At 42.7% G+C, this 288358-nt stretch overlaps 4 protein-coding genes across 14 annotated transcripts; 1 reads left to right on the top strand and 3 right to left on the bottom strand.

The window, feature by feature from the left end:
• Nucleotides 1-45447: 45447 nt before the first annotated feature.
• LOC140453708 (uncharacterized) lies at nt 45448-167108 on the bottom strand. Of its 5 annotated transcripts, XM_072548668.1 has the most exons (6): nt 166959-167108; nt 165009-165137; nt 129626-129912; nt 119929-120028; nt 116119-118076; nt 45448-45970 (listed from the first exon to the last, which is right to left on the bottom strand). In XM_072548668.1, exon 5 carries the CDS (start codon nt 117746-117748, stop codon nt 116756-116758), a length of 993 nt encoding a protein of 330 aa, XP_072404769.1. In that variant the 5' UTR covers nt 117749-118076; nt 119929-120028; nt 129626-129912; nt 165009-165137; nt 166959-167108; the 3' UTR covers nt 45448-45970; nt 116119-116755. The 5 variants fall into 5 exon arrangements, with proteins under 5 accessions (XP_072404769.1, XP_072404765.1, XP_072404770.1 ...); XM_072548664.1 differs by lacking the exons at nt 165009-165137; nt 166959-167108 and adding an exon at nt 132189-132302; XM_072548669.1 differs by lacking the exons at nt 165009-165137; nt 166959-167108 and adding an exon at nt 130109-130199.
• A 1122-nt stretch (nt 167109-168230) lies between these two features.
• On the top strand, nt 168231-173314 carry LOC140453709 (uncharacterized). Of its 3 annotated transcripts, none has more exons than XM_072548671.1 (2): nt 168231-168379; nt 170788-173314. In XM_072548671.1, the coding sequence occupies exon 2, from the start codon at nt 171086-171088 to the stop codon at nt 172013-172015; it is 930 nt and encodes a 309-aa protein (XP_072404772.1). In that variant the 5' UTR covers nt 168231-168379; nt 170788-171085; the 3' UTR covers nt 172016-173314. The 3 variants fall into 3 exon arrangements, with proteins under 3 accessions (XP_072404772.1, XP_072404771.1, XP_072404773.1); XM_072548670.1 differs by having other exon boundaries at nt 168231-168366; XM_072548672.1 differs by lacking the exon at nt 168231-168379 and adding an exon at nt 168436-168545.
• A 30902-nt stretch (nt 173315-204216) lies between these two features.
• On the bottom strand, nt 204217-238892 carry LOC140453710 (uncharacterized). Of its 5 annotated transcripts, XR_011952461.1 has the most exons (6): nt 238815-238892; nt 238322-238425; nt 231521-233352; nt 228638-228737; nt 218466-221256; nt 204217-207143 (listed from the first exon to the last, which is right to left on the bottom strand). XR_011952461.1 is itself a non-coding variant. In XM_072548673.1 (3 exons), exon 3 carries the CDS (start codon nt 233279-233281, stop codon nt 231935-231937), a length of 1347 nt encoding a protein of 448 aa, XP_072404774.1. In that variant the 5' UTR covers nt 233282-233352; nt 238322-238425; nt 238815-238892; the 3' UTR covers nt 228749-231934. The 5 variants fall into 5 exon arrangements, 1 of the variants encoding a protein (XP_072404774.1); XR_011952460.1 differs by lacking the exon at nt 228638-228737; XR_011952462.1 differs by lacking the exons at nt 218466-221256; nt 228638-228737.
• Nucleotides 238893-276932: 38040 nt separating this feature from the next.
• LOC140453271 (probable G-protein coupled receptor 139) lies at nt 276933-277835 on the bottom strand. The gene has a single exon (XM_072547828.1). It carries the CDS (start codon nt 277833-277835, stop codon nt 276933-276935), a length of 903 nt encoding a protein of 300 aa, XP_072403929.1.
• Between the last annotated feature and the right edge of the window lie 10523 nt (nt 277836-288358).

The raw sequence follows: 288358 nt of genomic DNA on the forward strand, positions 1-288358 counted from the left end.
GGTAAGACCAAGCAGATGAATGAATGGACACTGTACAACAATCGCCAGGCAATTCCCTTTCAGGTGGATAACACTTCAGCAATCATGGATACAACAGCCTCTGATCTTCGGTTAATGGTCCTCCAAGGCGGCCTTTGAGATTAACAAAACATGAAATTGCTAAGCAGAAACTGATCGCCAAGTTCTGTACCATTGAAAACATGATCATGGCTTCATGTGGCACTTCATGTAATCCCACCACACATCTATACTGTTCTGTTTTGACACCATCAGCTTAACATTGGATTACTTATTACTTTTATTAGACTGTTAGCATGTGAGTGTTAAACCAATCATATTATTTGATCCATTTAGTTTGTCTCTAGCACCACCTTATTTTTATTTTTTCTTATTATTTCTTGGCCTTATTTAATCAGTTTATCAGTCATCGCTTTACTTGCTATTCAACTGTTGACATCTTACTCACACCGTCAGACTCTCCTGATCACTTGCAGAGACCTATTATTCCGTTGTCAAAACTCCACTCACCCCATTTGTATGACCTTTTGATCTCTCTGGGCATTGATCTGTCTGCCGATAAATTCTGTGACCATGCGTTTCTCCCTCACCTCACCTGACGAGAGAGCAATAGTCCACAAGCTTGTGATTTCAAATGAGCCTGTTCGATATAACCTGGTGCTATATGACTTCCAACCTTACCAGATTTGATGCCCTGAATTGAGGACAGATGTGCTTGCATTGGAAATTGCTCAGAGGTATATCAACAGCTTGATATCAGAGATGATGATTTTGTCTTATGAATAATAATTTAGCAGTTCAGACCGATACTCACTCGAGTTTAGGAGAATGACAGGAGATCTCATTGAGGTGTATAAGATGCTAAAGATGATTGACAATGCAGATGTGGAGAGATGAGGGCCAATCAGGAGCAAGAGATCATAGTTTTAGCATAAGGCAGAGCAGACTTCAAATGAGGATGAAGAGAAATTATTTCTCCCAAAGGGTTGTCAATACATGGAATTCACTAACCAGAGTGCACTGCCAGCATGCTGGGAATATTGAGTAAATGAATTGTTATGGAGAGTGGGTAGTAAAGTGGATCTGAGGCTTTGGTGAGATCACCCACGATCATATTAAATGGAGGAGCAGACTTGAGGGGTTGAATTGATTTGCCTTGTTATAATATTTTTATGCAACATTCAGCCCTTTGAATGTGCTACAAAGGAATATGGGAGGACTAGCTATCAAACATGAAGCAGATCTGAGGGATAAATCAGTCTTTATCAGGTTGACAGAATGTAAACAATGCAGTCACACAGTGGCCAGTGCTGGATCCTTCAGTGTTTGCAATCTGTATCAATGACTTGAATGAGGGGAACAAAAGTAATGGAACTAAGTTTGGCAATGACACTAAGATCGAAGGAAATCAAATTATCAAGCGGAACTGGAGAGCCTGTAAATGGATATCGGCAGATGAGTCAATGGACAACAATTTGGCAGATGGAATATAACGCAAGTAACTGTGAATATGTCCATTCTATTATATTTCAGGAAGAATGGAAGGAAATATGTTAGTTGGAGAAAGATTGCGAGACTTAGTTGTACAGTCTGTACTGGAGAGTTCATTTTGAGAAGTTCAAACATCAGAAGTATTGAGCCAAGTCCCTGATGCTCCCGCTGTTTCCATTGCTCTCAGTACACAAAGGGTTATTCTGATGTGGTTGTTTGGCAGTGAGTGTGTGAGGAGAAGTATGTTTTGAGGTTTATATCAAGTGAGCACCTTTATCCAAGCAACCATCCTTTCTACATGGGGAACCGAAGATGACAGGAGTGGCTGACTGCTTCTGAATGAAGTGGCTGCTCCCAGGAAAGCGAACATTCACCAACATTATGTACTACGCACGGTCACACTGCAATATTAATAGAGTGGGAGTTCTGTCTGTTTCTCTAATCTCCACATTGACATGGGGAACCGGTAAAACCATGCACACCATCAGGAATTCTGCCTATACTGAGAAAACAAAGATACATCCAACAGCCTTCTGCAGAGGGAGAAAACGTTGTATTCATCTTATCCAGCATATATATCTTCTGTCACTGAATGGTGATATTGATATCGACATACTGGGAGATGATGAATATGTCACCCACTCCTGCCTGGGTGGTTCTGGATCATAGAAGCTGAATGAAACTGTGACCCTAACAGCTATTGGCAGCACCATCCTCCCCCTGGTGTGAAGCTGCAGGTCATGCTGAAGGAGGTGATACCACTCTGTGACCGGCTCATTGTTCAATCTGGCCTTGGGTTAAGTGTAGTGTGAGAATATGTTTTTGGAAAACCCAGGGTGAAATGGCAGAACCCATTCCCCACTCACAATAACTCCGTGATATCACAGCTTCACCTCAATGCAGCCTCTGCTCCACTTGTTGCTCATGGTGCAGTACCAGATGCCCTGTAACTGCATTGGCCGTTCAGAGTTGGGTAACTAAATCCTCAGGTCTCCCTGAATGCCTGAGGCAGCTCACAACACATCATCCAGCAAACCATCCTCAGCACCTCCACTAACCTTTCAATGACAGGAATGAGTTAATGCCCTTCAGCTATAAGTTAGATGCCTGTTCTGTTTGAATAATAATGGAAGGGTTTCCTCATGTTGGTGAACCTGAGAGCGATGGACACACGGTTCCGTGGACAGGCACAGTCCGAATTTCAAACACGTGTCTCAGAGCAGCTGAAATCCTCGGTCTAAACCGCAGACCACATTGGACACTCAGGGAAGTGAGTGACCACCCAACAAAATCACAATAAATTCAGAGAATTATAATACCAGCACTCGAACTCATGGGAGACAAAACCGAGGACAGGGAAATATACAGAGGAACATCAATTCACAATAAAAATACAAACAGACAATTACTTGACGAGGAACAAGTGGAGAATTATGAGGAACACAGAAGGGGATGGGATTAACACGAGGAATGAAGCCTTAATCTGAAAAATAGGAGCATCCGATGGCCTGATCAGTTAAAATTGTTAGTTATTTCACATTTTCGGTTTGCCTTACAGAATGAACTCAGAACCGATAAACTGGGACAAGATAAAGACTCAGTTTGGAGTCTCTGATGTTACTGTTTGCTCTGCAGACTACACCAGCATACTGATGAGTAAACTGGACCATTTAGCCAGCATCTAAAGAATTGTTCCCATTGCCAGTCCATTGCAAAGTTTAGCTGCACGAGATTGCTGCCTAGCTGGAAAAATTTGCAGCCCATGCCGTGAGTAACGAGAAGTGGGTCTCCCGCCAGTTTATATCTCCATTGCAGCCATATAGATCTTGTGGAGGGTGGGGTTTGTCGATGTGAAAATTACTTTTAGAGATAGAACGGGATGGGGTGGGATATATCAGTTTAAATATGAACAAGTTGGGTTTGGGTCACAGCAAAGAGAAACAGAGGGATATGTTACGGACGGATGCGATCAGACGGTTGTGAATGTTTGGGCGAAGGTATTGTCAGAGCCATGGCATTATAGACCAATGCTCACAGCAATGGCGGGTGGAATGGATTTCAGGGTGTCAGGATACAAGCTGGTGAGGTTTCACTGAAATTTACTAATGCAGCTTTGAAGCTGGGAGCGTAGCCAGCAGATTCTTGGGATTACTGAGACTGGATTTTACAGTTTACGGTTTGAGTAGAACATGGGTTAATCCAGAGAATGATATTCTGAAAGTGACAGTAAATAGCATTAGAAATAGCCAGAATTTAAGGTCTGAAAAAAAAAATCATGTCAAAGGAATTCTCGCAGTTATGACCACACTGTTTCAGCCTCAGGTACTGGCCAGTATTGGGATGGAGTCGGCGAAGGTAACTTAGTGCGTGACCAGAGCAGGTGACCTTGACTGCCGTGTTCCCTATATTTAAACAAGGACAGACTTATACTGTATTGTGGTTTACTGCAGAAACAAAACACCTGAATCTCGCCACCCATGTAAGCTGCCGCCAGAAACAAAATCGGAGAGAGCAAATTAACAACTTCACAAATACAGTTCGTGTTGGTTTATGGATTGATAGGCTACAGAACCTCAGCTGAACACAGCAAGAAGGAGGGCACTGTAAGTTGAAAGGACAGTGGTGGTAAAGGACAATAATAAATGAGGTTTACCGAAATCGTTGGAGAGTGAGACTTACATGGAACCCCAATGATCGCCAGGATCGGATAATATAAACATCGAATAATATAAAGAACAATTTCTATCCGCCTTGATAATGACAATCGACCATAATATGTAGAAAGATACCAAAGATCCCAGGATAAACTTTTGTCCATTTTTGTAATATTCCAGTCTATTTTTCTCGGATTCTGATTCATTGTTGGAACATTACACTCGGCTGTTCTCAGATTCTCACCTCTCCACTCTCCTCTTCCTGGCGAAGCTGATCTCTGTTCGTGATGGAGATAATGTTCCGGTTCTAGTATGGGGTAACACATTGAAAGGAGCCTGTATTCAATAGAGGATTGAAACCCTCTCGTGAGACAATCAGATCCATGGAGGGTTATCTTCATCACAGTCACTGAACAAACAGGTTCGGTTCAGCCCTTCAAAACAGCACTTTTCATATCACAGTGAATGTGATAAATGAGCATTGCTGAGGGAGAAATGGTGGGAATGGCTGAGAAACCAACAATAATATTTCAATCCTAATTGTCTGTGGGTGTAGTTCCCGAGGACAGCAAGGTTGGACATCTTCCACGCTGTTTGTAAAAGGAGACAGAGACCAAACTCGTGCTGTACCTTTGATGAGGGTAGTTCAGATGAAGATTTAATTTGTATCTAAACCTGTGCAGTACTTGTCATGAGATGGGAAAAGGTTAGAGGAAGATTTAGTGTGTAGCTAATACTGCTGTGCCTGTCCTTGGAGTGTTGAATGGGGACAGAACAGATTGGGCTTTAATTTGTATTTCACCACATCGTATACGCACGGTGGGAATGTTTAATGGGGACAGTTGGGTGGTTGTGGGAAGAGAGTTCTGGTTAATTTAATAAATATCTCATCCCACGCTGAACATGGCCTGAGAATTTGGAAGGAGGTTGTGTGGGGTCCCTGTATGTAAACCAGTACTGTAGCTGCTCGAAGTGAACTTGTTGGGGACAGTTTGTAGAGTGATTTAATCCATACCTAAATGGATGCTGAACATAGCCTGAGAATTTGAATTATTTGACGTAGGGGAAGCTTCATTCTGTATCCAACTTCATGGAGAAAGTGCAGATGTAGTTTATTCTACATCGAATTCTGTGCTGTCCCTGTTCTGGGAGAGTTTGAGAGAGAAGAATGTGGATGGAGTTTTCATTTGTATCTGTGCCCTGTCCTGAGGCTGTTTGATAGGGACACTGCAGAGGGAATTTCAATCTATCTGATGCTGTCATGACTTTGATGCAAGACAGTTTTGATGGTGTTTTAATTGTACAGTATTTCATATTGTACTGTACTATCCTAGGAGTGTTTGATGGGAACAGTATGGGGCTAATTTAATCAAATTGTCCTATGCTGAACATGGCCTCGAAATTTGGAAAGTGCTTGTCGAACGTTTACTTTGTATCAACCTTGTGCTGTACCTGTCCTTCACTGGTTCGTGGGCACAAAGGTGCAGGTGATTTAATGAATATGCTACACAATGCTGAACACTTGAAAAGGCCTACTGTAGGCGTCGCTTTATGCATAGAAAAACGTGCTGTCCCTGTTTTGATTGGTCCATGGTTAAAGTGCAGATTGAAAGTTATTCTACATCTAAACCATTACACTTCCTGAACCATTTGTCTGCACCCCTCATCCACCAACGCTTAGTAGCAGCAATATGCACCATCTACTATGTACTCTGCAGAAATTCAGTAAGGGTCCTTACACAGTACCATTCAAACTGATGGCCATCTAGGACAAAGGCAGAGGTACATGGGAACGCCGTAACTGTCAAGTTCCGTTGCAAGTCACCCAGCATCCTGATTTGGAAATACTTTGCCACTGTTTCAAGTTCCTCCCTTATGTCATTGTGAGTTTTCCTATTGCGATAACAGTTCAAGACGGCAGTTCACCAATATCTTCTAGAGGGCAACAAGAGATGAGCAAAGAATGCTTGCCAAAACAGCAATATCCACATTCTATGAATAAATTATTCAAAACGGAACATAATTTTTCATTCTAATGTTAGGCTTTAAGTTTTGCGAGCTGAGGCTGGTTAGATGCCCTCAGTACCTTGTTTGTTATGAACACAGTCACACGTCGGCTTGTAATCCCACCTGGTTTGGCTGAAACCACAAGCTTTCCGAGGTAGCCCCCTCATCAGGTGAAGTGGGAAGATGCAGGACACGGTAAAGAAAGAAATAATTGGGATTATTGGTATGAAATGGGGTCAGTATGAGCTGATACTTGGTGTAAGTGGGAAAATACAAATTTGACACTCCCAGTCTCGTGTTTGCAGGAAAAAGGGAACATGCCTCAAATGGTGACAGGCCCGGGTGATCCTCACCAGCCTCATTGGAGGAAATGATCCACGGGACGAACGCGGGCCGCCCAAAATATAGGGACAGCCTTCGTTGGAAGAATGTGTTCGGGGAGGATTTACACAGAGCAAATTCAACCAAGAGAAATGCTTGTTTCTCCAGGATTTCTATTCCAGGCTGTGGGATGATAAATAGCTAACGTTACTCTGATTCCTCTCTGTGCTCCATGATCACCTCTTTGTCAATAACGAACTTCCTCAGGCTCGATTATTTTAGCTCTGTTTAGTCCTGTATTGTTACTTTCACAGACCTTTTGGCAATGAGTTTTCCACTGTTGCCCACCTCCTGACTATGTGCTATCTTTCCAGATTCATTTTCCCAAACTGTCTTTCACAGATTGAAGTTCTTTTTCCAGCAAGAGTCCATTTTCCTTCCGCTTCTGACCATCAAGCTGTGCATTTTTTTTATTCCCGGCAATACATGTTGCGTTCCCTGAAATACTAACTTTGTTTCTTTATTCACATTTACCAGTGATCATTGCCAACGCCCTTTTGACTGGAGAAGGTGATGTTTGACTTTCGTGTATTGCTGCAGTTAGGGTGGCGAAGGTTATTCTACAAGACAATTGGGTAAGTAGATCATTTACTCAGCGATAATGAGGATTTGGCAATCCATGTATATGTCCAAATCAACAATAGTTTTATTTTTACCAAGTGTATACTTTCGCAAAAATATTCTCGAGGACCTATTCACACGAGGCTACAGATGGAGATATTAGGTCAGGTGGCCAATTAAGCATATTTTCAAGAATATCTTAAGCGAGGAAAGTAGGTGGCAACTATATTCATTGCTTCACCCCGGGTGGTTGTTTATAAACACATTGAGTCGGAAACTAAATGGTTGTCGAGGTCTCAAAATTGTGTCGTAAGGGAAAACCACGGTGGTACAGCAGTTAGCACTGCTGCCTCACAGCGCCGGAAACCCGGGTTCAATTCCCGCCTTAGGCGACTGACTGTGGGGAGTTTGCATGTTCTCCCCCGTGCTCCGATTTCCTCCCACAGTCACATTGATGTGCAGGTCAGGTGGATTGGCCGTGCTAAATTGCCCGTAGTGTGAGGGGAACGGGTCTGGGTGGGTTACATCAAATCTGTAAATCAATTGACTGATCAATTAATTATGAAGAAGAAGGGTTTATGCCCAAAACGTCGATTCTCCTGTTCCTTGGATGCTGCCTGACCTACTGCGCATTTTTCAGCTCTGATCTCCAGCATCTGCAGTCCTCACTTTCTCCTGGGTGATTAATTATATCAAGTCTGTAAATTAATTTCATCAAATTTATAATTCAATTGACTGGGCATTTTCATTACATCATTTCGCTGTGCATTACACATACAGTAAACAGATTCAAACACATGGGACCCATTTGCTTGTGTGGTCATTCATTCCCGAACATTCTGTGTTCTGGTAGCATTCTATCCTGCTTACCCATATGAGCTGGCAACTGTGGGATATAGGTAAATTAATGTTACTTCTGCAATTCTGCAATTCCATTTTACAAAGTAAAATGAACTCACACCAGTGTGTAATTGTTTTAGCCAAGAGCTGAGTCAACAAGAATGGAAACGATGTGGAGGAAATACATAAATGTGTTTGTATTAGCTAAAATTGTATGTCAGAATGAAATGTGACTGCAAAACAGTGGTAGACATTACGGGCAAGTAGATAAGATGTTGTGAGGGGCTGAAGTTAAGCTAGATACGCCTGTAAAACAGTAGGTAAAAACTTCTGTTTCCCACTTTTACAGAGACAGAGGAACAAACCCCAATTAAAAGGGTCATAGGGATCAGAACAGCCTCGGGAAAGGCACAGGTGGAGGGGGTAGATAATGATGAAGAAAGAATATGCCTAACAATGACCTACAGCAGGATGAGATCAAACCGCCTTGTGAGGCCAGAAATAAGCATTTTGTCACAGACAAGGCCGGATAAGGCAAGAGATAAACAGGGGTAATGGGTGCCGGTCTTAGGGAAGTGGAAGATGTAAACAGGGGAGAAGCAGTGTAAAACAAAAGAAATCAAATCATATAAATGTTGTGTATGAATTGAATTTGGTGTGTATGTCCTCTGCCTTATAGACACTGGACATCACACCCACTTGCAAGTGTAAAATAAATGACACTACTGATTCAGATCTTGTCTCGGACTGAAATTATTGAAGTGAGTGAGCTTTGTTTCTCACACAACTAACTATGCTAGTGTGGTTTGGGTGGCGAGTCTTTAGCAATCAGCCCAAGCATCTCATTCCATTGCTCCGACACACACCTTTGCCTAACCAGCAGCCCAAAAAGACCATCCCCTTCCCTGTCCTCCCTCTTCACTCCACTTTCTCCCCATCACTGCTTTGATGGATTACCTTTGCCCCACACCTGAGACCATACCCAGCAATCACACGGCACCCTAATTCCCCTAATAAAGTCCCCACTTCTGGCCCATGGCCTCCCCATATGGCCATGAAGCCAATTACAGATTGTCTGGTTGTTGGAGTTGTGGTTTCAATGTAGGTCTCTTCATCACTGCTTTGTCAATTGAAGAAATATCGAATGTTTGTGCAATTCCTAGCAGTTTGCAGGTGTCTTTGAAGGACCTTTTGTAAAATGGGTTCCCGATCTAATTGTCGGGGAACTCCCCATCTGGGAATGATTTCTTTGGCTGAGGGTTTTGCTACTGTAGTGATTGTGCATTCCCTAGTCGGGAATGTCTCAACACATCACCTGAAGGTTTCAGTCTTGACAAGGCAATATTGCTTGCCCTGACTCTGAAGGTAGGGAACTGATAAAAATCCATCTGAATGTTTTCCTAAGGGCTCTTTGGCCTTGGCTGGTTACCCACCTTGATCTTAAGTCCTTTTCTTGTTCTTCCTTGGCACATGTCAGACACCTTTGGCAGTGCCTCGCTATGTTCTGATCCATTCTGGGCCATGACCAATGATTTTCCATGAGGAATGGCATCTTATCTCTTCCTAGGTGGGTGGTACCATGGCATACATCGCAGAGAGTGTTGAGTATAATGAGGGTGCTCTATTTCTGTCAGAGGAAATTCCTTTCTCCAAACAGTCGGGGTCTTCACTGTCTCCATCCTTTACCCACTGGGCCTTTTTGTCTTGTGACTTGTATCTGGGAAATATTGTCGTATGATTCCTCAGTAAATGGTTTAGTCACCCGCATAAGGGTTATTTGTGTCTCTGGAAACAGTTTTTGGATGCAGGATTTCTTCTTTCCTCTTCACTTGACATTTCATTTTTTCTATTGTTGCTGCCTCGGCAGGACATTTAGTGGTTTCCCTTCGGGGCCCTGATTCGTTCTTAATGATGGATGAGGGTACTGCAGGATGTAACATTCTCTCCTGGCCCATGTTGTCATGTAGTCATAAACTCCATCAAAAACGGATCGACCATCTGTATGGATGTTGATTCTCTGACCTTTTCCTCCTCACAACGCTTTCATTCCCTTACTTGCGCTGATTGATGTCCTTCTATCCTGGCTCCCAACACTAATTGTCCACTGCCCAAGTGGGATGTGGCTCACCCTCAAAGTACTCCTTCAAATATCTACCTACATATTCATAACTTCCTTTCCTTCCAGTGCAACTCTCTAATCCTGATCGGTCTGTATTTTAGCCGTGCAGTCATGGGGATCTCTCTCTTTGAATAGAGAAGGTAGGAAGCCAGGTTTCCTGAGCTGTCCCGGACTAGCTCAAGTTGTCTATCCTCTGGAACCAAGGCTGCTGTCAGTGGTCCCTTTTAGTTCGCCCTCCTCTAACACGGCACGGTGGCACAGTGGTTAGCCAGAGACCCGGGTTCAATTCCCGCCTCGGGCGACTGACTGTGTGGAGTTTACACATTCTCCCCGTGTCTGTGTGGGTTTCCTCTGGGTGCTCCGGTTTCCTCCCACAATCCAAAAAATGTGCAGGTTAGGCGAATTGGCCATGCTAAATTGCTCGTAAGGTTAGGAGAAGGGGTAAATGTAGGGGAATGGGTCTGGGTGGGTTACGCTTCGGCGGGTCGGTGTGGACTTGTTGGGCCGAAGGGCCTGTTTCCACACTGTAAGTAATCTAATCTAATCTAATCTAAACTGTATTATTCCATGTATTGCCCACCCCACCTAACAGGGGTTCGGATACTCCAACAGTCCAAACAGCACGTTGTACCACCCTGATACAGGAGTATTCGCCCATTATGATGGCGTCCATTTTGATGGAATCATACGCAATGGTTCTTAATTTGTTGCCATGTTCCTGGAGGACTACTGCTGTTTGCTGCCTGTTATGTCCCTGACCAAAACAGGTGAAACGGTTTCTTGAGATCTGGCAGAGCGAGGGCAGGGACGGACATAAATAATGCATTAACGCGAGCAAGTGTTCAGTGCCACAGCTGAATCTCTCTCAATTGGCTTTGCCCCTTTCCAAGGTCCTGAACTGGTCCCATTATTTTATTATCCTTGCTGTACTGTCTACACTAATTCGGAAGTCCCAGTAATTAGCTGATCCCTTTCACCATCGCCGGCAGTGGGAGTTTTGGGATAGTTGTTTTCCTTCCCCCGGCAGACTCCTGCTTCCCTGTGAATTTTTTTTGTCATAAACATAACACAGCAATGGATGCAGCGGCTCTACACTACTGGCCTCGAACAGGGTTCTGCACAGATACGGTTGTCCTGGTTCATGTTACCACTTCAGAGGGCTGCTATCAGTCATTGCAGTTACACTAGATGCGGCAACTCTTCGGCCATCATCTGAATGCTGGTACCTGTATTGGTGCCTGGAACTGTTTTGGTATCATTGTTGTGTTATTGTGGCTGCTTTTGTAAGCGTGGGCAAATCCACCTTCTTTTGCTCAACATTGTTGTTTGTGTTCCTTCTAGCCACAATTGCTAATCTCATTTTGTGCAGGACTCCGATTCTGAGTGTTTATACCTGCATTCCTATTGGATAATCTCATGTGAGTTTCACCTTTTCATTGCAGTGCAAACACACCATTTGCGAGTGGTCTTTGAGAACAATTCCACTCATTTGGACTACACATGGGTCGCTCCTCCTCGGCAGCTGGAGATTGCATTTTCCCACTACTTGTGCCCTGATTGGTTGGTTTCAGTTATCTCCGCCTTGCTGACTATCTGATTGGGTATAGCAGGTGGAGATAGATACATTCAGATTACGGCTTCAAATGTGATCCTATTCAATTTTACAATGTCTGCAGGATCACAGCATTATCTCGGTTGGGGATGCATTTCCCCTTACTCGCAATCCACTCTAAATTTCCTCTCCATATAATCCTCAAAAGGTTCGCCCATTTTCTGGGTTATCAGAGTGACATGGGTCCAATCGGCCAAGACATCCTCTACTTGTTTAAAATTATTGAACATAGCCATAGTGTCTTGTCAGCCTGTTTTCCCAATCTTTGTCCTGAGATCGACTAGGCAAGTTAGTCCAAAGTAATGCTGGTACCTTTAACTTTCATTAGTATTTGTAGGTCACCTAAACTTCAATCATGAGCCTCCTTAAGTTCTTGTACTTTTTCTCAGAATTCTACTTTGCTGGGATTAGCTAATATCTCTTGTTATTTCCCGCCTGTTCGGGCCATTTCTACCTGTTTGGCTTGGAATTGCCCCCAGCCTGGAATCACTGGCGTTCTGATAGGTAGGACCATATAAGAGAGGCTTCATCCCATGGTCACCATCATCATCGTTTTCATTTATCGCTCGCTCAGTTTCTAATTCCCAGTCATCTTTGTTACTGTCCATTGGTCCTTCATTTACAAGTTTCCTGGAAGCGTCGCTACCCAGGTTTATTACTATAGAAATGATGCTGGGTGGGGTATAGGGTAGTGGAATGTGGGAGAAAGCCCCCATTGGTTCTATTTCCTCCTGTCTGCTAACAGACATTACCCGTCTCTCCTGTTGTTTACAATTAGCAAGGCTGTTTCAATCAATCTTTGGGTGAGCCCTCGTATACAGGGTATGATACAACAGCCAATGGCTACCAATATCCCGACTACCACTATCAGGGAAGTAAGGGTGGAAACCATCACCCCTTTCTACCTTCCAAACCATGATGCAAGCCATCCCGTGAGAGATGTGTCTACTCCTGAACTCTCAGCCAGTTCCTCTGCTAAAGGCCCGAGTAATTGAACCATCAGGTGCAGTATTATTAGGAATAAAGGTACAACGGCTTCCTCCTAACATCATACACACACACCCTTTTTCTGCTAAAATCATATCAAGGGCCATTCTGTTTTCCCATGCCATCCTATTTGTTGCATCAAGCTGTTCTGATATTCCTTTAACCGCATTTCTTGTATAATTTATAAATCGCTGCTGATTATAGAAAATGTAATTTATCCAATCTACAATTTTATTAATTGTTACCCACCAAAAGAGAGCTGATTCAAAGTCTGCTGCAATCTGATTACCAGCCTTGAACTCATCAGGTACTCCCCTAGGGACTCCTACCGAATCGAGATAAATCCTGTCATCGAAAGAAGTGTCTAACAGTGATCTCTTACCCCTTCCCTTTTCCCCTACTATCTTTTCCTTCTCAAATGCCAGGGTAAATGGAATTGCCAATTGTACAATTGCACATACCCCTCTCCAATCCGGAGGTAGGGTGGGTCTCAATATTTTGCCTCCACAGTACCACCACAGATCCGCTCGGGGAACCTTTAGTGCTGAGTCATTCCCTCCTTTCTCCGTTTCGGTGACATTCTTAATCTCTGTTTCACAATTTCAGCTCCCCCAAATCTCTCGACCGACTTGTACCTCATCTACACACACACGATGTGTGATTTCCAACTGCGGCGGAAAATGTGGGGGGGACTTTTGCATCTTTCTTCTCCAAGGGAGGGAACATCAGAGATAGGAAGGTACAATTCCTATCATTCCATGCAGTCTCATCCTGATACAGGGCTATCATACATTTCATGCCCTTCCTGTCTCGCTTCCACCCGAGTGGAAAGGGAACCACCTGGGCCACTGGCCGACCGGAGGCACATGCACAGCAATTGCTCTTGTTCAGACTTTTTACAGTATACTTTACCCATTCAACCCAGGCATTTACATCCCCATATCTAGTTTCTATTTCGATAGTCTGTTTCAAGTCCTTTACCTCCATAATTTTTGCTACTTTAGGATCATCGGGAGGGGTGAAAGGTTGTATCTTATTACCCAGTAGTTCTACCCGTTTTCCCTGTCCTACACTAATTTGAAAACAACAGCCCAAGAAATCCTTCCCATTTGTTTTCATTTCTATCCCAAATGTTTCATTTCATTGTATCTCATAGGTGCACCCACCCCCCTAGAATTGCTTCGTGCCATGTGGTTTTCCTTATTGTCAGGTATATTGGGTTACACTTTTTATCGGGACAATCACGAGCCGGTCGGAAGGGAGTCCAGTGTACTGTGATGAGACCATTATACCAAGTACCATCCCCAAGGCCATCCCCATAGGACTTAAGATGTATCTCTGAGCTGCAGTACTGTTTCTGATTATCTACATCCCCACAATTCACTAAGCTGCATGCATCAGTGTCTATTACTTGTGGATTATCAGACTCAGGAACTGTTAATAATACATATGAAAATGATATTTGACAAAATCCCAATACTAAGAAGGCTAGCATCATAACTCTAAGCATTACCAGTACTTTAAACATCATGCTGAAGCACAAAACGACTTAATATACAATCCTACAGAAATAATCCCACGCTCGCGTCGCCACTACATAATTAGTTACTCAAAGTCTCTTTAGTCTGAGTTTCAGCGAGTCTTGCGTTGATTCGGCTGTCCAGACTTCTTCCTCCACTGGAGATTCCACTGGCCCTTTGATCCGAGTGTAGTAAGTCCAGCCTTTCTCCGCCGTCCTTATTGTTTCAGTAGTCAAAAGAGCCTGGTACGGCCCTTCCCAGTCCGGCTGCAATTTAGTCTCTGTCCGTGATTTTACTAAGATCCAATTGCCCGGCTGGATGGGATGAACGGTGAATTCAAGGGGTGGAGTCTGTGCCAATAAACCCTGTTTCCTGAGGAAACACAAAGAGGAGGACAAGCCCAGTATATACTTCTTTAAAAACAAATCTTTAGTTTCGGGAATTGGCAATTCTCCATTCGTTCCCAAGTAAGGTAATCCAAATAAGATTTCATAGGGGGATAGTCCTTAATCTTTCCTCCGCCGAGGGACAAGCCCAAAAGGCATCCTTTTGTGGTCCATTTGTGGTCATGGGGATCTTACTTAATCTCTAATCAGTCCCTCAATTACTGACTGCAGTCCTCGTGTACCTTCTATGGAAATGGGATATTGTCGCTCACAGACAATGCCCCCTTTCCTTTTTAAATTTATTAGAAGGAGAGGGATCTGTAGTTTTCCACGATTCCCTTCCCATACAATAGGGTCTATCTGTCTCTCCACATCCTCTGTCAACATTGCCATTTGTACAACTAATTCTTTTTCCTGAATTCCAATCTCCAGTCCTAAGAGGATAATTAAGTCTCTCCCTAGTAAGTTACTTCCTATATCAGGGATATACAATAATTCCCCTGTGACCCTACCCTTAGGACCTTCTATCATCATAGGTTCAAATACTGGAATAGTAAATCCTTCCCCTTTTACCCCGGAAACAGTAATTGACCGTGTCGACATTTCTACTTTCTTTGGTTTAAAATTCAGCGATGACCGTGCTGCCCCCGTATCTACTAGGAAGACTACCTCTTCCCTATAGGGTCCCATCTTCAGGTTTATCAAGGGTTCCTGGTGGGCCCCCGAGGGCAGGAACCCCTGACACCCCTATTCTTCATCAAAATTCATAAGCGGAATTGCCCTTTCTTCCTTTTATAGATCAGGACACTCCCGCCTAAAATGCCCTATCTTTCCGCAATAATAGCATCCTTCCTGTGGAGACCTCCAGCTCTGCCCCTGTCGCTCGAACCCTCTATCAAATGCTCCCCCTTGTCCTCTCCCTCTCCCTCTCCCCTTTCCTCTCTGTCCTACATGCTGCCACCCACCGCTCCGGTTGCTCAATACTGGTTCCATTCTTTTCTTAACGACCTCATCAACTGTACCTACCATCATTTTCACCTTCTGTTTTTGTCTCTCATCCTCTCTCTTTACAAACATTCTCTGTGCCTCTCTTAACAATTCATCTAATGGCTTTTCACTCCACCCTTCTATCTCCTGTATCTTTCTCTGTATGTCTGGCCATGCCTTTGTCACAAAATGTACTTTCAAAAGACCCTGTGCCACTGGGTCCTCAGGGTTCATTCCAGAATATCTCCGCATTGAGTCTCTTAATCTCTGCAAGAAAGCTGAAGGAGTCTCATCTTTCTCCTGTCTAACTTCAAAGGCTTTAGTCAAATCCTGTGACTTCGGAACTGCCTCTCTTATTCCTTTTAGAACCAGGCCTTTCAATTCCCTCATTCCTCCTTAATGCTCCGGGTTTTGATTTTCCCACTGGGGGTCTCTGAGGGGAAACTTCGTCTCTCCCTGTCCAGCATCCCCATCTCCAATGGGGTGTTCCCTGTCCCATATTTTAATGGCTGCCCCTCATATAAGTCCCCTTTCTTCCCCAGTAAATAGTATATTCAAAATAGACATTAACTCAGCCCACATACACAGACTGGGCCCAACAAATTGATCAATTTGTTCAGACAACCCTACCGGATCCTCAACCAGGACCTTCATTTCCTTTTTAAATGTTCTGACCTCCCCACTGCTGAGGGGGGCATTCACAAACCCAATCTCTTTGTCCCCTGTTAGTACCTTCCGAAGGAGATAAGTCATTACGTTCTTCCCCTTTTTCTTTTTTAAAGAAATATTGCAAGATTTCTAGCTCCCCATAACTTCAAACACCAATTCATGCTTCACTAACTTTAAAGCCTGTTCCAAACTTGTAAATATATTTATGTTCATTTATTCAGTATTTAATATCTAAAATGTAAAATGCATACAGTTCCCAATTTTGAAATCCACTGTAATCACCCAGTTTTAGTCCCTTAATTTAAATCCAAAATTAGTTTACTTAAGTAGTCCTGTCCAATCATTGCTCAATTACAATACTATAGGTCGTGAAATAATCAGAGCTGCTTTAAAAGAATTTGTCTATTCAAGTTTAAAAAAAACTTCTAATACATGAACAATGGCTGAATCCAAGATATTAACCATAGGATTTTGTTTTCACTACAATCTAATGTTGAACTGAAACTTCAACTGACCTCCATAAATCACTTTTATGTAAAGATAAAAGAGATTAGTTAGAAATTGATAGTAAGGCAGTCATGATCTGTAAAAAGAACAGGAGTTATCGTTCTTTTTTTCATAATCTCTATAGAATCCTTAACCTTAAAAGAAATCATGTTAAGTTTCCATAATAAAAATCAGATTCAAAATAGTCCTGGAACTCAAGCTCCAGGGAATAAAACGCAAACGTTCAATCACAAACAAACAAATGTGCATTCAAACCAAATCACAAAGGGTTAAACTTTCTACCAGCTGTACAGCTCTTTTCATTCTCTCTCTCACACTCATTGACAAATAAATTCAGGTATTTACAAACCCAGTCTTCGTCCGACCTGTACTTTGGCCAGAAGACGGTGGGACGAAGAATGGATTCCTTAGTCCATACGAAACAACAATATTTAATCATCTTTTTCCCTTGTACAAGTATTATTTTTCCAATTCCACAACATCCTGCCCAAAGGACTTTCTGGAGGTATGTTGTAAGGGACCCCGCCTCCATTTCCATTGCCCTTTTCTTCTTTTGTTTTCCCGGAGGCTGTTTCCTTACCTACGGCACAATCCATATTGAGTTCCTTCGTTAGTCCCATATTAACTACTAAAACTCAATCCCGGCCACCAAGGCAAAACCTAAAAGTCAATTTTCTTACCTTGGTCTGTGCAGAGTTGCCTGGCCCCTTTTCGCCGTATTTTCTATCGAGCTCCTATCACTGTCTGATTCAGATGTCTCTCCTGTGGGATTCGCACCAGTCACCCAAGGAAGCGGACCAAACCGGGACACGAGACCGTTCCTCAATGGGGAACGGGACATGTCTTCCCAGTGTCCAGGGCCAGCCACCCCCCCCCCCCCCCCCCCCCCGGCGATGGAAGAACATCCCGGACGAGCCCCCAGTTGTGAGAAACAAAGCTCACACACTTCACTAATTGCAGTCCGAGACAAAATCTGAATCAGCAGTGTCCTTTATGTCACACTTATGTCACAGTGCCTATAAAGCAGAGGACATACACACACCAAATTCAATTCATACACAATATTTATATAATTTGGTTTCTTTTGTTTTACATTGCTCCTCCCCTGCTTACATCCTCCACTTCCCTAAGACCGGCCCCCATTACCCCTGTTTATCTCTTGCCTTATCTGGCCTTGTCTGTGACAAAATGCTTATTTCTGGCCTCACAAGGCCGTTTGACCTCATCCCGCTGTAGGTCATTGTTGGGCATACTCTTTCTTCATCATTATCTACCCCCTCCATCTGTACCTTTCCCTCACAGCATCTTATCACTAAGCCCTTTTAATTGGGGTTTGTTCCTGTGTTTCTGTAAAAGTGGGAAACAGATGTTTATACCTACTGTTTGTACAGGCGTATCTAGCTTAACTTCATCCCCTCACAACATCTTATCTATTTGCCCGTAATGTCTACCATTGTTTTGCTGTCACGTTTCATTCTGGCATACAATTTTAGCTAATAAAAAAACAATTATATATTTCCTCCACATCGTTTCCATTCTTGTTGACTCAGCTCGTGGCCAAAACAATTACACACTGATGTGAGTTCATTTACTTTGTAAAATGGAATTGCAGAATTGCAGAAGTAACATTAATTTACCTATATCCCACAATGTGATATATAGAAGATTGTCAAAGAGAGTTGCTTTACTGACAAGGGAGAATACCATATCTATACTGACCAAGGACATCATCTAGGGCTCAACCAATGGGGTGATAGTTGTAGAGTTCAACATTAGGAAGAGCGCAATCACTTCGTCTGTATTGTCCTACAGGCCACAACAGCTAGCCGGCGATGAAGGAATGGATATGTGGACTGATTTGAAAAAATGTGAAAACAACAGGGTTATTATGGTGGGTGATTTTCACTTCCTATATACTCTGTGGGACCTGCTTAAATCCAGGGGCTTGAATGAGGGTGTTTGTAATGTGTGTCCAGGAAGGTTATTTAAAACAATGAGTAAATGATCGAATAAGGTGAATGAGACCAGCCAGGTGATCGACGCTTCAGTGGGAACAATGACTATAATTTTGTAAGATTTAAGTTTATTCTAAAGAGAAGGTAAATTAACATTCAGGAAATTTTGAAGATTACAATGATAGCAGAAAAGATCTCAAACAAGGAATTAGGAGGTCTGGAAAGGGGTAGGTGTACTCAAGGAAAAAGGAAGCAATTTGTATGTGAGCAATTTATATATTATGGCTTTGAGAGGTGTATTTTGTCCTGTTATTTTGACAGAGATACCGAGCTGTTTATTTGAATCCAAAAAAGTAAACATCATGTGAGGTATTTAAAATTCTTGAGGATTTTTTTTTACAATTTGGAACATAAGAAGGAAATTGAATGATTGGGATCAAACTGCCACAGAACCAGGATTTTATTTGTAGTTTCCAGTTGCAGTTGCTGGAATCTTCAAGCTGGCTTTGGAAGCTCTAATATATCTCGACTGCTTCTCTCTCTCTGAGTTTTCTTCTAATGTTTTTTTCCTCCTGGACTGAAGAATTACAAGTGAGACAATCTAATTCACTGAATTTGACTTTGCCAGGTCTTTTTTTTTAAATGGGATGTGGCCATATTTGAATCATCATAGTTTTGTGGTTAAATATTCCAATAGAGTTAAGTTATTCCAATTTCTTCTTTCTTTTAATTTAGCTATAATTTATGAATAAAGTATGTTTGACTTCAAGATTGGTTGTTTGACGATTGGAATTGCATTTGGAATGCAACATCTAGCACATGCCTTTAAAATAAGAAACAGGTTAAGTTTGAGGCTATCTTCTTAATCATTTTTGAGAGGGTTTGGCCTGGTAAATAAGAAATTGTTGAGTCTTGTCAGGATCAAAATCTTTAATTCTTAATTGGGTTTAGGATGGTTGGCCTGTTGGTGTTTTTCTTTCGAGTCAGAGTCATAGAGATGTACAGCATGGAAACAGACCCTTCAGTCCAACCCATCCATGCCGATCAGATATCCCAACCCAATCTAGTCCCACCTGCCAGCACCTGACTCATATCCCTCCAAATTCTTCCTATTCATATACCTAACCAAATGCCTCTTAAACGTTGCAATTGTACCAGCCTCCACCACTTCCTCTGGCAGCTCATTCCATTCATGTACTCTGTGTAAAAATGTTGCCCCGTAAGTTTCTTTTATATCTTTCCCCTCTCACCCTAAACCTATGCCATCTAGTTCGAGACTCCCCAACGCCAGGGAAAAGACTTTGCCTATTTATCCTATCCATGCCCCTCATGATTTTATAAACCTCTATAAGGTCACCCCTCAGCCTCTGATGCTTCAGGGAAAACAGCCCCAGCCTGTTAAGCCCCTCCCTATAGTTCAAATCCTCCAGCCCTGGCAACATCCTTGTAAGTCTTTTCTGAACCCTTTCAAGTTTCACAACATCTTTCCGATAGGACGGAGACCAGAATTGCAAGCAATATTCCAACAGTGGCCTAACCAATGTCCTGTATAGCCGCAACATGACCTCTCAACTCCTGTACTCAATACTCTGACCAATAAAGGAAAGCACACCAAACACCTTCTTCACTATCCTATCTACGTGTGACTCCACTTTCAAGGAGCTATTAAACTACACTCCAAAGTCTCTTTGTTCAGCAAAACTCCCTAGGACCTTACCATTAAGCGTAAACATCCTGCTAAGATTTGCTTAGTCATCCCTTTCCTTTCACCCTAACAGGAGTATGCTTTCACTGAATTCTAATTCTGAAGGCTTCCCATTTTTCAGCCGTTCCTTTACCTGCGAACATCTGCCCCCAATCAGCTTTCAAAAGTTCTTGCCTAATTTTAGGTGTTGAATATGATTCTGTTTCAGACAACAAGCAAAATGAATGTCAACATGCAAGCACTGTAACAAACACTGCATTAGACAAACAGGCAGAAACTAGCCACCAGGATACATGAACATCAACTAGCCATAAAAAGACATACCACACAATCACTTGTATCCTTACATGCAGATGAGGAAGGGTACCAATTGGACTGGGACAACACATCCATCCTAGGACAAGCCAAACAGAAACACGCATGTGGCCAACTTTGTTGCAGTGGCCTGGAAACATGTCATTCCAACCGGAACTCTATCAATAAACACATCGACTTGGACCCCATTTACCACCCTCTGAAAAAAAGAAAATGAAATGACATCATCACAGGAAATGACATCACCAACCCAAGGAAACCTAAACACATAAATAGAAAGCAGGTCACAACACAGTGCTTCACCAGAGGCTCACTGATGATGTTACCTCGTATGGTGATGAAACGTCCGAAAACGAACCTTCTAGCTCAGCGAACACACTTGCATCCAGAATCTCAACCTGACCTACAAATCTTCACAAAACCTGCAAATTTACATTGTGTTTGAAAGAATCAAGGATGGATAAAGATATTGAAATTAGAAGAAACAAATGATTAGATTAGATTAGATTAGATTACTTACAGTGTGGAAACAGGCCCTTCGGCCCAACAAGTCCACACCGCGCCCGCCGAAGCGTAACCCACCCATACCCCTACAGCTACATCTAACCTAACACCACGGGCAATTTAGCATGGCCAATTCACCTGACCTGCACATCTTTGGACTGTGGGAGGAAACCGGAGCACCCGGAGGAAACCCACGCAGACACGGGGAGAACGTGCAAACTCCACACAGTCAGTCGCCTGAGGCGGGAATTGAACCCGGATCTCCGGCGCTGCGAGGCAGCAGTGCTAACCACTGTGCCCCCGTGCTCTGAGAGAGGTAATTATTTTGGAGGAGTTTAAAAAGTTTGAAGTAAATCGACATCATACAGTAGAGCAGAGAATTAGGACTGCAAGATTACCAGTGGAAATAGCAGATGATTATGGGTTGGTTCATAATCAAAGTTTGGTTTCCAATATCATTTTCAATCTGTGAGGGAGAGAAATCAGGGAGAAGAGAAATCCTCAGCTGGTCAGGGAACAGGAGATGTTATTGAAGACACTAAAGATAGTTTAGTACAGAGTAAAAAGGAAACCCAAGCGGGTAAAGAGTATTTTAAAAGTCCAGACGTTTTCACTGCAACAAAGTTGGCCACATGAAGTCTCAATGCTGATGATTTAGAAAAAGCAAAGGGAAGATGGATATAGGAGAAGAAGAAAAAGACATTGATTTTGTTGAAGTGATAAGGAAAAGCGCAGTGGAAATTAAAAAACTGAGAAATAATGTACAAACTGATCAGGGGTAGGTTGTGAAGAATGTGCCAGATCACTTCAAAGAATTTACTTTGAATTAACAGATTTACTTATGTATGCCCTAAGGACCAGGGAAAGAAATTAAGATCTTTGATAGTGAGAGATATGGATATATTTATTTCAGAAGGAATATTGGCAGAAACAGTGGTAATATGTGGAATGCATGGTGGGAAGAGTGGATAGTAATGTGAAATGAGAGTGGAGATACATGTGAAGGTGGTAGGATTGTAGACAAAGTCTCAGTTGCAGACAAATAGTTTATATTTTGTAGAAAAGTCAGTGGAAAATTAGGCAACTGAGGTTTTACAGGAAGGATACCAGTGATTTTTTCCCAACAGTGTAGTAACAAGGCCCCAAAGCCACGGGTGAAAACAAAAGGGGAACTCAAGGCATTAAGGTAAAAAAAGTTGAGGTTCAATTATCCAAAACTATGCTTGATCAATGATTGAGAAACAATATGACAAGAACAGATGGAGGACAAAGAGGATATTTTTAAATGAGAGAAATTAGCTAATTAACAATAGAAATATGAAAAACTAAAGCAGTTGAATTAAAATAATACACAGAAAAATAACCTGAGTATATTTTAGAATGACGATGTTAAAACTGGCACTTTGATGAGGAAATAGAGACCACCATATATTCAGGTAAATGAATAATGGTCAGAAATTAATCAAATCCAATTACTGGTGATTTAGAAGGAAGATGTTACGGGTAGCACATGAATTGCCAGAAGGAGATAGCTTAGGACTAAGGAAAACTCAACCCAAAAGACAAAAACATATGGTTGAGGTTGAGTTTTGCCAACATATCTATGTGTCTGGTAACTGGAAACCTCAGGCAGTGACAAAACTAACACCTTAATACCCATTCCCGCATTTAAGGAACTTTTGCCAAGAGTCATATTGATTGTAAAGTACTCCTTCTTCAATCAAAAAGTGGGAATTGGTACTTTAAGAGCATAATAGTTGTGTTGACTAGATCTCCAGAGGCTGGAGAACTGCATGTAGGACAATTTATTTTACTGAGCATGCCTTTGCCGAGGCTGTGGTTGTGATGACACTACATTGGAATAGTAAGAATACACTGTTTTGCTACCAGGCTGGCAGTTTGACCAATTGAATTTTATCTGGAACGCAAAGCCTGGCACTTGCCTTTGAAATAAGAAGAGTCAGGATCTAGGCTCACTCCTTAATATGTTTTGAGGGAGTTTGGACTGGCCCATAACATGTGCAGCTGATGGAAGAGGATATGTGGGTGGGCCTCTTAGTGAATTCATTGCATTGGTATTCAGAAAGGAGGGGATTATGGTGGATGATCAGTCTCAGAATGGGCAAATCGATATTAAAGGCATGCCAAATGAAAAAGTATGAGGTGTTTGTTGTTTTCAAAAACATTAATGTACCTTTGAATGCTGAGGAAGGCAGATGAAGGCACTTCTGGGGCCTTGCACAAATTCTTTGGTTCCTTGTTAACCACAGGATAAGAGCAGAGATCTGAAGAGTGAACAACGTTGGTCCTTTGTGTAAGAATGCCATCAGGATAATCAGGATAAACAGGCCAGTAAGTCCTTTGCCAGCTGTGGGCAAGTGTTTGGAGAAGGTTCTTTGGAAAGAATTTATTCACATTTGATAATATTTGGATGTTTTAGCGATGCACAGTATGTATTTGCATAGGAAAAGTCAGGATTGATTGAGTTTTTTGAGAAAGTGGCAAAGATGATTGTATTTGGTTGGCGGTAAACCTTGTATATATGGAATTCAGCAAGGCCTTTGACAAGATTAATCATGGCAGGTTGCTCCACAAGGCAAAGTCACATGGGATATGCAGATAGCTGGTAAGATGGACACACAATTGACTTTGTCATAGAAGTCTGGCAGTGGCGGTGGAAGTGTGTTTTCATATATTTCAATCTGTAACTAGCAGTGTTCTGCAGGAATCTGTTTTGGGACCCCTGTTGTTTTTAATTTATATGAATGATTTGTAGGAGACTGCAGGTGGTCTGCTTAGTAAGGTTGCAAATGACAGGTAGATTGGGTGTCCTGTGGGGAGTGAGGAGGATTGCAAGAGGATATAGCAGAACATAGATAGGCTGGCGACTTGGGAAGAGAAATGTCGGATGGGGTTTAATCTGGATAATGAGAAGTGATTAAATTTCAAAGCTCTAATGCATCCAGTAAATGACAGAACCCTTAGTAGCATCAGCATACAGATGGATCTCCACATGCAGCTATGCAGTTTCCGAAAAGTGGCACCACAAGTGGACAAAGTTGTCAAGAAGGCATGTGGCTTTCTTGCATTGATCAGAGACTGTAATGAGCTGCCAAATGACGTGGTGGAGTCAAATATAATAGCAACATTTTAAGAGGCATCTTCACAGTTATATGAATGGGCAGAGAATAAATAATTTGAAACTTATGGCACTTGTAAAGACAGGGGGTTTTAGTTTAGAAAGGCAGTTTTGAGTAGGTGCAGTTTTGCTGGCCTGTACTGTTTCTTGTTCTTTGTTTTTAATACCCTCAAACAGAGATAAGTGGGTAACAAAGCATTTCTCCAGCATTTGGGAAGACTCAATGGTGAATCTCAGCTTAAATCACCTTGAATCTTTGTGATTGAACTGGACCATTAAGTGTGTGAGGAGATCTCCTTTCAAGAAAGACCCACCAGGAATGCATCACTTTGTCAGCATTTCACCATGCTTTTGGTATAAATGGTTAATCATGTGCTGGAGGTTTGAAATCAGGATCAAATACATTAGTTGTGATACATACCACACCGAATGAGGGAAGACAGTGATGATGGGAAAAGTCTACGATCACTGCTGGCAGCTTGTAGCTGAACCAAACTTTGCACCCAGCAATTTCAGATCATTAACTATAAACAATTGGAAGAGACAGCCTGTGCTCACACTGAGCATGAGACTGACAGCACTGCTTTGGGATTGAGGGGCAAATGCCAAACATGCAGGAAGAGCCGATTCGTTCCAAATATAATCATCCTGCTTCAAAACATGAATTCATTCATTTCAATTGGTACTTTTAAATGAGTCAATACATCCAATGTTGTGGAGATTATTCAATCATTTTCCAAGTCCATATGCTAAAATCTCCATATGTATGCACTGGTTACACTATGATAATTCATCCACCAGAAAAGCAACAACAATGTACTCTCACTGCCTGTGTACTGCCATAATTGTGAAAGGCTGAATAGGTGAATACCAAGGTGATAAGGTGAATACCAAAGGTCTTTCCCCTGGGTAGGGAAGTTCAAAACTAGGGTTTTTTTTTAAGGTGAGATGAGAGAGGTTAAAAAGGACATAAGGGGCAATGTTGTTACATGGAGAGTGTTTGCTGTGTGGCATACATGGCCAGAGAAAGTGGTGGATGAACATACAGCTACAATATTTAAAAGATTTCGGTAAGTACGTGAACAAGAAAGGTTTGGATATGTCAAACGTTAGCATGTGGTACTTTGGTTTGACAACATGGTCGACATGTACAAGTTGGACCGATGGGTCTGGATCAATGCTGTATGACTCTATGACTAGGCTCCTTGTCTCCTTCAGCAGACTGATGGTAAATAGGATTTTCCAATGTGATTCAATTCCTAATATTGTGTCGAGATAAGAGTGTGTTGCTGGAAAAACACAGCAGATCAGGCAGCATCCAAGGAGCAGGAGAATCGACGTTTCAGGCATAAGCCCTTCATCAGCCTGAAACATCGACTCTCCTGCTCCTCGGATGCTGCCTGGCCTGCTGTGCTTTTCCAGCACCATACTCTCGACTCTGATCTCTAGCATTTGCAGTCCTCACTTTCTCCCATTGCGTACAGACAATATGCGCTCCAATTTCTGAAGTACTCTACCTACAAGAATGAAACTATAAACAAGATGAAATCAGAAGTCACATGGCGTCTGTATGAAGACCAGTGAAATGACTTCACCTGACAAAGGAACAGCACTCCAAAAACTTGTGATTTTACATGAACATGTTGGACTGTAACCTGGTGTTGTATGACTTCTGACTTTGTCCACCCCAGTACACCTCCACGTCAGAACTAAGTCAGATATTGGGTTCCCGCTAATAACCAGTTGAACTCAGTATCCAATGAACGATGAGAGATAAGATTTCTCCCTTCAGCAGTGTACACATGCTTTAAGGCTCACAAGCTTTTAGTTGGAATCCACAAGACCGGAGACATGACAGTGAAGACATCAGCAATCTAAGTGAGAATGCATTGCAACAAATACTTATGCAGTGATGCAGAATAACATCGTACAGTCAAAGACTTGTAGCACGGAGGCAGGCCCATGGGCTCAAACTCGTCCATACCGTCCAAATTGTCCACTCACACTAACCCTATTTCCCTGCATTTGGGCCATATCCTACTGAAGTTTACTGTGCATGTATTGTCCAAATGCCTTTTAAATGTTGTTAATGTACCTGCCTCAACTTCTGCTGTCAGCTCAGTACACATACGTACCACTGTCTGTGTGAAAAAGTTGCCCCTCACATTCCCTTTTATTCTATCTCCTCTGACCTTGAACTGATGCCCTCCAGTCTTTGATTTCCCAACCCTGTAAAAAAGTTTGAGTGCGTTTACTTAGTCCATGGCTCTCATAATCTTATACACTTCTCTCAGTCTCCTACACTCTAAAGAAATGGGTCCTAACTTGTCCAACCTCTCCCTATAACTTCTCAACTTCTATAATGAATGTCCTGACTAATGAAGGCCAATGTGGGTGGCACAGTGGTTAGCACTGCTGCCTCACAGCACCAGAGACCCGGGTTCAATTCCCGCCTCAGGCGACTGACTGCGTGGAGTTCTACCCATGTCTGCGTGGGTTTCCTCCGGGTGGTCCGGTTTCCTCCCACAGTCCAAAAATGTGCAGGTTAGGTGAATTGGCCATGCTAAATTACCTGTAGTGTTAGGTGTAGGGGAATGGGTCTGAGTGGGTTGTGCTTCGGTGGGTCAGTGTGGACTTGTTGGGCTGAAGGGCCTGTTTCCACACTGTAAGTAATCAAATCTAATGTACCGAACGCCCTCTTTACTGCCCTGTCTACCTGTGACTTCATTTTCAGGGAACCTTGCACCTAAACTCCAAGGTCCCTCTTTTCCACTACACTCCTTAAGGCCTTACCATTCACCAGGAAACTCCCAGGTTGATTTGACTTTGGAAAATGCAACACCTCATAATTGTCATTATTAAACTCCATTTGCCATTTCTCAGCCCACTTCCCCAGCTGGTCAAGGTCCTGCTGCAATTTCTGATAACCACCTTCACTGTCCACGATACTGACTATTTTATGTCACCTGCAAACTTACTAATTTATGACTTGTACATTCTCATCCACATCATCAATATAGATAACACAGAGCACCGAACTATGAGGCATTAGTCACAGGCTTCAAGTCTGACAAGCATCCTTCCACTGTTACCCTCTGCTTCCTACCATCAAGCTAATTATATATATTCAATTTGTCAGCTTGGCCACCAAAGTCCCTTTGTGTTTCAAATTTCTGAAGTGTTTCTTCATTTAGAAAACAATATGTTTACACCTCTACTCTTCCTTCCGAAGTACATGACCTCACAGTTTCAAGTTTTGTATTCCATCTGCCATTTCTTTGCCCACTTTCTCAGCCTGACCAAGTCCTTCTGCAACCTCTGCATATCTGCAACACTACCTGTCCGTCCACTCATCTTTGTGTCATCTTCAATAGTATCAATCATGCCCTTAGTTCATTCATCCAAACTGTTAATGTATGACATATGTGGACCCCAACGTTACACAATGAACATTGTCTCCCAACATCAATATAAAATAAGTCATCAAATTCTCCACAGACCCGAATATAAAACGGTGAACATTATCCCCAGTCACTTGGACAAAATAGTGAATATTATCCTCCAGACACCACTGTAAAACAGTGAACATTACCTTAGATTCATAGATACATACAGAGCAGAAAGGGCCCTTGCAAACTTGATGGGTGCAATGACATAACTGACACTAAAATTTCATGAATCACAATTTCTTGAACTTGTGCCATTTGCTTGAATGCTATGATATTTTAAGTGCTCATCCAAATATTTGTTGAACATTGTAAGATTTCCAGCCTCCACTACTTTCCCAGGGAATGCATTCAAGATTCATATCGACTGAAACTTCTTCCCTTTGCCCCCAAATGAGCCCTCAACCAAGAGGAAGAGCTGCTTTCTGTTCACCCTGTCTATTCCACTCATAACATGATGCACCTCAATCATATCCTCCTCAGTCTTCTCGCATCGAAAGAAACCATAGCAAGCCTATCTAGACTTTGCTTATAGATCAGTTTCGCCAACCCCCACAACATCCTGGTGAACCTCTTCTGCATCCCCTCTGGTGTTATCACATCCTTCCTGAAGTGAGGTGACCACAGCAATCCAGTTGTAGCCTCACCAATGCTCTTCACAACTCCGACATTATCTCATTTCTCTTATACACCATGTCACAACAGGTGAAAGCATGCATGCCACATGCCCTCTGAACTGTTGCTACAAAGAGGAGGTTGAACCTCCCCTCCCCCGAGAAATAAGGCAGAAATGCTGAAAGAGGAGAACTTCACCCTATAATCTGTGAAAAGTGGTGTAACCTGCTCTTCAATAACTCCTAGTGGTTAAATAAAATAAATCGCTGACACTCACTTCAAAATCAACAAGGAACAATTTACTTATCTAAGTCTAACATGAACAAATTAACTAAACTTTTAACGAAGCAAATAAATCCCTTGAACTAGTAACCATTTCCGAATAATACAAGATGCTGATGGTATGCTGTTCCAATAAATGCAAAGCTCTCTTAAATAACAAAACAATAGAATTTAGAATCTTGAAATTACAGCCAGGTTACAAGTCTTCCAGAAGGTTGTGTCTTCTCTGCTGATCCATCTGTCAGGACGGCTATCCGTGTAGATTCTTCTATCATGTATTTAGATGGTGTGGCTTGGCAGCTTGGTAAATAGATGGTATTTTCTCCAAGAGCTGGTGGCTGTTTTCTCTTAGCAAATGTCAGTTGACTCTCTCCCGATTTTCCAAATGCCCTAATCTTTAATACTCTAGATGACCTATCAATATTTTTACAATCGGATTGGTCCTACCTTGTCAAAACCAGCAAATTTAAATTGAATAGGCTTTGGTAACTAAGGACCTGAATCAAATTGACTGGCTACATTTAAAAATGATTATTGTCTTGATAAAAGCTGCTGCCTGGCCTATCGGATGCTATGTGCACCAGCACAGTCAAGCTGCCGACAGACATCCATTTAACTCTCAGCACAGAAAAACACACCATCTTTTTAAGGGATCTCACAATGCTTTTTCCACTTTACAAATTTACAATTTTGCACATACAAACTTAACAACATTTCACCGCTTAAGAAAATAAGAGAATATGAAAAGATGGCTTTATTCCTTTTTTGTTTTTAACAACTTCACTTCATGATTTTATTGGATCCACAGCTCATTATTCTACAGTTAGACATTTTACTCAAATTCTATTTATATATAACATTGAACATTGCTTTTTTAAATTTTATATAAACATTTTTAAACTCAAGATAAAGCATCTGCAGTAATACTTTCATGATTTCCAACATGTTTAATCTTTACAGTAAATGCTTGTAACATGGGATTCCAATGAAATAGTCTGGTGTTCTTGCCCTTAAGTCTTTCGAGGATTGTCAAAGGATTTTGGTCGGTATACACAACTGTCTATGATACGTTGTTTGCAACGTAAACATTAAAATATTGTAAGGCCATTACCAAATGCAATAATTATTTTTCAATATTGAACTTTTTTTCTGGTGGATGTTAAGTTTCTTTGAAAAATAACCGATTGGTCTTTCAATTCCACACTCATTTTCTGTAACAACATAACTCCAACACGGACTTGGCTCAATGGGACTTTGAAGGGTTTCAAAATATTTGGCATGGCTAATACTGTGCAGTGATTAGTACAGCTTTTAAATTCTTAAATGTCTCCTGGCCTTCTTCTGTCCAATGAAATTTCATGTTCTTTTTTAACAGATCAGTTAATAGTCACTACAAGACTAAAGTTTGTGACGAATTTCCTGCTGAATCCGCTTAATCTTACAAATTGTAGTACCTCTTTCTTCAGGGGTCATTTTGGAAATCCCTCCATGGCTTTCACCTTCACGAATTTCGGTGTCATCCATCCATGTCCAATGTTTTGTCCAAAGAATGTCACTTCTGCCTTTGCAAATTGTATTTTTGCCAAGTTTATGAACAACTTTCCCTTCAGTGGTCTCTCGAAGAGCTCTGCCAAACACACCATGTGATCTTTCCATAAATGGCTAAAGATCACAATTCTTCAATTCTGTTCATAAACCCTTTCAATGTGGCTTGTGTGTTTTTCGTTCCAAAGGGCATAACTTTAAATTGATATCGCCCATTTCGAGGTACGAAAGTAGAAACTTCTTTTCCTTTCTCTAACAATGTTACTTGCCAGCTTGCCAGTAACCAGGAAGTGTGTCCAGCTTTGTGATGTAAGTGGTTTGCCCCACTTTTTCCACACAGTCCTCCAGCCTTGGATTTGGCTAGGAGTCAGATTTTGTCTCTGTGTTGACGTTCCGATAATCTATGCAGAATCATTGAGTATCACCACGTTTGGGATTGGTGAACTCCACTTGTTTTGATTCATCTTTATGATGTCTTCTTGAAGCACAGCTTCCATTTCCTCTACACCTGTGCTGCTTTGAGAAAATTAAGCTGATAGGGTTGCTGTTTATTGGAATAGCATTTGCTACATCATCTTCATGTACTATGGCATTATTCACCCCCATTCTATTCCTCATAACATTCAGTTCTCTATTTCAGTTCACTACCCTATTGCATTCCTTGAGGATTGCTTCATTAGTCAATTTATTCTGGGACACATCAAAATCCAAATTTTGTCCATTTGATTCCTCACTCTGAGTGGCAGAGACTAGTGCCTGTTTTCCTGATCCTTTTCCCCTCAGAACAATGTTTCAGCATGTTCCCATGACATAACTGTTTTTTTTTTCGCTATCTGGCATCTTTATCACATAACTTACCTGACTTAGCATCTTCTCAATCTGATACGGGCCACTAAACCTTGCTTTGAAAGGAGCTCCGACCACTGGTAACAGCACTATTGCTTTATCTCCAGACAAACATCCAAATTTTAGTTTTCTTATTTGCTTATTGCTTCATTATACACTGTGTTTTCTTCAAACATTGTCTGGCATTGTTCAAATTGACCTACTCTTTCTCTCCCCTCAGATACATAATCCAACTGTGAGATGTCTAACTTTGAATCTACCAACTTTTCCTTAGTTAATTTTAATGGTCCTCTTACTCCATATCCAAATATCAATACAAATGGGATAAACTGGGTCGATTCAGTTGGAGCACCTCCAATAACAAATAATGAAAATGCGATACCATTATCCCAATCAATTGTGCAATCCTGGCATCAAGCCCACAACTTGGTCTTTAGGGTCTGATACCATTGTTCCAATGCTCCCTGGGATTTGCAATGGCATGGACTTGATGCCTCAACCATCCATGACCTCTTTAAATAATTTGGCAGCAAAACTGGACCCTTGGTCTGACTGACTTTTCCTGGGTAATCCATAAAGTTTAAAGAAGGCAAGCAACTCCTCCACAATCTTATTTGTCTTGACATTCTGGAATGGTCTAGATTAGAGTGGTGCTGGAAAAGCACAGCAGTTCAGGCAGCATCCGAGGAGCAGTAAAATCTGGAATGGTGTTTACTCCAGAAACAATAATGGGAATGTCTATGAAGTTATTAAATATTGATTCCCATTTTTGATTTCAGTAGAGGACCTCTGCAATCAAAAGTCATATCAATGATTCTTCAAATGCCAGAATTGACATTAAAGGTGCTTTGATTACCACCTGTTGCTTTTCTATCATCTGAAAGGTGCGGCAAAATACATTATCCAGGCCAATAGAAAAACTTCTGTATTGTAGCCTGAGTCTTCCTCATTCCTAGATGAATTACCTACAGGTAATTCATATGCAACCTGTATTACTTCCGATTGGGAATACAGGAGTTTACTGAAGAAGGAAATCAGGAGGGTGAAAAGGGGGCATGAGAAAGCCTTGGCTAGGAAAAGCAGGGTGAATCTAATGAGGTTATTTAAGTATATTAAAGGAAAAAGAATGACTACAGCGAGGATATAGCCCCTCAAGGACCAAAATGGACACATACGTGTCAAACTGAAGGAGATAGGCAAGGTTCTCAATGAATCCTTCTCTTCTGCATTTACCATAGAGAAAGACATGAAGGCTTAGGAACTTGGAAAAGTTAGTGGCCATATTTTGGGGACAGTCCATCTCACAGTCGTGGAGGTGTTCGATGTATTAAAATGGATGAAGTTGGATAAATTTCCTGGTCCTGATCAGATATATCTAAGAACACTGCAAGAGAAAAAAAAGACATTTTTGCAACATTGTTAGCCATAGGTGAGATCCAAGACGACAAGAGAGTAGTGAATTTTGTGTCATTGTTCAAGAAGGGCTGCTAGGAAAAGCCTAGAATAGACCAGTAAGCCTAACATCTATGGTGGGTAAATTACTCAAGAAGATTATGAGGGATAAGATGTGCATGCACGTCAAAAGACAGAATTTGATTAGAAATTGTTAGCATGGCTTTGTGAATGGGAGATCATACCTCACAAATTTGTTAGAGTTCTTTAATGAAGAGACCTGGAAGGTTGAAGGTGGCAAGGCAGTAGAGGTTGTCCATATGGATTTCAGTAAGGCTTTTGATAAGGTTCTACATGGTAGTCTTCTCTGGAATGTTGGATCACATGGAATCCAGGGGGACCTGGCAAATTGGATACACAATTAGCTTGATGGAAGGAAGCAGAGGGTAAGATTGGAAGGATGCTTGTTGGACTGGAGACCTGTGAATAGTGACATGCCTCAGGAATTGGACTGGGCCCATTACTGTTTTAATATCTACATCAATGATTTGGATGAGAATGTATACGACATGATTAGTAAGTTTGCTGATGACACTGAAATAGGTGGTATCATTGACAGTGAGGAAGGAAATGAGCTGAGAAATGGAAAATGGAGTTTAATATAGATAAGTATGAGATCTTGCACTTTGCAAGGTCAAATCAAGGTAGGAGTTTCATGGTGAATGGTAGGGCCTTAAGGAGTGCAGTGGAACAGAGGGATCTTAGGGTTCAGGTTTAGAGTTCTCTGTAAATGGAGTCACAGGTAGACAGGGCAGTGAAGAAGGCCTTTCTAGAACATAGAAGTTGGGAAGTTATGTTGCAGTTGTATAGGACATTATTGCAGCCACATTTGGAGTATTGTGCTCAGTTGTGGCCACCTTGCTAAAGGAAAGATATTAGATTGGAAAGAGTGCAGATGAAATTAACAAGGATTTTGCCTGGACTGAATGATCTGAGTTATAGGGAGAGATTGGACAAGCTAGAGTTTTTTCTTTAGAGTTTAAAAGAGACTGAGGTGGGACTTTACAGAGGTGTATAAGATCACGAGGACTCGATAGTGTCAGTTTAAGGTTAGAGGATTAAGAATAAAAGGGAACCTGGGGGGGATCCAAGATGGCGGCGACCCAGCAAGTCTGAGTCTATAGTGCTCTTCCCAAGACTTGGGCAAAGTGGGTCACCCACCCCCACCACACTCACCAAATCATTCATAAGAGCTGTTAAATTTAACTAGTTGCTTAGTAGTACATTTAAATAGTCTAATATTTAGTAAAAATGACCAAAGGGAAGGGAGCCCGCAGCTCTCAGCAAGCAGGACCCCCTCCCCCACCCTCTCCCTCTCCAGCTGCAGCAGAGGCATCCACAGCCGCCCCGGGGGACTTACCGACAGTAACAAGCCTTGTGGAGATGATCTGCAAACTGGCCGCGAAGATCGATGCCTTTATCGAGGAGTCCCGAAATCGATGGGACTCACTCTCGACCGCATTGCAGAAACACGACCGAGACATCCAGGAAATCGAGCGCCGAGTCGGAGGGGCCGAGTTAAAGGTCGTCGAAAAAATATTTGTTTGCTGGGCCTTCCCGAACGAGAAGAGGAAGGCCAGCTTACAGCATTCCTGGAGCAGTGGCTGCCACAGCTTTTAAGGCAGGAAGATGGATCAGGCCAGGTAAGGGTAGAATGGGCCTACCGGGTCGCAATACGCGGGCCCGGCTCGAACCACCGCCCATGCCCGGTCCTGTTCCGGCTGCAGAGCTATACGGAGAAGCAGATACTCCTAGAAGCTTCGAGAAATCTTGGAAGGGACCCCCAAGCAACGATCTATAAAGGATCCAAGATCATGTTATTCCAGGACTTTTCCCCAGCTCTGGTCCAAAAGAGGAAGGCATTTGATGAGGCGATGAAGCGTTTAAGGGACTTAAATATTCAGTACTCCTTACGCTACCCAGCGACGCTACGCTTTAACCATGAAGGATCCGTGTATAACTTTGGATCACCAGAAAAGGCTAAGGAATTCTTGGACTCTCTTAGATAAACTGTAAGAGATAATGGATGTTGGTTTGCCTTTCCCCCCCACTTTGGTCTATATCACCCCCTTTTTTTTCTTCTTTTTTGTTACCTTACTGTTTAATATTATCATGGGGGGTGGGGAGAGGGATTTGATTTTCTCTCCCCCCCCCACCCCGGGGTTGTTGTTTTCTTTTATTTCTTTATGTAGATAGGTGGGTATGTTTGGTTAATGTTGGTGGGGGGAGGTGGTTACCTTATTATATTTTACCTCTGTCTTTAGGAGCGGGGTTGTTTCTCTCTCGTTATTTTGTATTATTATATTTAATTATTATTTGCGGTTGTAATTTTATAGTTATATATTTATATATGGTATTAACATTACCAAATATATCCAGCTGTTGGTGTGGGCGGGGGTAGGGTGCTCACTGTTAACTCTAGCTTTGTATTATATCTGAATTCTCCTCATTTTATTGAGGAGTGCCTGGGTCAAGGGTGGGGCATTGGTTGGGAGAGGATATGATGGACTTTTGGAGAGGAAGTGACACCCCCTGGGAACATCATCTGCATAAAGGGTAATTTTAAGTTTACCTGTACCAATCCTCGGGGCCGTTATATTAGGATCAGCTCGTATAGCTTCTGCTAGTGGTTCAATTATTAGCGTAAATAACAGTGGCGAGAGAGGACATCCCTGACAGCAGCCCCTACCCACACTGAAGCTATCCGAACCTAATCCATTGGTAACCACAACTGCTTTGGGATCACTCTACAATGTTGAGACCCATTTGGTAAACACCTGTCCAACGCCAACGATAGGGTTGAATGGTCATATTTGTTTTACACATTGGAAAGGTTTGGCGTTGGACAGGTGTTTATTTTTTTTATTTAGAAATAGTTTTTTATTATACTGTTGTGAGTGTATTAGAGAGCCTTTATTTTTGTAAATTTTATATGCTCTATGCTCGGGATGTTCTAGATAGGGTTTCCCCTCCCGAGAGGTCTCAGATTTGCCCAGATAATTATGGTTGATCAGTCGGTTAAGTGGTGCACCTGGAATGTCAAGGGGAGTAATTCGCCAGTCAAAAGGAAGAAAATATTATCAAATCTTAAGAAAGAGAGAGTCGATATAGCTCTCCTACAGGAGATACACCTGTCGGATAAAGAACACTTGAAATTACGACAGGGTGGATTTGATTAGGCCTTTTTTCCTTCTTTTAGCTCAAAAAGTTGTTATTCTTGTTCAGAAGAATTTCCCTTTCAAAATCCTAAATCAGATAAAAGACGAATCTGGACATATATTTTGATCAAAGTCCTCATAAATGGAGAGGAGTATGGGATTTTAAATTTGTACTGCCCCCCCGGCACACCCCTTTAAATTTAAAACGGAAGCTTTTTCAAAATTGATGGCTTTTGGTGCCCGTCATACAATTATAGGGGGAGACTTTAATTGTATTATGGATCCGGAAATAGATAGGATTCCCAAGAGTACTGTAGGAGTATCTCCCAAATCTAGACAATTGGTGGACCTGAACAAAGAATTAGGATTAGTAGATGTATGGAGATGTCTTCATCCACAGGGCAGAGATTTTTCTTTTTATTCCAATCCACATAAATGCCATACCAGAATTGATATGTTTTTTGCCCCCTCGATTTTTTAAAATTCCATATCATCCTGTAAAATAGGTGGTATAGCAATTTCCGATCACGCTGCTGTATATATGGAAACTAAGGCGAGGAACAATGGGACATCCCCTCAGCATTGGCATATGGACCCCTTCCTAATGAAAGATAGTAAATTTGTAAAGTACTTCTCTCACAAATTTAAAACTTTTTTAGAAATTAATTCAGGTACGGCTAGCAACCCATCAATGATGTGGAAGACCATCGAAGCTTACACGCAAGGTTTGATCATCTCCTATTCAGCGACCCAGAAAAAATTGAAGGGGGAACAACAGCGTCTGCTTGAAGCTCACTTAAAAGCAGCTGAAACAGCATACGCTGAGAGACCTTCTATTACTAAATTGCAAAGGATTACGGCTCCTAGGACAGCTCTAAACACTACGCTTACTCAAATGGCTAAGAGGGAAATATTATTAGCAAAACAAAGGTTATATGAATATGGCGACAAACCGGGTAGATACTTAGCATTTCTTGCAAAGAAAAAGAAGGCTCCTCAGTCTATTACGTCTATCAAGGAAAGTACGGGTATTTTGACTCATGATCATAAAAAGATTAATGCAATCTTTAGAGAATTTTATTCTGAGTTATATAAATCACAGGGTTGTGAAGACAAGACTAGGAGGATGCAGTCATTTTTAAAAAATTTGACCTTTTCGGGCCTAACTCCGGAACAGGTATCGGTTCTAAATGCTCCTCTAACAGTCCAAGAAATACTTGATGCAATTAGGCAACTTCAGAGCGGTAAGGCACCGGGCCCAGATGGTTTTCAAGCTGAATTCTATAAAGAATTTAGAGAAATATTGGCTAGTCCACTTATGGACATGTCTAACTATGCATATAGTCAGGGCTGTCTCCCGCCTTCACTGAAAGAGGCAAATATCTCTCTTATCCTTAAAAAAGGATCCAGAAGATTGTACGTCATATAGACCAATATCCTTGCTAAATGTAGATTTTAAAATCCTTTCTAAAACGTTAGCACTGAGACTAGAAAGGGTACTGCCACATATCATAAAGGAGGATCAGACGGGGTTTATTAAGGGCCATAGATCATCCAATAATATTAGAAGGGTTTTGAATATGATTCAAGCCTGTCATCAGGGAAAGATACCAGGAGTAGTAGTTTCATTAGACGCGGAAAAGGCATTTGATAGGGTTGAATGGTCATATTTGTTTTACACATTGGAAAGGTTTGGCGTTGGACAGGTGTTTACCAAATGGGTCTCAACATTGTAGAGTGATCCCAAAGCAGTTGTGGTTACCAATGGATTAGGTTCGGATAGCTTCAGTGTGGGTAGGGGCTGCTGTCAGGGATGTCCTCTCTCGCCACTGTTATTTACGCTAATAATTGAACCACTAGCAGAAGCTATACGAGCTGATCCTAATATAACGGCCCCGAGGATTGGTACAGGTAAACTTAAAATTACCCTTTATGCAGATGATGTTCTTTTGTTCCACAGTAATCCTCTGATGGCTATACCTCGCCTAATCCCAGTTATTAATACATTTAGTGCATTATCAGGTTATAAAATTAATTTTTCAAAATCGGAGGCTATGCCAATGGGTGGCCTTGCTATGACACCCCACTTAGTGGACGGATCCCTTTTTTCCTTTCATTAGTCCCTGGAGGGCTTCTTATATTTAGGTATTTTTATTACTCCAGTATTTGGTCAGTTGTATAAGGCTAATTTTGTGCATTTACTGGAAAGGATAAGGCAGGACCTCCAGCGATGGGGAGACCTTCCAATTTCCTGGTTGGGTAGAATAGCCCTAATTAAAATGAATGTTCTGTCCCGTCTCCTATACCCTATGAGAATGCTTCCAGTGATGCTGCCGAGGGTGGCTCTACGTAAATTATATGGCTGGCTGGGTTCCTTTATCTGGAATCATAGATGGCCCCTCATTAAGCTGAAGAAGCTACTGCTTCCACAGACAAGGGGAGGACTGGACTTCCCAGATTTTAGGAAATATCAGTTAAGTTCCCTATTAAGTTACATAGCTGATTGGGTCTTGTCTGATCCACAATCAATCTGGTTGGACATCGAGGCTTCTCAAGTAAAATACCCACTTATTAACCTCTTATTTTCAGACAAGAGGAAAATCATTACAGATCACTGTAAAAATCCTATAATACTAAACACAATTAAGGCTTGGAATATAATGCGGCAAAATGAGGGTAATTCACATAAAACATCCCCATATGCACCGATAGTAGGAGCATGGGGTTTCCAACTGGGGTTTACAGATGCCACTTTTAAACTCTGGAGATCCAGGGGTATCTCATGTCTAGGGGACCTATTTAAAGATGGGATCCTGATGTCTTTTGAACAGCTGCATCAGAAATTTGGATTACTCTTTCGATACTTCTAAATTCGAGATTATATGCAGAAGAAGACTATGTTATTAAAGAGTCTTTATAAATCAGATAGAGAATGTAATATTCTACGACCAGTGGGGGCATCTTCCGACAGCACTATTTATCATCTACTACATGATGAAGTATCGGGAGAGATGGACAATCTGCTTAAAACATGGGATCAGGATTTGGGACTAGAAATCTCTATAGAAACGTGGAAACATATTTGGGAAAATGCTAGAAGAATTACTATCTGTAACAGAACCCAGGCTTTCCAGCTGAAGATACTTCATAGGGCCCATATAGCACCGGATCGATTGGCAAATTTTAAGGCAGGAGCATCTCCAATGTGTCCCAAATGCAAAATAGAGGTGGGCACTCTTGTACATTGCCTATGGACCTGTCATAAGATCCGTAGATATTGGACTAAAGTAGCAAGTACCCTGACAGAAATCTTAGGAACGGAAATTAAAGTGGACCCTTTTGGGCTTTTCGAACTTTCCCTCCCTGGACATGTACGGGAAGAGACTATTTTCTAATCTCTCTTTCTGTACAAGGAAAAATATTTTGGTGAACTGGGTGGCTGAGGGCCCCCCTGGATTTGCAAATTGGTACAGATTAATTATGGAATGTATTCCCCTTGACTTCCTTACAAATATGGTGCACCGAAAGACCGAATTATTTTATAAAATATGGCAGCCCTTCTTGAATTACATAAATATAGATATTTCGGCTATTCTAACAAGGGCTTTTATTTAATTGAGATCACAAACCTGGCTGGTCCGGGGCCCCTTAGGAGAGGAATCCCGCACGAATACAGGTTTTATTACATTTGATGTTAACACATTCTGAGCATGTAAGAGACTTAAATATACACTCTGGTTAGTTGTAGGTTAGATTAGTAGAAAGTTAAGTTTTGTTTTTTTTTTCTTTCTTTTTCGGTATTCTTTTTCCTTTTGTTAAATTTTGGCTATTGTATATTTGATTTAATTGTATATCAATGTTTGTATATGAGAGTTTTGTTTATTTTTGTAAACTTGTAAAAATGTTAAATTTCTAATAAAAATATCTATTAAAAAAAGGGAACCTGAGGGGCAACTTTTTTTTATAGAGGGTGGCAAGCATATTGCCTGAGCTGCCAACAGACGTGATTCAGGCAGGTACATTAACAACATTTAAAAGGCATTTGGACAAATGCGTGGATAGGAAATGATTAGAAGGACATGGTCCAAGTGCAGGGAAATGGGGTTAGCGTGGATGGACATTTTGGTCGGCATGGACCAGTTTGGGCCAAAGGACCTGTCTCCGTGCTGTAAGACTCTATGAGTCCATGTCCCTGTGTTGATATGTGCCCCACCTTATTGCCTTGAAAACACCTTTTTTCTGTGCCCAGTAGGATCTGCTTTTCATTTTTCATTGAAGGAACTGCGTCCTTCTCAATTTCTATCCCTCACGGAATGAAATTGCTTTTGGAAGTTAGGGTTCGATTTATGCATTGATGTGTCCGCCATCTCTTCAGCTCTTTTCACTGTTATAACTTTCTGTTCTTCAGCATAAGCTTTAGCACTTCTGGATGTGTGTTTTTAAACCTCCTCCAGCAGAATAATATTGCCAAGATATTCACATCCCTTTCTATCTTAAATGCTCTCACCCCTCTATCAAAGTTGCTCTGTTTTAATTCTTGGAATCTTGGAGATTCAAGGCAGACGTTTACCGTAAATTTGCGGACTACCATAACTACCTGGACTACCTAGAGGCAGCATGGTGGCTCAGTGGTTAGCACTGCTGCCTCAAACACCAGGGCCCAGGTTCGATCCCAGCCTTGTGTGATTGTCTGTGTGGAGTTTGCACATTCTCCCTGTGTCTGCGTGGGTTTCCGGGTGCTTCAGTTTCCTCCCACAGTCCAAGGATGTGCAGGTTAGGCGAATTGGCCATTCTAAATTGCCCCATAGTGTTAGGAGCATTAGTTAGAGGGAAATGGGTCTGGGTGGGTTACTCTTTGGAGGGTAGGTGTAGACTTATTGGGCCGAAGGGCCTGTTTCCACACTGTTGGGAATCTAATCTACACCTCCTCCAACCCAGTATCCTGCAAGAACTCCACCCTATTCTCCCAATTTCTCTAGCTCCACCACATCTGCTTAGACGAGGAGACATTCCACTCAAGCATCCTAGCTGTCCACCTATTTTGAACAATGTGCTTTTCCTCCCTCTGTCATCCAGACAGCCCTTTGCCATACACCTCCATTCCCCGTTCCACCACTCTAAACCATCTCTCACCCACAACCCCACCAGTCTCTGCATCCAACATATCATCCTGACTCACTTCTGTCTCCTCCAACTGGACTCCACCAGAACATCTTTCCCACCCCCAACCACTCTCTGCCTTCTGCAAGGACCGTACCATTCAACAGTCCTTGGTTTGTGCCACTCTCCCCACCAAACCCCCTGCAACCGAAAAAGATGTAAAACCTGTTGGTACACCACCGCCCACCCATCTCCATCTGGGCCCCAATCAGTCCATCCAGGTGATTCTGAGGTTCACTTGCCTCTCTCCCAACCTAGTTTATTGCATCAGGTTTTCGGGGCGGCCGAATTTAAACTTTGTGAACAGTTTACTCAGCATGGCAGCTGGGTCTACAGGGGCCGACCGGACTCCCCAGTCACCGACCCATTTCAATTCCCCCAACCATTCCCTATCTGACAGGACCATCCTTGGCTTCCTCCATTGCCAAAATGGACCACAGTGCAAATTGGAGGAACAACACCTCATCTTCCGCCTAGGTAGCCTACAGCCCGGAGGACTCAACATTGAGTTCTCCAATTTAAAATAACCACCCTTCCCAGCCCCTCCCCATCCCTTCCACTGCTCCCTGCCACAACCAGATTCATTCCTCTCATTGACCAACCAGGTCGTACCCTTGACCTGTCTTCACCTATCCCCACTTCACCACCTTGACCCACAACCCCCTTTATTTTCAGCTCCCCCCATACCCATCCCCAGCCCTGAAGAAGGGTTACAGCGAAAACTTCGACTTCTCCATCTCCTGATGCTCCCTGGCTTGCAGTGTTCTTCCAACCTCCTGCCTGTCTATTTCTAAACTTTCTCAGCACATTTGAGAAGCATCCTCCACTTCCAGAACCTCTACTGCAATATCAATAGAGTTCCACACTTTTGATTTATCCAACAACCAGCAACTGAAATGTAACAGATATTCCACTTCCCAATTAAGTTTTATTTCAAGATCTAGGACACTAGTCCTCGAGTCTATTTAAATTTGTACAAATCTTTTGAAATGCCAAATAAGATTTGTCCAAATCTGTCGAGATCCTGGACCTGAACCCCCAATCTTTTATAGAATGGAGGTTGACCCCACCCACCCTCTCCAAGAAATAAACCTGAAACACACAGAGAACCACCTCATCAGATAATCTGTAAAAAAAAAGTGTGAAATGCAGTGTAACCAGCTCTTCAGAAATTTCTAGTGGTTTCCTGTGATTCCTCCGGGCTATCGGCTACCCAGGCGGAAGATGAGGTGTTGTTCCTCCAATTTGCACTGTGGTCCATTTTGGCAATGGAGGAAGCCACTGACACTCACTTCAAAATCAACACGTAACAATTTATTCCTCTCAGTCTAGCCATGAACAAATTAAGTAAACTACTAACAAACCTAATAAATCTCTTCTAATTACTAACCATTTCCGAACTACACAAGATTCAAATGGTACGCTGTTCCAATAAATATAGCTCCCACCCCCCACTTAACAAAACGACAGAATTCAGTTTCTCAAAATTACAAACAAGTAAAGCATCTTCTGAAACTACTTTTTGTGTCTCCTCCACTGATCTTTCTGTCTGGGGTGATTTCTCTGCAAATTATTCTGGCAGGAATTTAGATGGTGTAGCACAGAACTGTGGTGAATAGATCCACTTTCTGTAACAGGTGAGAGCTGTTTTCTTTTAGCAGATGTCAGTTGGCTTGCTGATTACCAAACGCCCTCATCTCTTGTACACTTGATGACATATCAATATTTTACGAACAGATTGATCCAAGGTTGTCAAATCCATCAGATTTAAATAGAATAGGCTTCGGATAGCTAAGTGCCTGATTCAAATTGATTCACTAAATTTTTAAAAAAACTTGCCTTGGACTATCGGTACAAAATCCTTCAATTGAGATGCTTTGTGCTCTAGTAACTCAGAGGTGCCAAACATCCATTTTAACTCTATGTACAGAAAGCACCCCATCTTTTAAGGGACCGTGCAATGCTTTCCCCATTTTATATCCTTACACACATCAACTTTGCAACACCTTGTCACATTCTCTGCCAACCTTAGGGTTCCATAAATAATAACCTCAAGTTTTCTCTGTTCCTCTAAGTTATCCAGTGTCCTGCCATTCATTAAATACTCCCTCTTTTGTGCCTTCGTCCAATGTGCATTATCTCACCCTTAACAGGGTTGACACCATCTGCTACTCTTGCAAAAATGCCATCCCGTATTCCCAATTTCTCCGCCTCCACCGTATCTGCTCCCAGGAGGACCAGTTCCACCATAGAACACACCAGATGGCTTCCTTCTTTAGAGACCGCAATTTCCCTTCCCACGTGGTTAAAGATGCCCTCCAACGCATCTCGTCCACATCCCGCACCTCTGCCCTCAAACCCCACCCCTCCAACCGTAACAAGGACAGAACGCCCCTGGTGTTCACCTTCCACCCTACAAACCTTCGCATAAACCAAATCATCCGCCGACATTTCCGCCACATCCAAAAAGACCCCACTACCAGGGATATATTTCCCTCCCCACCCTTTTCCGCCTTCCGCAAAGACCGTTGGCTCCGCGACTACCTGGTCAGGTCCACACCCCCTTACGACCCACCCTCCCATTTTGGCACTTTCCCCTGCCACCGCAGGAACTGTAAAACCTGTGCCCACACCTGCTCCCTCACCTCTATCCAAGGCCCTAAAGGAGCCTTCCACATCCATCAAAGTTTTACCTGCACATCCACTAATATCATTTATTCTATCCGTTGCTCCCGATGTGGTCTCCTCTACATTGGGGAGACTGGGCGCCTCCTAGCAGAGCGCTTTAGGGAACATCTCCGAGACACCCGCACCAATCAACCAAACCGTCCCGTGGCCCAACATTTCAACTCCCCCTCCCACTCTGCCGAGGACATGGAGGTCCTGGGCCTCCTTCACCGCCGCTCCCTCACGACCAGACGTCTGGAGGAAGAATGCCTCATCTTCCACCTCGGAACACTTCAACCCCAGGGCATCAATGCGGACTTCAACAGTTTCCTCATTTCCCCTTCCCCCACCTCATCCTAGTTTCAAACTTCCAGCTCAGTACTGTCTCCTTGACTTGTCCGGACTTGTCCGACCTGCCTATCTCCTTTTCCACCTATCCACTCCACCCTCTCCTCCTTGACCTATCACCTTCATCTCCTCCCCCACTCACCCATTGTACTCTATGCTACTCTCTCCCCACCCCCACCCTCCTCTAGCTTATCTCTCCATGCTTCAGGCTCACTGCCTTTATTCCTGATGAAGGGCTTTTGCCTGAAACATCGATTTCGCTGCTCGTTGGATGCTGCCTGAACTGCTGTGCTCTTCCAGCACCACTAATCCACCATCTACTACTGGTCTGCCTATCTGATCAAACCATCTATATTTTTGTATGATCTGTAATTACTTTTTCGCTGTTAGCCACTCTCCCAATCTTGATGCCCTTGCAAATTTTTTAATACTCCCCCCACATTTTCAAGTGTCCCAATACAGATACGTGTAGTAATCCATTGGACACCAGCCTCCAGTCACTCACGCAGCCTTCTGCCATTAGCTATGGTGTCTTATTACTAAGCCAGTTTCTGATCCACCTCAACAAGTTTCCCTCAATTCAATGTTCTTTAACCATCTCAGTCTTCCATGTAGGACTATGTCAAAATCTTTACTGAAATATATATAAAATAGATCAACTGAACTTCCCTAATCCACACACTTGATCACATTTTTAAACAATTCTAACAAATATATTGGGCATGATCTCCTTCTGTTAAAGCCATATGGACTACCTCGAATTAACCTATGCCTTTTGCTTCTTCGGAATTTTGTCCAGTCGTTTCCCTCCCACTGACATGGCACTCACCTCTCTATACATTTGTGGTTCCCCTCTACTGCCCTTCTTAAAACGTGGAACCACATTTTCCATCCTCCCATCCTCTGGCACTACCCTGATTATTAGCGAGGAATTAACAATGTGGGTGAGAGCCCTGCAACTTCTTACCTGGCCTTCTACAGCAGCCTTGGATGCAATTAATCCATGCCAGACGATTTGTCTTTTATTCAGATCAACAGAGCTCCCAATATATCCCCACTTTTTGTCTTAAACTGTGCAAGCTCCTCACAGTCCCATTTCATGAATTCTTTAACTAAGCAAATTTGCAGAGGACATCAAGATCGGTGGAGTGCTTAATAGTGAAGAAGATGGTTGTAGATTATAGGAAGATGTAGATGGGTTAATCAGATGGGCTGATGGTATTCAAATCTGATAAGTGTAACATAATGCACTTTGGGAGAATAAACAAAATGTCGGCGTATTTCTGAGTGCAGACAGAAGAGAAATATTCATTCACCACCATTCCAATATCCTGTGTCTTCACACACAGGTTGCACCCTTGGTCCCTAATGCATCCTACTCTTTCCCTGGTTCACTTTTTCCCTTTAATATATTTATAAAGTATCTTAGACTTCATCCTAATCCTGCTCAAAGCTACTTTGTAATGCCCCCCTTTTGACATGAAGCACTTCTCATTTATGTAATACAGTTAGAGAGAACATTGACTGATCACTGATTTAGCTTGGAAGACCAAGTCAACAGGTCATATTAATTGCCATATCTCATCAGAATGAGGAACTGAGTTTATTATACAGAGACTGAGATGTTCGGTTATGGATGGGACAGTCCTGTTTGGGTGAGAAAACATTACTGCCGGGTACAAAAGACTTTTTAAAAGATCTCTGAGATTGTGATGCTGTTATAAAGGAAAATGCTGACTGTGGTAGAAATTGAAATTCCTGAATGCAATGAACAAAGAAAAATGTTAATCAGGCATGGATAAAAAAAAGAACTTGAGAGCCATGACGATGTTACAGAATAACCACAAAGGACAGAAGTAAAAAACATGATTGGATAAAAATAATGCTGCTGGGAGTTGGAATTCCTAATTTTGCAGAATGATAGTTGGCATTAGCAAGAACAGAAATTGATCTGATGCCCGAAACGTCGATTCTCCTGTTCCTTGGATGCTGCCTGACCTGCTGCGCTTTTCCAGCAACACATTTTCAGCTCTGATCTCCAGCATCTGCAGTCCTCACTTTCTCCTCGAAAAACATGAATAGTTCTAGTAGCATCTGTAGAAGGAAAGCAGAGTTCATGTCTCAGCCCCAGTGACTCTTCTTCAGGACTGGTTCTCAAAATAGCTGAATCATAACATAGCTGTCGGAATTGGTCCAGTACAGTAACATGGGTCAAATGAAGCAGAGCGAACTACGAATATCAATGAGATTTTGATAACAAGTGTAAAGTGTAGAGTCATAGAGAGTCATGCAGGGTAGAAACAGACACTCTAGCACATAATATTCACATTGATGAGCAACCTCCAATTTTTACTAAGCCCATTTACCAGCGCTAGGTCCACAATCCATATTCCCAGTCATTTTCACGCTGATCTTGAACATCTTCAACAAGAGCTGCCAAAATGTATCAACTTGCCTCAGATCCCATAGGCTCATACATTTTTTAACTAATCTTCTGTGTGGGACCTTGGTAAACATCTTACTGAAGTTCATGTAAGCCACATCAACTATACTGCCCTCTTCAATATATTTAGCTACCGTAAAAAAGCAGTTAAGTTTATCAGGCAGGATTATCCTCTAACAAATCCATGCTAACTATCCCTGATAAATCTCTGCCTTTCTAAGTTTTAATTAATTCTGTCCATCAGAATTTTGCAATAACTTTCCTACCAAAGATTCCAGACTAACTAGACTATTATCTGGTCTATCTTAAAAATCGCACAACACCAGATTATAGTCTAACAGGTTTAATTGGAAGCACACTAGCTTTCAGAGCATCACTCCTGCATCAGGTGGTAGTGGAGGGCTCAATCCTAACACACAGAATTTATAGCAAAAATTTACAGTGTGATGTAACTGAAATTATACATTGAAAAATTCATTGTCTGTTGAGTCTTTCATCTGTTTGACTACCATGATAGTTTCACTTCTTTCATGTGTAAATCACAAAACCTTTTTTTAAAAGTTGCATTCTCAGGTTAGCTGTTAACAATGGATGATAGCTAGACAATATGTTGAAGGTGTTGGACCCCTGTGTTCTCTGTCAATGCCATGATGTTTAGATTGATTCTAATCTAAAAAGTGAGATAACAGAGTTTTACATGAATTCATGCAGTTTTTGAGCAAAATACAATGTAACCCTGCAAGTACAAATTCAACCCACGAAATATATGTGTGCATGTGGGTCTTTGTCTGTGTGTGTCTGTCTGTCTGGGTTGGGGGTTGTGAGTGTGAGAAAGTGTAGGTATGTGTGAGTAGTGAGTGGTATGGGTGTGGGAGTGTGTATGTCTATAAGGGTGTATGAGGGTATCTGTGTGCGCGTCTGTGTATATGTGTGTGTGTGTGTGTGTGTGTGTATGCAGCAGTGTCTGTGTGTGTGTATAGTGCAATGGTGGTCACCTGTAATGTGACATGAACCCAAGGTGTGTGTATGCAGCAGTGTCTGTGTGTGTGTATAGTGCAATGGTGGTCACCTGTAATGTGACATGAACCCAAGGTGTGGGGAACACTTCAGTGGTCGAGGACATTCGACCTCGGACCTTCGGGTGACCATCCTCCAAGGCGGACTTCAGGACAGGCAGCAGCAAAAAGTGGCCGAGCAGAGGCTGATAGCTAAGTTTGGTACACATAGGGAGGGCCTCAATCGGAACCTTGGGTTCATGTCACATTACAGGTGTCCACCATATACAGACACACAGACACTCCTACACACACACACACACACACACACACACTCCTAGACACACATACACACGGACACACATATACACAGACGTGCACACAGACACACACACCCTTATAGACACACACACTCCCACACTCACACTGCACCCCCCACAAACTTAAGACACTCTACACTCACTACACACACATACACTTCCTCACACTGACAATCCCCAACCCAGACAGACAGACAAAGACCCACATGCACACATATATTTTGTGGGTTGAATTTGTAATTGCAGGGTTACATTGTATTTTGCTCAAAAACTGCATGCATTCATGTAAAACTCTGTTATCTCATTTTTTAGATTAGAATCAATCTAAACATCATGGCATTGACAGATAACGCAGGGGACTAACACCTTCAAAATATTGTCTAGCTATCACCCATTGTTAACAGCTAACCTGAGAATGCAACTTTTAAAAAGGGTTTTGTGATTTACACATGAAAGAAGTGAAACTATCATGGTAGTCAAACAGATGAAAGACTCAACAGAAAATCAATTTTTCAATGTATAATTTCAGTTACATCACACTGTAAATTTTTGCTATAAATTCTGTGTGTTAGGATTGAGCCCTCCACTATCACCTAATGAAGGAGTGATGCTCCGAAAGCTAGTGTGCTTCCAATTAAACCTGTTGGACTATAACCTGGTGTTGTGTGATTTTTAGCTTTGTACACCCCAGTCCAACACCAGCATCTCCAAATCTGGTCTATCTTGGTTGCCTTTCTTGATCAAAGTAACCACATCAGCTATCCTCCAATAATCGGCAATTTCATTGTGGCTAGCACAAAATTAAATATCTCCACCAGGGCGCCAGAAATCTCCTTTTTTGACTGCAATAGTAGTCTGGGGTGCATCTCCTGAAGCAATGGGGATTTTGCATTTGTATGCCCACTAAAACATCTAATACCTCTTCATCATTAGTCTTACGTGTTGTAAAACATTACGATCTCAACTGAAATCTGTGGCTGCAATGTCTTTTTCTTCTGTTAATCCAGATGGTAAGTAAATATTCATTTAATGCCATAAGGTCTCTAATAGGTCCCATTACTTCCCTGATCATCATCTTGCTCTTAGTATTTCATTAAAAAGAAAAATCATTGGGTGTTTTCCTTGATCCTAACTATCAAAGATCTTTGGAATTCCTTCTTTTCTCTCCACATTTCTTTTCTTTTCAGCAATCGCATGCATTTATACATTTAAAAGTTGTCCCCTGTTTTCATTTCATCATACCTGACAAAAAACAGAAATTTGCCTCTTTATCATTGATAATACTTTGAAATCCAAAATTTACCCTTGCCCTTCACTCTTCAAGGAAAACCATGGACTCACATTTTCACTGCATTTCTCTTGAAAGACTCGCATTTTACAAGGGTAACTTACCTGCAAGTGGTTGCTCCCACTATGTTGCCAGAACTTATCTAATGATTTGTCTTTCCCCAATTTGTCAACACTATCCTTATCACTTTCTATAATTACTTTGAAACTTACAGAGGTGTGGTCACAATCCCCAACCTGCACGTCCAAGAAACTTCAAACACTTGACCGGCTTCATTGCCTGCAATTAAATCTAGCCCTATCCTTTGCAGGATTATGTACGTACTGGTACAAACCAAAGCCGTGTATGTAATCCTCAATGTAACACAAGACCTTCAAGGGCAACTGCTGGCTTTAATCCAACTAATGCTTTCATGGGCAGATAAGTATATTTCAAAATGTTTTAATTAGTTTATGTTGCTGTGTTGGATTGACTTCTTCAATCATTTTGTGACGCTGGAATAATTGGAGATAATATATGCTTGTTAAACACTTCACCAAATGACCATATGCTACACATTTTAATCACTCAGCAAAAGGCCCCAAATCACAATTAAAGGCAAAAGTGAGATATTTGAGTGCCATACAAAATCGTTGGAAGAGGTCACACACAAATGTGCAATTTTTTACTTTGTTTGGTAACAGTCAATAGAAGGATATTAATCACCTAATTTGAGACCCAGCATTCGTGCCGTTTGACTTTCAGTTGACAGCATTATTGCTGGCAGAATACAACTGCTGCATTTTATAAATATCTGACTATTGTAATCTGAGTAGTTCAATTTAGGCGAAGTGTTAAATATATTCACAATAGGGAATGATTTTGCTGTTGAAATCTGTTTGCTCATTATTGAAATTTTGTGACATCAATGCCCCCAAGGTGATCTCAAAGGATATAAATTAAAGTGCTCACAAAAATATCATTACCCAATAACAGCAAGCAACCTTTGCAGTTGACATTGACAGAGCATTTCACACTGAAAATGCTTGAACCATTTCACAATGTTGCTAAAATATTCTACATGATTCTTGCTATCATTGGTGTTACGGATAAGTAACAATAATTATTAACTGTTTTTAAATATGTACGTTAACATGTCTCATGTTTTACTCAGCGAGTTAAAATGGTCTCTGCAAATATATTAATCATCAACTCAAATGAATAGCCAATTTAATCTGCTAAATTCTCTAAATTGTTGATTCTCTAAATAATCTACTACATGGTGAAAAATGTCAATATCATTTTGGGGCAATCACAGGTTTTTTTTGATAATTCAGCTACTTCCTTGAGGGGGGATCATGATGCTGTGTTGAATGAGATTTCACAAGGAAATACATTGTCAATGACTCTGTCAGGTTGTAATTGCACTTTGTGTCACGTCCCAATGTTTAATTGAAGGATCGTTCTGTGCTGAACTGTACTGCAATCGGGTCAGTAACAAAATAAATTATCTGACCCCAGTGCCTATACCTTACTAAGAATGTATATTGGTGCAGCATTCTACTGACAGTGGGAGAAAGTGAGGACTGCAGATGCTGAAGACCAGTGGCGAGAGGTCAGGCAGCATCCGAGGAGCAGGAGAATCAATGTTTCGGGCATAAGCCCTTCATCAGATTCCTGTTCCTCGTATGCTCTTGACCTGCTTGCTTTCCAGCACCACACTCTTGATTCTACTAACAGTGCACGACTAACTGTTTTAGGTTCCTGACTCTAGTGGTAATGTGTAAATGTGAGTAGTTCAGTGCATAAAGACACCATGCACAGTCGAGAATTTAAGATAAAGTAAATCTGTTTGGAACATTCTCTTCGTTTAACTTTTTAAATATATTAGAAACAAAGACAGATTTGAAGTTGGATTAGATGATTGTGAATGTGTTTGCAATATTAAATATCTTGATACTTACCTGTATTATGCTGGAGTGCTTCAACAGAAGCAAATATCAACTGATACTGAAGTGTAAAGAGCCCAATCGTACTATTTTTGCTTTCAAATCCTTTGCTCACTCTGTTTATGGTTATTGAGCATGGTCTATCTGGTGTTTTTGTGTTGTCTAATCTATGTGCCCAAAATATAGCTGGGAATCTGTGGGTCATGACTGTTGAATGATACTATTGACAGATGAGTCATCATTATCATTAGGGTAAGGTTTTTCCGACCACTAGTTTAATTTATTGCAGTTGTATATAAAAAATACAGGATGTTTCCATTCATCATCTGTGACAGTCTCTGTTGTCAATTCAGTCAGATGTGCCAATGTTTGGTGAGAGATATGCATACACATGTGTATGTTTATGTGTTCACTATCCCCTTAATTTTTACATTTGTGCAAATGTTCCAATCTTGATATCCTTCTAAGGTAATTTCTATAATGTGGAAAAAATAAAAGCACAGCATACAACCATGTTGAAGAACTCATCTCCATCAATATGATGAGATATTTAAGCACCACTCCCTGTTTTGTGTTTTACAGCCAGCTAATTGTTCATTTCCCTGCTTGGCATTTTGTTCCACCTGCTCTGAATTATGTTGCAAGCTAAAGGTCAAAGGTGTTTTGAAAACCAAATCAGTCTTCCATATATTATGCTTGACAAATGTACAATTTCTGCACGCTGGTCAGGGGTCAATGTAGTTGATAATGTAAAACCCTGCTTTAGAAATCTAAGTAGACAGGCAGGAGGCTGGAAGAACACAGCATGTCGGGCAGCATCAGGAGGTGGACATGTCGACGCATCAGATAAAAGGGATGGTGGGGGCAGGATGGTGAAGTGGGGATAGGTTAAGACAGGTCGATGGTTGGTCAATGGGAGGAATGAATCTGGTTGGTGGCTGGGAGCAATGGAAAAGAGGGGGACAGGTCGGGAAGGGAGGTTATTTGAATTTCGAGTACTCAATTTTGAGTCCTCCAGGCTGGAGGGTGCTCACGTGGAAGATAATGCATTGTTCCTCCAATAGGAGCTGTGGTTTGTTTTGGCAATGGAGGACACCAAGCATGGTCATGTTGGAAAGGAAATAATTGGGGGAATTGAATTGGACAGTGACCAGGAGGTCTGGTTGGAACCTGTGGACTTGGCTGCGATGCTTGGTGAACCGTTCCTAAGCTTATGCTCAGTCTCCCTGATGTAGAGAAGAGTACAATGAGAACACCTGATGCATTAAACTAGGTTGGAAGAGACACACGCAAATCTCTGTCTCACCTGGAAGGAGTATTTGGGGCTCTGAATAGAGGTTAGGCAGGGTGGTGTACAGGCAGTTTTTTTAATCTTTTCTGGTTGCAGGGGATGATCCCTGGGAATTCCATGGTGGAGATGTCATGAACCAAGGAGTGTTTGAAGGAACAGTTCTTAGCAAGGCAGAGAGGGGTGGGGAGACGAAGATGTTCTTGCTGGTGGAGTCTGTCTGGAGTTGGCGGAAGTGTTTGAGGGTGAGAGTTGGATGTGGAGTCTAGTGAGATGGTAAGCGAGGACAAAGGGGGCTCTGTCTTTATTGTGTTGGGAGGGGTGTATAAGAGTGGTGGAAAGGAGAATGGAGGTGGTGTGGTGGAGGGCTGTCTGGATGACAGAGGGAGGAATAGCAGATTGTTCAAAATAGGTGGACATCTGGGATGTTCGCGAGTGGACTATCTCCTCATCCAGGCAGATGCAACAGAGGCGGATGAATTGGAAGAATAGGTTTGAGTTATAGAACATAGAACATAAAACATGAGAACGCAGTACAGGCATACTTCAGCCCTCCACTATCACCTGATGAAGGAGCGGCGCTCCGAAAGCTAGTGTGCTTCCAATTAAACCTGTTGGGCTATGACCTGGTGTACTGTGATTTTTAACTTCGTTCACCCCAGTCCAACACTGGCATCTCCAATTCAGCCCTCCATGTTGTGTCAACCTGTGGAATCAATCTGAAGCCCACCAATTGTACACGACTTTGTTTTCATCCATTTGGTTATCCCATGACTATTCAAATGCCCTTAAAGTTGGTGGGTCTACTCCTGTTGCAGGCAGGGCGTTCCACACCCCTACTACTCTGAGTAAAGAAACTACCTCTGACACCTGTTCTATATCTATCACCCCTCAACGTAAAGTTATGTCCTTTCATGATTGCCATCACCATCTGAGGAAAAAGGCTCTCGCTGCCCACTTATCAAACCCTCTGATTATCTTATATGCCTCAATTAAGTCACATCTCAATCTTCTCTGTAATGAAAACAGCCACAAGTCCCTCAGCCTTTCTTCATAAAACCTTCCCTCTATATCAGGCAATATACAATTAAATCTCCTCTGAACCCTTTCCAAAGCTTCCACATTCTTCCTATAATGTGGTGAGTAGAAATGTATGCAGTACTGCAAGCGCAGCTGCACTAGAGTACAGCTGCATCATGATCTCGTGGCTCCAAAACTCAATCCCTCTACCAATAAAAGCAAAAATACTTTATGCCTTAAAACAGATCAACCTGGGTGGCAACTTTCAGGGATTTATATACATGGACAACGAGATCTCCCTGCACGTCTACACTACCAAGAATCTTACCATTAGCCCAGTATTCTTTATTCCTGTTACTCCTTCCAAAGTGAATCACCTCAAACTTTTCCATATTAAACTAAATTTGCCACCTCTCAGCCCAACGCTGCAGCTTATCTAAAAGTCCCTCTGTAACCTGCAACATCCTTCAGCACTAATGACAACTCCACCAAACTTAGTGTCATTCACAAATGTACAAGCCCATCCTTCTACTCCCTCAACTAGGTTATTTATACAAATGATAAACAGCAGTGGCACAAAATAGATCCTTGCAGTACACCACTAGTAACTGAACTCCAAGATGATCATTTCCCATCAACCTCCACCGTCTGTCTTCTTTTAGCCAGCCAATGTCTGATCCAAACCACTAAATCACCCTCATTCCTAATCCTCTGCATTTTCTGGAATAGCCTACCATTGGGAACCGTATGAAACAACTCACAGTAATCCATATATACCACATCAACTGCTTTACCCTCATCCACCTGTTTGGTCACCTTCTTCGAGAACTCAATAAGGTTTGTGAGGCTTGACCTACCCTTCACAGCAACATGTTGACTGTCCCTAATCAACTTATTCTTCTCTAGACGATTATAAATCCTATGTCTTATAAAATTTTCCAACACTTCACCCACAACCGAAGTAAGGGTCACTCGTCTATAATTACCAGGGCTGTCCCTACTCCCCCTTTTGAACAAGTGGGCAACACTTACTATCCTCCAGTTATCCGACATTATTCCTGTCGACAATGACGACATAAAGGTCAAAGCCAAAGGCTCATCAATCTCCTTCAAGGCTTCCCAGAGAATCCTATGATAAATCCCTTCAGGCCCAAAGGACTTATCTATTTTCACACTTTCCAGAATTGCTATCACCACCTCCTTGCGAACGTCAATCCTGTCTAGTCTACTAGCCTGTATGTCAGTATTCTCCTCAATAACATTCTCCTTTTCCAGTGTGAATACTGACTGAATTAAATGAATACTGAAATGAATATTTTTCGTGTGAATACTGACGAAAAATATTCATTTCACACTTCCCTTACCTCCTCGGACACCACACACAACTTCATTGACCCCAGTCTTTCTCTCATCATTCTTTTATTCCTGATATACCCATAGAAATCTTTCAGGGTTTCCTTGATCCTACCTGCCAACGACTTCTCATGTCCCCTCCTGGCTCTTCTTAGCTCTCTCTTTAGGTCTTTTCTAGCTAACTTGTAACTCTCAAGCACCCGAACTGAGCCTTCACATCTCATTTCAACATCAGTCTTCTTCTTCTTCTTGACAAGAGATTCAACTTCTTTAGTAAACCACAGCTCCCTCTGATCAACCATTTCCTCCCTGCCTGACAGATGCTTACTTATCAAGGACACGCAGTAGATGTTCCTTGAATAAGCTCCACATTTCAATTATGCTAGTCCCTTGCGGTTTTCTAAGCATCCTAAATCTTGCATAATCATAATTGCCAATCACTCAGAAATAACTGTTGCCGTGAGTTATATACCTGTCCCTTTCCATCGCTAAAGTAAACATCACCGGATCGCAGTCACAATCACCAACATGCACACCTACCTCCAAATCAAACACCTGGCCGGATTCATTATCGAGTCATAGAGTCATAGAGATCTACAGCATGGAAACAGACCCTTTGGTCCAACCCGTCCGTACCGACCAGATATCCTAACCCAATCTAGTCCCACCTGCCAGCACCCGGCCCATATTCCTCCAAACCCTTCCTATTCATATACCCATCTAAATGCCTCTTAAATGTTGCAATTGTACCAGCCTCCACCACATCCTCTGGCAGCTTATTCCATACCAAATCTAATGTGGGCTCTACCCTTGTTGGCTTGTCTACGTACTGTGTCAGGAAACACTTTGTACAAAACCTGACCCACCTAAAGTACATGAACAGTAGTATTTCCCGTCAAGTTCTTGCAGGTTACTGGGTGGGAGGAGGAGCAGGTTTTCTTTCATATTTTTTGTAGATATTTTCCTGTTCTATTCTTGACTCCATTTTATTTCCAATCTAGGTTCTATCTTAATATGTATATGGCTCTTTCCAAGTTTACTGTCTTCTCTGGCAAAGGCACAAATGCTACTGGATCATTTTCAGTGCTTTGATGTTTTCTTGATTACGATTAATTAATGCTGCAAATACTCCTTCTTTCTTTCCTTATAGATTCTATGTTTAGAAATCATCTATTTAAACCAAAAGCTTTCTTCATACTCAGTTAATTTTTAGATTAGATTACTTAATGTGGAAACAGGCCCTTCGGCCCAACAAGTCCACACCGACCCTCTGAAGTGCAACCCACCGAGACCCATCCCCCTACCTTTACCCCTACCCCTAATACTACGGGCAATTTAGTATGGTCAATTCACCTAACCTGCACATTTTTAGACTGTGGGAGGAAACCAGAGCAGCCGGAGGAAACCCACGCAGACACAGGGAGAACGTGCAAACTCCAGTCAGTCACCTGAGGCGGGAATTGACCCCGGGTCTCTGGTGCTGTGAGGCAGCAGTGCTAACCATTGTGCCACCGTGCCACCCACTCCCTTGATAGGTTTATCAAAAATTCCCCCTTGAAGTATTACAGTGACATTATTCACAACTAATTGCTATTTAATTCTTCCCTTCACGAATATCTCTCTCCCTTTTTCAAGTTCTAAGTTCTCATTCAATAAGTTATCGTTCCGCAAATGTCCCACAACAGGAGTGATTTTTTTTTACTTCTGTGGCAGTTTCTCGTTGTCTTTTCCCAATTCCTTGAAAAACTGAGTTTTCTTTGAACTTACAATGGATTCTATCCTACCTGACAATGCATCATGAGGCAATTTCCAATCTGTTTTCTCTAACATTCAAGTGCAGGCAGAGATGTAGGGTAATCATCTGGTTGAGACCACTGCAGCATTCTGGATCGTGGTGTCCTACCAATGTTAAAGTATTGGCCAGATGTCAGAAAGCAGAGACAATGATTGTTGTGTCTTGTTTTGGTTTCTGATTGGTAGGATGTGATTAGTGAAGTCCTTCTGCAAGATCCAAATTTTGTACAGTTTGTAATAATTAAGACTGGATGAGAGGAGCAAGATCACTCCAGCTAAATGTTCTCATGATCTAAAGTTAGAGAGGAAAGCTCTGAAGAGTGGAAAATGAGGTTAGTAATCCATATAAATAGATTCATAATTCTTGCAGGTAGTTTATAATGTATAAAAGTGTGGAACTGTCCACTTTGTTTGGAATGATCTAAAGTATCAGGGTTACCTAAAGTGAAAATGAATGCCAAGACTAGAATCCTTGCATTGAGAGGAATTAAAGTTAATGGTAATGATATTATGCTTTATTACACAGAATATTAATGTCAACATATCTCTGATGTGAATCAGTTCATTAGGCTGTTACCTAAATTCAGCAGGCTGACTTATTATGCCAGTTGATACCAAGAAAATTGATTGGATGTCTTGATTGAAGTATATGAGAAGCTAAATGGACTTGATAAAGTCAATGTCAATGCAATCTTTCCTTTGACGTGTGAGTCTAGAAAAAAAACAATGGGCACTGTGGCACTGTTTTTATTTAGATTTTGTCCTTTACAGCAGAGAGAACTTTTATTTTGAGAGATCAAAATCTTTAACAGGGCGCATTTACAAAAAGGATCCTTGACTTGCTCGACTTTTAAACGTTGTTGGAGATCGATGTCAATATGGAATCTGGGCCACAAACACGCTTGTGTTTGTTGATAGTGGAAAAAGTGTAGAGAGGCTCAAAAGTCACCTTGTGCTTTAAATTGGTGGCATAATGCTTACGTGATTATCACTTAGGAAGGAGCTAGTAATTTACATTTTAAAGTTTAATATCCCCATCTTCATTAACACCTTCTATCACCTGGATTTTGCTGGCAATAACTTAACTTTACTGTGTAGTTAAACATGGAGAATATTCAATCAGTAATTCCTGCTTTCTGTTTCTTTCTCTCATAGTTAACTTACTATCAATCAACATCCTGTCCAGAGGAAGGTGTGACCTTTCCACCTGCACCACTCATTACCTTGTGGCTATGGCAATTGCAGATCTATTAGTCATTATCACTGAGGTCATCCTGAGGCAGATCCTGAGGCAGATTATTATTTTCCAAGATCTTTCCTGGACATAACCCCTGTGTGTAGTATTAACACTGTCCTGTTGTTTGCAGCCACTGATTGTTCTGTCAGGTTCACCATCACTTTCTCCTTTGATCGATTTGTGGCCATTTGTTGCCAGAAGCTGAAAACAAAGTATTGCACCAAGAAAACTGCAATTCTGGTTCTGTCAACAACCTGTATTCTACTGTGTTTAAGAAACAACCCCTTCTACTTTGGCTATGAACCACTTGTGATAATCAACAAAATGCCATGGTTCTGCTACCCAAAGGCAAGCTATTTCACTGATCCCAGATGGGTGGCATTTGACTGGTTTGACAAAGCTTTGACTCCATTTGCACTAATTTTGTTGATCAACGCTCTCACTGTCAGATTTATTTTATTAGCTGGTAGAGTCCGCAAGGGACTGAGGGGCCAGAAAATTGGAGAAGAACGCAAAGATTGTGAGATGGAGAGCAGAAGGAAGTCAGTAGTTTTACTATTTGCAATCTCTAGCAGTTTCATCCTTCTGTGGTCATTGTATGTTGCAGAATTTATATATTACATCATAACAGGGTCAGACCACAGGGAGTACACTGACATTCAATACATAATTCAACAAGTTGGATACATACTAGTGAATTTAAGTTGCTGCACAAATACATTTATTTATGCAGTAACTCAATCCAAGTTCCGAAAGCAGATCAAGAATGCATGGATATATCCAGTTATATCAATTATTCAACTAATCCAGAAACATAAAAACAGGGGAACATCCAGACACTGCTCTGCCAAATTTCAGTATTCATAGAATTTTCCAATTACTCCAGGGATTCTGGCCTGAAAAAAATAGGGAGATTTGAAAATATAAACAACAAACAAGCAGGGTAAGATATTGAGTCCTCGAGCTTCCTCCACCATTCAATATGATCATGTTGATCATCCAATTTAATACACTGTTCTTGCTTTCTCCCTCCACCTTTTCAATCCATTTTGCACAAATATTATACATAACATTTTCTCAGGCAGTGATCCCACAAATGCATTATTCTTTGGGTGAAGTAATTTTTCCTCATCTCATTCAAAAATGCCCTGTCCCATGTCCTTAGACTGTGACCATCATCGACAGTGGTTACACTATGATCCCAGATCATTAACCTAAGGTTTTGAACACTACTTCAGCAAAAATAGACTGGCAAGTATCTGCCTTCCTCGCAAGTGACTGACTAATCTGTATAGCTTAGCTATGATAGACTGACAATCCAAGCAAAGAAAGTTTCCTTAGGTCTGATTAGAATCTGCCAACTGGGAGTTTTGCAATGTCTCAGTTAGAGTTGAGATTTGAAACGAAAGATAAGTGGTCTAAATATCCTGGCCCAACTGAAACAATGCCTAAAATGCAAATACTTGTAGATTCTTATCTCTCAAATTCTAATCTCTGCCCACATCAATATTTCCACTTGTTACAGACAACGGAGGACATCCGACCAGTGTTGCTGCAGACTGGAATGTATGTCAGTGTGATTATTGGTGTGAGGAGTCATAGAATTTTTACAGCACAGAAAGAATTCATTCAGCCCATGCTGGTCATCAAAACTCCATTAGATATGTTTATACATCCCACTTTCTAACAGGTGGTCTTCAAAGCTATGATATTTTAAATGCTTACCTAAACATTTTTTAAACATCTCAGATTCTAGCCAGCATCATTCTTTAAAATTGTGTCTCCTCCTTATTGGCTGCTTTTCCGTTGGAAATCATTTCTCGACATCTAATTTTCCCATGCCTTTCGATATTTTGTTATGAAGATGTGGGTGCACTGTACCTTTAAGAGAGTCAGAAGCTAGCAGAACTACCTGATAGCACCAAGTGTTCTGAATAAGATACAATGTAACATTTAGTCAAAAGCTGGATTAGCTGGTTGACTGGAAACTACAAAACAGATTCCTATTCGGCCATTCAGTTTAAATTATACCCCAAAAACACCAAATTCCAATCAAGTTTTAATTTAGTACATCGACAATCTTAAAAGCCAATCTGATGCTTTGGGGGTACAAGACCAGGGAAAATTGAACAGTTGAGAGAACTGCCAAGCCAACGATATCTGCAGACTGCCCAGAGAATAGCTGTCTGAAAAAGTATCTTTATCAATAGGTAACCGATGAAGCAGAAATCACTAAGAAGAAAAGAAGATTGGACGTCTTTGAAAAGTTGAATTTTGGTAAATCTTAATTGAGGGTTTTATTGGACTAGTATTGTAGAAGAGGAAGGTAAAAGATAGATTAGAGAAAGGAGTTGTAAATATTTGATAGCTAATTATTCTCTGTTATACTTTAAGAAATGAAATTATTTCTATTACTTTAGCTAGTTCTTGGCCTCTCATGTTTTCACAGATTACTGCACAGGATAAATCATTTCTGTGTTGTTGGTTTAAATTATGCAGCAGGGCTTACCCTGAGTCATAACAACTCGTACAACTCAATCAGAGTCTTCAGACTACGTGGGTCATAACAAAGCAGTCCTTCTTCAAGCTTATGCCAACGCAATGTGGGAGAGTCATAGAGATGTCCAGCATGGAAACAGACCCTTCGGTCCAATCCGTCCATACTGACCAGATTTCCCAACCCAATCTAGTCTTACCTGCCAGCACCCGGCCCATATCCCTTCAAACCCTTCCTATTCATATACCCATCCAAATGCGTCTTAAATGTTGCAAATGTACCAGCCTCCACCACTTCCTCTGGCAGCTCATTCCATACATGCACCACCCTCTGCGTGAAAGGTCTCTTTTATATCTTTCCCCTCTCACCCTAAACCTATGTCCTCTAGTTCTGGACTCCCCGAGCCCAGGGAAAAGACTTTGCCTATTTACCTTATCCATGACCCTCATAATTTTGTAAATCTCTATCAGGTCACCCCCCAGCCTCCGATGCTCCAGGGAAAACAGCCCCAGCCTGTTCAGCCTCTCCCAATTGCTCAAATCCTCCAACCCTGGCAACATCCTTGTAAATCTTTTCTGAACACTTTCAAGTTTCGCAACATCTTTCCGATAGGAAGGAGACCAGAATTGCACGATGAAGCTCTAAGACACTCTGCTTGCTGTTCACGCCTCAAAATAACATGTTGAGATGCTTTCACATCACAAAGGTTACCTGCAACACTGGCATATAGTAACATATATGTCAATCCTTTAAAGCAAAAAAACAGGATGCGAGATGCTGAGTCTTCTAATTCCAATAGGGCTTCCACTTCCTTGTTATCTTCAGGGCCTATTTGTACCCACCATTTAGTCCTAGCAGCCAAACCTTCCTTTATGATTAATGCTGCATGACTGTCTTAACATATTTCATGGTCACTGGACCCTAGACAACTGCTCACTGTATTGTGCAATGTTTTTAATCTAGATATCATTTTGCAAAATCTTCCTGTCCCACACAAATAATAACTGCTTCTTCAGTTAACTGCGTGTTCCTTCTCCTTATGTATATACACTTAAACTACGTGAACTACACTATTTATTGTATGGGTATATTTCAGCTTGCCAAAGCTGTTTGCTGTCTTCCATGCACAATGTTCCAGAACATTCTGCATACCACATTACTCCAACCTTGTACCCATCTGCCCTTCTTCTGTTCACCACCACAAACCCTATGACGCACTGTTGGCTTTTGGGAAAAGCATTTGCCCCCCCTCCCTCCCCCCAGTATTCTTTAGATTACTTGCAGTGAGAAAACAGCCCCTTTGGCCCAACAGGTCCACACCAACGAGAAACCCATCCATACCCCTATATTTACCCCTTCACCTAACACTACGAGCAATTTAGCATGGCCAATTCACCTGACCTGCACATCTTTACTACTGTGGGAGGAAACCAGAGCACCCAGAGGAAACCCACGCAGACATGTGGAGAACGTGCAAACTCCACACAGTCGCTTGAGGCGGGAATTGAACCTGGGTCTCTGGCGCTGTGAGGCAGCAGTGCTGACCACTGAGCCACTGTGTCGCCCACAGCTTCCCATAGCTTTCTATTTCTTAAACTGTTTGTTACCCATTCAAATTAGTATATATTATATTATTAACACAATAAACAACAGTACCACTAATTCATAAGGTATAATCTGAATCATGGGTGCATTTCCGCATTAACGTCCCAATTTTACAATTGAGCCCAAAAGTTGATTTCGCACAACGTGTTATCAATATTATCACCATGAATTTCTTGGTGTGTTGCCTCCATTCATGAATAATTTCCTTAGCTTATTTAATATTTGTCTAATCCACTTTCATGTGCAGAATTGGTGGTATTCCAGTGGCATAATCTCCATAGTTTTGGTCCGTATCTGTAGGTAAAGTTTTCCTTAATCCCCTGGTTTGCCAAAGTTCATCCTTTGATAGCAAGGTCCAATGTCACATTGATGTCTATGTTGTGGTCAGTCAAGGATCATTACTGTGATTCCCAGAAATACTTGCTATCTAATATATCTCCCAATGAGGACATACTGCAAAAAGAATGATTATTCATGATTGAAAACGAGCAATTGTTTTATGTGATAAAACTGCAATCTGTAGGTATACGCCTGGTTATTTCTTTGGGATATGCCTAATGATCTCCCCCTTGGTGGATCTAAGATAAATCTATTCTTCCCTTAGTGCAGTGGTGATGCTATTCCTTTAAAAAGGTCATTGTGTCCTTGTTTTTTTCCAAGAGGGGTCATAAAGACAGAGGTATCAAAATGTCTGAATAGCTAATTTAATAATGGCTAACAGATGCTGCCAAAGTCAACAATCAGAAAAAGGCATTTAGGTATTTTTAAAACACTCGTACAATCAAAGGGGAGTGGCGAGTTTTCCCAGTTCAGGGTTTTTGGGAAGCAGTCGTTGGGAGGTGCTAGTAAATGAAACAACTACAGTGGAAAAATGCTCCATGCTGATCCAGTCTCTCTGACATCCTTTTCCTGTAAGAACCTGTCTTTGAATTTGCCTTTTTACTAAGTTTCCTTCATGTTAGGAGATGTTGCAGGAAATCAGAACAGCTCTTTGTTAAGTTGCGGAGAATATTGTGACCATTGGGTTTTCAGATAGGTTATGTTATTTTATATTCTGTTCGCTTTTGTTCATGTTTCATTCGCTGTCTGTAAATAAATCCTGTTTTGTTTAAAACCAAGTGGTTTGACCAGCTGCATCACTCCTGGAATATCCACTTAGATCAATTGGAAAAGTTAGGGTCTGAGCCACTGTCTTTAAATATTTTGATGAGGTCTGGTCTGGGTTCCATATATGATAATGGTTGCATAAGTCATTGGATTACTTAGTGATATCCATATATCTTCATGATATTTACCATGATTATGGACCTTCCTCAGAGCAGAGACAGCCTCATCGCCATTTGGAGAATTTGGAAGACTGCCCCAATGTAATTATCACAAGATTATTACTAATGTGAGGTGATGCATTTCAGCAAGTCTAATTCCAGAGCGAATTATACAATGAATGGAAGAGCCTTGGGAAAAGTTGATGGGCAGAGAGATCTGGGAGTGCAGGTCCATTGTACTCTGAAGGTTGCTGCACGGGTGAATAGAGTGGTCAAGAGGACATATATCAAGGAAAGGAATGCTTGCCTTCATTGGACGGGATATTGAGTATAAGAGCTGGCAAGTCATGTTAACATTGTACAAGTCATTGGTTCGGCCGCATTTAGAATACTATGTACAGTTCTGGGCTCCACATTACCAAAAGGATGTGGATGATTTGGAAGGGTGCAGAGAAGGTTTACGAGGATGTTACGAATATGGAAGATGCTAGCTATGAACAGAGGCTGAGTAGGTTAGGTTTATTTCCATCAGGAAAAATGAGATTGAGGGGGACCTGATTGAGGTTTACAAAATCATGAAGGGTATAGACAGGGTGGACAAGCTTTTTCCCAGGGTGAAGGATTCAATAACGAGAGACCACGCTTTCAAAGTGTGAGGTGGAAAGTTTAAGGGGGATACACACGGCAAGTACTTCACACAGAGGGTGGTGGGTGTTTGGAACACATTGCCAGCAGAGGTGGAAGAGGCAGATTAAATTCATTTAAGATGTGTCTGGACAGATGCATGAGTAGGTGGGGAGCAGAGGGTTACAGATGCTTAGGAATTGACCGACAGGCTTAGACAGTACATTTGGATTGGCTCAGGCTTGGAGATCCGAAGGGCCTGTTCCTGGGCTGTAAATTTTCTTTGTTCTTTGTTATTGAGAACCTGGTATTTGATTGGCTAATTTTAAACTCCTGAGGTGGCATGAGGATCTCCTGTCACCTATCCACTTTCCCAATTTTTCATCGGGCACCCAATCAATTAACTGATGTGTGTATAGTACAGATCATGGTTAAGCCAACGTATGTAGGACTTGTTTTGGATTTGAATTTATACTTAAAGATTTGGGATGCCATTCTGGTTATACAATTATTCATACTCTGGAGGGGTTTCAAAAGCTCGATGGTCTTTAAAAATTCCTTGGAGGATCTACTGCCTAATTCTCTAATCTATATTTGGCTATGCTAAATTCTAACTATTGATTGTTCACGTTGCCTACTGTAAAGATTGCATTTGTGCCCCATGTTCCCCAGTATCGAGGCTGTTAACTGTTGGTACCCAGAGGCAAATCCCATATCAGCTGCTCTAAAACCTTACTTCTTTCTTCCTTTTATCATCCTAAATTTATCTCTGTTTTTGTAGAAGGTGAGTAAACAATTGTTTCATGATGGTTGAGCACCTTTTGGGATTTGTATCTCAGATAGATTAAAAACTACATGCATGTCTTTGTATCCTGGCATTAGGATTTGTAGGAGATTTTATAGGGGCTCATGATAAAGTTGACAAGATAGCTGCCTGACTCTTCTCAGCTGACACAAGATGGCCAAAAATGTTGGCAGCTACATACACCAGATGTTCACAGTGAGACCTGTGATCTCCATACAGAAATACTGGATGAAAGGATGGAAAGTCCAGTGGGAGTTCATAAAAGGGCACTGGTGAGAAGAAACATTTGGGAAATTAGCTGAATTTCTGTAAACGGTCGGTTCCAAACTCAAGAGTAAAATACATCGGGAACAGTAATGCTGGACAAAAATCTCCTGTAAATGGCAGAGGCACTTTACTTCAGAGGAAGAATTTTGATTTCAAAATGGTGAGATTCTATTTTACGTGGGATTAATGATGAGACCATAGTACCACACCTACCTGTGGAAGACCAACGGGACTTCAAACAGGCACAACAATTGGCTTTATCATTAGAAAAGGCAGAAAGTGGGGCTTGTGAGTGACAGCCGATGGAGGTGGACACCCTTGCCAGGCTGACTAAGCTTGGGGAATACCACTTGAGTGAAGGCAATTGCATACCCTCACGCAGTACATATCCTGAACAGCGGGACTCTAAACCAGCCCACAGCAAAACCCTAAAGCAAAGCCACGTCTTGACCAAACGATTAGAAGTTTTTGAGGATCTGAGCCGGCAGGCCATTGCAGTTACTGCCGCTACACGGACTTGAGACAGCAAAAGAGTCACACTCAACCTAAACTGAGTAAGAGAACTCATAGATCAGTATCCAGGACAGTGCACACCCTAGAACTGATTTGGAACAGCTAAGTTGCTTAACAACATCCAAATCAGAATCAATCAAATTAAACTTCTGTTCCAATAGTTAGCCAGTTCTGGTGGATGGCGATACCAGTACCACTATATCAGTGATCACAAAACCAATTGATACCAAGGACTCCAACCCTTACGTTTTAGTAAGAGCTTGGCAAGGCTGCGATGGATAACAAGGATTCCCTATAAATTATGGGTACGACTTTGGTGCTAGTCTCTCATGACAAGGACCTGATTCAGCAACGACTAATTATTGTAAAAGGATCGGGCCTAAGCTTAATGGAGTGAAATTGGTTGAGGAAGATTCAACTTGATTGGCTCACCATTATTCATTTAAAAAATTGCTGCCTGGGTGAAGTCTTAATTGCATACCTGGATATTTTCAGGAATGCCAAAAGGGCAAAGGTCAATTTATATGCTGACCAAGAAGCAAATCTGTGATTCTGCAAGGCTTGCCGGTGCCACATGCCTTGTGTGTAAAAGTAGAAGCATAATCAGGAGGCTACAAACTGAAGGAATCATCAAACCCGTATATTGTGCAGAATGGGCAGCACCAGTCGTAGCAATTATGAAGCCCAATGCCTTTGTGGAAATTTCAAACAAAGTGTAAATTGCTCTTCGCAGCTGGATACGTACTCAATCCCTCACATAAAGGACTTTTGTGCAAACCTGGCAGAGAACTGCCCATTACAAAGATGTACATAAGCCATGCGTACTTGCAATAGTGATTAGGTGAGGATTCACAGTCCCAACAGAATTCTATATTTCTGAGAGGTGCGAGGGAGGAGCGAAGGTGAGTCTAATGGTTTAAAAACCTTAGTTCAGGCGTCGGGGGCCTCCATTTGCTGAGAGGTGCGAGGGAGGAACGAAGGACTTCTGGGAAGGTGAGTCTAACCGTTTAAAAACTTTTCACTAGTTTACCCATGTGTTATATTTTCCCCTTCTGAATTTACTCCTTTGTCCTCCTTGAATTTTAAATTTCTGCCAGTCCTCAGCTTTGTTGCTTTTTCTGGCTAATTTATATGTCTCCTCTTTTAACACTATCCTTGACTTCCCTTGTTAGAAATGGCTAACCTACCTTCCATGTTTTACTCTTATGCCAAACAGGGATGTACAATTATTGAAATTGATCCATGTGTTCTTTAAGTGTCTGTCACTGCCTGTCTACTGTCAACCCCTCAAGTATCCTTTGCCAGGTTATCCTAGCCTCATACTATGGAAGTTAGCTTTCTTTAAGTTCAGCACCCAAGTATCAGGTTTAACTGTGTCCCTTGCCATCTCAATGAAGAATTCTAACATATTCTTGTCACTCTTCCCCAAAGAATCTCATACCACAATTAATCCTCTCTCAATACCCAGCCTAGGATGGACTGCTCTCTAACTGGTTCCTTGGTATATTGGTCCAGGAAAACATCCCTCATATATTCCAAGAAATCCTCCTACATCACATTGCTACCCAATTGGTTAGTTTAATCAGTATGCAGATTGAAGTCACCCTTAATAATTGCTGCACCCTTACTGTCTGCATCTCTAATTTCCTGTTTGATGCCATCTTCAACATCAAACTACTGTTGGTCTGTATACAGCACCCACTTTTCCCTTTTGTTTTCCGCAGCTCCAATCATGTAGGTTCATGTATTGTCTAAGTTAATGTCCTTTTATTCCTGATGAAGGGCTTTTGCCCGAAATGTTGATTTCGCTGCTCATTGGATGCTGCCTGAACTGCTGTGCTCTTCCAGCACTATTAATCCAGTAATGTCCTTCCTTACTATCATGTTAATCTCCTCATTAACCAGCAACATTACCCCAACTCTCTTTTCTTTTTGTCTATCTTTCCTGAAAATTGAATACCCCTGGAGTTGCTATCCTTGGTCACCTGGAGCCAGATCTCACCCCAATTACACCATATCCATTAATAACTATCTGCACAGGTTATGACAAATGATTGAGACACAGAGTCTTCAGGCTCTTTTTTTGATATTTATTGCTGTTTTTGAACTATGATGTAAAGCGGTCCTTTTTGAGTTTTGTTTTTGGTTTCTCTGCCTTCCATTTTTATTTTTTGCCTTACTGCCTTTTGCGTCTGTCCTCACTTTACTTTCCTCCTACTTCCTGCAATGGTTCCCATCCCCAACAGCATGATCAAACAATCCTTTTAGGACATTGGCTCCAGTCCTGCCCTGTCCCAATTCCCCAGAACTGGTTCTAATGTCCCAGGAATTTGAATTCCTCCCTCTTGCACCATCCTGCAAGCCATTAGCTTTTAGCTATCCTTCCCTTACTACTCTGACTAGCATGTGGCACTGGTAGCAACACCTGAGATTAGTACCTTTGATGTCCAACCTTTTAGTTTAATTCCACACTCCCTAAATTCAGCTTGGAGGAGACCTCATCCTGCTTTTTTATTACAGATGTCATTGGTGCTTATTTGCTTCATGACAGCTGGCTGCTCACCCTTCCCCGCCAGAATGTCCTTCAGCCGCTCCAAGACATCCTTGACCCTTGCACCAGGGACGCAACGTACCATCCTGGACTCTCATTTGTGGCCTCAGGAATAGCAATCTATTCCATTTACAATTTAATCCCCTTTCGCTATAGCTCTGACACTTTCTTTTCCTGCCATACGTAGGATTGTGAGTGGCGATGAGGACTTAGAAAAGGTCAAAGCTGATTGAGACAAGTGGAGTGAATGGGCAAATATGTGGCAGGTATAGAGCAAATGTGGATAGATATGCCATTTTGCACTTTGGTGGGAAAAATAGAATGACAGCCGACTGTTTAAGAAGGGATTGTTTAAAAACATTACTCCATAAAGGGACTTATGCACATGTTTTTTGTTTTCATTTGCAAAATCTCTGAGGTTCATGCAGGCGCTGAAGCCAAAAGTCAATACTGAGAATGGCAGTGGCACACTGACCAGTGCATTGGCTCTGCCAAGTGGGTAGCTATAATATTGAAAAGGATCCAGATCTCCTTGTAAATCAGTCACTGAAAATATTGCAGAAGCAGATAGTGGTGAGGAAGATAAATGGTGTATTGACCTTCATTTCAAGGGGATTTGAGTACAGGAGTAAGAGTATCTTGATGAGACCTCATCTTGAACATTGTGCAGTATTGTGTGCAGTTTTGGTCTCCTTCCCTAATAAAGGACACACCTGACATTGAGGGAGTTCTGCGAATGATGACCAGACTGATCTCTGGGATGACAGGCTTGTTGTGGGAGCAGAGTTTATGTCAATTGGCTCTGTATTCCATGGGGAAAATAAGTGGCGATCTCACTAAAATATATAAAACTCTGACAGGGCGAGACAGATTGGAAGCAGGGATGACGATTCCTCTTCCTGGGATGTCTAAAGCAAAGGGCTACAATATTAGGTACAGGCAGGCCACTCTGCATTGAGATGAGAATAAATGTCTGCACTCAGAGCCAGGTGAACTTGTAGAATTCTGTCTCACATGTGGAAGCCAACGCACTGACTACAAATAAAGATTTATAGATACTGAGTGGATGAGGAGAGAACAGGAATATTGTGTGAACAGACAGGATGAGCCATAATTTATTTTGATTGGAGATGTGAAAGCAGTGGACTATAGTGATTACTACAGTTCCTACTTTATATTTCCTGATGATTAATCACATTAAGGGAGAGATACATTGTGTGGCAAAAGACATTGAACAGATATTCAGTCATGAACTAGAGTGGGGGAGGTTCAATGGATGGAATGGTCTTCTGCTTTCCCGGTGTTTTTGTGCAGCTCTCAGATGTTTAGGAAGGAGGTCTTTGCAGGGTGTACAGGACGGTGTTTCCTGTTCCCTTTTCCAATAATGAGGCCAGAGCCAGGGGTTTTGTCCTGTTTTATCCTTTAAGACCTTGGATACAGCTTGATACAATTGAGTGTCTTGCTTGGTTGTTTCAGAGACTATTGAAGAGTTTATCACATGTCTGTGTGTCTGGAGTCACTTTTTGACCAGATCAGGAAAACACAGGAGATTTACTTCCTGAAAGTACATTGGTGAGGCAAATTGGTGTTTACAATTGGCATTGGCTCCAAGGTCACTATTACTGACATCAAATTTTAGATCTCGATATTTTATTAATTGTTATTAATATCCACCAGCTGCCAGAGCATTAGCCGGGTCTGGATTAGTAATGCAGAGGTATTTCCACAACTGCATCATCTCCACATAGAGACCTATCTGAAACTAGCAGGTTATTCATGTGCTGCTTGACAGCTCTGCCAAAAAGAACCTCCACCAATTTGGGAATTGTGATGGGACCGAGCGAATGACAATTAGTTCGATTGTACTTATTCTCCTCTTCAGATACTGAACCTAGTTGAGTAATTTTCCACATTACCAGGGAGATGTCAGAGTTGGAGCTGGAATTCAAAAGCTTCCTCAGGGGCATGGTTTATCATGCAGCACAAATCTTCAGTCCTATTGCCGGAATGGTGTCAGGGCCCATTGCCTTTGTCATATCTCCTTTGTTCAGCTGTTTCTTAATGTCACGTGCTGCGAATCGATTTGGTTAAAGACCAAGTCGATTGGTCTTTATGAGACCAATCCTCAGAGAGTTTCATGGAATGAATGAGTGCAGGTTGATTCATTGAATGATTGAATGCATTTGGATTCACAAAAAAAAAGTGAAGTTTGTTTCACTGAATCAATGAAGAACGTTTGATTCGTTGACTCAATGATTGAAGTTTGACCCAATGATTGAATGAATTTAGTTTGTTTCATGGATTGAACGCGTTAAGCTCGAGACATTGAATAAATGAGAGAAGCTCTACTCATCGAATTAACACGTGCAGTCTGTTTCATTGAATGAATGTGTCATACTGTTCCATTAAATCAATCTGTTAAACTCGTGGCATTGAGTAAATGAGAGAAGCTCTACTCATTGAATTAACACGTGCAGTTTGTTTCATTGAATGAATGATTTCACCTTGAAATGTTGAAAGAATGAAAGAAGCTTTACTCATTAACTTAACAAGTGCAGTCTGTCTCATTAAATGAATGCATGCAGACTACACGTTTGCAGTCAAAGAGCAGAGCTTCTCTCATTCATTCAATGCTACGAGTTTAACGCATTGATTCAATGAAACAAATTGCAGTCATTCATTCAATGAAACATGCTGCACGTGTTAATGCAAAGAGCTGAGCTTCTCACGTTCATTCAATGTGTCAAGCTTGTCAAGCACTGCATGTGTTCATTCAATGAGTAAAGTATCTGTCAATGCCACGACTTAAACGCATTCATTCAAGAAACACACTGCACACATTCATTCAATGAAACAGACTGCACGTGTTAATTCAGTGAGTAGAGCTTCTCTCATTCATCAATGTGTCATGCTTAGCTCATTCGTTCAATGAAATAGACTGCAAGTGTTAATTCAATGTAAGAAACTGCACGTTAGAATTCAATGAGCAGAGCTTTTCTCATTCATTCAATGCAATGAGTTTAACGCATTGATTCAATGAAACACACTGCACATATTGATTCAATGAAACAGACTGCACGTGTCAATTCAATCAGCAGAGCTTCTCTCATTTATTCAATGCCTCGAGCTTAATGCTTTCATTCAATGATACAAACCTGCATACATTCGATCATCGAATCATTGATCATTGATTCAATGAATCAAACGTTATTCATTGATTCAATGAAACAAAATTAACTCATTTATTTAGTGAATCAGTCATTCAAAGAATGACTGCACGTGCTGATCCAATGAGAAGAACGAATGCGATACGTTTGACACTAATGAATGAGAGAAGCTCTACTCACTGAATTAATCAAACAAACTGCACACACTCATTCAGTGAAACAAAGTGCGTGAATACAATCAATGAAACAAACTGCACGTATTAAGTCAATGAGTAGAGCTTCTCTCATTCATTCAATGCCACAAGTTTAACGCATTGATGAAATGAAACATACTGCACACATTCATTCAACGAAACAGACTGCATATGTTAATTCAATGAGGAGAGCTTCTCTCATTTATTCAACTTTTCACACTTGACTCATTCATTCAATGAAACAAAGTGCACCTGTTAATTCAATGAGTAGAGCACATCAACGATTGATTCAACGAAACAAACTTAACTCATTTATTTAGTGAATCAAACTGCGCTAATTCATTCAATAAAACAAACTGCATGTGTTAATTCAATGAGTAAAGCTCATTCAGTCAAATCCACAAGCTAATCGCATTCATTCAAGAAACATACTGCACACATTCATTCAATGAAACAGACTGCACGTGTTCATTCAGTGAGTAGAGCTTCTCTCATTCATCAATGTGTCCAGCTTAACTGATTCGTACAAAGAAACAAATTGCACGCATTAATTAAATGAAACAGACCTCTCCAATTAGCAGAGCTTTTCTCATTCATTCAATGCAACGAGCATTGATTCAATGAAGCAAACTGCACACATTGAATTAACATGTGCAGTCCGTTTCAGTGAATCAATGCCCTAAGCCTCGAGCTTAGGGCTTTCATTCAATGAAAAGCTTTCATTCAATGAAACAAACTGCATGCATTCAATCATTGAATCAAATTTCAATCATTGATTCAATGAATCAAACGTTGTTCATTCAGTCAATGAAACAAACTTCACTCATTTCTGTAGTGAATCCAACTGCATTCAATGATTCAACAAAACACTCGGCACGTGCTAATACAAGGAGTAGAGCTTTTGCCATTCATTCAATTAAACAAACTGCACCTGTTAATTCAATGTGTAGAGCTTGTCACATTTATTCAATGACGAGTATAACGCATTGATTCAATCAAACAAAATTAGCTCAGATATTTAGTGAATCCAACTGCATTCATTCATTCAAGGAAATAATTTGCACGTGCTAATTCAATGAGTAGAGCTTCTCTTATTCATTCAATGTCTCGAGCTTAACGCATTCATTCCATTAAACAAACTGCATTCATTCACTCATTCAATCAAACGTTATTCGTTGCTTCAATTAAACAAAGTTAAATCATTTATTTAGCGAATCCAACTGCATTCATTCATTCAAAGAATCAAATTGCACTCATTCATTCCATGAAACCCTCTGCACATTCTAATGCAGTGTAGAGCGTTTGCCATTCATTCAATGAAAGAAACAGCACGAATTCATTCAAAGCAACCAACAGCATGCATTCATTTAATGAAACAGACTGCTCGTGTTAATTCAATGAGTAGAGCTTCTTTCATTCTTTCAACGTTTCAAGATTAACTCACTCATTCAATGCACGTGTTAATTCAATGAGTAGAACTTCTCTCATTTACTCAATGCCACGAGTTTAACACATTGATTCAATGAAACAAACGTCACACATTCATTCAATGAAACAAACTGCATGTGTTAATTCGATGAGTAGAGCTTCTCTCATTTATTCAATGTCTCAAGCTTAATACGTTCAATCCATAAAACAAACTGCATTCATTCAATCACTGAATCAAACTTCAATCATTGAAGCAACGAATCAAACGTTATTCATTGATTCAATGAAACAAGCTTAACTAATTTTTTGTGAATCCAAATGCATTCATTCGTTCAATGAATCAAACTGTACTCATTCATTTCATGAAACTCTCTGAACATGTAATCCAATGAGTACAGCTTTTGCCATTCATTCAATGAAACACACTGCACAAATTCATTCCAAGAGACCAACTGCATGCATTCATTTAATCAAACAGACTGCACGTGTTAATTCAATGAGTCGACCTTCTCTTATTCATTCAATGTTTCATGCTTAACTCATTCTGTCAATGAAACAAACTGCACGTATTAATTCAATGTGCAGAGCTTCTCACATTTATTCAATTCCACATGTTTGCATAGCTTCTCACATTTATTCAATACCACGTGTTTAAAGCATTGATTCAATTAAACAAACTGCACACAATCATCCAATGAAATAGACTGCACGGTTTAATTCAATGAGTAGAGCTTCTCTCATTCATTCAATGTTTCAACCTTGACTCATTCATTAATGAAACAAACTGCACGCGTTCATTCAATGAGTAGAGTTGCTCTCATTTATTCAATATCTCGATCTTAACGCCTTAATTAAATGTAACAAACTGCATTCATTCATTGAATCAAACTTCAAACATTCTTTCAACAAAAGAAACATTATTCAATCATTCAATAAAACCAAGTTAACTCAGTTACTTAGTGCATCAAACTGCACTTATTCATTCAAGGAAACACACTGCATTTGTAAATTCAAACAGTAGAGCATCTGCCATTCATTCAATGCCACACACTAAACACATTATTTCAATGAAACAGACAGCACGTGTTAATTTAATGAGCGGACCTTCTCTCATTCATTGAATGTTTCAAGCTTAACTCATTCAGTCAATGAAACAATGATGGAATCTAGAATTTTACCAACAACTGAGATTAGGCTAATTGGCCTATAATTTTCCATCTTTTGTCTTGATCCTTTCTTGAACAAGGGGGTTACAACAGCGATTTTCCAATCATCCGGGCCTTTCCCTGACTCCAGTGACTTTTGAAAGATCTCAATCAACGCCTCCGCTACTTCCTCAGCCACCTCCCTCAGACCTCTAGGATGTAGCCCATCGGGGCCAGGAGATTTATCAATTTTAAGACCTTTTAGCTTTTCTAGCACTTTCGCTTTTGTAATGGCAACCATACTCAACTCAGCCCCCTGACTCCCTTTAATTGTTGGGATATTACTCATGTCTTCCACTGTGAAGACTGACGCAAAATATTTATTAAGTTCTCTAGCTATTTCCTTATCTCCCATCACGAGGCTTCCAGTTTGAAGTGGCCCAATGTCTACTTTTGCTTGTCGTTTGTTTCTTATATATTGAAAGAAACTTTTACTATCATTTCTAATATTACTGGCTAGCCTACCTTCCTCTCCTTCCTTATTTCTCTCTTTGTTATCCTCTGTTTGTTTTTGTTGCCTTCCCAATCTTCTGATTTTCCAGTGCTCTTGGCCTCTTTATAGGGATCTCTCTTTCTCTTTGATAGATTTCCTGACTTCCCTCCACGGATAATCTTTCTTTTCTTGGGGATGAACCTCTGTACAGTGTCCTCAATTATACCCACAAACTCCTGCCATTTTTGCTCTACTGTCTTCCCCGCTAGGCTCTGCTTCCAGTCTAGTTCCTCTCTCATGCCCTTATAATTACCTTTATTTAGCTGTAACACCATTACATCCGATTTTGCCTTCTCTCTTTCAAACTGCAGACTGAACTCTACCATATTATGATCACTGCTTCCTAAGTGTTCCCTTACTTTAAGATTTTTTTATAAAGTCTGGTTCATGACATAGCACTAGGTCCAGAATAGCCTGCTCCCTTGTGGGCTCCATGACAAGCTGTTCCAAAAATCCATCCTGTAAGCATTCCAAGATATCCCTTTCTTTGGATCCACTGGCAACATTATTTACCCAGTCCACCTGCATATTGAAGTCTCCCATGATCACCGTGACCTTGTCTTTCTGACATGCCTTCTCTATTTCCCGGTACATGTTGCGCCCCTGGTCCTGACCACTGTTAGGAGGTCTGGACATAACTCCCATTATGTTTTTTTTGCCTTTGTGGTTCCTCAATTCCACCCACACAGACTCCACATCATCCGATGCTATGTCATTCAGTGCCATAGATTTAATTTTGTTCTTAACTAACAAGGCAACCCCGCCCCCTCTGCCCACCTCCCTGTCTTTTCGATAAGTTGAAAATCCTTGAATGTTTAACTGCCAGTCCTGACCTCCTTGTAACCATGTCTCTGTGATGCCTACAACATCATAATCATTCACGATGATCTGTGCCATTAGTTCATCTGCTTTGTTACGAATGCTACAAGCATTCAGGTAAAGTGCCTTAATGCAAACTTTCTTATCATTAAAGATATTGGAAGTCATAAGATATCCTAAGTTATCCTTCCTTTTTGCTGCATTCCCAGTCTGCCTCAAGTTTAAATCCGCCTGCACATATGCTATCCTGTTGCTTATCTTTCCATTTAACTCCATACTCCCTGGCGCTTTCACTTTCCCTTCCTCCCAACTCAGAAGTTTAAAGTCCTACTGACCACCCTATTTATCCTCTTCGCTAGAACATTGGTACCTGATCGGTTCAGGTGGAGACCGTCCCAAAGGTACAGATACCACCCAGTTCCAAAACCGATGCCAATGCCCCATGAAGTGGAATCCCTCTTTCTCACACCAATCCCTTAGCCACGTGTTTATTTCCCTAATTTTCTTTTCCCTATGCCAATTGGCACGTGGCTCGGGCAGTAATCCGGTGATTATGACCCTTGAGGACTTGTACTTCAATTTCCTTCCTAGTGCTCGATAATCCCCAAACAGGTCCTCCACCCTAACTTTGCTTATGTTGCTTGTGGACCACAACATTATCATTCAAAGAAACAAACTGCAATCATTTAATCATTGAATCAAATGTCAATCATTGACTCAATGAAACAAAATTAACTCAACAGCACTCATTCATTCAAGGAATCACTCTGCACGTGCTGATCCAATGAGTAGAGCGTTTGCCATTCATTCACGGAAACAAACTGTATGCATTCATTCAGTGAAACAAACTGCATGCATTCATTGAATGAAACAGACTACACGTGTTAATTCAATGAGTAGAGCTTCTCTCATTTATTCAATGTCTCGAGCTTTACTCATTCATTCAATGAAACAAACTGCACGCATTCATTCTGTGAAACGAACTGCATGCATTCATTCAATGAAACAGACTGATGTGTTAGTTCAATGAGTAGAGCTTCTCATTTATTCAACGTCTTGAGCTTCACGCTTTCATTCAATGAAACAAACGGCTTTCATTCAATCATTGAATCAAACTTCAATCATTGACTCAATGAATCAAACGTTATTCATTGTTTCAATGAAACACAGGTTAGCTCATTTTTTGTGCATCAAACTACACTAATTCATTCAAAGAAACACACTTCGTTTGTTCATTCAAAGATTAAAGATTCTCTCATTTATTCAATGTCTCGAGCTTAAACCATTCACTCAAATGAAACAAACTGTTCATTCAATCATTGAGTATAACTTCCATCATGAGTCAATGAATCAAATGTTTTTTTGTTGATTCAATGAAACAAACTTAAGTCATTTATTTAGTGAATCCAACTGCATTCATCCATTCAATGAAACAAACAAACTCATTCCTTCAATAAAGCAAACTGCACGCTTTCATTCAAGCAAAGAACTGCATGAATTCATTTAATTAAGTACATTGCACGTGTTAATTCAGTGAGCCGAGCTTCTTTCATACATTCAACATTTCAATGTTAACATCATTCATTCAATGCAACAAAATGCACGTGTTCATTCAATGAGTAGAGCTTCTCTCTTTGATTCAATTCCACGAGTTGAATGCATTGATTCAATGAAACAAACTGCACACATTCATTCAGTGAAACGGACTGCACGTATTAATTCAATGAGTAGAGCTTCTCTCATGTATTCAATGCTTTAATTCAATGAAACAATTTGCTAACATTCAATCATTGATTCAAACTTGAATCATTGTACCAAAGCATCAAATGTGATTCGATGAAACAAGGTTTTTTTCATTTATTTAGTGTATGAATCTGCACTAATTCATTCAAGGAAACTCACTGCGTTAGTTAATTCTAAGAGTGCAGCTTCTGCATTCATTCAATGCTACGAGCTAAACGCATTCTTTCAATGAAACGGACTGCACGTTATAAATCAATGAGTAGAGCTTCTCTCATTTATTCAATGTTTCAAGCTTAACACATTCATTCAATGAAACAAACTGCATACATTCATTCCATGATACAGACTTCACATTTTAATAATCTTAACTGAATCATTCAACGAAACAGTCTGCAAGGCCACAAGTTAAACGCATTGATTCAATGAAACAAACTGTACACATTTTTTCAATAAAACAGACTGCATGCATTAATTCAATGTGTAGAGCTTCTCTCATATCTTCAATGTCTTGAGCTTAACGCTTTCATTCAATGAAACAAACTGCAATCATTCGTTCAATGAATCAAACATTATTCATTGATTCGAACATACAAACTTAACTCATTTATTTAGTGATTCCAACTGCATTCATCCATTCAATGAATCAAACTGCACTCATTCATTGCATGAAAAATATCTGCACATGCTAATCCAATGAGTACAGCTTTTGCCATTCATTCAATGAAACAAGTTGCACTCTTTCTGTCAAATAAACCAACTCATTTAATCAAACAGACTGCATGTATTAATTCAATGGGGAGTGCTTCTCTCATTCATTCAATACCACAAGTTTAAAGCATCGAGTCAATTAAACAAACTGCATACATTCATTGAATGTAACAGACTGCACGTGCTAATTCAATGAGTACAGCTTCTCTCATTTATTCAATGCCTCGAGCTTCACGCTTTATTTCAATGAAACAATTTGCTAACACTCAATGATTGAATCAAACTTAAATCATTGTTTGTAAGATTCAAACGTTATTCATTGATTCAATGAGACAAGGTTAACTCATTTATTTAGTGTATCAAACTGCACTGATTCATTCAAGGTAACACACTGCATTTGTTAATTCAAAGCATAGAGCTTCAGCCATTCATTCAATGCCACAAGCTAAACTCATTCTTTCAATGAAACAGACTGCACGTGTTAATTCAATGAGCAGAGCTTCTCTCATTCATTCAGTGCCATGAGTTTAACGTATTGATTCAAAGAAACAAACGGCACTCATTCATTCAATGAAACACACTGCATGTGTTAATTCAATGAGTATAGCTTCTCTCATTCATTCAGTAGCACAAGTTTATCGCATTGATTCAACGAAACAAACTGCACTCAATCATTCATTGAAACACACTGCATGTGTTAATTCAATGAGTAGAGCGTCCGCCATTCATTCAATGCCACGAATTAAACGCATTCTTTCAAGAAACAAACTGCACTCAATCATTCAATGAAACACACTGCATGTGTTAATTCAATGAGTAGAGCGTCCGCCATTCATTCAATGCCACGAATTAAACACATTCTTTCAAGAAACAAACTGCTCACAATCATTCAATGAAACAGACTGCACGTGTTAATTCAATGAGCAGAGCTTCTCTCATTCATTCAATGTGTAAAGCTTAACTCCTTCATTCAATGAAGTAAACTGAACGTGTTAATTCAATGAGTAGAGCTTATCTCGTTCTTTTAGTGCAATGAGTATAACGCATTGATTCAACGAAACAAAGGGCACTCGTTCATTCAATGAAAGAGACTGCACGTGTAAATTCAATAAGTTGAGCTTCTCATTCATTCAATGTTTCACGGTTAACTGATTCAATCAATGAAGCAAACTGCACGCGTTAATTCAATGCGTACACCTTCTCTCATTTATTCAATGCCACGAGCTTAACGCATTCATTCAGTGACACAAACTGCACACATTCTTTCAATGAAAGAGACTACACATGTTATTTCAATGAGTAGAGGTTCTCTCATTTATTCAATGTTTCGAGCTTAACACATTCATTCAACGAAACATTCATTCATTCAATCAAACATCAATCATTGATTCAATGAATCAAACGTTATTCATTGATTCATTGAAACAAACTTAACTCATTTATTTAGTGAAACAATCTGCACTCATTCATTCAATGAAACAGACTGCACGTGTTAATTCAAAGGGTAGAGCTTCTCTCGTTTATTCAAACTCTCGTCCATAAAGTTTTCATTCAATCAAACAAACTGCAATCATTCGTTCATTGAGTCAAACTTCAATCAGTGATTCAATGAATCGAACGTTATTCATTGATTCAATGAAACAAATTTAACTCATTTATTTAGTGATTCCAACTGCATTCATTCATTCAATGAATCAAACTGCACTCATTCATTCCATGAAAAATCTGCACATGCTCATTCAATGAGTAGAGCTTTTGCCATTCATTCAATGAAACAAGTTGCACGCTTTCTGTCAAAGAAACCAACTGCATGCATTCATTTAATCAAACAGACTGCACGTGTTAATTCAATGGGTAGAGCTTCTCTCATTCATTCAATACCACTAGTTTAAAGCATGGAGTCAATGAAACAAACTGCACACGTTCATTGAATGAAACAGACTGCACGTGCTAATTCAATGAGTACTGCTTCTCTCATTTATTCAATGCCTCGAGCTTCACGCTTTATTTCAATGAAACAATTTGCTAACATTCAATCAGTGAATCAAACTTAAATCATTGTTTGTAAGATTCAAACGTTATTCATTGATTCAATGAGACAAGGTTAACTCAAACTGCACTGATTCATTCAAGGTAACACACTGCGTTTGTTAATTCAAAGTGTAGAGTTTCAGCCATTCATTCAATGTCACGAGCTAAACGCATTCTTTCAATAAAACAGACTGCACGTGTTAATTCAGAGTACAGCTTCTCTCATTTTTTCAATGTCTCGAGCTTAACGCTTTATTTCAATGAAACAATTTGCTAACATTCCATCATTGAATCAAACTTGAATCATTTTTTGAAAGATTCAAACATTATTTATTGATTCAATGAAACAAGGTTCAATCATTTGTTTAGTGTATCAACCTGCATTCATTCATTCAAGGTAACACACTGCGTTTGTTAATTCAAAGCGTTCATTCAATGCCACGAGCTAAACGCATTCTTTCAATGAAACAGACGGCACGTGTTAATTCGATGAGTAGACCATTCATTCAGTGCCACGAGTTTAACGTATTGATTAAAAGAATCAAACCGCACTCATTCATTCAATGAAACAGACTGCACGTGTTAATTCAAAAAGTAGAGCTTCTCTCGTTTATTCAAACTCTCGTCCATAAAGCTTTCATTCAATCAAACAAACTGCAATCATTCAATCATTGAATCAAACTTCAATCTTTGATTCAATGAATCAAATGTTATTCATTGAATCAATGAAACAAACTATAACTCATTTATTTAGTGAATTCTACAGCATTCATTCATTCCAGGAAACACTCTGCATGTGCTAATGCAATGAGTACAGCGTTTGCCATTCATTCAATGAAACAAACTGCACGCATTATTTCAGTGATTCAAACTGCATGTATTCATTTAATGAAACAGACTGCACGTGTTACTTCAATGAATAGAGCTCCTCTCATTCATTCAATGTTTCAAGCTTAATGCATTCATTCAATGGAAATGACTGCACGTGTTAGTTCAATGTTAGAGCTTTTCTTAAATATTCAATGTCTCGAGCTTAACGCTTTCATTCAACGAAAGAAACGGCATTCAAACTTGAATCTTTGATTCAAACTTGATTCAAACCAAAGCAACAAACGTTATTCATTGATTCGATGAAACAAGGTTATCTAATTTATTTAGTGTATCAAACTGCACTAATTCATTCAAGGAAACTCACTGCGTTAGTTAATTCAAAGGGTGCAGCTTCTGCCACTCATTCAATACTACGTGCTAAACGCATTTGTTCAATGAAGCTTCTCATACATTGAGTGGAGCTTCTCTCATTAATTCAATGTTTCAAGATTAACACGATTAGTGGGCGGCACGGTGGCACAGTGGTTAGCACTGCTGCCTCACAGCGCCTGAGACCCGGGTTCAATTCCCTCCTCAGGCGACTGACTGTGTGGAGTTTGTACATTCTCCCCGTGTCTGCGTGGGTTTCCTCCGGGTGCTCCGGTTTCCTCCCACACTCCAAAGATGTGCAGGGCAGGTGAATTGGCCATGCTAAATTGTCCGTAGCGTTAGGTAAGGGGTAGATGTAGGGTATGGGTGGGTTGCGCTTCGGCGGGGCGGTGTGGACTTGTTGGGCCGAAGGGCCTGTTTCCACACTGTAAGTAATCTAATAAAAAAAACATTCATGCAATGAAATAAACTGCAGGTGTTAATTCATTGAGTAGAGCTTCTCTCATTCGTTCCATGCGTTCAATTAAACAAACTGCATACGTTCATTCCATGATACATACTGCACGTTTTAATACAATGAGTCGAGCTTTTCTCATTCATTCAATGATTCAATCCTAACTGAATCATTCAACGAAACAGTCTGCAAGGCCACGGGTTAAATGCATTGATTCAATGAAACAAACTGTACACATTTTTTCAATGAAACAGACTGCACGCGTTAATTCAATGTGTAGAACTTCTCTCATATATAAAATGTGTTGAGCTTAACGCTTTCATTCAATGAAACAAACTGCAATCATTTGTTCATTGAGTCAAACTTCAATCATTGATTCAATGATTCAAACTTTATTCATTGATTCAATGACACAAACTTAACTCATTTATTTAGTGATTCCAACTGCATTTATCCATTCAATAAATCAACCTGCACTCATCCATTCAATGTAAAAAAATGTCCTTTTGGAACTTTGGAGAAAAAATGTCAAAACAACGGCATTTTTAAAAGGGAGACAAACAGACAATGGTGAGGTCAGTGCAGGAGAGAGAGAGAGAAAGAAAAAAATCCACACTGTTAACGGACACAGCAGTGAACCTGCGCAGTTACTGCCTTTGCCGTTGAATTTATGTATCGCTGGACATTGGAGTGCATCTAGGAAAATTAACAAACAGTGAAATTCACAACTAGAGAACCTGATAAATGGGTGAGATTCTCAATGATTACTTTGCATCAGTGTTCACTGAGAAACGAGAGGTGATGAATGCTGAGATTACAGATAAAGGTTTGTTTGCTCTGGATCACATTGATATAAGGAGGAAAGATGTGTTGGGTAGGCTAAAGGATATTAAGGCGGACAAATCCCAAGGACCGGATGGGATCTATCCCAGGTTGCTGAGGGAGGTGAGAGCGGAAATAGCAGGGACGCCGACATATATCTTTGTAGCATCCTTAAACACAGGTGAGGTGCCAGAGGACTGGAGGGTTACTCATGTTGTTTCCCCCTGTCCAAGAAGTGTAGTAGGGATATTCCAGGTAACTACAGACCAGTGAGCCTGATGTCAGTGGTGGGAAAGTTGCTGGAGAAGGTACTGAGGGATAAAATCTATTTATATTTGGAAATGAATGGGCTTACCAGTGATAGACAACATGGTTTTGTAGGGGGGAGATTGTGCCTTACCAACTTCTTCTTTGAGGAAGTGACCAAGTTGATAAATGAAGGATGGGTTATGGACATCATATACATGGACTTTAGGAAGGTGTTTGATAAGGTTCCCAGCGGTAAACTAATGGAGAAAGTTAATTTATATAGTGTGCAGGATGTTCTAGCTAGGTGGATAAAGAACTGGTTGAGCAACAGGAGACAGAGATTAGTAATTGAAGGGAGTTTCTTGAAATGGAGAAAGGTGATCAGTGGTGTTCCACTGGGATCAGTGCTGGGGCCACTGTTGTTTGTAATATACATAAATGATCTGGAAGAGGGCATTGTTGGTCTGATCAGTAAGTTTGCAGATGACACGAAGATTAGTAGAGTAGCAGAAAGCATAGGGGACTGTCAAAGAATACAGGAGAATATAGATAGACTGGAGAATTGGGCGGAGTAGTGGCAGATGGAGTTCAATCCAGGCAAATGTGAGGTGATGCATTTTGGGAAGTCTAATTCTGGAGTGAATTATACAGTAAACGGAAGCGCCTTGGGAAAAGTTGATGAGCAGAGAAATCTGGGAGTTCAGATCCATTGCACAAGTGGATAGAGTGGTCAAGAAGGCATATGGTATGCTTGCCTTCATCGGATGGGGTATTGAGTATAAGAGCTGGCAAGTCATGTTTGAATTATTCAAGACATTGGTTCAGCCGCATTTAGAATACTGTGTACAGTTCTGGTCACCACATTACCAAAAGGATGTGGATGCTTTGGAGAGGGTGCAGAGGTTTACAAGGATGTTGCCTGGTATGGAAGGTTCTAGCTATGAAGAGAGGTTGAGTAGGTTAGGTTTGTTTTCACTAGAAAAAAGGAGATTGAGGGGGACCTGATTGAGGTTTACAAAATCATGACAGGTATAGACAGGGGGATAGAGACAAGCTTTTTCCCAGGGTGAAGGATTCAATAACGAGACGTCACGCTTTCAAGGTGAGAGGTGGAAAGTTTAAGGGGGATACACGTGGCAAGTACTTCACACAGAGGGTGGCGGGGGTCTGGAATGCGTTGTCAGCAGAGGTGGTAGAGGCAGGCACGGTAGATTCATTTAAGATGCATCTGGACAGATGCATGAGTAGGTGGGGAGCAGAGGGATACACGTGCTTAGGAATTGACCGACAGGTTTAGACAGTATATTTGGATCGGCTCAGGATTGAAGGTTCAAAGGGCCTGTTCCTGGGCTGTAAATTTTATTTTGGATTAGTGGTGCTGGAAGAGCACAGCAGTTCAGGCAGCATCCAAGTAGCTTCGAAATCAACGTTTCGGGCAAAAGCCCTTCATCAGGAATAAAGGCAGTGAGCCTGAAGCGTGGAGAGATAAGCTAGAGGAGGTTGGGGGTGGGGAGAAAGTAGCAAAGAGTACAATGGGTGAGTGGGGGAGTGGATGAAAGTCAAGGAGGAGAGGGTGGAGTAGATAGGTGGAAAAGAAGATAGGCAGGTAGGAGAAGTCCGGACAAGTCAAGGGGACAGTTACTGAGCTGGAAGTTCAGAACTAGGGCGAGGTGGGGGAAGGGGAAATGAGGAAACTGTTGAAGTCCACATTGATGCCCTGGGGCTGAAGTGTTCCGAGGCAGAAGATGAGGCGTTCTTCCTCCAGGCGTCTGGTGGTGAGGGAGCGGCGGTGAAGGAGGCCCAGGACCTCCATGTCCTCGGCAGAGTGGGAGGGGGAGTTGAAATGTTGGGCCACGGGGCGGTGTGATTGATTGGTGCAGGTGTCTCGGAGATGTTCCCTAAAGCGCTCTGCTAAGAGGCGCCCAGTCTCCCCAATGTAGGGGAGACCGCATTGGGAGCAACGGATACAATAAATGATATTAGTGGATGTGCAAGTAAAACTTTGATGGATGTGGAAGGGGCCTTGGATAGAGGTGAGGGAGGAGGTGTGGGCGCAGATTTTCTCGATTTCCCCTGCCACCCCAGGAACTGTAAACCAAATCATCCGCCGACATTTCCGCCACCTCCAAACAGACCCCACTACCAGGGATATATTTCCCTCCCCACCCTTTTCCGCCTTCCGCAAAGACCGTTCCCTCCGTGACTACCTGGTCAGGTCCATGCCCCCAAACAACCCACCCTCCAATCCTGGCACTTTCCCCTGCCACCGCAGGAACTGTAAAACCTGCGCCCACACCTCCTCCCTCACCTCTACCCAAGGTCCTAAAGGAGCCTTCCACATCCATCAAAGTTTTACTTGCACATCCACTAATATCATTTATTGTATCCATTGCTCCCGATGGATAGGGAACATCTTCGGGACACCCACAGCAATCAACCACACTGCCCCGTGGCCCAACATTTCAACTCCCCCTCCCACTCTGCCGAGGACATGGAGGTCCTGGGCCTCCTTCACCGCCGCTCCCTCACCACCAGACGCCTGGAGGAAGAACGCCTCATCTTCCGCCTCGGAACACTTCAGCCCCAGGGCATCAATGTGGACTTCAGCAGTTTCCTCATTTCCCCTTCCCCCACCTCGCCCTAGTTCTGAACTTCCAGCTCAGTAACTGTCCCCTTGACTTATCCGGACTTGTCCTACCTGCCTATCTTCTTTTCCACCTATCCACTCGACCCTCTCCTCCTTGACCTTCATCCCCTCCCCCACTCACCCATTGTACTCTATGCTACTTTCTCCCCACCCCCAACCTCCTCTAGCTTATCTCTCCACGCTTCAGGCTCACTGCCTTTATTCCTGATTAAGGGCTTTTGCCCGAAACATTGATTTCAAAGCTACTTGGATGCTGCCTGAACTGCTGTGCTCTTCCAGCACCACTAATCCAGAATCTGGTTTCCAGCATCTGCAGTCATTGTTTTTACCTTGTAAATTTTATTTATTCAAACAGGATTAAGGAGAATTCCAAGTCTTTTCATATGAATATAAAAAGCAAGAGGGAACCAGGGACAGGTTAGCCCACTCAAGGACAAAGGAGGAAAGCTATGTGTGGAGCCAGAAGAAGTAGGCGAGGTTTGCAATACATACTTTGTGTCAGTATTCACCAAGAGAAGGACTTGGTGGATAATGATTTCAGGGCAGGGAGTGTCGAATTCCTCAGCCAAGGAAGAGGTATTTTTCAGCTTAAAAGGTATTAAAGTAGATTAGTCCTCAAGTCCTGATGAGATCCATCCAGAATATTGAGGTAAGAGAACAAATTGCTAAAGCATTGACAGACATCTTTATATCCTCTTTAACCACAGGTGAGGTCCCAGAGGACCGGAGAATAGCAAAGGTTGTACCACTGTTTAAGAAGCAGGCACAACCCTGGAAATTACAGGCCTGTGGGCCTCACATTGGTGGTCGGGAAATTATTGGAAAAGATTCTCAGGGACAAGATCATTTCGAAGCAAATTGACTTATTGGCAATCGACAGCATGGTTTTGTGCAAGGGAGGTCATGCCACACTAACTTGATGGAATTTTTTGAGAAGGTAATGAAGATGATTGATATTATCGACCTGGACTTCAGTAAAGCCTTTGACAAGGTCCCTCATGGCAAACTAGTACAAAAGATGAAGTCACATGGTACCAGGGGTGAGCTGGCAACAGTCTCAAAAGAGTGAGGGTGCAGAGTTGAGTATGGTGGCTATCACCAAGGAAAAGGTGCCAGAAAGACTGAATGGCCTGAAGGTAGATAAATCACCTGGACCAGATGGATTACAGAATGATTAGCCTAATGTCAGTTGTGGATATGATCCTGGAATCCATTGTGAAAGGTTCTGGTAAAATAAGGCAAAGTCTGCACGATTTCATCAAGGGGAGGTCAGGCCTTACAAATCTGATGGAATGTTTTGGGGAAGTAATGAGCAGGTTAGACCAAGAAGACACAATGGAAGTTACCTACCTGGGCTTCAAGAAGGCCTTCAACAAGGTGGTCGCACAGGAAGCTTTTGAGTAAATGATCAGGGCCTATGGTGTCATAAGTATGGTGCTAGCACGGATAGAAGCTTGGCTGTCTGGCAGAAATAAGAGAGTTGCTATAAAAGGGTCATCCACCGGATGGCAGCTGGTGGTAAGTGGAGTTCCACATGGCTCAGTATTGGGACCACAACTTTTCACTTTATACATGAATACTCAAGATGAAGGAGCTGGGGGTATTCTGGCTAAGTTTGCAGAAGATACAAAAATAGTTAGAGGGAGAGGTAGCATTGAGGAGGTGGGGAAACTGCAGAAGGGTTTGGACAGGTTAGGAGAATGAACAAAGAAGTGGTAGATGGAGTGCAATGTGGGAAAGTGGGCAGCCATGCACTTTAGTAGGAAGAATAGAGGTATGGACCCCATTTTCTACATGGGAAGAAAATTCAGAAGTCTGAAGTGAAAAGAGACTTGCCAGTTCTAGTCCAGGGTTCTCTCAAGGTAAACTTGCAGGCTAAGTCCGTAGTTAGGAAGGCAAATACAATGATGGCATTTATTTTTAGAGGACCTGAATATAAAAGCAGGGATGTGATTCTGGGTAGTCTAAGATGGTGAACAGGAAATATTCTGGCTGTAACAGGCTGTTCCTTTTTTTGAGTCATTTTAGATTTTGGAGGTGATTTCCTTGAATTCCAGGAGCAGCAATTACTGCTTTATACTGTTTCATATTGTTTTGGAACTTTGGAGAAAAAATGTCAAAACAATGGCATTTTTAAAAGGGAGAAAAACAGACAATGGCAGCACATGGTGAGGTCAGTGCAGGAGAGAGAGAGAGAGAGAGAGAGAGAAAAAAAAATCCACACTGTTAACGGACACAGTTAACCTGCGCAGTTAACTGTGAACCTGCGCAGTTACTGCCTTTGCCGTTGAATTTATGTATCGCTGGACATTGGAGTGCATCTGGGAAAATTAACAAACAGTGAAATTCACAACTAATCTTGGAGGAACCTGTATGGGAGAGGTCACAGCATAGAGACAGATAAGTAAATAGTTTTAAGTGTGGTCTTGCGGCCTTGCTGTAAGTCTGCAATAGTGAACAGAGTGGGTTTTATCTGAATTATATGTTTTATGGAGATATGTCTCTTGATTAAATTTAAAAATATAAGCCATAAGTATTGAGTTAGCCTGCAGCAGTGTTTTGTAGAGGAATAAGACGGGGCTATTTTCTGCATCTGCACATTTGGAGAAGCAGAAATGACCGTTAGTAGAGTGATATGCTCTTTTTAGATTGGATTCCCTACAGAGTGGAAACAGGCCATTCAGCCCAACAAGTCCATAGTGACCCTCCAAAGAGTAACACACCCAGACCCATTTCCCTACCCTACATTTACCCCTGACTAATGCATCTAACACTATGGGCAATTCACCTGACTTGCACATCTTTGGATTGGGGGAGGAAACTGGAGCACCCAGAGGAAACACACACAGACACGGGGAGAATGTGCAAACTCCACACAATCGCCCGAGGCTGGAATAGAACATGGGTCTCTGGCATTGATAGGCAGCAGTGAGCCACTGTGCTGCCCTCTTCTTGTGGGACGTGAGAGTTTGTGGGTTACTGAGGATTACATCTGAAATAAATGTCATTGGATGCAAATCCTAACAGATCAAATGGATCAGCTGGAGGGACAGTTAGAGATAATGAGGCATTTACAAGAGCAAGGGGTTGTGATGGATGGCAGTTACAGGAAGGGAGAAAAGTCGTAGATACAGTCACATCGATGGGTTAACTCCAGGAAAGTTAAGAGAGGTAGGTAGGTAGTGCAGGAGTCTTCTGTGGTTATCCCTATTTCAAACAACTGTGCTGTTTTGGAATATGTAGAGGGTGATGGATTCTCAGGGGAATGTAGTATGAACAGCCAAGTTTCTGGTATTAAGACTGGCTCGAATGCAATGACGGATACATTGGGTTCCAAGAGATCGATTGTGTTAAGGGACTCTAATCCGAAGCACAGACAGATGTTTCTGTGGCCAGCAGTGAAAAATCAGAATAGTGTGTTGCTTCATTGGTGCCAGGATCAAGGATGTCTCAGAGAGGGTGCAGAATGTTCTCAAGGGGAAGAGGGCCCAGCAGGCGGTCATTGCACACATTGAAACCAATGACATAGGAAATGAAAAGGTAAAGATTCTGAAGGGTGAATACAGAGTTAGGCAGGAATTTAAAAAGGAGGTCCTCAAGTATAATGATATCTGGATTATTCCCAGTGCTATGAGCTAGTGAGGATAGGAATAAGAGGATAGAGCAGATGAATGCATGCCTGAGAAGCTGGTGTATAGAAGGGTTCACATTTTTGGATCATTAGGATCTCTTCTGAGGTAGATGTGACCTGTACAAGAAGGACGGATTGCACCTACATTGGAAGGGGCCTAACATACAGGCAGGGAAATTTGCTCAAGCTACTCAGGAGGATTTAAACTATTAAGGTGGGGTGATTTTAACTTTCCAATCATACTCTGGGACTGTCATAGTGTTCAGAGTTTAGATGGCGAGGAGTTTGTTAAGCATGTTCAAGAAAGTTTTCTGATTCAGTATGTGGATGTACCTACCAGAGAAGGTGCAAAACTTGACCTACTCTTGGGAAGTAACGCAGGGCAGGTGACTGAGGTGTCAGTGAGGGAGCACTTTGGGGCCAGCAAGTTGAAGTTCTAAATTGGAGAAAGGCCAATTTTGACGGTATTAGGCAAGAACGTTCAAAAGCTGATTGGGGGCAGATATTCGGGTAAAGTGATGGCTGGAAAATGGGAAGCCTTCAGAAATGAGATAACGAGAGTGCAGAGACCATACATTCCTGTTAGGGTGAAAGGAAAGGCTGATAGGTATAGAGAATGCTAGATAATGAAAAATTGAGGATTTGGTTAAGAAAAACATGGAAGCATATGTTAAGTATAGACATATACTTAGAAGTGAATCCTTAGAAGAGTGAAAAGGCAGCAGGAGTATACTTCAGAGGGAAATCAGGAGGGCACAAAGGGGACATGAGATAGCTTTGGCAAATAGAGTTAAAGAGAATCCAAAGGGTTTTTACAAATACATTAAGGACAAAAGGGTAACTAGGGACAGAACAGGTAAAGATCAGCAAGGCGGCCTTTGTGTAGAGCCGCAGGAGATGGGGGAGATACTAAACCAGTATTTTGCGTCAGTGTTTACTGTGGAGAACGACATAGAAGATATAGAATGTAGGGAAATAGATGGTGACATCTTGAAAAGTGTCCATATTACAAAGGAGAAAGTGCTGGATGTCTTGTAACACATAAAAGTGGATAAATCCCCAGGACCTGATCAGGTGTACCCTAGAACTCTGTGCAAAGCTAGGGGAGTGAGTGCTGGGCCGCTTACTGAGGTATTTGTATCATTGATAGTCACAGGTGAGGTGCCGGAAGACTGGAGGTTGGTTAACGTGGTGCCACTGTTTAAGAAAGATGGTAAGGACAAGCCAGGGAACTATAGCCTGACATTGGTGGTGAGCAAGTTGTTGGAGGGAATCCTGAGGGGCAGGATGTACATGTATTTGGAAAGGCAAGGATTGATTAGGGAGAGTCAACATGGCTTTGTGCATGGGAAATCATGTCTCACAAACCTGATTGAGTTTTTTGAAGAAGTAACAAAGAGAATTGATGAGGGCAGAGCGGTAGATGTGTTCTATGTTGTGGTTCTGTTTGCCGAGCTGGGAATTTGTGTTGCAGACGTTTCGTCCCCTGTCGAGGTGACATCCTCAGTGCTTGGGAGCCTCCTGTGAAGCGCTTCTGTGAAATTTCCTCTGGCATTTGTAGTGGTTTGAATCTGCCACTTCCCAAGCACTGAGGATGTCACCTAGACAGGGGATGAAACGTCTGCAACACAAATTCCCAGCTCGGTGAACAGAACCACAACAACGAGCACCCGAGCTACAAATCTTCTCACAAACTTTGAAGATGTGTTCTATATGGCCTTCAGTTCGACAAGGTACCCCATAGGAGACTGGTTAGCAAGGTTAGGTCTCATGGAATACATGGATAACTAGCCATTTGGATACAGAACTGGCTCAAAGGTAGGAGACAGAGGGTGATGGTGGAGGGTTGTTTTTCAGATTGGAGGCCTGTGACCAGGGGAGTGCCACAAGAATCCACTGCTGAGTCCACTACTTTTCATCATTTCTATAAATAATTTTGATGTGAGCTTAAGAGGTATAGTTAGTAAGTTTGTAGATGACACCAAAATTGGAGGTGTAGTGGACAGCGAAGAGGGTTACCTCAGATTACAACAGGACCTTGATCAGATGAGGCAATGGGCAGATGGAGTTTATTCAGATAAATGTGAGGTGCTGCATTTTGGGAAAGCAAATCTAAGCAGGACTTATACACTTAATGGTAAGGTCCTAGGGAGTGTTGCTGAACAAAGAGACCTTAGAGTGCAGGTTCATAGCTTCTTGAAAGTAGAATCGTGGGTAGATAGGGTAGTGAAGAAGGTGTTTGGTATGCTTTCCTTTATTCGTCAGTGTATTGAGTACAAGGAATTGGGAGATCATGTTGCAGCTGTACAGGACATTGGTTGGGCCACTTTGGAATATTGCATACAATTCTGGTCTCCTGCCTATCGGAAGGATGTTGTGAAACTTGAAAGGGTTCAGAAAAGAAATATAAGGATGTTGCCAGGGTTGGAGGATTTGAGCTGTAGGGAGAGGTTTAATAGACTAGGGCTGTTTTCCCTGGAGCGTCGGAAGCTGAGGAGTGACCTCACAGAGGTTTATAAAATCATGAGGGGCATGGATAGGGTAAAAAGACAAGGTCTTTTCCCTGGAATGGGCAAGTCCAGAACTATAGGGCATAGGTTTAAGATGAGAAGAGAAAGATATAAAAGGGACCGAAGGGCAATATTTTCACGCAGCGGGTGGTGCACGTGTGGAATGGGCTGCCAGAGGAAGTGGTGGAGGCTAATACAATTGCAACATTTAAAAGGCACCTGGATGGGTAGATGAATAGCAAGGGTTTGGAGGGATATGGGTCGGGTGCTGGCAGGTGGCACGAGATTGGGTTGGGATATCTGGTCAGCATGGATGAGTTAGACCAAAGGATCTGTTTCCATGCTGTACATCTTGATGACTTTATGATTCTATGTACCTCTGAGGCTCTATAAAGCTCTGCTCAGACCACATTTGGAGCACTGTGCACAGCTTTGGACCCTATACATCAGAAATGATGTCGTGGCCCTGGAGTGTGTTCAGAGAAGGTTCATGACAATGGTCCCAGGAATGAAAAGCTTAGCAATATGAGGAAGGTTTGAGGACTCTGGGGCTATACTCAATGGAGTCTAGAGGATCTAACTGAAACATACAGAATACTGAATGGCGCGGACAGAGCAGATCTATCCATTGTTAGGATAGACTGGGACCCAAAGGCATAGCCTTAGAGTAAAGGGAAAAACTTTTCAAAGAGAGATAAGGAGAAACTTATTCAGCCAGAGAGTGTGAATCTATGAAATTCATTGCCACAGCAGGCTGTGAAGGCAAGGTCATTGAGTATATTTAGGACTGAGATAGATAGGTTCCTGAGTATCAAGAGGTTCTGGGGAGAAAACAGGAGAATAGGTTGAGAAACTTATCAGCCATGACTTATAGGAGAATAGACTTGATGGGCTGAATGGCCTCACTTCTACTCCTATGTCTTATGTTCTTATGGATACATAACTGGCTTAGTTTCGGAAACAGAGAGTAGCGGTAGGAGGTTGTGACCAGTGGAGTCCGACAGGTATCAATGCTGAGACCTCTGCTGTTTGTGATCTACATAAGTGATTTGCAGAAAAATGTAACTGGTCTGATTAGCAAGATAAATGGAGTTGAAGATAGTGAGGAGGACTATCAGAGATACAGCAGGATATTGTTATAAAATTGCATGTGACTCTGAGAAAAAGATGAAATTATTACTGAAATAGCGCAACATTTAAATGTGCGGGAAAAGCCATTAGAATCTTTGGAAATTGCTAAAATTCAATTGCAAATGAGACAACTGGAGTTAGAAGATAAAGAAAGGGAAAGAACAGCCATGTTAGAAGATAAAGACAGGGAGAGAAGGTTATTAGCTGAACAAAAAGTACAAGGAGAGAAAGAGAGAGAGAGAAGAAAGAGAAAGGGAGAGAGAATTTGTGAATTTGTCAGGAAAGTCAATTTAACAGGATGGGGATGAAGGGAAAAAGTAGGAATGTGTCCAAATATGTTAAAACATTGCCACATTTAGATGAGAAAGATGTTGAAACTTTATTTCATATGAATAATTGGCTAGGTAACTGTGGATTATGCTAGTTCAGACCAAGCTGGTAGGCAGAGCTGGTGAGGTATATGCGGCACTGTCACAGGAGGGATCCAGAGATTATGCAAATGTCAAACAGGCTATTTTGAGTGCTTATGAATTTGTACCAGAAGCATACAGACAGCACTTCAGAAACATAAAGAAGGAACAGGGTCAGACTTATGTTGAGTTTGAAGGAATTAAACATAGTAATTTTGATAGATGGGTGTAGGACTGAAAAATAGATAAGACCTATGAGGCTTGAAGCGAGATTATTCTGCTGGAGTAGTTTAAAAATGAATTCCAGAGTTGTTAAGAATTTATGTGGATGAATAGAAAGTTCAAGAAGGTAGAAAGGCCACAGAAATGGCAGATGAATATGCATTGGTGCACAAGCTGAAATTTCACCTCCATCCCGTGACGGATAGAAACTGGGAGAAGAGATCTTTAACAACAAAACAAAGAGTAGATCACCCTGGAAATAGTTTACCACAGGTGAAGAAAAGAAGCCCAAAGAGGTGAAAAGGAGTAGAAAGGCTTATAAATTCTGTCTCCTATGATCTTGCCCCGCTACATGATGAAGGAGCCGCACTCCAAAAGCTTGTACTTCCAAATAAACCTGTTGAACTATTGCCTGGTGCTGTGTGATTTTTAATTTGACCACCCCAGTCCAACAACAGCACCACCACATCATGGCTCTTTAAGAAGTAATTGATAGTTTCGAAATATAACATTGTGTGCCACCCTGAATCCCAGGAAGCCTTGGAAAGGTGGCATCAGATCATGAAGACCATGTTAAAAGTATACCATCAGGGTTACCCAAATGATTGAGATAAAGGCATTGCACTCATATTGTTTACCATGCCCAAACAAATCTACTCAATTCACTCCTTTTCAGTTAATATTCGGACATGAAGTGAAAGGGCCGTTGAAATGAATTAAGGAAAGATTGATAGGACCAAAGTTGAAGATCTCAACCTTTATGTATTGGAGGTGAGGGAGAGATTAAACCAGATAAGTGAATTAGCTAAACAACACCTGAAGAGGGCAGAGCATAGAATGAAGCAGGAAGCAGATAAAAAAAATAAAATTCAGGCATTTTCCCATGAAGTGGCATATATGTATTGTTACCAATGGTAGGCGATCCCTTCAAATCCAAGTATAGTAGTTCCTATCAAACTGAGAAAAAGTTGAGTCAGATAAACTATCTGGTAAAGATGCTGGATAGAAAAAAACTGAATCAGGAATGTCATGCGAATATATTCTTACTATAACAGAGACAGGGAACTGGAAAAACAGGTGTTAGTTACTGCCCCGCACTGTGAGGAATCAAATCCAGATGGCGGGGATTTTGATGTACCTCAAAATACTTTAAATAAAGAGGAAGCCCTGAAGAATGGAAAGGATAGTGAGCTGTATGTCTCAGGAGCAAAGAACAGAGCTGAAAAGTTTGTTGCAGTACAAAGTAGAAAATCTGCAGGAATAGAATGGGGACGACTAATACTATTGTGCATAATGTGGAAGTAGGGAATACTGTTCTGATAGAACAACACCCCTACTGGCTTAATCCTCTCAAAGCCACACAGGTGCAGAAAGAAGTAGATGTGATGCTCAATGAAGTCATCGTTGAGCTGAGTCAGAATGAGTGGAGTTCACTGATTAGTTCCAAAATTTGACAGGACTCAATAATTTTGTGCAGACTATCAGAAGGTCAGACTTCTATAAATCGGACTCCTCTGCAGTATTAAGTTTGGAGGACTGTGCAGAGAAAGTTGGACAAGCCAATTAGGCGGCACGGTGGCACAGTGGTTAGCACTGCTGCCTCACAGCGCCAGAGACCTGGGTTAAATTCCTGCCTCAGGCGACTGACTGTGTGGAGTTTGCACGTTCTCCCCGTGTCTGCGTGGGTTTCCTCCGGGTGCTCCGGTTTCCTCCCACAGTCCAAAGATGTGCAGGTCAGGTGAATTGGCCATGCTAAATTGCCCGTAGTGTTCGGTAAGGGGTAAATGTAGGGGTATGGGTGGGTTGCGCTTCGGTGGGGCAGTGTGGACTTGTTGGGCCGAAGGGCCTGTTTCCACACTGTAATGTAATCTAATCTAATCTAATTAGATCACCAAATTGGATTTACTGCATGGTTATTGGCAGCTACATTTATCAGTGAAAGCAAAAGAAGTTTCTGTGATTGTTACCCCAATGGGCTATATCAATTCGAAGTGATGCCTTTTGGAATGAAGAACATGCCAGCCACATTCCAATGACTCTTGAACAGAGTTGTGGCCGGATTAACAAATTGTGGAGTCTACCTGGATGATGTAGTGATCTTAAGCCATTTATGGAAACATCATATGGTACAGTTGACAGAGGTCTTTGGACGATTACAAAAAGCAAACCTAGTAATAAACCTAAAGAAAATAGAATTTGCGGAGGCAGAGATGAGGTTCTCGGGACACGGAAGGACGACCTCCAGGAACGTGAATACAAAGGCCATCAAGGAATTTTCATGACCATTCTCGAAGAAAGAAGTGCTTCAATTTTTGGGACTGACTAGATTATACTGAAAGTTTGTTCCAAACTTCAGCAGCGTGGCAGCATTGCTGACGGATTTACTAAAGAAGAACACAAACTTTCTGTGGATAGAACAATGCCAGGAGGCATTTGAGAACTTAAAAGACGTATTGACCACCACACCAGTTTTGGCAATGCCAAACGTTTTGAAACCCTTCAAAGTTGTAATCAACGCTAATGATACAGAGGTTGGATGTTATGAAGTCAAAAGAGTGTGTTTTCACTTTAAGATAAAACGTGTTTTCTGAACATTAAAAGTAAATTTAAAGTTCAGCCTCAGCTGCAGAACAGAACAGGCTGTTCCAAATTAGATACATATAGCAAATGGCTGTTAAATGGATACCCGAGTTTTGGTTTCTGTTATGACAACAATTAAAATTTAACCAATTTTAATTTAAATTATGCCCAGGATACTAAAATCCAAATAAGCTTGAATTTATTGTATTGACAACATTGGACCAATGGCAGGGTATGATGTTGGGGCATGTAAAATCAGGATATTTTGAAAATTCATCAGAGCCCCGAATTTGTTATGGACCAGGCCAGACCCCTCAAAACATTTCAAGAAAGTAACCCAGACACTACCTTTGCAAGTTGTTTTCAGCAGGTGTCATGCTGATATTCCAGGAGGGATGCAGCTGGTCAAACCACTTAGTTTTAAACAAAACAGAATTTATTTACAAGATTACTGAATGAAACACAAACAAAAGAGAACAGAATACTGAGCAACTTAAACTACCTGATGACCCAAAAGATTATCCCAACTTAACGGTGCTATTTGAAATACTTGCAACAGTCCCCATAAACACCCCTTGGCACAAAAGGTAAAATCAAACATAGGGTCTTACAGGAGACATGTCAGAGAGAGAGAGGAGGATCAGTATGGACCTGCTTCTTTGGGTCCAGCAGCTTTTGCAACTGCCTGGTTGCTTTCAGTGAATAGTCAGACCAAACCAGAGAAAAGCTGAATTGGAGGAACTGGCTGCTCCCCTTTTATTGCACAAGTATTTATTTAAAAACTTAAAAGCCTTTTCTATGAGACAGTATCTGTTAACCATAATCAAATTTGCCCTAAGACCCTGCAACCTCAGACTTTTCAGAACCTGTGTTTTTATGACCTCCTGAAAAAGAAACCAAGGTCAACATAACCTTGTTAAAGGAGCAGTATCATCACACTTCCCCTCTTAAAAAAATGAATCATCAATATCCAAAGATGGCTTCATTTTAAAACCCCTTAAACTTAAATTGTTAGTACTCTACAACACATATGCATTACATTGACAATAACTATGCAAATATGCACTTCTACATTTTGTTTCAGTCTGTTTTACTCCCATCATCGAACACCTCCATTTCTCATCAAGTCTCGACAATGCATCGGCAATCACATTTCTCGTCCTGCCATATGGACAATTTTCAAATTGAATGGCTGTAACAACAAGCTCCATCTAAAGAGTCTGGCATTTTTGTCCTTAAATTTCTCCACAGACTTCAATGGGTTATGATCAATGTACAAGATTGTCTCAGATACATTACTGATAATATAAATATTGAAGTGTTGTTACGCCAACGACAAGCTCAAAGCCTCCTTCTCAACTGCTAAATATTTCTGTTGATGATATGTTCAATTTCCTGGAGAAATACCCAATAGGTCTTTCTATCATCTCGTTGTCTTCTTGTAAGAGCACGGCACCACAACACTCGCATCGATAGCTACCTTCAATGGCTTTCCATAATTAGGTGTTGTTAGAATCAAAGCAATGGTTAACACAGTTTTCAGGCTGTCAAATGCCTTCTGACATTCCACCATCCACTGAGACGTCTTGCCTTTCTTTAGCAATTCAGTGAGTAGGGCAGCCACACTGCTAAAGTTTGGTATGGATTTTTGATAAAATCCACTCAATCCCAGGAACCATAGTACTGCTCTTTTTGTCAATGATTTGGGAAACTCCCCAAATACCTTTGTTTTTTGTATTCTGTGAAGACATTTCTCCATTTCCAATAACATGGCCCAGGAAAGTGACTTGGGCTTTGGCAAATTCAATTTTAGCCAGGTTTATCACCAAGCTTAACTTTCAAAGTCGCTTGAACAAATCCGATAAATGGTGCAAATGTCCCTTCCATGTGTGACTAAAAATCACCAGGTCATCGATACATACGACACAATTGGTAATCCGGCAATGACCTTTATTGGTTAGTCTCTGAAATGTAGCTGGCACGTTTTTCATGCCAAATGGCATGCCTTTAAACTGATACAGTCCATTTGGCATTACGCAAGCCAAAACTGCCTTCATTCTTTCTGACAAAGGTACCTGCTAGTATCCACTGAGCAAGTCCAATTTAGAAACACAGTCTTCCAAATATGGAATCAGATATGCACCAGTTTTTGTAACTGCATTGACTTTGCGTTAGTCCACACATAACCGTTGAGTACCATCTGGCTTTGGAACCACTACTATGGGTGAGCTCCAGCCACCTGTAACTCACTTTGATTATGTCGTCTAGGTGCTTGCATTCAATCTCCTTTTGAATCTGTGCCAACTTTAGAACATTATACCTAAAAGGATGTTGCTTAATCAGAACGGCATCTCCTATATTTACATGATGCAAGTAGCTCAGTGATTAGCACTGTTACCTCACAGCGCCAGGGACCTGGGTTCAATTCCACCCTTGGGTGACTGGCTGTGTGGAGTTTGCACATTCTCCCTGTGTCTGCATGGGTTTCCTCCGGGTGCTCCGGTTTCCTCCCACAGTCCAAAGATGTGTGGGTCAGGTGAATTGGCTGTGCTAAATTGCCCATAGTGTTAGGCGCAGTAGTCAGAGGGAAAATGGGTGTAGGTGGGTTACTCTTCAGAGGGTCGGTGTGGACTTGTTGGGCTGAACGGCCTATTTCCATACTGTAGGGGAATCTAATCTTAACTAGGTTAGTACTTCCCAGCTTATTTCCATGTATCTCCCTATGTGATAGTAGTAACTTTTTCAGGTCATTTCAATTTTCCTCTAAAAGGTAACTTAGTAATGTAATCTAATTTTTGATAACTTTCCCATTGTCCAATTTAATTTGAGGAATATCAAATGCAGAATCCTCCGAACTTGGTTCTTCACTCTGTTGTAAACAATAACACAGTCTCCTTTGGCTTTCCTTCCTTGTCAAAATACCTTTTGACCATTTTTACATGATACATTCTGTAAGATTTGTTTCTGTCTGCAGTCCTTATCAAATAGTTCACAAACATAATTTCCTTTCAACTTGATAAGGTCCTCAAAACCTTGCTTTTAAAGGTTCACCTATCACTGGAAGTAACACAAACTCTCTCTCCCTCGTAGCCCTACACACGGATGAAAAAAAACACCATTTCGACTGGAACAACACATCTATCCTGGGACAGGCTAAGCAAAGACATGCCAGGGAATTCTCAGAGGTCTGGCACTCCAACCACAACGCCATAAACAAACACATACATCTAGATACCATCTATCAACCCCTCGGAAAATGAACAGGAAATTACATCACTACAAACCCCAAGAACCCCATCCAGGACAAACATAAACATAGAAAGCAGGAGACAACAGCTTCGCTTCACTTGGAGGTCGCCACTAATGATGTTACCTAGCCAGGTAAGGAAACATCTGGATATCAAACCTACAGCTCAGCGAGCAAACCTACACCCTAAACCCCTAGTAACACAAACAATTTATCTCCAATAACAAAATTGTGAGTTTCTAATTTCTTGTCTGCTTCTTGTTTCACTGTATGCTGTGATACTTTTAAATGTTATCTAGCCAACTCCCCTGCTCTATTTACTTATTCCCAAAAACTTGACACATAATCCAAACATGTGGCATGTGGTTTCTGAATTCTAACTTACCAACTGCTCCTTAACCTATTTTAGCGATCCTCTCACTTCATGCCCAAAAACGGATTCAAATGAACTGAATTCGGTTGATTCATTCAGTGCATCTCCGATGGCAAGAAGTACAAACAGAATTCCATTATCCCAATCATCTTCATAATCTTGACTATAGGCCCCCAACATGGTTTTTAAAGTCTGATGCTACCTTTCTAACGCCACCTGCAACTCTGAATTGCATGTAGTAGACTTCAATTGTTTTATTCCTCAGTTGTCCATAACTTCCTTGAATAATTTCAATGTGAAAATTTTGAGTAACTCCTCTATGATCCTTTTAGCTGTGATATTGTGCAATAGAATGGCCTATGGAAGTCTAGTGAACGTATCCATTATTGTTAACAAATACTGATTCTCACATTTTGTTTTAGGTAGGGGTCCTACGCAATCAATTAAGACTCTTGTAAAAGGTTCCTCAAATGCAGGAATAGGTATTAAAGGTGTGGGTTTTATTACTGCCTGTAGTTTTCCAAATACCTAACATGTGACTTGTCTGGATAAATTCAACAACATCCTTGTGCAATCCAGACCAATAAAAAATACATTATTTTTAAGATAACAACATTCAGGGATACATTTGGATTCTTTATCTGTGTATGCTTTTTGATATAATTGCTTTAAATTTCCATCTTTCTGCTATAACACAGTTAACTTACCTGAGCTAAAGATGTCTGTTTTGACATCTATCTGCTCCAATATCAGATCAAATAAGATCACTGCTGATTCCACTTCAACCTTATCTATACTCTTTAGTCCCTCCTGTTTCAAATGGTGACTTTGTGAGCTTGTTACCACACAGTCAGGAAAAATACCAGTATACGTGTCCTGTAATAGTTGAGTTGCCACTGGCACAGTAGACAACACTCCTACCTGTGAATCAGCGATATCATTAGCAAGGATAAATTATATTCCTGGAGCTGAAGGTTTGTCCAATACTCTGACCACAACTTCTCCACTCTTCATTGGACACTCTAACCTCATTCTACATAATTGAGCGCTTCTTGTGCCGTTAGTAGTACCTTTTCTCGCAACAGTCTTTCAGAGGTACATATCTCCTCATCTTTCAACATCACAAATTGAGAGGATGCTGTATTTCTTAATATTATAACCTCTGTTGCGCCCGACCTATGAGAGTCAATATTACCTTCACAGGTGAAGTTGATCCTTAACCAACCTCCAACCAGGTTGTATATGCTAGTACAACTTTGTAGTCTCCACTGTGCTTTCTATTACCACTCCAACAAAATTCACTGGCTTATCCAGAACAGATGTAGAACACTCCTACATCTGGCTTCTAAGTACTTTTCCTAACACACCCACAGCATGATTTCATATGGCATTCTTTACTGCAGTGAAAACAATGGAGCTTTTTAACTTGACTTTCCCCTTCAGGGTTTCCAAGTTCTAATAATCGTCATTAAGATCTCCCTTTCTCTTTTCATGTGAGGATTTCTCTTTTCCCCAGTTTCTAGCCCTCATGGATTGAAATTGATTTCAGAAGCCACACATGATTTATAGACCAACTCATAATCATCAGTAATTTTAATTGCTAATCTTGCCATTTTAATTCTCTGCTCTTCCACAAGTTCTCACTATTTCAGGAAGCGAATGTTTGCACTCCTCCAAAGTAATCGTCTCTCTTAGAACATCCTATTTTTCCTTTATTTTTAATATCTTTATCCACCTATCAAAACTACTTTGCTTGAGCCTTTCAAACACAAAGTAGGTTTGACCAGCGTCCCTGCTTAGATTCCTGAAACATTTCTGAAGGCTTCTGATACAAGCTTATATGCATTTAAGATGGCTTTCTTCACCTCCTCACATGAACCAGATACCTTGTCTGATACTGATGCAAATACCTCATTGGCTCTACCTACAAGTTTTATTCAGATCAACAAAACCCACATGGTCTCTGGTCACTGCATTTGTTCAGCCACCTTCTCAACTGAGAGGAAAAAGGCTTCCACATTCTTCTCATCATATTTCAGCCTTTGACTACCATGGGTTTCTTCATCCTCAGTCTCTTCCTCACTAAGTTTACCTTCAGCTTTCATATCCATCCTTTTACGTTAACTTTCCAATCTAATGTGCCAATTTCAGAAGTTCAAACTGCCTCTCTTTCTTCCTTTCCTCTCTCCTTATATCTCGATTTCTGCTCTTTTTCTCTTTCCTCTGCTTTTAATCGTAATTTGAACTGATTAATTTCTGTTGCCCTTTCCATGTCTTTTGCCTCTAACTCAAGCTGCTTCATTTTCTGTTGAATTTTAGCCATCTGTAAAGATTTTGATGGCATTTCCAGTGAATTTAAATGCTAAGCTATTGCTCTAATTACCTCTACTTTCCAAGTGGAAGGAGGCAGCTCCAACCCAAGTTTATCTGCTAATTCCAACAGCTTGGCCTTACTCACTTTTGCAAAACCCCCCAGAGTCACTTCTTCCACCCCAAAAAACTCTTGGTGACTGAAAGAGCCATTGCTATTCCAAGCAATGTTTAAACCACTTGCTGCCTTTGTGTCTAACAATCCGAATCCCAATTTGGAACTATAGAACACACCCCGCAAACAGCCCTCAATCTGTTATGGACAAGGACAGACACCCTCAAAACATTTCAAGAAAGTAATCCAGTCTCTAACTTTGCTCGCTGTTTTAAATAGGTGTAATACAGATATTCCAGGAGTGATGCAGTTGGCCAAACCATTTAGTTTTAAACAAAACAGAATATATTTACAAGATCACCAAAGGAAAGACAAACAAAAGAGAACAGAATACCAAATAAGTTACCCTATCTGAAGACTCAAAAGAGTATCCCAATTTAATGATGCTGTTCCAAATACTTGCAACAATTCCAAGAAACACCCCTTGGCACAAAAGGTGAAATCAAACACAGGGTCTTACACGAGACATGTCAGAGAGAGAGGAGGGTCTGTATGGACCTGCTTCTTTAGGTCCAGCAGCTTTTACAGTTGCCTGACTGCATTCAGTGAACAGCCAGACCAAACCAGAGAAAATCTGAGCTGGGAGAACAGTCCACACTCCTTTCATTGTACAAGTGTTTTTTTAACTTAAAAGCTTTTTGCCTGAGGCAATATCTGTTAGCTGGCCCTAAAACCCTTCAACCCCAGACTTTTTAGAACCTGTACTTTTACAACGTACTGAAAAAGAAACCATATTACCTTATGAAAGGAACATCATCACAATTGCCACCAAACAGCACAGCAACTGCTGTGGAGCAGGAGAGCTAACTGCCCATCTAACATCTTGCTCTCCAAGAAATAAGAAAGCACTCTCTATCAAAAGGGATCATTTCCTGTAAAAGCAGTAAAAAGAAAGAATACAGCCAAGGGAGATCAGCAGATGGAAGATTGAAGACAACAGTGAAGACAGGGACTGTGTGGGCTTGAGACTAAGTTAATGTAATGTTTAATAATTGTGTTCATGGAGGAGCATTTTTATAGGGTTGAGGTCAGATTGTAATTAGTTAAGAAAAAGGGGACTAGGATTTGTTAATAATTTTTGTTTAGTGTTCTGTTAAGAACATAGAACATGAACATAGAACAGTACAGCACAGTCCAGTCCCCTCAGCGCTCAGTGTTGCGTCGGCCTTTTATTCTACTCTAAGATCAGACTAACCCACAATATCTTCCGTTGTACTAACTTCCACGTGCCTACCCAAGAGTCATTTAAATAGCCCTAATAAATCTGACTCTACTACCACTGCTGACAGTGCATTCCACTCACCCACTACTCTCTGAGCAAAGAATCTACCTCTGACACCTTCCCTCAACCTTCCTCCAATTACCTTAAAATTATACCCCTCCTGATAGACATATCTGCCATGGGGAAAAGTTTCAGGCTATCCACTCTATCTATGCCTCTCAACATCTTATACACCTCTATCAAGTCACCTCTCATTCTTCTTCGTTCCAATGAGAAGAGCCCTAGCTCTCGCAACCTTTCTTCATAAGACATGCCCTCCAGTTCAGGCAGCATCTTGGTAAATATCCTCTGCCTCCTCTCTAAAGCTTCCACACTTTCCTAGAATGAGACGATCAGAACTGATCACAATATTCCAAGTATGGTCTAACCAGGATTCTAGAGAGCTGCAGCATAATCTTGCTGCTCTTAAGGTCAATCCCCCTGTTAATGAAAGCCTACATGCCATACGCCTTCTTAACAACCCTATCACCTTGGGTAGCAACTTTGAGAGATCTATAGACATGGACCCTAAAATCACTCTGTTCCTCCACACCGCAAAGAATCCTGCATTTAACCCTGTCCTGTGCATTCAAATTCGACCTTCCAAAGTGAATGGCTTCACACTTTTCCAGGTTGAACTTCATCTACCACTTATCATTTCGACATCCTGTAAATGTAACAACCTACAGCAGCCCTCCACTTTATCCACAACTCCACTGATCCTAGTGTCATCTGCAAACTTACTAACACACCCTTCCACTTCCTCATCCAAGTCATTTATAAAAATCACAAAGAGCAGAGGTCCTAGAACACCACTGGGGAATACCACTTGTCACCGAGCTCCAGGGTGAATACTTTCCATCTACTGCCACCCTCTGCCTTCTTTGGGCCAGCCAATTCTGTATAAAGACAGATAGGTTTCCCTGTATCCATACCTCCTTACTTTCTGAATGAACTTACCATGGGGAACCTTATCAAACATCTTGCTAAAATCCATGTACACCACATCCACTGCTCTCCCCGTTAGGAACCTAAATGTTATTTTTAAATAGTGAAAGTCAAGAGGTCTCATTCACTCCCTTACACCTATAACAGATTTTGAGGTGAGGCGAGCTTTGCTGGGTGTTTAGTTTTAATTAATAGAGAGGTTTGGTCTCCGCATTATAAAAATATAGATCATAGAGTCATAGAGATGTACAGCACGGGAAACAGACCCTTCAGTCCAACTCATCCATGCCAAACAGATATCCTGACCTAATCTAGTCCCATTTTCCAGCACTTGTCCCATATCCCTCTAAACCCTTCCTATTCCATATATACCCGTCCATATGCCTTTTAAATACTGCAATTGTACCAGCCTCCACTTCCTCTGGCAGCTGATTCCATACACGCGCCATCCTCTGCATCTTAGGTCCCTTAGATCCCTTTTATATCTTTCCCCTCTCACCATAAACTTATGCCCTCTAGTTCTGGACTCCCCACCCCCACCCAAGGGAAAAATCTGTTTATCCTATCCATACTCATGATTTTAAAAACCTCTATAAGTCACCTCTCAGGCTTCAACGCTCCAGGGAAAACAGACCAAGCCTATTCAGCTTCTGCCTATAGCTCAAATCATCTAACCCTGAAACATCCTTGTAAAGCTGGATGGAAGTTTGCTTGCTGAGCTGGAAGATTTGTTTTCAGACATTTCGTTACCATAATACATAATACACTGGAGTCTGTGAACCTCCAGTGAAACATTGGTGTTATGGCTCACTTTCTATTTATGTGTTTAGGTTTCCTTGGGTTGGTGATGTCATTTGCTGTGGTGATGCCATTTCCTGTTCTTTTTCTTGGAGGGTGATAGATGGGATCCAGATTGCTGTGTTTGTCGGTAGAGTTCCGGTTGGAATGTCATGCTTCTAGAAATTCTCGTGTCTCTGACTGGTGTGTTCTAGGATGGGAGTGTTGTCCCAGTCAAAGTGGTGTCCTTCCTCATCTGTATGTACGGGTACTAGTGATACTGGGTGATACTGGGAGGCTCACTAATGATTTTACTTAGTATGGTGATGAAACGTCTGAAAACGAACCTTTCAACTCACAGAATCCTGTCAGTATGGAAACAGGCCATTTGGCCCAACAGGCCCACACCAACCCTCCGAAGAGTAACCCACACAGGCCTATCCACCTTCCCTATTATTTCACATCTCCCTAACCCACACATCCCTGAACACTATTGACAATTTCACATGGCCAATCCACCCAAAGTACACATCTGTGGGAGGTAACCGGGGTACCCGGAAGAAACGCCCGCCAAGATGGGGAGAATGTGCAGACTCCACACAGACAGTCGCCCAAAACTCGAATCGAACCCGAGTCTCTGGCACTATGAGGCAGCAGTGCTAACCACCAAGCCACCATGCTGCCCTATATGGCTTATCTTTGTCCCTCTGTAACCCGCAATATCTTTCCACGCTGTCCATAACTCCACCAATCTTCATGTCATCCACAGTTTATGAACCCATTTTTCTATGCCATCATCCAGATCATTTATAAAAATGACAAACAGCAGTGGCCACAAAACAGATCTGCTATTAACTCCAACCAATCAGAGAGGATGGGGGCGGGCTGGACCTCCAAGCTTTCAGAGAGGCGTGGTTATAGAACATAGAACATTACAGCGCAGTACAGGTCATTCGGCTTTTAATGTTGCACCGACCTGTGAAACTAATCTGAAGCCCATCTAACTTACTGAACCATCTAACCATCTGAACTCCAGGATGAACATCAATCACCACCCTCTACCTTCTTACAAGCAGCCAATTTCTGATCCAAACAGCTAAATCACCCTCAATCCCATGCCTCCGCATTTTCTGCAATAGCCTACCATGGGGAACCTTATCAAATGCTTTAATGAAATCCATATACACCACATGAACCGCTTTACACTCATCCACCTGTTTGGTCACCTTCTCAAAGAACTCAGTAAGGTTTGTGAGCATGACCTACCCTTCACAAAACTGTGTTAACTATCCCTAGTCAAATTATTCTTTTCTAGATTATTATAAATCCTATCTCTTATCCTTTCCAACACTTCAACCACAACCAAAATAAGGCTCACTGGTCTATAATTGCCAGGGTTGTCTTTACTCCCCTCTTGAACAAAGAGACATTTGCTATCCTCCAGGCACTATTCCTGTAAACAATGACTTCATAAAGATTCAAGCCAAAGGCACTGCAATCTCCTCCCTAGCTTCCCAGAGAATCCTAGGATAAATCCCATCCAGCCCACGGGACTTATCGATTTTCACAATTTTCAGAATCCTTAACAGCACCTCCTTATGAACTTCAATCCTGTCTAGACGAATAGTCTGCATCTAAGTATTCTCCTCGACAACATTGTCTTTTTCCTGTGTGAATACTGATGAAAAATATTCATTTAGTGCCTCATGTCTCCTCGGACTCCACGCACTTCCCATTACTGTCCTTGACTGGCCCTAAACTTACTCTAGTCATGCTTTAACTCCTGACATACTGATAGAAAGCTTTAGGGTTTTGCTTGATCCTTCCTGCCAAAGACTTCTCATGCCCCCTCCTGGCTCTTCTTAGCTCTCTCTTTAGGTCCTTCCTGACTAAACTGTAATTCCCAGTTAACTGAATCTTCACATCTCATCTTTACATAAGCCTCCTTCTTCCACTTGACAAGAGATTCAACTTTGTTTGTGAACCACGACTCCTTCATTAGACCACTTCCTCCCTGCCTGACAGGTACATACTTCTTAAAGACATGAAGTAGCTGTTCCTTGAACAAGGTCCACATTTCAATTGTGCCCATCCTTTACAGCTTCCTTCCCCATCCTGTGCATCCTAAATCTTGCGTAATTACATCATAATTGCCTTTCCCCCAGCTATATCTATTGCCCTGTTGCACATACCTATCACTTTCCATTGCTAAAGTAAACGTAATCAAATTGTGGTAACTATCACCAAAGTGTTCACCTACCTCCAAATCTAACACCTGGCCTGGTTCAATACCTAGGTTAGTGCTCCAACCAATCAGTGAATGAGGAGGTGGGTCTGGAATTGTGCGTGGAGCATGCACCAAAGCGTCTATGGAGCTATAACACTCTATCCTGGAGGAAGTGAAGGATGCCTTTTTGCTCACAGTTTTAACAGCACATTGAATGGGAAGCATTTCCAAATCGACATTTCGGGAAAAAGCCCAAAACGTCGCTTCTCTGCTCCTCGGATGCTGCCTGACCTGCTGTGCTTTTCCAGCACCACACTCTCGACATCTCCAGCATCTTCAGTCCTCACTTTCGCCTAGCATTTCCAAATCAGCAATTCTAACCAGGTATCATAGTAAGACCTAATAGAGTCACTCCATTCACCACATAAATGAAAAGGTTTGTTGATTGCAAAAGATTTCTGCGATCCAAGTGTTTCAAAATTGTGTGCACAGCAGCCCTGGAGGATGTGTCCAGGTTGGGCACTACACCTAAGGAAAGAGGGACTGTGAGCCTTCCTGGGGAGGAGCACAGATTTACCCCGCTGATTCCTAGAGTACAGGCTGCAGAAATCAGTTTCCAATTCATTATGGCACAGAAAGAAGTATTTTGGCTGATGCAGTCTCTGTTTCCAACCATTAACTCAGAGAACTGGGTAATACCACCCATTCTGGGGAAAAAAAGCTTTTTTCCCCCATGTCTCTTGCCCATCTTGTAAATGGTTGGAACTAATACACTATCCAGTCTTTCAGAATTTACATAAATCATTTAAATAGGGGAATGGTAGCTATGGATGGAAAATATATCATGATTAGATTAGATTACTTACAGTGTGGAAACAGGCCCTTCGACCCAACAAGTCCACACCGACCCTCTGAAGAGCAACCCACCCAGACCCATTCCCCTACATTTACCCCTTCATCTAACACTACGGGCAATTTAGCATGGCCAATTCACCTTACCTGCACATTTTTGGACTGTAGGAGGAAACTGGAGCACCCAGAGGAAACCCACGCAGACACGGGGAGAATGTGCAAACTCCACACAGACAGTTGCCTGAGGCGGGAATTGAACCCGGGTCTCTGGTGCTGTGAGGCAGCAGTGCTAACTACTGTGCCCATTATAATGAGTACACACTGAGATTGCAAACAGGGATAGATAGGTTTCGTGAATAGTCAAATTATCTTGTACAAGGAGTATAATGTGGGAAAATGTGAACACATTCACATCGGCAGGAAGAATAAATAAGAGCAGAATATACTTAATTGCAGAATGACTGCACATTTGCAAGGTGCACGCGATTTAAAGCGTGAGACACAGGGTTACTATGCAGATACAGCATGTAGTGAAGAAAGCTAATGGACTGCTATCTTTTTATGACAGAAGTTGAACATAAATGTAAGGATGTCCTGCTTCATTTGTGCAGAGAATTGGTAAGAATACATCTCTCATACTGTGTAAAGTTTTCATTATCATCTTTCAGGAAGTGTGTATATTTATTAGAGATGATTCAGAGAGGTTTACGGGATTGCCATCTGGAATCAGATGGTTGTTTGAGGAGGACAGCTTATACAGACAACAGGAAAAAGAGCTGGGTCAGAACTGCTGATTAAAAAAGGAAAGTAATGTAGTTGTAAGCAAGGATGTAGGCTGTGGTGAAGTAGAATCCGTGTGGGTTGAGCTGAGAAACATCAATGGGCAGAAAATGACAGTAGAGTTGTATGTCAAACACAAGCTGTAGTCATAATTTTGGGGAGACAATTGAACAAATTTAAAGCTGCACATAATGAGGATATAGCCATTATTTTGGATGACTTTAATCTGCATATAATTTGGACAAATCAAATCGGTAGCAATACGACAGAGGAGGAATTCATGGAGTGCATATGGAATTGTTTTATGGATCAATACTTTGAAGAAGCAATTGAGTATCGGTAATGTTATGGATCAGGCTAGACCTCCTCAAATATATTTTAAGGAGGTAGCCCGTATCCTAACTTTTTCTTATTTTATAGGCAGTTGTGAAGTGGATATTCGAAGTGTGTGCAGCTGGTCAAACCACTCGGCTTTAAGCAAAATAGAATTTATTTAAACCCTATAGTTGAAATACAAACAGAAGGAAACAGAATTTAGAATAATTTAGCTACTGGAAAACTTAACCGATTTATAGCAACTTAACTAAGAAACCGTTCTAATCCAGTAACATCCAATAAATGCACTCCTTGGCAAAAAGGTAAATTGAAACACACATTCGTACAGGAAGGAGGGAACAACTTCCATAGAGATGTCAGAGAGAAAAGTCAGTCACAAATAATCTGCTGAGGCCTGGAACCTTTCCTGGACTCCAGTATCTTCTGGCTGCCACAGCTAAACTAAACTAGAAAAAGCCTGAACTGGGACAACTGGCCATTCCTCTGCCATTGTCAAACCAGGCTCTTCCCAGATCCTTTGGCATCTCTCTTTTAAAACCTCTCTTCAAAAAAACCTAAGGACAAATTGACCATGTTAAAGTGACAGCAGTAATAAGAAAGTAAATAGGAAAGACAGTAATAAGCAAGGAATAAGTGACAATCAGATTGACCATGGTCCCTTAGGGAACAGTGACCACAGTAGGTTAGAATTATTCATTAAAATGGAGAGTGATGTCATTCCTTCTGAGACTAGTGTCCTGAAATTGCATAAATGAAATTATAGTGGTATGAAGCGTGAGCTAGCTGTGATAAATTGTGCATGAGTATTTAAATGGAAAATGGGAGATGGTTAAGGCAAACATTTAAAGAGTGAAGAAATAAGCTACAAAAGTTATTTATCCCAGGCAGGCACAAAAACAAGAAATAAGGTCAACCATGACAAATAAGGCAAATTTATTGCCACGGAGTGCAGTGGAAGCCGGGACGCTAAATGTCTTCAAGGCCGAGATTGATAGGTTCTTGTTGTCTAGAGGAATTAAGGGCTACGGGGAGAACGCTGGCAAGTGGAGCTGAAATGCGCATCAGCCATGATTGAATGGCGGAGTGGACTCGATGGGCCGAATGGCCTTACTTCCACTCCTATGTCTTATGGTCTTATGGTCTTTATGGGTAGTATTTAAGGAAGAAGCGTACGTGTTTGCAAATTAAAATAACACCTCGGGATTTGGAACAGTTTAGATTTCAGCCAAAGGATTAATTAGGGGGAAAAATAAAGTATAAGAGTAAGCTTGCAGGTACAACACAATGTTTTAATTCATTCACAGGATGTGGGTGTCACTAGCTAGGCCAGAATTTATTGCTTATCCCTGACTGCCCGGGAAGCTGTTACAAGTAAACTACTTTGCTATGGGGCTGCAGTCACATGAAGCCCAGAACAGGTAAGCATGGCAGTTTCCTTCCCTAAAGATGAAGAAATGAAGGAGTCAGGAGGGTTTCCTGACAATCAACAGCCCTCTTGATTCCAGAGTGATAGGAAAATCTTCAAAGGTCAAAACGAGAAAAAGATAAGTAAAGATGAATATATGGTCAGAAACAGATGGCAGACCATTAAATACATATTTAAGCTTTGTTTTCACAAAGGAGGACACCAATAAGGGAATCATAGGGTCTAATGGGAAGGACGAACTAAAAGAAATTAGTAGGATATTTAATTATGGGATTGGATGAAATGGCTGAGGCATTGAACAGATATTTTGTATCGGTCTTCATGGTAGAGGACACTAATAACATGCCAGTGAGTGACAAAGAGATGAAGGTAGGTGAGGACCTGGAAACACTTATTATTACGGAAGAGGTAGTGTTGAGCAAGCTAATGGAGATAAGGATTGATAAGTCTCCTGAACCTGATGGAATGCATCCCAGGGTACTAAAAGAGATGGCTGGAGAAATAGCAGGTGCACTGATGGTAATTTTCCAAACTTCACTGGTCTCTGTCCCAGCAGATTGGAAAACAGCAAATGTGATGCCACTGTTTAAAAAGGGAGAAAGACAAGAGATGGGGAATTATGGACCAGTTAGCTTAACTTCTGTAGTGGGAAAGATGCTTATCAAGGAAGAAGTAGCAAGGTATCTTGATAGAAATTGTTCTGTTGGGAGACACAGCATGGGTTCATGAAGGGTAGGTCATGCTTGACAAATCTTTTGGAATTCTATTAAGATATTACAAAGGAGGTGGACAATGGGGACCAAGTGGATGTGGTATATCTAGATTTCCAAAAGGCCCTCGACAAAGTGCCACACAAGAAGGCTGCTGGATAAGATAAAGATGCAAGGCATTGGGGTAAGGTATTAGCATGGATAGAGGACTGGTTGGCTAACAGGAAGCAAAGAGTGGAGATAAATAAGTGCTATTCTGGCTGGCAATCAGTGACTCGAGATGTGCCACAGTGATTAGTGTTAGGACCGCAATTATGTACAACTTATATAGATGATTTGGAGTTGGAGACCACATGTAGAGTGTTAATGTTTGCAGATAACACTGAGATCAGTGGTAGAACAAGATGTGCAGAAGACTGTGAAACTTTGCAGAGGAGCACAGATACATTGAGTGAGTGGGCAAAGATCTGGCAGATGGAATACAATGTAAGTAAATGTGAAATTAGCCATTTGAAAGGACTATTACTTGAATAATAAAATGTTGCAGCATGCTGCTATACAGAGTCAACTGGGTGTCCTTGTGCATGAATCACAGAAGGTTGATCTGTAAGTACAACAATTAGGAAGGCAAATGGAATTTTGTTCTTCATTGCTAAAGGGATTGAGTTTAAAAGCAGAGAGGTAATGTTACAGCTGTACAAGGTGCTGGTGAGGCTACACCTGGACTACTGTGTTCATTTTTCATCTCCTTGCTTAAGAATGGTTTTACTGGCACGGGAGGGGGTGATTCTGGAGTTTAGAGGTTTGGCTTATGAGGAAAGACTGACTAGATTGGAATTCAGAAAATTGAGGGGTATTTTATAGAAACATATAAAATTATGAAGGGAATAGATAAGCTAGAAGTAGAGAGGATGTTTCTACTGGCAGGTCAAACTTGGACAAGAGGGCATAGCCTCAAGATCAGAGGGAACAGATTTAGGGCTGAATTGAGAAGGAACTTCCTCACCTAGAGAATTGTAAATCTATGGAATTCCTTGCCCAGTGAAGTAGTTGACACTACCTCAGTAAACATTTTTAAAGCTAAGGTACATGTATTTTTTTAACAATAAAGGGATACAGTAAGTGTGGGTAAGTGGATCTGCACCACAAAAAGATTAGCCATAATCTTATTGAATGGCAGAGCAAGCTTGAAGGGCCAGACAGCCTACTTCTGCTCCTAGTTCTTATGTCTTATGTATGTAAAAACTCTGAGTGAAAACAAATGTTTCCTCATCTCTTTTTGAACATGATCACACTTTTATTCAACTGGATTGAGAACTGGCAGATGGAGTTTAATTTAGATAAATGCAAGGTGCTGCAATTTGGAAAAGCAAATCAGAGCAGGACTTAATGTTAAGGAACTGGAGAATGTTGCTGAACAAAGAGACCGTGGATTGTAGGTTCATAGTTCGTTGAAAGTAGTGTTACAGGTAGATAGGATAGTGAAGGCAGCATTTGGTATGCTCTCCTTTATTGGTCAGACCATTGTGTCTCAGAGTTCGGGGATCATGTTGCGATTATACAGGACATTGGTTTGGTCACTTTTGGAATATTGCATGCAATTCTGGTCTCCTTCTGGATATTGTGAAACTTGAAAGGGTTCAGAAAAGCTTTACAAGGATGTTGCCAGGGTTGGAGGATTTGACCTCTAGGGAAAGGCTGATTAGGCTGGGGCTGTTTTCCCTGGAGCTTCAGAGGCTGAGGACTTAGGCTTAAGGTGAGAGAGGAAAGATTTATAAGGGGCAACCTTTTTACAAAGAGGGTGGTGTGTGTAAAGTATGAGCTGCCAGAGGAAGTGGTGGAGGCTGGTACAATTACAACATTTAAAAGGCACCTGGATGGGTTTATGAATAGGAAGGGTTTAGAGGGATATGGGCCAGGTGCTGGCAAATGGAACTAGATTAATTTAAGATATCTGGTCAGCATGGATAGGTTGGACCAAAGGGTCTGTTTCCGTGCTGTACATCTCTATGACCTGCACTAGGTTGGGAAGAGATCCACCCTTCTGAAACACCAGTGAGGTGACTAGGGGAGAAACTGTTCCCCTGCTCCTACTCTGGGAAGGTGTTTATTTATCCCATCATCTATCCCACCAACAATTACACACTGGGGAAAAGCTGTTCACGTGCACCATGTGGTGGAAGGGATTTGCTGACACACCAGTGAGTTCAACAGTAAATACAGTGTTTGGATTTTGCAGCTTATCACATCCAGGCCTTAACCATGTTCAAGGGGCTCTGTTTCTACTGATGTTCATCAACCCAGTAATGGGTGTTAATACTCTGCGTCTCAAATAAACTACCTTTGTTTTACATATAGTGTGATGTCTTTTAAATGTCTCTAACACAAGATCATTCCTTTTCAAGCACTCTCCCTCTCTCCATGTCCTCCATCCTCACCTCCATACACAAGAGCGAGAAACCCATGAAGCTGCTTTGTCAAAAGACTCTATCACTATCTATGCCATTTAACTATGTGATCTGCCTATATTGCTTGGTAGACAAAACCTTTCACTGTGACTCGGTACATGTGACAATAAATTCAATTCAATTCAATTCAGAATGGAGACAATCTGATCAGCTGTCCCTGCTGCTTCCCTCTCTTTCACTCTCCCAATGGGCCAACCTCCCCTGATGGTATCCAGTTTGTCTCTGAACTCCCTTTGGGCAGGTTTCCAATTTGGACTAATGGTGGTAGAATTAGTTGAAGTCTCTTCCCTGCACACACTCCGCTAATGAAAATGCTGATAAAAGCGCGGATAGAGCGAGGATACTGTCTGAGATCGACAAAGAAAGCTGTGCCTGAGTTACATTGAAACTCAGGGAGTGATCAGCTCACACGGATTTATGACACAAGTTGTATCTCTCTGAGTTACATTTTAAACAGGCTTGGGGATTCGTGAGGTCTCATTGAACAAGCTGTGTTGGAGAGAAGGAGTAGGCCACTCAGCCCTTCAGGCCTGTTCCTCCAATCTAGATCGCAGGTAATCATCTCTTTCTGTACAACATTCCCATAATATTCCCATATCCCTGATGTCACGAATGAAAGGAAATATATCAATCTCTCTCTTCAACTTCAACCTACTGAACTTCCTCACCCCTCTGGTTCATCAAAGGTTCATCACCCTCGGAGAGGAGTCTCCACCTCAATTGGAAATGGCTTGCCCATTATTCTGAGACTCTGTCCCCAGTTGTGGACCCCACAGCCAGAGGTAACATCCTTTCTATATCTATTCTCTATCCCTTTCAAGAAAGTGTACATTTCCATAAGATCATTTCACATTCTAATCAACTCCAGTGATTAGAGACCCAATCTGCTCAATCCCTCCTCATACAACAGTCCCATCATCCCAGGAATCTGTCTGGTGAAACTCCACATGCACTTCCTCTCTGGCAAGTACATCCTTTCCAAGGTAAGGGGACCAGAACTCTGCATAATCCTCCTGGTGTGGTCTCCCCAGTGTTCTGTACAAGCGAAGCAAGATTGCTTCAGTTCTTGAATCCTTTTGCAATAAAGGAGAACATCTTCACTGGACCAGGCATAATAAGTGAGTTAAAGAAAAGGACGTTTTTGGACATCTTTCCAATCTCTCACCATTTAAGAAATGCCTTACATTTTTTCGAACCAAAGTAGATAACCTTACTTCCCCACATTATATTCCATCTGCCATGCTCTTTCCCACTCTCTATTCGAGCCTAAACTCCTTGAAGCTCTTTACAGATGTCTTGCATTGCACATTCCCACTAACATTATGTCATCTGCAAATTTGTAAATATTATAAATCCATTCCCTCCCCCCTCTAAAATCGTCACCACCAGGTCCCACCTCCAGCTGTGAATAGCAGAAATCCAAGCACTGATCCTTATAATAACCTATTGATCACAGACTAGCAACCTGAGAATGACCTATGCATTCCTACTGTCTGCATTCTGCCTCTTAACCAGTCTTCAGTTGATCCTAGCATATTCTTATCAATCCAGTGCACTTTAGTTTCATTCACCACCTCTGTACAATGTTATCAAAACCTTCTTAAAATCTACATAAACCACATTCACTTATTCCCATTTCTTGATTCTGCTGGTAACATGTTTAAAGAACAGACAAGATGTTTCTCAAACATAATTTCCCCTTAATAAATCGATCTGACCTGCCCAATTGGATAATTATTTTCTGAATATTCAGTGAGCACTTCTTTATAATATACTCTAGTATTATTCACTAATTAATGTCAATCTAACAAGTTTCTAGCTCCCTGGTTTCCCTCTCCTTCCTTTAAAAGTGCCGGGACATTTACAACCTCTCAATCTGCAGGCAATCAATTGCAAAACTAATCAGTCATAGAGATGTACAGCACTGAAATGGACCCTTTGGTCTAACTCATCCATGCCGACCATATGTCCTAAACTAATCGAATCCCATTTGCCAGCATTTGGCCCATATCCCTCTAAACCCTTCCTAGTTGTATACCCATCCAGATGCTTTTTAATATTGTAATTGTACCAGCCTCCAGCACTTCTCTGGCAGTTTATTCCATACACTCACCACCCTCTGACAAATTGCACCTTTGGTCCCTTTTAAATTTTTCCTCTCTCACCTTAAATGTATGCCCTCTAGTTTTGGACTCCACTACCCTGGAGTAAAAACATTTGCTCTTAACCCTATCCATGCCCCTCATGATTTTATAAACCCCAATAAGGTCACTTCTCAGCCTCGGACGCTCCAGGGAAAAAAGCCTCAGCCTATTCAGCTTCTTGACAACATCCTTGTAAATCTTTTCTGAACCTTTTCAAGTCTCACAACATCTTTTCTCTAGCAGGGAGAGGAGAATTACACGCTGTATTCCAAACTGGCCTAACCAATGTTCTGTACAGCTGCATCATGACCTCCTAACTTCTAAACTCATTCATTGATCAATAAAGAAAAGCATACCAAACACCTTCTTCACTATCTACATGTGGCTCTACTTTCAAGGAATTATGAACCTGCAATGCAAGGTCTCTTTGTTTAGCTACACTCCCCAGGACTTTCCCACTAAGTGTATATGTCTGGCATTTTAACATAAATTACTAATTTATCTACTATCTCCACAACCATCAATCAATAATGAAAGTCCTGGAAATGTCTCAACTTACAGACCTATTGATTTCTCCAATTCTATTTGTCTACTAATCTTAGAACTTTCCATCGTAATTATTTCTAGGAGACTTCTTGTATGTGACTGTGAAGATAGACACAAGTACGCAGATTCTTTGCTGTTTCTCTATTTTCCATTAAAAATACTCCGTCTCCTCCTGGGATAGACCCACAATTACTTTTGACAATCTTTTCACTTTTGCATACTTACAGACATCTTGACAATCCAGTCAATGACCTTTTCCAGGTCAGTTGAGGAGGAATATGCTTTTAACTCAATCATGACAGGAAACTGCAGGGAAGTATCAAATGAAGACTGGGGAAATTATCTATCTCACAAGAGTACAGCTCAGAGTAACATTCAGCCCAGTGCAGCATCTGGTTATTTCCTTTCCTGCATATTTCACCATCTGCCAATTTCAGGCAGAAGTGATGGTTGTACCAGTTCTCTCTCAATCGTATCGCACACAGCACATAGATTTCAATCAGTGACCACAGTTTGGATTTCTTTGCTCTGATTGACCCAGTGTTTATTTGCACTGTATCTTCCTGCAATAGACATGACGGTCTTGGTTCATTCCTAGTGGTGCAACAATTGCCAACAGGAATTAATCAGCACTTCCCCATTGGAGAAGTTTATTCATAGAACATTTCAGAGATTGAATTGTAGATCTTGCACCAAAAATCAACTAAAGCAGAAGTTCAGAACAGCAGTGTAATCAGGGAAAGATCACAACAGACAGTGTTTTAATCAGAGATCCTGCAGTACTGAAAGACAACGACACATCCAGAATATCAAACACTAGTCAGTTACAGGAGATGTTAACAAACCACACATTGTCAGCCTATCAATCCTGGGTGTGATTAACAGCAGTAGTAACAGCAGAATCCAAACGCTGCACTAACGTGTGAATTCGCTGATGTGTCAGTAGATGAGATGATCGAGTGTATCCCTTCCCACACACAGAGCAAGGGAACGGCTTCTCTCCAGTGTGAGAGAGTTCATGTAAATGCAGGCTGCCAGACTGAGTAAATCCCTTCCCACACTTGGGGCAGGTGAATGGTCTCTCCCCAGTGTGAGTGCGTTGGTGTGCAGTGAGGGTGGATGACTGCCTGAATGTCTTTCCACAGTGAGTGCAGCTGAATGGCTTCTCCTCACTGTGAATTCGCTGATGTGACCGAAGGCTGGATGAGTTTGTTAGTTCTTTCCCACACACTGAGCAGGTGAACGGCCTCTCTCCAGTGTGAACTCGCTGGTGTGCACTGAGATTGGATGAAGACCTGAACCTTTTCCCACAGGAAGTGCAGGTGAATGGCCGCTCTTCAGTATGAACTCTCTGATGTGACAGCAGGTTCGATGACAAAGCAAATGACTTCCCACACAAAGAGCAGGTGAATGGCCTCTCCCCAGTGTGAGTTCGCTGGTGTGACTGGAGGCCCGACAACTGAGTGAATCCTTTCCCACACTCCGAGCAGCTGAATGGTTTCTCCCCAGTGTGCACTCGCTGGTGCACAATGAGGTTCGACGAACACGAAAATCTCTTTCCACAGTGAGTGCAGCTGAAAGGTCTCTCTTCAGTGTGAACCCGACGATGTAACAGCAGCTGGGAGGACACAGTGAATCCCTTACCACACTCTGAACAAATAAATGGCTTCTCTCCTGAGTGACTGTGTCGATGGTTTTCTAGCTGGTATGGATAATAGAATCCTTTCCCACAATCCTCACATTTCCACGGTTTCTCCATGGTATCATCCCCAATGTGACTGCGTCGATGGCGTTCCAGCCGTGATGGATAATTGAATGCTTTCCCACAGTCCTCACATTTCCATGGTTTATCCATGATATCCTTGTGTCTCCAGTTTGGACAATCAATGGAAGCCCGGATCTCACACACTGGTCTCTCCCCACTGGGAATGGGGAGATTTTTTTCAGGCTGAATCACTGGTTAAAGTTCTTTAAAAAGTCAGGAGACTGGAGCACACCATTTGGGCAGGTGTGGGTGATGTTCTCGATCTGTTTCCAGTCACACAGATGTTTGAAATCTTCTTCCTCAAACACAATTTCTCCTTTTATATTCAAAAGCCAATGATGTGTAAGTTATGCTGAATCTACTGAATCTTTCAGATCCTGATGTGAAGTTTACTTTCTGTGAATCCTCTCCTTATAACCTGGAAAAGAAGCATAAAACAAATTCAGGACAAACAATTCTAGTTATTACATCAAAGATATCCTCTCCCTTTCTGTCAAAGCTGTAAATCCTGACCCACACCTTCTCCCTCGGCTGAAGTTCAAACTTAGTTCCAGCATTTATTTTCTCCAGCCACAGTTTTCACCCTCCCTGTACTATGGGGTTAGAAGGGAGGGAGGGTGTGACACTGAAGGGAACCAGTCCTTGAAAAAGAGCGATCTTGTGTTCGAGAAATTAAAAAGACTCATCACTTAATGTGTTTAAACACAAAGTGAATTTATTTCACATTCATCCATAATATCAGCATCTGTGACTGGACTGAACTCAATTAACCCCAACATAAACAGAACATAATGACCATTAGTCAGTGCCAGATGTGATTAACTAAAAAATCCAATCACTGTTGTTACTTGTGAATTTGTTGGTGTCTCAGGATATCTGACTGAATTCCCTGTCCACACATACAGCAGCTGAATAGGGCTCTCATCAGTATGAGTATGCTGGTGTCCAGTGAGTTTATCTGATCAACTGTCACACAGTGGAAGCAGCTGTTTGATCTCTGGTAAGTTCATGGGATATCAGGATCCCAGAACTTCTATAGCACTTTGTGAATTGGCTGGTGTCTCAGCAGGCAATATAACTGAGTGAATTTTCTCCCACACTGGGAACAAGCGAACGGCCTTACTCCTGCGTGAATGTACAGATGAGTTTCCAGTTTGAATGGGTAATTGAATTCTTTCCCATAGTCCCCACATTTTCACATGTTCTCCCTATTGTGTCTGCACGTGTGTGTAGACAGGTCAGATTATTGCCTCACTCACACACACAGCATGTGTATAGTTTTTCTCCACTGTGAATGTGACATAGCCTCCCATGTTCACAATTCAAGATAGCGTTCAGATCCTGAGAAATTGGATTACTCTTTTAGATTCTGATGGGATGTGTGGTTAAAGTTTCTGCCTGCAAGTTATTCTGATCCAGTATCTTATGCAACTGACCTAAAAAAAGGGAGTGATTGAGAAGCCACAAAATCAAAAAGGCAGGTTGTCAAATTGACAAATTAATTTGATCATTTGTCAGGTCAAAACTAGGAAATGGGAACATAAATATTGGTAGACTGTCACTGTTCTATGATCTCCTTCAGTGAAGAAACCCAGTTTCCAGGTCTGCACTTGCATATGACTCTGGCCCCCAAGGGAAGAAAGAAAATATTAGAGAGAGGGAGGAGTTCGAAGTTTGAGGAGATTTGTAGTTCAGGTTGTGGATTAGGCTGTTGACTTGCTCACTGAGATAGGAGTGACAGGGAGCAAAGGGTGAACATTTTAGGTGTCATTAACACAACAAGATGCTTGACAGAACTTGCCAAACTTACAATCTTGAATACAGAAGCAGCTGCATGGAAACATCATTGTTCCTAAGTTTCTCTCGGAGTTCACAGCTTGACTTGCCCAACACTCAGTTCAAGATACTTTGAAATTCTGCACATTAAAAAATTAGACTTTCAAAGTCATCGTCTTCAATCCCCATTGCAAACATCACACTCCAGCCACTGCTTCCTGTCAAAGGTGTGAGGCTAAACCGGGCCTCTTGAAAGTTTGGTGAATGATTTGCCTTCGAGATGAGCTTCCAACTTCATACCCACACTATCATCTCAGGAAAAGTACCTAACTCTACCCCACCTCAGCTCATCTGCTTCTGAAAATTACATGATGCATTTGTCACTACTCAGTTTGATTTTTCTGTCATATGCTTGACAGCCTACAACATACTATTCCCCATAAATCTCAGATCATCCAGCTCATGCCCGAAACGTCAATTCTCCTGCTCCTGACCTGCTGCGCTTTTCCAGCAATACATTTTCAGCTCTGATCTCCAGCATCTGCAGTCCTCACTTTCTCCCAGGTATCTGAAGCCTGGAACTGGTAGTTAGGGCTGGGAAATAAAAAAAAAGGATGGTTGAGGAATGCAGTCGAACATTCACAGCAAACTACATTCCATTCACATCGGGAGGGTAAGTTAGAGATTAGAAAGACTCAACCACAAAATTACAGTAAAATATTCCTGGAGGAAAAAGGTTCCTGTCTGGAAATGTTCGCCCTCTCCCACCCTGCAAAAGGAGTTTCCAGGAGCTATCAGGCAGTGCAGGACAGTAACACACCAACATTCTCTCTTCCTGCTTCCCAACCATCAGCACGCATGCTTCCCGACTGCCTGTTCTCATTGGCCTGCATATGTGCATGTTCACAGCCGTGATTGGTACTGCACCTGAGCAGTGACTCCCCCAGTGAGAATCGGTCAGTCACCCTCACAGTGCATTCTGGGTAAAATGTATGTCATTAATAACTGATATATCCCCAGATTGCATAATTATACATAAAATTAAACACAAACAGGCATAAAAATTGCTGAAGGGAAACTGGACTCAAAAGATTCATTCTATTTTCTCTAACCGGGTGCTGACCCATATGTTGTGTTTCTCCAGCTCTCTTTGTTTTTGTTTCCTCTTTCTTAGCATTTCAGGATCTGGGAAAGAAACGTCTGTCCATCAACTAGTCTCCATTTCTTGCGAGGAAATTTGCTGCCGAAGGTGGAATGGCCGAGAAAGCCAAATGGGATTGAATGCTGCCTCATTCCGTCAACAAGCAGGAGACTGGAAGAACACAGCAAGCCAACAGCATCAGCTGATGGAGAAGTCAACGTTTGGGTGTAACTCTTCTTCAGATCTGCATTGGGGGTAAAGGGAGCTGCAGATAAAGGAGGTTGTGGGGTACAGTGGTGAGGTGAACACAGGCAGAGGGTTACGGCCTGGGTGATCGATGGGAGGAATAAATCCAATTGTTAGCTGGAAGGAAAGGTTGGTCAGAGGAATGGAAGGGAGGAATCAGGGGCTAGGAAAGGAGTTTATTTGAAATTGGAGAACTCAGTCACCAGAACATTACTGCGCACATGCTAGAAGGTCTCAGCAGACTATCTGCTTGGAGAATACATGATGCACCTCGTGGAAGCTGAATGTGACCTCAGTAATTCTGAGTCTTAACGTCTCGCAGACCTGGGACAGAGCTTTCTGCAGTGAAGGTGTAGGACACCATGAAGCAGGATGAATGTACGTGAACCGGAATATTCACACTCTCTTTATTGATACATCCGAGTTATAGAGTCACAGAGATGTACTGCACGGAAACAGACCCTTCGGCCCAACTTATCCATGCCAACCAGATATCCCAACGCAATCTAATTCCACCAGCCAGCACCCAGCCCATATCCCTCCAAACCTTTCCTATTCATATACCCATCCAGATGCCTTTTAAATATTGCAAATGTACTAGCCTCCACCACTTCCTCTGGCAGCTCATTCCATACACATAACATTTTCTGCATGAAAACGTTACCCCTTAGGTATCTTTTATATCTTAACCCTCTCACCCTAAACCTATGCCCTCTAGTTCTGGACTTCCCACCCCAGGGAAAAGACTTTGTCTATTTATCCTATCCATGCCCATTATAATTTTATAAACTTCGATAAGGTCACCCCTCAGCCTCCGATGCTCCAAGGAAAACAGCCCTGGTCGATTCAACCTCTTCCTATAGCTTAAAACCTCCAACCCTGGCAACATCCTTGTAAATCTTGTTTGAACCCTTTCAAGTTTTGCAACATCTTCCGACAGGAAGGAGACCAGAATTGCACGCAATATTCCAACAGTGGCCTAACCAATGTCCTGTACAGCCACAACATGACCTCCCCACACCTGTACTCAATACTCTGACCAATAAACAAAAGCATACTAAATTCCTTCTTCACTATCCTATCTACCTGCGACTCTTCTTTCAGGAAGCTATGAACCCACATTCCAAGGTCTCTTTGTTCAGCAACACTCCCTCGGACCTTATCATTAGGTGCATAAGATTTGCTTTCCCAAAATGCAGCATCTCACATTTATCAAAATTAAATTCCATCTGCCCCTCCTCAGCCCACTGGCCTATCAGATCAAGATCCTGCTGTAATCTGAGGTAAACTTCTTCACTGTCCACTACACCTCCAATTCTTGTGGCATCTGCAAACTTACTAACTATACCTCTTATGTTCACATCCAAATCATTTATATAAATGATGAAAAGTAGTGGACCCAGCACTGATCCTTGTGACATTCCACTGGTCACAGGCCTCTAATCTGAAAAACAACCCTCCACTACCACCCTCTGTCTTCTACCTTGAGCCAGTTCTGTATCCAAATGGCTAGTTCTCCCTGTATTCCATTAGCTCTAACCTTGCTAACCAGTCTGCCATGGGGAACCTTGTTAAACGCCTTACTGAAGGCCATATAGATCACATCTACTACTCTGCCCTCATCAATCCTCTTTGTTACTTCTTCAAAAAACCATATCATGTTTGTGAGACACGGTTTCACACACACAAAGCCATGTTGACTCTCCCTAATCAGTCCGTGCCTTTCCAAATACATGTACATCCTCTCCCTCAGGATTCCCTCCAACAATTTGCCCACCACCGACGTCAGCCTCACCTGGTCTATAGTTCCCTGGCTTGTCCACTTTTCTTAAACAGTGGGACCACATCAGTCAACCTCCAGTCTTCCGGCACCTCACCTGTGACTATTGATGACACAAATATCTCACTAAGAGGCCCAGCAATCACTTCCCTACCTTCTCACAGAGTTCTCGGGTACACCTGATCAGGTCCTGGGGATTTATCCACTTTTATGCATTTCAAGACATCCAGCACTCCTCCTCTGTAATATGGACATTTTTCAAGATGTCACCATCTATTCCCTCTTCCACAATAAATACTGATACAAAATACTCATTTAGTATCTCCCACATTTTATGCGGCTCCACATAAAGGCTGCCTTGCAGATCATTGAGGGGCCCTATTCTAGTTGGTGAGCATTTCCAGCATTTTCTCTCATTGCAGACTTCCACCTCTCACATCTTTTTTGCTTGTGCATGTTTCAGGGATTGCTCTTAGAAATGACTGCAGAAGCACAGGCGGGCAGATATATGTTGGATGAAAAAGACAGTCTCTTGCATGTGAGATTTTATTTAATTGTATCAGTTTGAGGTGGAGATGGAGGAAAAGTTGCTGATTTTCAAAAATAATCCAACTAAACAACTTCCACTGTGGTACTGTTAGAGGAGACAAGTTTTGAGAGATATCGAGTTATTGAATAGGCATTATCCATGCCGAGTGAAAGAAATATTATGTTAGATGGAGGGAGCACTGGTACCTGGTCAAGGTTGTCCACACCCAGATTAGCAACCCCTGGAGCTCCATTTGCACCGAGCCCAGGAAATTCCTTATCTACTGAATTAGAGTCAAAGTATTTATACAAAGTGAACTCAAGAGAAACATTTGTCTTTCCTGGACTGAGAATGAAAGGCTTTGGAGTGGCTGGTTATTGAAGATCGAAGGGCAGTGAGCTGGAAATTGTACTCTGTTCCCCCTCTGTCTCCAAAGATAATGCCTGACCTACTGAGGATTTACAGCACTCTTACTTTCTTGCAGACTTTTCTTACTGCAACACATTCTTGCGTCTGTTGGAGGAATTGCTCCCAGAACCCAGTCTCGAATCATAGGCAGATCAATTAAAGAGCTGTTTTACATCCGGGAGATGGTTGGATGCAGAGGTTGGTCCGAGGCCTCCTGTGAGAGTCACTTTTTGTTATTTCCTTTTCATCCAGAGTGGAGTGCGAGGAGAAGCTGCTGGATTAAACCCCCAGCACTGCTGAGACTGATCGGCTCCAATAACTTCCAATGAGAGGCTTTTAAGGGAAGTATTCCCAAGATTAGTTGCTAAACTCAAGTTGTGTGTCCAAAGTTCAGGATTTGTTTTAAGACAAGGTATTTCTCAAGAATAGTTCTAATCTAATTTTATTACTGAGGCACATCCAAGTCTAAAGAGGCCAGCATTCACTGCTGTGCTGCTGTGACAGTTCTCCCACAGTGCTGCTCAATAAGGAGTTACAGGACTATCAGACAGCAGTCAAAACAGCAACATGTATCCACAAGAGGACAGTTTGTGTCTGGAGGCGAGTTTACAGCTAATGGTTTCCTACACACGTTGGTCTTGATGTTCTTCAAGGGAGAATCTGTCAGTGTTATTTCTGTGATGTAGATGAGGAAACCATGAATTGATATATCCCACTGCTCTCACTGTCTCCCCTCCTATTGAGGGCTGAGTCTGTGAAGGCCCAGGACAGGCAGTAGATTGCCATCCTTGAAGTACATTCATGAACTAGTTGAGTTTTCATGATAATTCAGTAACGTTATTTCTGAGTGTCTTTCACACAAATTACCATATTCAAGCAACTCCATTTCAGAATTTCCTTTACTGTCTTAAACAATTGTCTTTCTCATACTCACCTTTTCCTAATTTAAATTTGTTTTACAGAGAATAACAGTGCCACATTTATCAGCAAGAATTCCAAACAAACATCCCATCAAGATCTGACATGAGTCAGTTCATCAGGACTTGAAAACCATTGCATTGTCAATATCTGTCTGTTCTGTCTTTGGGAAAAGATTTCCAACATCAATGTGACTGAAAACATTAAGGTACATCCATCCATGTGAATATTCCAGTGAACGGACTGTGGACAGGTCTTGAGCCAATACCACAGCTTAAAATAACATCACTCTATTCACAGTGGGGAGAAACTGTATCCCTGTCTTGTGTATCCCTGTCTTATGTATGGGTGAGGAGTCAGCTGATTATCCAGTTTGGAGAGACATGAGGATAACTGCACCACAGAGAAACCGTGGAAATGTGGGGACTGTGGGAAGAGTTTCAAATACCCATCCCAGCCTGAAGCTCATCGACACACTCACCACTGGGGAGAGGTCGTATACCTGTTGTGTGTGTGGGAAGGGATTCACTCAGTCGTTTGACCTTCTGAAACCTGAACATACACACATTGGGGCGAGGCCATTCACTTGCTCCGAGTTTGGGAAGCGATTCAGTGACTCATCCAACCTCCTGACACACCAATGAGTTCACATTGGAGACAGGCCATTCCCCAGCTCCAAGTGTGGCAAGACAGTTCCTGTTATCCGACCTCAGTGCACGCCAACTGGTTCACACTGTTGAAAGACCTTTCCAATGTTCGCACTGTGACAACTTTAACTGCAGACATGAAGTGCTGACACATGAACACAGTCACACTAGTGAGAAGCCATCCCCATGCTCCAAATGTCAGAAACAATTTGACCATTCAAAAAAACCTTCTGAGGCACAAGCTAGTCTACACTAGTGAGAAGTTGTTACCTGCTCCCTCGTGGGAAAGGAGTTACTCTGTCATCCCACCTGCTGAGATACCAGCCAGCTCACAACTGACTGCAGAGCAGCTGTCTGTTGCTGCTGTTCTTTGTAAAGCTTTGAGTTATCCATCCCCCAGAGGACTGGGTAATCGATATGACGGAGAATTGATCCATCCACTGGAGAGCAGGAAGCAGGTGCAGTGGAACAGAAAAATATCTACTGCTTATGATGTGTCATGGAGAAGCAAGCAGAGAGACACAGAGTGAGAAGGAGTGACTGTGACTTTGATTTATCACATTTTCATTCATTCATTCAAACTGTGACCCATTGCAGCCAGAGCTGGGCCTCCACACACACACTGACACGGAGAGACACAAAACCATATTCATAGACACACATACACCCAGACAGAGAGAACACATAGACAGGTTACATCAACAGACACAGAAAAACAAACAGAGACAGGCACGCAGAGAGAGACACAAACACAGACACACACACGTAGACACTCACAAAAACATCCATATAGAGATACACTGTCCCACAGCATATCTCCACGGTTGAACTCAAGTTCATTTGTACAATAAACTTGATAACTTGCACAATAGATTTGTGTAATTACCGTTCATTTGTGAAATGGTTTGTTGCATTTGTAGATTTCTCAGAAACTCAAAGTAAACCTGCTGATTTTGGATTAGATGAGAGATTAGATTCCCTACAGTGTGGAAACAGGCCCTTCGGCCCAACCAATCCACACCGACCCTCCGAAGAATAACCCACCCAGACCCATTTCCCTTTGACTAATGCACCTAAAACTATGGGCAATTTACCTGACCTGCACATCTTTGGACTGTGGGAGGAAACCGGAGCACCCAGAGGAAACTCATGCAGACATGAGGAGAATGTGAAAACTCCACACAGTCAGTCGCTCGAAGCTGGAACTGAACCTGGGACCCTGGTGCTGTGATGCACTGAGCGTGACTTGTTCACTTCAGTCCCACTTATACCTTGTGTTGATCTGTGTGAAAAATTCTGTTGTCCCTTGTGAAATAAATATGTTCATTGTTTGCAGAAGCCTGTGTTCTGCTGTCTAAATGAATCTGAGTTGTGGCTGCTGCTAGTTTGAAGCTACAGTAGCTTTGTCTTGGTGTGGATTTCAAGTCTGAGATGAAGTGGGAGAAGGACAGGGACAAACAGAGGCAGTCTGGACTAAACTATTCAGCTGCTTTTTCCCCTCACATCACTTCCTTTCCTCTTCGAATCTCACAAATATGCCTCTTGGTGTGGTCCATACCTGGGGAAGGTTTGCTCCAGTAAACAGAGCTGGGAGACAACTGGATGAGTTGAGATTTGGGTGGAGACGGGTCATTGAGTGACAGACCTGAAAGTATTTGAAGTAGCTCCTTGCAGCCATTGTTCCTTTTGCCATGTGGACAGGCAAAGAGAGCAGTATCAGAGATTTCTGTCTGTCTCTACATCTGTGTAAGAATGTGTGTGGGTATTGTTGGAATCTCAATGTTAGTTTTGATCCATTAACCTACCACACCCTACCCTCTCCCTGAAGCAAATCCCAGAAGCAGGGTCTGGCCCTCCTGGAAATGAGAAAGCGTGAGAAACTAGTGAGGGAGCTAGGACCCCAACTACAACAGTGAATATCGCTTCTCCAGTCTCTCCATAACTCCTGTATGTTTCTCTGACTTCTTTTCACTTTTCTTGCTCTCTCTCTCTCTACCTCTCTTTTATTTGCGCTCTCTTACTTTGTCTCGTTCCTTTGTATTTCTAACTTTTACCGCTTTCTGCCTTTGTCTCTGTTCATTCTCACACCTTATTTTTGTAATCCCATTTCTTTTTCATGCCGTTTTCTTTGGTTTCATTCTCTACCTCATCTTTCTGCCTTTATCTCTGTTCTTGCTCACAGTTTACATTTTACCTCTTCTTGTTTCCTCTCTTTTTCCTAATTTGTATTACCTTGTCTCTTTTTTCACTGTGTCTTTACAGATCTCTACCAGGTTCTGCAGCCCCTCTACAAATTATACATCCCCAAAATGATGCAGTCCTCCCACCAAGTTGTGTGTCCCTACCAAATTTTGTAGTCCCACAATATTGCACCCTCTCTTTCCCTCAGATGTTTGCACACCCTCTAACATTGGTTCTTCTCCTGAACCACAGTTTGTGTGGCCCCATCCAATTTTGCAAACCCACAAATCTTGCTGAATTTGTGCTAAATTATACATCCTCAATGCTACATTCCGTCCAAAAATGGACATCCCATTTTGTCTCCCCAAAACTTGGACGTGCACCTCTCAACTGTTGCAGCGCTCCAAATATTGTGCCCTAAATAGTGTGCAGCACCCTGACTTTACACGCCCCAGTTTTGTGCCACCAATCTTGTGCAAACTCCTCCAGTTTTGCACCCCCTAATATTATTCTCTCTTGCTGCCCCAGAATGTCCCCACTAAATTATGCACTGCCTCATTTTGCTGCTCTCCATGTCTTCCTCAGCCCCAATTACACAATACCCAATATTTTGCTGAGTGCCCCAAAAGTTTTACACATTCTCCCAAATTTTGCACACCCCCAAGATTTGTGCCGCTGCCAAATTTTGGACTGCTAAAATTTTTTTTTCTATATTCATTCATGAGATGAGGACATTGCTGGCTGGGCAGCATCTACTGCCTACCCCTAATCTCAGACAGCAGTTAAGAGGCAACCATATTGTTTTGGGTCTGGAGTCACATATAGGCCAAACCACGTAAGATGGCAGTTTCCTTCCCTAAAGGACATTAGTGAACCAGATGGGTTTTTCCTGACAATATCACTAGATCTTTAACTCCAGTTAATTACTGAATTCAAATTCCACTATCTATCGTGGCAGAATTCAAACCCAGGTCCCCAGTCCAGCGGTAACACCACTAGGCCATCGCCTCCCCATTATATTCTGTAGTTGCAGCCCCCTTACCATTTTATGAACACCCAAACTTGCATCCCCCAACCCAGGTTTTGCAGGCCTCCCCAAATGATGCACCTCCACAAAACTACATCCACCCCAATTATACAGCCATCCCTCCAATTTTGTGCCACCATAATTTGTAACCCCCCCATCAAGTATTTTGCAAGTCTTCAAGATCCCCCTATTTTTGTGCCTCAAAATTTTACACTTCCCCAAATGTTGTCCCCACCTCAGATTTTTACTCCCCCCAATAATTTTTGACCTTTCCTCAAACATTATCCCTCCCCCATATATTTGTGCCATTCCGAAATTACACCCTCCCCACATTTTGGATGCAAAACTGGAGGGAGTGGCACCACACTCCCCTTTTCTCCTCCAAGTTTCAATTTTGCCCCCACCCTCCAATATTTAAACTACCCCAAACACCTCAATAAAATTCCAATCTCTAACACACTCCCATGCATCTATGACTCTGTACATACATCACCTCAAACCCCTTAATTAGATTTTAGTCTGTAACTCACTCCCAGGTATCCATTAGTCTGTATAAAAACCAGCCTGAATCCCTGGATTAGATTCTAGTCTGTAACTCACTCGTGATTTTGTTATCATCTATATAAAACAACTCAAAATTCCTCAATTAGATTTGACTATAACACACTCTCCAGTATGCTCTAAATAAAATCCTTGTCCCCTTGAATAGATTTCAGTTTGTAATTCATTCCCTGTTGTGTTATGCTTTAAATAAATTCACTGAGACCATCAATGAGATTCCAGCCAGTAGAAACTGAATAACTGAATGTTAAACTGGGAGCAGGAAAAGAGAGAGCTGCAATTTAGTTTCTGCTACATTCTGTTTCTCCAAACAAATAATTTTATGAAGTGCAGAGGTTCAATAAGGCAGCCCACTACCACTTTCTCAAGGGCTGATAGGAATGGGGGAGAAATGCTGATCCAGACAGTGATGCTCTCATCCCCAGAACAAATGAAAAAATACAATGCCTTTGCCCTCATTATCAACTGCTACTGCCACAGTCTAATTCAATGTGATGTGATTCCTATCCCAGGACACTCACTCCCTTCTGTATCTGAATCCTGCAACATCTCCCCATTTAAATTAAAAGATCTCTATACATTCTTCCTGATAAACATCATACTCTCCACTCTGTACCACATCAGACAATGTTTTACCCACTCACTGACCATCTCTACATTGCTCAGTTTGTATACCCTTTACATCTTCGTCACGACTTATCTTCCAAATGATTTTCAGCAAGAAAATGTTCAATTTTTAAATCAAAGACTGACCTGAACTGATCCTGTTGGAAATCCAAATGGCCTTCTGTTGCTCTCTGTCCCTTGGTCAGCGTGTTTCTGTCTGTTTCTCTCTCCTCTTCTAGAATATCTGTAATTGCCACTTTCATCCATCGGCCTTCTTGAATTGGTTCATTGTGAGCATGTCCCCTGTACAATCACAGCAAGACTTCCTCACTTCCCTAGTCCCAAGCCGTGGTAATAACTGGCAACCCATTAGTTGTTCTATTAATAGTTGGTGACACCATGACATTAGGTTTTCGTGAATCGTGTTCAACAATCTGAAAAATAATGTTTAATAACTTAAGTTCAAGGGTAAAGGACTACACACACACATACACGCGCACATATATTTATTAGGAGCATCGAATGACAAAATAATATTAGAATTTTCAAACATTAAAGCTCCATGAAATAATCCATGGATGTCAGATTAACACAGGACATTAACACAGCTGTGTCAGGATCAAGGCTTACCTCCCCATGAAACCTGACAGATTGTATCACATATTGTGTTGGAATCAAATGTTATTTGTGGGAGCAGGCCATGACACATGGGATAGGATGACTGCATGGGTGGATATTAAGGACCAGGAATTTAATAGAGAATCAGAACAGAAGAGAGAGAATCAAATAAAGAACTTGGAGTTGAATTTGTGGAGTGGTCCCATTCTTATTGAGAATGTTTGACCAGTGACGTTTTGATGCTATCGTCTCAATGGCAAGAATTCAAGGATAAATCTTTGTATGTTTGTGTGTGTATCCAATGCAATTTTTTACTGTACCAGGGTGTGGTTGATGGGGACACTGGAGAGCAACTTTACTTTCTTTCCATACCAATGCTATCCCAGTCCTGGAATTGCTTGATGAGGATACAGTAAAGGGAGCTTTACTCTGTATCTAATACCATGTTTACATTACCTGGGAGTGTTTGATGGGGCTATGTGGGGGATTTTTGCTTTGGAACGCAGGAACAGGGGTAGGCCATTCAGCCCTCAAGCCTTTCTCCATCCTTCAATGGAATTATGACTGACCTGTAGCCTATTGGCCTGACCCCAATACCTTCCTCTGGCTCATATCCCTTTACGTAGCAAAAACTTATCTATCTCAGATTTAAATTAACAACTTACCCAGCACCCTGCCATTCGTGGAAGAGAATTCCAACATCTACCATCCTTTGTGTGTCAAAGTACCTCCTCAATGCTCAGACTCTGCTCCCTCATTCTCAAGTCTTCAACAAGTGGAAATAGTTTATCTTTATCAACCCTGTCTTGTCCTATTAAGAACTTAAAGTCTTCAATCAGATCAGCTCTTAACCTTCTAAATTCTCCAGATAACACTGCTCATTTGTATAATCCCTCCTCAGAACATAATCGTGATGTCTATTTATAAACCATCCCAAAACCTCAATAAGATTCCAATCTGTTACACACTCCCACGTATCTGTTATTCTACATATAAACCACATTGAAATCTAATAGAGGTTCAATCGGTAACTCACCCCTTCAATCCAGTTATTCTAAATCTAAACCACCTCTAACACTTTGATTAGATTCTAGTCTGTAACTCACACCTGAGTATGTTATTCTATGTATATGACACAAACGCCTCGATTAGATTCCAACTAGTAACTCAGTCATGTGATTCTATAATTCTCTATATAAACGAGCTCAAACCCCTCAGTTAGATTCTAATCTGCAACTCACTTACATGCATCTGTTATTCTAAGTATGAACCACCACAAACCTCTCGATAAGCTTCCAATCTGTAAGTCACTTCCATGTATCTGTGACTCTGTACGTAAACCAGTCTGAATCCCTCAATTAGATTTCAGTCTGCAATGCTCTCCTGTGTATCTGGTATTCTACATACAATCAACCCCGAACCCTTCAGATTCCAGTTTCTAACTCATTCCAGGTTATCTACTTTTCTAGATAAAAAGCATGACCAATCCCCCCAATTAGATTCCAGTCTGTAACAACCACCCCAACCCCTTAATTACATTCAAGATAGTAACCCACTCTTGGGTATCTGTGACTCTGGACACAAACCACCTCAAACCCCTCAACTACATTCAATGCTGTAACCCTCAGACTTGAGTATTTGTTATTCTGTATAAACACCACACATCCCCTGGATTAGATTCCTGTCTGTGCATTGGACTAGAATTAATCTGACCACTCCATCGTACCTGTAACACTGTATATAAATTATTCCAAATCCCTCCATTAGATTTCTGACTGTAAATCAACTCCCCTGTGGGGCTGCTGGTGACGTCAGGATGGGGATACTTGACAGTGAGTTTAACTGTGTCTCTCTCCTCAGACTATACCTGCCCCTCACATTATGGATTGGGACATTATCATGTGAACTTTACTTTGTCCCAGATGCAATGTCTGATCAGTCTAGGGAGTGGTTGATGGGGACAGGGCTGGGAATCTTTACTTTGGGGCAGAGGAACAGAAGGCCATTCAGCTCCTTGAGACTAGAATCTGATCGAGGGGATCGGGGTAGTTTAAGCGTAGGCAATATTGCGGCACGAGGAATTCATAATTACTCAAGATCTGAAGTCCCAAATATAGGTTTTCCGGAGCCGCAGGGAGCCCCGGCTGCTTCCCTGAAACATTCACCGGGTATCGGCCGCCATCTTGGTTCACCGGGGGGAGGCGGGGGTCAGCGCGGTGACGTCACCGTATGTGGGCGGTGTCATGTGTCGCCTCGCCCCGCCCCCCTCCATCCCGGCTCTCCACAAACCTGAGCTCTGGGGGTTTGTTTGGTTACTTCTGGTAGGAGGGAGGGCTTACTGCGGGAAAAGGGCAAATATGAAGGGGAGCTAAAGCTGGTTGTGATATAAAAAAAGCAGCAATCCCAGCAGAATTCAACTCCTGTAACCCCCGGAAATTTACAGGACTCTCAGCAGCTGGAGACCTTACTGAATCCTTCCGTCACTTGGAGCAGGGGAATGGTCTGTCCCCTGTGTGACTGCACCATTGGGTGGGTAGCTCAAGTGGGAAACTGTATTCCTGTCATTGTCCTGATACTTCCACAGGATCTACATAGTGTAGGTATGTTTTATCTCTCGACTTGATGGTCAGATTAATTCTAGTCCAATGCACAGAACATTGAATAATGCACAAAGTCATTTCAAGTTAAAGCTCTTTACATAGTCAGAACATTCGCACTCAAGCTGTGTAACTGCAAGACCATATGTATTACAAATAGGAGTAGGCCACTGGGCCATTCCTGATGAAGGGCTTATGCCCAAATGTCAATTCTCCTGCTCCTTGGATGATGCCTAACTAGCTATGCTTTTCTACAACCACATTCTTCAACTCTGATCTCCAGCATCTGCAGTCCTCACTTCCTCCACTGGGCCATTTAAGCCTGTTCTGCCATTCAATAAATTGTGACCGATCTTATGTTCCTAATGTCCTCTTTCAGCACATTTCCTGTAATCCTTGTAAAATAACTCCACTAAGGCCAGTATCCTGTCACCAAGTCACCCTTTATTAACATGGGCATAGTATTTGACATTGGTCTAGCTCCCTCAGCATTTACTCTTAGAGTAAACAGAACCTCTGGCAAGCCTGTTTGCATCTGTCAGCCCCAATCAAGGAACTCATATTCTATGAGGTCCATCTCAAACTGTCCATTTTGGCCTTAAATATGCACATGGACTCTGCCCTCGCAGTTCTGTGGCAAGGAGTTCCACCTGTCTGACAGAAGGAATTCCTCCTCATTTCACTTTAAATTGGAGCTCTTTATTCAGATACTATGCCTTCTAGTCCTAGACACTCCCATGAGGAGGGAACATCCTCTCAGCATTTACTCTGCAAAGCCCCGAAAGAATCCAATTTGTCTCAATGAGATCACCTCTCATTGTTCGAAATTCAAATCAGTACTGTCGCACTCACTCAATCTGTGTCACTGCTTAAAGCTCTTCCACAGTTAGTGCACTGTGTTGGAACCCTTGCTGATTACCTAAAAATAATTTTTGGTTTGAATCTGAGAGCTAAATGGGGTCTTCTGGACTGTGAGCAGCAGCTTGTGTTAAAAAGAATAAACAAGCTGTTGTTTGTTTTTGAGGCCAGGTCTGAAAGTTAATTGCAGGTTCGTTCTTAATCAAAAATTCTACTAGACTCTTTCACTCTGGCGTGTGGCAGGGAGGCATAGCCAGACAGGAGCCATTTGGCCATTAATGAGGTCAGTATCTGGGAACTGGTGCCAGCAAATCTGAGAAAAACAAACAGAAGGGGGGGGCTAGAGTTTTTTGACCTAGGATTTTCTGAGAAAAGGAGTTTGCCTATTGATGCCACAGCATGAAGCTTTGACAATCCTATGTTCCTGTAAAACAATGCATCATGGAAACTACTTAAGTAATCTGGTCAGTTTTTTTTAACAATTTTAATTGAACAATTAACTGTTTGTCTATCTGTCTTTGGTGTGAATGGGACTGAAACAAAGATGATTGGGTTAAATCATTGCTGTGTTCACTTAGTATGTGCAGCCTGTTCTTAAAAGGCTGTCGTGAGATTGATGGGAAAATTAGATTAGATTGGATTACTTACAGTGTGGAAACAGGCCCTTCGGCCCAACAAGTCCACACCGCCCCACCGAAGCTCAACCCACCCATACCCCTACATCTACCCCTTACCTAACACTACGGGCAATTTAGCATGGCCAATTCACCTGACCTGCACATCTTTGGACTGTGGGAGGAAACCGGAGCACCTGGAGGAGCTGGCTGCCAATGTCAAAAAGGCTGAGAGAATCGGTCAGAGAGTGAAGGGGGAGAACTGAGTGGGTGGGGGTGATTTGGAAATTGGGGGCATCTTCTCTACCCACCCCCACAGGCACTAAACCCTGGCTCGAGCTTTCATTCCCTCCCCCATTTCACTGCTTCCCCACCCCCTCCCCTCCTCTCCCCATCCCCTATCCATTCTCCCCCTTACCCCATTCACATCTCTCTCTCTTCTTCCCTCTCCTCTCCCTCCTCCATTTTATTCCTTTCTCATGCCTCTTTTCCACCTCCCCTCATTCTCTCCTGTCCATGCCCCAACCCCCTCTTGTTATGGATTATTTATTTATTTGTTTGGTATTTTCTTGTTATTTCAGTCTATTGTATCTAAATGAGGTTTCCATTGCTGCCCAGCTCTGATCATATGCTGCTGATTTCCCAGCTTTATCTTCCCATGGTCAGGAATTGTTTGTCATGCAGTGGAGCTCATTTCTGCTTCTGCGTTAATGTTTGTTCATTCATTTGTGGAATGGAAGCATTGCAGGCTGGCCAGCATTTATTGCTCGTCCCTAGTTGCCCTTTAGAAGGTAACAATGAGCTGCCTTCTTGAACCACTGTAGTCCACCCACTATGCCATTATGGAGGGAATTCCAGGATTTTGGCCCAGCAACAGCAAAGGAACAGCGATATATTTCCAAGTCAGGATGGTGAGTGGCTACAAGGGGAACTTGAAGGTGGTGGTTTACTCATATATTTGCTACCCTTATCCTTCTAGATGAAAGTAGTCGTGGATTTAGAAGATGCTGTCTGAAGATCATTGTTTACTTTCTGCAATACAGTTACACACTGCTGATACTGAGCATCGGTAGTAAAAGGAATGGATGCTCGTGGATGTGGTGCCAATCAAGTGGACTGCTTTGTCCTGGATGGTGACATACTTCTGGAGTATTGTTGGAGCTGCACTCATCCAGGCAAGTGGGGAGTATTCCATCACACTCCTGACTTGTGCTTTAGATTAGATTACTTACAGTGTGGAAACAGGCACTTCTGCCCAACCTCCTTGGTTGACGAGGGAGGTTGAATGTCTAGTAAAGAGGAAGAAGGAGGCTTACATAAGGTTGAGGAAACAAGGTTCAGACAGAGCAGTGGAGGGATACAGGATAGCCAGAAGGGACCTGAAGAAAGGGATTAGGAGAGCTAAGAGAGGGCATGAAAAATCCCTGGCGGATAGGATCAAGGATAACCCCAAGGCATTCTATGCGTATGTGAGAAACCTGAGAATGACGAGAACGAGGGTAGGTCCGATCAAGGACAGTGGTGGGAGACTGTGTATTGAGTCGGAAGAGATAGGAGAGGTCTTGAACAAGTACTTCTCTTCAGTATTTACGAACGAGAGGGACCGTATTGTTGAAGAGGAGAGTGTGAAACGGACTGATAAGCTAGAAGAGATACCTGTTAGGAAGGAAGATGTGTTGGACATTTTGAACAACTTGAGGATAGACAAGTCCCCCGGGCCTGACGGGATATATCCTAGGATTATGTGGGAAGCAAGAGAGGAAATTGCAGTACCGTTGGCAATGATCTTCTCGTCTTCACTGGCAACTGGGGTGGTACCAGGGGACTGGAGAGTAGCGAATGTTGTGCCCCTGTTCAAAAAAGGGAATAGGGATAACCCTGGGAATTACAGGCCAGTTAGTCTTACTTCTGTGGTAGGCAAAGTAATGGAAAGGGTACTGAGGGATAGGATTTACGAGTATCTGGAAAGACACTGCTTGATTAGGGACAGCCAGCACGGATTTGTGAAGGGTAGGTCTTGCCTTACAAGTCTTATTGAATTCTTTGAGGAGGTGACCAAGCATGTGGATGAGGGTAGAGCAGTGGATGTAGTGTACATGGATTTTAGTAAGGCATTTGATAAGGTTCCCCATGGTAGGCTTATGCGGAAAGTCAGGAGGCATGGGATAGAGGGAAATTTGGCCAATTGGATAGAAAACTGGCTAACCGGTCGAAGTCAGAAAGTGGTGGTAGATGGTAAATATTCAGCATGGAGTCCAGTTACAAGTGGAGTTCCGCAGGGATCAGTTCTGGGTCCTCTGCTGTTTGTAATTTTTATTAATGACTTAGAGGAGGGAGTCGAAGGGTGGGTCAGTAAATTTGCAGATGATACAAAGATAGGTGGAGTTGTGGACAGTGAGGAGGGCTGTTGTCGGCTGCAGAGGGACTTAGATATGATGCAGAGCTGGGCTGAGGAGTGGCAGATGGAGTTCAACCCTGCCAAGTGTGAGGTTGTCCATTTTGGAAGAACAAATAAGAATGCGGAATACAGGGTTAATGGTAGGGTTCTTGGTCAGGTGGAGGAACAGAGGGATCTTGGGGTCTATGTACATAGATCTTTGAAGGTTGCCACTCAGGTGGATAGAGTTTGTAAGAAGGCCTATGGAGTATTATCGTTCATTAGCAAAGGGATTGAATTCAAGAGTCGTGAGGTGATGTTGCAGCTGTACAGGACTTTGGTTAGGCCACATTTGGAGTACTGTGTGCAGTTCTGGTCGCCTCACTTTAGGAAAGATGTGGAAGCTTTGGAGAGGGTGCAGAGAAGATTTACCAGGATGTTGCCTGGAATGGAGAGTAGGTCGTACGAGGATAGGTTGAGAGTTCTCGGCCTTTTCTCGTTGGAACGGCGAAGGATGAGGGATGACTTGATCGAGGTTTATAAGATGATCAGAGGAATAGATAGAGTAGACAGTCAGAAACTTTTTCCCCGGGTACAACAGAGTGTTACAAGGGGACATAAATTTAAGGTGAAGGGTGGAAGGTATAGGGGAGATGTCAGGGGTGGGTTCTTTACCCAGAGAGTGGTGGGGGCATGGAATGCGCTGCCCGAGGGAGTGGTAGAGTCAGATTCATTGGCGACCTTTAAGCGGCATTTGGATAGGTACATGGATGGGTGCTTAATCTAGGATAGAAGTTCGGCACAACATCGTGGGCCGAAGGGCCTGTTCTGTGCTGTATTGTTCTCTGTTCTATGTTCTAAGTCCACACCAACCCGGCAAAGCGCAACCCACCCATACCCCTACATTTACCCCTTCACCTAACACTACGGGCAATTTTAGCATGGCCAATTCACCTAACCTGCACATCCTTGGACTGTGGGAGCACCCGGAGGAAACCCACGCAGACACGGGGAGAATGTGCAAACTCCACACAGTCAGTCGCCTGAGGCGGGAATTGAACCCAGGTCTCTGGCGCTGTGAGGCAGCAGTGCTAACCACTTTGCCACCGTGTCACTTCATAGAATGGACAGGCCTTAGAGAGTCATGAAGTGAGATATTAGCTGCAGTATTCCTAGCGTATGACCTGCTCTTGTAGCCACTGTGTTTATGTGGGGTGTCCAGTTAAATTTCTGATCAATGATGACTCCTGGGAAGTTGATAGTGAGGGATGCAGTGATTGTAACACCACCATGTCAAGGATGGTGGTTAGATTGTCTCTTATTGATGATTGTTACAAAGTTTGGGGGAGGTGGGGGGTTGATGTCCCTCTGATAATTAAAACTGAAACACCCAGAAAGGAGCATTTAGCCTCATAATCTGATAAAGAAGCGTGATAATGGGTATAAACTACCTCTCACCCCCATAATCTGTTATAAAGGGGTAGTGAAATGAAATGAAATCCTTTCAATCATTCTACAGTTAACAAGCAACAATTTATTTATCTAACTTCAACAGTGAACAAATTAACAAATTCCAAAGAAACTGAACAGTTACTCCCTAACTATGACCTATTCCCTAACTTAACTAAATGGTGTTGGTCTGCTGTTTCAATAACACAGGTCCCATTTATATAAATCCAGGTAAAAAGAAAATAATAAATTAAAACTGAAACTCTCAAAATTCACAAAGACTGTGTCTCAGCTGATTCTACTGTCTAGGATGTTTTCTCTGTAATTCTTCTGTTCTGAATGGCTCTCTCCATTGAATTTTGGTGTCAGGAATATTCACTAAATGTGCTGAGTACCTTTGTGAATAGATGATTTTTATCCTGAGAACATGGAGATTTCTTATCTCTTCAGCAGTTATCTGTAAGAACAATAAGGTATTTATGGCAGGGGCTTTTAACATTCCAAACATAGACTGGGACTGTCATAGTGTTAAGGATTTAGATGGAGAGGAATTTGTTAAGAGTGTATAAGAAAATTTTCTGATTCAGTATGTGAATGTACCCACTACAGAAGGTGCAAAACTTGACCTACTCTTGAGAAATAAGGCAGGACAGGTGACTCAAGTGTCAATGAGGGAGCACTTTCAGGCCATCGACTATAATTCTATTAGTTTTTAAATAGTGATAGAAAAGGTTAGACCAATTTGTGTGATGTAGGTAAAATAGTGTTACTTCTGCAATCATAATTACTTATGCAAGGTAAATGCACTCACACCAGTGTATAATTGTTTCAAACAAGAGCTGAGTCAACAAGAATGAAAACTATGTGAAGAAAATATATAATTGGTTTTGTATTAACTAAAATGTGCATACAAGAATGAAATGTGCCTGCAAACAATGGTAGATGTTACAGACAAATAGATAAGGTGCTGTGAGTATGTAGGTTAAGCCAGATATGCTTGTACAAGCAGTAGTTATAAGCATCTGTTTCCCACTTCTGCAAAAACAAAAAAAAGACCCCAATTAAAAGGTCATAAGGATCAATATGGTTGGGGAAAGGGAGGAAATGGCACAGGTGGGGGAAGTAGATAGCAGTGAAGGAGGATATACCTAACAATGGGCCACAGCAGGATGGCCAAGTAAAACTTGCACAATGGCCAAGTAAAACTTGCACAAGGCCGGATAAGGCAGGAGATAAACAATAGTAATGGGCACCGGGTTTGGAGTAGTGAATCCTATATAAGATACGTGCTTGCTAAACTCTGGGTGTCTATTTCAGGCACCACGCTTGCAAGCATATAATAAACATACTGATTGCTTCAGATCTTGTCTTGACTGAAATTATTGAAGTGAGTGAGCTTCGTTTCTCACAATTGGGGGCCATTCAGGATATTCTTCCATCGTCAGGGAGAGTGGCTGGTCCTGAACACTGGGAAGACGCATCCCCTTCCCAATTGAGAAGTGGTCTCATGTCCTGGTTTGGTCCGCTCCCTTGGGTGACTGGTACGAATCCCGCAAGAGAGACATCTGAATCAGACAGTGAAAGGAGATCGATAGAAAATACGGCAAAAAGGGGCCAGGCAATTCTGTGCACAGACCAAGGTAAGAAAACTGACTTTTAAGTATGGTGTAGGTTTGCTCGCTGAGCTGTAGGTTTGATATCCAGACGTTTCGTTACCTGGCTAGGTAACATCGTCAGTGGAGACCTCCAAGTGAAGTGAAGCTGTTGTCTCCTGCTTTCTATTTATATCTTTCTCCTGGATGGGGTTCCTGGGGTTTGTGGTGATGTCATTTCCTGTTCGTTTTCTGAGGGGTTGATAGATGGTATCTAGATCTATGTGTTTGTTTATGGCGTTGTGGTTGGAGTGCCAGCCCTCTCGGAATTCTCTGGCATGTCTTTGCTTAGCCTGCCCCAGGATAGATGTGTTGTCCCAGTCGAAATGGTGGCTTTTTTTATCTGTGTGTAGGGCTACGAGGGAGAGAGGGTCGTGTCTTTTTGTGGCTAGCTGGTGTTCATGTATCCTGGTGGCTGACTTTCTGCCTGTTTGTCCTATGCAGTGTTTGTGGCAGTCCTTGCATAGAATTTTGTAGATGACGTTGATTTTGTCCATGGGACGTACTGGGTCTTTTAAATTTGTTAATTTTTGTTTGAGAGTGTTGGTGAGTTTGTGTGCTACTAGGATTCCGAGGGGTCTTAGTAGTCTGGCTGTCATTTCTGAAACAAACTCAAGAACAAACCACGACAAGCAGACCAAACACAGCCAGAAACCCTAACCACCTTACCATACATCAAAGAAGTTTCAGAAATGACAGCCAGACTACTAAAACCAAAGTATGGACCAAAGAACCAATCCTTCGTTCGGCTGTCTTCTGGCCAAAGTATGGTTCGGACGTGAATTGGGTATGTCAGTATTTGTATGTGAATAAAAAACAACCTTTTAGTCAAGAAGAGGTGGACTATGCGTCCTATTGGAAGGGCAGTTTGGGAATGATGGTAGTAAAGACAAGGGATTCCCCCTCTGCCCCATCCAGTCCCTGGGATCCTCTTGGCTGCTTTCCCTCCCCCCCTTACCATAAAATCAGATGAGGCGAAAATGGGGGAGGAGGAGAGACAGACAGACAGGGACAGGGAATGGATGACCCACAAGAGGAGGACGAAGGGGCAGTGGACGTGGATGTTGTTGTTCCCGACCCTCAATCCTCAACAAAAGAAAGGGAAGATAAACGAAACGTAGAGGAGGTCTCCGGAGTATCTAAACCAAAGTCTAAAGGGGCAAAACAAAAACAAAAAAAGGGGAAGAACGTAAAGACCTATCCCCTTCAGGAGGTACCAATAGAGGACAAAGAGATTGGGTTTGTAAGTGCCCCCCCCCCCCCCCCCCCCCCCCACCAGTGGGGAGGTCAGAACATTTAAAAAGGAGATGAAGGTCCTGGTTGAGGATCCGGTAGGGTGTCTGAACAAATTGATCAATTATTTGGGGTCCAGTCTGTATACATGGACTGAGTTAATGTCTATTTTGAATATACTATTTACTGGGGAATAAGGGGACTTATACGAGGAGCAGCCATTAAAATATGGGACAGGGAGCATCCCATTGGAGATGGGGATGCTGGACAGGGAGAGACGAAGTTTCCCCTCAGAGACCCCCAGTGGGAAAATCAAAACCCGGAGCAGAGAGAAGAAATGAGGGAATTGAAAGACCTGATTCTAAAAGGAATAAGAGAGGCAGTTCCGAAGTCACAGAATTTGACTAAAGCCTTCGAAGTTAGACAGGAGAAAGATGAGACTCCCCCAGCTTTCTTGCAAAGATTAAGAGACTCAATGCGGAAATACTCTGGAATGAACCTTAAGGACCCAGTGGCACAGGGTCCTTTGAAAGTACATTTTGTGACAAAGGCATGGCCAGACATACAGAGAAAGATACAGGAGATAGAAGGGTGGAGTGAAAAACCATTAGATGAATTATTAAGAGAGGCACAGAAAGTGTTTGTAAAGAGAGAGGTTGAGAGACAAAAACAGAAGGTGAAAATGATGGTAGGTACAGTTGATGAGGTCAGTAAGAAGAGAATAGAACCAGTATTGAGCAACCGGAGCGGTGGGTGGCAGCATGTAGGACAGAGAGAATGGGGGAAAGGGAGAGGGAGAGGGGGAGCATTTGATAGAGGGTTCGGGCGACAGAGAAGAAAGTCTCCACAAGCAGGATGTTATTATTGTGGAAAGATAGGGCATTTTAAGCAGGAGTGCCCTGATCTACAAAGGGAAGAAAGGGCAATTCCGCTTATGAATTTTGATGAAGAATATGGGTGTCAGGGGTTCCTGCCCTCGGGGGCCCACCAGGAACCCTTGATAAACTTGAAGGTGGGACCCTGTAGGGAAGAGGTAGTCTTCCTAGTAGATACGGGGGCAGCACGGTCATTGCTGAATTTAAAGCAAAAAAGTAGGAATGTCAACACAGTCAATAACTGTTTCCGGGGTAAAAGGGAAAGGATTTACTGTTCCAGTATTTGAACCTATGATGATAGAAATTCCTAAGGATACAGTCACAGGGGAACTGTTGTATCTCCCTGATATAGGACGTAAATAACTAGGGAGAGATTTAATTATCATCTAAGGACTGGAAATTGGAATTCAGGAAAAAGAATTAGTTGTACAAATGGCAATGTTGACAGAGGATGTGGAGAGACTGATAAACTATTATATGGGCTAGAGAAGGGAATCGTGGAAAAATACAGATCCCTCCCCTAGAAATAAGTTTAAAAAGGAAAGAGGACGTTGTCTGTGAGCAACAAAATCCCATTTCCATAGAAGGTAAACGAGGACTGCAGCCAGTGATTGAGGGACTGATTAGAGATGGACTGTTGGAGCCATGTATGTCTCCTTATAATACCCCAATTCTACCAGTGCGGAAATCCGATGGAACTTATCAATTGGTGCAGGATTTGAGAACATTAAATCGAATAGTACAGATCAGGCACCCAGGGTGCCAAACCCCTCTACGTTATTAAGTGAGATCCCTCATGACCACAAATGGTTTAGTGTGATAGATTTAAAGGATGCCTTTTGGGCTTGTCCCTTGGTGGAGGAAAGTAGGAATTTGTTTGCCTTTGAGTGGGAAGACCCCAAGACAGGACGGAAACAGCAATACCGGTGGACCGTGCTCCCACAGGAGTTTACGGAATCCCTGAATTTATTTGGACAGATGTTAGAACAAATATTGGAGAAATTTAGCAGCCCCAAGGTGTCTACCCTGTTGCAGACGACCTCTTAGTAATATGAAAAGAAGAGAAAGACTGGTAGAAGCCACTAACAAATTATTGAATTTCCTGGGTCAGCAGGGACTGCGAGTATCTAAAAACAAACTACAATATGTGGAGCGAGAAGTGAAATACTTGGGACATTTAATTCATGAGGGAAAGGTAAGCCCGGAACGGATAAAGGGAATACTGGGGATGCCACTGCCCAGGACTAAACAGGAGTTACATACATTTTTGGGTTTAATGGGATATTGCATAATGTGAATTGACTCTTATGCTCAAAAGACTAAGAAATTATATCTCAAACTATTAGAGGAGGAACCAAAATGTCTAAGTTGAGATGATGAGGAAAAAGAACTAGTTGAGAAACTCAAAAGAGATCTGATCCATGCCCCCGTGTTAGCATTACCTTCCCTAGATAAACCTTTCCACCTCTTTGCTACTATAGATAAGGGAGCAACTTTGGGAGTATTAACCCAGAGGTGGGGAGGAATGAAACAGCCAGTAGCATAACTTTCGAAGCTATTGGATCCAGTATCCCGAGGGTGACCTGAGTGTGTGCAGGCCATGGCTGCCACTGCACTGTTGGTGGAGGAAAGCAGAAAGCTTATATTTGGGGGAGCCCTAATACTAAGCACCCCACACCAAGTGAGAATGATCCTGAACCAAAAAGCTGGCAATGGTTGACAGACTCACGGATTCTGAAATATGAGGCAATATGAATAGAGAAGGATGATCTAGTGTTGATCAAGGACAATTGTTTAAATCCAGCTGCCTTTCTTTGGAAAGGGGAAGGAGAATCTCCTCAGAATCCAGAGCATGACTGCATTGACATTATAGAATACCAAACTAAGGTTCGCATGGACCTGAGAGATGTTCCGCTTCATGCAGGAGCCTGACTTTTTATTGACGGATCATCCCGGGTGACTGAAGGGAAAAGACATGGTCAGCTCAGACCTGCAAGCTCTATGTATTGGAAAGAGCCCTTAGGGCGTTAGAAAATAAAGAGGGAACAGTATACACTGACTCTAAATATGCATTTAGTGTTGTGCACACTCTTGGAAAGATATGGCAGGATAGGGGACTGATCAACAGCCAGGGAAAGGAATTAGCACATGAGGAGTTGATTAAACAGGTCTTGGAGTCCCTATTTCCCCCCCCCCCCCCCCCCCCCCCCGAGAAATAGCGGTAGTGCATGTAAATGGTCATCAGAAAGGAAATGAACCAGAAGTTAGGGGGAATAGATTAGCCGATGAAGTGGCTAAGGAAGCAGCCCTGAACCCACAAGAAGTGGTGATTCATTCCCTAATACCTACTGTCCCAGATCCTCGGGAAGCTCCTATATTTACTGAAAGAGAGGAAAAAGAATTGAAAGATTTAGTGGCTGCAAAAACAGCAGATGGGCATTGGATGTTAGCTGATGGAAGGGAAATGTTAAACAAAATGATGATGAGAGAAATTATGTCTGTCCTACATCAAGGCAGCCATTGGCGAGTACAAGCAATGTGTGATTTAGTTCTTAGGGAATATGGATGTAAAGGAATATATACAATTGCTAAACTAATATGTGAGGGATGTATAATATGCAGAAAGGTAAATAAGAAAGTCTTGAGAAAACAGACCCCGGGAGGAAGAGACCCGGGATTGAGACCCTTCCAAAGTATACAAGTAGATTATACTGAACTATCCAGAGTAGGAAGACTATATGCTTGTCATAGTAGATCATCTATCTGGTTGGGATGAGGCATACCCCCTAGCTACTGCCACTGCGAGTGGGGTGTCTAAAACATTATTAGAGCACATAATTCCCCAATATGGGCTAGTAAACCATATAGATTCCGACCAAGGAATTCATTTTACCTCTAAAGTGTTACAGGGGGTAATGAAAGGGTTGGGAATTTCCTGGGAGTTCCATACTCCATGGCACCTGCCATCATCAGGAAGAGTTGAGAGAATGAACCAAAAACTCAAACGACAGCTCTCTCAATTTATAAAAGAAACCAGACTCCCATGGACCAAATGTTTACCTTTAGCTCACTTGCGAGTACGAACAGCCCCAAGGAAAGACTTGGGACTATCCCCCTCTCTGGGAACGAATGAAGAATTGCCAATTCCCGAAACTGAGGACTTATTCTTAAAGAAGTATATACTAGGCTTGTCCTCCTCTTTGTCTTTCCTCGGGAAACAGGGTTTATTGGCACAGACTCCGCCCTTGAATTCACCGTTCATCCCATCTGGCCGGGAGATTGGGTCTCAGTAAAATCATGGATATAGACTAAATTGCAGTTCCTCTGCAATTTAGGGCCATATTTGACTACCGAAACGACAATATGGAAGGCGGAGAAAGGCTGGACTCACTACACTCAGATCAAAGGGCCAGTGGAATCTCCAGTTGAGGAAGAAGTCTGGACAACTGAATACGTGAGCGTGGGATTATTTCTGTAGGACTGTATATTAACTCTTTTTGTGCTTCAGCACGATTTTTAGAATGCTGGGATGCTTAGAGTTATGATACTAACTCTCTTAGTATTGGGATTTTATCAAATATCATTTTCATAAGTGTTATTAACGGTTCCTGAGTCTGATAATCCACAAGTAATAGACGCTAATGAATGATAATCAGAGAGAGTACCGCAGCTCAGAGATACATCTTAAGTCCTATGGGGATGGCCTCGGGGATGGTACTTGGTATACTGGTCTCGTCACAGTACACCGGGCCCCCTTCCGACCAGCTCGCGATTGTCCCAATAAAAATTGTAACCCAATATACCTAATGATAAAGAAAACCACATGGCCACAAAGCAATTCTGGGGGGGGAAACATTTGGAATAGAAATGAAAACAAACAGGAATGATTTCTCGGGCCGTTGTTTTCGAATTAGCATAGAACAGGGAAAACGGGCAGAACTACTAGATAATAAGGCATAGCCTTTCATCCGATGACCTTAAAGTAGTAAAAATTATAGAGGTAAAGGACTTAAAACAGACCATTGAAATAGTAACTGGATATGGGGATGCAAATGCCTGGGTTGAATGGGTAAAGTGTACTGTATAAAGTCTGAACAAGAGCAATTGCTGTGCATGTACCTCCGGTCGGCCAGTGGCCCAGGTGGTTCCCTTTCCGCTCGGGTGGAAGCGAGACAGGAAGGGCATGAAATGTATGATAGCCCTGTATCAGGATGAGACTGCATGGAATGATAGGAATTGTACCTCCCTGTCTCTGATGTTTCCTTCCTTGGAGAAGAAAGAATCGAAAGCCCCCCTTACGTTTTCAGCCGGCACCGAAACGGACAAGGGAGGGAACTACTCATCACTAAAGGTTCCCTGAGCGGATCTATGATGGTACTGTGCAGGCAAAATATTGAGACTGTGGGATATAGGTAAATTAATGTTACTTCTGCAATTCTGCAATTCCATTTTACAAAGTAAAATGAACTCACACCAGTGTGTAATTGTTTTAGCCAAGAGCTGAGTCAATAAGAATGGAAACGATATGGAGGAAATATATAATTGTTTTTGTATGAGCTAAAATTGTATGTCAGAATGAAGTGTGACTGCAAAACAATGGTAGACATTACGGGCAAGTAGATTAGATGTTGTGAGGGGATGAAGTTAAGCTAGATACGCCTGTAAAACAGTAGGTAAAAACATCTGTTTCCCACTTTTACAGAGACAGAGGAACAAACCCCAATTAAAAGGGTCATAGGGATCAGAACATCCTCGGGAAAGGCACAGATGGAGGGGGTAGATAATGATGAAGAAAGAATATGCCTAACAATGACCTACAGCGGGATGAGGTCAAATGGCCTTGTGAGGCCAGAAATAAGCATTTTGTCACAGACAAGGCCGGATAAGGCAAGAGATAAACAGGGGTAATGGGTGCCGGTCTTAGGGAAGTGGAAGACGTAAACAGGGGAGGAGCAATGTAAAACAAAAGAAATCAAATCATATAAATGTTGTGTATGAATTGAATTTGGTGTGTATGTCCTCTACCTTATAGACACTGGACATCACACCCACTTGCAAGTGTAAAATGAATGACACTACTGATTCAGATCTTGTCTCGGACTGAAATTATTGAAGTGAGTGGGCTTTGTTTCTCACAAGACCCACCCTATCTCCAGATTGGAGAGGGATATGTGCAATTGTACAATTGGCAATTGCATTTACCCTGGCATTTTAGAAGGAAAGGATAGTAGGGAAAAAGGGAAGGAGTAAGAGATCACATTAGACACTTCTTTTGATGACAGGATTTATCTCGATTCTGTAGGAGTCCCTAGGGGTGTACCTGATGAGTTCAAGGCTCGTAACAAGATTGCAGCAGGCTGTGAGTCAGCCTTCTTTTGGTGGGTAACAATTAATAAAAATGTAAATTGGATAAATTGCATTTTCTACAATCAACAGTGATTTATAAATTATACAAGAGATGCGGTTAAAGGAATATCAGAACAGCTTGATGCGACAAGTAGGATGGCATGGGAAAACAGAATGGCCCTTGATATGATTTTAGTGGAAAAAGGGTGTGTGTTTGTGATGTTAGGAGGAAGCTGTTGCACCTTTATTCCTAATAACACTGCGCCTGATGGTTCAATTACTCAGGCTTTAACAGGATTGACTACCTTAGCAGAGGAACTGGCTGAGAATTCAGGAGTACATAGAACATAGAACAATACAGCACAGAACAGGCCCTTCGGCCCACGATGTTGTGCCGAATATTTGTCCTAGCTTAAGCACCTATCCATGTACCTGTCCAATTGCCGCTTAAAGGTCACCAATGATTCTGACTCTGCCACTCCCACAGGCAGCGCATTCCATGCCTCCACCACTCTCTGGGTAAAGAACCTACCCCTGACATCCCCCCTATACCTTCCACCCTTCACCTTAAATTTATTTATGTCCCCTCGTAACACTCTGTTGTACCCAGGGAAAGTCTCTGACTGTCTACTCTATCTATTCCCCGATCATCTTATAAATCTCTATCAAGTCACCCCTCATCCTTCGCCGTTCCAATGAGAAAAGGCCTAGCACTCTCAACCTATCCTCGTACGACCTATTCTCCATTCCAGGCAACATCCTGGTAAATCTCCTCTGCACCCTCTCCAAAGCTTCCACATCTTTCCTAAAGTGAGGTGACCAGAACTGCACACAGTACTCCAAATGTGGACTTACCAAGGTCCTGTACAGCTGCAACATCACCTCACGACTCTTGAATTCAATCCCTCTGCTAATGAACGCGAATACACCATAGGCCTTTTTATAAGCTCTAGCCACCTGAGCGGCAACTTTCAAAGAGCTATGAACATAGATCCCTCTGCTCCTCCACCTTACTAAGAACCCTACCATTAACCCTGTATTCCGCATTCTTATTTGTCCTTCCAAAATGGACAACCTCACACTTGACAGGGTTGAACTCCATCTGCCACTCCTCAGCCCAGCTCTGCATCATATCTAAGTCCCTTTGCAGCCAACAACAATCCTCCTCACTATCCACAACTCCACCAATCTTCATATCGTCTGACCCATCCTTCGACTCCCTCTTCCAAGTCATTAATAAAAATTACAAACAGCAGAGGACCCAGAACTGATCCCTGCAGAACTCCACTTGTAACTGGGCTCCAGGCTGAATATTTACCATCTACCACCACTCTCTGACTTTGACCAGTTAGCCAGTTCTCTATCCAAATGGCCAAACCTTCCACTATCCCATGCCTCCTGACTTTCCGCATAAGCCTACCATGGGGAACCTGATCAAATGCCTTACTAAAATCCATGTACACTACATCCACTGCTCTACCCTCATCCACATGTGCTTGGTCACCTCCTCAAAGAATTCAATAAGACTTGTAAGGCAAGACCTACCCCTCACAAATCTGTGCTGGCTGTCCCTAATCAAGCAGTGTCTTTCCAGATACTCATAAATCCTATCCCTCAGTACCCTTTCCATTACTTTGCCTAGCACCGAAGTAAGACTAAATGGCCTGTAATTCCCAGGGTTATCCCTATTCCCTTTTTTGAACAGGGGCACAACATTCGCCACACAACAGTCCCCTGGCACCACCCCCACTGACAGTGAAGATGAAAAGATCATTGCCAACGGTTCTGCAATTTCCTTTCTTGCTTCCCACATAATCCTAGGATATATCCCGTCAGGCTCAGGGGAACTTGTCTATCCTCAAGTTTTTCAAAATGCCAAACACATCTTCCTTCCCAACAGGTATCTCCTTGAGCTTACCAGTCCGTTTCATACTCTCCTCTTCAACAATACAGTCCCTCTCATTTGTAAATACTGAAGAAAAGTACTCATTCACGACCTCTCCTATCTCTCCCGACTCAATACACAGTCTCCCACTACTGTCCTTGATCGGACCTACCCTCGTTCTCGTCATTCTCATCGTTTCTCACATATGCATAAAAGGCCTTGGGGTTATCCTTGATCCTACCTGCCAAAGATTTTTCATGCCCTCTCTTCGCTCTCCTAATCCCTTTCTTCAGCTCCCTCCTGGCTCTCCTGTATCCCTCCAACGCTCTGTCTGAACCTTGCTTCCTCAACCTTATGTAAGCCTTCTTCTTCTTCTTTACGAGACATTCAACCTCCCTCGTCAACCAAGGTTCCCTCACACGACCATCTCTTTCCTGCCTGACAGGTACATACATATCAATGACACGTCGTATCTGTTCCTTGAAAAAGTTCCACATTTCAACGACATCCTTCCCTGACAGCCTATGCTCCCAACTTCTGCTCCTCAGATCCTGTCTTGCAGCATCATATTTACCCTTCCCCCAATTGTAAAACCTACCCTGTTGCACGCACCTATTTCTCTCCATAACCAAGGTGAAAGTCACAGAATTGTGACACATCTCTCACGGGATGTCTTGAATCATGGTTTGGAAAATAGAAGGGGGTGATGGTTTCCATCCTTATTTCCCTGATATTAGTAGCCGGGGTATTGGTAGCCATTGGCTGTTGTATCATACCCTGTATATGAGGGCTCACCCAAAGACTGATTGAGACAGCCTTAATGAAACAGATGCCCCTAAAAGGGAATCAGGCAGAGGAACTTTATCGATTAAATAATGAGGGGATGAGTGAGACTAAGATGGATAAAATCTCTGGAATTTTGGGGTCGATGCTTAAAAGAAAAATGCAGAAGATAACAAATGGTAATTAAAGAAAAAGGGGGAAATTGTGGGATATAGTGTTACTTCTGCAAGTAACAGAGGGAGGTGGTCAAACGGCCTTGTGAGGCCAGAGATAAACATTTTGTCACGGACAAGGCCGAATGAGTTCAGAGATAAACAGCCGGGTTTAGATTAGAAATAGATGTAAACAGGGGAGGAGCAATGGGAGGAGGGAAGAGAAACAAATTACATAAATATTGTGTACTCGTTAAATTCAGTGTGTGCGTGCCTTGTGGACAGTGGACACCACACCCCTCTTGCAAGAGCATAATAAATGATACTACTGATTCAGATCTTGTCTCGGACTGAAATTATTGAAGTGAGTGAGCTTCGTTTCTCACATGAGATAACTAGAGTCCAGAGACAGTATATTCCTGTTAGGGTGAAAGGCAAGGCTGTTAGGTGTAGGGAATGCTGGATGACTAAAGATATTGGGATTTTGGTTAAGAAAAAGAAAGAAGCGTATGTCAGGTATAGACAAGAGAGATTGAGAATATCACTAGAAGAGTCTAAAGGCAGGAGGAGTATACTTAAGAGGGAAATCAGGGGGGCAAAAAGAGGACATGAGTTAGCTTTGGCAAATAGAGTTAAGGAGAATCCAAAGCGTTTTTATAAATACATTAAGGATAAAAGGGAGAGAATAGGGCTCCTCAAAGATCAGCAAGGCAGTCTATGTATGGAGCTGCAGGTGATGGGGAAAGATACTAAACAAGTACTTTAGATCAGTGTTTACTCTAGAGAAGGAAAATATAGAGTATGGGGAAATAGATCTTGAAAAATGCCCATATTACAGAGGAGGAGGTGTTGGGTGTCTTGAAATGCATATAATTGGATAAATCCCCAGGGCCTGATCAGGTGCACCCTCGAACTCTGTGGGAAGCCAGGGAAGTGATTGCTGGGATATTTGTATCATTGGTAGTCACAGGTGAGGTGACCAACGTGGTACAACTATTAAAGAAAGGTGGTAAGGAAAAATCAGGGAACTATAGACAGATAAGCTTGACATCGGTGGTGGGCAAGTTGTTGGAGGCAATCCAAATACATGTATTTGGAAAGGAGAAAGTGAGGACTGCAGATGCTGGAGATCAGAGCTGAAAAATGTGTTGCTGGAAAAGCGTAGCAGGTCAGGCAGCATCCAAGGGCTCATGCCCGAAATGTTGATTCTCCTTTCTTGAAGAAGGGCTCATGCCCAAAATGTCGATTCTCCTGCTCCTTGGATGCTGCCTGACCTGCTGCGCTTTTCCAGCAACACATTTTCAGCACATGTATTTGGAAAGGCAAGGACTGATTAGGGATAGTCAGCATGGCTTTGTGTGTAGGAAATCATGTCCATGAACTTCATTGAATTTTTTGAAGAAGTAGCAAGGAGGATTGATGAGGGCTGAGTGGTAGACGTGATCCGTAAGGCGTTTGGCAAGGTTCTCCGTGGGAGATTGATTAGCACGGTTAGATCTTATGAAAGACAGGAGAACTAGCCATTTGGATACAGAACTGGCTCGAAGGTAGAAGACAGAGGGCAGTGGCGGAGGGTTTCTTTTCAGACTGCAGGCCTGTGACCAGTGGAGTGCCACAAGATTTGGTGCTAGTTCCACTACTTTTTGTCATTTATATATATGATTTGGATGTGAACATAGAAAGTATAGTTAGTAAGTTTGCAGATGACACCAAAATTGGAGGTGTAGTGGGCAGCGCAGAAGATTGCTTCAGAATACATTGGGATCTTGATCAGATGGGCCAATGGGCTGAGGAGTGGCAAATGGAGTTTAATTTAGATAAACACAAGAACTTATACACTCAATGGTAAGGTCCTAGGGAATGTTGCTGACCAAAGAGGCCTTAGAGTGCAGGTTCATAGTTCCTTGAAAATAGTTGGACCAAAGGGTCAATTTCCATGCTGTGCATCTCTATGACTCTATGAGATAGCAGTTGGCTTTCCCCTTTCTATCCAATTGCCCCCATGTGGACATATTAATTTCTTTTCAACAAGATTTTTTCAAGGTTATCAACACCATCAGATTTAAATTTGATTGTTTTTCAATCTCTAAATGCTTGACTTATATTAATTGACTGATTTTGAAAAGACTTGTCATCTTGAAATGTGCGAAGGACAAAACACAAAGGAGAGTCTTTGTTGGTGATCAATCTAGAGCGATCAGTATACCAGGGTAAACAGGGAAACCGGCCTTCAGCACTACACTGAGCCTGGCTCCACCAGGCCCACACTCACCTCTCACAAACCACATTGCCGTTCCCTTTTCCTGCTGTCCACTCTGTTCTTGTTTTAAACCAATTGCGGATCAGAGAAGAGCAGCTGACATTGGGACTGTAACATGCAGGGAAGCATTTCTGACTGGTCCACAGCTAATTCTGCTTCTAAAGATCAGACAGTATTTTAAATTTATTACTGTAAATGTTAACCATTAACAGGTCATGGCAGAGAAAGTACTGAATCCTAATGACTAGACTACCAGGGAAGATCTCTATTTATATCATTCTGGACACTGTCTGATCCAGCATTGCATTCTCCCCTCCTTCTGGACATGATCCCCTCAGCTCTGTCTCGATTTTGTTGCATCTTGCTTTATAATGTACAGGCTATCCAATCATCTATTATATTGCAGTTTCTGGTGCATGAGACCTTATGGGAAAAGATCTGACACCCTGCCTACCCACAGCATGGCCATACAGAACACAGAAAATCAAGCCTGTCCAAACCGAAGAAGAAACACCCAGAATGCCTCAGCATTGACCAAACAGGCTGACACGGGAAACCAGACATGACTACAGTCATTTGCTAACCAGGGAATACATTTCCCAAGACAACCTGACAATAAGCTTCCTGGACCAGATAAACAAAGCTGTCCCAAAGCCCTGAGAGCAGTCTCGTACCCTAGTGATATCAAAGCCACACAAAGCTCAGGTCAGATGGAGAGAAACCAGAAGACCTTGCTCACACGAGAGCAACAATGGAAACACTTTACTGCCACCTACCCTCAAAGAGAGCTGGAATCTCCTGATCCCATTAAAAACTGATTGATACTACCAGATGTCTCATTGTATCTACCTTCAGGACATTCTTCTGATAATTGCTTTGTGATTATCACCATCGTAACTTGATTCTTGACTATCAAAACCATTGTATTTTCACTATTTTTAAATTAGCATCACTGTACTAAATTCCTATATAAAAAAACTGGCTTGATTCTCAGCCCAGGGTTTCAGCTACCTGGACTGACTGTGCCGTTTCAGCTTGGTCAATTTATCTTCTGTAATATCGCTGTGTTAATAAATAGTTTATTAATTTCACTTTGATCTGTGTTTTGTGATCTCTGCTTTATTGGGCTAATTTCTCTGACATACTCCCTCTCTCAGTATGCGCTGTAGTGTCTCTGTAGTGGCTCTGTAGCTCAGTGGTTAGAGCAATGGTCCCAGGATCAGGGGTTATCAGGTCAAGTCTCATTGGGGCTTGTCAAAGTATTTGTACACCTGCTGCATCCAACATCCAAGCAAGCACTTTGCTGTATTGAACTCTGAAATGGGTCCAAATAAGCTAAGTGGGTGAATTCCTATTTGGTCTTTTTTGAGGCTTCTGCCACTCTTGGGGGAATGTGTCTGTGTGTTTCCCTCTGTGGGTGAAAATGAGGTTAATTCCCTGAGGGGGCAGGAACACAATTTTCCCATCTCCAATAGAAAGCAGAAGCTGCAGGAAAAGCTATTTCTGAGGAAAGTTTACCCAAAGCATTAACTCTGATTTCTCTGCACAGATGCTACCAGACCTGCTGAGCTTTTCCAGCAATTTCTGTTTTTGTTTCCCATCCCAATTGAGTTGGTTGAGTCCAAAAGGGCATAGCTACTGGACTGGGTCTGTGGCAAGTGGTGAGAGAATCAACAAGAGGAAAAAACATACTTGACCTCATCCTTACCAAACTGCCAGCTGCAGATGAATCTGTTCATGACAGCATCAGTAAGAGTGCCACTGCACAAACCTTGTGGAGACAAAGTTCTGCCTTCACATTGAGAATACCCTCCATCGTGCTGGGTGGCACTATCACTGTGTTAAATAGAACAGACTTTGATCAGATCCAGCAACTCAAGGTTGGGCAACTCTGAGCTGCTGTGGGCCATCAACAGCAGCAGAATAGTACTCCAGCACAATCTGCAACCTCATAGCCCTGCATAGCCCCCACTCAACCATTAGGCCAGGGGATCAACCCTGGTTCAATGGAGAGTTTAGGAGGGCATGCCAGGAGCAGTACCAGGCACACCTGAAAATGAGGTGTCAACATGATGAAGCTACCAAACAGAACTACTTGCATGCCAAATGGCATAAACAGCAAGTGTTAGACAGAGCTGAGCAGTCCTCCAACCAATGAATCGTATCTAAGCTCTGCAGTCCTTCCACATCGAGTCGTGAGTAGTGTTGGATGATTAAACAACTAACTGGAGGAGGAGGGTCCACAAAGATCCCAATCGTCAATGATGGAGAGCCCAGCATATCAATGCAGAAGATAAGGCTGAAGCTTTCCCAGCAATCTTCAGCCAAATGTGCCAAGTGGATGATCCATCTCGACCTCCTCCAGTGGTCCCCAGCATCACAGAAACATGCCTTCATTGAATTTGATTCATTCCATGTGATATCAAGAAACTGGAGACACTGGATACTGCAAATACTACATGCCCTGAAAACATTCTGGCAATAGTACTGAATACTTTGCTCCAGAATTTGCCACTCCCCTAACCAAGCTGTTCCTGGAGTTACAACACTGGCATCTACCTGACAATGTGGAAAATTGCACGGTGGCACAGTGGTTAGCACTGCTGCCTCACAGCGCCAGAGACCCGGGTTCAATTCCCACCTTAGGCGACTGACTGTGTGGAGTTTGCACATTCTCCCTGTGTTTGCGTGGGTTTCCTCCGGGTGGTCCAGTTTCCTCCCACAGTCCAAAAATGTGCAGGTTAGGTGAATTGGCCATGCTAAATTGCCCGTAGTGTTAGGCAAAGGGGTAAATGTAGGAAAATGGGTCTGGGTGGGTTGTGCTTCGGCGGGTCAGCGTGGACTTGTTGGGCCGAAGGGCCTGTTTCCACACTGTAAGTAATCTAAAATCTAAGTAATCTAATCTATATCCTGTATGTAACAAGCAGGACAAATTCAACCCAGACAATTACTTTCCCATCAATCCACTCTCAATCATCAGTGCCATCAACAGCACCTTCTAAGAGAAAAGGAGAGAGAGCGAGAGAGAGAAAAAGAAGACAGAAAGAAAAAAGAGGGAGAGAGAAAAACAGAGAGAGAGAGAAGGAAGAAGGAGAGAAAACGAAACACACATTGGTAACCAGCTGACACTTCGAAAAAAATCTGGACAGCACACATCAGTAACCAATCTCTTGACAGTGGAGTGTGTCTAAGAAAAATTAACAAACAGCGAAATTCACCGCTGGCCTTGGTGTGGGAGAGCTCACAGCATGGGAAAAGCTAAGTGCATAGTTTTTAAGTGTAACATTGCTGTAAATCTGCAAAAGTTAATAGAGTGGATCCTTTTTGGTTTATGTTTTATTGAGATCTGCCTCGATGAAATTTTAAAAATATAAAACAGAGGCACTAAGTGTTTTTTAGAGCAGTAGGACAGTGCTGTTTTCTGTAGACTATTAAGGAACAAAGATGGCCTTTAATAGTGATATGCTCTTCCTATTGGATGTGGGAGTTTCCATGTTACTAATGATTATGTTTGCAATAAGTGTGTTTGGGTGTGAATCCCATCAGGTCCAATGAATCGTTTGGAGCGGCAGTTAGTGGCAATGAGCAATTTACAGGAACTAGGGGGTGTGATGGATGGCAGTTATAGGGAAGGAGAAAAACCGCAAGTACAGTCAGGTAGATGGGTTACCTCCAGGAAAGGTAGGAGAGGGGGGCAAGTAGTGCTATCACCACCTCAAACAAGTATGCTGCTTTGCAAAGTATAGGGGTTGAGGGACTCTCAGGGGAATGTAACATGAATAGCTAAGTTTCTGATACCAAGACTGGCTCTAATGTAATGGGTACATCAGGGTCTAAGTGATTGGTTGTGATAGGTGACTCTTTAATCAGAGGCACAAACAGACATTTCTGTAGCTGACAGCAAGAAATCAAAATGGTGTGTTGCCTCCCTGGTGCCAAGATCAAGAATATCTTTGAGATAATGCAGAGTATTCTCAAAGGGGATAGAGACCAGCAGGTCGTCATTGTACACAATGGAACTAATGTCATAGGAAGGGAAAAGGATGAGATTCTGAAGGAAAATTTAAGAAGTTAGGCAGGAATTTAAAAAGGATGCCCTCGCGGTTAGCAATATCTGGATTACTCCCGGTGAGAGGAGCTAGTGAGGGCAGGAACATGAGGATAGAGCAGATGAATGAGTGGGTAAGGAGCTAGTGCAGGAGACAAGGGTTCACATTTTTGGATCATTGGAATCTCATCTGGGTAGAAGTGACCTGTACAAGAAAGACAGATCGCATTTGACTTGGAAAGGGACTAATACACTGGCGAAGAGATCTGCTAGAGCTGCTCAGGACAATTTAAACTAGTAAGCTGGAGTGGTGGTTGGGGGAGGCGGGGGCGGGGGAGTCGAGTAGTGGCACCCAGGGAGGAAGTGAGGAAAGCGATCAATCTGAGACTGGTACAGTTGGGAAAATGAAGGTGTCAAACAGGAAGACAGGAACAAAACAGAGAACGCGGTCGGACTGATAATTTAAACAGCATTTATATCAATGCAAAAGGCATAACAGGGAAGGCAAATGAACTCAGGACATGCTTAGGAACATGGGACTGGGTTATCATAGCAAGTACAGAGACATAGCTCAGGGATGGACAGGACTAGCATCTTAATGTTCCAGGATACAAATGCTACAGGAAGGATGAGCACAGCAGATCAGACAGCACCCGAGGAGCAGGCAAATCGACAGTTTGGGCATAAGCCCTTCATCAGGGTGAAGGGCTTATGTCCAAAACGTCGATTTGCCTGCTCCTCGGATGCTGCCTGACCTGCAGTGCTTTACCAGGACCACACTCTCAACTGTGATCTCCAACGTTTGCAGTCCTCACTTTCTCCTATATGAAGGATAGAAAGAGGGGCAAGAGAGGAGGGAGATGTTGTTGACCTTGGAGTACAGGTCCATAGTTCCTTGAAAGTGGAGTCACAGTGAAGAAGGCATTTGGTATGCTTTATTGGTCAGAGCATCGAGTACAGAAGTTGAGAGAACATGGGTGGCTGTACATGACATTGGTTAGGCCACTTTTAGAATGTATTGTGCATTTCTCATCTCCTTCCTATAGGAGGAACGATGTTGTGAAACTTGAAAGGGTTCAGAAAAGATTCACAAGCATATTGCCAGGGTTGGAGGATTTGAGCTTGAGGGAGAGACTGAATCGGCTAGGGATGTTTTCCCTGGAGCTTCAGGGGCTGAGGGGTGACCTTTATCGAAGTTTATAAAATAATGAGGAGCATGGATAGGATAAATAGACAAAGGCTTTTCCCTCAGGTGGAGGAGTCCAGAACTAGAGGGCATAGGTTGAGGGTGAGAGGAGAAAGATATAAAAGAGACCTAAGGAGCAACTTTTTCTCACAGAGGGTGGTATGTTTACAGACTGAGCTGCCTGGGGAAGTGGTGGAGGCTGGTACAATTATAACATTTAAAAGGCACCTGGATGGGTATGTGAATAGGAAGAGTTTAGAGGGATATGTGACAAGTGCTGGCAAATGGAATTATATTAGATTGGGAAATTTGTTCGGCATGGGCGAGTTGGATCAAAGGGTCTGTTTCCATGCTGTACATCTCTATGACTCTACAACTCTAATAATCTGCTCAGTGACGCCCAGTTTGGGTTTCACCAGGGTCACCCAGCTCCTGACCTTATTACAGCCCTGGTTCAAACATGGACAAAAGAACTGAATTCCAGAAGTGAAGTGAAAGTGACAGCTCTTGACATCAAGGCTGCATTTGGCTGAGTGCGGCATCGAGGAGCCCTGGCAAAACTGGAATCCATGAGAATCAGGAGGAAAACTCGCCGGTGGTCAGAGTCATCCTGACACATAGGAAAATGGTTGTGGTTATTGGGGGTCTGTCATCTCAGCTCCAGGATGTCTCTGCAGGAGTTCCTCAGGGTAGTGTCCTCGACCAAACCATCACCAATGATTCTCCCTCCATCTTAAGGTCAGAAGTGTTGATGTTCTCCAATGATTGCTCAATATTCAGCACCATTCAGATATTGAAGCAGACCATGTCCAAATGCAACAATATCCAGGCTTGGGCTGAAGAGTGGCAAGTAACATTCACACTACATAAAAGCCGGGCTATGATCATCACCAACAACAGACAATCTAACCACCACCCCTTGATACCCCTTACCTGCATTGAGTCTTCCACTATCAACATCCTGGGAGTTCTCCTTGGTCAGAAACTCAACTGGACTCATCACATAAATGCAGTGGCTATAACAGCAGGTCAGATGCTCAGAATACTGCAGCAAATAACTCACCTTCTGATTCCATAAAGCCTGTTCACCATGTACATGGCATAAGTCAGGAGTGTAATGGAATATTCCCCACTTGCCTGAATGAATGCAGCCCCAACAACACTCAAGAAGCTTGATGCCATCCATGATAAAGTAGCCAGCTTGATTAGCATTACATCCACAAACATCCATTCCCCTTGACAACTTACGCTGAGTAGCAGAAGTGTGTACTATCCACCGGATGTACTGCAGAAATTCACCAAAGATCCTTCGATAACACCTTTCAAACCCACGGCCACTTCCATCTAGAAGGACAAGGGCAGCAGATACATGGAACACCACCAACTGCAAGTTCCCCTCCAAGTCACTCAACATCCTAACTCTAAAAAATATCACAGTTCCGTCACTGTCACAGGCTAAAACCCTGGAACTCCCTCCCTAATGGCAATGTGGGTCAAGCCACAGTGGTTCAAGAAGGCAGCTCACCTTCTCAAGGACAACTAGGGATGGGCAATAAATGCTGACCCAGCCAATAACACCCACATCTCACAAAATGAATACAAAAGAAGATTTTCAGTCCTATTTGTTGTGTTGTTTAAGATTAAAATATCACAGGGAAAATATCATTGACATGAGCGCTTTAAACATCAGAGCAGGCAAGGCTACAAGCCAGAGCTTATTTCCCAGTCAGGGAATCAGGGTTGTTTGTTCCTGACTGTGACACCAGCAAAAACAGAGCAGATCTTACAGGGATCTGTTCTTGTCTCGGATCAGTTAATATCCCCAAATATATCAGAGGCCGCTCTGAAAGAAGGGGAAATTGCCTTGACTCTCTCTGCTCAGTCAGATAGTACACCTCTCCTCTGATTCTGCTTCCCAAAGAATTTCTAAAGATTCACAAAGGTGAGACTGGGCTTTGTTGTTGGTTCCCTTTCCTTGGGTTTGGGAAATGAAAAGGTGCCCATGAGCAGCATGTGGGACTATTTCAGCTCCCCTCCTCTGACAGCACTGTGAGATTGATTCTGGTGTTATCAGGGACATTTACTCATGGGAGACAATGAAAGGATTCTCATCCCTGCAGATCAGGAGTTCAAACCACATCTTGGCTTCAGAACAATGAGAAAGATGAGTTTGGAAGTACAAAGAAGCTGTGAACGACACTGAAGTCAAGTAGGAGCGGAACCTACAATCTCCTGATGTAAAGTCAGACACATTGCCCATTGCGTCCCTGACCCTGTACAGACCAATACCCCCAAGCTGCAGAGTTCTGATGTTTACACGGACATGAGCAGCAATGGGAACAATTACAAGGTGAACAACTAGTAAAGATCATCACTGTCACTGCTTCACTTCACTAATCTCCACTTTGTGAAGTGATGCCATTCACTGGCAAAGGAAACATATTTGTCCTCAGTGCCTGCTTCAGGGTTGCCTCCTTCTCTGCTGGAACTTCCCATCATTTTGTTCCCAGTTACTGTGCTCTGTCATGATCCACTCCAGTAAAATCTACTTTCATTCTTTGAGTCATGGATTCTTTGAGTCAAGATGTTGAATAAATTCAGTGAGAAACCCCTGGTCATTTCCAGCCCGGGATCTAGAATTGGGCAAGTTGAATGACGCCTTTATTGGTGCTGTCCCTTCACTGCAGCTTAATGTCTCAAAATGAGCCCCTGTTAGTATCAGCCTGTTGTATACCTTCCTGGAGTTCAGGAACAACATCAGATTATCACAACTCCACCTTCTTCACAGTAAAACCCAGGATGATAATATGAACTGTTTGAAAACTTGGAGTGAGAAACATTACTGCTGAAGATGGTTATGACATAAAGAATAGACATGGTGGGTATCGGGGATCAGGATTGGGAGCTGAATATTCGATCAAAAATATAGCCCAGTGGCCAGTGGGGATGGGGATGCCTTATCAGTAAGAAATTAAATCAAATCAATAATAAGAAATTAAGTAGGGTCAGATGCTGTAGAATCTGTGAGGATAGAACTTAGGAACCACAAAGGTTAAGAAGAACCATAAGCCTCCAAACAGTAGTCAGGATCTGGGGCGCAAGACACACCCGGGAATAGAAAAGATGTCTTAGCAAGGGAAAGTTACAGTGATCATAGGGGGATTTCAATGTGCAGATGGACTGGGAAAATCAAGTTGGTAGCAGATTGCAATGGGGCAGCCCAGTGGCTCATTGGTGAGCACTGTTGCCTCACAGCACCAGAGACCCAGGTTCGATTCCAGCCTCAGGCAACTGTCTGTGTGGAGTTTGCACATTCTCTCCGTGTCTGCGTGGGTTTCCTCCAGGTGCTCTGGTTTCCTCCCACAGTCCAAAGATGTATAGGTCAGGTGAATTGGCCATGGTAAATTGCCCATAGTGTTAGGTGCATTAGTCAGATGGGTCTGGGTGGGTTACTCTTCGGAGGGCCGGTGTGGACTTGTTGGACCGAAGGGCCTGTTTCCACACTGTAGGGAATCTAATCTAATCTAGAAAAACAGTTAAGCGAATTTGTGAAATATCAGCAGAAACATGCTTCCTGCCTCCAGGAATCCTTTAATCCTTTAATAATCCTTTAATAATCTTATACGCCTCAATCAGATCCCCTCTCAGCCTTCTAAACTCAAGGGTATACAAGCTCAGTCACTCCAATCTTTCAACATAAGATAGTCCCGCCATTCCAGGAATTGACCTTGTGAACATATGCTGCACTCCCTCAGAATGTCTTTCCTCAATTTGGAGACCAAAACTGCACACAATATTCCAGGTGCAGTCTCACCAGGGCCCTGTACAGCTGCAGAAGAACCTCTTTGCTTCTATACTCAATTCCTCTTGTTATGAAGGCTAGCATGCCATTAGCTTTCTTCACTGCCTGCTGTACCTGCATGCTTGCTTTCATTGACTGATGTACAAGAATACCTAGATCTCGTTGTACTACCCCTTTACCTAACTTGACTCCATTTAGGTAGTAATCTGCCTTCCTGTTCTTGCCACCAAAGTGGATAACCACACATTTATCCATATTAAACTGCATCTGCGATGCATCTGTCCACTCACCTAGCCTGTCCAGGTCACCCTGTATTCTCCTAACATCCTCCTCACATCCCTGCCACCCAGCTTTGTATCATCAGCAAATTTGCTAATATTACTTCTAATACCATCATCTATATAATTTATGTATATTGTAAAAAGCTGCGGTCCCAGCACTGATCCCTGCAGTATCCCACTGGTCACCGCCTGCCATTCCGAAAGGGAGCCGTTGATCACTACTCTTTGTTTCCTGTCAGCCAGCCAATTTTCAATCCAAGTCAGTATTTTGCCCCCAATACCATGCACCCTAATTTTGCTCACTAACCTCCTATGTGGGACTTTATCAAAGGCTTTCTGAAAGTCCAGGTACACTACATCCACTGGTTCTCCCTTGTCCATCTTCAGAATTACATCCTCAAAAAATTCCAGAAGATTAGTCTGGATAAGGGAGCTTAAGGCGAAGGAACCCATAGGAGGCAGTGATCATAATATGATTGAAATTACTCTGCAGTTTGAGAGGGAGAAGATAGAATCAGAGGTAATGGTATTACAGCTGAATAAAGGCAACTACAGAGGCATGAAGGAGGAACTGGGTAGAATTGACTGGGAGAGGCACCTTGGAAGAAAGACAGTGGAACAGCAATGGCAGGAGTTTCTGGTGGTAATTCAAGAGAAACAGCAGAGATTCATCCTGAGGAAAAAGAAGCATGGTACAGGGAGGATGAGGCAATCATGGCTGACTAGGGAAGTCAAGGATAGCATAAAAGCAAAGGAGGAAGCATATAAAATAGCAAAGGGCAGTGGGAAACCAGGGGATTGGGAACCTTAAAAAGACCAACAGAGAACAACTAAAAAAAGAGGGAGAAGATTAAATATGACAGTAAGCTAGCCAGTAATATAAATGAAGACTGCAAGAGTTTCTTTGGATATATAAAGGGCAAAAGAGTAGCAAAAGTGGATATTGTGCCACTGGAAAATGATGCTGGAGAGATAGTAGTGGGAAATAAGGAAATGGTTCGAAGAGTGTGGTGCTGGATCAGGCAGCATTTGAGGAGCAGGAGAATCAATGTTTCAGGCATAGGACATCCTGATGAAGGGCTTATGCTCGAAATGTTGATTCTCCTGCTTCTCAAATGCTGCCTGACTGGCAGTGCTTTTCCAGCATCACACTCTTTGACTCTGATCTCCAGGAACAAGGAAATTGCCAAGACATGAGTATTATCCCAAAAATTCAAGAGAGTGAGGGGGCTGAGCTGAGCATGGTGCCATCACCAAGGAGAAGATGTTACAAAAATGGAAAAGCCTGAAGGTGGATAAATCACCTAAGCCAGATGGACCATACCCCAGACTTCTAAGGGAGATAGCTGAAGAGCTCTGAAGGCATTTAAAGAGGGAGTATGGCAGAAGATGGAAAATTACAGACCAGTTAGCCTAACTTGGTCATGGGTTAGATCCTGGAATCCATTGTGAAGGGTGACATTTCTGAATAAACAGAAGAGTAAGGTAAAATGGGGCAAAGTCAGCATGGTTTCATCAATGTCATGCCTGACAAATCTGATAGAATTCTTTGAGGAAGTGTCAAGCAGGTTAGACCAAGGAGAGTCAATGGATGTTATTTACCTGGACTTCAAGAAGACATTTGACAAGGTGCCGCATGGGAGGGTACCGAGTAAGATAAGGGCCTACGGTGTTAGAGGCAAGGTGCTAGCATGGATAGAAGCTTGGCCATTTGGCAGAAAGCAGACACTGGGAATAAAAGGTCCTTCTCAAGATGGCAAGTGTTGTTCTGCAAGGCTCAGTGTTGGGACCACAACTTCTCACTTTATGCACTAACGATTTAGATGAAGGAACTGAGGGCATTCTGGCTAAGTTAGCAGACGATACAAAGAAAAGCTAGAGAGACAGATGGCATTGAGGAGGGAGGTAGGATGCAGAAGGATTTGAACAGGTTAGGAGAGTGAGCAAAGAAGTGGCAGATTGAGTACAATGTGGGCAAGTTTGAGGTCATGCACTTTGGTAGGAAGAGCAGAGGCATGGATGATTTTCTATGATGGTGTGATTACGCAGTTAATGTGCCCTGAGAGGATGAACACATCCTCTTTATCCTGTCAGTTTAAACAGGTTGAAAATATCAGTTTTAAGCCAATGCAAGAGGTGATTGTGTGTTTTAGGTGGAGAATGTTCAGCTGTGACCTGTCTGTGTTTGCAAAAGTAATTCTCACTGAGGAACATTGATACAGAAAAAGCAATCTTTGAGTTACTGTGGGCAAGGAAATGCACAAATGGATGGGAAAAGTGTGGCGTCGTGGCTTAGTTGGTTAACGTTCCTGCCTTGTAAACTTGGCGGTGCCTGTGCCTTACTTTCAAGGTTCGTTGTTTAAACTTCTTGCAAATGCCGTGTTGTTGATCCAGTATGTGGAAAGAGACAACTCTGAACGCTTCCTGTGCTTGAGCTCAGCCTGCTATGATTTGGTTCTCCCCACCCCTGTCGCCTGCATTGGCCCTATCCGTGAGTGTTGTTTCTTGTTCACTATCAATTCAATCTGGGGTGTTCCATAAGCACATCTGCTTCTCCTTTTCTTTTACTCTCATTCCTTCATTCCCCATTTGGTAGGAATAACAAGCTGAGGCAGGAGATGCTGCAGACTTGCCGGGGAATGTTGTGGTAATGGCTCAGACACCACGAGCTGATCCTCATTATTCTCTGCTGTCACCATTCATTCAATTTACACGAACAGCAAAGAGGGAGAAAATGATGACTGCAGGTGCTGGGGATCAGAGTCAAATAATGTGATGCTGGAAAAGCACAGCCAGTCAGGCAGCATCCGAGGAGCAGGAGAGTTGCTGTTTTGAACATAAGCTCTTTATCAGAGCTTATGGGATGCTGCCTGACCGGCTGTGCTTTTCCAGCACCACATTTTTTGGCACCAAGAGTAAAGACCTTATTGTAATCCTGTAATTGTGGTGGAATTTTGATTTTTTTCTTCTACTGGATTATGATTCCATTTAGAATTAGGAACATTGAATATATTTCTAAAGGGTCATAATATTTGGAGGGAAGAAATGCCTCTTTCCCTTGGGCCTAAGTGACAGAAACATTATCCGGAGGGTGTGAACCCAGTTCTGTACACTCCAGCCTGGAGGGAGAAAGCCTCTCAGCAGCTTCACTGTCAAACTGTCTTCGAATGTCAGACTTTTCAAAGAGCAGAAATGGGAAATGAGGGATATGGAAATATGGAAAGTTGGAGAATGTGGAAGAGAGTCAGGTAGATACACACAGACAGAGACAAATAGAGGGGCATATTGAGGTTGACACTGAAAGGACCAATTCTGCACTCGAGATGGCTGCTCACTGACAGGAAAAGAAAAAAAATAAACCACAGCCTTTCACCAGCTCAGGGCAACAGAAGCAGTATTTGACATTTATAATGTTGATGGTTGTAAGCTAATGAGAGATTTTGATAAATATGCTGATTCAAAAGATAAAACTGATAATTTCCCCGAAATCTTAATGTAGAAATGCATCACTAACCTGATTCTGTCGATCTTAAACATTTGTTTCTCTTCACAGATGCTGTGCTGCCAGCCCTGCTGGATTCTTGATCAATTCCTGGTTTTGTTTCAGATTTCCAGCATCTGCAATCCTTTATTTTATGTTCACCTAAATGATATTTGGGACAAAAGTGATTGCCTGCCAGCTCATTTCAGGGTTCAGAAAAGCTCTCCCATGGTAAACTAACAGAGCAGAAATCCCATTTTTCTGCAGATCAGTTTCTCCCCGTCTTCGAGCATTTACAGCGTGGAAAAAGACCAATCTGCCCATCGTGTGGGTCATCAGACATCCATCTATTCAATCCCAGGTTCCAGCATTTGGCACACAGTCTGGTGTGTTTTGATGCTTCAAGTTTAAAATCACACAACACCAGGCTATAGTCCAACAGGTTACACTGGAAGCACTAGCTTTCGGAGTGCAGCTCCTTCATCAAGTGGTTGTGGAGTATAAGATTCTAAGACACAGAATTTATAGCAAAAGTGTACAGTGTCTTTCAAAATTCTATAAATTCAATGTCTTGCAATCTTATACTCCACAAACACCTGAACAAGGAGCAACGCTCCGAAAGCTAGTGCTTCCAATTAAACCTGTTGGACTATAACCTGGTGTTGTGTGAATTTTAACTTTGTACAACCCAGTCTCAACACCGGCATCTCCAAATCCTGATGTTTCAAGCACTCATGGAAATGAGATTATCTGTGTGATCTTAAATGACACAACGATGGGACTGAAGTTTGACATGGTCGGACTGTGTTAAAATCCCTTGAGAAACTCATCCTCATTTTCAGCCACGGGGGTGCCACACAGACACATCCTCCCAACGGGGACAGTGGCCTCAGGCCTCAGTGCCCTGATCTTCTTGTGAGCTTCCCTAGGGCTACGAGGGAGAGAGGGTCGTGTCTTTTTGTGGCTAGCTGGTGTTCATGTATCCTGGTGGCTAACTTTCTTCCCGTTTGTCCTACGTAGTGTTTGTGGCAGTCTTTGCATGGAATTTTGTAGATGATGTTGGTTTTGTCCATGAACTTTACTGGGTCTTTTAAATTTGTTAGTTTTTGTTTGAGAGTGTTGGTGGGTTTATGTGCTACTAGGATTCCGAGAGGTCTTAGTAGACTGGCTGTCATTTCTGAAACTTCTTTGATGCATGGTAAGGTGGTTAGGGTTTCTGGCTGTGTTTGATCTGCTTGTCTTGAGGAATCTGCGCACTATATTTTTTGAGTATCCGTTCTTCTTGAATACATTGTATAGGTGTTTTCCGAATCTCCTCCACAGATGAAAAAAACCATTTTGATTGGGACAACACATCTATCCTGGGACAGGCTAAGCAAAGACATGCCAAAGAATTCCTAGAGGCCTGGCACTCCAACCACAACGCCATAAACAAACACATAGATCTAGATGCCATCTATCAATCCCACAGAAAACAAACAGGAAATGACATCACCACAAACCCCAGGAACCCTATCCAGGAGAAAGATATAAATAGAAAGCAGGAGACAACAGCTTCTCTTCACTTGGAGGTGGCCACTGATGATGTTACCTAGCCAGGTAATGAAACGTCTGGATATCAAACCTACAGCTGAGCGAGCAAACCTACACCCTATTGAAGGTTCCTTCAATTTACATTTCTCTCAAATGCTGTATCAGTAATTAAACCTAGTGAGATCGAAGGAGACAGCTGCACATATTTCCTGTGCTTGATCCCAGTGCACCCCACACTTGTTGCTTGCGTTTGCACCCAACAAGGAATGAGGTTTTGTGAACTGCAATTACTAGTTGTAAACTAATCAGAGAGACATTTTGATCAATATGCGGATTCAACAGATAAGATTAGATTACTTACAGCGTGGAAACAGGCCCTTCGGCTCAACAAGTCCACACCGATAAAGCTGAAATTTCCCACAGCGTTATAATTTAGAATGCGTAACTCACCTGGTTCTGATGATAGGTCCTTGGACCTGAAACGCTAATTCTGTTTCTCTCCACAGATGCTGCTAGAGAGCTATGAATATTTGTCTCAAAAGATCCTTAACAGACAGTGAAGCGATCAAAGATGTTAGTTTTGTATTTTGAAATCAGCTTCTTCCTTTACTTGCTGAAACTCAATTACATTTCCAATTTTCATCAGTTCCGATAAAAAAATGTTGACCTGAAGATTTGACTCTGCTTCTCTCCACAGGTGCTGTTGTGCTCCGTATTTTCAGCGCCTTCTATTTTTATTTCTGTTTTCCAGCTTCAACCTTCTGCGCCGAGGTTGAGAGGAAACATAGAAAGTAGGAGCAGGATAGCCAATCGGCTATCATCCAGCTCCACTATTCAATATGATCACTCGTGAACATCGAACTCAGTATCCTATTCTCACTTTCTCCTGTACTCTTTCATCGTTTGGCCTTATGTAACTCCTTTCTGAAAACATTAAACGTTTTATTTTCAAATGTTTACTGTGACAGAAAATTACATAGGTTCTACAATCTCTGGCTGAATAAATTTCTCCTTATTCCTGTCCTGAATGGCTTATCTCGGCTCACCAGATTGCGAACTCTGGTTCTGGACACTCCAGTCATTAGGGACAGGTTTCTGTGATATCCTGATCAGACCTGTCAGAATTATGTACATCCGGGGCGGCACGGTGGTTCACCGTGTAGCACTGCTGCCTCACAACGTCAGGGCCCTCGTTTGATTTCAGCCTGGGGAGACGTCTGTATGGAGTTTGCACATTCTGCCCGTGTCTGCGTGGGTTTCCTCCTACAATCCAAAGATTACATTGGCCATCCTAAAAATTGTCCATAGCGTTCAGGGATGTGTAGGGTACTTGCAGTGTAAAGTGATGGGGAATGGGTTTGGGTGGGATATTCTTCGGAGGATCGGTGTAGACTTGTTGGGCCGAAGGGCCTGTTTTCACACGTTTGGGATTCTATAAAATCTATAATTTCTTGAGATGGCCCTCATTCGATGAAACTCAGATGGATATAGTCGAAAGTGAATCAATGTCTGGAATTCCTATGACTGGACTGATTCTTCAAAGGAGAGCTACTGCAGATTCCAAAATCCGCCTTCAATCGCGTATTTAATCCATGGAATGGTGCAAGACAACCCCAGAATCCTCCGCGGGGATGAAGTCTGTCTATCTCTGCTTAGGGCGGTACTGCGCAAACGCAATATGGCCTTTTCTCCCGGAAGGTGAGGTGTCCATCCGGCACATGCGTAGTGCGGTTTCCGGAAACTGTATGCGGTCTCAGTCAGACCAGGTTAGAGCCATCTGCATCGGGGGAGACGCTCGGGGGGTGAGGAGCGGATAGTTATCGAAGACCAAAGGTCAATGAACTGGAATCAGAGGCGGGTCAGTAAAAGAGGTGCTTTACCAAACTGACGGTTGGTTGCGGAAGTCGGTCCCTGGCCTTCTGTGTTGGTCACGTTCTTGTTTGAATTTCATCCGGAGTGCAGAGCGAGGAGAAGCTGCTGGGACTGAAAGGCCCCAATCACTTCCAATGGGAGACTGTCGCGGGAAGTATTCCCAGGGTTAGTTGCTAAACTGAAGGAGTCTGTTCAAAGTTCAGGCATTTATTTTCGGAATAGTATTTCTCAAGAATAGTCCTAAATTAATTTATATCTAATTTTATTACTGGGACATAAGGCTAAACAGGTCAGCATTCTCTGCTGTGCTGAGGATCTGTCAAGCACAGTAGTGGGAAGTTGTATGTTTGAGACTGAAGAAATAGGATAGCTGCTAAATGTATTCACACTGGAAAAAGACAATGTTATTGAGGTGAATACCGAGATACAGACTATTAGACTAGATGGGATTGAGGGTCATAAAGTGGAGGTGTTAGCAATTCTGGAAAGTGTGAATGTAGATATGACCCTGGGCTGGATGGGATTTTAGGATTATCTGGGAAGCTAGGGAGGAAATTGCAGAGCTTTGATCTTTATGTCGTCATTGTCTACAGGAATAGTGCCAGATGACTGGAAGGCAGCAAATATTGTCCCCTTGTTAAAGAAGGGGAGTATAGACAACCTAATTATAGACCAGTGAGCCTTACTTCAGTTCTGGGTAATGTGTTGGAAAGATTCTTAGAGATAGGATTTATAAGCATCTCGAAAATAATAAGTTGATTACGGATGTGAAGAGTAGGTTGTGCCTCAAACTTTATTGAGTTCTTTGAGAATGTGACCAAACAGGTGGTTGAGGGTAAAGCAGTTGATGTGGTGTATATGGATTTCAGTAAAATATTTGGTAAGGTTCCCCACGGCAGGCTATTACAGAAAATGCTGCATGGGATTGAGGGTGATTTAGTGTTTTTGATCAAAAATTGGCTAGAAGTGGTGGTTGCTGGAAAATGATCCTCCTGGAGTTCAGTTACTTGTGGTGTACTGCAAGGATCTGTTTTGGGTCCACTGCTGTTTGTTATTTTTATAAGTGATCTGGATGAAGGCACAGAAGGATGGGTTAGTAAATTTACAGATTACTCTAAAGTCGGTGGAGTTGTGAACAGTGCGGAAGGATGTTACAGGTTACAGAGACACATAGAGAAGCTGCAAAGCTGGGATGAGAGGTTGCAAATGGAGTTCAATGTGGAAAAGTGTGAGGTGATTCAATTTGGAAGGAGTAACAGGAATACAGAGTTTTGGGCTAATGGTATGATTTTTGGCAATGTGGATGAGCAATGAGATCTCTGTGTCTATGTGCATAGATCCCTGAAAGTTGACATCCAGGTTGATAGAGTTGTTAAGAAGGTGTATGGTGTGTTAGCTTTTATTGGCAGAGAGATTGAGTTTCAGAGCCATGAGCTCATGGTGCAGCTGTACAAAACTCTGGTGTGGCTGCGCTTGGAGTATTGCATACAGTTCTGGTTGCTGCATTATAGGAAGGATGTGGAAGCTTTGGAAAGCATGCAGAGGATATTTACCAGGATGTTGCCTGGTATGGAGGGAAGGTTTTATGAGGAAAGAGTTGGGGACTGGAGGTGGTTTTCATTTGAGAGAAGCAGGTTAAGAAGTGACTTAACAGAGGCATACAAGATGATCAGAGGATTAGATAAGGTGAACAGAGAGCTTTTTCCTTGGATGGCAATGGCTAGCACAAGAGCTTTAAAGTGAGGGGTGATGGATATATGACAGAGGTAGTTTCTTTACTTAGAATAGTGTTGGTGTGGAATGACCTGCCTGCAACAGTAGTAGCCAACTTTAAGGTCATTTAAGGGTTCATTGAATAAGTATATGGATAATAATGAAAAAGTGTAGGTTAGATGGACTTCAGATTGGTTTCACAGGTCAGCACAACGTTGATAGAACAATATAGCACAGTACAAGCTATGTTCTGTGCTCTTGTGCTGTTCAGTGAGCAATTCCTGGTTTCTCAGGGACCAGCTATAAACAATGACATGTATCCACAAGAGGGTAGTGTGTGCCTGGGAGGGGGATTTATAGATAATGGTGCCCCATGCATGCTGGTCTTGACCTTGTTGGATGGAGGATCTATCAAAGTTATTCCTGTAATGTATTTGGAGGAAACCATGCCCTTAAGTATCTCACTGTCTTTATGTGGAGGCCCAGGACAAGGGAGAGGAATAAGCGTTCTTAGTTGAAAGACATTTGTGAACTAGTTGAGTTTTTATTACAATTCAATAGCTTTTCATGGTCACTATTTCTGAGCGTCTTTCATACAAATTACCAGATCCAATGAACTCCTTCTCATAATTTCCTTTAATGTTTTAACAGTTCTCTTTCTCATATCTTTTCCTGATTTAAATTTGTTTTACAGAGAATCACAGACGCACGTTCATTAGCAAGACTTCCAAACAAACATCCCATCAATACCTGAGAGATCATCAGGTCTTGAAAACCATTGGATTTTCAACGTTCTGTCTAGGAAAATGATTTCCAACATCAGTGTGATTGGAAATGCATGAAGACACATCCACCAAAGTAGTGTTCCAGTGAACTAACTATTGAGAGAGCTCTAACCAGTTACACAGCCTGAATAACATCACCCTATTCACATTGGGGAGAAACTGTATCGCTGTCCTGTGTATGGGCGAGGAGTCAGCTGATCATTCCATATGGAGAGATATGAGGACACCTGCACCACAGAGAAACCATGGAAATGTGAGGACTGTGGGAAGGGATTTAAATACCCATACCAGCTGGAAACCCATCGACGCAGTCACACTGGGGAGAGGCCGTATTCCTGCTCTGTGTGTGGGAAGGGATGCAATTGGTTATCTGACCTTCTGAAACATGAACGCACACACACTGGAGAGAGGCCGTTCATCTGTTCTGTGTGTGGAAAGGGATTCAGTGACTCATCCAACCTTCAAAAACACCAGCAAATTCACACTGGGGAGAGGCCATTCATCTGCTCTGAATGTGGGAAGGGATACATTACGTCACCTCACCTGCTGAAACACCTGCGAATTCATACCGGGGAGAGGCCATTCATCTGCCCCGAGTGTGGGAAGGCATTCAGTGACTCATCCAACCTGCTGATACACCGGCGCGTTCACACTGGGGAGAGGCCATTCATCTGTCCCGAATGTGGAAAGGGATTCACTACATCAGCGCATCTGCTGAAACACCAGCGAATTCACACAGGAGAGAGGCCTTTCACCTGCCCCAAGTGTGGGAAAAGTTTCATTCAGTCATCTCATTTGCTGACACACCAACGAGTTCACACTGGGGAGAGGCCATTCTCCTGCTCTGAGTGTGGCAAGGCATTCTCTCGGCTGTCCCGTCTTAAGGCACACCAACCGGTTCACACTGATGAGAGACCTTTCAGATGCTCCCACTGTGAGAAGAGCTTTAAAAGCAAACGTGAAGTGCTGACACACCAACGCATTCACATTGGAGAGAGGCCATTCTCCTGTACCATGTGTGGGAAACAATTTGTCAATTCAAAAAACCTTCTGAAACACCAACGAGTCCACACTGGTGAGATGTTGTTACCTGCTCCCACTGTGGAAAAGGAATTACTCTGTCACTCCAGCGAGTGACACCAGCGAGTTCACTCCAGCGAGTGACTGCAGGACAGGCATCTGTTACTGCTGTTGTTCTTAATAAAACTTTTCCTCATGTCATCCGTGCATCTCTTTCCCAAAATCTTAACTCCAGCTCCCCTCATCCTTGGACCGTTGCATAATAGAAACAATGTTTTGGTTCTCTTACTCAAGTAACCTTCATATTTGAGATACTGAAGCATGGTGACCAGAACTGGACTCTACTTCTGTTCTAAAGCCAGGTTTTGAAAGGTCAGCATTTTTTCCCTGATTTTCTCCTCAATATCTTGATTTATGAAGTTCAGGGTTCCAAATGTTTTTCTCACTGCTGTCTCAATATGTCCTGTCATCTGCATTGTGCCTTAACCTCTTACCAAGAAGGTTTCAAGACCCACCTGCTATCAAGTTGTGTAAGAGCAGATTGATTTTTCAAAATTTCTTAACTGATGATTGAGCCATGTCCATTGGGGTTTGTATCTGTTGAAGGTCCATTCCCCTGCAGGACTGTGTGACCGATGTGATAGGGAGTTGATTCAGTCCTGTGGAGGAATGGATGATGGATGTGTTGCGAGATTGATCCATCCTGCTGGAGGACCAGGAAGAAGCTGCAGTGGAACAGAGCAGTATTTGGTGCTTGTGATGTCACATGCGGAGGCCAGCAGAGGATGGATTTAAACACCGGCATGGGGCGGGGGGAGGAGAGAAACAGAGAGAGACTGATTGTGACCATGACTGGTTCATCACAGCTTATTTCATTCAAAGTGTATCCCATTGCAGACAGAGATGGGCACACACGCGTGCCCACACACCGGCACAAAACTAGATTCAAAGACACAGATGGAGACGCACACACAGACAGGCAAACACAGCTGCACTTAAACTTCCCTCTAGGTACACTGTGTCCAATTGCAGACAGAGCTGGTCATACTGATGCAAATAGACACAAACATACAGATACAGAGACACATGGTCACAGACTCACACATATCTAGACATACAGACACTCACTAACATATCCATATAGAAATACACATCGACAAAATGTCCCTTGGTATATATCATCAGGGTTGATTTGTTGAATAAACTCAGGTTTATTTGTACAATAAACTTGTTGATTTATATTGTTAATCTGCATAATCACCTTGTTTGTGAAATGACTGATTCATTTGTAGAAGTCTCAGAAAAGCATTAAAAGTAAACTTGCTGGCTTGTTCATTTCAGTCCCACTTACATTTTGCATTGATCTGTGTGAAAATCCTGTGCTCCCAATATTATGAAATAAAGTTGTGTCCCTTGGTTGAAGAATCCTCTGTTCTGTTGTCTAAAGGAACCTGTGTTGTGGCTGCTCCCGGTTTGAAACTGCAACTTGTCTCTGTGTGGATTTCAAGTCTGGGGCTGGTGTTTGTGAGGTGAGGAGGTGGGTGAGGACAGGGACAAACAGAGGCAGTCTAGTCCAAACTATTGAGCGACTTCTTTTTCTCACACCTTCCCCCTTCTGATCTTGCAAAGATGCCTCTTCGTATCTGGGGAAGGTGTGCTCCAGGTAGCTATTGGAAGGATGTTGTGAAACTTGTAAATCTTTTCTGAATCATTTCAAGGATGTTGCCAGGGTTGGAGGATGTGAGCTACAGGGAGAAGCTGAATAGTCTGGGTTGTTTTATCTGATGCATTGGAGGCTGAGGAGGTTTATAAAATCTTGAGGGGCATAGATAGGACAAATAGATAAGATCTTGGTAAAAACTTGTATTTTTCATTTACCTAAGCTAAGACTAAAGTTCAATTTAAGGTTAAAAATAGCAGGAGATCTCAGATCCGTGTTATACTCCTTTTGCTCAATGTCTCTGGCTCCAACATGTGCAGGAAGTGTGTCCAGTTGCAGCTCTTGTTAGACTGCATGACAGCTCTGGAGCTGCAGATGGACTCACTTTGGAGCATATATGATGCTGAGGGGTTCGTGGATAGCACTTTTACTTAATTGGTCACACTGCAGATTAGGATTGCTGAGGGAGAAGGGAAATGGAAAAGGAAAAGGCAGAGAAAGAACAAGAAGACAGTGCAGGTGTCCCCTGCAGTCATCTCCCTCCAAAACAAGTATGCCATTTTGGATACTGTTCCATCGATACCTCTAAGTGAATTCCAGTCAATGTTGGGAAAATTAAAATCTATCACCACCACCCTGTTTCTCCTACATCTTTCCATAATCTGTTTACATGTTTATATCTCTACCTCACGTTCGCTATTGGGAGGCCTGGAGTACATTCCTAACATTGTTACTGCACCCTTCCTACTTCTGAGCTCTGCCCATATTGCCTCACTGCTAGAGTCCTCCGTAGTGCCCTCTTTCGGGGGGAGATGGCTCACCAGGGTGGGGCAGCAGTAGCCAGGTTCATGGCACCATGGCTGGCTATGTTGTACAGAAGGGCAGGACAAAGAGTGGAAGGGCTACAATCAGGGGATTCAATTGTAAGGGGACTAGATAGGCAGATCTGTCGTCGAAAATGTGACTCCTGAATAGTTTGTTGTCTCCCAGGTGCACAGGTCAGAGATGTCTCAGATCGGCTGCAGAACATTCTGAAGGGGGAGGGTGAACAGCCAGTTGTTGTAGTGCATATAGGCACCAATGCGAAAGGCAAAAAATGGAATGAGATCCTACAAGATTTAGGGAGTTAGGATCCAAGTTAAAAGGTAGGGCCCCAGAGGTAGTAATCTCAGGATTGCTACCAGTGCCATGCGCCAGTCAGAGTAGGAATGATAGAGCAAGCAGGATGAATGCATGGCTTGAGAAATGGTGCAGGAGGGAGGTGTTCATATTTTTCGACCGGTTGTGAGGGAGCTGGGACAATTACAAATTAGATGGTCTCCACCTCGACCAGACTGGAACCAATGTCCTTGGGATGCTTTTGCTAACGCTATTGAGGAGGGTTTAAACTAATATGGCAGAGGGTTGGGAACGAAATGAGGTTAGAGGACAGCAAGGAAGCTATAACCAAGGCCTGTAAGGAATGAGATAATGAAGTCAGCATGACTAAGGGGAAGAAGAGGCAGGGAGCAGATGATGAATGCAAAGGCATTGGTGCATTTGTTTTAATGTGAGAAATATAGTAGGTAAGGCAGCTGAATTTAGGACTTGGATTAGTACTTGGGAGCATCATGCTATTGTATTACTGAGCCTTGTTTTAGGGAAGGGCATGATTGGCAACTAAACATCCCAGGATATCGATGCTTCAGGTGGATAGAGTGGGAGGTAAAGGGGTGGAGGAGTTGCATTTCTGGCCAGAGAGGGTATTGCAGCTGTGCCGAAAGAGGGCACTACGGAGGACTCTAGCAGTGAGGCAATATGGGCAGAGCTCAGAAGTAGGAAGGGTGCAGTAACAATGTTAGGAATGTACTACAGGCCTCCTAATAGCGAACGTGAGGTAGAGATATAAACATGTAAACAGATTATGGAAAGATGTAGGAGAAACAGGGTGGCGGTGATAGATTTTAATTTTTCCCAACATTGACTGGAATTCACTTAGAGGTATCGATGGAACAGAATTTATAAGGAGCATCCAGGAGGGTTTTCTAGAGCAGTATGTAAATAGTCCAACTCAGAAAGGGGCCATACTGGACCTGGTGTTGGGAAATGAGCCCGGCCAGATGGCTGAAGTTTCAGTAGGGGGATTACTTTGGGAATAGTGATCATAATTCCATAAGTTTTAGAATACTAATGGAGAAAGAGGAGAGTGATCCTAAAGAAAGGGTGCTAAATTGGAAAGGCCAACTATACCAAAACTCAGAAGAAGCTGGGCAATGTAGATTGGGAGCAGCTGTTTGAAGGTAAATCCACATTTGATATGTGGGAGGCTTTAAAAGAGAAGTTGATTAGAGTGCAGGAGAGACATGATCCTGAGAAAATAAGGGATCAAAATGACAAGGTTAGGAAAGCGTGGATGACAGGTGAAAATTGTGAGACTAGCTAAGATGAAAAAGGATGCGTACATAAAGTCTATGCAACTGAAGAAGAAAAAGCTTTGGAAGAATATTGGGAATGTAGGACCATTTCTGAAATGAGGAATTAAGAAGGCTAAAAGGGGTCATAAGATATCTTTAGCAAACAGGGTTAAGGAAAGTCCCTAAGACTTTTTCTTTCATATATAAGGAGCAGGAGGGCAACTAGAGAAAGGATTGGCTCACTCAAGGACAAAAGAGGAAAATTATGAGTGGAGACAGAGAAAATGGGTGAGATTCTTAACAAGTACTTTGCATCAGTATTCACTGAGGAGAGGGACATGACAGATGAGGTTTGGGATAGATCTTTGATTCCTCTGGGTCAAGTCGGCATAAGGAGGAGGAAGTTTTGGATATTCTAAAAGGCATTAAGGTGGACAAGTCTGGATGGGATCTACAAGTTACTGAGGGAAGCAAGAGAGGAAATAGCTGAGGCTTTAACAGATATCTTTGCAGTATACTTGAATGTGGGTGAGGTCCTGGAGGACTGGCGAATTGCTAATGTTGTTCCCTTGTTTATAAAGGGTAGCAGGGATACTCCAGGTAATTATAGACCGGTGAGGTGTAGGTGTCATATACATGGACTTTAGTAAGGCGTTTGATAAGGTTCCCCATGGTAGGCTGATGGAGAAGGTGAAGTCGCATGGGGTCCAGGATGTTCTAACAAGATGGATAGAGAACTGGCTGGGCAACAGGAGACAGAGAGTAGCAGTGGAAGGGAGATGCTCAAATGGAGACCTATGACCATAGGAAGATACCGGTTGCATGATTAGCAAGTTTGCAGATAACACTAAGATTGGTTGAGTAGCAGATAGTGAAAGGGACTGTCAGAGAATACAACAGAATATAGATAGATTGGAAAATTGGGCAGAGAAATGGCAGATGGAGTTCAATCTGGGTAAATGCGAGGTGATACATTTTGGAAGATTCGATTCAAGAGCAAACTATACAGTAAATGGAAACATTCTTCAGAAAATTGATGTATAGAGAGATCTGGGTGCTCAGGTCCATTGTTCCCTGAAGGTGGCAATGCAGGTGAGTAAAGTAGTTTAAGAAGGCATATGCCATGCTTTCCTTCATTGGACGGGGTATTGAGTACAAGAGTTGGTAGGTCATGTTACAGTTATATAGGACTTTAGTTCAGCTGCATTTGGAATACCTTGTACATTTCTGGTCGTTACATTACCAAAAGGATTTGGATGCTTTGGAGTGATTGCAGAGGAGGTTCACCAGGACGTTCCCTGGTATGGAGGATGCTAGCTATGAAGAGAGGTTGAATAGATTCAGATTATTTTCATTAGGAAGACAGAGGTTGAGGGGGTGAAAATGTGTTGCTGGAAAAGCGCAGCAGATCAGGCAGCATCCAAGGAGCAGGAGAATTGACGTTTCGGGCATGAGCCCTTCTTCAGGAATCCTGAAGAAGGGCTCATCCTTGGATGCTGCCTGACCTGCTGCGCTTTTCCAGCAACATATTTTCAGCTCTGATCTCCAGCATCTGCAGTCCTCACTTTCTCCTCGAAGAGGTTGAGGGGGGACCTGATTGAGGTCTACAAAATCATGAAAGGTATAGACAGTGTGGATAGCAAGAAGCTTTTTTTCCCAGAGTGTGGAACTGATTTACTCAAAGTAACAGGGGAAAAGTTTTGGGGAGATATGTGTGGGAAGTTCTTTAGGCAGAGAGTGGTAGATGCTTGGAACGTATTGCCAGTGGAGCTTCAAGAGGTGGGAACAATTACATCACTTAAGATGTACCTATACAGAAACATGAATGGACAGGGAGCAAAGGCATACAGACTTTTAGAAAATAGGCGGCAGGTTTAGATAGAGGTTCTGGATTGGCGCAGGCTTGGAGGGCCAAAGGGCCTGTACCTTGTGCTGTACTTTCCTTTGTTGTCTTCTCCCTTGAGTGGGGGAGTCCAGAACTAGAAGGAATAGGTTCAGGCTGAGAGGGGAAAGATATAAAAGGGTCCGAAGGGGCAACGTTTTTACACAGAGGGTCGTGTGCGTATAGAATGAGCTGCCAGAGAAAGTGGTGGAGGCTGGTATGATTACAGTATTTAAAAGGCATCTGGATGGGTATATGAATAGGAAGGGATTAGAGGAATATGGACCAAGTGTTGGCAAATGGGGCTAGAACAGGTGAGGATATCTGGTTGGCATGGATGAGTTAGACCGAGGGTCTGCTTCTGTGCTATACATCTATATGACTGGATGAACTGGGTTGGACAGAGAGGGGTCTTTAACAGGCCTGAATGTATTTAAAGTAGGCCCTGGCAGCCATTGTTCTTTTTGCCATGTAAAATGAGCAGGAAAGGGACTTCAGCAATACATTTCATAAGGTTTCCCATGGTAGGTATGGGATACAGGGAGATTTGGCTGTCTGGATTCAGAATTGGTTGGCTGACAGAAGGCAGAGAGTGGTTGGAGATGGAAAATATTTTGCCCAGAGGTCAGTCTTGAGTGGTGTCCCACAGGGCTCTGTTCTTGGGCCTCTGCTCTTCGTAGGATGTTATGGGGTGGTTTAGTAAATTTGCAGATGACACAAAGGTTTGAGGTGCAGTTGATAGTATCAAGGGCTATTGCAGGCTGCAGCACAACATAGGCAGGATGCAGAGCTGGGTTGAGAAATGGCAGATGGAGTTTAACCTGGATAAATGCAAAGTGATGCATTTTGGAAGGTCAAACTTGAAAGCTGAATATAAGAATAAAGACAGGATTCTTGGCAGTGTTGGGGAACAGAGGGATCTTGGCGTTCAAGTACATAGATCCCTCAAAGTTGCCACTCAAGTGGAGAGGGTTGTTAAGAAAGCATCTGGTATTTTGGCTTTCATTAACAGGGGGATTGAGTTTAAGAGCTGTGAGGTTTTGCTACAGCTTTACAAGTCCCTGGTGAGACCACACTTGGAATGTTGTGTCCAGTTCTGCTCATCCTACTATAGGAATGACATAGAGGCTTTGGAGAGGGTGCAAAGAAGGTTTACCAGGATGCTGTCTGGACTGGAGGGTTGTCTTATGAAGAGATGTTGACTAAGCTTGGACTTTTCTCTCTGGAGAGAAGGAGGAAGAGAAGTGACATGATCGAGGTATACAAGGTAGGGAGAAGCATGGATAGAGTCAGTAGCCAGAGACTTAGGCATGACCGACTGGCATGAGAGGTCATAGTTTTAAGATATTAGGAGGAAGATATAGAGGGGACATCAGAGGTCGGTTCTTTACATAGAGAGTTGTGAATGCATGGTATGCATTGCTAGTAGTGGTGGTGGAAGCAGAGTCATTCAGGACATGTAAGCGACTGCTGGACATGCACATGGACAGCAGTGAATTGAGGGGTATGTAGGTTAGGTTATTTTATTTTACATTACGATTAATGCTCGGCACAACATCATGGGCTGAAGGGCCTGTTCTGTGCTGTACTTTTCTATGTTCTATGAAATGAGTACTAGAGGGTTTCTGTGTCTCTCTGTGAAAGTGTGTGGGTACTTGGAATCTCAGTGCCAGTTTTGATTTTTTAACCTCCCCTCTACCATCTCCTTAACCATCCAGGCTGAAGCAAACTCCAGGTGCAGGATCAAGGTAGGAGTTTCATGGTGAATGGGAGGGCCATTCAGGAGTGTAGTGGAACAGAGAGACCTTGGAGTTCAGGTGCACGGTTCTCTGAATTCAGTCACAGGTAGTGAAGAAGTTTATTTGGCACACGGCCTTCATCAGGGCAGTGAGTACAGAAGTTAGAAAGTTAATTTGATTAGATTAGATTCCCTACATTGGGGAAACAGGCCCTTCGGCCCAACAAGACCCTCTGAAGAGAGTAACCCACCACTCTGACTAATGCACCTAGCACTACGGGCAATTTAGTATGGCCAATTCACCTTACCTGCACATCTTTGGACTGTGGGAGGAAACCGGAGCACCCGGAGGAAACCTGTGCAGACACGGGGAGAATGTGCAAACTCCACACAGACAGTTGCCCAAGGCCGGAATCAAACCTGGGTCCCTGGTGCTGTGAGGCAGCAGTGCTAACCACTGAGCCACCGTGCTGCCCCACGGTTGCAGTTGTACAGGATGTTGATGAAGCCACACTTGGAGCATTGTGTTCAGTTTTGATCACCTTGCTATGGGAAGGATTTTATTAAACTGGAACAAGTGCAAAAGAAATTTACAAGAATGTTGCCAGGGCTCAAGGAACTGAGGAAAAGGGAGAGATTGGACTAAGTAGGAATTTTTCTGTAGAGAATAGGAGACTGAGAGGGATCTGATAGAAGTGTACAAAATCATGAGAGGCATGGATAGGGTGAATGCCTTCAGTCTTTTTCCCAGAGTTGGGGAACCAAAGACTGGAGGGCATCAGTTTAAGGCTGGAGGGAAAGAATAAACGGGATTCCGAGGGGCAACGTTTTGCACACAGAAAGTGGTACGCATTGGAATACGCTGCCAGCAGATGTGGTTGAGATGAGTACCTTACCTACATTCAAAAGCCATTTGGACAATTATATGGATAAGGAAGGATTAGAAGGATATGAACCAAGTGCAGAATAGTGTGGGTGGACATTTTGTTCAGCATGGACCAGTTTAGGCCGAAGGACTAAATGCCATGGACTCGATGAGAGAGCTGGAACCCGCTGGAATGGTGAATATCCCCTTCCAGTCTCTCCACGTCTTTCCTTAACTCCTGTCTTCCTCTCTCTCTCTCTCTCTTTTCAGTCTGTCTCCCTCCTCTCTAGCTTTGAGTCTGTGTCTCTTTATCTCTGTACCTCTGTCTCCCTGTGCCTGCCCTCTCTCTATTTACCTCCCTCTGTGAATAGTGACGAAGGATGTTGTAGGTTACAGAGAGACATAGATAAGCTGCAGAGCTGGGCTGAGAGATGGCAAATGGAGTTTAATGCGGACGAGTGTGAGGTGATTCACTTTGGTCAGAGTAACCGGAATGCAAAGTACTGGGCGAATGGTAAGATTTTTGGTAGTGTAGATGAGCAGAGAGACCTCGGTGAGCAGAGAGACCTAGATGAGCAGAGAGACCACATATCCTTGAAAGTTGCCACCCAGGTTGACGGGATTGTTAAGAAGGCATACAGTGTTTTAGCTTTTATTAATAGAGGGATCGAGTTCCGGAACCATAAGGTTATGCTACAGCTGTACAAAACTCTGGTGCGGCCACACTTGGAGTATTGTGCACAGTTCTGGTCACCACATTATAAGAAGGATGTGGAAGCTTTGGAAAGGGTGCAGAGGAGATTTACTAGGATGTTGCCTGGTATGGAGGGGAGGTCTTACAAGGAAAGGCTGAGGGACTTGAGGCTGTTTTCGTTGGAGAGAAGAAAGTTGAGAGGTGACTTAATAGAGACATACAAGATAATCAGAGGGTTAGATAGGGTGGACAGGGATAGCCTTTTTCCAAGTATGGTGACGGCGAGCACAAAGGGGCATAGCTTTAAATTGAGGGGTGATAGATATAGGACAGATGTCAGAGGTAGTTTCTTTACTCAGAGAGTATTAGTAGATTTGCCAACTTTAAGTGCATTTAAGTCATCATTGGACAAGCATATGGAATAGTGTAGGTTAGATGGACTTCAGATTGGTATGACAGGTCAGTGCAACATCGAGGGCCGAAGGGCCTGCACTGCACTGTAATGTTCTATGTTGTATATGTCTGTATTCTTTCCCAAATCCTATTTTATCTCTTTCCATGTCTCTTCCCATCACCCAGTCTCTTTCTCTGTTACTGTCTCTTGTATGTCTCTTACCTCAACGTTTTGCTTTTGTCTCTGTTCTCTCCCACTCTTCTTTTTTCCTCTTCTCTTTTTCCCTGTTTCTTTTTTTCCCAACTCCTTTTTGCTCCCGTCTGTTTACCTCCCCATAGTTTTTTCCCTGTCTTTACTTCTCCCCTATTTGTTTCCATTTTTTTACTGTCTCACTTTTTACCCATTTCTCTTTTATCACCCGGCTCTTTTTTTCCCCTATCTCTTGATACCACCCCCAAATTTTTTCCACTATCGCTTTCTTTTCCACTGTATCTATTTATTCCAGTCTTGCTTTTCCCCAGCATCTCTCTACAGACCCCTACCATGTTTTGCAGCCCCTTCATAATTATCACCTTGAAAATTATGCATTAATCTCTCACCCCTAAATTCTGTGTTCTCATCAAAATTTTCAGATTTCCCCCCCTCACAGACTTTGTGCCCCAAAGTTTTCCACACCACTAAATTTGGTTCCACCTCCCTGGCTTGTGTGACCCCTTCCAATTTTGCAAATTCCCAAATCTTGCTGTCCACCCACCCCCAAATTGTACAGGACAGTGTTGTCTCCCCTCCAATTTTGCAGCCCCCCAAAAATTGTTCTCTCCCTCCAAATTTTCATGCTGAGCATTTTGCATCACCCCAAAATTGTGCCCTTTACCCAGATAGAACATAGAACATAGAACATAGAACAGTACAACGAAGATCAGGCCCTTCGGCCATCGATGTTGTGCCAACCTGTGAACTCATCTAAGCTCATCCCCCTACACTATCCCATCATCATCCATGTGCTTATCCAAGGATTGTTTAATTCTCCCTAATGTTGCTGAGTTTACTACTTTGGCAAAAGTGAGGACTGCAGATGCTGGGGATTAGAGCTGAAAAATGCGTTGCTGGAAAAGGCCAGCAGGTCAGGCAGCATCCAAGGAGCAGAGAATTGACATTTCAGGCATTAGCCCTTCTTCAGGAATGAAGAAGGGCTTATGCCCGAAACGTCGATTCTCCTGTTCCTTGGATGCTGCCTGCCCTGCTGCACTTTTCCAGCAACACATTTTTCAGCTAGCTACTTTGGCAGGCAGGGCATTCCACTCTCTAAGTAAAGAACCTGCCTCTGACATCTGCCTTAAATCTATCACCCCTGTATTTGTAGTTTTGCCCTCTTGTATAAACTGACGTCATCATCCTAGGAAAAAGACTTTCACTATCTACCCTATCTAATCCTCTGATTATCTTGTATGTCTCTATAAAATCCCCTCTTAGCCTTATTCTTTCCATTGAGAACAGACCCCAGTCTCTCAGCATTTCCTCATAAGACTTTGCCTCCAGACCAGGCAACATCCTGGTAAATCTCCTCTGCACCTTTTCCAATGCTTCCAATGTATTGGGGCAGCCAGACCTGTACACTATAGCGTTTTGTATAGTTGTAGCATGACATTACAGCTCTGGAACTCAATCCCTCTACTCATTAAACCCAACACACCATATGCCTTCTTAACAGCACTATCAATCTGGGTGGCAACTTTCAGGGATCTATGTACATGGACTCCAAGATCCCTGTGCACATCCACACCACCAAGAATCTTTCTATTGATCCAGTAATCTGCCTTCCTGTTATTCTTCCCAAAGTGCATCACCTCACATTTATCTGCATTGAACTCCATTTGCCACTTCTCAGCCCAATTCTGCAGAATATCTAAGTCCCCTTGCAACCTGCAACATTCTTCCACACTGTGCACTACTCCACCGACTTCTGGATGATGATGGCATAGTGTAGGGGGACAAGTTGAGAATAGTTCACGGGTCAGCACAAAATCGAGGGCTGAAGGGCCTGTTCTGCGCCATATTGTTCTATGTTCTATGACTTTAGTGTCATCTACAAACTTACTAACCGATCCACCTATGCCTGTGTCTAAGTCATTTATAAAAATGACAAACAGCAGTGGTCCCAAAACAGATCTTTGTGGCACACCACTAGTAACCGGACTCCAGGCTGAATATTCTCCATCAACCACCACTTACTGCCTTCTTTCAGAAAGCCAGTTTCTAATCCAAACTGCTAAACCACCCTCAATCCCATGACTCTGCATTTTCTCCAACACCCTACCATGTAGAACCTTATCAAAGGCTTTACTGAAGTCCATGTACACCATGTCAACTGCCCTACCCCCATCCAGATGCTTGGTCACCTTCTCAAAAATCTCAATGAGGTTTGTGAGACATGACCTGCCCTTGACGAAACCATGTTGACTATCTGAAATCAAATTATTCTTTGTTAGATGAGTATGAATCCTATCTTTTATAATCCTTTCCAAAAGTTCACCTACAACAGACATAAGGCTCACTGGTCTATAATTACCTGGGGTCATCTCTACTGTCGTACTTGAACAAGGGCACAACAATTGCAATCCTCCAGTCCTCTGGTACTAAACCTGTAGACAATGACAACTCAAAGTTCAAAGCCAAAGGCTTCGCCATCTCCTCTCTAGCTTCCCAGAGAATCCTTGGATAAATCCCATCCAGCCCAGGAGACTTGTCCAGTTACACTCCTTCTAGAATTGATAACACTTACTAACCTTGATCCTTTTTAGTCTAATATCTCATATCTCATTCTTCTCCTCTACAATATTCTCCTTTTCTGGAGTAAAATCAAGGAGAAATATTTGTTTAGCATCTCTCCAATCTCCACAGGGTCCACACACAACTTCTCATTTCTGTCTTTGACTGGGCCTATTCCTACCTTAGTCGTCCTTTTATTCCTCACATACCTATAGAAAGCTTTAGGCTTCTCCTTTATTCTAAGCAACCCCACAAAACTTTGATATGCACTCCATAAATTTTGCCTCTCCCAAAATATTGTGCCAAACTCATCAAATTCTCAATTATCCTCAATTATACAACCCCCGCCCCAATATTGTTGTGTCCCCAGACCAATTTTACACACCCCCACTTTCCTGTGATCTGCCAAATTTTGCAAACTCCCAAGTTTTGTGGACCTACCAAACTTTGAACCTTCAAATACTCCACCCCTAATAGCTTGCACTCCTCCATCTGTAGTACCCCTACCAAACTATACAGCCCTCTGCAATGCCTCCCCCGCAACGATTGTGTGACCCACCCCAAAGTTTTGCAGCCCATAAATTAAGGGCCTCCTTGTTGCAACCGCCTCAATTATGCAGTCCTAACAATTTTGTGCCCTGTATAATTTGCAGTCCCACAAGTATTCTGCAAGCTCCTACATTCACTGTATTTTCATGTCTGTAAATTTCGCTCTTCCCCAATTATCGTGACCCCCACAGGTTTCACAGCCACAAAAACCATGTGTGTCATCGCAGAAATTTGGCACTCACCTCCTCCAAATTGTTCACCTTTTCCAAATGATGTCTCTTGCCCATTTTTGGACACCCACTTCATGTTTTGTGCCATCATTCTCCCATTTTGCACACATACCTATTTTTGCCCCCTCCAATTAAATGCCCCCAAAATGTGGAATTCTCTATTCTGGAGGGCTGTTGAAGCTTAGACATTGAGTAAGTGGAAAGTAGACATTGGAGTCACAGGTAGATAGAATAGTGAAGAAGGCATTTGGTATGCTTTCATTTATTAGTCAGAGTATTGAGTACAGGAGTTTGGAGGTCATGTTGCAGCTGTACGGGACATTGGTCAGGCCACTATTGGAATATTGCATGCCATTCTTGTGTCCTTCCTATCGGAAAGATGTTGTGAAACTTGAAAGGGTTTAGAAAAGATTTACAAGGATGTTGCCAGGACTGGAGGATTTGAGCTACAGGGAGAGGCTGAACAGGCTGGAGCTGTTTTCCCTGAAGCATCAGATGCTGAGGGGTGACCTTATGGAGGTTTATAAAATCATGAGGGGCATGGATAGGATAAATAGACAAAGTCTTTTCCCTGGGGTGGGGGAGTCCAGAACTAGAGGGCATAGGTTTAGGGTGAGGGGGTAAGATATAAAAGAGACCTAAGTGGCAACTTTTTCACAAAGTGGGTGGGACATGTATGGAATGAGCTGCCAGAGGAAGTGGTGGAGGCTACATCTAAAAGGCATCTGGACGGGTATATGAATAGGAAGGGTTTGAAGAGATATGGACTGGATCCAGGCAGGTGGGACTAGATTGGGTTGGGATAGCTGCGCAGTGTGGACGAGCTGACCGAAGAGTCTGTTTTCATGCTGTACATCTCTATGGCTCTAAGTGGATGATCAGTTATTGTATTGAATGGTACAGCAGGCTCAGTGGCTGGATGGCTACCTCCTGCTCTGCATACAATGTTTAAGATCTGACCAGATTATTAGCTGGTGATTTATTTTACAGATCTCCAAAACTCAAGAAAGGAATTTCCTTAACGACAATTGATTTCTACCTGACACCAGCTCGTTCTTAGCTGTGAGCTTGATTTTCTAATTTTCTGATTACGCACTTTGCAAAACTTCTGAATACTATGAGAAAGATCCCTCTTTATTATTCTAAATCCCAGTGAATACAAACCTAACCAACCCAATCTCTCCTCATAGAGCAGTCCCTGCTGTCCCAGGATTCAATCTGGTAAACCACAGCAAGAACATCCTATTCCAAGTGAAGATACCAAAACTGCATACAGTATTCGAAATAAGGCCTCACCACAGCCCTGTATAATTGCAGCAAGACATGTTTGTTGCTGTCCTTGAATCCTCTCACTATGAATACAGCTTGCCTTCTTTACTGCTTGCTGCACTTGCACACTTTCAGTGGCTAATGCAACAGGAGACCCAAGTCTCAGTGAACCTTCCCTTCTCTCAATTTACACCCATTCAAATAAACTGCCTTTCTATTTTTGCTACCAAAGTGGATAACCTTACATTTATCCACACTAACCTGTATCAGCCATGCATTTGCTGTCTGTCCAAATAACATTACATTCTCCTCACAATTCAGCATTCCACACAGCTTTGTGTCATCTACAAATTTTGAAATATTATATTTAGGCCTCTCATTTAAATCATTGGCATACATTGTGAATAGTTGAAGTCCTAGTACCAATCCCTGCAGTACCCCAGTCATTAATCATCACAAAACATCAATCTGATTGATCATCGCTGACTGACCATCCAGAATAGCAGATGTTAGACTGACGTTCATGACTGACAGTGATTTGATGAGCAATTGTGAACCAACAATTTACTCAAGAAGGCCATTCAACCTGTTGTGTCTGTGCAGTTCTCTACCTTGTATTCTGACCTTGTACCATCCTCTGACCTTTTCTTCTAATCTTGAAATCATCCAATGCACTTTATTGAAACTGTCTAAACCATTATTCCACACAATGCATTCCAGATATAATTGCTAACTGTATAAAGTTTCTTTCTTCTGTCACATTTCCTTCTCTTACAATTTATTTGAAAATACTCTCAATGCTTTTACCAGAGCGATCAGTTTCTCACTATCTACTCTCATGGTTCTAAAAACTTCTTTTAAATTGTCTGTCAGCCTTCTCCAATCTAACATTATGGCTGAAATTTCTCGCTGTTGGAGCTATTCACATGAAGGTGGTTTCTCCAAACCTCCCAATATTCCCTTTGTTCCTTCTCTCTAGTTAAAACTAATTTAAAAGTGGAGTAGTCTTATGATCCATTTTGGTTCCTGAATCTCTTCATGTTGATGAATTCACTCCAGTTGATCATTAGGAAGAATTAAGCCAAGGTTTCCAGTCCCTGCTCCAACCGTCACTCCTGAACTACTGCCTCCACCTCCCTCTCTTGAAACTCACTGATATTCCACCTGACTATTCACAAATTGGTGCTGCATTTGATTCGGAGAGGAGCTTCTGATCTCATATCTGTGTCAGCACTAAGACCTGTATTCCTTTCTGTCATCTCATTTAAGTCTAAGCCTATCTCAATGTAGCTGCTGTTGAAACCATAATTCATCCCTTTCTTACCTCCAGGCTTGACTACTTCAATACTTTGCTCAATGATCTTCCACGTTCTACCTTCTGTAAACTGGAATTATCTGAAACTTTGCTATTGGTACATTGCAACAATTCTCATTCCATGTCACTGTTGTGTGCACTGACCTACATAGATGCCCATTCAATCAATATCTGGATTTTAGAGTTCTCATCCTGGTCATCAAATTCCTCCCATGGTTTCTCCCATCTTTACCACTGTAATCTCCCTATCTGAGATATTTGGATTGTTTTAATTCCAGTTTATTACACATTTTCAATTTTCATTCATTGGCAGCTGCACCTTAAGTTGCCTCAGCCCCAAGGTGTAGATTTCCCTTTCTGTATCTCACTGACATTCTTGAAACTTTATTGCCAAACTGTTTGGTCACCAGCCCTGATATAACCTCATGTGGGCGCTACACAAAGACTTGTTTTACCTCCTTTCCTTTAAGTCCACTGCATTTGCTTTTCTATGGCACAAACAGTATGTAATTAAAAGTTATTGCTGACTGCCCCCAGCCTTCTGCTTGGTTTGCCCACACTCTGTCTATTGTTCATTGCGGCAAACGTTTGCCTGAAACGTCGATTTTCCTACTCCTCGGATGCTGCCTGATCTGCTGTGCTTTCCAGCACTATTCATTGCTCCAAGTTAAAACTCACACAACACCAGGTTATAGTCCAACTGGTTTATTTGGAAGCACTAGCTTTCAAAGCACTGCTTCTTCGTCAGGTAATCATTACGTGAAGCAGCAGCGCTTTGAAGGCTATTGCATTTTTTAAATTTCAAAATATACTTTATTCATAGAAATAAATCTTTGGTACTTGTACAATTTGCCATGTCGTTCATAGATATATACATTGCATGTCTTAACATTACAAAGAACAGATTGAATTAATCGAATTTAGTTATCCTATTTACAGTTCCCTTTATTAACCATCCAGTCTCTTAGTATTTAGTTGTGGCTTCAGCGGAACCCAGTGGGTACCCTGTTATATGAAAGCAAATGAAACTTCTTTAACCCCCAGTTTATGGGGTTACCATTGTCCGTTTGACTGTCCTGTCTCTGGGGTGGCTGTCTACATCCCCATGGTAAGCACGAACTGCTGGACCTTCGCTGGGCTGAGGTAGCTATCCAGCTCCTCACTGGGGTCATTTACCCGCTCTGGTGTCATTGAGCCAAGGCAAGGGTCCGCACCATCCAGTTCTGTGTCTGACAATGGGACTGTCAGAGGATCACAGCTCTGTAGTTGTGGGGCAGTGGGTACCCCCTGGTTCTCACTGGGTGGAGGGTGGACTTCGGGGGGTCCGTTGTTTCCTGGTTGGGAGGAAATGCCCTCCTCTTTACCTACGGCACTCTGTCTCTTCTTCTGGTGGTGATGACCTTCTTTGCATCCATCTTCCCCATCCGAAGAGCTGACCGTCCCTCCCTCGTGCAGCTGTCTTATCCCCCTTTGCTGGGAGGCTTTGGGGGCCTGGCAAGATTTCCTCTTCCTGTTTTTAACAGGTATCCACTCCTCTGCCTGCTTGATTACCTCCTCCTGCATTGCTTCCATCTGCCCAGCTAGAGCTAGGATCAGCTGCTGTGTCTCCCCGCTGGCTGCCGCCTCCTTCACTCCAGCCTGTTCTTCTTTCTGGGTGCCACCAGACTCCGTTTCCCTGCTGTCTGGGTGGACCTTACTGGTCTTTGGGGGTCCATGGCTCACATTGCCACCTCCAGCCATTTGAAGGCTATTGCATCTAAATAAATCTGTTGGACTCCAACCTGGTATTGTGTGATTTTTAACTTTTCCACCCAGTCCAACACCAGCTCCTCCACATCACGTTCATTGTTCCAGTGGGTTCTTCATCTGATTGGCAAGTCCCTAAAGGTGAAAGCCGCGCATGCGCCTTAAATGGCGGTGCCCTCACCAACATGACAGGTTCGAGCCTGTTTTCTGAATAAAACATGCAGGTGTTCCCGCTCGGGGTAAACAGCCGAACTGAAAACCTTCGATATTAAATCTAAGGTCCATACTGCGTAGTTCTGAAGATTCCCATCGAAACAAACCACCTTCTTCACGTTACTCCGCCGTCGCGAGCATCCTCTCTCGCTTTTATCCGAGTACGCATGAGCAGATCGCTCTGATTGACGGCGGCTCTGACCAATAGAAGGAAAGGCAGTACTGGAGTTCCATAATGTGGAGGAGCTGGTGTTGGACTTCATCAAGTGGTTGTGGAGGGCTCAATCCTAACACTGATTTTTCAGGAGGAAAATGATATTTCGCTCACACTGTGTCCTGACTATCTGAACAGACAAGCAAATCATCAACATACTATATCAGGATACTTTCAAAAGTCTAACCCTCCAGTTCTGATTTTAACACTTGATCGAATATATGTGGTGGATGCTTAAACCCCTGGGGCATTCTTGCATAAGTTTATTGGTGACCTTTATATGTAAAACAGATACCGGCAGTGCTCTTCTAGAGAAAACAGAATATAAATCTACAACCAAGAACCAAGCTGTCTGAGGAGGCACATTAGTCAGCAGTGTGGGATATCAGTAGGATTAGTGTTACTTCTGCAATTCCATTTTACAAAGGAGGTGAACTCACACCAGTGGGTAATTGTTTTAGCCAAGAGCTGAGTCAACAAGAATGGAAACAATGTGGAGGAAATATATAATTGTTTTTGTATTAGCTAAAACTCTATGTCAGAAGGTAGACATTATGGGCAAGTAGATAAGATGTTGTGAGGGGATGAAGTTAAGCTAGATACGCCTGTACAAACAGTAGGTATAAACATGTGCTTCCCACTTTTACAAAAACACAGGAACAAACCCCAATTAAAAGGGTCATAGGGATCAGAACGGCCTCGGGAAAGACACAGATGAAGAGGGTAGATAATGATGAAGAAGGGATATGCCTAACAATGACCTATAACAGGGTAAGGTCAAACAGCCTTGTGAGACCAGAAATAAGCATTTTATCACAGACAAGGCCGGATAAGGCAAGAGGCAAACAGGGGTAATGGGGGCCGGTCTTAGGGAAGTGGACGATGTAAGCAGGGGAGGGAGCAGTGTAAAACAATAGACATCAAATCATATAAATGTTATGTATGAATTGAATTTGGTGTGTGTATGTCACTTGCCTTGAGAAAGTGACAGCACACCCACTTGCAAGTGTAAAATAAATGACACTACTGATTCAGATCTTGTCTCGGACTGAAATTATTGAAGTGAGTGGGCTTTGTTTCTCACAATTGGGGGCTCGTCCGGGATTTTCTTCCATCACCGGGGGGAGTGGCTGGCCTTGGACACTGGGAAGACGCGTCCCGTTCCCCATTGAGGAGCGGTCTCGTGTCCTGGTTTGGTCTGCTCCCTTGGGTGACTGGTACGAATCCCACAAGAGAGACATCTGAATCAGACAGTGATAGGAGCTCGATAGACAATACGGCACAAAGGGGCCAGGCAACTCTGTGCACAGACCAAGGTAAGAAACCTGACTTTTAAGTATTGCCTTGGTGGCCGGGATTGAGTTTTAGTAGTTAATAAGGGACTAACGAAGGAACTCAATATGGGTTGTGCTGTGGGTAAGGAAAAAGCCTCCGGGAAAACAAAAGAAGGAAAAAGCAATGGAATTGGAGGCGGGGTCCCTTACAACATACCTCCAGAAAGTTCTTTGGGGAGGATGTTGTGGAATTGGCAAAATAATACTTGTACAGGGGAAAAAGATGATTAAATATTGTTGCTTCATATGGACAAAGGAATCCATTCTTCGTCCCGCCTCTTTTGGCCAAAATTCAGGTCGGACAAAGACTGGGTTTGTAAATATCTGAATTTATTTGTCAATGAGTGAGAGAGAGAGAGAGAGAGAATGAAGAGAGCTGTACAGCTGGTAGAAAGTTTAACCCTTTGTGATTTGGTTTGAATGCACATTTGTTTGTTGGTGATTGAATGTTTGCGTTTTATTCCCTGGAGCTTGAGTTCCGGGACTGTTTTGAATCTGATTCTTATTATGGAAACTTAACATGATTTCTTTTAAGGTTAAGGATTCTATAGAGATTATGAAAAAAAAAAGAATAATAACTCCTGTTCTTCTTACAGGTCATGACTGCCTTACTATCAGTTTCTAACTAATCTCTTCTATCTTTACATGAAAGCGATTTATGGAGGACAGTTGAAGTTTCAGTTCAACATTAGATTGTAGTAAAAACAAGATCCTATGGTTAATATCTGTGACCTTGGATTCGGCCATTGTTCATGCATTAGAAGTTTTTTTTCTTTAAACTTGAATAGACAAATAATTTTAAGGCAGCTCTGATTATTTCAAGACCTATAGTATTGTAATTGAGCAATGATTGGTCAGGACTACTTAAGAAAACTAATTTTGGATTTAAATTAAGGGACTAAAACTGGGTGATTACAGTGGATTTCAAAATTGAGAACTGTATGCATTTTACATTTTGAATATTAAATACTGAATAAATGAACGTAAATATATAAATATATTTACAAGTTTGGAACAGGCTTTAAAGTTAGTCAAGCATGAATTGATGAATTGGTGTTTGAAGTTATGGGGAGCTAGAAATATTGCAATATTTCATTAAAAAAAAAGAAAAAGGGGAAGAACGTAATGACTTATCCCCTTCGGGAGGTACCAATAGGGGACAAAGAGATTGGGTTTGTAAGTGCCCCCCTCAGCAGTGGGGAGGTCAGAATATTTAAAAAAGAAATGAAGGTCCTGGTTGAGGATCTGGTAGGGTTGTCTGAACAAACTGATCAATTTTTGGGGCGCAGTCTGTATACCTGGGCTGAGTTAATGTCTATTTTGAATATACTATTTACTGGGGAAGAAAGGGGACTTATATGGGGAGCAGCCATTAAAATATGGGACAGGGAACATCCGATTGGAGATGGGGATGCTGGACAGGGAGAGGTGAAGTTTCCCCTCAGAGACCCCCAGTGGGAAAATCAAAATCCGGAGCATAGAGAAGAAATGAGGGAATTGAAAGACCTGATTCTAAAAGGAATAAAAGAGGCAGTTCCGAAGTCACAGAATTTGACTAAAGTCTTTGAAGTTAGACAGGAGAAAGATGAGACTCCTTCAGCTTTTTTTGCAGAGATTAAGAGACTCAATGCGGAAATATTCTGGAATGAACCCTGAGGACCCAGTGGCACAGGGTCTTTTGAAAGTACATTTTGTGACAAAGGCATGGCCAGATATACAGAGAAAGATACAGAAGATAGAAGGGTGGAGTGAAAAGCCATTAGATGAATTGTTAAGAGAGGCACAGAAAGTGTTTGTAAAGAGAGAGGATGAGAGACAAAAACAGGTGAAAATGATGGTAGCTACGGTTGATGAGGTCGTTAAGAAAAGAGTAGAACCAATAGTGACCAACCGGAGCGGCGGGTGGCAGCATGTAGGGCAGAGAGGACAAGGGGGAGTATTTGATAGAGGGTTCGAGCGACAGGGGCAGAGCTGGAGGTCTCCACAGGCAGGATGCTATTATTGCGGAAAGATAGGGCATTTTAAGCGGGAATGTCCGGCTCTGAAAAGGGAAGAGAGGGCAATTCCGCTTATGAATTTTGATGAAGAATAGGGGTGTCAGGGGTTCCTGCCCTCGGGGGCCCACCAGGAACCCTTGATAAACCTGAAGGTGGGACCCTATAAGGAAGAGGTAGTCTTCCTAGTAGATACGGGGGCAGCACGGTCATCACTGAATTTTAAACCAAAGAAAGTAGAAATGTCGACACGGTCAATTACTGTTTCAGGGGTTAAAGGGGAGGGATTTACTGTTCCAGTATTTGAACCTATGATGATAGAAGGTCCTAAGGATAGGGTCAAAGGGGAATTGTTGTATATCCCTGATATAGGAAGTAACTTACTAGGGAGAGATTTAATTATCCTCTTAGGACTGGAGATTGGAATTCAGGAAAAAGAATTAGTTGTCCAAATGGCAATGTTGACAGAGGATATGGAGAGAGAGATAGACCCTATTGTATGGGCTAGAGAAGGGAATCGTGGAAAATTACAGATCCCCCCCTTGAAATAAATTTAAAAAGGAAAGGGGACATTGTCTGTGAGCGACAATATCCCATTTCCATAGAAGGTAAACGAGGACTGCAGCCAGTAATTGAAGGATTGATTAGAGATGGATTATTGGAGCCATGTATGTCTCCTTATAATACCCCAATACTACCAGTGCGGAAATCCGATGGAACTTACCGATTGGTGCAGGATTTGAGAACATTATATCAAATAGTACTGATCAGGCACCCAGTGGTGCCAAACCCCTATACCTTATTAAGTAAGATCCCTCATGACCACAAATGGTTTAGTGTGATAGATTTAAAGGATGCCTTTTGGGCCTGTCCCTTGGCAGAGGAAGGTAGGAATTTGTTTGCCTTTGAGTGGGAAGACCCTAAGACAGGACAGAAACAGCAATACCAGTGTACTGTGCTTCCCCAGGGGTTTACGGAATCCCCGAATTTATTTGGACAGATGTTAGAACAAGTATTGGAGAAATTTAGCAGCCCCAAGGGGACTACCCTGTTGCAGTATGTAGACGACCTCTTAGTAACAGGAAAAAGAAGAGAAAGAGTAGTAGAAGCCACTAACAAATTATTGAATTTCCTGGGTCAGCAGGGACTGCGGGTATCTAAAAACCAACTACAATATGTGGAGCAAGAAGTGAAATACTTGGGACATTTAGTTAGTGAGGGAAAGCGAAAGATAAGCCTGGAACGGATAGAGGGAATAGTGGGAATGCCGCTGCCCAGCACTAAAAGGGAGTTACGCAAATGTTTGGGTCTCACGGGTTATTGCAGATTGTGGATTGATTCCTATGCACTGAAGACTAAGAAATTATATCTCAAACTATTAGAGGGGGAACCAAAATGTCTAAGTTGGGATGATGAGGCAAAAGAGATCTGATCCATGCCCCCGTGTTAGCCTTACCTTCCCTCTTTGCTACCGTGGATAAGGGAGTGGTTTTGGGAGTATTAACCCAGAGGTGGGGGAAGGGATTAGTACATGAAGAATTGATTAAACGGGTCTTGGAGTCCCTATTACTTCCCCGAGAAATAGCAGTAGTGCATGTAAATGGTGATCAGAAAGTAAATGAACCAAAGGTTAGGGGAAATAGATTAGCCGATGAGGTGGCTAAGGAAGCAGCCCTGAACCCACAAGAATTGGTGATTCATTCCCTAATACCTACTGTCCCAGGTCCTAGGGAAGCTCCTATATTTACTGAAAGCGGAGAAAATGAATTGAGAGATTTAGGGGCTATAAAAACAGCAGACGGGCATTGGAGGTTACCTGATGGAAGGGAAATGTTAAACAAAATGATGATGCGAGAGATTATGGCCGTCCTACACCAAGGCAGCCATTGGGGAGTACAAGCAATGTGTGATTTGGTTCTTAGGGAATATGGATGTAAAGGAATATATACAATTGCTAAACAAATATGTGAGGGATGTATCATATGCAAAAAGGTAAATAAGAAAGTCTTGAGAAAACAGACCTCGGGAGGAAGAGACCCAGGATTGAGACCTTTCCAGAGTATACAAGTAGATTATACTGAACTCCCCAGGGTAGGCAGACTAAAATATATGCTAGTCATAGTAGATTATCTATCTGGTTGGGTTGAAGCATACCCCCTAGCTACCGCCACTGTGAGTGGAGTGTCTAAAACAATATTGGAGCACATAATTCCCCTATATGGGCTCGTGAACCATATTGATTCCGACCAAGGAACTGACTTTACCTCTAAAGTGTTACGGGGGGGTAATGAAAGGGTTGGGAATTTCCTGGGAGTTCCATACTCCATGGCACCCGCCATCATCAGGAAAGGTTGAGAGAATGAACCAAACACTCAAACGACAGCTCTCTAAATTGATAATAGAAACTAGACTCCCTTGGACCAAATGTTTACCTATAGCTCTCTTGCGAGTACAAACAGCCCCAAGGAAAGATTTGGGACTATCCCCCTATGAAATCTTATTTGGATTACCTTACTTGGGAACGAATGGAGAATTGCCAATTCCCGAAACTAAAGATTTGTTTTTAAATAAGTATATACTGGGTTTGTCCTCCTCTTTGTCTTTCCTAAGGAAACAGGGTTTATTGGCACAGACTCCACCCCTTGAATTCACCGTTCATCCCATCCGGCCGGGAGATTGGATCTTAGTAAAATCATGGACAGAGACTAAATTGCAGCCGGACTGGGAAGGGCCGTACCAGGCTCTTTTGACTACTGAAACAGCGATAAGGACAGCAGAGAAAGGCTGGACTCACTACACTCGGATCAAAGGGCCAGTGGACCCTCCCGTGGAGAAAGAAGTCTGGACAGCCGAATCAACGCAAGATCCGCTGAAACTCAGACTAAAGAGACTTTGAGTAACTAATTATACAGTGGCGACGCGAGCGCGGGATTATTTCTGTAAGATTGTATATTAAGTCTTTTTGTGCTTCAGCATGATGTTTAGAATACTGGGAATGCTTAGAGTTATGATGCTAGCTCTCTTAGTATTGGCATTTCATCAAATATCATTTTCATATGTATTATTAACGGTCCCTAAGTCTGATAATCCACAAGTAATAGACGCTGATGTATGCAGCTTAGTAAATTGTGGGGATGTAGATAATCAGAGACAGTACCGCAGCTCTGAGATACATCTTAAGTCCTATGGGGATAGCCTTGGGGATGGTACTTAGTATAATGGTCTCGTCACAGTACACCAGACCCCCTTCCGACCAGCTCGTGATTGTCCTGATAAAAAGTGTAACCCAATATACCTAATGATAAGGAAAACCACATGGCACGAAACAATCCTGTTGGGGTGGGGGGGGGCACCTATGAGATACAATGAAATGAAATGTTTGGGATAGAAATGAAAGCAAATGGGAAGGATTTCTTGGGCTATTGTTTTTGAATTAGCGTAGGACAGGGAAAACGGGTAGAACTACTGGGTAATAAGATACAATCTTTCACCCCTCCTGATGATCCTAAAGTAGTAAAATTTATAGAGGTAAAGGACTTGAAACAGACCATTGAAATAGAAACTGGGTACGGGGATGCAAATGCCTGGGTTGAATGGGTAAAGTATACTGTGAAAAGTCTGAACAAGAGCAATTGCTGTGCATGTGCCTCCGGTAGGCCAGTGGCACAGGTGGTTTCCTTTCCGCTCGGGTGGAAGCGAGACAGGAAGGGCATGAAATGTATGATAGCCCTGTATCAGGATGAGACTGCATGGAACGATAGGAATTGTACCTCCCTATCTCTGATGTTCCCTCCCTTGGAGAAGAAAGATGCAAAAGATCCCCCCCTGTTTTCTGCCGCAGTTGGAAATTACACCTCGTGTGTGTAGACGAGGTACAAGTCAGTCGAAAGATTTGGGGGAGCTGAAACTATGTACAGAGATTAAGAATGTTACTGAAACGGAGAAGGGAGGGAACTACTCAGCATTAAAGGTTCCCCGAGTGGATCTGTGGTGGGACTGTGGAGGCAAAATATTGAGACCCACGCTACCTCCGGATTGGAGAGGGATATGTGCAATTGTACAATTGGTAATTCCATTTACCCTGGCATTTGAGAAGGAAAACAAAGGAGGGAAAAAGGGAAGGGGTAAGAGATTACTGTTAGACACTTCTTTCGATGACAGGATTTATCTTGATTCGGTAGGAGTCCCTAGGGGGTACCTGATGAATTCAAGGCTCGTAACCAGATTGCAGCAGGCTTTGTGCCAGCTCTCTTTTGGTGGGTAACAATTAATAAAAATGATCATACCCTGTATACGAGGGCTCACCCAAAGGCTGATTGAAACAGCCTTAATGAAACAGATGCCCCTAAAAGGGAATCAGGCTGAAGGACTTTATCGACTAAATAATGAGCAGATGAGTGAGACCAAGATGGATGAAATCTCCGGGAGGATGCTTGCGAATTTCGGGAGCGATGCTTAAAAATAAAATATTTGCAGAAGATAACAAATGGTAATTAAAAGAAAGAGGGGGAATTGTGGGATATCAGTAGGATTAGTGTTACTTCTGCAATTCCATTTTACAAAGGAGGTGAACTCACACCAGTGGGTAATTGTTTTAGCCAAGAGCTGAGTCAACAAGAATGGAAACAATGTGGAGGAAATATATAATTGTTTTTGTATTAGCTAAAACTCTATGTCAGAAGGTAGACATTATGGGCAAGTAGATAAGATGTTGTGAGGGGATGAAGTTAAGCTAGATACGCCTGTACAAACAGTAGGTATAAACATGTGCTTCCCACTTTTACAAAAACACAGGAACAAACCCCAATTAAAAGGGTCATAGGGATCAGAACGGCCTCGGGAAAGACACAGATGAAGGGGGTAGATAATGATGAAGAAGGGATATGCCTAACAATGACCTATAACAGGGTAAGGTCAAACAGCCTTGTGAGACCAGAAATAAGCATTTTATCACAGACAAGGCCGGATAAGGCAAGAGGCAAACAGGGGTAATGGGGGCCGGTCTTAGGGAAGTGGACGATGTAAGCAGGGGAGGGAGCAGTGTAAAACAATAGACATCAAATCATATAAATGTTATGTATGAATTGAATTTGGTGTGTGTATGTCACTTGCCTTGAGAAAGTGACAGCACACCCACTTGCAAGTGTAAAATAAATGACACTACTGATTCAGATCTTGTCTCGGACTGAAATTATTGAAGTGAGTGGGCTTTGTTTCTCACAGCAGTATATGATATTTGGAACAACTGCTAGCCAATCCTCCTCTACCTCATTTACTGTTCTTAAATCAGATACAAGTCTCCATTTTGACCTGTCTGCCTTTAAGACTGGTAACAAAGTAGTGTTGCAGGAACTACAAGTTTCTTTAAGGACCCCTGCCTTAGCAATTCTTGTATTGTTGCTGCTATTTCCTCTACTGCCTCTAATTTTAAAGGATACTGCTAGGCAAAGTAGCTCCTGGTTTCAAACTTATTTCCAGTGGGCTAGCTGATTTCACTCACCCCATATCTGTATCATGTTGTGACCACAAATTGATCATTCCCATATTGATCATCTTTCTCCATTGTCATTGGCATGCTCCGCTGGGGTGTTACCTTGACTTCCTTCAGATTCCCTGTCAGGTTGCAGCATGCTAGGATTTTAATATAGCTGCCACCCCCAGATTCCAATCCCCTGTCGTGACCATGTGCCATTCCCCAACTGTTTCTACATACCTGGCCATAGGTCCTAAATCTTTAGATTGATATCCCTTATTTATCAGTAAGGTTACATGTGGTGCAGCACCTGACACACTATGGCACACTAGTGGTATACTAGTGGCACACTATGGCATACCTTTCCAGGAACGCATTTCTTTTTATTTGCAGAATCACTCACTGCTCCCCTCAAACTGTTGCTTCACTTCTCAAATGTTGTGGAGCAGTGACTTTCTGCTGCCACTGCCTCTTTAATACCTCATCCTGAGAGTCATCAAATATCACTGAACAGTGCAGCTCAGACTTAGGTGATCTTGCTCGAGGCAATATCGTCAACACTTCTGCTTTCCACATCCCCACAAACATCTTGCTATATCCCGTATCCAATAAACATTAACATCTCTAACATCACTAATCTATGCCAATCCTGATGTGTGTACTCCAATCTTACTTCTAACTGTAGTAAAGCATCCCTAACAATTGGCATCTCTTTAGACACTAATATTGACAAAACTATCTCCCTGCCTTCCATTTCTAACCTTCCCACCCAGGTTCACAGGGCAACTCTAGCACATCCCATACAGGTTAACAGGTCCTGCTGGGCCTGTAGGTGTCTGGGAAGTGGTCGCTGGGGATTCCTGCTGTAGGGCAGAGAGAGCCCCGACCAATAAGGGCCATTCCTCCTGAAGTGGCCTGGTTGATAGTATCCCCAGCACATCATTTCTGGCCCCCCTTGAGCCTGATTATTTATCATGTTTCTTAGTCCCCATTCCTAATCCTTGTCCTTGGGGACCCCAGTTCTGTTTAGGCTGTTGTTTACATCTGCCCTGCCCAGGATATGTCACTGTGGGAAAGCTTCTCTAGAAACCTCCATGGGACTTTCTGGCCCCTGTCCAGCTACCTGATAGGACCCCCCTTGCCCCGGCACCAGTGTTGATTACTATGTCGGTTCTCATTGGCAACACCTTTTTTAGCCTTCTCTTTTTCTTTCTTTTTAAGCTCTTCGAGCTGCATTTGTGCCAGCTTCCTTTGCACCTCCTCCAGTTGTTCAGTTTCTCTTTGTCTTTTCAAAACCTTTCAACTGCATGAGCTACATGGTCTCTAAATTCCTGGTGCCTCATTGATGATGTCAGACCCACCACCTCCTCCAGTCTTGACCTGATTTGGGAGGGCATTGCCTCAATGATAGAATTTCGGAAAATTGTGGTCAGCAGCTGATTATTCTCTATGCCTTGCTCTATTTCCAAACTCCATTTTTTAAACTGTTTTTCCAAGTAGGCAGCCGGGTTTTCATTGTCTCCCAGTGGATTCCCTCTCAGTGCCCGGGGTTCCATTTTGGGCAGATAACAGTGTCTCTGTCTCACTTGATCAAACCCAACCCCATCAATCATTGGATTCTGTGTGTTAGGATTAAGCCCTCCACTACCACCTGATGAAGGAGCGTCGCTCCGAAAGCTAGTGTGCTTCCAATTAAACCTGTTGGACTATAACCTGGTGTTGTGTGATTTTTAACCTTGTAGTATCATGATGTCATCCTCACTACTTGCCTCCCCAACTATTTTGTCATCTTCAGACTTATCAACAGTATGTTCACTTCTATCGTTGAAGTCATTTGTATGTATTGCAAATACTTGCGGCCCTATGGGATTCCACAAAATGCCACCATAAAAATGCCCTCTTTATCTCAACTCACTGCCTTGACTTCATTAGCCAAGTCTCAATGAAAGCACATTGTGGGTTCATGGATTCTTATCATAGCAAGTAGTCTCATACACAATACCATACTGAATGCTTTCTGGAAATTTAAATGTACTTCTGCTGGTTTTCCCCTTATCTATCTTGCTTATTACCTCCTCAAAAATATTCTAATAAACTTTGCAGCTATTATTTCCCCTTCACAAAATCATGATGACTCCGCTATATTTATTTCTAGATGCTTTTATTAGTCAAAATTAAATAATATTTAATAATAACATCTTCCCAGTGTCAGAATAGCTTGTGAAGTTGAGCTGAAACAATCTGATAGTTTGTGGGGCAGACCATTCAGAAAAGGGGATTGTCAAAGCTACCAATTGTCATAAAAACCCAACTGGTTCATTAATGTCCTTCAGGGAAGGAACCTGTCAACCAGTCTGCTCATAGAGACTCTAGCCTCCATGTGTGGCAGGGTGGTTCAGTGGTTAGCATTGCTACCTCACAGCCCCAGGGGCCCAAGTTCCATTCCAGCCTGTGGAGCTTGCACATTCTCCCCACGCCTGCATGCGTTTCCTCTGTATGCTCTGCTTTCCTCCCATAATCCAAAGATATGCAGGTTAGGTAAACCGGCCATGCTAAATTGCCCATAGTGTTCAGGGATGTGTGTAGGTTAGGTGCATTAGTCAGAGATAACTGTAGGAAAATAGGGTCGGGAAATATTGGTGAGGCCTCTTTTGGAATACTGTATCCAGTTCAGGTCGCCCTGTTATAGGAAGTATATTATTAAGTTGGAGATAATTCAGAAGAGATTTACCAAGATGTTGCTGTGAATGGAGGAATTGAGTTCCAAGGAGAGGCTGGATAAGGCTGGGACTCCTTCCACAGGAGCAAAGGAGGTTGAGTTGATCGTACAAAGGTTTCTAAAATCCTGAGAGTAATTGATAAGGGGAAATTGCAGGTATCTTTTCCCTAGAGTGGGAATTTCAAGATCAGGGGCATACTTTTAATCAAATGAATTAATTTATTGTCATATGAACTCACATGAATGGTGAAAAGTTTACAAGTCGGCAATTATAGCACCATCTTAGGTACAAATTGTTGAAGTCCTGCCCTTAAGAGATATAGATAAGGTGAATGGCAGGTGTCTTTTGCCCTAGGATGGGGGATTTCAAGACTAGGGGCTATATTTAAGGTGAAAGGAGAGAGATTTTAAAAAGACATGGGGGCAACGGAGTTTTTACACAGAGAGTGATGTGTGGAACAAACTTCCAGAAGAAGTGGGAGATGCAGATACAGTTACAATATTTAAAAGACATTTTGATAAGTATGTGAATAAGAAACATTTGGAGATGTGGGCCAAGTACAAGCAGGTGGGACCGCCTTTGTTTTGGAACATCGTTAGCAAGGACCGGTTGGACCCAGGGGTCTGTTTCTGTGCTGTCTGACTCTATGTGATTGAAACTTACAGAACACGGAGAGACCTGGATACAGAGGAGGTGGACCTGGATAGGAGAGACTACAACCTGACAGCACAGCCTCAGAGTGAAGGGATGGCCCTTTAGAACTGAGATAAGGAGGAATTTCTTCTGCCTGCAGTGATTCTGTGGAATTCATTGCTGTAGAGGGCTGTGAAGGCCAAGTCATTAAAGTTGATTCATGACAGAGATAGATAGGTTCTTGATTGGTAAGGGATTGAAAAACATTTTAGTCACAATCAAAAGGTGGAGCAGACTTGATGCCCTAATCTGTTTCTATATCTTGTGTACTTATGGTTATTGTGGGTGACTTCAATCTGCACATAGATTGCAAATCAAATCAGTAATAATATCATAAAGGAGACATTCCTGGAGTGTGTATGAGATGGTTTTCTGGATCAATACACTAAGGACCCAAATGGAGGACAGGCCACCTTCGACTGCATATTTATTAATGGCCAGGGGTGGGTTAGCTCAGTTGGCTGGATGGATGACTTGTGATGCAGAGATGCCAACAAAACATGCTCAATCCCTATATCAGCTGAGGACACCATGAAGGTCCAACATTTTTAACCTTGCCCCTTGCCTAAAACATGGTGATTCACAATCAATCATCTTTCTCTGTCTAATGACAGAGCATCCCTATGGTTTCCTGGGACGATGACAACTATAATTTCAAAATGTTAGTTGTGTAATGAGAAGGCAATAACTGGCAGTCTAGCTGTACGAGGCCCCTCGTGGGAGAGTGAAGAACTCAGTGATAGAACTCTTCATGAAGATGGAGAGTGAGAAAGTTGATTCTGAGACTCAGGGCCAAAATCCAATAGAGAAAATGATGATGGTATGAGACACAGGCAGGCTAGAGTAACTCAGGGAACATAACTTAAAAGGATGACAATCATTTAACTATATACTTTGCAGAACTGCAACTGTTGTTCATTCTAGTCTGGCACAAAATAAAACAGGAAAGGTGGCCCTGCCGTGGCTAACGAGGGATATGAGGGATTGTACTGAATTCATGGAAGAGCATACAAATTGACTAAAAACAGCAGCAGACCTGAAGACTGGGAGCAGTTCAAATTACAGCACAAAAAGGATTGATTAAGAGGGGAAAATGAAGTATAAGAGTAAGCTTGTGGAGAACATACAAACTAATTGTTAAAGCTCCTAAAGGCATATGAAGACATAAAAGGATAAATGAAAACAAATCCCTTACGATCAAGGGAATAATTGTAATGGAATAAAGTAATGGCAGAACAATTAACTACAAACTTTGGTTCTGTCATCACAAAGGATGCCAAATAATGTCGCTGAAAGGCTGGGGAACACGTGACAGGGAAAAACTGAAGGAAATCAGTATTAGTGGGGATATCATGTTAGGGAAATTGATGGGATTAACCTCCACTCGAGAGTATTTAAACTGGCCAACATATGGTGGACGCATTCTGAAATTAGGGGCTTGAATCTAAACAGAGAAAATTGATTTAAACTTGCTGCGAAGCCTCTTCCAAGGATGCCTATGTTAAAGTCGAGATTTGAGACAGCCCAGTAATCCCTTGTGGACTCAGACCTGGCCTCTCTCTTGGTTCGTTCTGGAGTTCGTACTCTTTGGAAGTCTGAAATAGAAGCCTCTTACAGACAGTTTAGTTTAATTTTACTCATACCCTTTATTCACTAATAGCATCACTGTTACAACACAACACTGATACCTATAAGCTAAACTAACTAGGTTCTAATGACCAAGGAGAGTAGGGTACCAGCTCTTCAAGTGACCTAGCAGACTACTCCGATGTACTGATACAAAGTGGCTTCCTTTTGTGAGCGCTTGACTGATCACTCCTAGAGGCCTTGAGCCATCAGGTGGGAAAAACATACCCAGCTGAGTTAAGTGCCTGCTAGCGAGATAAGCTCCTATCATAAAGAGGTACTAGTCTCAGCTAATTGCAGACTCCATAAAGTAACCTTGCGCAGCTCACATGTCTGATACAATTGTTTTACGAAATGGCTTCTCAGCAATGTGGGATATAGGTAAAGTTGTGTTACTTCTGCAATCATAATTACTTATGCAAGGTAAATGCACTCACACCAGCTTGTAATTGTTTCAACCAAGAGCTGAGTCAATAAGAATGAAAACTATGTGAAGTGTGAGAAACAAAGCTCACTCACTGCAATAATTTCAGTCCGAGACAAGATCTGAAGCAATCAGTATGTTTATTATATGCTTGCAAGTGTGGTACCTGGAATAAGGCACCCAGAGTTTAGCAAGTACATATCTTATATAGGATTCACTACTCCAAACCCAGTGCCCATTACTATTGTGTATCTCTTGCCTTATGCATAACAAAGTACAAGTTTTACTTGGCCATTTCACCACATCCTGCTGTGGCCCATTGTTAGGTATATCCTCCTTCACTATTATCTACTTCCCCCACCTGTGCCATTTCCTCCCTTTCCCCAACTATGCTGATCCTTATGACCTTTTAATTGGGATTTGTTTTTGTGTTTTTGCAGAAGTGGGAAACAGATGCTTATAACTACTGCTTGTACAAGCATATCTGGCTTAACCTACATACTCACAGCACCTTATCTATTTGTCTGTAACATCTACCATTGTTTGCAGGCACGTTTCATTCTTGTATGCACATTTTAGCTAATACAAAAACAATTATATATTTCCTCCACATGGTTTTCATTCTTGTTGACTCAGCTCTTAGTTGAAACGACTATATACTGGTGTGAGTGCATTAACCTTGCATAAGTAATTATGATTGCAGAAGTAATCCAGGGTAAATGGAACTGCCAATTGTACAATTGCACATATCCCTCTTTACCTAAATCACACAATTTCCCCCTTTTTCTTTAATTACCATTTGTTAACTTCTGCATTTTTCTTTTAAGCATCACCCGCAAAATTCGCAAGCATCATTCCGGAGATTTCATCCATCTTGATCTCACTCATCCCCTCATTATTTAATCGATAATGTTCATCTGCCTGATTCCATTTTAGGGGCATCTGTTTCATTAAGGCTGTCTCAATCAGTCTTTGGGTGAGCCCTCGTATACAGAGTATGATACAACAGCCAATGGCTACCAATACTCCGACTACTACTATCAGGGAAGTAAAGATGGAAACCATCACCCCCTTCCATCTTCCAAACCATGATTCAAGCCATCCCGTGAGAGATGTGTCTACTCCTGAACTCTCAGTCAGTTCCTCTGCTAAGGTAGTCAATCCCCTTAAGGCCCAAGTAATTGAACCATCAGGCGCAGTGTTATTAGGAATAAAGGTGCAACAGCTTCCTCCTAACATCACACGTGCACTCCGTTTTTCCGCTAAAATCATATCAAGGGCCATTCTGTTTTCCCATGCCATCCTACTTGTCGCATCAAGCTGTTCTGATATTCCTTTAACTGCATCTCTTGTAAAATTTATAAATCGCTGTTGATTATAGGAAATGTAATTTATCAAATCTACATTTTTATTAATTGTTACCCACCAAAAGAGAGCTGACTCTTGCCTGCTGCAATCTGATTACGAGCCTTGAACTCATCAGGTACCCCCCCTAGGGACTCTTACAGAATCAAGATAAATCCTGTCATCAAAAGAAGTGTCTAACGTGACCTCTTACTCCTTCGCTTTTTCCCCACTATCTTTTCCTTCTCAAATACCAGGGTAAATGGAAATGCCAATTGTACAATTGCACATATCCCTCTCCAATCCAGAGGTAGGGTGGGTCTCAATATTTTGCCTCCACAGTACCACCACACCTTTAGTGCTGAGTCGTTCCCTCCCTTGTCCGTTTCGGTGACATTCTTAATCTCTGTACACAATTTCAGCTCCCCAAATCTCTAGACTGATTTGTACCTCGTCTACGCAAACACGACATGTGATTTCCGACTACGGCTGAAAACGTGGGGGGAGGGGGGGGCTTTTGAATCTTTCTTCTCCAAGGAAGGGAACATCAGAGATAGGGAGGTACAGTTCCTATCATTCCATGCAGTCTCATCCTGATACAGGGCTATCATACATTTCATGCCCTTCCTGTCTCGCTTCCACCCGAGCGGAAAGAGAACCACCTGGGCCACTGGCCGACCGGAGGCACATGCACAGCAATTGCTCTTATTCAGACTTTATACAGTACACTTTACCCATTCAACCCAGGCATTTGCATCCCCATATCCAGTTACTATTTCAATGGTCTGTTTTAAGTCCTTTACCTCTATAATTTTTACTACTTTAAGGTCATCGGGAGGGGTGAAAGTTTGTACCTTATTATCCAGTAGTTCTGCCCGTTTTCCCTGTCCTAAGCTCATTCGAAAACAACAGCCCGAGAAATCATTCCCGTTTGTTTTCATTTCTATCCCAAATGTTTCATTTAATTGTACCTAATAGGTGCCCCACCCCCCCCTTTGCAGAATTGCTTCGTGCCATGTGGTTTTCTTTATCATTAAGTATATTGGGTTACACCTTTTATCGGGATAATCGAGAGCTGGTCGGAAGGGGGCAACGAGACAATTATACCAAGTACCATCCCAAGGCCATCCCCATAGGACGTAAGATGTATCTCTGAGCTGCGGTACTGTCTCTGATTATCTACATCCCCACAATTTACTAAGCTGCATGCATCAGCGTTTATTACTTGTGGATTATCAGACTCAGGAACCGATAATAACACATATGAAAATGATATTTGACAAAATCCCAATACTAAGAGGGCTAGCATCATAACTCTAAGCATCCCCAGCATTCTAAAAAAACTGCTGAAGCACAAAAAGACTGAATATACAATTCTACAGAAATAATCCCATGCTTGCGTCGCCACTGTATAATCAGTTACTCAAAGTCTCTTTAGCCTGAGTTTCAGCGGTTCTTGCATTGATTCGGCTGTCCAGACTTCTTCCTCAACTGGAGATTCCACTGGCCCGTTGATCTGAGTGTAGTGAGTCCAGCCTTTCTCCGCTGTCCTTATTGCCGTTTTGGTCAAAAGAGCCTATTACGGCCCTTCCCAGTCCGGCTGCAATTTAGTCTCTGTCCATGGTTTTAGTAAGACCCAATCTCCCGGCTGGATGGGATGAAAGGTGAATTCAAGGGTCGGAGTCTGTGCCAATAAACCCTGTTTCCTGAGGAAAGACAAAGAGGAGGACAAGCCCAGTATATACTTCGTTAAGAACAAGTCTTTAGTTTCAGGAATTGGTAATTCTCCATTCATTCCCAGATAAGGTAATCCAAATAAAATTTCATAGGGGGACAGTCCCAAATCTTTCCTTGGGGCTGTTCGTACTCACAAGAGAGCTAAAGGTAAACATTTGGTCCAAGGGAGTCTGGTTTCTATTATCAATTGAGAGAGCTGCCTTTTGAGTGTTTGGTTCATTCTCTCAACCCTTCCCGATGATGGCAGGTGCCATGGAGTATGGAACTCCCAGGAAATTTCCAACCCTTTCATTACCCCATGTAACACTTTAGAGGTAAAATGAGTTCCTTGGTCGAAATCTATACGGTTTACTAGCCCATATCAGGGAATTATGTGCTCTAATATTGTTTTAGACACCCCACTCGCAGTGGCAGTAGCTAGGGGGTATGCCTCATCCCAACCAGATAGATGATCTACTATGACAAGCATATAGTCTTCCTACTCTGGGTAGTTCAGTATAATCTACTAGTAAACTCTGGAAGGGTCTCAATCCCGAGTCTCTTCCTCCCGGGGTCTGTTTTCTCAAGACTTTCTTATTTACCTTTCTGCATATTATACATCCCTCACATATTAGTTTAGCAATTGTATATATTCCTTTACATCCATATTCCCTAAGAACTAAATCACACATTGCTTGTACTCGCCAATGGCTGCCTTGATGTAAGACAGACATAATTTCTCTCATCATCATTTTGTTTAACATTTCCCTTCCATCAGCTAACATCCAATGCCCATCTGCTGTTTTTGGAGCCCCTCAATCTTTCAATTCTTTTTCCTCTCTTTCAGTAAATATAGAGCTTCCTGAGGATCTGGGACAGTAGGTATTAGGGAATGAATCACCACTTCTTGTGGGTTCAGGGCTGCTTCCTTAGCCACTTCATCGGCTAATCTATTCCCCCTAACTTCTGGTTCATTTCCTTTCTGATGACCATTTACATGCACTACCGCTATTTCTCGGGGGGGGGGGGGGGGGGGGGGGGGGGGGAATAGGGACTCCAAGACCTGTTTAATCAACTCCTCATGTGCTAATTCCTTCCCCCAGCTACTGATCAGTCCTCTATCCTGCCATATCTTTCCGAAAGTGTGCACAACACCAAATGCATATTTAGAGTCAGTGTATACTGTTCCCTCTTTATTTTCTAACGCCCTAAGGGCTCTTTCCAATACATAGAGCTTGCAGGTCTGAGCTGACCACCCATTTGGCAACCTTCCTGCCTCTACCACATTACCTTTCTGCTTTCCTCCACCAACAGTGCAGTGGCAGCCACAGCCTGCACACACTCAGGCCACCGTTTGTGGATACTGTGTCCAATAGCTTCGAAAGATCAGCTACAGGCTGTTTCATTCCTCCCCACCTCTGGGTTAATACACCCAAAGCCACTTCCTTATCTACGGTAGCAAAGAGGTGGAAAGGTTTATCTAGAGAAGGTAAGGCTAACACAGGGGCATGGATCAGATCTCTTGAGTTCCTCAACTAGTTCTTTTTCCTCATCATCCCAACTTAGACACTTTGATTCCTCCTCTAATAATTTGAGATATAATTTCTTAGTCTTTTGAGGATAAGAATCAATTCACATCATGCAATATCCCGTTAGACCCCAAAATTTACGTAACTCCCGTTTAGTCCTGTGAGAAACAAAGTTCACTCTATCCGTTCCGGGCTTATCTTTCGCTTTCCCTCACTAACTAAATGTCCCAAGCATTTCACTTCTCGCTCCACCTGTTGTAGTTTGTTTTTAGATACTCGCCGTCCCTGCTGACCCAGGAAATTAAATAATTTATTAGTGGCTTCTCCTACTATTTGGACATCTGTCCAAATAAATTCAGCGATTCCATAAACCCCTGGGGGAGCACAGTCCACCGGTATTGCTGTTTCCGTCCTGTCTTGGGATCTTCCCATTCAAAGGCAAACAAATTCCTACTTTCCACCACCAAGGGACAAGCCCAAAAGGCATACTTGAAATCTATCACACGAAATCATTTGTGGTCATGAGGGATCTTACTTAATAACGTATAGGGAATTGGCACCACTGGGTGCCTGATCTGTACTATTTCATTCAACGTTCTCAAATGCTGCACCAATCAATAAGTTCCATCGGATTTCCGCACTGGTAGAATTGGGGTATTATAAGGAGACATACATGGCTCCAATAGTCCATCTCTAATCAGTCCCTCAATCACTGGCTGCAGTCCTCGTTTACCTTCTATGGAAATGGGATTTTGTTGCTCACAGACAATGTCCTCTTTCCTTTTTAAACTTATTTCTAGGGGAGGGATCTGTATTTTTCCACAATGCCCTTCTCTCGCCCATACAATAGGATCTATCTGTCTCTCCACATCCTCTGTCAACATTGCCATTTGTACAACTAATTCTTTTTCCTGAATTCCAATTTCCAGTCCTAAGAGGATAATTAAATCTCTCCCTAGTAAGTTACTTCCTATATCAGGGATATACAACAGTTCCCCTGTGACTGTATCCTTAGGAATTTCTATCATCATAGGTTCAAATACTGGAACAGTAAATCCTTTCCCTTTTACCCCGGAAACAGTTATTGACCGTGTTGACATTCCTACTTTCTTTGCTTTAAATTCAGCAATGACCGTGCTGCCCCCGTATCTACTAGGAAGACTACCTCTTCCCTACAGGGTCCCACCTTCAAGTTTATCAAGGGTTCCTGGTGGATCCCCGGGGGCAGGAACCCCTGACACCCCTATTCTTCATCAAAATTCATAAGCGTAATTGCCCTTTCTTCCCTTTGTAGGTCAGGACACTCCCGCTTAAAATGCCCTATCTTTCCACAATAATAGCATCCTGCCTGCGGAGCCTTCCATCTCTGCCCCTGTCGCCTGAACCCTCTATCAAATGCTCCTCCTTGTCCTCTCCCCCATTCTCTCTGTCCTACATGCTGCCACCCACCGCTCCGGTTGCTCACTATTGATTCCATTCTTTTCTTACTGACCTCATCAACCATAGCTACCATCATTTTCACCTTCTGTTTTTGTCTCTCAACCTCTCTCTTTACAAACACTTTCTGTGCCTCTCTTAACAATTCATCGAATGGTTTTTCGCTCCACCCTTCTGTCTTCTGTATCATTCTCTGTATGTCTGGCCATGCCTTTGTCACAAAATGTACTTTCAAAGGACCCTGTGCCACTGGGTCCTTAAGGTTCATTCCAGAGTATTTCCGCATTGAGTCTCTTAATCTTTGCAAGAAAGCTGGGGGAGTCTCATCTTTCTCCTGTCTAACTTCAAAGACTTTAGTCAAATTCTGCAATTTCGGAACTGCCTCTCTTATTCCTTTTGAATCAGGTCTTTCAATTCCCTCATTTCTTCTCTATGCTCCGGGTTTTGATTTTCCCACTGGGGGTCTCTGAGGGGAAACTGAGGGGAAACTGCGTCTCTCCCTGTCCAGCATCCCCATCTCCAATGGGATGTTCCCTGTCCCATATTTTAATGGCTGTTCCTCGTATAAGTCCCCTTATTCCCCAGTAAAAAGTATATTCAAAATAGACATTAACTCAGTCCACGTATACAGACTGGGCCCCAAAAAATTGATCAATTTGTTCAGACACCCTACCGGATCCTCAACCAGGACCTTCATCTCCTTTTTAAATGTTCTGACCTCCCCACTGGCACTTACAAACCCAATCTCTTTGTCCTCTATTGGTACCTCCTGAAGGGGATAGGTCTTTACGTTCTTGCCCTTTTTTTGTTTTTGTTTCTCCCCCTTAGGCTTTGTTTTAGATACACCGGAGACCTCCTCTACATCTACTTTATCTTCCCCTTCTTTTGTTGAGGATTGAGGGTCGGGAACAACAACATCCCCGTCTACCGCCCCTTCAACCTCCTCTTGTGGGTCATCCGTTCCCTGTCCCTGCCTGTCTGTCTCTCCTCCTCCCCCATTTTCGCCTAATCTGGTTTTATGGTACAGGGGGGAAAGCAGCCAAGAGGATCCCAGGGACTGGGTGGGGCAGAGGGGGAATCCCTTGTCTTTACTACCATTGTGGGATATCGGTGGATTAGTGTTACTTCTGCAATTCCATTTTACAAAGGAGGTGAACTCACACCAGTGGGTAATTGTTTTAGTCAAGAGCTGAGTCAACAAGAATGGAAACGATGTAGAGGAAATGTAGAATTGTTTTTGTATTAGCTAAAATTGTATGTCAGAATGAAATGTGCCAATGAACAATAGTAGGCACGGTGGGCAAATAGATAAGATGTTGTGAGAGGATGAAGTTAAGCTAGATACGCCTGTACAAACAGTAGGTATAAACATCTGCTTCCCACTTTTATGAAAACACAGGAACAAACCCCAATTAAAAGGGTCATAGGGATCAGAACGGCCTCGGGAAAGGCACAGATGAAGGGGGTAGATAATGATGAAGAAGGGATATGCCTAACAATGACCTATAACAGGGTAAGGTCAAACAGCCTTGTGAGACCAGAAATAAGCATTTTATCACAGACAAGGCCGGATAAGGCAAGAGGCAAACAGGGGTAATGGAGGCCGGTCTTAGGGAAGTGGATGATGTAAGCAGGGGAGGGAGCAATGTAAAACAATGGACATTAAATCATATAAATATTATGTATGAATTGAACCTAGTGTGTGTATGTCTTCTGCCTCTTAGACACGGGACATCACACCCACTTGCAAGTGTAAAATAAATGACACTATTGATTCAGATCTTGTCTCGGACTGAAATTATTGAAGTGTGTGAGCTTTGTTTCTCACACCATCATTCCCAAACTGCCCTTCCAATAGGACGCATAGTCCGCCTCTTCTTGACTAAAAGGTTGTTTTTTATTCACATACAAATCTAAATACTAACATACCCAATCCTCGTCTGAACCTTACTTTGGCCAGAAGACAGCCTGACGAAGGATTGGTTCTTTGCTCCATACTAAACAAAAATATTTAATCATTTTCTTTTTATCTTTTGCCCTTGTACAAGTGTTACTTGTCTATTCCCGCAACATCCTCCCCAACGGACTTTCAGGAGGAATGTTACCAGGGACTTTTTCTTCCTTTACTCCGTGACAGTTACTCTGCCTACCCCCCATTTCTCGGGGCCCTCGCCAGTACCTCAGCGATTAAATACCCCTTTTCCCGGACACCAAGGCAATACTTAAAAGTCCATTTTCTTACCTTGGTCTGTGCAGAGAGTTCCCTGGCCCCTTTTTGCCGTATTTTCTATCGACCTCCTTTCCACTGTCTGATTCAGACGTCTCTCTTGTGGGATTCATACCAGTCGCCCAAGGGAGCGGACCAAACTGGGACACAAGACTGCTCCTCAATTGGGAACTTGAAGCGTCTTTCCAGTGTCCAGGGCCAGCCACTCCCCCCGGCGATGGAAGAACATCCTGCACAGCCTCCAATTGTGAGAAACAAAGCTCACTCACTTCAATAATTTCAGTCCGAAACAAGATCTGAAGCAATCAGTATGTTTATTATGCGCTTGCAAGTGTGGTACCTGGAATAAGGCACCCAGAGTTTAGCAAGTACATATCTTATATAGGATTCACTACTCCAAACCCAGTGCCCATTACTATTGTGTATCTCTTGCCTTATCCGGCCTTGTGCATAACAAAGTACAAGTTTTACTTGGCCATTTCACCACATCCTGCTGTGGCCCATTGTTGGGTATATCCTCCTTCACTATTATCTACTTCCCCCACCTGTGACATTTCCTCCCTTTCCCCAACCATATTGATCCTTATGACCTTTTAATTGGGATTTGTTTTTGTGTTTTTGCAGAAGTGGGAAACAGATGCTTATAACTACTGCTTGTACAAGCATATCTGGCTAAACCTACATACTCACAGCACCTTATCTATTTGTCTGTAACATCTACCATTGTTTGCAGGCACGTTTCATTCTTGTATGCACATTTTAGCTAATACAAAAACAATTATATATTTCCTCCACATAGTTTTCATTCTTGTTGACTCAGCTCTTAGTTGAAACAACTATATACTGGTGTGAGTGCATTTACCTTGCATAAGTAATTATGATTACAGAAGTAACACTATTTTACCTATATCCCACAGAAGGAATATATAATTGTTTTTGTATTAGCTAAAATGTGCATACAAGAATGAAACATTCCTGCAAACAATGGTAGATGTTACAGACAAATAGATAAGGTGCTGTGAGGGTGTAGGTTTAGCCAGATATGCTTGTACAAGTAGTAGTTGTAAGCATCTATTTCCCACTTCTGCAAAAACACAAGAACACACCCCAATTAAAAGGTCAAAAGGATCAATATGGTTAGGGAAAAGGGAGGAAATGTCACAAGTGGGGGAAATAGATAGTAGTAAAAGAGGATATACATGATAATGGGCCACAGCAGGATGTGCTTTTGCCCGAAACGTCGATTTCGAAGCTCCTTGGATGCTGCCTGAACTGCTGTGTTCTTCCAGCACCACTAATCCAGAATCTGGTTTCTAGCATCTGCATTGTTTTTACCACAGCAGGATGTGGTGAAATGGCCAAGTAAAACTTGCCATGTACTTGCTAAACTCTGTGTCTATTTCAGGCATCATGTTTGCAAGCGTATAATAAACATACTGATTACTTCAGATCTTGTCTCGGACTGAAATTATTGAAGTGAGTGAACTTCGTTTCTCAGAGCAAGGAGGGCAGACTTTTGACCATAAAATGGCTTCCTGACAGATTGTGTCAGAATCCCTTCATGTCACGTTTAGAATAATTTTAACCTGGGAGCAGATTCCTGCTTTTTATCTTAAGTACAGAATCATTCTGTACCCGAGGCCGAAATGTTACTGCAAAGGTTGTATTTAAAATTATTAATTAGTCTCGAATTAAACATGCTTTCTTTTCAAGTTTGTGATTCAAATTCAAATAAAACATAAGATCTGATTAGTTAAGAGTTGACAGTGGGGCAGTCTGTAAGGTCTGTAGAGTGGTCTAAAAGAACAGCAACTAAGCTAAGGCTTCACCAATATTACCTTTCACAGAGTTTATATTTAATAACTGGCAATGGCTATTCAATATCATCATAAAGTCCCAAAATGCAATTAAATTCAATCCATAGCAGACACGCACTAAGAGTTAATTTTCTACTGGCACCAATAGCCTCAGCATTAAAATGGTCTCCATCTATAGCGTCCTTTTGAACTCTTAAGTCAGCAAAGTTGTTTTCTCTCTCTGTGTCTGCCCCGCTTTCAAGGGGTAATAAGGATCCATTATAATGGGCAGCATCTGACCATTAATTACAAAGCTTTTGATAGTACCGAGTTTCATTTCAGGGTCAGAATCAAACACTGTCATTAATTTCACAAGGGAACAGCTGTGAATGTTATCACTTGATGTCCTGTTCACAAAGATTAACCGATGCTAAGACAAATATTCTTAATTGCATGACAGCATCCTGTTATCACTTGGTGAGCCCAGATGTCCCTATCTTCTGCATTGGTTGAGATCTCCCTTTTTGCTGAGCCTTCCTGCCTGTCTATTTTCTGGTGCAGTAGATGTGTTCTATAATTCAGCATTTTAATCTAAATATTTAAAGGCAAGTTTTAAGGCAATAGATTTTCTCACTTACCTTGAAGTAGTTCTCCTTCTTTCTCTACAAGGATCTCAGTGAGTTTCTCTCTTACTGCATTTCCCAGTTCATCTCCTCAGTCCTGAAGCAGACTCACTACCACAGGTACATCTCCTTCTTCAGCGCTTACCTACGGAGCCGACTGACCCCACACGGACTCTCCCATTCAGACCAAGATAACCAGTACCTACAACAAATCCAAAGCCTCCAGAAATGGTTCTTCTTCCGGATCTTCCGCTCCACACTCACAGCAATGTGCCACCACCTTCACTCCCTGCAGTCATCCCTGCCACAGCAGAAGGCCGCACTCTCCCAGACCTGCAAAGGATCCCTGCTGTTCTTATTTCACCAGTTTCCCCTCTCCTCACCTTATCCTAGTCCCAACCTTCCAACTCTGCACCACCCTCTTGAACAGTCCAACCAGCCATCTTCCTTCCCACCTATCTGCTCCACCCTCCTCTCCGACCTGTCACTTTCATCCCCACCTTCATCTACCTATCACTTTCTCAACTACCTTATCCCCAGCCCCATCCCCTTTCCATTTATCTCTCAGCCCCTTTGGCCTACAGCCTCATTCCTGATGAAGGGCTGATGCCCGAAACGTCGATTCTCCTGCTGCTTAGCTGTGTTTTTCACGCACCACACTCTTTGACTCTGATCTCCAGAATCTGCAGTCTTCACTTTCTCCCAGAGAAAATTGATGGTCATCTTTCAAAATTCTTTGAATGAGGAACAATTCCTATGGACTGGAGGGAAGCTCATGTAACCCCACTATTTAAAAAGGTGGAAAGAAAACATGGCATTATAGACCGGTTTCCCTAACACTGGAAAACGGTGACAAGAGTGGACAGAGTCAGTCAGCGTGGATTTATGAAAGAAAAAGAAAAAATGAGACATGGCGTCCTCCCATATAAGTCACTGAATGTAAGCATGCAGGTGCAGCAGGAGGTGTAGAAGACAAATGGCATGGTGGGCTTCATATGCGAGAGCATTTGAGAAGTGCAGGAATGTCTTGCTGAAATTGTACAAGGTCTTGATGAGACCACAGCTGGAGTATTGCGTGCAGGTTTGAAATCCATATCTGATAAAAGATGTCCTGGCTGTGGAGGTTGAACAACAAACGTTTACCAGACTGATACCTGGGATGACAGGACTGACGTTTGAGGATAGAATAGATTGGTGAGGATAAAGTTCACTAGGGTTTAAAAGAATGAAGACGGATCTCACAGAAACCAATAAAATTCTAACAGGACTAACAAGGTAAATGCAAAAGGTTGCTTTCAATACCAGTAAGTCTACGATCAAAGGGTCACAATTTAAGGATATCAGTCGGCTGTTTAAGACTAAGTAAAAACAATGACTGCAGATGCTGGAAACCAAATTCTGGATTAGTGGTGCTGGAAGAGCACAGTTCAGGCAGCATCCGAGGAGCAGTAAAATTGGCGTTTCGGGCAAAAGCCCTTCATCAGGAATACAGGCAGACAGCTTGAAGCGTGGAGAGATAAGTGTGAGAAATAAAGCTAACACACTTCAATAATTTCAGTCCGAGACAAGACCTGAATCAGTAGTGTCATTTATTTTACACCTACCAGTGTCTATAAGGCAGAGGACATAACACACCCGAAATTCAATTCATACACAATATTTATATAATTTGATTTCTTTTGTTTTACATTGCTCCTCCCCTGCTTACATCTTCCACTTCCCTAAGACCGGCCCCCGTTACCCCTGTTTATTTCTTGCCTTATCCAGCCTTGTCTGTGACACAATGCTTATTTCTGGCCTCACAAGGCCGTTTGACCTCATCCCACTGTAGGTCATTGTTAGGCATATTCTTTCTTCATCATTATCTACCCCCACCATCTGTGCCTTTCCCGAGGCTGTTCTGATCCCTATGACCCTTTTAATTGGGGTTTGTTCCTCTGTCTCTGTAAAAGTAGGAAACAGATGTTTATATCTACTGTTTGTACAGGTGTATCTAGCTTAACTTCATCCCCTCACAACATCTAATCTACTTGCCCGTAATGTCTACCACTGTTTTGCAGTCACATTTCATTCTGGCATACAATTTTAGCTCATACAAAAACAATTATATATTTCCTCCACATCGTTTCCATTCTTGTTGACTCAGCTCTTGGCTAAAACAATTACACACTGGTGTGAGTTCATTTTACTTTGTAAAATGGAATTGCAGAAGTAACATTAATTTACCTATATCCCACATAAGTGAGATATAGTGGGGGTGGGGAGAAAGTAGCATAGAGTACTTTCTCATAGTGAGTGGGGGAGGGGATGAAAGGTGATAGGTCGGGGGGGGGGGAGGGTGGAGTGGATAGGTGGAAAAGAAGATAGGCAGGTAGGACAAGTCATGGGGACAGTGCTGAGCTGTAAGTTTGGAACTGCGGTGAGGTGGGGGAAGGGGCAATTGAGGAAACTGTTGAAGTCCACATTGATGCCCTGGGGTTGAAGTGTTCACAGGCGGAAGATGAGGCATTCTTCCTCCAGGTGTCTGGTGGTGAGGGAGCGGCAGTGAAGGAGGCCCAGGACCTCCATGTCCACGGCAGAGTCGGAGGGAGAGTTGAAATGCTGGGCCATAGGGCGGTGTGGTTGATTGGTGCGGGTGTCCCGGAGATGTTCCCTAAAGTGCTCTGCTAGGAGGCGTCCAGTCTCCCCAATGTAGAGGAGACCGCATCGGGAGCAATAGATACAATAAATGATATTGGTGGATGTGCAGGTAAAACGTTTACAATAAATGAGATTGTGGATGTGCAGGTAAGACAGTTGAGGTAAAATTTCTTTACTTAGAGACTGCTGAATCTGTAGAATTCACTGCCACAAAAAGCAATTAAGACCAAAACATGGAATATTTCCAAAAAGGAGCCAGATATAACTCTGAGGGCTAAAGGGATCAAAGGGCAGGGTTGAAAGGAGGAAACGTTACTGAGTAGCATGTCAGCCACGATCACACGGAATTGCACAGCAGGATCGAACACCACAATGGCCTACTCCTGTTCCTATTTTCCAAGTTTCTATTCTGTTAAAGGTGGGATATAAAAACAAAATGATTGTAGCTGACACAGATATCAGTACTACCTTATTACCACTGGATGCAAACCCTGTAACGCCTTACCAAACAGCAATCTGGGAGCAGCTTCACTACATGTACTGCAGCAGTTCAAGAAGGTCAATGAGGTGCAGAGTGAGTTTGGAAGCTTCTGGACTGGCTGCTCTCTCTTTTTTTATCTGCTTCTCAAATTGTTCAATGTGTGAGAAAAGCAACATGGTATGTATGAAAAAAATCTTTGGAAGTTTGTGGATATTGGGGACAAGGTGGTGGTGGGGGTGAAGGGGGTATAGGTGGGAAATGGGAGCAGTGAGATGAAACATTGGGCCAGGTTTTGTGGCAGGCAAAGAACAGCTCCAATTCCCACCCTGCTCAGTTCTCTTCCTCCACTCCCTGTTCCGTTCTCTCAGCCTGTTTCACATTGGCAGCCAGTTCAATGAAAAAGATGTTCACGTTGACACTTTTCCATCATTTTCAGTCACTAGCACATTCACAAGTGTCTCCCAACAGCATACTGCACATACTCCTCAGTGGAAACAACGGCTTAACCGAATAACCTTTGCTTTCAGCTCCATTCACGCCAAAGATAGATTAAAAAAACAGTTAAAGATAAATTATTACCCCATGGGGCAGCACAGTGCCTCAGTGGTTAGTACTGCTGCCTCACAGCATGAGGGTCCCAGGTTCAATTCCAGCTTCGGGCAACTGTCTGTGTGGAGTTTGCACATTCTCCCCGTATCTGCGTGGGTTTCCTCCAGATGCTCCGGTTTCGTCCCACAGTCCAAAGATGTGCGGGTTAGGTGAACTGGTCATGCTAAATTGCTCAAAGAGTTAGGTGCATTTGTCTGGGGGAATGGGTCTGAATGGGTTACTCTTCAGAGGGTCGGTGTGGACTAGTTGGGCCGAAGGGCCTGTTTCCACACTGTGGGGAATCTAATCTATTAAACAAGAAACTGACCACATTACTTAGCAGTTTCCATGATGCATTGTTTCACACATACATAGGAATGTCAAACTTTTATGCTGCAGCATCAACAGCTTTTCCTCAGAAAATCCCAGTTCAAAACACTCCAGGTCTTTCTTCTGTTTGATCATGTCCTCTCCCAGACATGTTGGCACCAGTTTCCAGACAATGACCTCATTAATGGCCAAAAGAGTCTGCAGAGTTTTTGATCATAAACGACCTGCAATTAACTTCCAGGCCTGGCCTCAAAAAAATTGTTTATTCTTTTTAATACAAGCTGCTGCTCACAACCCAGAGGGCATCCTTCAGCCCACAGATTTAAACAGAAACAATCTTTTAAAAATCATAGGGGTTCTAGTACATTCCAGGAAGCTTTAACTTACACTGAGAATAAAAACAAATTACACTGGTCACAATTGAGAGAAACTATATGGACGTCCTATTCATTGAACTACAATTTATCTGATCGCGCAGCCAAGACATACACACTGTGCAGTTCCTGTGGAAATATCAGTTAAAAATCACACAACACGAGGTTATAGTCAAACAGGTTTAATTGGAAGCACACTAGCTTTCGGAGCAATGCTCCTTCATCAGGTGATTGTCGCGTCGCTCCAAAAGTTAGTGTGCTTCCAATTAAACCTGTTGGACTATACCCTGGTGTTGTGTGATTGAAGGATTTTTTCCGAAACGTCGATTTCGAAGCTACTTGGATGCTGCCTGAACTGCTGTGCTCTTCCAGCACCAGTAATCCAGAATCTGGTTTCCAGCATCTGCAGTCATTGTTTTTGCCTCGTTGATTTTAACTTTGTACACCCCAGTCCAACACCGGCATCTCCGAATCATGGAAATATAAGGTCAGTGACAGGTATACACTTGCCCACCTGAGCTGGCCACTCAATGGTGTAGTTGCATTGGCAGCAGACCATTCCCCAGCTCCATGTGCAGGAAGGATTCAGTCAGACATCAAATTGCTGAGACCCCTGTAAGTTTAGAGAGTTACAGGAGCTGGATTCTGGTGGGATAGCTGCTTTTTTATCACATCCAGCTTCATCTCCCCTTCATATTGCACTTTTCCTGCAGTGAGCCATCCCTACCACTGGAGACGAGTCAGATTGGAGACAGAGGGGTTGAAGAGTGGGGCAGGGTGGCACGGTGGCTCAATGGGTAGCACTGCTCTCACAGGGCCAAGCTCGATTCCAGCCTACGGCAACTCTGTGTGAAGTTTGCACATTCTCCCTGTGTCTGCATGGTTACCTCCAGGTGCTCTGGTTTCCTCCCACAGTCCAAAGACATGTAGGTAGGTGAATTGTGGTCAACCCCTGTGGACCTGGCTGCAATGCTCTGAACTGTTCCCTCAGTTTACGCTCAGTCTCCGCGATGTAGAACAGAACACATTAGGAGCACCTGATGCAATAAACCAGGTTGAAAGAGAGTTGGGGGATCCTCTGTCTCACCTGGAAGGACTGTTTGGGGTGCTGAATGGAGGGGAGAGGGGTGGTGGACCGGCAAGTTTTGCATCTTTTCTGGTTGCGGAGGAAGGTACCAGGGAGTTCAAGGAGGTTGGTGGGGAGAATGGCGCAAACCAAGGACCGATAAAGGGAACGGTTCTTGAGGAAAGCAGGGGTATACCTGGGATGCTCGCATTCCACTCACAAGCATCCCAGATATCCACCTCCACATCTGTTTGGATGAGGAGACATTTCACTCGCAAGCATCTCAGATGTCAACCTATTTCGAACAACATGCTTTTCCTTCCTGTCATCCAGACAGCTCACCGCCGCACCACCCAATCTGATTCTTAAGATTCTTTATTCAATCCCAGGTTTCACCAGTCAATTTTGGGCAGCACATTACCCCAGTGATTACCACTGTGCCTCACAGGGCCAGGAACTTGGATTTCACAGCCTTGAGCAAATGTTTGTGTAGTTTGCACATTCTCCCTGTGACTGTGGGTTTCCTCTGGGTTCTCGGGTTTCCTCCGATGTCCCAAGAATGGGTAGGTGAGATGGATTGGCCATGCTAAATATTGCCCGATAGTGTCCATGGACGTACAGGTTAGCCATGGAAATAACCCCATGTGAGGAACAGGGATGGAATCGGGTTGGTATCTGGGTGCCATGCTCTTCGGAGGGTTGGTGCTTCTTTCTGCATTTCAGGAATTCTATGAATCTATCTCTTGCCCATATTGGAGATGGTTCGGCCTAATGCACTTCCTAACCTTCCAAACGTACATAAACTTAGATGAGGGGATTGAACACTTCAGCGGTCAGGGACATTCGGCCTTGGATCTTCGGGTGGCCATCCTCCAAGGCGGACTTTGGGACAGGCAACAATGCAAAAGTGGTCAAGCAGAGGCTGATAGTCATGCTCGGTATCTGTAGATCCATGACTTCTCAAGAGGGGCCTCCTGGCTCGAGATCGGTCAAAGGAATCAACAAATACCATCTGTTCAAAAAGTAAGGGTCATTAGTTTATTGAATTGAATCTTGATGCAATTCTATCCAGCAATACAGAGGTTAAGGCTTCTGTGTTCCGTGGTGAAGTTGCGCGATTACATTTGAAAATTACACATTATTTATATGTTTTTTAAGAGATAGTACAGCCTTAATTACAAGAAAGACAAATCACATGTAATGAGGTGACATGATTTACAGGAAGTTAATCCAAAGATATTTCCTGGGAAAGGGTTCTTAATTACAAGAAAAGTCCAATCAACTGTAATATGGTGGCATAGGCTAATCCAATGGTATTCCTCGGAAAAGAAATCTTATTTACATAAATTGTCATGCTATGTATCAGTTCAAGGTTAGTTCAAATGGTCAACTAATGTGTCAGTATTCGTTTTATGAAAACTCTATTGTCCTCTTATCTTTGAATTTCAGCTTAATTCTACAAATCAGCAGTACAGGTTCACAGGGTTCAATCAGTATTCTCAGCCATTTTATAATATTCTTTTAAATTGAAAAACTATTTTGTGGTTAATAAAAATCTACATATACTTGTTGCCTAAATTCAAATTTTAGATCCTCAGCCTCAGCTGGGACCTTGGGTTCATGCCACACTACACATGACCACACTACACTATATTCTTTCTCTCACACACACGCACACTATTAGTACTCACACTCACGCAGACCGTGTCTCATACACAAGCACTCTTTCATATGCACACGCACACACACACACACACACACACACACATGCATGCACCCTCTCACAGACTTATACCCCATCACACTCATACACATACTTTACCAAGCTTACACTCACAGGCATACACTCACATGCACACTTCTCTCTTTCTCTTGCACGCTCACACAAACAAGTCAATGGGATGAATCTTTATTTGCAGAATTATATTTGCAGATACTTTCTATTTTGCTCAAAAAATGCATAACTTACAGGCAGTCAAACCATGTAATATCTTATAAATTCCACTTTAGAAATAGAACCACCTAACTCACGATTGGGATATAGACAGGACTTTAACCTCAAACCTTTAATGCATTGTTAAGGTTTTGTTACATATTAAAGAACTAAAACGAGCAAACCCATCCTAAAAGATAAAATACTTAATTTAGGTTTGTTCAATATATCATTTCAGCTGCATGACACTGTAAACTTTAGATTAGATTAGATTCCCTACAGTGTGGAAACAGGCCCCTCAGTCCAACAAGTCCACACGGATCCTCCGAAAAGTAACCCACCCAGACTCATTTCCTTATATTTATCCCTGACTAATGCACATACCACTGGGCAATTCAGCATGGGAGGAAACCACAGTCTTGGATTTTTGCTATAAATTCTGTGTCTTATGATCATGCTTCACAACCACCTGATGAACAGGCAGAGCTTCGAAGGCTAGTGTCTCCAAATAAATCTATTGGACTATAACCTGGTATTATGCGATTTTTAATTTTTTCCACCCCAGTCTAACATTGGCTCCTCCAAATCATCAACACTGATACAGTTACAATGTTTAAAAGTACATGAAGAAAAAGTGTTTGAAGGGATATGGGGCCAAGCGCAGGCAAGTGAGACTAGTTAAATTTGGGATTATGACGAGCATGGACTGGTTGAACCAGAGGGTCTATTTTCATGCTGGATAACTTCATGACTCTACGTCTGTCTGCAACCTCATGTCTTCATTACAGCATGGCTACCCTGCTTCAATTGTGTAGTATCCATTCACCTGTTGTCATAGCAACTGCTAAGTCTCATCAATGTACCATGCCATGGGTATGTTAAAGGCTCTCACCATATTTGCAGAAGCATTCTATTTTGCTGAAAAAATGCAAAACCTACAGGCAGTCAATCCATGTAATATTTTGTAAATTCCACTTTAGGAATAGAACCTGTTTGACTCAAGAGTGGGATACAGGCTTTAACCTCACACCTTTAATGCATTTCCTGAGTGGAGATGGAACCTTTTGTTAGAAAACCTCCTTATCTTGAGAATGTGACTTAAAAGTAGTTCGGGAATTTACATATTAAAAGGACCAAAACTGGTAAGCCCATTCTAAAAGATGAAAGACTTAATCTAGGTTTGGCCCACGATGTTGTGCCGAACTTCTATCCTAGATTAAGCACCCATCCATGTACCTATCCAAATGCCGCTTAAAGGACGCCAATGAATCTGACTCTACCACTCCCTCGGGCAGCACATTCCATGCCCCCACCACTCTCTGGGTAAAGAACCCACCCCTGACATCTCCCCTATACCTTCCACCCTTCACCTTAAATTTATGTCCCCTTGTAACACTCCGTTGTACCCGGGGAAAAAGTTTCTGACTGTCTACTCTATCTATTCCTCTGATCATCTTCTCCCGCCTCCAACACACCCCATTCACCTGGACACCCCGTGCTGGCCTCTTGCCCACCATCGATCTCTTCATAGCCAACTGCCACCGCGGCATTGACCGCCTCAACCTGTCCACCCCTCTCACCCACTCCAACCTCTCAACCTCGCAACGTGCAGCCCTCCACTCCCTCCGCTCCAACCCCAACCTCACCATCAAACCGGCAGACAAGGGAGGCGCGGTGGTAGTTTGTCGCACCGATCTTTATATGTCTGAGGCTAAACACCAGCACGCGGACACCTCCTCCTACTGCCCCCTTGACCATGACCCCACCTCCCACCACCAAACCATCATCTCCCAGACCATTAATAACCTTATCACCTCAGGGGATCTCCCATCCACCGCCTCCAAACTCATAGTACCACAACCCCGCACCGCCCGTTTTGATCTCCTGCCCAAAATCCACAAACCTGACTGCCCCGGCCGACCCATTGTCTCAGCCTGCTCCTGCCCCACCGAACTCATTTCTGCATACCTTGACACGGTCCTGTCTCCCTGAGTCCAAGAACGCTCCACCTACGTTCGGGACACCACCAACGTCCTCCACCTCCTCCATGATTTTCACTTCCCCGGCCCCCAATGCCTTATCTTCAACATGGACATCCAGTCCCTATACACCTCCATCCCCCTTCATGAAGGCCTCAAAGCCCTCCGCTTCTTCCTTTCCCGCCGAACCAACCAGTACCCTTCCATTGACACCCCCCGTTGACTGACTGAACTGGTCCTCACTCTAAACAATTTCTCTTTCCAATCCTCCCACTTCCTCCAAACCAAAGGAGTAGCCATGGGCACCCGCATGGGCCCCAGCTATGCCTGCCTCTTCGTTGGATATGTGGAACACTCCATCTTCCACAGCTACACTGGCACCACCCCCCACCTTTTCCTCCAGTGCATCAAAGACTGTATCGGTGCTACCTCGTGCTCCCACGAGGAGGTTGAACAGTTCATCCACTTTACTAACACCTTCCACCCCAACCTCAAACTTACCTGGACTGTCTCAGACTCCTCCCTCCCCTTCCTAGACCTCTCCATTTCTATCTCGGAAGTTACTATAAACCGACTGACTCCCACAGCTACCTAGATTACACCCCTTGTGCCCCTGTAAAAATGCCATCCCATATTCCCAATTCCTTCGCCTTCGCCGCATCTGCTCCCAGAAGGACCAATTCCAATACCGAACAACCCAGATGGCCTCCTTCTTCAAAGACTGCAATTTCCCCTCAGACATGGTTGACGATGCTCTCCACTGCATCTCCTCCACTTCCCGCTCCTCCGCCCTTGAACTCCGCCCCTCCAATCGCCACCAGGACAGAACCCCACTGATCCTCACCAATCTCCAGATACACTGTGTCATCCTTCATCATTTCCGCCACCTCCAAACAGACCCCACCACCAAGGATATATTTCCCTCCCCACCCCTATCAGCGTTCCAGAAAGACCACTCCCTCTGCGACTCCCTCGTCAGATCCGCACCCCCCACCAACCCAACCTCCACTCCTGGCACCTTCCCCTGCACTGCAAGAAATGCAAAACTTGCGCCCACACCTCCCCCCTCACTTCCCTCCAAGGCCCCAAGGGATTCTTCCATATCCGTCACAAATTCACCTGCACCTCCACACACATCATTTACTGCATCCGCTGCACCCGATGTGGCCTCCTATACATTGGGGAGACAGGCCGCCTACTTGCGTAATGTTTTAGAGAACACCTCTGGGACACCCGCACCAACCAATCCAACCGCCCCGTGGCTGAACACTTTAACTTCCCCTCCCACTTCGCCAAGGACATGCAGGTCCTTGGCCTCCTCCATCGCCAGACACGACGCCTGGAGGAAGAGTGCCTCATTTTCCGCCTAGGAACCCTCCAACCACAAGGGATGAATGCAGATTTCAAATGTGTTGCTGGAAAAGCGCAGCATGTCAGGCAGCATCAAAGGAATGGGAGAATCGACGTTTCAGGCGTAAGCCCTTCTTCAGGAATTATGAATGCAGATTTCTCCAGCTTTCTCATTTCCCCTCCCTCCCCACCTTTTCTCAGTCCCAACCCTCAGACTCAGCACCACCTTCTTGACCTGCAATCCTCTTCCCGACCTCTCTGCCCCCACCCCTCTCCGGTCTATCACCCTCACCTTAACCTCCATCCACCTATCATATTCCTAATGCCCCTCCCCCAAGTCCCTCCTCCCTACCTTTTATCTTAGCCTGCTTGGCACACCCTCCTCATTCCTGAAGGGCTTATGCCCGAAACGTCGATTCTCCTGTTCCTTTGACGCTGCCTGACCTGCTGCACTTTTCCAGCAACACATTTTTAAGCTCTGATCTCCAGCATCTGCAGTCCTCACTTTCTCCTCCAAATAAATCTGTTGGACTATAGCCTAGTATTGTGTGATTTTTAACTTTGTCCATCCCAGTCCAACACGAGCTCCTCCACATCTGTTTTAAAAAGTTGCCTCTCATGTCTTTACTAAATTTCTCCCCTCTCGCCTTAAAAGAAATGCCTCCTAGTCTTGAAATCCCTAATCCGAGGGAAAAGACACCTGCCATTCACCTTATCTATAATGTAAACGACTTTCTAAATTTCTGTAAGGTCACCCCCTCAGCCTCCCATGCTCCAGGGAAAAAAACTCCCAAACCCTCCATTCCTGGCAACATGCTGATAAATATTTTCTGAACCCTCTCCAACTTAACAGTATGTCGAGAACAGGACACAATTCTCCAGAAAAGCCCTCACCAACATCCTGGGCAACTTCAACATGCTATCACAACTCCAATACTCTAATTTCTGAGCAATGAATGCAACCGCACTAAATGTCTTTTTAACCACCCTGTTTACATAACATGCAAATTTCAAAGAATTATGTGCCTGAGCCCCAAAGTCTCTCTGTTCTTCATTATTACCCAAGGCCCTATATTTAATTATGTAAGTGCTGACCTTGCTTGTTATACCAAAATGCAATACCTTGCATTCATTAAATACCTTACATTCATTAAAATTAAATACCATCTGTCAATCTTCAGCCCATAAACCCAATTGATCCAAGATCTCTTTGTAGTGAGATAACTTTCTTCTCTGTCCATTATGCCACCAATTTTGATGTAATCTGCAAACTTACTATCCATTAATAGAAAGTGAGGACTGCAGATGCTGGAGATCAGAGTCAAATAGTGTGGTGTTGGAAAAGCACAGCTAGTCAGGCAGCATCTGAGGAGCAGGAGAATTAATGTTTCGAGCGGAAGTTCTTCATCAGGAATGAGCTGACAAAGAGCTTATGCTCAAAACAACGACTCTCCTGCATCCTCTCAATGCTATCTCACCGACTGTGCTTTTCCAGCACCACACGTTTTGAAACTTACTATTCATGCCTTCTATATTCTCACCTAAATCAGGTTGAAAATTTGCTTGCTGAACTGTTAGATTTGTTCTTAAAATCCCGACAGAATCCTGATAGTTTGGAAACAGGCCCTTCAGCCCAACAGGTCTACAGACCTTCCGAAGATTATGCCACCTAAACCCATTCCCCTACCCTATTATTCTACATTGACCCTGACTAAGGCATCTAACCTACACATCCCTGAACACTATGGGCAATGTAGCATGGCCAATTCATCTAATCTACACATTTTTGGATTGTGGGAGGAAACGGAGCACCCGGAGGAAACCCACGCAGACACGGCAAGAATGTGCAAACCCCACAGCATCAGGTCTCTGGTGCGCTGAGGCAACAGTGCTAACCACTGAGCCACGGTACTGCCCCCTTTTGTTTTTAAAAAGAGTTTCCCTTCATTCCAATGTTTCTTAGAATCCCTACAGTGTGGAAACAGACCCTTCGTTCTCACACGTTTCATCATCATGCTAGGTAACATCATCAGCGAGCCTCCAACGAAAGGCTGGTGTTTTACCCCACTTGCTAATTATCCGTCTCGGTTTGTTGTGCAGGTGATATCATTTCCGGTTCTGTTTCTGGGATGAATGTAGTCCTAATCTATATGTTTGTTAATGGAGTTCCAGTCTGAATGCCAGGCCTCTAGGAATTCCTATGTGTGTCTTTGTTCAGCCTGTCTCAGGATGGATACATTGTACCAGTCAAACTGGTGTTCCTCTTTGTCTGTGTTTATGGATACCAGTGATAGTTGGTCATGTCTTTTGGTGGCTAGTTGGTGCACATGTATCCTGGCAGCTAATTTCCTACATGTTTGCACAATGTAATGTTCGTTGCAATCCTTGCAGGGTATTTTGTATATGACATTCATTCTGCTGGTTGTTGGTACAGAGTCCTTTAAATACATCAGGAAATGTTTCAGTATGGTGGCAGGTTTGTGGGCTACCATGATGCATAAGGACCAGAGTAGTCTGGTTGTCATCTCAGAGATGTCTTTGATTTATGGCAGGGTGGCGAGAGTCTCTGGGCATGTTGTCTTCTTGTTTAGGTCTGTTGTGTAGGAATCGGCACACTGTGCTTATCAGGTAGTTGTTGTTCCTAAATACACTGCATGGATGTTTGTCCTTGGTTTCTCATGGCTCCTGGGTGTTGCAGTGTGTTCTGGCTCACTTAAATAATGTCCTGATGCAGCTCCATTTGTGGGTGTTGGGATGATAACTCCTGTAGTGGAGTATCTGGTCAGTGTGTGAGACGTTCCTGTTGACTCTGGTCTGCAGCTCTCCATTGGCTTTTCGTTCTTACTGTGATGTCTCAGAAGGAGAATCTTCCTCTTTGGTGAACTTTACACCAATAAGGATGTTACTTATGTGTTTGTGGATTTCTTGTAATTTGTTGCATTTCATGAAGACAAAGGTGTCATCCACATAGTGGACCCAAATCTTGGGCTCGATCGTGGGAAGGGTTGTTCATTCTAACCTCTGCATAACTGCTTCTGCTAAGAGTCCTAATATTGTGATCCCTTAAGCAACCCAATTAGTTTGTTTATAGATCTTGTTATTGAATGTGAAGTGGGTTGTTGTTAAAGTACCTATTTGAGACAGCTCAGGGAATCCGTGATGGACTCAAACTGTAGCCTCTCTTGGTCCGTCTCAGAGATCGTACTCTGTGGTAGTCTGGAATATAAAACTCTTACAGACAGTTTAGTTTAAATTATTACCTTTATTTACCAATGGCATCAAAGTTACACTATAATATAGATACCTACAAACCAGGCTTGAGCTAAGGTTCTAAAAACCTTTAGCAGAGTAGCGGGGCCAGCTCTTACACCTAAAACCTCTCTCAGGCTACTTATTGTTGCAAACAAGCTATCTTTATACAGAAATTGCATTTACAAAAACGCCACATGTCCTTAATCAAATAAGCAGCAATAAAATGGCAAACGTTTGCAGAGGAAGAGAAACTCATTGGCAGGTCGGAGTATGCTTGACTAATTAAACTACATGCACAAAGTGGGAAACCCTGATCCAGCCAGGCCCAATGGCTGGTTGCTTTGGCTAGATAACTTCCCTTTTATCGGTACATCATAATGGGGGACTAACCTAAACTATGTGGAAAGGTCATGAGGTAACCTTGCTCAGCTAACATGTCCAGTATCATTGCCCTGCAAAATGGCTTTTTCTTTTAAAATCATCTTAGATTACCAGAACACAAATTAAATTCTTAACCTTCCCGGATCTCGAGCTCCAGGGAACAACATAGAAACATTCATTCCATGACAAACCAGTGTTCACTCAAATCAGACCATAAAGGATTAATCTTCTGTCCTCTCTGTGTCCCTTGAACCCTTCAGTCAGTGAATGTAATTTACAGAGGAATATTTTCTCTCTCTCTCACTCATACATGAACATCTTCCAACTTTCAGCCTCTGTGTTTTCCTAGCCTGTAAGGATAATGAGACATTCACTTCCCAGAGCAGTCAAGATGAGGGAGCTGAGCTTCATTAATTCAAATCTGGTCAGTGTGGTATCCATGAAAATGCATCAGGATTGTTCTATTACATGCATATTCCACTCAGCTTATTAAATTAAAAGTTATTTTCCTATTGAGTATAAGTTTTAGTAAGAGTCTTTGGTATAAACTAGCAATTTAGTTATCCGACACCCTACTGTGAAATATGTGCACCTCCAGCCTCTGGCGTGAGAAGGAAGTACTGCCACACATTCCACAACTGAACAAATGTTATCACCTTATTTACACCGATCCATTGACACTAAAGAACAGATGTCCCCAAATCTTCTGAACAAGTACTTTCCTGCACCAAATGTATCACATCTAAGGCTACCTGTTTTCTCACTGTGACATGACCATCTACCAATGGTATCCATGCACACAGACAAAGAGGGACACCAGTTCAACTGAGACAATACATCCATCCTATGACAGACTAAACAAAGACACGCACAGGAATTCCTATTGGCCTGGCATTCAGACCAGAACTCTATTACTCTATAACTCAGAACTGGAAATGACATCACCTTCTACAACAAACCAGTATAGGTAAACAGCAAGTGGGGCAGAACACCAATACTTCACTGGAGGTTCACTGATGATGTTGCCTAGCCATGTGACAAACATTGAAGGTCTACCAGCTCAGCCAGCAAATTTACAACCTGATGCACAACCTGAGCAACAACTCTTCTCCAAAATAAGTGAACGTGTGGAACCCCGCTGGTCATAGGCATCCAGTCCAAAAGACAACCTCCATCCCCAGTCTTTCGTCTCCTGCTGTTAAACCAATTTTGTATCCATTTGGCAAGCTCAGCCTGAATCCCATGTGCTCTAATGATTTACTAATTAGACTACCATGTGGAACACTGTCAAAGACTTTACCAAAGTCCAAGTAAACACTGTCTACTGCTCGGACCTCATCAATCTTCTTGGTTACCTCCTCAAAAAACCTGATTTCCTTTGTATAAAGCCATGCTGCATACCCCAATCATTCCTTTTCTCTCCCAATATATATTAACTCCGGTCTTTCAGAATTATTCCCAATAAAGTACCCACCACTGTAGTCAGTCTCACAGGTCTATAGCTACCTTACATCCCTTTTAAAACAAATGTGACTTGCTAGTCATTAGAGAATTATCCACTTTTTTATTTTCTAAGACCTCCAGCATTTCCTCTTCTGTAATGTAAACTGTTTTCAAAATGTTATTTCTTAATTCCTGGAGTTCTCTAGCTTCCATCCCATTTTCCACAGTAAAAACTGATGTAAAATATTCATTTAATATCTCTCCCATCTCCTCAGGTTCAGCACAAAGATAACTTCTTTCACCTTTAAGGAGTCCTACTCTCACTCTCTCCAGCTGCTCTCTTGTTCTTTATGTACTTTCCTCAGATATGTGACCTGAAACTACTTCAAATGCAGTCTGACCAGAGCCTTTTATTGCCTCAGCAATATACCTCTGCTCTTGTTTTCTCTGTCTCTTCACGTGAATGCCTACATTGCATTTGCTTTTCTAGCCACCAACTGAACCTGCATGTCAAACTTAAGAGAATACTGAATTAGAACTCCCAAGTCCCTTTGCACTTCAGATTTCTGAAGCCTTTCCCAGTTCAGAAAATACTCTTCCAATCAAAATGTATGATCTCACATTTTCCCCACACTGTATTCCACCTACCACTTCCTTGACTACCCACCCAGCCAGCTCAAGTCATTTTACTGCTTCCCTGCTTCCTCAGTAGGACCTGTCCCTCCATCTATCATTGCGTCACCTGCACTAACACAATCAATTCCTTTGTCCAGCTCATTAATGCATAACTTAACTATCTGTGGTCCCAACACTGACGCCTGCTGAACTTCATTAGTCACCAATTGCCATACTGAAAAAGATCCCTTTATCCCAAATCTCTGCCTCCTCCAGTCAGCCAATCATCAATCCACCTTGTGCTTAACACCAAGGACTCTTACCTTATTTAGCAGCTTCGCATATGGCACCTTGTCAAATACCTTTTGGAAATCCAAACAGATCACATCCACAGGCTCTCCTTTGTTTAAGTTGCTCATTACCTCCTCAAAGAATTCTAACACAGATTTGACTTCCCCCGATGAAGCAGTACTGACTCTTCCAAGTACTCTGTGATGACATCCTTACAATGAGCTACCACACTGTGTTTAACACAAAGCTGGTTATTTGACTTTTATCCAGAATATTAAAATTTTGCTTTCAGTCCTGAATGTGATGAACAAAGTCCAATCACTGTTAAGACGTGTGAACTCTGTGCTGCCTCAGCAGGGTCGAGTGAGTGACTGAATTTCTTCCCTCACACGGATCAGGTGAATGGTTTGTCCCCCAGTGTGGTCTCAGCAGGGTTGATGAGTGAGTTAATTGTTTTTCTCACATGGAGAAGGTAAATGCTTTGTCCCCATAGTGAAGTCGCCAGTGTACTGAGAGTTAAGATGATCGCCTGAACCCAACCCCATAATGAAAGCACCTGAAAGGTCTCTCATCATGTGAGCATGTTGATGGGACATTAGTTCCACAGAACTTCGATAGAACTTTCCACAGACTAGACATTTGAAAGGCCTCTCATCAATATGAACACGTTGATGATAAAACAGTGCCCAGGAACTTGTATAGTGATTCCCACAGTCTGAGCATTTAAAAGGTCTCTCCTCAGTGTGAGCATGTTGATGGGACTTCAGTTCCACAGAATTCCTAAAGCATTTCCCACAGTCTGGGCATTTAAAAGGTCTCTCCTCAGTGTGAACACGTTGATGACAAGTCAGTCCCCAGGAGCTTGTGTAGCATTTACCGCAGTCTGGGCATTTAAAAGATCTCTCCGTAGTGTGAACTTGCTGGTGTCTGAGCAGGTTGGATGACCGAGTGAATCCCCTTCCACATTCAGAGCAGCTGAACGGTCTCTTCCCAGTGTGAACCTGTTGGTGCTCCATGAGGTCAGATGATCGCCTGAACCCTATCCCACAGAGAGAGCACCTGAACGGTTTCTCCTCAGAGTGAACACGTTGGTGGGACAGCAGGTCCCTGGAGGTTTTATAGCATTTTCCACATGCTGGACATTTAAAAGGTCTCTCATTACTGTGAGCAAGTTGATGGGACATCAGGTCCCTGGGACTTTTATAGCACATCCCACAGTTTGGGCATTTAAAAGGTCTCTCCTCTGCGTGAGCACGTTGATGGGACATCAGGTCTCCAGACGTTTTGTAGTATTTTCCACAGTCTGGGCATTTAAAAGGTCTCTCATTAGTATGAGCATGTTGATGGGATGTCAAGTCTCCAGAAGTTTTATAACATTTTCCACAGTCTGGACATTTAAAAGGTCTCTCATTAATGTGAGCATATTGATGGGACGTCAAATCCCTGGAGGTTTTAAAGCATTTTCCACAGTCTGGGCATTGAAATGGTCTTTCCTCAGTGTGAACAAGCTGGTGTTGCAGCAGGTTAGATGACTGAGTGAATCCTTTCCCACACACTGCACAGGTGAAAGGCCTGTTACTGGTGTGACTGCGTTGATGCGTCTCCAGCTCAGATGGCGACACGAATTCCTCCTCACAATCGTCACATTTCCAAAGTTTCTCTCCAGTGTGACTGCATTTGTGGTTTGTGAGCTCTGAGGATTGGCTGAAGCCTTTTCCGCACACACAACACTGTTTCTCTCCAATGGGAACGGAACTTTTTCCTTCCATGTTCAAAATCTGATCATGTTCCATTTGTGATCAAATGGATGATTCCATCAGACCACGGTGTGATGGTTGGTGTGTATACCTTCCCCTTCTAACATCTGTGAAATTGATATCAAACAAAAGAACAAGAGAGTGAAGGGGAATCTCTCACAAGAATCTGGCTTCTACAAAATAGCGACTGAAGGATAGGGATTTTAGGCACCTACAACTTTACCAGAACTTTGTCAGAATCTACAAACACACAGCTTCCATCGCCGAGAAGCAGCAAGGTAGCAGGTGGATGTGAGCACTGTCACGTCCCAGTTCCGTGCAGGTCACATATAGAAAGAAATTTCCTTCAATTAAATCTTGGCAAAACTGAGGCCTTTGTCTTCAATCCCCAAAACAAATTTCACTGCCTTGCCACTGACTCCATCCAGCAGCCTGGCAACAGTCTGAGTCTGAATCAAACACATCATAATCACTGTGAAATATTTCACCCCGAGATGAGTTTACAACCACATATCTCCATCAGCACCAAGACTGCCCACTTCCACCTCACCTGACTCCTCCTAGTCTTTGCTTATCTGCAGCTGAAACTCTCACCCGTCCTTATGTTCCTTCTGGACTTAACTGTCTTAATGCACTCCCCACATCCTCTCTGCACTTGCAAACTTCCGCTGCCTCTGTTTATGTGTGCACTTGAACTCCGCTTAATGTTTTATCGTTCCTTCCATTGACTGTACTTGAATGAGGTTTTACCGACTGCCCGTTCTCCCAACAATGTGCTGCTGCATTAGCTGCTTTATGTGTCCACATGAGCTCCCAAAAGCTGGAAGGGGAGGAGTTACAGATTATTCACCCAGTCATGCAATCCAGGTCATCCAAAACTCTGCTCCTGTGTGAGTATTCATACCAAGTCTTAAAGAACAAAGAAAATTTACGGCCCAGGAACAGACCCTTGCTGACCATACTGACAGTGCCCTCTTCGAGATCATTTATGTATATCACAACAGTGTCCCTAGCACTGATCCCCGTGGAACACCACTGACCAACTTTCTCCACTTGGAGAAAGTCCCTTCAATTACCACTCTCTGTCTCCTGTTGCTCAACCAGTTCCTTATCCACCAAGCTAGAACACCCTGCACACCATGTGACTTCACTTTCTCCCTAGTCTATCATGGGGAACCTTATCAAATGCCTTACTAAAGTCCATGTCTATGACATCAACAGCCCTTCCTTCACCTATCAACTTGGTCACTTCCTCGAAGAACTCTATTAAGTTGATAATGCATGATCTCCCTCGTACAAAACCACGTTGCCTATCACTGATTAGGCCATTCGTTTCTAAATATAAATAGATCCTATCTCTCAGTACCCTCTCCACCAACTTCCCCACCACCGACACCAGGCTCACTAGTCTGTAGTTACCCGGAATATCCCTTCTTAAACAGAGGGACAACATGAGCAACCCTCCAGTCCTCCGGCACCTCACCTGTATTTAAGGATGCCACAAAGATATCTGTCAGGGCCACAGCTATTTCCTCTCTCGCCTCCCTCAGCAACCTGGAATAGATCCCATCCGGTCCTAGGGATTTGTCCACCTTAGTAACCTCTAGCATACCCAACACATCTTCCCTACTTATGCCAACGTGATCCAGACTAATCAAACTTCCATCTTTAATCTCAAGATTCATCATGTTCCTCTCCTCAGTGAACAGTGACGCAAAGCAATCATTCAGAATCTCACCCATTCTCTCAGGTTCAATACACAGCCTTCCTTCATTATCTTTTAGTGGACCAATCCTTTCTCTAATATAAGAACAAAATACTTTGGGATTTTCCTTAATTCTGCTTGCTAAAGCTATTTCATGACCCCTTTTAGCCCGCTTGATTCCTTGTTCAAGACTTGACCTTCTCTTCCAGTATTCCTCCGGGGCCCGTTCTGTTCTTAGCTGCCTAGACCTTATGTACGCTTCCCTTTTCCTCTTGGCTAGTTGTACAATTTTTCCTGTCATCCATGGTTCACGAATCTTGCCCTCCCTCTCCTTTGCCTTCAACGGGACATGCCTATCCTGGACTACTGTTAACCTATCTTTGAAAGCCTCCCACATCTCAAATGTGGACTTCCCTTCAAATAGCTGTGTCCAATCCACATTTCCCAGCTCCTGCCTAATTTTGATATAATTGGCCTTGTTCACCTACCACCCCTCGCCCGCACAGTATAATATTAAACTTTTCATCCATCTCTTCCAACCACTTAATAGTCTCCTCTCTATCCATCTCTGTAATATCTTTCAGCCTTCTCAAGGGCATGAGGGCTAGCCAATAAGTGCTAACCCGACCAGCGATGTCCACATCCCAAGAACAAATCTTTAGAAATGCCAGTCATATAGCACAGAAACAGAGCTTTTGGTCCAACCAATCCATGCTGAACATAATCCAATAGTCCAACCTGCCTGCTCCAGGCCCATATCCCTCCAAACTTTCCTATTCATCCAACTTTTAAACATTTAATTGTATTCACATCTGCGCTTTCTCTGGAAGTTGATTCCACATGCAAACCACCTTCTGTGTTAAAAAAAATTGCCTCTCATGTCTTTTTTAAATCTCTCTCCTCTCACCTTAAAAGTAACTACAACATTGTGTGCATTCTTGATTTTAACTGTTCCGCATTTAGCGTGCTCAACCTTCAGCTACCAATGCCATGAACTGGGAAATCTCTTCAGGAAGCCTCTCCCTTTCTCAATCTCAGTTTTGCACTTTAAAAACTCTTTGATAACTACATATTTGATTATAAAACATTTTGTCACCTCCCTCATATATCATGTGACTACAATCGAAAATTGCTTTGTAACACTCCCAAGGAACAGCTTGGAATTTTCCATTGTGTGAAAAGTGTTACAGTGATGTAAATTCATTATCACTGATTTTGACACATATCACAGCCCCTTCATCATCACTCTGTGAATAACTCCTTACCTAATGGTATTGTAGGAACTACTAAGGGAAGCTAATTGCCAGCAGCAAATGGTCAGGCAAATTTTCAGCTGTAAAAATATTACTTACAGGATCAATGAAAGGAACAATAAAATACCTGAGACAGTTATACCAGTTATTGGAGACAAAAGTAGTTAGACAATGACAGATGATTGATCAGGGACAGCAGAGATGAAACAGAACAATGTTTGGACATCAATTGAGATCCACAGGAAAGAGGTCACACCAGCCCCAGAGCCATGTCAAGCTTTCACAGATAACTAAGAACAGCACTAGAAGTTGAAATCTGGAGGTTACTGGTTAACAACAGTGAAATAATTTCATTGTTTTCAACTTTAAAATCAAATGCTTGAAAGATATCAGAAGCACTGGGGTCAGAGGAAACTCTCACAGTTGAGGCAACACCTGGGAATCAGGGTGATGTTAGTAACCAACTGCATGTGTGAGATAACATCACTCACATGAAAACAGAGTTCTTGGGTCCAAGCAAGCATCTCCACAAAGGATGTGAGGGCCCTTGGAGAGATTTGAAAGGAGATTTATCAGAATGCTGCATAGTAGTAACAGGATAGGTCAGAGTCAGTATGGATTTATGAATGGGAAATCATGCTTGACTAGCCTTCTGGAATTTTTTGAGGATGTGACTCTGAAGATAGACGAGGGAGATCCAGTAGATGTAGTGTACCTGGACTTTCAGAAAGCTTTTGATAAAGTCCCACATAGGAGGTTAGTGAGCAAAATTAGGGCACATGGTATTGGGGGCAAAGTACTAACTTGGATTGAAAGTTGGTTGGCTGACAGGAAACAAAGAGTAGTGATAAACGGCTCCATTTCGGAATGGCAGGCAGGGATCAGTGCTGGGACTGCAGCTTTTTACAATATATGTTAATGATATAGAAGATGGTATTAGTAATAACATTAGCAAATTTGCTGATGATACTAAGCTGGGTGACAGGGTGAAATGTGAGGAGGATGTTAGGAGATTACAGGGTGACCTAGACAGGTGAGGTGAGTGGTCAGATGCATGGCAGATGCAGTTTAATGTGGATAAATGTATGGTTATCCACTTTGGTGGCAAGAACAGGAAGGCAGATTACTACCTAAATGGAATCAATTTCGGTAAAGGGCTAGTACAAAGAGATCTGAGTGTTCTTGTACACCAGTCAATGAAGGTAAGCATGCAGGTACAGCAGGTAGTGAAGAAGGCTAATAGCATGCTGGTCTTCATAACAAGAGGGATGGAGTATAGAAGCAAAGAGGTTCTTCTGCAGCTGTACAGGGCCCTGGTGAGACCACACCTGCAGTACTGTGTGCAGTTCTGGTCTCCAAATTTGAGGAAAGACATTCTGGCTATTGAGAGTGCAGCATAGATTCACGAGGTCAATTCCTGGAATGACGGGACTACCTTACACTGAAAGACTGGAGCGACTGGGCTTGTATACCCTTGAGTTTAGAAGACTGAGGGGGGATCTGATTGAGACATATAAGATTATTAAATGATTGGACACTCTGGAGGCAGGAAACATGTTTCCACTGATGGGTTAGTGCCGAACCAGAGGACACAGCTTAAAAGTACAGGGTAGACCATTTAGGACAGAGATGAGGAGAAACTTCTTCACCCAGAGAGTGGTGGCTGTGTGGAATGCTCTGCCCCAGAGGGCAGTGGAGACCCAGTCTCTGGATTCATTTAAGAAAGAGTTAGATAGAGCTCTCAATGATAGTGGAATCAAGGGTTATGGAGATAAGACAGGAACAGGATACTGATTAAGGATGATCAGCCATGATCATATTGAATGGTGGTGCAGGCTCGAAGGGCAGAATGGCCTACGTCTGCAACTATTGCTTCAAGGAATGAGGTAAAGTCAGGATGGAGAAACTGACGTTGTTCTGCAGAGCAAAGGAGATTGAGGCGAGATTTGATGAAGATGTCTAAGTTGATGATAACTTTAGAAAGATAGATAAAGAGCAGCTGTTCCTATCAGCTGATAGAAAAAGGAATTGGGGACACAGATTTAATATATTGGGCAAGAGTTACTGGGAGATGTAAGGAAGGGATTTTATGTTACTTTCATTTTACTCAATACTTACTCGATAATATCCAGTGTTCAATGAAGAAAGAATAAAGTTGCACACTCAGATCTTGGTATGTTATTTTGTTTGAATTTTCAATCTGCAATTTGTCGTCTAACATGCTGTAAAATAAGTTTTCAAAAGCCATCTCAGTGATTTGGGACAAACATTCAGAAAAGACTGTTATTTTGAGGTTTGCTGTGTGTAAATCCTCCCCGCCTCCCTCCCCATAAAAGGAGTTTCTAAACTCCATCCCTGTTAGCCCAGGAGAGACATTCACAACATTCCCAATCCCGGCCCAGGATAACCGCACATGCGCCCTTTGCCCTCTAGAAAGATGACGTCTGTGAGCCGGGGCCTGTCGCTGAGAGGAAGCCTAGATTCGTCCCGTTTTGTGAAACGGGTACAAAGAGCTTCCTTCTACGGGGGTCTGAAGATCCACAAAGTGTTTCCGAAGCCTCTCCGTATAACCGGCCGGTCAATCGCTTCCTCGGCTTTGCCTCAATCTTACCTTTTGTGGAGCCGAAAAAGAACCAACCGTTCCTCAGGAACGCTCCCACTGCGCATGCTCCGGACGGTCGGTCGGCGGGAAGAGTCTGCACATGCGCAGGGACGGTCCGTAGCGCTGGGAATTCTGGGTAGGATCAAGGCCGTTCCTGATGAAGGGATTTCGAAGCTCCTTGGATGCTGCCTGAACTGCTTTGCTCTTCCAGCACCACTAATCCAGAATCAAGGCCATTCAGCCCAACAAGTCCACACCGACTCTCTCGAACGGGCCTCGGGGGCCAAGGTAAACCGAGGCAAGAGCGAGGCCATGCTCTTCGGGAACTGGGGCGACCAATCCTCGATCCCCTTCACCGTCAGGGCCGACCACCTAAAGGTGCTGGGTATTTGGTTCGGGGGGTGGGGGCAGGGCGGGGCTGGGGTGTGCGCCAAGTCTTGGGAGGAGCGTATCAGCAAAGTGAGGCAGATAGAAGCTACGGCCACTCTCCATCGTGGGAAAAAACCTGGTCATCAGGTGTGAGGCACTGTCATTGCTGTTGTACGTGGCACAGGTCTGGCCTATCCCCAGAACCTGTGCAGTTGCAGTCACCCGGGTCATCTTCCAATTTAATGGACCGGGTCCGAAGGGACTCGCTGTACAAAGATCTGGGCAACAAGGGAAAAAATACAGCCAATGCCACCCTCACCCTGATGGCCACCTTTGTGTGTGGCTGCATCAAGCTGTGCGTGGATCCCCGGTATGCAAACACCAAGTGTCACTATGTACTGAGGTTCTACCTGTCCCCGGTGTTGCGAACGATGGGCCTGGCCTCTCTGCCGCGGAACGCTCCGAGTAGTTGGACCGTTCCGTATCACCTGTCCTTCATGGAGAAGTTTATGAAGAAAATCACCTTTGACCACAAGTCCATCAGGAAGTGGTCAGCACGTAGTGTCCTTGAGACCCTTTGGGAAAAGGAGAGGGCGGATCCTATCGAGCGGTTCCTTGAGCAGACTGTCAAAGCCATTTGGCAGTATGCCTCATCACCAGAACTTTCCAACAAGTACCATAGACATGGCTTGGTTGGTGGTGAGAAGGGCTCTGTCTGTGAGATCCTTTATGCACGCCCGGACTCTCAGCCCTCGGCTGCAGGGGGGACGAGACTGTCGCACACCTCCTTCTGGAATGTGCCTATGCAGAAGAAGTCTGGAGAGGAGTGCAGTGGTGTTTGTCGAGGATCGTCCCGAGCAGCGCCGTGACACGGGACTCCGTGCTCTACGGCCTGTTCCCCAGGACGCACACCGAGACGAGCATCAACTGTTCCTGGAGGATCATCAGCTCGGTGAAGGATGCTCTCTGGTCAGTCCGAAACCTGTTGATCTTCCAGCTGAAGGAGTTGACCCCGACTGACTGTTGCAGACTGGCACATTCCAAGGTCCAGGACTACGTGTTGAGGGACACGCTGAAGCTTGGAGCAGCTGCCGCCAAGGTGCAGTGGGGAAACACCACCGTGTAACGTCTGCCTGCTTAAAGAAGAACAGGGGGCCCACGCAGTCATTTGGGCTCTGCTGTCGCCTCAGCTGAAAATGTAATCGTACAGACCTGTAAATCGGAATGATTACTCTGTTTCGGTATGCAAAGAAATGGAATGTTTACATATGTATGGCATGTCCAACTGTACAGACCATCAAATTATTTTATGAATAAAGTATATTTTTGAAATAAAAAGAAGTCCACACCGACTCTCCCAGTTATTCCAGTAACTTTGCATTTCCCATGGCTAATGCACCACATTCATACATCCCTGCACATTATGGTCGAGTTAGTATGGCCAATCCACCCGAACCTGCGCGTCTTTGGACTGTGGGAGGAAAGGCACACAGATACGGGAAATTCGAGGCTGGAGTTGATCCCAGGTCCCTGCTGCTGTGAGGCAACAGTGCAACACTGAGACAAAAACACAAGTTGCTAGAAAGGCTCAGCAGGTTTGGCAGCATTTGTGAAGAGCAGAGTTAATGTTTCGGTCCGGTGACCCATCCTCAGTTTAGAGGAACCGAAACATTCACTCTGATTTCTCTGCACAGATGCTGCCAGACTTACTGAGCCTTTCCAGCAACTTCTGGTTTCGTTTCTGATTTACAGCATTCGCAATTCTTTCATGCTAGCCACTGGGCCACTGTTTTGTGTTATGTGGCCGCCATTGTAGATTTTCAATCTATTTGTTGTTATTTGTGCAAGCAACCTTTCCATTTATCTCCTACAAGTACAACTGACCTATATAATGCATATAATAGAAAATAAAATGTCTCTTGGACGCCCCGCAGATATTATGTCACAAAGTCTGACACTGAGCCACACATTAGATGGTAAACAATCGAGAATGTAGTGCTGGAAAAACACAGAAGTTCAGGCAGAATCCGAGGAGCAGGAGAACTGACGTTTCAGGCGTAAGCCCTTCATCAGGAATTAGGCTTGTGGGTTGAGGTGGCTGAGGGGAAGGTAACTGAGAATGCAATAGGTAGGTGAAGGTGGGGTAAAGGTGAAAGGCTGGAGGGAAGTGTGGAGCGGATAAATGGGAAAGATAATGGAAATATCAAGGGCGTGGTGGTGGGTTGGAGGCTTGGGACTGGTGGGGGAAGTGGAAATGAAGAAACTGGTGAAATCCACATTAATCCTGTGTGGTTGCATTTCTTGAGCATCTGAATTCTGAGGATGTGAAACAGCAGAGGTCCTTTGAGAGAGGGTGACCCTGAACTGGGGAAGGGCTGACTGTAGGGAATGGATGTGGCGGCACATGGCTACGAGTGTGGCATGGATGATCCAGAATGAGAACTGTTTCTGAAGGTTTCAGATTTGTAGTACATACTGGTTGTCCTGTTCAGGTCCGAATGTAGTCCAGAGTCCATATGGGATCAGTCGGTTCCGTAGACAGGCATTGAGAAAGGAGATGTGGCTGTGGTAGTGAGTCTGCTTCAGGATGTGGCTGAAGAGCTTCAGAGCAGAGGAGATTACCTGAGGGTGCAGTGAGAGAAAGAGTCACTGAGATCCTTGTAGAGAGAGGAGAACTTTTTCAAGGTAGGCATCTTTGGAAGAGGAGAAAGTGAGGACTGCAGATGCTGGAGATCAGAGCTGAAACTGTGTTGCTGGAAAAGCGCAGCAGGTCAGGCAGCATCCAAGAAGCAGGAGAATCGACGTTTCGGGCATGAGCCCTTCTTCAGGAATGAGGCTTGTGGGCCACAAAGTTGAGAGATAAATGAGAGAGGGGTGGCCCTTCCTGAAGAAGGGCTCATGCCCAAAACGTCGATTCTCCTGCTCCTTGGATGCTGCCTGACCTGATGCGCTTTTCTAGCAACACATTTTCTGCATCCTTGGAAAAGGCTTTGCATTAAGGTTGAAATTGGCTAGGAGAAAGTGAGGACTGCAGATGCTGGAGATCAGAATTGAGAGTGTGGTACTGGAAAAGCACAGCAGGTCAGGCAGCATCTGAGGAGCAGGAGAATCAATGTTTCAAGCGTAAGCCCTTCATCCGGAATGAGGCTTGTGAGCCACAAGGCTGAGAGATAAATGAGAGAGGGGTGGGACTTGGGGGAAGGTAGCCCATCTATGCGCTCCACCCTCCTCTCCAACCTACCACCTTCTCCCCCACCTTCATCTATCTATTGCATTCTCGGCTACCTTAACCCAGCCCCACCCCCTCCCATTTATCTCTCAGCCCTGCAGCCCTCAAGCCTCATTCATGATGAAGGCATTATACCCGAAACGTCGATTCTCCTGCTCCTCAGATGCTGCCTGACCTGCTGTGCTTTTCTAGCACCACATTCTCGACTCTGATCTCTAGCATCTGCAGTCCTTACTTTCTCCTATTAAATGATAAAGTCTCCATACTCATTCTGGACTGTTATTAGAGAGACAACTGATGATGGACACCACAGCACAGATGAGCAGAAGGGATGGCTCAAAAAGAATGCCATCAGCGATAACCTTACAGATTTAAACCCACACCGTTGGCATCATAAGGATACTGGCAAACAGCTTCAAGAAAGAGTTTGTCTTTTGGAACTGACTTCAGGGAGGAAAATATAGTTTCTGTCCTAGAAAAAAGCAATGTTTCCTGTCATTGGTTAAGGACCTGTTTTTGTTCTATTGAAGCCCTCAAGACATGGGATATCTACTTAGATGAGCACTTAAAATTAGTGGGTTTCCAGCTCCGTGACAAACTTACATCCAGCACTTAAAATGTCAGAACACACGAAGCCAAGAGCTGGAATCTTGGTTCAGAAGCAACATGTTTGGTGACAGGTGTTGATATAGTGAACAAATGGGCCAGTCCCCTTGCTGTAAGTAACTCAGTGACTCTCTTATCATTTTGCAACTGAACAAAAAGTCAAAAATAGTGTCAAGAAGAAAAGTTGCAAGCGTTGCGGGCACCTTCCATGGTGCTCTAGTCTTTGGGACTCAGCGCTCTCATTGTTGTTTCCTGGGTTTGATTCCCAGTTAGGGAATGAGGATTTATTGTTCCTGTAGTAATTTGTAAGGTAAACATGAATTCCAGGCATTAAAAACAGCAAAGGAAGCATCTCTGTCAAATCAGTGAGAGTTTCACATCAGCGACAAAACCAAATGGGAGGAAGTACTGAAAGCCATTGCCACGGCCTGCGCAGACACAGTCCTACAAAAACTTTTACTCATTATTGAAACATACAGGTTTATGGAGCTTTAACGTGTTGGATGCAAAGAGATTTGCTCCCTTCTATGACAGTCTGGTACCAGAGTAACTGATATTGGAATGGGGCTCACACATTTAAGACAGTGGTGAGAACGAATTTAGGAGCAAATTACTGCAGATGCTGGAATCTGTACTGAAACCAAATATGCTGGAGATTACGACAGTCCAAGCAGCATCCATGGCGAGAAAGTAAGCTAATGTTTTGACTCTTCATCAGAGCTGATGTGAAGTGTGGAGAAAGATGGAGTGCTGGGGTAGAAAGGATGTTCATAGTTCAGAAGTGATCGGAATGTGAGAATGGTAGAATAATGGTGTGATTGTGAACTCACTCCCACTTCTTCCTTTTAGCTTTACTTATTATATTCTTTGTCACCATGTCCTCTCTTCCCTTCCTCCACTCCAGTGACACTGTTCTTTCCAGTCCTGAACAAGGGTTACATCTGAAACATCGACTTCTCCACCCCTGGTGCTGTCTGGCTTGATATGTTCTTCTAGGCTCCTGCCTGTCTATTTTGGATTCCAGCATCTGCAGTCTTTTATGTGTCTTTCCAGTCTGGCAGTTAGACGCACCATTGTATGCATCTTAACATGGCAGAACAATGTGTTAGCTTTTATTGGTAGAGGGATTGGGTTTTAGAGCCACGTGGTCGTGCTGCAGCTGTACAAAGCTCTGGTGCAGCTGTACTTGGAGTATTATGTATAGTTCTGCTCACTGCATTGTAGGAAGGATGTGGAAACTTTGTAAAGGGTTCAGAGGTGATTCACTAGAATGTTGTCTGGTATGGAGGGAAGGTCTTATGAGGAAAGGATGAGAGACTTGAGGCTGTTTTCGTTAGAGCGAAGAAGGTTGAGAGGTGACTTAATTAAGACATCAGGGGGTTAGATAGGGTGGACAGTGAGAGCCTTTTTCCTTGGATGGTGACAGCTAGCATGAGTGGACATTGCTTTAAATTGAGGGTGATAGATATAGCACAGATGTTCGAGGAAGTTTCTTTACTCAGAGTAGTAAAGGCATGGAACACACTGCCTGCAACAGTAGTACACTCACCAGCATTAAGGGCATTTAAATGGTCATTGGATAAACATATGGATGAAGATGGAATAGTTAGATGGGCTTCAGATTGGTCCTACAGGTTAGTGCAACATTGAGGGCCGTAGGGTCTGTACTGCGCTGTAAGGTTCTATGTTCTTTCTGGTGGAATTCTTTCCAGCATGGGCTTTCAGGTATGGGTTATAAAGTATATTGAAGGCTGAGATCAACAGATTTTTAATCAGTAAAGGTATGAAGGGTTGTGAAGAAAGGCAAGGTAGTGCAGTTCTGGATTATCAGATCAATCATGAGCTCATTGAATGGTGGAACAGATTTGATGGGCTGAATGGTCTCTTTCTTCTCCAAAAAGTCATGGTCTTAATATGAAGGTGCAAAACTGACCTGAGTAAAGTTTGCCAAGTTAAAAATGTATGGATCCCACTCCCCAGCCCCCCACTGAACCAAGGTGATATGTGCAATGAACAATACGAAGGAGAGTCATTGTGGGTGATTGATCCAGAGTGATCTGTATTCTAGGGTAAACAGGAAAATCGGCCTTCAGCACCAACATTGTGCCTATCCACCAGGTCCTCAGTCACCGCTCACAAACCATAATAGTTATCGATTCATAGAATAATACAACATGGAAACAGGCCCTTTAGTCCCAGCTAGTGACAATAGTGCCCATTCAGCTAGTTCCAATTGCCCACATTTGGTCCACATCCCTCTAAAGCCTTCCCATCCATGTGCCTATCAAAATGTTTTTAAAATATCATTATTGTATCTGCCTTAAATATATCCTCCAGCAGCCCATTCCATATATGCACCACTCTCTGCATGAAGAAGTTGTCCCTCAGGTCCTTCTTAAATCTTTCCCCTCTCACCTTAAACTTATGCCTTTAGTTTTCAATTCCACATCCCTGCTCCTCATAATTTTCTACACCTCGATATGGTTACACATCATCGTCCTACATTCCAAGGAATTAAAGTCCTTTTCTGGCCAACCTCTTCCTATGACTCAGGCTTACTAGTCCTGGCATAAATCTTCTTTGCACTCTTTCCAGTTTAACTATGTCTTCCCTATAACAATAACATCTCAACTCCTATACTCAATGCCTCAACCAGCATGCGAAATGCCTTCTTCACCATGCTGTCTACCTGTGACGCCACTGTCAACAAACTATGTACTTGTCGTCCTAGGTCCCTCTGCTCCACAACACTCCTCAGGACTGTATAAATCCTACCTTGGTTTGACTTTCCAAACTGTAACAGATCTGTATTGAATTGCATTTGCCAATCCTCAGCTCATTTCCCCATATGATCAAGTTCCCTCTGTAATTTTTGATAGCCTTCCTCTCTTTCAACGATACGTCCTAGATTTGTATCATTCACAAACTTACTAATCTTGCCTTGTACATTTACATTAAGTTCGCTTGTGAAGATAACAAATCACAAACATCCCAGCACCAATCCCTGTGACCCACCACTAGTCACAGACCTTCACTCCAAGAAACAACTTTCAACCACCACCCTCTGCTTCCTGCCATCAAGCCAGTTTTGAATCCAATTAGCTAGCTCTCCCTGGATCCCATGTGACCTAACCTTCATGACCAGCCTGCTGTGTGGGACCTCGTTAAAGGCCTTACTGAACTCCATATGGAAAACATCCATTTTCTTCCCGATGTTCCCTCTGCTCTTGTTTTGAACCAATTACACATCAAATAAATCACAATTGACATTGCTGATGTGGAACTGTAACATGCAGGGAAGTGATTCTGACTGGTTTATGATATAATTCTGCTTCTAAAGATCAATCAATATTTCAAATGTATTATTGGAAATGTAACCATTAACATGACATGGCTGTGAAAGTACTGAATCTGAATGACGACTACCGGGAAAGATCCCTGTATATATCACCCTGGACACTGTCTGATTCAGTATTGCATTCAGTATTGCATTTGCCCATCCTTCGCTACATGATCCCCTTGTCTTGGTTTTGTTACATTTTGCTTTATAATACAAGGCATGTACAAGGCATGATTAGTAAGTTGCATGTGACCCTCTCTCTCAGTGTGTCTTGTAGTGAGTCTGTCGCTCAGCGGTTAGAGCACTGGCTTTGTAATCCAGGGGTTGTGAGTTTCAGTCTCAGTAGGGGCTGTATGAATTATAGAGCTGTTGCTCCAACATCAAAGGCTGTAAGCAGGCTCTTGTGTTGAAGCCTGAAATGAGACAAAATAAGCCAAGTGGGTGAAATCCTACTTTCTAGGAGATGATCTCTGTCACTCTTGGGAGAATGTGTCTGTGGGTAAAGGTTATGTTCTCTGAGGAGGAGTGAATGTAGTTTTCCCATCTCAAACAGAAATTGAAGTTACTGGAAATACTAGTTCCCAGAAAGGGTCACCAGACCTGAAATATGGCAAAGGGCAGTGGGAAGGCTGCAAAGACCAACACAGCACAACAACAAAAGAAATAAGGGGGAAGGGAGAAGATTAAATAAGCTAACCGGTAATATGAAAAAAGATTGCTAGAGTTTCTTTGGATATGTAAAGAGCAAAAAAGAGGCAAAAGTGGGCATTGGGCTACTGGAAAATGATGCTGAAGAAGTAGTAATAGGGACCAAAGAAGTGGCTGAGAAACCAAATAAGTATTTTGCGTCAGTCTTCATGATGGAAGATATGAGTAATACCCCAAAACGTCAAGAGAGTCAGGGGTCAGAGATGTTGGCCATCACCAAAGAGAAGGTTTTAGAAAAACTGAAAGGTCTGGAAGTGGATAACTTACTTGGACCAGATGGGCTACATCATAGAGTTCTGAAGGAGATAGCTGACAAGACAGTGGAGGCTTAAGCAGTGATATTTCAGAAGGCAGAGAGTGTTGTTTTAATCAAGTGTGATGTAGATATTCCAGGAGGGATGCAACTAGTCAAACCAGTTAGCTTAAAATAAAACAGAATTTATTTGCGGGATTACCGAATGAAACACAAATATTGGAGAACAGGATACAGAATAACACTTAATCTATCAAAACACCCAACAGATTATCACAACTTAATCATGCTGTTTCAAATACTTGCAGCAATGCCCATAAACATCCCTTGGCACAAAAGGTAAGATCAAACACAGGGTCTTACAGGGAAAAAAATCAGAGAGAGAGGGTCAGCATGGACCTGCTTCTCTTGGATCCAGCAACTTTACAACTCTGCTTGCTAAAACCAAACCAAATCAGGGGAGGGCCGAGCTGTGAGAACAGGCCACACGCCTTTCAGCATACAAGTGTTTTTGTAAACTTGAAAGCCTTGTTTCCGAGGGAGTATCTGTTAGCTATAATAAAATTTGCCCTGAAACCTTCAAACTTAGACTTTTCAGAGTCTGTGCACTTTATGACCTCTCCGAAAAAAGAAAGCCGAGGACAACATAACCTTGTTAAAGGAACAGCATCATACAAGAGGATAAGAGAGTGGGCAAAGATTTGGCAGATGAAATACAGTGTGGGAAAGTGGGAGGTCATGCACTTTGGTAGGAAGAGGCATGGACTATTTTCTAAATGGGGGGAACTTCAGATATCCGAAGTTGAAAGTCCACGTTTCTCTTAAGGTAAACCCTTAAATAGATTGAATAGATAGTTGGAAAGGCACATACAATGTTGTCATTCATCTCAAGAAGACTAGAATATAAAAGCAGAGATGTACATGGGAGAGAATTTCTAAGGTTCTGGTCAGATCACCTTTAGACTAGTGTGAGCAATTTCGGGCCTCATAGCTCAGGAAGGATGCATTGGTCCTACGGCGGGTCGAGAGGATGTTCACGAGAATGATCCCAGGAATGAAAGGCTTAACATATGAGAAATGTTTGAGGATTCTGAGGCTTTACTTGATGAAGGTTAGAAGGAAGTTTCTGATTGAAACTTTCAGAATACTGAAAGGCCTGGTCAGAATGAATGTTTGAAAGATGTTTTCATTGGCAGGAGAGACTAGGACATGAGGGCACAGCCTTCGAGTAAATGGAAGACCCTTAATAGTGGAGAGAAGGAGAAACTTGTTTAGCCAGAGAGTAGTGAATCTGTGGAATTCACTGCCACAGAAGGCTGTGGAGGCCAAGTCATTGAATGTATTTAAGACTGAAATAGATAGGTTATTGATTACCAGGGGTCAATGTTTGCGAGGAGAAAGCGAGAAAATCGGGTTGAAAAAACTATCAGCCATAATTGATTGGTGGAGGAGACTCAATGGGCTGAATGGCCTAATTTCTGCTCCAAGATCTTATGGTCTTATGGACTTATGTCTAACTCTAATTTCACATCACAGAAGCTGCCAGACCTGCTGAGCTTTTCCAGCAGCTTCTAATTTTGTTTCCCACCTCAACCTTCAGTCCCATTCAATGTGTTGTTTGAGATTAAAAGTCATAGAGAAAATGTCATTGCGGTGAGTGCTTTAAATGTCAGAGCAAACAAGGCTACAGGCCAAGTGCTGGGAACTAGGATGGTGGGCCCCCCTCATTGCTAGGAAAACTTGATCACGCGATAATTTTGAAGGAGAAACTTATCGGCAGGGATTTTAAAAAAGCTGTGTCATTAAGAAACGATGCAAGCCTCTTGCCTTCATCTCTGGTTGTCTTAACAGTTAGGATTCGGTGCTTTCACTGCGATGGATCTGGTTCAATTCCCAGTCAGGGAATCAGGGTTACTCTTGACTGTGCTGGCAGCAAAACCAGAGCAGATCTTACAGGAAATCATTGTCTCAGATCAGTTAATATCCCCGAGAACATCAGAGGCCCCTCTGAAAGAAGGGCAAGTTGCCTTGACTCTCTCTGCTCAGTCGGACTGTACACCCTTCACTCTCCTCTGATTCAGTTTCCCAAAGAGAAAGATTTACAAAGGTGAGACTTGGTTGTTTGTTCCCTTTCCATTCCTAGGAGCTGCAGTGATTGGGTTTGGGAAATGGAAAGGTTCCCATGAGCAACATGTGGGACTATTTCAGCTTCCCCTCTGTGAGATTGACCCTGGTGTTCTCAGGTACAGTTACTGATGGGAGTTAGTGAAAGGATTCCCATCCCTGCAGATCAGGAGTTCAAATTACGTTTCAGCTTCAGGACAATGAGAAAGATGAGTTTGGAAGTACAAAGAAGCTGTGAACAACATTCAAGCAAAGTAGGAGTGGAAGTCTGATGTAGAGTCAGACACATTGCCTATTGCGTCCCTGACCCCATATAGACCAACACCCCCAAGCTGCAGAGTTTTGATGTTTACATGGGCATGAGCAGCAATGGGAACAATCACAAGGTGAACAACTAGTAAAGATCATCACTGTCACTGCTTCACTTCAATAGTCTCCACTTTGTAAAGTGATGCCATTCACTGGAAAAGGAAACATATTTGTCCTCAGGTGCCTGCTTCTGGGTTGCCTCCTTCTCTGCTGGAACTTCCCATCATTTTGTTCCCATTCACTGCGCTACTTCATGATCCACTCCAGTAAAATGTACTTTCACACTTTGAGTCATAGACTCTTCGAGTCAAAACCCCAAATTAATTCAGCGAGAAACCCTTGGTCATTTCTAGCCCAGGATCTAGAATCAGACAAGTTGAAGGAATCCTGCCCCTTCACTCAGTGCCTCAAAACAAGCCCCTGTTAGCATCAGCCTGTTCTGTACCATCCTGCAGTGCATCTGCTGAACAACATCGGATAATCAAAGCTCTGCTTTCTTCACAATGAAACCCAGGATGAACTGTTTGGAAACTTAGAGTGAGAAACATTACTGCTGAAGGTGGTTGACATAAAGAACATCCCGTAACCTTTAAGACCAGGGGCACATCAGCTAAGTGTCTCTTCTTTTTTACTTTGTGATAAGGGGACTAGCAGGGATGGTAGTGCAGAAAGAGCAATGTTCCTCCTGCATGATGTTTGAGGTGAGGGACGCCATTAGTGTCCCATCCAAGTACATCTGGAGGAAGTGCACCCAACTCTTGCTCCTCCAAGACCATGTTAAGGAACTGGAGTGGGAGCTGGATGAACTTCGATCATTCTGGAGGCTGAGATTGTGATAGATAAGAGTTACAGGGAAGTAGTTACTCCAGGGGGCAAAGAAAGCTGTGTGACTGTTCGACAAGGGAAAAAAAACAGTCAGTGGAGAGATCCCATGTGGTCTTTCCCCTGAAAAACATGTATGCTGTTTTGGATACTGTTGAGGGGGGCAACTTACCAGGATATGCAGTGGGGCCCAGGTCTCTGGCACAGAGCATGTCCCTGTTGCACAGAAGGGAAGGAGGAAAAGGAGGAGAGTGTTAGTCATTGGAGACTCAGTAGTTAGACAGTCAGATAGAAGGTTTATGGGAACGAACAAGACTCATGGTTGGTGTGTTGCCTCCCAGGTGCCAGGGTCCATGATGTCTCAGATCATATCTTTGGGGTCCTGAAGGGAGAGGATGACCAGTCTCAAGTCGTGGTCCATGTAGATACCAGTGACATAGGTAGAAAGAGGGTTAGGGATGTAAGGCAGGATTTCAGGGAGCTAGGGTGGAAGCTGAGAGCTAGAACAAACAGAGTTGTTATCTCTGATTTGTTACCCATGCCACGTGATAGTGAGGCAAGGAATAAGGAGAGATATCAGCTGAACACGTGGCTGCAAGAATGGTGCAGGAGGGAGGGTTTCAGGTATTTGGATAATTGAGGCTCATTCTGGGGAAGGTGGGACCTGTACAAACAGGTCGGTCTTCACTTGAACCAGAGGGGTACTCATGTCAGGGGTGGGAAATTTGCTGGTGCTGTTTGGTGGGTTTAAACTAGCTCAGCAGGGGGATGGGAACCGGAGGTGCAGTTGGGAGGACAGGGACAGGACTTCAGGGTCACAGGAATATGCTGGCAGACAGCAAACCGGTTTGAAGTGTGTCTACTTCAAAGCCAGAAGTATCCAAAATAAGGTAGGTGAGCTTGCAGCATGGTTAGCTCCCTGGGACTTTGATGTTATGGCCATTTTGGAGACATGGATAGAACAGGGTGAGGAATGGATGTCACAGATTCCAGGGTTTAGATCTTTCATTAAAAACAGGCAAGGCAGTAAAAGAGGGGGTGGTGTGGCCTTGTTAGTCAAGGATAGTATACCGGTGCATGAAAGACCTTTTGACAAGGACTTGTCTACTGAGGTAGTGTGAGCTGAGGTTAGAAACAGGAGAGGAGAGGTTACATTGCTTGGAGTTTTTTAAGGGCCTCCATAAAGTTCCAGGGAGGTGGAAGAGAGGATTGGCAAAAGTATTCTGGGTAGGAGTAAAAGGAACAGAGTGGTCATTATGGGGGACCAACATTGGAAATGCTATGTACGTTGGATGGATCAATTTTTGTCCAATGTGTACAGGAGGGTTTCCTGACACAGTATGTTGAAAGGCTGACAAGAGGGGAGGCCACACTGGATCTGGTGCTTGGTAATGAACTTGGTGCTTGGTGTTTGATTTAGTTGTAGGTGAGCACTTTGGGGAGAGTGACCATAATTCAGTTATGTTTAGTTTAGCGATGGAAAGGGATAGGTACATGCCACAGGTCAAGATTTATTGATGGGGCAAGGGCAATTATCATGCGATTAGGCAAGAATTAGGATGCATAGAATGGGATAGCAAAATGCAGGGGATGCAGACAATGGAAAAATGGAGCTGGTTTAAGGAACAGATATTCTGTGTTCTTGATAGGTATGTCCCAGTCAGGCAGGGAGGAAGTGATAAGATAAGGGAACTGTGGTTTAGTACAGAAATTGCATCTCTTGTTAAGCAGAAGAAGGAGGCTTATGTGTTGATGAGGCAAGATGGTACAGATGAGGTGATGGAGAGTTACAGATCAGCTAGGAAGAATTTAAAGAGAGAGTTAAGAAGAGCAAAGAGAGGACACAAGCAGTCTTTAGCAAATAGAATAAAGGAGAACCCTAAAGATTTCTATAGGTATGTGAGGAATAAAAGGATGACTAGGGCAGGAATAGGGCCAGTCAACGACAGAAGTAGAACCTGAGTGTGGACCGTGTGGAGATCGGACAGGTGCTAAATGAACATTTCACATTGGTTTTCACTCAAGAAAATGAGAATATTGCAAAGGAGAAGAATGAGGTACAGGATATTAAACTAGAAGGGATTGAGATTAGTTATGAACAGGTGTTATCAATTCTAGAAGGTGTGAATGTAGACAAGTCCCCTGGGCTGGATGGGATTTATCCAAGGATTCTCTGGGAAGCTAGGGAGGAGACAGCAGAGCTTTGATATTTAGAGTCATAGAGTCATAGAAATGTACAGCATGGAAACAGACCCTTCGGTCCAACCCGTCCATGCCGACCAGATATCCCAACCCAATCTAGTCCCACCTGCCAGTACCCAGCCCATATCCCTCCAAACCCTTCCTATTCATATACCCATCCAAATGCCTCTTAAATGTTGCAATTGTACCAGCCTCCACCACATTCTCTGGCAGCTCATTCCATACACATCTCACCCTCTGCATGAAAAAGTTGCCCCTTAGGTCTCTTTTATATCTTTCCCCTCTCACCCTAAACCTATGCCCTCCAGTTCTGGACTCCCCAATCCCAGGGAAAAGACTTTGTCTATCCATGTCCCTCATAATTTTGTAAACCTCTATAAGGTCACCTCAGCCTCTGACGCTCCAGGGAAAACAGCCCCAGCCTGTTCAGCCTCTCCCTGTAGCTCAGATCCTCCAACCCTGGCAACACCTTGGGCGGCATGGTGGCACAGTGGTTAGCACTGCTGCCTCACAGCGCCAGATGACCCAGGTTCAATTCCCGCCTCAGGCGACTGACTGTGTGGAGTTTGCGCATTCTCCCCGTGTCTGCGTGGGTTTCCTCCGGGTACTCCGGTTTCCTCCCACAGTCCAAAGATGTGCAGGTCAGGTGAATTGGCCATGCTAAATTGTCCTTAGTGTTCGGTGTAGGGGAATGGGTCTGAGTGGGTTGCTCTTCGGAGGGTCGGTGTGGACTTGTTGGGCTGAAGGGCCTGTTTCCACACTGTAAGTAATCTAATTAATCTAAATCTTTCCTGAACCCTTTCAAGTGTCACAACATCTTTCTGATAGGAAAGAGACCAGAATTGCACGCAATATTCCAATGGTGGCCTAACCAATATCCTGTACAGCCGCAATATGAACTCCCAAATCCTGTACTCAATAAAGGAAAGCATACCAAACGCCTTCTTCACTATCCCATCTACCTGACACTCCACTTTCAAGGAGCTATGAACCTGCACTCCAAGGTCTCTTTGTTCAGCCTTACCATTAAGTGTATAAGTCCTGCTAAGATTTGCTTTCCCAAAATGCAGCACCTCACATTTATCTGAATTAAACTCCATCTGCCACTTCTCAGCCCATTGGCCCATCTGGTCCAGATCCTGTTGTAATCTGAGGTAACACTCTTCACTGTCTACTACACCTCCAATTTTGGTGTCATCTGCAAACTTACTAACTGTACGTCTTATGCTCGCATCCAAATCATTTATGTAAATGACAAAAAGTAGAGGGCCCAGCACTGAACCTTGTGGCACTCCACTGGTCACAGGCCTCCAGTCTGAACAACAACCCTCCACCACCACCCTCTGTCTTCTATCTTTGAGCCAATTCTGTATCCAAATGGCTAGTTCTCCCTGTATTCCATGAGATGTAACCTTGCTAATCAGTCTCCCATGTCGAACACCTTACTGAAGTCCATATAGATCACATCTACTGCTCTGCCCTCATCTTTGTTACTTCTTCAAAAAACTCAATCAAGTTTATGAGACATGCATTCCCATGCACAAAGCCATGTTGACAATCCCGATTCAGTCCTTGCCTTTCCAAATATATGTACATCCTTTCCCTCAGGATTCCCTCCAACAACTTGCCCACCACTGAGGTCAGACTCACCGGTCTTTGGTTCCCTGGCTTGTCTTTACCGCCCTTCTTAAACAGTGGCACCATGTTAGCCAACCCCCAGTCTTCCGGCACCTCACCTGTGACTATCGATGATACAAATATCTCAGCAAGAGGCCCAGCAATCACTTCTCTAGCTTCCCACAGAGTTCTCGGGTACATCTGATCAGGTCCATAAGACCATAAGACATAGGAGTGGAAGTAAGGCCATTCGGCCCATCGAGTCCACTCCGCCATTCAATCATGGCTGATGCGCATTTCAGCTCCACTTGCCAGCGTTCTCCCCGTAGCCCTTAATTCCTCTAGACAACAAGAACCTATCAATCTCGGCCTTGAAGACATTTAGCGTCCCGGCTTCCACTGCACTCCGTGGCAATGAATTCCACAGGCCCACCACTCTCTGGCTGAAGAAATGTCTCCGCATTTCCGTTCTGAAATGACCCCCTCTAATTCTAAGGCTGTGTCCACGGGTCCTAGTCTCCTCGCCTAACAGAAACAATTTTCTAGCATCCACCTTTTCAAAGCCATGTATTATTTTGTACGTCTCTATTAGATCTCCCCTTAATCTTCTAAACTCCAACGAATACAATCCCAGTATCCTCAGCCGTTCCTCATATGCTAGACCTGTCATTCCAGGGATCATCCGTGTGAATCTCCGCTGGACACGTTCCAGTGCCAGTATGTCCTTCCTGAGGTGTGGGGACCAAAACTGGACACAGTACTCCAAATGGGGCCTTACCAGAGCTTTATAAAGTCTTAGTAGTACAATTCTGCTTTTATAATTCCAACCCTCTTGAGATAAGAGACAACATTGCATTCGCTTTCTTAATCACAGACTCAACCTGCATGTTTACCTTTAGAGAATCCTCGACTAGCACTCCCAGATCCCTTTGTGCTTTGGCTTTATTAAGTTTCTCACCATTTAGAAAGTAGTCCATGCTTTTATTCTTTTTGCCAAAGTGCAAGACCTCGCACTTGCTCACGTTAAATTCCATCAGCCATTTCCTGGACCACTCTCCCAACCTGTCTAGATCTTTCTGTAGCCTCCCCACTTCCTCAGTACTACCTGCCTGTCCACCTAACTTCGTATCATCGGCAAACTTCGCTAGAATGCCCCCGGTTCCCTCATCCAAATCATTAATATATAATGCGAACAGCTGTGGCCCCAGCACCGAACCCTGCGGGACACCTCTCGTCACCGGCTGCCATTCTGAAAAAGAACCTTTTATCCCAACTCTCTGCCTTCTGTTAGATAGCCAATCCTCAATCCATCCCAGCAGCTCACCTCGAACACCATGGGCCCTCACCTTGCTCAGCAGCCTCCCGTGTGGCACCTTATCAAAGGCCTTTTGAAAGTCCAGATAGACCACATCCACTGGGTTTCCCTGGTCTAACCTACTTGTTACCTCTTCAAAAAATTCCAACAGGTTTGTCAGGCATGACCTCCCTTTACTAAATCCATGTTGACTTGTTCTAATCAGACTCTGCTCTTCCAAGAATTTAGAAACTTCATCCTTAATGATGGATTCTAGAATTTTACCAACAACCGAGGTCCTGGGGATTTATCCACCTTTAACCGTTTCAAGACATCCAGCACCACCTACTCTGTAATCTGTACATTTTGCAAGATGTCACCATCTATTTCCCTACAGTCTACATCTTCCATATCCTTTTCCACAGTAAACACTGATGCAAAATACTTATTTAGTATCTCCCCCATTTTCTGTGGCTCCACACAAAGGCCGCCTTATTGATCTTTGAGGGTCGTTATACTCTCCCTAGTTACCCTTTTGTCTTTAATATATTTGTAAAAACCCTTTGGATTCTCCTTAATTCTATATGCCAAAGCTATCTCATGTCCCCGTTTTGCCCTCCTGATTTCCCTTTTAAGTATGCTCCTACTTTCTTTATACTCTTCTAAGGAGTCACTCGATGTATCCTGTCTATACCTGACATATGCTTCCTTCTTTTTTTTAACCAACCCCTCAATTTCTTTCATCATCCAGCATTCCCTATACCTACCAGCCTTTCCTTTCACCCTGACAGGAATATACTTTCTCTGCACTTTTGTTATCTCATTTCTGAAGGCTTCCCATTTTCTAACCATCCCTTTACCTGCGAACATCTGCCTCCAATCAGCTTTCAAAGGTTCTTGCCTAATACCGTCAAAACTGGCCTTTCTCCAATTTAGAACTTCAACTTTTAGATCTGGTCTATCCTTTTCCATCACTATTTTAAAACGAATAGAATTATGGTCACTGGCCCCAAAGTGCTCCCCCACCGACACCTCAGTCACAAGCCCTGCCTTATTTCCCAAGAGTAGGTCAAGTTTTGCACCTTCTCTAGTAGGTATATCCACATACTGAATCAGAAAATTGTCTTGTACGCACTTAAAAAATTCCTCTCCATCTAAACCTTTAAACTATGGCAGTCCCAGTCGATGTTTGGAAAGTTAAAATCCCCTGTCATAACTACCCTATTATTCTTACAGATAGCTGAGATCTCTTTACAAGTTTGTTTATCAATTTCCCTCCGACTATTGGGGGGTCTATAATACAATCCCAATAAGGTAATCATCCCTTTCTTATTTCTCAGATCCACCCAAATAACTTCCCTCGAAGTATTTCTGGGACTATCCTCCCTCAGCACAGCTGTAATGTTATCCCTTATCAAAAATGCCACTTGGAGGTCGCCATTGATGATGTTACCTAGCCAAGTAATGAAACGTCTGGATATCAAACCGACAGCTCAGCGAGCAAACCAACACCCTAAAAATGCCACTCCCCCTCCTCTCTTGCCTCCCTTTCTATCCTTCCTGTAACATTTGTATCCTGGAACATTAAGCTGCCCATCCCTGAGCCATGTTTCCATAGTTGCTATGATATCCCAGTCCCATGTTCTTAACCATGCCCTGTTAGGCACCTTGCATTGAAATAAATGCAGTTTAATTTATTAGTCCTACATTGTCCCTGCCTGCCCTGACTGTTTGACTCACTTCTGTTCTCAGCTGTACCCGTCTCAGATCGATCTCTTTCCTCACTATCTCCCTCGGTCCCACCCCCCACCCACTTTACTAGTTTAAATCCTCCCAAGCAGTTCTAGCAAATTTCCCTGCCAGTATATCAGTCCCCTTCAAATTTAGTACAATCCGTCCTTCTTGTACAGGTCACTTCTACCCCAAAAGAGATTCCAATGATCCAAAAATGTGAATCCTTCTCCCATATGCCAGCTCCTCAGCCATGCATTCATCTGCTCTATCCTCCTATTCCTGCCCTCACTAGCTCGTAGCACTGGGAGTAATCCAGATATTACTACCCCTGAGGACCTCCTTTTTAAATTTCTGCCTAACTCTCTGTAATCTCCCTTCAAAGTCTCAACCTTTTCTCTTCCTATGTCGTTGGTTCCAATATGGACAATGAACTCCTGCTGGCCCCTCTCCCCCCTCTCTGAGACATCCTTGATCCTGGCACAAGGGAAACAACACACCATTCTGCTTTTTCTCTGCTGGCCACAGAAACGTCTGTCTGTACCTCTGTACTGTCTGTACAGAGTCTCCTAACCCAATTGATCTCTCGGAAGCTGATGTACCCCTCATTGCTTTAGAGCCAGTCTCAATACCAGAAACTTAGCTGTTCGTGCTACGTTCCCCTGAGAATCTCTCACCCCCTACATTTTCCAAAACAGCATACCAACTTGAAATGGGTATATCCACAAAAGACTCCTGCACTAGCTGCCTACCTCTCTTACCCTTCCTGGAGTTAACCCATCTATGTGACTGTGTCTGAGACTTTCCCCCATTCCTATAACTGCCATCCATCACATACTGTTGCTGTTGCAATTTCCTTATCGCTTCTATCTGTCTTTCCAACCGATCCACTCAATCTGATATGATTTGCATCCAACAGCATTTATGGCAGATATAATCTGCAGTAACTCTTTAAACTTCCACATCTGACAAGAAGTACATATCAGTGCAAAGGCCATTTTTGCTCCTTCACAATCTATGGACCCAGAAAATAACACCGTCTTATTCCCTACAAACACTGCCTCAGGTTAAATTAATAGCTATGGCTTATATTTTAAGTTTAATCAAGAGACTTATATTCAAAAACATGCAATCAAGAAAGAATCAATTATACTCACTACTGCAGCCTTTCTCTTGGACAGACTTAAAACAACAATTAACCTATCTAATTCCGTGCTGTGAACTTCACCCAACAGTTCCTCCAAGATTAGTTGTGAATTTCACTGTTTGTTAATTTTCCCAGATTAACTCCGATATCCAGAAATACACGAATTCAAACAGCAAAGGCAGTAACTGTGCAGGCTCTCTCTCTCTCTCTCTCTCCTGCACTGTCCTCACCATGTGCTTCCTTTGTCTGCTCTTCTCCCTTTTAAACTGCTGTTGTTTTGACTTTTTTTTTCCAAACTTCCAAAACACTGCAACAGCATACAAAACAGTAATTGCTGCTCCTGGAATACGAGGAAATCACCTCCAACACCTGAAATACCTCAAGCAGCTCTTACAGCCAGAAATTGTTCCCGTCCTCCATCTTGGATTACTCAGAGTCCAGATCATTATTTACAGGTTTAGTACCAGAGGACTGGAGGACTGCAAGTGTTCTGCCCTAGTTCAAGAAGGGCAGTAGAGATGACCCAGGGAATTATTGACCAGTGAGCCTTACTTCTGTTGTAGGAAAGGTTTTGGAAAGGATTATAATAAATAAGATTTATAATCATCTTGGAAGCAACAATTTAATTGGAGATAGTCAACATGAATTGTGTCAAGGGCAGGTCGTGTCTCACAAATCTCATTGAGTTTTTTGAGAAAGTGACCAAGCATGTAGATGAGGGTAAGGCAGTTGACATGGTATACATGGACTTCAGTAAAGCCTTTGATAAGGTTCCACATGGTAGGCTGATGGAGAAAATGCAGAGGCATGGAATTGAGGGTGATTTAGCAGTTTGGATTAGAAACTGGCTTTCTGAAAGAAGGCAGCGAGTGGTGGTTGATGGAAAATATTCAGCCTGGAGTCCAGTTACTAGTGGTGTGCCACAAGGATCTGTTTTGGGACCACTACTGTTTGTCATTTTTATAAATGACTTCGACACAGGCATAGGTGAATGGATTGTTAAATTTGCAGATGACACTAAAGTCGGTGGAGTAGTGGACAGTTTGGAAGAATGTTACAGGTTGCAGGGGGACTTGGATAAACTGCAGAATTGGGCTGAGAGGTGGCAAATGGAGTTCAATGCAGCTAAATGTGAAGTTGATGTACTTTGGGAAGAATAACAGGAAAGCAGAGTACTGGGTCAATGGAAAGATTCTTGGTAGTGTGGCTATGCAGAGGGATCTTAGAGTCCATGTACATAGATCCCTGAAAGTTGCCACCCAGGTTGATAGTGCAGTTAAGAGGGCATATGGTGTGTTGGGTTTCATTCGTAGAGGGATTGAGTTCCGGAGTCACAATATCATGCTGCAACTATACAAAACGCTAGTGCGACCACACTTGGAATGTTGTGTACAATTCTGGTCGCCATATTTCAGGAAGGATGTGGAAACATTGGAAATGGTGCAGAGGAGATTTACCAGGATGTTGCCTGGTCTGGAGGGAAGGTTTTATGAAAAATGGCTGAGAGACTGTGGTCTGTTCTCATTGAAAAGAAGAAGGCTAAGAGGGGATTTGATAGAGACATACAAGATGATCAGAGGATTAGAGAGGATAGACAGTGAAAGTCTTTGTCCTAGGATGATGATGTCAGCGTGTATGAGGGGACATAACTACAAATTGAGCGGTTATAGATTTAAGGCAGATGTCAGAGGCAGGTTCTTTACTCAGAGAGTGGTAAGGGCGTGGAATGCCCTACCTGCCAAAGTAGGTAATTCAGCCACATGAAGGAAATTTAAACAATCCTTGGATAAGCACATGGATGATGATGTAGGGGGACGAGCTGAGAGTAGTTCACAGGTCGGCGCAACATTGAAGGCCGAAAGACCTGTTCTGCACTGTATTGTTCTATGTTCTATATTCTATGGTGGGTATTATGACTGCAAGGGGATCAGGATTGGGAGCTGAATATTCAAGGATGTACATCCTATCAAAAAAGCCCAGTGGCCAGAAGGGTTGGGGATGGCTTATGAGTAAGAAATGAAATCAAATCAACAATAAGAAATTAAGTAGGGTCAGATGCTGTACAATCTGTGTGAGTAGAACTTGCGAACCACAGGGGTTAACTGGAATATTCCTGCAGTACATCACAGCTCAACAACATCACAATATCACAACTCCGCTTTATTCACATTGAAACCCAGGGCGATAATATGAACTGTTTGGTAACTTGGAGAGGGAAACATTGCTGCTGAAGGTCGTTATGATGTGAAGAAGAGGTACAAGTGTGTTCAGGTCAGTACTGTCAGCATCACTGGGGTTCCCTGCTTCGGAGGCCAGACCGGATGCAATTCCCAATCAGCGAATGAAGATTTATTTCTCTTCTTGTGAATTATCCGAATGAAAATAAATTCTTGGTCACACACAGAACACACGATCTGAGCTAGCCAGAATCAGTCCAGCGTATACATCCATCCAGAAGAACAATGGTAGCAGATACACAGGAAATCTTACCACCGCAAATCCCCGGACAAGGATCTCACCATCCTGAGTTAGATGTGTCACACTGTTCCTTCAGTGTCACTGGGTCTAACTCATGCAACTCCCTCCCCAGCAAGCTTCATGGGCTGTACTTCCGTACTAAGGTTTTTAAAGGTTCAGCAAATTAACTCATCCCCTTCATCACTGGGGTAATTAGGGTGGGCAGCGAATACTATCCCCATGAGGGACAGCCATTTCCCAGGAATCCGTTTCTAAAAGTTCCAGTTTCGAACCAGACACCAACAATCAGTCGGGAACAAGTTGAGAAGTGGAGCTGGGGAGCAAAATCAAAGTGAAAGGCAATAATGACTGGAAGGGATGAGGCAGGAAGTGAGCGTGGACTTGGTGGTACAAGGCTCACTGTCGGTGCGATTTGGCCAGCATTTCCTGCCCACTGCTCACATTGACTCACAGACCACTCCTGGTCAATTCACTGTGTGACTCTGTTCCTCTTGGTGCGAGATTCCATCTGTGTGTATTAACATAGTTAATGGGTCCCGAGAGGATGAACGTATCCTCTATACTCTGTCGGTTTAAGCAGGTGAAAATATCAGTTTTAAACCAAGGCAAGAGCAGATTCTCTCTTTCTGTGTATTTTCAGCGGAGCATGTTCAGCTGTGAATTATCTGTGTTTGCAAAAGCAATTCTTGCCAAGCATTGTTACAGAAAAAATCAATCTCCGAGTGACTGTGAGCAAGTGGTTAAGGAAATGCACAAATGAATGGGAAAAGCAGAGTTCAGTGTAACGTCGTGGCTTAGTTGGTTAACGTTCCTGCCTTGTAAACTTGGCGGTGCCTGTGCCTTACTTTCAAGGTTCGTTGTTTAAACTTCTTGCAAATGCCGTGTTGTTGATCCAGTATGTGGAAAGAGACAACTCTGAACGCTTCCTGTGCTTCAGCTCAGCCTGCTATGATTTGGTTCTCCCCACCCCTGTCGCCTGCATTGGCCCTATCCGTGAGTGCTGTTTCTTGTTCACTATCAATTCAATCTGGAGTGTTCCACAAGCACATCTGCTTCTCCTCTTCTTTTACTCTCATTCCTTCATTCCCCGTTTGGTAGGAGTAACAAGCTGAGGCAGGAGACACTGCAGACTTGCCGGGGAATGTTGTGGTAATGGCTCAGACACCACGAGCTGATCCTCATTATTCTCTGCTGTCACCATTCATTCAATTTACACGAACAGCAAAGACATCATTGCAATCCTGCAATTGTGGCAGAATTGAGATTTTTCTGGCGGATTATGAATTCCATCTAGAATTCTAAAGGGTCATAATAGTTGGAAGAAAGAAATGCCTCCTTCCCTCAGGCCTATTTCACAAAAACATTATCCGGAGGATGTGAGCCCAGTTCTCCTGGAGGGAGAAAGTCTCTCAGCAGCTCCACTGTCAAACTGTCTCCGAATGTCAGACTTTCAAAGAGCAGAAATGGGAAATGAGCGATATGGATAGACAGATGTTCGGAGAATGTAAGAGAAGGTCAGGTGGATACACACAGACAGACGCAAACAGAGGCACATATTGAGGTAGACACTGAAAAAACCAAATCTCCACTAGACATGGCAGCTACCTGTCGGAAAGGAAAATAGAAAGATAACCGTTTAAGCGCAGCCTTTCACCAGCTCAGAGCAATGGAAGCAGCATTATAGCTGGTAAAGTCCTTTTACATTTGTAAATTTGATGTTTGTAAGGTAATGAGAGATTTTGATAAATATGTTGATTCGACAGATAAAACTGATCATTTCCCCGGCATTCTAGCATAGAAATGCTTCACTAACTTGGTTCTGTCGATCTGTAATATTAGCTCTGTTTCTCCTCACAGACGCTGCCAGTCCTGTTGGGTTTCTCTATCAATTCCTGTTTTTGATTCAGATTTACAGCATACGCAGTTTTATGTTTAACTAAACAGTATTTGGGACCAAATCAATTGTCTGCCAGCGAAAATCTGTCAGAAAAGCACAGTAATTGAGCAGAGTGGAACTCCCATTCCCTGACGGGGAATCGAAACAGGCCCGCGGTGGTGAGAGCTCTGAATCTGTACCATTGGGATACCAGGGAAGATGGCAGAAGCTGTCGTCTAGTCCCAGGTTCCAGCAGTTGGCAATTAGCCTGGTGTGTTCTGATGTTTCGAGCGCTGTAATCGCAAATGAAAGAATTAATAGGTTTGAAGTTTGAGATGGTGGAACTATGTTAAAACCCTCTCATCCCCATTTTCACCCATAGAGAGGGACACTCATATACATTGCCCAAAAGTTCCAGAGACCTCAGGATTGTACCCGCTCCATGTGCTTCATATCTACTCCCCGTGTTCAGACAAAAAGCAGCTCTCGGCGGGGATACCGCGATTTATCCATAAAAAGAGCACCTTTCTTGTGAGCTGGGATTGGATAGTGAGCAGAAATAACCCCACACACTACTCATGTGCAAATTCCAATTTAAAAAAAAAATTCCCTGCGACTCCTGAGAATCTGACTGGGCAACACCCAGCAGAAATTCCTCACTAAAAGCAACGGACCCACGGCAAACTCTAAACACTTCCATGTCGCGTGTGTTTCTGCTTCTATCCCTGTCTCATCTCCAGCTTCGCTAACCATCCAGCTCGTAGCTAAATGAGCTGTTTGATTCAAATACAGGCAGATGGTGAAGCCAGCCTTTACATGGAAAGCAGGGCCAGGGAGTACAAGACACTGTAGTATTGACAAGCGAGGGACTTGCACACAGTTGGGTAAAGGGACCCCGGGATCTCATCTTGGACTTTCTCACAAGAAGGTTCACACTGGTCACAAGAATGTTCACACTGCCACTTATCCCCAGTCACAACGTCCCAGTAGATAACGTGTCTGACACCAGATCAGGGCAATGTCGATTGGACTCTTTCCTAACTCGGGTCAATTTTTGCAAACATTGTCCTATCACTACAAACTGAGCTGATTGCAGCCGGTAGAGAGGAATGCAGCCCAGGCAAAGGCTCTTCGGCCATCAAGTCCAAGCCACTCAAACACAAGCCCCTGAATGCTCTAAGCTCATTCTGCATTACCTGCACCATACCCTTAAATACATTGGCATGGCAAGGACGTACCGGAATGCTTCATCACTGTTATGTTTTTGCCTAATCCACCCTGCCAACCAGTGGACTGCTGATTTCCACCATTAGCATTCTGTGTGGGGGGGATATAGGTAAAGTAGTGTTACTTCTGCAATCGTAATTACTTATGCAAGGTAAATGCACTCACACCAGTGTGTAATTGTTTCAACCAAGAGCTGGGTCAACAAGAATGAAAACTATGTGGAGGAAATATATCATTGTTTTTGTATTAGCTAAAATGTGCATACAAGAATGAAACGTGCCTGCAAACAATGGTAGACAAATAGATAAGGTGCTGTGAGGATGTAGGTTAAGCCAGATATGCTTGTACATCCACATCGGGAAGCATCTGTTTCCCACTTTTGCAAAAACACAAAATCAAACCCCAATTAAAAAGTCATAAGGATCAATATGGTTGGGGAAAGGGTGGAAATGTCACAGGTGGGGGAAGTAGATAATAGTGAAGGAGGATATACCAAACAATGGACCACAGCAGGATGTGGTGAAATGGCCAAGTAAAACTTGTACTTTGTTATGCACAAGGCCGGATAAGGCAAGAGATACACAATAGTAATGGGCACTGGGTTTGGAGTAGTGAATCCTATATAAGATATGTACTTGCTAAACTCTGGGTGCCTTATTCCAGGTACCACACTTGCAAGCGTATAATAAACATACTGATTGCTTCAGATCTTGTCTCGAACTGAAATTATTGAAGTGAGTGAGCTTTGTTTCTCACAGTGTGAAATAGCCTTTCCTCCTCCTACCAAATAAAAAGAGGGGAAAACACACGCCCTTCTTATCCACCTTCTTATTCTCAACCATAGTCAACAGGATTACAACTTCTGTGGGCATACCTCATTGCCCTAATCACTTGGCCATGACTACAGAGTGAGGCAGCCCGAATGTTTTTCTTTCTCTCTCTCTCCATGTGGAGCTGCAGAAGTTTGAATCACTGCTGGGTTTGCTTGAATCCAGTCACTCTAGAGGTTTCTAAAGGGTTAAATGTCAGGACATGGTGGGAATGGTTGTTTCAACCTGATAGTTGAAAAGGACATTCATTCAAAACAAAACAAAAACAGAAATTGCTGGAGACACTCAGTCGATGTGGATGTGAAGAGGGATGCAGCGTTAAGATTTCAGAGCAGGTGAATTGGTCATGCCGCGTGGGGAACATTTCCTGGGCCCAATTAAAGACCCCAACTCTGCAGCAGGAAACTGGAGCAGTAACAACGGCTCTCTTGGATAGTAGCAAGCTACCAATCCTGTGGCTAATAGCCAAATGCACTGACCTGGCAGTTTGCATCATCCCTTCGAGCAGGTTATCAGTGCATTTAGGTTTCAGCCTGGCCCTGTTCTCCTGGAATGTCAATTGCCCTCTATTAGTTTTACGTTTCCAACATAAAGCCTGGGACATTCATTGTGGAGTCATGGAAACAGTCTGATCCAACCCTCTGCAGACTCATCCATGTCACTGGGAACCAGCTCTCCTCCAATCCAACCATCCCCTTCCGGCATCTTGTCTGTTTCCGAGTTTTCCCATTGTCTCGGAACAGGGATGGGATCTGAATATCTGATGAGCAGGATCGAGAATTTTTTCAATGTCCCAGATTACTTCATGTCCCAACAACATGAGAATCAATGTCCCAGAGTCGTAAAGAATGAGAAGCTACCTTGACAGTATTTGCTCAGTTAGACAGCTGCCTCTGATTCCACATCTCCAAGAGTTTCTAAAAGTCACAAAGCTGAAGACTGGCGTTCTGTTTTGTTCCACTGACAACTGACAATATTTCCACCTATCACCTGACAAGATTTCCCAAGATCTCCTCACAATCCTCCACAGTGCACCACAGAAAGGGAAGTCATGGAGGAGGGTTGAAAAATGTGTTGCTGGAAAAGTGCAGCAGGTCAGGCAGCATCCAAGGAGCAAGAGAATTGACATTTTGGGCATAAGCCCTTCTTCTTCCTGAATGCTCCTTGGATGCTGCCTGACCTGCTGCACTTCTCCAGCAACACATTTTTCAGCTCTGATCTCCAGCATCTACAGTCCTCACTTTCTCCATGGAGGAGGGTTGTCTGTCGGGTCAGTATGACTGGAAGTCAGGAACAGGTGTTATGAAGTTGTAGGTGTGCTGTACCTTTCAGAGAGTGGAAAGGCAGGCAAGGACTTAGCAAGCACACAGAATACTGGAAAAATTAAAATGTAACATTTTGTCCAACAGCTATCAGTTGCTATGAGATTAAAAAAATCAAATTCAGCCAATCAGTTTAAATGATGCCGCAAGATACCAAAAACCAATCAAGTTTGAATTTAGTATTTTGATAATAAAACCAATGAAGCGATCTGATGTTTTGGGGTATAAGTATCAGACATTTTGAGCAAACAGCAGCCAGCACCAACAAGATTGTTTGCAGAAAGATGTGCTCTATGAAAGCTACCTTTGTCTATCAAAGACCTTGAAGCAGAATCCCCAAGTAAAAGCAAAGAAGACAGGAATACAGAGAAGAACCGAAAGCTGCCAGATTTTTAAATAAGAAGTTTTTAAAAAATATATCTTGATCAGACATTTTTTGGAGTGGTATTGTAGAGGGGGAGGTAAAAGGTAGGTTTAAGAGAAAGAAGTTGTAAATAGTTTTAGTTAATATTCTGTGTTAGACTTAAAGAACAAGTTGTTATTTTTTACTTTAAATAGTGACTACTGCAATACTTCTTTGTCTCTCGAATTTTAACGGATTACCTCACTGGGTGAATCTTTGCTGGTATAAATTAGCAGAGCGGCTTACTCCACGTGGTAACAGTTTGTGGGCCTGTCATCGGAAGTTGAACAGTTTACTCAATGAAACCAAGAGTACAGAACACTGGTAAGAGTTTACCACAGGTTAAAAAAAGAAGCCCAAGAGGGTGGAAAGTAGGTGAAAGGCCTCGGGTGTCTCCACTGCAGTAAAGTGGAGCATGTAAAGTCACAGTGCTGGTTGTTAAAGAAATGTACTGCTGGGGAAAATGTGGTAAAAGAAGCTGTGCCAGTGGCATTAGTAAAAGTAGTAAAAGAAACCCAAAGAAGAGCAGAGAAGCTGCATGAGAGTGCACAGCCGAGGCACGGACCGGGTATGCAGTTAGGATGTGATCTTTACAAAGACTTTGCCTTGGTGGGTAAATTTTACTCAGAAAGGACAGGGGAGAAGAACAAGAAATTATAATTTTGAAAGATACAGTATCTGGTAATAAAATTAAACAAAATTGAATTCGCGAAAGCAAAGGTGACATTCTTGGGACATAACATCGGTCATGGAAGGTTGACCCCACAGAATGCAAAGACAAAGGCCATCAAGGAATTTCCATGATCAACCTCGAAGAAAGAGGTGCTTTGATTCTGAGGACTAAGTGGATTCTATCAGAAGTTTGTTCCAAACTTCAGCAGTGTAGTGGTACTGTGAACCGACTTACTGAAGAAGAACACAAAGATTCTGTGGACAGAACAATGCCAGGAGGCATTCGACCATTTGAAAGCAATATTAACCACTGCACCAGTTTTAACTATACCAAACTTTTCAAAACCTTTTCAAGTTGCCATCAATGGAGATGGAGTTATACTGCTACAGGAAGATAATGATGGAATTGAACTGCCAGTTGGTTACTTTTTGAAGAAACTCAGCATCCACCAGAGAAGGTAATCCATGATCAAAAAAGTACTATTGAGCTTTGTACTAGCCTTACAGCATTTTAATGTGTAAGTGACAAACAATGTGTCAGAGTCGGATGTGTACACGGATCACAGTCCTGTTCCAATCTTAGAATGGTTTAAAGACAAGAATATGAGTATGTTTCATTGGAGTCTTATGTTACAGACATTTAATTTTCATATCACACATTGTGGGTCATAAGAATGTAACTGCAGATGCATTATCGCGGATTTAACTGATAAAGACAATGTTACATATAGGTGGGATGTAGTTCATATCAACTTAGATTAAAGTTATCTGGATGTTTTGGTAATATTTTTAATAAAGAATAGAAAACACATGAAGCCAGCTTTACATTATGATGGTTCATTTTTTCTTAAGTGGGGAAGTGTTATGAAGTTGTAGGTGTGCTGTACCTTTAAGAAAGTTGAAAGGCTGGAAAGGACTTAGCAAACACACAGAGTACTGGAAAATGAAAATGTAACATTTGGCCGAACAGCTAGCAGTAGCTGGGTTGCTACAAGGCAAAAACCAAATTCAAATTTGGTCAATCAGTTTAAATTATGCCCCAAAATAGCAAACTCTAACCAAGTTTCAATTTGGTATTTTGATGATATGTTTTGGGGTATAAATATCAGACATTTTGAACAGTTAGCCCGAGTGACAACCAGCAGCAAGCACCAACAAGACTGTTTTGCAGAAAGATCTGCTCTCTGAAAGGTACCTTTATCTGTCAAAGACCTGTGAAGCAGAATCCCCAAGAAGAAGAAGAAAAGAAGACAGGAATACAGAGAAGAACCAAATGCTGCTTGGTTTTGAAATCAGAAGCTTTTTAAAAAAAATTTGTAATCAGGATTTTTTTTATTGGAATACTGTTATTGAGGGGGAGGCAAAAGATAGGAGAAAGGAGTTATAACTATTTGTTAGTTCATATTGTCTGTTATACTTAAAGAATGAAGTTGTTAATTTTTCTTTAAATATTGACTTTTGTGAAAGTTCTTTGCCTCTGAAATCTTAACAGATTACAGCACGGGGTAAATAGTTTTTGTGTTGGTGGTTTAAGTTAGCAGAGAGGTTTACCTCCTGTTGTAACACAGGAAAGGAGCAGTCACTTCATTGGGAGTTTTCAACAGACACCCCACCCCCCTCCCGACCCCAACTCAGAGTAGTAACAGAGACACGGAGGAGCAGATTGGGAAGCAGATTTTCGAAAGGTGCAGAAGTAACAGAGTTTTTGTCATGGGTGACTTTATCTTCCTTAATATTGTTTGGAACCTCCTTAATTCAAATAGTTTGGATGGAGCAAGTTTGTCCAGGAAGGGTTCCTGACTCAATATGTAGATAGGGCGACTAGAAGAGAGGCCATATTGGATTTGGTGCTTACCAACAAAGCATATCTGATCTCTCGGTGAGAGAGTATTTTGATGATAGTGATCACCTTCATTATAGACATGGAGAGGGTTAGGGAGCAGACCACATGGGAAAGTATTTAATTGTGGGAGGGGAAATTAGAATGCTATTAGGCAGGGGCTCGGGTACCTAACTTGGGAACAAATGTTATAAGGAAAATGGTCAACAAAAATATGGAAGTTGTTTTGGCAGCACTTGTGGATAGTGCTGGACAGGTTTATACTACTGACGCCAGGAGGGGATGGTAGCTTGAAAGAACATTGGGTGACAAGGGATGTGGACTGTCTAGTCAGGAGGAAGAAGGACGTTTACTGAAGGTTGAGGAGGCAGCGCTCTAGACAGTTACAAAGCAGCGAGGAAGGAACTGAAGAATGGAGTTCAGAGAGCTGGAAAGCGTGATGAAGCTTTAGCAGGTGGGATTTAAGAAAACCCCAAAACATTCTACACTTACGTAAGGAACAAGTGGATGGCCAGAGTGAGGGTTGGGCCGATTAGGGACAATGGAGGGAACTTACGCCTGAAGTCAGAAGATGTAGGGGAGATCCTCAATGAATACCTTCAGTATTCACTTGACACTTCTGAGGTTTAGCTAGGACAGGTTGACATTAAAAAGGAGGATGTGCTGGAAATTTTGAAAATCATAAGGATAGATACATCCCTGGGGCCAGATGGGATATACCCAAGGCTACTACAGGAACCAAAGGAAGAGATTACTGTGCCTTGGGTGATGATCTTTGCTTCCTCATTGTCCACTGGAGTAGTGGCAGATGATTGGAGGGTGGCAAGTATTAGTCCTTCGTTAAAGAAAGAGAATAGGAATGATGTCAGGAATTACAGACAAGTCAGTCTCACATCCGTGGTGGGTAAAATAATGGAGATGATTCTGAGAGTTAAGATATATGATTACTTGGAAAACCATAGTTTGATTAGAAATAGTCATTATGGCTTTGTGAGGGACAGGACATGCCACACAAACTTGACTGAATTCTTTGTGGATGTGACAAAGGACATTAATGAAGGTAGAGCAATAGATGTGGTGTACATGGATTTTGGCAAGGCGTTTGATAAGGTTCCTCCTGGTAGACTCTTTCAGAAAGTAAGGAGGCATGGATACAGGGAAATCTGGCTGTCTGGATACTGAATTGTCTGATCCATAGAAGACAGAGGGTGGTGGTAGATGGAATGTATTCAGCCTGGAGCTTGGTGACAAGTGGTGTTCCACAGTATTGGGGCGTCTGCTCTTTGTGATTCTTAATAGTGACTTGGATTAGGAAGTGGAAGGGTGGTTATCCAATAGCACAAAGGTTGGCGGAGTGGTAAATAAAGTGGAGGGCTGTTGTAGGTTGCAATGGGACATTGGTAGAATGTAGAACTGGGCTGATAAGTGGCTGACGAAGTTCAACTGGAAAAGTGTGAAGTGATTCACCTTGGAAGGTCAAATTTGCATGCAGAATAGAGGACTATGGGCAGGACTTTTGGCAGTGTGGATGTACAGAGGGATCTTGGTGTCAATGTTGATAGATCCCCCAAAGTTGCCATCCAAGTTGATAGAATTGTTAAGAAGATGTATGGTGTGTTGTCTTTCATTAGCAGGGCATTAAGTTTAAGAGACATGACATAATGCTGTAGTTCTATACAGCCCTGGTTAGATGACACTTGGAACATTGTATTCATTCTGGTTGCCTCATACTAGGAAGGATGTGGAAGATTTAGAGGGTGCAAAGGAGATTTACTGGGATGCTGCCTGAACTGGAGGGCATGTCTTATGAAGAAAGGTTGAGAGATCTATGGCTTTTCTCATTGGAGTGAAGAAGAGTGAGAGGTGACTTGATAGAGGTGTAAAAGGTACTGAGAGGCATAGATAGAGTGGATAGCCAGAGATCTTTTCCCATGACGGATATAGCTATCATGAGAGGATATAATTTTAAGGTAATTGGTGGAAGGTTTAGGGTAGATGTCAGAGGTGGGTTCCTGGGGCAACACGGTGGCACAGTGGTTAGCACTGCTGCCTCACAGCGCTGGAGTCCCGGGTTCAATTCCCGCCTCAGACGACTCTCTGTGTGGAGTTTGCGCATTCTCCCCGTGTCTGCATGGGTTTACTTCTGGGTGCTCCGGTTTCCTCCCACAATCCAAAAATGTGCAGGTTAGGTGAATTGGCCGTGCTAAATTGCCCGTAGTGTTAGGTGAAGGGGTAAATGTAGGGGAATGGGTCTGGGTGGGTTGCGCTTCGGCGGTGTAGACTTGTTGAGCCGAAAGGCCTGTTTCCACACTGTAAGTAATCTAATCTAATTACACAGACAGTAATGGGCGCGTGGAGTGCACTGCCAGCAGTGGTAGTAGAATCAGATACATTAGGGACATTGAAGCAACTCTTGGATGGGCACATCGAAGGTAGTACACTGAACAGTATGTCGGTTAATCTGATCTTGGAGTAGGATAAAAGGCTCGGCCAACCTCGAGGGCCGAAGGGCCTGTGCTGCGCTGTACTGCTCTATGTTCTAAGTCCAGGGGTGAGAAAATTCTGTTTTGTGGAGAGTTTGACAAGTTTAGGAATGTTCTCTTTGCAGCAATGGAACTTAAATGAAGCCTGTTTATCATGATTGGGCTGGGCGCAGTTGATGGAGCAGATTGGCAGAATCTATTTTCACTGACCTGGGTCAGTTTCCAAGGACTGGGCTTTCTGGTATTTATTGAAATACAGGCAATACTTCATACAGTCTCGCTTCCCTCGTCTCTGTCATAAATTTTCTCTTCCCTCTGATAATGATATGCCTGTCTTCCAGTATCTTAAAACGTTTGAACACCCTCTTGTTTTTAACACATTTTCAGTTCCTCATACTAAGGTCATAACAACTAATTTACACAATCTCCCAGTTTCACCAGGGTTATTTTCCAGACAAATATGTGGGAAACAGAGAGCAGCTGAGCTCACAAGTCATCACTTAGTCTGGGGGACAGTGTGAGTATGTTCCATGGGAACTGGGTTCACTGATGCTCACCATTAATTGGAATACTCTCACCATGAATCACAAAAGTATAGTTTCCACATTTGGGTATGGACAGGAACTTGGGAGGGTATTGGCTACCATGAGCACTGGGGGAGATGTTGATGAGTCCAGGAAACACATTTTCTGAGACGGTCCATTATTTTCCGTGTAGATACTTTTGTTGTGCAGTACTGGGCTGGAATAAGGAAAGGCCGACCACAGAGAGGAAAGTTTAAAAAAAAGGTAAAGACCAAAGTGGTGACAAATTACTAGATAAATGAAAGTAGCAGCTCCACTCGGTCAGGGAAATTCAGCAGCTCTTATAAACGGTGCGGGAATATCAGAAGATCAGGTTTTACAGAACCAACCTTCATCAATGCATTTCAGCAGCATGCGGAACATTGGCATTGTCCGAGCATCCATGCTTGCACGAAAAGTTGTGAATAAGAAGGTCTGAAGAGCAGTCCTTCCGGACCCAAAATGTTAACTGTTTCTACCTCAACAGAAAATGCCAGATCTGCTCAAGTGCCACTGCAGGGTGACTTTTAAATTCAACATTTCTCTGATGACTCCAATACCATTTCCAGAGTACCTGTATAGAGACATTTGCCATAACCATCCTAGTTTATATAAGTGAACATTTACAATAGTTGGATTCTGGGTCATCCAAGATGGAGGACGGGAAAAATTTCTGGCTGTAAGAGCTGCTCCTTTTTTTGAGGTATTTTAGGTGTTGGAGGTGATTTCCTCGAATTCCAGGAGCAGCAATTACTGTTTTATATGCTGTTGCATTGTTTTGGAACTTTGGAAAAAAAAAGTAAAACAATAGCAGTTTAAAAGGGAGAAGAGCAGACAAAGGAAGCACATGGTGAAGACAGTGCAGGAGAGAGAGAGCGAGAGCAAGAGCCTGCCTGCCTGCCTGCCTGCCTTTGCTGTTTGAATTCGTGTATCGCTGGATATCGAAGTGCGTCTGGGAAAATTAACAAACAGTGAAACTCACAACTAATCTTGGAAGAACTATTGGGCGAAGTTCACAGCACAGAATTAGATAGGTTAATTGTTGTTTTAAGTCTGCAGTCTATCCAAATCCCCCTGCAACCTGTAACATTCTTCCAAACTGTCCACTACTCCACTGACTTTAGTGTCATCTGCAGATTTACTAATCCATCCACCTGTGCCTGCATCAAAGTCATTTATAAAAATGACAAACAGCAGTGGTCCCAAAACAGGTCCTTGTGGCACACCACTAGTAATCGGACTCCAGGCTGAATATTTTCCATCAACCACCACTCACTGCCTTCTTTCAGAAAGCCAGTTTCTAATCCAAACTGCTAAATCATCCTCAATTCCATGCCTCTGCATTTTCTCCATCAGCCTACCAGGTGGAACTTTATCAAAGGTTTTACTGAAGTCCAAGTATATCACGTCAACTACCCTACCCTCATCTACATGCTTGGTCACCTTCTCGAAAACCTCAATGAGGTTTATGAGACACAACCTGCCCTTGATGAAACCATGTTGACTATCTGAATTCAAATTGTCATTTGCTAGATGATTATAAATCTTATCTCTCATAATCCTTTCCAAAACCTTTCCTACAACAGAGGTAAGGCTCACTGGTCTATAATTACCTGGGTCATCTCTGCTGCTCTTCTTGAACAAGGGCACAACATTTGCAATCCTCCAGTCCTCAGGTACTAAGCCTGTAGACAATGATGACTCAAATATCAAAGCCAAAGGCTCTGTTATCTCCTCCCTAGCTTCCTAGAGAAACCTTGGATAAATCCCATCAGACCCAGGGGACTTGTCTACTTTCACTCCCTCTAGAATTGACAACACCTGTGCATAACTAACCTCAATCCTTTCTAGTCTACCTTGTGCCTCATTCTTATCCTCTGCAGTATTCTCCTTTTCCTGAGTGAACACCGCTGAGAAATGTTCATTTAGCACCTTTGGGCGGCACGGTGGCACAGTGGTTAGCACTGCTGCCTCACAGCGCCAGAGACCTGGGTTCAATTCCCGCCTCAGACAACTGACTGTGTGGAGTTTGCACATTCTCCCCGTGTCTGCATGGGTTTCCTCCGGGTGCTCCGGTTTCCTCCCACAGTCCAAAGATGTGCAGATCAGGTGAATTGGCCATGCTAAATTGCCCGTAGTGTTAGGTAAGGGGTAGATGTAGGGGTATGGGTGGGTTGCGCTTCGGCGGGGCGGTGTGGACTTGTTGGGCCGAAGGGCCTGTTTCCACACTGTAAGTAATCTAATCTAATCTAGTAATCTAATCTGATCTCTACAGGGTCCACACTCAACTTCCCACTTCTGTCTTTGACTGGCCCTATTCCTACCCGAATCATCCTTTTATTCCTCACATACGTATAGAAAGCTTTAAGGTTCTCCTTTATTTTATTTGCTAAATACTGCTCATGTCTTCTCTTTGCTCTTCTTAACTCTCTCTTTAAATCCTTCCTCGCTGATGAACTCAGATTTCTCCAGTTTCCTCATTTCCCCTCCCCCCACCTTGTCTCAGTCCCAACCCTCTAACTCAGCACCACGTTCCTAACCTGCAATCTTCTTCCTGACCTCTCCGCCCCCACCCCACTCCGGCCTATCACCCTCACCTTAACCTCCTTCCACCGGGCATTTCCAACGCCCCTCCCCCAAGTCCCTCCTCCCTACCTTTTATCTTAGCCAGCTTGGCACATTTTCCTCATTCCTGAAGAAGGGCTCATGCCCGAAACGTCGATTCTCCTGCTCCTTGGATGCTACCTGACCTGCTGCGCTTTTCCAGCAACACATTTTCAGCTCTGATCTCCAGCAGCTGCAGTTCTCACGTAATAGTAATAATGGACTCGTGGTAACTTTGAGCTTTATTCCTGATGAAGGGCTTTTGCCCGAAACGTCGATTTCGCTGCTCGTTGGATGCTGCCTGAACTGCTGTGCTCTTCCAGCACCACTAATCCAGTATTTGGTTTTCAGCATCTGCAGTCATTGTTTTTATCTCATTAAATGGGTTGACTGAGTACACACTTGCCCACAGGGGAGTAAGCGAACTGTTCCTCTCCAGTCTAAATATGTAAGCGTGTCATAAATATGTAAGCATGCCTGTCTTTAAAACTGTGCTGCATTTGAACATTTGAAAAGTTCTTTACTAGTTGGTGTGCACTCAGGCAGTTTAACCGATCATACCTTTTCTCTCACTCGGAAAAGGTGACTCAACAATATGGATTCGCTGGTGTGGGGTGACCGAATGAATGTTTTTCCACACCCAGAGCCCGCCAGAGCCTCTCCCATTTGTAATTTATTCTTCTGTTTGAATGAATGACTGACCCCTTCCCACAATCAGATCAAGTGAGTGAGTTCTCTCCTGTGCGTATACGTTGATGGATCAGAAGGTTGGATGATCAAGTTAATCCCTTTGCTCAAATAGAGGAGATAAATAGTCTCCCTAATGTGACAGTGTCAATGGCTATTTGAATCCTTTCCCACAATTCTACAATTTTCACAACGTCTTTGAGGCGAGTGTGTATGTGTGAGTGAGAGAGAGAGTGAGTGAGAAGAGACAAAGAAAGATTGCATCTCTCAAATTGGATTACCTGTGGATACATTCACTCCCTTTTGGGAATGGTGTTTAATTTTATTAGATTTAAATTGTTTCTGCTGTCAGAGCCCTACAACATCCTGTGTGTGTGTGTTTATTTTGTTTTTTTTTCTCAAGTCACATGGATGAGCGGAACATAGGTAGTTGACCTTTGTAGAGAAGCTTTGGATAGTTTATTAAGGTTACTAAGAAGCAACAGTTTAGATACAATGCATAAGTTAATTCATAAAAGAACAATAAATAGCTCACGATAATTGACGAGTTTTCACTAATGCCACAGGACGAATAGCAGTGCATTTCATTAAAGTTGCTAAGGCAAACTCCCGCTGTCCGGCCGATGTGCGAGGGACTGCTAACCTTTAGCCTTCCTCAATCTTTTCTCATTCATCTTCCATCTGATTATAACAGCACCCTTACATGGATGCTATCTGCAATAATCGCCTGCCCGTCACTCCCTTATGATATGTCATATTCATCGTGTTTGTCAATTACTCATTTAAATCCTTATTGCCAAAGGTAAAACAAAATCAAGATAATAGTGCACACTTCCCAAATTCATTCGAAGTTTATGTTTCATTCCTTTTGTGAGGAAAACGTATATAATCCTAAACACATCATTGTTAATGTAAGACACATCATGCCATATAGTTTTTTGGTCTTCAACTCAATTGAATGCTTGGTACAGATCTTGGCAATCTTGGTACAGATCTTTTTACGTTTCTTTGAACTTCTACTGTCTGTATTTATTTTGTGCGTGTGTAAATAGCGGGGAAATCTTACCTAGGCATTTATCAGGAAATTTGCTTCCCAGGAAATATTAGAGGAAAAATTACCTTGGGACTCCAAATACGTTTGCAACACCGAAGATCAGCAGCGTTCAGCTCAGAGACCAAATTCACTTTGTCATACGAAAACAACAGTAAGCAACATAGTGTAGATATCCTTCTCCCCAGGAAACCAGGGACATTTCGCACTGAAATCCCGGCCTCGTGTTGTTGAATATCTGGGTCATGACACAAATGCTTTCTGACTCCAAAGGTCTCTGGGTTGGGGGCGGGCGAGAGTATATATCAGATGAGAACAAGTGGAGAGATGAAAATGCTTATTACTCTTTCACTGGTTTAAAGCGAACAGCGAGAGCGGTGAAAGGATGCATAAGTATATTCTTCAGCTCATGTCGAAACTTGGACTGTGTTACTGCATAAATGAAGATGTTAGTGCAGGAGCTGAGCAGTTGAAGCATATTGGTCGTCTCTTGAAAGATGTACTGTGGATCATTGAAATCCAGACCAGTGAAGTAGGCCTCACCTGCAATCTGCACGTAAAGAAAATGTGCAACATAGGTCACCCACAGTAAAAGGAAGCTGAGAGAAATGGTAAACAGCAGGACAATGGACTTCATGCGATTAGCCATTTCTGGATCTTGTTGATTCTCGGCAGCCCTGAGTCTTTTGCGAGCTCTGCTAGCCAACAAAATATGTTTTACGGTCAGGGCATTGAGTAACAGGATAAGGAGGAATGGAACAAAGGGGGTTAAGATGCGATCCAGCCAGTCATAGGTCTGCCAGATTGGCCAATTGTAGTAGCTGATCTTAATGTCACAGAACCAGGCCACCCCATCCAAGAAGTACAGTGGTTGGTAGATGAAGTAGAAAGGGATGTTCTTCATGCAGCTCAGGGCACAGACAATTCCTATGACTAGCGATGCAGTTTTCTCTGTGCAGTACCTGGTCTTCAGCCGCTGACAGCAGATGGCCACAAAACGGTCAGCGGTGAAAGCCACTGTCAGCCAGACCGAGCCATCACGAGTGGCGTACACCAGCACAGTGCTGAGTGCACAAGAAGGCGTTACGGACCAGATACTGTTTCGAAAGTAGATACCAGCGATCCGGTTGAGGATGACAGCCATAACGATGACAAAGAAATCAGCAACTGCTATTGCCACCAGGTAGTAAGTGATGCACCGGGACAGTCCGCACCGTTCACGGGATAGGATAATGATCGCCATCAAGTTAGCTGTGCGATGAAAAAAAACTTATCAAATTAATTTTAAAAAGACATTTCCCAATCAAATATTCTACTGAAATATCCTGTGCATTTTCCAACTCTGTTCCAAAGACATGGCTGCTCATTCAGAATTCATTCCGAGATAAGCAACCTTTTGTTGCAGGTAAACGTTTGTGCATCAGGAAACTTTCCCTTCTGTTCCTTTCAAAATTGTAATCTCTGGAAACTGGTTTTGTTAAATAAACCAGAGACCGTTTACAATGTTGGCCGTTGTTTGAGCTTGGGATACGTTACCAAACGCCTTCCTCCTAAAATATAGTACTGACATTACATATTCCATAGAGTAAGACAGTCATATAGCAAAGAAACATGCACTTCACCCAATGTCTATGCAGATCAACTCTAAACTACACTAATCTAATTTGCATGCTGTTAATCTATGGGCAGAATTCCCGGCCCTTTTCAGCGTTTATCCAGATGTTTTTAAATGTTGTGAGCGCACCTGCCTACATTACTCTCTCGGGCAGCTTGTTCCATATTTTTACTACTCTGTTGAAAAAAACTTTTAGATCTCACTCTAATTCTTATGCATTCTGATCTTTGACATGCCTGCCATGGGAATCTGATTCTCATGATCATCTCTACCTGTGCCCCTCATAATTTTGTAAACCTCAATCAGATTCCACCTCAGCCTGCTCTGCTCAAAGAGGAATAAACGCAGCACGGTTGCTCAGTACTGCTGCCTCACAGCGCCAGGGACCCTAATTCCATTTTAGCCTAAGGCGACTGTCGGTGTGGATTTTGCACCTTCTCCGCTTGCTGCGTGGATTTCTTCCGGTTTCCTCCCACAATCCAGTGATGTGCAGTTTAGATGGATTGCCCATTCTAAACCACCCATAGTGTTCAGGGATGTGGAGGTTAGATACATTAGTCAGGGGCAAATATAGGGAATGGGTCTGTGAGGGTTACTTTTTGGAGGGCTGGAGTGGACTTATTGGAGCGAAGAGCCTGTTTCCACATTGTAGGGATTCTAATTCTATCCAGCCACAATTCAAAACTGAGCATTATCACCCAAAGCAACATCCTGATGAATGTCCTGCGCTCGCTTTAGTGCAGTGACGACTTTCTAACAGCATGACGTCTAGAACGGCACACAGTACATAATCTGTGACCGAACCAATGTTCTAGGAAGTTGCAACATGGACTTCCTTGCACTGATATTCTATGTCCCTATGTATGAAGTCAACCCGAATGCCTTCTTCATCAATCTGGCGACCTCTGCTAACATCATCAGTGATGTGTTGATCTGTACATCTAAGTCCCTTTTTTGCTCATTACCACCTAGGGATCTGCCACTCATTTTGTTTGTCCTTCTCCTATTAGATAACCTCGCAATAACAGGATTAAATTTCATCTGCCATTGCTCTTCCGAATTTACCAATATCAAATTGCAGCCTGAGACTATCTTTCTCTTTCTCAACCACACCAAGTTTATTGACATCTGCAAACTTATTAATTGTAGCTTCTACATTCACATTCAATTTGCTAATGTGCATAGCACCCATCAAGCACTCCAGCACCAATATGTGGCACATCGCTGGTTCCAGGATTCCAATATCAAAAATATCCTTCCACGATTACTCTTAATTACAAGCCAATTTTAGATGCAGCTTTCTAACTTGCCTTCAATCGCATGGGCGATTTTTAGACCAATCTCCCATGTGGGATCTTGTCAAAGGACTTACCAAAATCCATGTGAATAAAATCAATCGTGCACCCCTATTCAAAATATTTTCAAAAAAAGCTCAATTAACTCGAATTAGTCCAACAACATCTCCCTCCTTATTTCGAATGTTGCACAATGACAACTATCCAATTGTAACAACTGCAATACTTGGAAAAATCTCTTGAAACTGCCCACTTTTATCGTCAGGGAGCTTCGGCTCAACCATAACACTTGCTGCCTATGTTCCTAATCACATGAAACCTCCGACGTCTATCAGCCAGATGATTCCTCGTGTACTTTGTTTTCTTTGAATTTAACATGAAAACACTTATTTTCAAATCTTTCCATAGCCATGTCTTTCGGTATTCATGTAATCTCCTGGAACTCCACCAGCCAATATCTATCCTTTTATGCATCCTTGAAATTGATTTCTCCATCAGTGGTCCTTGTGGCGTACCATAATCACTGAAATTCTTTCTCTCAACTGCTCCAACTCCTTTTCTTTCTTTAAACCTTGTCATTTAATTACAGTTTTGTTCATTCCTTCGCTTAAATCAGGGTATAGTTATTATTGTATTTTCTAAATTTGCTCTGAAAAACCATTATCTTGCAATTGGTGTGGTTGTACAATATAGGAACAACTATAATTTCTGAACTGGAAGCAAGATGCAGTTAATCCTTCCAGCGATAGCCACATCCGCGAAAGAATAGAAACAGTATAAATCAACAATGTATTAAATATAATGCACACACAGGAGACTGCATTTTTAATATGAACTTTCTTTCTTCCAGAGGTGACGGCTCGACTCGTGTAATTACTTAACCTATTTTCGCAATTCAAATTATGAAATTTTGCTTTTTAATTAATCGTTACGGCAATTTGTGATGGAGCTGATGCACATGAAAAAAAAGTTTGCATTCTGAGACGCTATTATTTCATTGAAAACTAAAAATACCAGAATGAAACCAACTATGGAACAGAATATTTTCCATTCAGTTTCATCTTTAGCATTTCAGCAATAAAAATAATTTTGTACGGATTATACCATAGAAAATTAAATGACGTGTCATAGAGCAAACTGGAGCTATAAATCAGTGCAATATCATATATTATATGTCTTTGGAGTTGAGTCTGCTTACATTAGAAGAGTACTTAATACTAGAAATAATCATAAAAATCCAAATGGGAAGCGACAGCGGTTTTGGCGATTTGAAAGAAATCGTTAAAGCTTACCTGGAACACCAATAATAGCGAGGAAGGGATAATAAATGGCATAGAATTGTCCATTCGCTGGCCCGTGCATCGTCTTTTAGCAAGTAAGAAAATTTTTCAAGGTGTACACTTAAGTGCGTGACAGATTGAACGAGTCGTACATTTATTGCTTGTGAAACTCTCCAGAGACTTACTTAAAATTGCAACATGCATCTTAGTTGCAGTTTGTTGAGCAAACAGGTTAACTCAACGTTTCGTGTCTTCTTTGTAACATTGTCGAAGTACTGATCACTGCACATTCTATGGTCCCCAATCCCAAAACGTGCATTTCCATCAAATGAGTGTCGTGATAATAGATACTAAACTGATACCTAGGCTCTATCCTACACTAATTCCATCAACATTGCTGTGTTCTCAATTATTTATTGTCAGTTTCAATCATGTATTTGGTTACAGTTACGCGGTTTTGCGTTTATTCTAAAGGCTTATCACGAAACAAAATTGACTTATAGCTGAATATTAAAGATAAAATTATTAGCTAATATGGCTGGACATCTGAGATGAAGGCCAATGCTCATTGCATTAAAGCTCTGCACCACATTTGAACTGACAAAGACTTTGTGTACTCTGGGAAACAATTCAAGTAGGAACTAACTCCAAGAGCTCCAGTTCGATCTGACAGCTCCAAATCATATAACAATTAACACAAGTCCTTTTGTATTGTAAGGAAAGACACAAAAAAAACCACTGAACCATAAATAGGCTAATTGTAGTGTTATGGACCAGGCCAGTCTTCTCAAAACGTTTCAAGTAGGTAGCCCAGACCCTAACTTTGCATTTCTTTTAAGCAAGTGTGCAGCGAAAGTTCCAGGAGAGAATCAGCTGATCAAACTTCTTAGTTGTAAACAAATAGAATTTATTTACAAGATTACTGAATGAAACACAAAAAACAGAAAACAGAATACCGACTAACTTATCCTATCCGAAAAATTCAACAAACTATCCCCATTTAATGATGCTGTACCAAAATACTGCAATAATCCCCATAAACAGCCCTTGACACAAAGATAAAATAGAACACAAGTTCTTATAGGAATGAAGTCGGAGAGAGAATGCAGCCTTTCTTCACACACCCACTGCTGCATTCCCAACCAAACAAAAGAATACCTGAGCTTGAAGAACTGGCCACTCCCATTTTATTATGCAACTTTTTTTTCAAAACTTGGAAGTCTTCTGCCTGAGATTGGTGAACTAGCATAAGCAGAGAGTAAGGATCAAAGGGACTTTCTCGGCTGTTCACTTTGTCTTCAGTGAATTGCCACTGAGCATGTTATCCGATCTTCCATTATTTCTAGGCTATATTAATGACGTGGATGAACACGTTGATTGCATTCAGACTAAATTTCTCAAAAACAAAATACAAGCTAGGGAAGGAAGTACTCAGGTCGAGATGGGGAATCAACAACCTTGTGCATGCAGGATGCGTGAATTGGCAAAAAAAAAGTTTTATTGTGAAATATTACGAAAATAAGTGTGACTCTGCCCATTTTGGTGAGGGGGGGCGAGTGTGGTTGGAGGAGGCAGTGTTCAAAATATTTAAATATAGCAACATTGTTGGCGAACAACCTGGGGGCACTTGTACTTGAATCTCTTTAAAGTGGTATGCAGTTAATGGAAGTGATTAAGCAAGTTGTCATTTCTTGTAAAGAGAGTTTAAAATAAAACCACAAAGCTTCATAGCTTCTTTGTGGACATTGAGGAGACCAAATCTGGAATAGTGTGTCCAATGTTCGTCACCTTATTTAAAAAAGAAATGAAATACTTGCATCGAAAACATTTCAAAACAGATTTGTTCGATTCTTTTCTATAATAAAGGTTCGTTTAAGCACAAACCTTGAAACGGCGAAAATGGGATGCAACCTTATTAAGATAGGCAAGATCTTAACAGAATTGGATTCTGTGGCTTCTTGGATAATTTTCCTTTTGTGATGGAATAGTTTAATCATAAGCACCTCCATTTAACGACGGCAATAAAGCAAAGTTTTTCTTTTCGAGCGTCTTTACACTGACGACTTCGCTCCTGGGCAGATGGGGAAGGCTGGGGCTTGAAATCTATCAAAGATTGTTAGCTATGTTATCGGCAGACAGGAAAGCACATTATCGGGTGTCAACAGAACAAAATCAAATCGGTATGCTAACAATCAAATCTTACTGCATGTTGTATCAGGTACTAAGCGGTGGATATTTGCTCCTGCTTCTAAGTCTTATGATTCTATGTTTCCCAAATCTGTAGAATAGCTCCATCCAGAATGGACAGACATGCACAGATCAATTAAACTTCACCTTAACGATCAGGCATTGCACATTACGATCAACAAACATTCTAAAACTTGTATTTCACAAAGATTATCGGAGGTGATGTTTTCCTACATTTTCAAACGGTTTACATCGGTTGCTGATACAATGGGCTTTTTTGTTAAAAGACTTATTCATCAGATGTCCGGTTGCTGGCAAGGTCAGCATTACACAGCCAGAATTACCGTAGATCTGGAGTCACATGTATGTCACATCAGGGTAAGGACATCGGTTTCCTTTCTTGAAGGACATGAGTGGACCAGATTGTATATTTTTCCCGAACAATGGTGTCATGATGAGACTGAATGCCAGATTTTTTTTGAATATTGAATTAAAATGGCATTATCTAGCATGGTGGGATTCAATTACGGGTTCACGGAGAATTGCCTGGTTCTCTGTAGCTTTGAATCAGCTGCAAACGAGCATGTGCACTTCCTCAACCCTGAAGTGTCTGGACATAGAGTTAGGGATCATATTCATTATAGGCTGAAAGCATGGACGAAGATGTTCTGTGCAAGTAAGATAGAATTAGGCATTTGATCGCATAGATTTTGAGCTTTGCTGAAATTGGCTTAAGTTTTGAATCTTTTCACCCTGCACTTTTCAGGACAAATATTAAGGTGGCAACATTGTACGTTGTATGAGAAGAGACGACTGTCAGTCAAGTAGGTTTTGATTGATAGGTTTATTTCCAAGGAAAACATGTCCGTTACATCATGACTGACAACGAATTGCTAAGATTTGATAACATTTCAGTTCGGCAACAAAATAGCTATTATTTACTTTGTTCTGATGAAACAGACAAATTTGTGCTCATGGTCTTTCTGCCAAAAAGATGGAACACTATGTATTAACATGCATTACAAACTGTGTCAAAGAGAAGAGGCTGGCAATCGGTTGCCAGCTTAGTTTCTCCAACTCTCAGAATTATGCAGCAAATGTCGTTCAATCACAGAGTCAATTTCATATTGTACACTGATATGAAAATTAGGTGCAATTAAGTGACATGATACTTAGTCACTTATACCAAGTATTTAAAGAAGATCATGTCGGTATTGTTAAGTAAACTGATGTAGCACAGTTTCCTGCGTCACTTGATGAGGTAACACAGAGTGAAGATGGATTCAGATAGTTGATGGACTAAACATGGACTCACAAAAGGCGTTTTATATTGTGATTTACCTCTGACTTGTGAACTACTTTAGACCCCATTGAATAAAATTGAGAGCTTGGATCTGACATTCGCTGAGAAACAGGCAGCCGAGAGGAATGCTTTTTAGATGCAAGGTATGATGCAATGTTCCGCAGGATCAGGTTGGCTTTATGCTTTGTCTTGATATTGCAATGAAGTAGAGTTTGTAAAACAAAATTTAGAAGTATTGTGAATTGCGAGGCACAAAACCAAAAAGTGAAAGGACATAGACTGGTGACAGATGAAATCTAACATAGCAAAGTACTGTTTGCAGTTAGCAAGGAGGCAAGAGAGGAGGGGGAGTGGCATTTTTGATAAGGGATACATGACAGATGTACTGAGGGAGGATATTCCCGAAATACATCCGAGAAGTTATTTGCGTGGAACTGAAAAATAAGAAAGGGATGATCACCTTATTAGGATTGTATTATAGACCCCTTAACAGTCAGAGGGAAATTGAGAAACAAATTTGTAAGGATATCTCAGTTATCTGTAAGAATAATAGGGTGGTTATGGTCGGGGATTTTAACTTTCCAAACATAGACTGGGGCTGTCAAAATGTTAAAGGTTTAGATGGAGTGTGTACAAGAAAATTTTCTGATTCAGTGTGTGGATATATTTACTAGAGAAGGTGCAAAACTTGACCTACTCTTGGGAAATAAGGCAGGGCAGGTGACTGAGGTGTTAGTGGGGAAGCACTTTGGGGCCAGCAACCATAATTCTATTAGATTTAAAATAGTGATGGAATAGGATAAAAGTTGAAGTTCTAAATTGGAGAAAGGCCACTGATAGTATTAGGCAAGAACCTTCAAAAGCTGACTGAGGGCAGATGTCGCAGGCAAAAGGATGGCTGGAAAATGGGCAGCCATCAGAAATAAGATAATGAGAGTCCAGAGAAAGTATGTTCCTGTTAGGGTGAAAGGGAAGGCTGGTGGGTATAGGGAATGCTAGATAACGAAAGAAATTGAGGGTTTGGTTTAAAAAAAGAAGGAAGCATATGTCAGGTATAGACAGGATAGATTGAGTGAATCCTTAGAATACCATATAGGCAGTAAGAGGAGACTTAAGAGAGAGAGATCGGGAATATAAAAAGGAGACATAAGATAGCTTTGGCAAATAGAGCTAAAGAGAATCCAAAGGGCTTTTACAAATACATTGAGGACAAAAGGGTAATGAGGGAGAGAATTGGGCTCCACTCAAAGATCAGCAAGGTGGCCTTTGTGTGGAGCCACAGGAGATGGGGGAGATACTAAACTTTGCATCAGTTTTTACTGTGGAAAAGGAAATGGAAGAGAAATAATGTAGGGAAATATATGGTGACTTCTTGAAAAATGTCCATATTACAAAGGAGGAACTGCTGGATGTCTTGAAATGCATAAAAGTGCATGATCAGGTGCCTGATCAGGTGTACCTTAGAACTCTGTGGGAAGCTAGGGAAGTGATTGCTGGGCCCCTTGCTGAGATATTTGTATCATCAATAATCACAGGTGAGGTGCCAGAAGACTGGAGGTTGGCTAACGTGGTGCCACTGTTTAAAAAGGGTGGTATAGCCAGGGAATTATAGACCAGTGAGCCTGATGTCGGTGGTGGGCAAGTTGTTGGATGGAATCCTGAGGGACAGGATGTACATAGAACATAGAAGAATACAGCGCAATACAGGCCCTTTGGCCCTTGATGTTGCGCAGATCCACGCCCACCAAACCTACACTAGCCCACTATCCTCCATATGCCTATCCAATGCCCGTTTAAATGCCCATAAAGAGGGAGAGTCCACCACTGCTACTGGCAGGGCATTCCATGAACTCACGACTCGCTGAGTAAAGAATCTCCCCCTAACATCTGTCCTATACCTACCACCCCTTAATTTAAAGCTATGCCCCCTCGTAATAGCTGACTCCATACGTGGAAAAAGGTTCTCATGGTCAACCCTATCTAAACCCCTAATCATCTTGTACACCTCTATCAAGTCACCACTAAACCTTCTTTTCTCCAATGAAAACAGTCCCAAGTGCCTCAGCCTTTCCTCATACGGTCTTCCTACCATACCAGGCAACATCCTGGTAAACCTGCTCTCCACCCGTTCCAGTGCCTCCACATCCTTCCTATAGTATGGCGACCAAAATTGCACACAATACTCCAGATGCGGCCGCACCAGAGTCTTATACAACTGTAACATGACCTCAGGACTCCGGAACTCAATTTCTCTACCAATAAAAGCCAGTACGCCATATGCCTTCTTCACCACACTATTTATCTGGGTGGCAACTTTCAAACATCTGTGTACATTGACACCAAGATCCCTCTGCTCATCCACACTACCAAGTATCCGACCATTAGCCCATCTTCTTGTTACTCTTACCAAAGTGAATCACCTCACACTTAGCTACATTGAACTCCATTTGCCACCTTTCTGCCCAGCTCTGCAGCTTATCTATATCCCGCTGTAACCTGACACATCCTTCCTCACTGTCAACAACTCCACCGACTTTCGTATCATCCGCAAACTTGCTCACCCAACCTTCTAGCCCCTCCCCCAGGTCATTTATAAAAATGACAAACAGCAATGGTCCCAAAACAGATCCTTGCGGAACACCGCTCGTAACTGCACTCCAAGATGAATCTTTACCATCAACTACTACCCTCTGTCTTCTTCCAGCCAGCCAATTCCTAATCCAAACCTCCAACTTACCCTCAATGCCATACCTCCATATTTTTTGCAGTAGCCTACCATGGGGAACCTTATCAAATGCCTTACTGAAATCCATATACACCACATCTACCGCTTTCCCCTCATCCACCTCCTTAGTCACCTTCTCAAAGAATTCAATAAGGTTTGTGAGGCACGACCTGCCCTTCACAAAACCATGCTGACTATCCCTGATCACATTATTCCTATCCAGATGTTCATAAATCCTATCCCTTACAATTCTCTCTAAGACTTTGCCCACTACAGATGTGAGACTCACCGGCCTATAGTTACTAGGGTTATTAATAATACTCTTCTTCTTGAACAAGGGAACCACATTTGCTATCCTCCAGTCTTCTGGCACTATTCCTGTAGACAACGAGGTCATAAAAATCAAGGCCAATGGCTCTGCAATCTCCTCCCTTGCTTCCCAAAGAATCCTGGGATAAATGCCATCAGGCCCAGGGGACTTATCTATTTTCACCCTTTCCAGAATTTCAAACACCTCTTCCCTACATACCTCAAAGCCATCCATTCTAATTAATTGTGACTCAGTATTCACATCGGCAACAATGTCCTGTTCCTGAGTGAATACTGTCGAAAAGTATTCATTCAGTATCTCCCCAATCTCTTCAGCCTCCACACACAACTACCCACTACTATCCTTGACTGGACCTATTCCTCCCCTAGTCATTCTTTTATTCCTGACATACCTATAGAAAGTCTTCGGGTTTTCCCTAATCCTACCAACTAAGGACTTTTCATGTCCCCTCCTTGCTGCTCTTAGCTCTCTCTTCAGAACCTTCCTGACTACCTTATAACACTCAGTCGCCCCAATTGAACCTTCATGCCTCATCTTTACATAGGCCGCCCTCTTCCATTTAACAAGGGATTCCAATTCCTTATTAAACCACGGCTCCCTCACATGACCCTTTCCTCTCTGCCTGACAGGTATATATTTATCAAGGACACTCAATAGTTGCTCCTTGAACAAGCTGTCACTGTCCCCAAAGTGCACACCTACCTCTAATTCTAACACCTGGCCTGGTTCATTACCTAGAACCAAATCCAGTATGGCCTCACCTCTTGTTGGCCTGTCTACATATTGTGTCAGGAAACCCTCCTGCATACATTGGACAAACACTGACCCATCAAACGAACTCGAGCTATAGCTTTCCCAGTCTGACTATCACAACTGAAACATGAGGCTATCCAGTGACAGTATCCAGTATCCAGGTAGATAAAAATAACAAAAAACAAGGAAGAAGCCCTACCTGTCATTTGACGAAGTGTAATTTTCATAGAACATAGAACATCACAGTGCAGTACAGGCCCTTCAGCCCTTGATGTTG

Source organism: Chiloscyllium punctatum, chromosome 27 (genome assembly GCF_047496795.1).
Source record: "Chiloscyllium punctatum isolate Juve2018m chromosome 27, sChiPun1.3, whole genome shotgun sequence".
NCBI lineage: Eukaryota > Metazoa > Chordata > Chondrichthyes > Orectolobiformes > Hemiscylliidae > Chiloscyllium > Chiloscyllium punctatum.

What these genes read in the sequence shown, in the direction of transcription:
- LOC140453708 (XM_072548668.1), bottom strand. Translation starts at nt 117,748, where the DNA reads ATGGATAAACCATGGAAATGTGAGGACTGTGGGAAAGCATTCAATTAT.
- LOC140453709 (XM_072548671.1), top strand. Translation starts at nt 171,086, where the DNA reads ATGGAGAGATATGAGGACACCTGCACCACAGAGAAACCATGGAAATGT.
- LOC140453710 (XM_072548673.1), bottom strand. Translation starts at nt 233,281, where the DNA reads ATGGAACATGATCAGATTTTGAACATGGAAGGAAAAAGTTCCGTTCCC.
- LOC140453271 (XM_072547828.1), bottom strand. Translation starts at nt 277,835, where the DNA reads ATGGCGATCATTATCCTATCCCGTGAACGGTGCGGACTGTCCCGGTGC.